The 288358-nt window shown below is 42.4% G+C and overlaps 1 protein-coding gene and 3 long non-coding RNA genes across 27 annotated transcripts; 1 reads left to right on the top strand and 3 right to left on the bottom strand.

Moving 5' to 3' along the window:
- Window positions 1–47768: 47768 nt before the first annotated feature.
- On the bottom strand, window positions 47769–54297 carry LOC310709456. The gene is made up of 3 exons (XR_014527530.1): window positions 52518–54297; window positions 51225–51393; window positions 47769–50818 (listed from the first exon to the last, which is right to left on the bottom strand). It is a non-coding gene; the product is annotated as an uncharacterized lncRNA (long non-coding RNA).
- A 44290-nt stretch (window positions 54298–98587) lies between these two features.
- LOC310709451 lies at window positions 98588–106477 on the bottom strand. Of its 3 annotated transcripts, XR_014527521.1 has the most exons (4): window positions 105367–105560; window positions 105037–105179; window positions 100328–100400; window positions 98588–98846 (listed from the first exon to the last, which is right to left on the bottom strand). It is a non-coding gene; the product is annotated as an uncharacterized lncRNA (long non-coding RNA). The 3 variants fall into 3 exon arrangements; XR_014527520.1 differs by lacking the exons at window positions 98588–98846; window positions 105367–105560 and adding an exon at window positions 106272–106477 and having other exon boundaries at window positions 98941–100400; XR_014527522.1 differs by lacking the exon at window positions 98588–98846 and having other exon boundaries at window positions 98941–100400.
- A 4852-nt stretch (window positions 106478–111329) lies between these two features.
- NFASC (neurofascin) lies at window positions 111330–287723 on the top strand. Of its 22 annotated transcripts, none has more exons than XM_083508767.1 (34): window positions 111888–112084; window positions 121597–121663; window positions 165571–165638; window positions 187171–187358; window positions 192867–192884; window positions 196352–196457; window positions 197066–197265; window positions 200789–200911; window positions 201903–202073; window positions 217970–218081; window positions 219173–219357; window positions 220995–221126; window positions 221855–221998; window positions 222424–222535; window positions 222801–222967; window positions 224532–224679; window positions 226026–226150; window positions 227862–227897; window positions 228774–228875; window positions 229011–229208; window positions 230449–230519; window positions 231082–231310; window positions 237072–237187; window positions 239283–239487; window positions 241963–242085; window positions 242816–242989; window positions 246573–246638; window positions 249929–249943; window positions 261867–262094; window positions 264449–264637; window positions 266418–266558; window positions 274669–274800; window positions 277739–277808; window positions 285939–287723. In XM_083508767.1, exons 4-34 carry the CDS (start codon window positions 187265–187267, stop codon window positions 286168–286170), a joined length of 4164 nt encoding a protein of 1387 aa, XP_083364893.1. In that variant the 5' UTR covers window positions 111888–112084; window positions 121597–121663; window positions 165571–165638; window positions 187171–187264; the 3' UTR covers window positions 286171–287723. The 22 variants fall into 22 exon arrangements, 20 of the variants coding, with proteins under 20 accessions (XP_083364880.1, XP_083364894.1, XP_083364896.1 ...); XM_083508766.1 differs by lacking the exons at window positions 111888–112084; window positions 121597–121663 and adding exons at window positions 127517–127686; window positions 209289–209339 and having other exon boundaries at window positions 264449–264568; XM_083508754.1 differs by lacking the exon at window positions 121597–121663 and having other exon boundaries at window positions 111330–112084.
- LOC310709932 lies at window positions 129498–133034 on the bottom strand. Its single transcript, XR_014527716.1, has 3 exons — window positions 131656–133034; window positions 130856–130961; window positions 129498–130248 (listed from the first exon to the last, which is right to left on the bottom strand). It is a non-coding gene; the product is annotated as an uncharacterized lncRNA (long non-coding RNA).
- Window positions 287724–288358: the final 635 nt, after the last annotated feature.

The raw sequence follows: 288358 nt of genomic DNA, 5'->3' as shown, positions 1-288358 counted from the left end.
GGGAATAAAAGGTAGGAAATCTGGCAGACGACCTTCCTGGCTCAACAGACCACAACAGCCAGAAAAGCAGGAACAGGGCTGTTATCTCATAGAGCCACCTTCTCTGCACTGCATATCTACAGGGACTCCTGGAGGAATTAGCCATGGCACACTGAGTTAAACTGTCCCGGGAAGAAACAAATGCATCTCTGTTTTATCTTGCCAGGGAAAATGCACAATGCACACAAATGTAGCAAGAGCAAATTTAAAGTGGTGACTTCTACCTTCTCCATTCCCCAAATTGCGGAATTCTAACAGAGCCAATTTTGCCTGTTATCTCATTTTCAGTGGTTTGGAGATGTGGAGGCACTTAGCATCATAGTGCAAGATCTGCAACGCAGGATGCAACAGATGCATCTCTGAGGAGTGGTGCCCCACCCCTGCTTAAACTTCTCCCATGAACATGGGCACCAACTCCTAGGGGCCAAGGCAGTTCTGGCTCCCCAAATATATTTTTTTTGTGGGAGCAGGGCCCCCTCAATATTCAGAGACCGTCGCACGTGTGACATCACGCGCATGACATCAAGATGTTATGTGACATCATGTCGGGCCTTCTGATCCCCTGGAGAAGCTGGCGCCTCCGCCCATGAAAGTTAGCATTCTTAACAAACATTCCCAGGGATCTTTGGGGGAAGCCATGATTGTATAAAGTAGTATGATACTGCTTTAAATGTATAGTGCAGATGTGGCCTGAGAAGACAGGCAGGAGAAGAACAGTTGGAGAAGGAGGAAACAAGAGGTGAGAACAACAAAATAAAATCTACTCCTGCTAAAACGTGCTCCCTGGGGTCTGAGCATCTGTTGCTTGCTGAGGCATACAAAGAGGATGGGTGGCTCCTTCACTCTCCCCATAACCAAAGTGGCTTTAACAGCATAGAAATAAGCATTCATCTGACTGGGAGTGAAACGAGCGCACAGCATGAAAACAAATGCAGCTAAAATAATTACAGGTTGCAAGGAATCAATCAGGGCTGCGTAAATAGCCTGCAGGAAGGCATCAGACACACTTGTCTTTAGTTTCACGTGGTTAGAGCACACAGACCTCCCAAAACACACACACAGTCCCACTAGAACTCGGTACAGACAATAGCTTTTCAAAGACTTGAAAGGAGCATTGTAGAGCTGCTATTACACAACACATGATCTTTTTCTTCTTCTTGTCCCATCCCCGTTCTTTGGTCAAACTAGGTTTGCAGAGGTTTCTCTTTTTTGCAGTTCTCCAAACTGCAATGCCCCAGATGCCCTAAAAGAGGCACCAGGTGCAAAGCTGCACAGCCATCCCCACCCCTAGCATCAGGCAAAAACTACAGCTCCCAGGATTCTTTGAGGGAGGTTATGCCTGTTTACAGTGGTATAATACTGCTTTAAATGTAGAGTGCAAATGGGGTCTCATTTAAAATGTGGATGCATATGAGCCATGGGTAGGCAAACTAAAGCCTGGGGGCCAGATCCGGCCCAATTGCCTTCTAAATCCGGCCCGCGGACGGTCCAGGAATCAGCGTGTTGTTACATGAGTAGAATGTGTCCTTTTATTTAAAATGCATCTCTGGGTTATTTGTGAGGCATAGGAATTCATTCTCTTTTCCCTTCAAATTATAGTCCAGCCCCCCCACAAGGTCTGGGGGACAGTGGACTGGCCCCCTGCTGAAAAAGTTTGCTGACCCCTGATATGGGCAGAAATCATACTTCTGTGCCTGGTCTGGGATACAGAAAACCACTTTCGCCAGAGCAAATTCTTTTCTATAAAAGAAACCCCTTTCCTTCTTTCAGTTTTATCCTTAACATGGGTGGAAATGCCTGTCATACCCCCTTCCTTTAAAACGGTGGTCTGTCTCCTTCATCCAGACACTGGGAAAGTCCAGGACTTTCAGGACAGACAACCTATCATGCATTCATGAGGTTCTTTTAGGCTCAGCTGTCGTTAGGTATTCAGGCAGTTAATTCACAGAGACACACTGTGAGAAATGAGAGGGCAGAATCATTGTAGTATTGAAATTTTCATGGCTTGCAAGCCTCATTACAAAACACTTTGAGGGAACAAGACAGAAACAATTTTCCAAGATGTTTCCTTTGCTTTCACAAACCCAGATGAATAACAGCTCTGCACATTGCTCCTCCGGCTGCACTGCAACCCAGCTAGGGCACAACCCCAAACTTGGTTGCCTCTTCGCATCGACCAACAGCGACATTTAGCCCATCAAAAGCAGTTCCGTGGCTTATCGGTGGCTGTTATGTACTGAGTTGAATAGGATCCAAAATGCAGCAGTCTGATTGGTCCTAGAACAATAGGATCCAAAATGCAGCAGTCTGATTGGTCCTAGAACAATGCAGCAGTATGATTGGTCTGCAGGAGCCACCCAATCCAGCTCCAGATGGAAGTGAATCCACAACCTGATTGGCCTACAGGAGAATTCTGGAATTAGCCAATCACATATAGCCCATTGTGTAAATAATGTATATAAAGCAGATACTTTGGGGGAACATTCATTCCTCCTCACCACTATGAGCTGAATAAAGAGCATGAAATCCACTCTCAACTCTGAGTATATTTCAGTGGCCATTGCTCAAACATGGAGAAATCTACAGACAATGGATCTGTGGTACAAGAAAGTGTGGGAACTGGCCACAGCTGGGCGGAAAAACACCAAACAAAATACCCGTGCCCCTCCAAGGAAAGAAGAACTCACAGATGCCTTTTTTGCAACATGGTGGTTATTTATTACATACACAAACACCACTGGACAGCCAAACAAGTTACCAGCAACAACAACACAAATATGCCTCTGAGTGCTTGCCAATTGGAATATGCCATGACTCCTTACCTGCCCACACTTCATGCCAGCTATGACCAGAAAACAAATCATAGCACCCAAATGTAACTAACTGCATAATGAATAGAGATGATCAAGGAACATCTCTGCTCCTCTTACATACTCCCCCTTCCCATTGTCTCCTTATTTGCATTCTCAGTTGTCTCAAGGTAACTGATTCCTAGAGAAACTTGTATTGGGACTGCAGCCCAAATAGCATTGGACATAACATTCCAACACTGAGTACCAAATATCTGATGGATGTTCGACATTAAAATCTGCAGAGGATGGTTATGAGGAGAACTGGGGGATTTGTGGATTCCTTTCACCTCTAACACTAGCCTCTTAAATATCTTGTCTCTATAATCATCAATATGCTAATCAGAAGTGGTAGGGAACTGAAAATGAGGGAAGGAGCCCCGAGATAATTGGAATATGTTCACTGAAATCTGTTTTGATTTGCGGTAGATCATGATTATGCTTCAACAAGAGCCCAGCATTTTGTTTGTGTTTTATGTTATGCTGGCATGACATAGTGAAATTTTGTACTGTTATGTACCTCTGCACTGCATTTTGGGGAAGCATTCATAAAGATTGAAAACTAGGGTCCCTGTACTTGGTATATATATTGTATTTTGCCAGACAAGGGGGTGGGGGGAGTTCTGAGGTTTTCCAAGGGCAGGGAAGTCATTTTCACCAGAATAGGAGCCAGCTAGCCCAGAGGTGTGTGCTGCATTATAACAGATTCAAAACACTCATAAAGTCATGCCAGTGATTTAGCTTGCCCTATGCACACTTACTTGGGCACAAGCCCCATTGCAAACAACAGAACTTACTTTTAGTTGACATGTAGGTGTGCATTAAAAGAACACCAAATGAGAGCTACAATTGGGAGTCTTCCTGTGATAGGAGTAAGACTCTCATCAATTTCAATTTTCTTTTTTCCTGCTTTTTCATTGGTAGGCTGATATATCTGGTTAAATAAAGTACATTTGGATTCTATTTAGTTTTTAGAATGCAATCCTCTATATGTCTACTTGGAAGTAAGTTCAGTTGAGTTCAGTGCGCTTACTCCTTGGTAAGTGAGCATAGAATTGCAGCCTCATTTCCAGGTGAGTGAGTACAGAATCACTGTCTTAGTTTTAGTTCTCTTTGTGTGAACTGGAGGTCACAATGTTCTTTTGCATGCAGAGGGAGGTTATCTGATTTCAATAATGCAAATGGTAATATTTTTTTTAAAAAGCCACCACAATATCTGCCCTCATACTATGTAATACATCAAGGCCTTCAAGATGGCTTACAAAACAAAATCCCATGGATATACCAGCAGATTCAAATTCACAATAATGACAAGGGTATCAAAAAGCAAACCTGATATAATCACTCACAGCCAGGGACAGCACTTAAAATAGCAATGCACAGCCACCACCTCAGTCTATTTCCATTACGTGGAATGCCTTCCAAAAAAGCCAGGTCTTGAATGACCTTCTAAAGCAGTAATCTATGAGGAATCCGTGACCCTCCAAGATGGTGCTAGACTACAACTCCAAACATCCTTGGCTATTGACCATGCTGACTGGGGCTGATGGAAGTCCAGCAACATCTGGGTAGGAGGGCAGAGGTTAGCCACCTCTGTTCCAGCAATAACAATGCTGAATCAACCAGTTCTCACTGACAGTACAAATAAACTCACCTCCTCTTCCAAAGATAACTAAATATAGAGAAGAGGAATGATAACCATCCTATTCCCTTTCCAATCTCAGTCAGTTTCCTTCTTCATGGATGGATCAAGCCACTCACTTACATTTTTTGAAGCATCCCACAGAGAGGGAAGGCAAGTTTATTTAAATTATTTTATAAAAGTATTTAGAAACCACCAGTTCTTAAAACAAATATCGCAGTAGTATACAATCATTAAAACATCACATAATTTTTTTAAAATCATAAAATACAGACCAAATGACACTGCATCAAATTAATTCTCTAAAAAAACAGAAATGTTTTCAACAGGTGATAAATGTCAAAATTGGAGGTGTCTGTCTGATTTCAGTGAGAACGGTGTTCCAAGTTCTGGTGCCACTCACAATGCTAAAAGCCTTCACTCACATATACACTCAAAGGCACATGTGATATGTGTGGAACACTTAGGAAGGCTTTTTCAGGTGATCACAATGATCTGGCCAATGAATAAGGAACAAGGGGCATTCAAGTAATCTGGTTCTAAGCCAATTAGGATTTTTATTCACTTAAAAGTAATACATTGAATTTAGCTTTGAATTTCCATTCAGGAACTTCAATCTATGGTCCTTGGACTGAGCAAAGTTTGAGCACCTTCCTTTTGGCTGACAAAGGATGTTCTGGTGCGCATCAATGCTCCCAAAGGAATTAACTTGTCCCTTCCTCCCTAATGGGATGGGAGCTGGTGTGTAATTATCTAAGCACATACAGTACAATAATTACCATGGCTCTGTGGGAGGAGCACTTAAATAGTCAGCATGTCAGATGAAAGGATACATTGACAGGAAAATCCTTCTGTGTAACCTATTTATATTGGATGCCGAATGCAGGGGGCTAGATTGTCCCAGCAACTCCATTTTCGTTTATGCACTGCAAGTTGGGAGACACACACACACAAATGGTTGCTTGTCTTGTCTCCATTAGGCAAGCCTCCATCACAGTCAGGGCCCAGGCCAACCCACACATGAGATCCCAAAGTAGATCTTCTCTCACTCCTTCCCTAGTGGGGAGGTGGGCACCATTTTGTGATTCAGCTTAGGTGCCAAAGTGTCTTGGGCTAGCCCTGGTCAGGAGGACACAGAGAAGATTCCCTCTGTCAGATCTGAAGCAGGCTGGGGCGGGAAAAGGGTGTTCCTAAGTTATCCTGGGCACCGGCCATTTAGAGCTTTAAAGGTCACCATCAACACACCTGGATTTCAATAAATGGACATATCCTGATGATTTACTTTGCTGTATTTTGCATTTCATTTGTGTAGCGTAGTCCCTATTTTACTACTTGTTTTCCTCTGTATGGTTTAATTTAGGTAAGTTTTCGATGACTTAAAATGTATATCCTGCCTTTCCTCCCTAAAGGCAGACCAGGGCTACTCCCAATAATAAAATTGCATAAAAACTATCCAAAACAACACTATATTACAGATAGCAGTTAAAATCAGCATTGTAAAAAAACAAAAAACAACAACACTTCATAAGACTATTGCCCAAAAGCCTTTACATATTTCCTGAAAGCAGGTAAGGAGGCGGACTGTCCGATTTCCCTTGGGACGGAGTGCTGCAAAAAAAACTAAACTGAAATTTAAATAAGAGCACTGATTCTAACATCTGGATGGAAGGGGTTAAACTTCTCTTTCCATACAGAATATCCATCACTGCCAATGCCTGCTCTCTGTGAAAGGATTTGCCCAGCCCGCAGTAGCAGATGGAGAGAACTGGTCCATTAAGAGAGGCTCTGAGCCATGAAAGTTATTTTCAAATTTGGTTCATCACGAGTAGCTCTCTGAAAAGAGGGGAACGATTTAGATTGGGACGGGTTGGGGAAACCACTTTGGACCAGTATCTAAAAGTGACCAACCCTCCATGAGCCACGTTGACAGGTGGGTTGGGGTACCAACATCTCAAACGCATGGTGCCATAAATCAGTGGTGGAGAACCTCTGGCCTAATTGTGCCTACCTGGCCTCTGAATGTGGCCCATGAGATTTGGAAACCATGCTGACCTATCCCATGATTGACCTCATATGATGTCAAGAGCAAGAAACTTTCAAATATTGACTGTCAATGGCCCGTCTAATCCACCACCCTGTTCTCAGAGTGGCCACCCATGGGAAGCCTATAAGCAGGACCCAAACACAAGTGCACTCTCCCCTCCTGTGGTTTTCCAGCAACTGGTATCCAGAAGCCTTATTTTCCATGAATTTGTCTCATCCTCTTTTAAAGCCATCCATGTTGGTGGCCACCACTGCCTCCTGTAGGGCTGAGTTCCCTAGTTTAAGTATATGCCACATAAAGAAATGCTTTCTGTAATCTGTCCTGGAATCTTCCAACATGCAGTTTCATTGGGTGTCCAGTACTATGGGGGAGGCAGATTGCACTGCTAGTTATGAAATTCAGTGCGTACATCTTCTCTCACCACTGTTGTTCTGTGAAAGGAGAGATTGGGTCCGCCAAAATTCTCCTTTCTCTCAAGGCACAGGAGGCTTGACCCATATTGAATCTGGCAGTACTGTATGCAGGCTGCACAGTAAGCTGCATATCTGAGCACATCATGCCTTTGGAATGTTAGACCTTTCCCCCCTGAGGCAAACTGGGAAGATACTTCCTCAGTAGCATCAAATGAAGGAGACATCATCTTCTTTGGCGATCACTCGTAGCCGAGTAAGATTGTCTTCCATAAACACGGTTTTAACAATGGGTCTGTAAGTGACTGTGGAGGCCAATTCTGGATCCACACGTCCTTCCACAGTGGGGACATTGGTTTCCGGGCAGGAGGAAAGGTGAAGCATGAACAATTACATCTGAACAAGCACAGTAGTGGAGAGGGCAGGTGGAAGGGGGGGGAGGGAGAGAACAAAGCCTTTTGTGATACCATATCTTAAGGGATGATAACAGCACAGCACAATTTGCTGGGAAACTGATCCAAGGAAGCTAGACCAAACAACTCAAGCTGCAGACATGCACTCACTGGTTTGTCAAGGGCATCAGAAATATGAACGTTACACCGAACCTGAGGGGAGGGGGAAATTCCTATTCATTTCCCTTCCACTTTTCATTTTGACATTTTCTAGCTGATATATTGCCTGCACAATGCTCCTTCCCAACTGATTGATCTTCTCTTGCCCCGAGGGATGTTTAACTAGATGCTAATTTAGTGCCATGGTCAGCTCTGAAGCATATCAAAATGAACAAGAGCTCATTTGGCAGCATTAAAGCATCGATTATTTCTAAACATGTTGGTGGGTAAAATGCTACCTCAAGGTTTGGTTGAACTACAGACCTAACACAGCTTGAGTAAAGCATGCCAGGTTTCTTTGAATGCATAAGGGAGTGGTTCCCCTTTTGACATTCAGCACCCCCAGTAGAGAATTCTCCTCCACCTCTCTGAATTCAGAAAAGTGACTGAAGTTCTTCAACTGAGATTTCTGGCTTGTTTGTTTGTATAACCAGCAAATTGCTTCTTACTATAAAATAGATCAGTGGTGGAGAAGAAACAGCACCAAACTCTTCCTAGCTGACTGGGGGCGGGGCGGGGACAAACTCTTCATCCACAGATCAGTGCTACCTGTTTTTATTTCTCTAGTTTTATTTTAAGCAAGCCACATACTGTACATACTGCCAAGAAGCAGGAACACTTCACCCCCCAAAAAGGGGTGGGGGCATAAAATTTATACGCACAACTTGTGAACATCCAATGCAGCTGAATGCTGGAAGAGTCAGGACAGTTAAAAGAAAGCACTTCTTCATGCAGCACTTTGTTGAACTGTGGAACTGGCTGCCACAGGAGGCAGTGCTGGCCACCAACTTAGACAGACTTAAAACAGAATTAGGCAAATTCATAGAGGGGAAGACTATTGATGGCTACTAGCCATGATGGTTATGCTCTACTTCTACATTTGGAGAGAGCAGTGCTTCTGAGTACCAGTTGCTGGAAACTGCAGAAGGGGAGAGCGCTCTTGTGCTCAAATCCGGCTTGAAAGTTTTGTTATGGTTTTTTAAACAAATACAAATACACAGGCATTTGGTTGGCCACTAAAAGAATAGAATGCTGGACTAAATGTGCTATTGGCCTGATCCAGCAGGATTTTCTCATGTTCTTATGGATTCCTGTCAAATGTGACCTCCATAAATCAGGGGTGGGAAACTTGTGTTCTTCCAGGTGTTTTAAGACTCCAAATCCCATTGGTCTCATCCAGCATGCCCAATCTTCAGGGATGATGGGAGCTGTAGTCCAGAAAGATCTGGAGGGCTGCAGGTTCCCCATTCCTACCCTAAATGAAGTTAAAATTCAGCCTTATCTTTCTTCTTCGTAGACTGTCTGTGTCTGTAAACACCGCCCAGATCTGCCATCCTCAGTTGAACACAGAACCAGAAGAGATTAGAATGATTCCTTCCTTTCTGCCCCTTATGCCTGGACCTCTCTCCTGGAATACCTATAACAGCCATAGGCAAACTCGGCCCTCCAGATGTTTTGGGACTACAACTCCCATCATCCCTAGCAAACAGAACCAGTGGTCAGGGATGATGGGAGTTGTAGTCCCAAAACATCTGGAGGGCCGAGTTTGCCTATGCCTGGCCTATAACCTCTATCTTTTCCTTCAAAGATCAGCTTTCTCTGAAACCTTGCACTTAACCGCTTATTTCTCATCTCCAACTAAAAGTAAACCTAAGGCTGACCTGAACTTCTCCCATCGGCCCTTGGAGCCCAGCACACAGAAGCCACAAAATGGTGGCAGCGTCCTGCCATGCAGCTACTGCTGCCCAACTCTCAAGCAAGTGAGCAGATATTTACATTGTTAAGCTTCTTTTTGGGGCACAGGCCTGCCATTTTTGCTTGTTATTCTGTAAAGCACAATGGACACCAAGGGTACTATAGCAATGAAATTGTTGCTGCTATTGTTAAGAGTACATTGTTATTAACCTACCCTCCCTTTTTGGAGGGGTGGAGGGTGGGAACAAACCAGAACTCTCAGCTGAAGTTGTTTCTTGCTACAAAGCTACCTAACCAAGTGAGGGACAAAATAAAAAAATTCCTTCCAGTAGCACCTTAAAGACCAACTAAGTTAGTTCTTGGTATGAGCTTTCGTGTGCATGCACACTTCTTCAGATACACATCTGAAGAATCTGAAGAAGTGTGCATGCACACAAAAGCTCATACCAAGAACTAACTTAGTTGGTCTTTAAGGTGCTACTGGAAGGAATTTTTTTATTTTGACTATGGCAGACCAACACGGCTACCTATCTGTAACAGACCAACACGGCTACCTATCTGTAACAAGTGAGGGACCACACTGTTCACTAGCACCATTAATCTTTGTACATGGTTCTATGTAAAGCAGCAATGATTCAGTCTGTAGGTATCCTCTTTGGACTGCTACTTGCTGCACCAGAACAGCACAATGCTTTTTAAATGAAGGGTATTTACCTTTTTTAAATGAAGGGTCACTGTATTTACCTTTGATATGAGGCAGAAGCTTGGAAATTTTAACTCCACCTGGTCTGGTCCTGTGCCTCTAAGAGAGATGGAGCAATTAGTGGATTACCATCTCAGTGGATGAAAAGTGCCAGTTAATCAATGTCCCTTTGGCAGCACATCTACACAACTGGCTCCTAACCTTTATTTTTCATTGCACAATCATCCAGTTTCCTGAACATGCACATTTTAGGTGTGGGCATACAAATGGTCTAATGCAGGCTGAATGTGAAAATGTTCGCAAGGACATTTATTCAAAGCACAAAGGTAGCTTTGGTGCAATCTGACTTTTTAAGGGTTTTATTTACGCCTGCTCTTCTCCCTTTGTCACACAAACAAATAATGCTTAATAGAATTGAAGGACTTTTGTATGTGAAAATCCCATGTTCTTATCATTCACATAATGTGCAGTCTTCTGAACATATGACATCAAAAATTAAACAGTTCAGTATGTAGAAGATCTTTTAGCATTGAAAATATGAGGCAACTTACCGTAAGTTTCAAAATAATCTTCATATTTTGAGGGTTAACTTTTTGAAACACTAAAGACATCTGCAAACATTTCAATTCAAAGCTTTCTGAATTTGAATCTCTAAGTTCAGCATTTGTAGACTGGCAAATTAATCAATGTCTAATTCAATCTTGACATTTGATTCAATTTGCTCCCAGCCCACAAAGCTGAATTGAGGGCAGCAGTGGCAGTAAGTGCTTCTGAAAGGGGTGAGTCTGTTGTCCCCAGAGGAATCTAATTTGTGTCCCTTTCCTACTCTCATGTGTAGGAAGGAAGTTTGTAGCCCTTCTTTGGCTGTCAGGGTGACTTAGAAGGTCATCAGCAACTGCAAAGAGCTACATTAAGAAGAGGTGAAGGTGGTAGTTAAAAATGCCCTTTCTCCCCTGGAACTCTCTATGTTCACACACAGTCTCCTATCCTAGTCCAAGAAGGAGCTATTGGCCAATGGTGTGATTAGCGCCATGGAGAGGAACAGTTCATAATGGTTCTGTCTCACTTCATGATGAGTCTGACTCAAGTCTTTAATTTGGGCTTCATTCTTTTAAATTGGACCTGCTGTAAACCGAGCATAAGGAGCTCCCCAACACTGCAAGCTCTTTCACGAACTTACTGGGGAACATAGTTTGAGTGGGGTACTTATAGCAGTGGAGGTCTCACATGCAAGGCATTATATTTCACATACTTCCCATCACTTAATTTTGTGCTGCTATAAAGCTTCTCCCATCATCAACCTCTTCCCATACCCTTGGTATGTTCAGGAAATGGAAGGGTGGGGAGATCTGGTGATTAATTAAGCCTGTTGTGAGTTGGGCCCAAACCTCTTTTTGGCATTCCAAACCTCACAATTTAACAAGAGAAGGCACCATCACTCATGAAGATACCTTATGTTCCTGCTATAGATATATCATGAGACTTCAGGGCAACTTCAGGGAACACACAGTGCAAAGAAGGACTCGAGGGTGATAGGTATGCCTTCAGCACCATGGACAGCACACAATGTAGTTCAAACTAAGGATAGCTAACTAGTGAACGAATCAGTAATCTGACCTGATTCTCAGATAAGGCCAAAATAGTTAGCTGTCTACTGAAGTGCCTCCACACCATTAGTATGATTTGTTTAAGCACACATTTAGGTTTGTGGAACTAATGTCGATTAAAGTGCTCTAGCACAACAAATCCATTTTTCCCCCAATGGACTTTTGTGGTTAGAAAAGCGATGGGGAAATGCACTGAAAAGTGAGGGATGAATGGATGATTAATGGGAAGACATATAAAAGCCCTACAAGCAAGTCAATATGAATGCTTGTTGTCATATAGCTTTCCTGCAATCACATCACGATGAATGCTCAATAAAGATTGGGCATAGTCTAACATCAGCATAAGTTTTGTGCAATCAAATCAGGATGAATACTGTTTTTTTAAAAATGCTTGATGTTTTTAGTATGTTTTTAGATCTGCTGTAAGTCACCCAGAGTTTCTGGGGAAACCCAGCCAGATGGGTGGGGTAGAAATGTTGTTGTTGTTGTTGTTGCTGCTGCTGTTGCTGTTGTTGTTGTTAGGTCATCTGGAGGAGCTCTGACAGCAAAAATACTTGCTCCACCTCTCAGGTGGAAAAGATCCCATTTAAAGGATAATGTTCTGGTTTTTCTGAAATAGGCACTCCAGCAACACCTCTGGAACTGACTGGCTTGCTGATGAAAGCAGGATAAGACAAAAAGGAGAACAGGCTTCAGTGCCCAGTGATGCAAAACTCTTTATTGTAGCTCAAGGCATTTCAGAGTGAAAAACTCCTTCTTCAGGAGCTTGAAAGGAGAATTATTAAAATTCAAAAGCACCTCATTCCACTTAAAGAAACAGCTTGAAAAAGTAGTATAGCAGTATTTTCTCTGGATGCTCACATCTATGTTGAACCTTAAAAGGAGACATTTGGATGATGGGTGACTTAGGAAGCAAAGTCTTCTCAGTAGGGCTATCAGCCTGTTCTGTGGATGTCTCTTTCTATTGGTTGGTTCCTGGGATGGTCAAGATATAGGAACCCTGGGGGAGAAATAAATTTTTCCCAAGGCAATATTGAGCCACAAGCTTTGAACAGTTCATTGTAAATGTGACCTGTGTTTATTATAGAGCAAGAAAGAGTCAAATGTCTGTAGCTTTATGGCTGGTGTCCTATAATGCTGTGACAGACAGTATCTGACAAGCACACCAAGGATTGAAACATGGCCCTTCTGAGTCAGCAATAGCTAGAAATCTCTGCCTTGAACTAACAACTCAGTTTCTGAAGGTATAATATGTGGCACTTAGAATGAGTTATGACCAATCCATCACTTAGCCACAAAATACCAGATGTACTTGTGGCTAAGTGATGGATTGCTCATCAGTCAGGCCCACTTTATGTGCTGTACAAAAAAATGGTGTAAGTTCAAATGCTTAATTTTTGCAATGTTTTTCTGAATGTATTTGGGGAATAGGAAATTGGCTGCCCATCTTGCTACTCAATATAGTTTTTGCTGTTTCAAATGTGCCCACTGGCCCCAAAAGGTTGGCAACTCCAACCCTAAGCTATGGGAGAGGCAGATCTATAGAAAAGGAGCATATTATATTATTATTATTATTATTATTATTACTACTACTACTACTGCTGCTGCTGCTGCTGCTGCTACTGCATCTGACTGGCTTGCCCCAGCCACTCTTGGTGGTTTCCAGCAAGATAGAAAAACACAATAAAACATCAGACATTAAAACTTCTTAATATGCCTTCATAGGCATACATGAAATAAAACATATTTTTCAGTCCATATCAGTGGAAGGTCCAGAAACCCAGAGAAATATCAATCAAAAGAAGCTGAATATCAATGCAAGGTATACTGGCTGAGATATAGCTGAAAGTGAAGGAAGCCTTCTGGTCTCATTAAGCTTGATATGACATCTGAGAGGGACCAGAAGTGACCTTATGCCTCTCCTGGCACTTGCCTATATCTCCATATGGAAAGATCTGTCCTTCGCTAATGTCCCTCCTCTGTTTCCATTTTCAGCATGAAGCATTTTCTTGTTTGTCTTCACTGTGTCTTGGCTTTATAAATATTTATAGGATGTAGCGCTGAAGTTTGTCACATGTAATTATGTGAAAGTAACATGATGCTGTCTGCAGGTGGCATGTGTAGGTTGAGATGCTTTGCCAAAGGACATGATTGAATGGCATGCGGCAGAAGGAGAACTGCCTGATAGTTATGCTCTCTGAACAGCTAGAGAAACAGAAGCTCTTTCCTAAAACATAAACAATGGGGACCTGGGCAGCTCAAACCAACCCTTTCACAGTGTTCACCTATCTCGTTGAGTGCAAAACAGGCAGTCACAACGCCATCCTTTGATTTTGCTGTCTGGTGGGAACTTAGGAAATATGGATTCACTTTCCTTGCTTTCTCCATAAAGAAGCTACTTCGATTTTGTGCACTTATAAAATTCAGACTTTCCCAATCTTGCCAATGCAACATTTATGACAGAGATTGCAAAGTATTGTGTTGGTTGGATAGTGTGTATATCTGATGTCATATAGCAATTATTTAAATAGCTTATCTGGAGACAAAAAGCTCCTGTCACATGGAAGTCTATCACTTCTGTCTGGGACTCCAGGCCTTTCACCAGGAATTGCATGGCCTGAAGATGAGACTATGCTTAGTAAGGTACCCAAGAGTATTTATGTTTAGGCTTTAGAAGAATGCAGGAGTGTGCAAAACTAGCCCCTGTAACTGGCAGTCAATATGAAGTCTCTGGGTTGGCCAGGTCTGGTATAAGCATTAGGAGCATAGTTTTATGACCTAGTGTGATCAGCAGGGTATGTCCAGAAGGATCCTGTCATACTTCTGGGTCTCAGGTTGGAGAACACATGCTCCAGGACTAGATTCAAGTACAGGTCATCCTAACACAGTTGTAAGAAGAATGGAGGTTGCTTCCATATTAAGGTCCTTTAGTAGTGCTATTTTGCAATTAAAAAATGGGAGAGGAAATCCATTGCCCTGCTCCACCCCCCTCCAGGAAATCTGTAGCAACACCAGTGACCGGAGATGGGGGCATCTTGGGCAAACCACATCAGCAGCTAAATGAAGAAGAAGAAGAAGAAGAAGAAGAAGAAGAAGAAGAAGAAGAAGAAGAAGAAGAAGAAGAAGAAGAAATTATTATTTATACCCCGCCCATCTGGCTGGGTTTTCCCAGCCACTCTGGGCCGCTCCCAATAGAATATTAAAAACATGATAAAACATCAAACATTAAAAACTTCCCTAAACAGGGCTGACTTCAGATGTCTTCTAAATGTCAGATAGTATTTTATTTCCTTGACATCTGATGGGAGGGCGTTCCACAGGGCAGGCACCACTACTGAGAAGGCCCTCTGCCTGGTTCCCTGTAACTTCACTTCTCACAGTGAGGGGACCGCTAGAAGGCTCTTGGAGCTGGACCTCAGTGTCTGGGCAGAATGATGGGGGTGGAGACGCTTCTTCAGGTATACTGGGCAGAGGCAGTTTAGGGCTTTAAAGGTCAGCACCAACACTTTGAATTGTCCTTGGAAATGTACTGGGAGACAATATACAGCCACATATTCTTCAATTGTAAGACTTTTAAAGGCATCTGAAAAAAACCCAGCCTGAAAAACTGTGGACTAGCCTGAATTTGCCATTACTGAACTGTCCCTTTCTCCAGATATCTAGTGAAACTATCCAGGCAGCAAATTTCTAGCAGGAGAGACTCTCGCTAGTATCAGTCTCCTCTGTTTTCTCACTCAAATGTTCCCAGAGCCATTTTGCATTAGTCACTCTCTCCTCCCACAGACGACAACAAATACTAATGGGATATGACACTGTAACAGCTGAATGAAGTGCCACTAATGGGACGAGGCTGTCACATTGTCTCAGTGCAAGGGAAGCCTTCCATGCAGCTTCAGCTTGTTCTCACCCATGCCTGCAAGCGCCAGCCTGCCCCTTGGGCACCCAGGGAAATCCAACCTCATGAGCATCCTCCAAACTGTTCATATAGTGGCAGGGAAGAAACTGCGCAAGCATATGCCATGGAAGACCGTGACTTGGCTGGGCTTTGTCAGCTAACCACAGAGGCATGACCTTAGCTACAGCACTCCCGAAGTCCCCGCTGTGAGAGTGCACTGGCCTCTGACCAGCTCAACAAATACAGACCAGAGAACCTGTCTGTGTTTCACGGGCATGTCCACCCTTCAGCTTGGTTGGGTTTCAGGAGCTCATTATCACACACAGCACTCATCCAGCTCCCAAGGCTCCAGTCAGGCATCCAATACGGTTTCAGCAGCATGAACTGGGAGATAGCTCAGTTGGTAGATCATGAGACTCTAAATCTCAGAGTCATTCATTTGAGTCCCATGTTGGGCAAAAGATTCCTGCATTTCAAGGGGTTGGACAAGTTGATCCCTGTGGTCACTTTCAACTCTACAATTCTGTAAGTTGTAATCTAAGGCTGGGTATAATCTTATACCCACTTACACAGAAGCAGCAATTAAGAAATCTGTGATTTCCACCCCTCCATTCCATTTCTCATTATTTCCAGTTTTAAGTTCAGTTCACACTATTCCCGCACCAGTTTGTGATTTTAAAAAAGAGTCCCCATAGAAATTCACCTGCATTTTGTTATGTTATGTTCTCTTCATTTATGCATTCTTATCTACATTTCCCCCTAATATATGCATTTTGAACACTTGTTTTGGTTAGAGAATAGCACTGCAGCATTCAGAAAAGTGTGAATTCTGAAAGGTAGCTGTGTTTTGGTTCACGTATTGTTTTCAGAAGTGTGAATGAAGTAGGTTTGCATTAAAATGTAAGTGGAACCAAATTTCTCTCACCCCCCCCCCCCATCCCTACCTGAGAGAAAGCCTCATTGAACGGGACTTATTTGTGAGCAGACATCTATAAGGCTGCACTGAATATTTACTTCCAATGTGCATTCTGAACTCCATAATCTCATATTGGAGAAATACAGGATTTAGGGAGACTGCTGCATAGAGAGAGCTACTCTCACAGCTTTAAATCTTTTTCTTTTGTATAACATCTGTGAGCTCTTTGCATTGTTATTGTTTTGATGGTTTGGTCCAGATACGAAAAGAGTCTCAAGCCCAAGCTGACCTCCCTCACACAAATCTCCAAGAAGTTACAGCTACTTCTTCAGCCTTGGCCAGCGGTTTTCCCATTAAGCAATGGACGGTCACAGTATCATTTTTGTATAGCAGCCTGTTCTTTCACTTGAACTTCAACCATATGAGCATGACTCACAGGGTAGGATGACATCCATCCACAATAAACATTGGTCTCCAACATCCTAGAGCCACCCACACTTGGAGCTGTGATGATTACAAAGCCATTTCCCGTATTGTCATAACCTTCTTTTTATTATAAGGGATCACCTAATGACCACTTGTGCTTGTCAGTGTTGCTGCTGTGTGGCCCCAATTTATGCACTTGTATCTACCTACATGCCTGCATACCCATTTGTAGGTAACAGATCTATATAAGAGCATGATTTTCTTTTGTTCTGAACGTTTCAGCTGCTGGAGGCTTTTGAATTGCACACCCAGACTCTCAAATAGTCTTGCCATTGTTCTCTTCACTTATCACTGTGCACTGAGTCATACTGTTATCTGACAGTGCAGGAAGGACGGGTCTCTGAGATATCAGATGCAATCCAGTCAGCATCAGGCTTTTTTGTTGGTTTGAGTCTGTGCTTTGCCTTCAGAAGGGTAGCAACAAGAGGGGGAGGAGGGGGAAAACTAATGACATTAATCCTCTGAATTCATTATGCAAAATCCTGGCATCCATCCAAGCTCTCTTGCACGAGCGGTCAATGCCTTCCTTTAATAGCATTAAGCAAAATTACAAATCACAATGTTGGCTAATCAATCTCAATAGGTTTCACTGCATCCATTAAAAAGAAAAGAAAACTCCATCCAAGAGAGCCTGTAGTCACTGGAATTCAGGGTGGGGGGTGGAGCTTTCTAAGCATCTTCAGCCATAATTGCTGGAGAGGATGCCAATGACTTTTATCTGTTTTGAAGTTCTTATGCAGGCAGGCATAAAGGTGGGTATGAGGAAAGAAGAGACAGAAAGGTGGTTGGGGAGAGAGTGAAAATAATCCAGTAAGGGGCAGTGCATAGGAAAGCAAAAGCAAGGAGGAATCTGGAGTCGGGGGGGGGGGCAGATGAGCTCAGTTTATCTTTCTCAAGCAGACTTGGCTGCTTTTGTGTTGCTGAAACTGACTAGAGATCAACCTATCACAACGCCATTCATCTGCACCCTCCACCGGTTGTTTGGCCCTATGTTGATGGTTGCCACATGGATGATGAATAAACATGGCATCACAGCAGGCTATGGAGAAGCACCCCATCATTGCCCCAATCAACTCAGTGGGACCTGTTGAAGAAAGAGGTAAAACTTTTTTCAAGAACTTCCCTTGATTGATTACAAATAGAAACAGGGCTTTTCCTGAAAATTAGGCTGCGACAGAGACTGGGTAACCAGCATGGTTCCCTCAAGATTTTGTTGGACTACCAATCCTATCAGCTCCTGTCAGCATGGCAGATGGTCAGGGCTTATGGGAGTTGTAGTCCAGCAATACTTGGAGGGCCACAAATTGACCACCTGAGATTTAGAGGAGACTTCCTTTTTTTGAAAAAAAATCCTTATAATTACAGAACACATATTGAAAAACAAGGGAAAACAATAATTTCAAGCTCCCCAACCCTGTCTAGTGTCAGTTCCCATCCAGATAGTACAGTCTGGAGGATGTTTACTTGCAGCAGCTGAGCACAACCTGTTTCCAAGCTAATGCTGAAAATAAGAGTACAAAATGTTGACCAGAGTGCATGGAAAAATCTAACACCACAAGTCCCTGTTCTGTATTAACCCAGAGTTTAAAGGGGCCACCAGTCCATCAAATCTTCTCCAGCACAAAGCATTTCACAGGCAGCTAATAGTTTCCTAAGCAATTTCTAAGGGCAGGCCCCCTCCAATAATCATGTGGCACAGGATAAAGGATCAGCAAACATCTAATAAATCCTTGATTCAACAAAAATGGGAATGTATTTGTGTTTGCAAGGGGGATATAACTCACTCTTTTGACAGTACAGATTTGTCTCTACAGCACATTTCATAGGTTTAGTGGGGGTCTTTTAGAAACCTCCAACTTTTCCTCTTCAAATCCTGAATTCTTTAAGAAGAGCAGTTGGCGGTGAAAGACACTTACTAGCCTATAAAAGCAGATGTGGAGAGCCTTGCACTCATAGGCTGCATACCGCAATCTCCCAAGCCACATCCCTCACTGCCCCTCCTGTGATCCCTACCTGAGTGCTTTTGCCCCCTGTTTACATTTGTTTAAATATTACATTTATCCCTTCCTCTCCCCTTCATTTATCCTCACAACCACCCTGTGAGGTAGGTTCAGCCGAGAGATAGTAGACCAAGGTTACCCTCTGAGCTTCAAGGCTGAATGGAGATTTGGATCTGGGTCTCTCCAATTCTAGTTCAACACCCTAACCATTACACCACACTGCCATCTTGGTTTGCAGAGACCTCTGCCTCTGGAAATGCTGGGCAAAATGCAAAACTCAAGTGCCAGTAGGAGACATCTGATAGAGATTGGCATGTGCAGAATCAGGTGAGATGGCAAGGTGAACTCCCCAGAACTAGAACCTCAGGATGAAAGTGAACTGGTGGCTCTGTGTAGAAGTGGCATAGCAGGTGAGCACTTCTGACACCACAGATTTTGACATTTGAGAACACTAGAACAGCAAAGGCATTCATGGCTCTGGAGCTGGAGTTAACAAACGAGCTATTTCAGCAGAGCTGCCTCAGGGAGCTTCAATGCACTGGTATGCTTGTCTAAAGTCAATACCTTCAACTCTGGACTTACAGGAATATTGAGCTTCTCTCTCTCTCTCCATTCCCCCACCACCTTGTTCAAGAAATGGCAGAAAAGGGGTCTGAGGGAGATCCCTTACCACAGGCATGAGGAATCCTTGGCCCTCCAAATATTGCTGAATTACAGTGCCCAGCATAGAACAGCAATGTTGTACACCTGAATTGCCAGCAGCAATGTCACTTCCACTTACTGGAAGGGTGAAAGGTGAGGCAGCAAGGATGTCAGTGCTGTGCAAGCACCCTTGTGGTGCCAATCTGATACTCCCACCAGTGCACCCACACAGCACCAACATCCTCCCTCCCACCCACCCACCCTTCTGGAGGTCAAGATGCAGTGGTGACCCTTCCTACCAAACATTGTGGGGATTACTACAACTCCCAGAATCCCCAAGCACTGACTGTGCTGGCTGGGGCTGATAGGAGTTGGAGTCAAACAACATCTGTTGGATTCATCTTTGGAATAAGAGTCATGTTCAGTGGGGCAGTTCACCATTAACAGAGACAGCTCTATATTAAGGAATTAGGGGCAGTATCATGACTTGGGCTTATATAACCTGCCTGTGATGTAATGAGATATAGTTCATCTCAAACAATCCTACCACACAATTTACCTCAGCCCAGGTTTCAAGACATTTGGTGGCCCAATTTCTCTTACTCCCACAGCTTATCCAGGCTAGTACAACCCCCTCACATTACATCATTGCCTCACACTCTTTCTACCTTAAAGTTTCTCTCACAACGCATTCAATTAAATTCCAGTTGTACTTAAAACTATTTTAAGTTATAGAGCAAGAGTAAGACACTGAGATTTAAAGATGTAATGAAGGACTGTAGGTTTTTCCTCAAAGTCTAACTAGAATTGAGAGAGAAGTGGTCCCCTGGTACCAATACCTACAATGGAGTAATTTGATTCAAGACTAGCATTTGTGCAAAACTAATTGGAATCTGGCTGCGTTAAGAATCAGATCACTAAGTGACTCAGTCAGAAGGGGGCACATCAATATTCTGCAACTTACTGGGGCCTCAAGTATGGCAAAAAAAATTAAAAATCCCACCACAACAATCTCTTTATGCTGTCAAATGGTTCCAGGTCTTTTCCCCAGAGGAGAAATAGAGGCAGATATGGTCCATCACAGTCTCCAACACAACTTGAATCTTCCTCAATTTTTTTTTTTTAAAGAGAAATCTCCCCTGTGGTAACAGTAAGGAGTGCACTCCAGCAAAGTTGCAAAATATTAATGAACAATGTTCCAACCATGGTTGGGTGGACATATTGTTAGCTTGGTTGGTTATGTCCCCAAATCAGAAGATTCTGAGCCTGGATACACTAGTTTATTGACTCAGTTGTGAGCTATTGCATCCTATTAGACATGTGGGAAGCCCTCCTAAGTATCCCACAGTTATCTTTTATTCATTTAGTGGTTACACTGTAGAATCTACAGTGTTGCTAGGATGTTTAGATATAGAAGCTGTGTGAACAACAACAACAACAACAGATGCTGAATTGCGACTAGATGAAAAGACCTTCATTTGCTGCCTTTTACAGGTTGGCATGATAAAATGTGGGAACCTTTAGTAATGGATGAAATTTCAGAAAGAGGCATATGACCTGCTCTTTCTAGAAAAATTGTTTCCATGCATTGTTAGCTCAGCAAAAATAATACATAGAAGACAAGTGCATCTAAATCAATATTTATTGTTTAATGTTAAAGAGAGGGAGAGAAAGAAAAAAACAAAGAAAAATCACTCTTCAACTGTAAACTTTAGTGATCTTTGATTTTTTGATACTGTGGAATGTAGAAGAATTATTGGTTGCTATTATTGCCTGTTTTGTCATTGCTTTTCTTTTTTCTTTTTTAATTAAAATCTATTAAAAATACAATTGGTGGTGATTATGGAGTATTGAACAGTTCTGAGAAACAGAACAGTAAAACAGTATTGCTGCACGTTCTGGGACAACGCCTACTTGGAAGGCCCTGGAGAATGAGAACTGTGTGTTTGCACAGCTAGCAGAAAGCCTGCTTTGTTGGTTCCATTATGTTTTCCTTTTAAAAAGTCAACCGGGGGGTGGGGAGCCCAGGGGACCAAATCAGGGACTCAACTTGGAAAGCCCACTTTACTTTCTTTACCATGGAGTCAGATTTGAGAGACAGAGGAATTCCCAGCTGAATCTCTGCTATGCTGCAGTGCCACCCCCATGGCGGGGTGGGGTGGGGTGGGAATGCAGCTTCCCAGACTGGTCAGGATCATGTGATTTGTGGAACCAATGGGGGCCTGGCTCGTTCTATACAATTCTTGCTCCGAGGTGTGTTCTTCAATCCGAGTAATTTGCTGGGTGGATTAATAACACAGATTGCCATAGTTCTCATCTGCCCAAACTGTTACCCAACTTTCAGCCTGTGATTTTGTGCTCATGTATATGGGGCCACTGGATAAGGGTGGGGCAGAACTTCAGTTAGTGAAACTACCTAGTTCATAACTTCGTGTAACAATTTGTGGATCACAAGACAGACATCCTTCAAAAATGGCACTTCTTCATATTTTTCAATGTAGCTATCTAACCAAGGTTTGAACACAAAACAGCATGTGCATAAAATGCATACATTGGTGGAAACCACATATAAACATGGATTATATTTGCAAAAGGTTAATATCAGGCAAAACTGCATACAAAAACATGTGTACAGTGGTACCTCAGGTTAAGTACTTAATTCATTCTGGAGGTCCATTCTTAACCTGAAACTGTTCTTAACCTGAGGTACCACTTTAACTAATGGGGCCTCCTGCTGCCGCCATGCGATTTCTGTTCTCATCCTAAAGCAAAGTTCTTAACCTGAGGTACTATTTCTGGGTTAGCGGAGTCTGTAACCTGAAGGGTCTGTAACCCGAAGTACCAGTGTATTAGGTGAAAATCACATTACAGAATGCTGATGAATTTTCAAGAGGACTTTGGGGGTGGGGAGCAAAACTGATGTGGTGAACAAAACATAAGGCTGGAAAAATGAGAAACTGAAACTGACACTTTCGCCTGTCGCTCTCTCTGGATCTGAGTCTGTTTCACTTCTATAATGCCCAGATATTGGTGGTTGTATAACCCTGCAGGAGTGTGCATTGCAAGAACATGTGCCTGCAATATAGCTGTGATCTGTAATATGGCAGTATGAATGCATGTCTCCAGCTTCAGATCACAGTACCTGTGTACAACCATCTGCAAATAAACCAGCAGACAGAGAATCCACTCCTTGAAGGAGGGAAAGCCATTGCTGTAGCTTCCCCTTAGCTTCCCAGCCTCCTCCTCATCTAATCTAAAATTAACTCCACTGTTCAGCTGCATTTAAGCAAAACCAGTTGCCATGGCCACGCCAGGGGCTCCTGGATGTAGCGAACGAGGCACGAGGCAATCAGTTAAAATGAATAGCCACCGAGCTGATGCTTGCTGTGGGTTACATATGAAGTTCATTCACTTGTTAAACCTAATGGACTGGATTGCCCGTGAATTGGAAATGTAAATTTTGTCTCTTTCAGTGGCTAGAGTTCGAAGCAGGAGAGAAAGCCAGGGAAAAATGTCGTCCGGCAGCTGCTGCTACCGGTGACATGAGCTGACAAACGCTGCAAGGCGTGACAGCTGACGGGTGGCGTCGGAAGGGCTGCACTTTCAGCAAGTAAGTGGCAGAAATCACAAGGTTGAGCACCCCTAGTAATTCCTCAGAAGGCGCCTATAATATTTAGTTAGTGTCTGTCCTGGTGTTTTCTCCATTAATGCTGCTATTCCTTTAATCTTGACCCCTGCTACTTACATAGCCCCTTTATGATTATAGGACCTTTGCAGGCAAAACCATTAGAACTGTGAAAAGCAATGTCCCTGTGGCTTCATAGACATGACCATTTTTGACAGTAGTTATAACATTGAAGTATATCACCACTGTTTCTAATATCCAGCATGAAAAAAAAACCACACACACACACTCCATCCCTTCACTCTCCAATGTAGGATGTCGTCAAAAGTCAGATTTTAGGGGTGTGTGGGGCATGGCAGGGAGTGAACCTCAGCAAATCTGAAATACCCAAACAAGAGTAAATTGCAAAAGTTAAAAGTATAGTCAGATAACATTTGTTGTGATGAGCTGCAGAGCTTCTTCCTCAAACTAATAAGTTCAGATGTAATGCTGAAACAGTTTAGCATTATAAGAATGAATCTAGGCAAAGTGCAGCCATGGGGATTTTTGAACCTTTTCCTTAATTTTTTAAAATTAACTTGCCATGTCATCTGACCGAAGAAACTGTGGCTGATCTTGCCAATGGTTTGCTGAAACAAGCCAACTTCCAACTGTGTTGTAAGAATCTAGATTGTTTGAGCAAATCACAGTTAAGATAAACCACAGTTCAACTTTGATCACAACACTAAACTGTGGTTATTATAAAATTGAAGTAGAAGCTTCCAGTACCTTCTTCACAGCCACCCTGGAGAAGGGTGTTTGAATGGCTGATCCTCATAATGCCAAACCTTGGTTTAGTGTTACATGTGAACCCCACAACCCTTATTTTAAAGCAAAGAAATGCATGCCATTTGCATGCAAACCTCTTGTAATTTTTTTCTACAAAAATAGTGTCTTTCTGTGCAAAGCCAGTAAGTTGACCAGAGTTATAGGAGCTGCTGGAAAACTTGTGGTTTGAAACACAGATGGCAGATACTACCTGCCCAGCCCTATCATCCCTAAATGGGATCCTGGATACAGGAAAACATTTCCATGGTAGTCACATGTTGCCAGTTAGGAGCACTGGTAAGGGTTGGCCCAGGGGACTTTGGGTGTGTGTGTGTTGGACCTCTTAAACTTAATTTTTAAGGCAACAACAACTTTGCTTATAGGGTGGGCTGGGCACAGTGCTTGTGAGAACCAGCTATGTTCCATGGAAATTTGCCCAGAGGCCCCCAAATGTCAGCCACAATTTGCATGTATGTATAGGAACATAAGCAGCTGCCTTGTACTGGATCATCACTGGTCCATCTAGGTCAGTATTGTCCACACTCACTGGCAATGGCTCTTCCGGGTTCCAGGCAGGGTTCTGTTCCAGCCCTACCAGGAGATGCCAGGAATTGAACCTGGAACCTTGTGAATGTAAAGAAGATGCTCTACCACTGAGCTATGACGCTTCCCCTGCTCTGAGTGTCCTTCTCCTCCATTCAAAATAAGAACAAGAAACCAGGTCTTCTCAGGTATCACCTTTGGAATGCCCTTCTCAATGAGGTTTGTCTATTTTTCGGTTGCTGCCAGGTGAAAACCTTTTATTTGGCCAGGTCTTTTAATTTGCTGAGTTTTATATTACCCTGGAAGTTGATTGCTGCTGTGTTCTAATGTGTTTTACTGTTAGTCATTTTATTCTTAATGTTGCTCTGAGAGCTTTGGCTGAAGTGCAAGCAGCTAATAAAAGTTTTAAATGAATAAATAAATTTTACTATATATAATATATGAGGAAGGCAGAGAGCGTAGGTCGTGCTCTGCCGTTGGCCCAGTCAGCGACACATTTCTAGTGCCTGTTGGTTTTGATTTTTACAAAGAATGGTGGAGTGAGGGGATCTTGGCCTCATTCAGCTCAGCTGGACCTGGGCACAAGAGCACTCTGCCCTCCTGCAGTTTCCATCAACCAGCATTCAGGAGCACAACTGCATGGAAGCAGAGCATAGCCATAATAGCTAGTAGCCATCAATAGACTTCTCCTTCATTAAATTGTCTAATCCCTTTCTAAAGCATCTAAATTGGTTGTGAGTTGTCCAGAGAACCGTGTTATTGGGCAGCCTATAATCTAGGCTGTAAATACACAAATAAATAAAGTTGGCAGAAACAAAATGGCAGCTGGGCCAATGAAAGAAGAACTCTGGTGCTGCCTATAGCTGAAGCCAGAAGACACCTACCATGACTGCAGTGCTAATGGTGAATCACCCCCTGATTCCGATTCTGAATTTTGTAGGGATGTGCACTGGATTCAACCAAAGCCTGAACTGAATTGGTTCAGTTGGGGACCAAGGATCCAAGTTCAGGCCAAGTCAGGTTGAGACAGCCCTGGATCACCCTGGGTCAGGTTGGACCACCTGGAGCTATCTAGGACTGGCAGGGGGGAGGCATCAAGCAGGAAGGCTGCTGGTGAGTAGAGCATTCGGTCCTGTGGGCTGTAGGATGTTCCTTCTCAACAGACTTCCCACAGGGATTGATCCTTCCTACTCTAGGTCTGGAGGGTGAGATCAGATGCAGCTTCTCCTTCCACTGTTCCTCTCCCCACCATTGGGCTTAATTATTAAACATTATCCCTGCCAGGCTGGATGTTCCTCAGGTCATGGACAATCCAAGACTCTGAATCAGGGGCAGAGAGGGCACTGTGCACAGCCCTGGGATTTTGCACCTCTACTGAAAAGACAGAGCAATACTGTCCCAAACTTTGCTGCCTGCAAATGGGGTGATGAAATTCAAGGTCCATTTGGGTTCAGTCAGTCAGATAAATCCTGGTTAAAACACCATTAAATATATTATACAGTCCATATAAATATATATTGGCTATACATTAATAGGTTTTAATGAGCTATTGCATATCCTGTGCTATAAACAGTTACCATTGAAACAGGATCCTGGCTGCTTGGGATCAGCTGCAGTTACTGCCCCCCTGCTAGAGTGAATAAGATACTTTATACTATGTATAAATAGTATGCATGCTATGTTTGTCATACCTTACTTACTGCTAGGAAATAAAGTGCAAAAGAGGGGTGATGTTCTGCTCTTTCATCTTATATTTTTCTTAAGGATTCTGCTACAACCAAATCATCCCTTTATTGTTCCTGACCCAGCAGCCCAAAAGTGCCAGCAAAAAAGTTAATACCAAATTAACTTACCAATTTTGTGTTCAAATTTCAAAAATAAAATAAAAATTGAACATAAGAGAAAAATTTAACTCAAAGAAGACTTGAGTTATTTCCAACACTGAAGCAGTCTTAATTTAAATTAGGAGTGAAGAATTGAAACACCGTATTTAAATGATTTTTTAAAGTACCCAGAAAAAGGAAGATAAAGAGGAAATCAAAATAAAAGCAATACAAGCATCAATACATACATTTTACAGAAAAGATTCATACTGTGTGATATTTGAACTTCTTTGAAGTGTTCTTTCTCAACAGCAAGGCTTCTTCAATATTCTAGATGTGTTTACTATTACTCGGATGGGATATCAGCCTCAAATAACCAGCATGCTTAGCTCTAGTTAATGCACAAAGGGGTTAAGACCATAGACTAAGCTAATTTGCCAAAATCAGCTTGGTCATGCCTTCTCACCTTGGGATGAAGGGTTAAGCAAAGCTATCTGTTCACTCTCTTCCACCATGTGAATCTGACCAGAAAGGACATTTGGACTGATCATGCCAAGCCTAGACCATGTGTTTAGAAACATTTCACACTATTTTGAAACTAGGTGTTACTGCGTGTGTTTGTTTGCTGCTGTATGGAAAAGCACATGAACATGACCTTTGAAGAGGTTGTAAGAAAACCATTTTTAACTTGCCAAACTCTGTGGTCTTTTCTAAGCTAAAGGGGAAGAAAGGGGAAGCATTGGAAGTGACTTAAAATGGAATATTTTAAAGGTCTAACAGCCTGTAGTTCCATGCTTTACTTTGCTGCATGTTTTGTGATTTTAAATCTCTACTGGGACTCTATTATCAGGGAGTACTTGCCCCAAATCTGGATCAAGGATCCAGGGAAATCTTTTATTATTACCAAATAATAACCAAAACTAACACGTTCTTTCCATGCCAACTAATGGATCCACAACTTAGTTACTTATCATTTGCTGATTCTGTGCAACAACCACATGTGTAATTAGGATTCTGATCTACCAGGAAATTGCTGCCACTCTGAGAATTGCACGTAGACAATATGTGCTTATGACATTAGCCCAGTGAAATACAGTAATGTACAGCTGGATAGGGACCCCGTTCAACCAGAAGGCTGCATTCCATTTTGGACAGCCTCCCAAGGGCCACAGGCCAGAAGCAAATGTAGGCAGAGCAACACATGTTAAACTACCTTTCCAATGACTTGTTTCTACACATACACGCGGCAACCATTTTTGGCACATCCAACCTATACAGCTGCTGATGTGTGGGTCCATTTTGGACCTGGAAGAGGGAGGAATGGGGGCAGAATGGTGGGGTGGAATAGGGCAGGCTGGGCTTAGGCACATTCTGCTGACATTCACTTTGACCCAGAATGCAACCTTCACAGAACTGGGGAGCTGCCTGTAATCAAATATCCCTCTCTATCTTCCATTCAAACAAGCAAGAGGAGTTTTAAGAGTTCAAGAATAAATTCCAATCAGCAAAAAATACTCAAGGAGGTGTAAGCAAGGCCAGTGGGGGTATGGCCTGGGAAAAGTCCAGAGAGCAAGACAGAGAGACCTGGAGGGCTGAATTTGCACACACACACACGCAGACTTGAGGTTTCCCCATCCCTGGTGTAAAGCAACATGCCAGCCAATGTAAATATAATATTGTTGTCAAACTGTTTATTCAAAGACTTGATTGTGATAAACAATTAGTGCCCTTAATATGTAGTGGGAGATTTTGTACCATATTATGAAATTTTAAGTCAATACAGAGACAGCAAGAGAGATCCTTTTGGTTGTTGTATTGTTTCCGGTTGTGTTTAGGGTGTTTAGGGTGTGGTTGTGTTTAGGGTGGCTGGCTTTGTGCACTTGGTAACATAAAAACCCTCCAGGAGCAAGACTGATAAGGAAATTGTCTGTCAGATCTCTTTACCCCAGTACACATGATAATGATGGGATTCAGTCTTTAAAATAAACATCAGAACACAGGTTATCATCTCTTTAGCTACACTAGACCCCCTGCCTGTAATAACCTTACATTCAGTGGACAACACTGCCTACGAATACAGGATACAGCTGTCTGCGGGCACCTGCTTGACTCCATTTTATGCAAAGCTGTTTGTGGGGAAACTTGAACAAGGCATCCTGAAAGAGCCTATGTGTAAACCACTTATATGGCAGTGGTATGTTGCTGATGACTTTGTGATATCACCAACTGTATATATCCCACTTTCAAGTTTACGTTTGGTAACACCACCGATAAGCCATCCATCCCTTTCCTTGAGCCCTACCACCAGGAACAACAAAAAAGTCACCGATCACAACAACAAATGCACTGATGCCCACAGCTATCTAGAGCGGAAATACAGGCATTCCAGACATATGAAGAGAAGCATTATCCACAGCTCAAATCAAAGTCATCTGCAACAACAAAGAAAACGATCAAAGAACCAGTTAACCTGAAGAACACCATCTGCACAGAGGATATCCTCTACATGTTAATACAACATCTACCAGGAAAGCATTTTACCTGAAAACATGTTCTCCATGAAAGTGATGTATCAGTCAACAAAAACCACCTTATTCTGTGTTTAGTAGATTTCTATCCAACATCTCCTAGGTATCACCCGGCAATCAGAGAAAGCTACCCATTACTAGCAAATTCAGAACATCTTGCTCAAGCAATCAGCAAGCCTCCCGTTATAGCATTCTGCCAGTCTCCAATCTATGGAGACTATTAGTGAAAGTTGTACTGAAGCCACCAATCAGCAATCCTAGATCACATCCTCATGACTCAAAACACTGTATTGCCTGTGCTTATCTCATGCAGACAGTTACCTTCAAAAGCACTATGACTGGCATAATTTATTATATCAAACAAAACATCACTTGTGGGCCGTGCAATGTAGTTTATTTCAATGAGTGCAAATGCCCAGAATGCCACTCAGTTCATGGGTAAAACAACAACTGATCCACGCACACTTTTTAGGAACCATAAGTCCACAACCTTGATTGGAAAAATGGAAAAACTAGTTGCAAAGCACTTCAGTTTGAATCACAGTGTCTCTGATTTATCAGTTGTTGTAACAGAGATGGCCGTCTGACCCAAGAGCATTGCAAACATCTGGGTCTATAAACTTGATGCTAACACTACATGAGCTCAGCTCAGACAATACTATTACCTGACATCATTCACCTACAGAAATGTTATACCTCTGACTATTCCATCCTCAGTGTCCTAGAACTGTCAATCTCTTGGGGTATGGGCAGGGAGTTTCAGGCCCCAATGTGGCCCTCTGGGCCTCTTTGCCTGGCCCTTGGAACTCTTCCCAGGCCATGGTCCCTCTCCACAGGTCACACTTCTCATTGATCCTGCTTTGCACCCCAAGCATTTTTGCCTGGAAAAGAATATGCCCTTGAGCTCTGATAATGCCTCTTTAGTATAATGCTGTGGGTGGTAACTAGCCTACTGTACAAAGATAAATTTTAATTCATTGCAACACCCACTTTTGCCCCTAGCCACACCCACCACTGCCACGTAACCCTTGGAAACTTGCTCAAAAGAGATCACAGTCCTTGGGCTGAAAATTGTTCCCTGCTCTATATTTCTGTTTTTCTTTCATCCCTCTGTCTTTCTTCACTTACCCCCCTCTCTTTCTGTCTCCTCTTCCCCTCCTCCTTGCCACCCACATGAAATTAGACAGAGGGTCACATTAAATTGCATGGAGGGCCATCTCTGGCCCTGAGGCTGCCCACCCCTGTTCTAAACCCTGGAGCTCTGAATAAATTAATCTTTCTGATGAACTAGATATCCAAACACCACAATATTTCAAACCTGCTGCACAAGCACAAATTCAAATATTCTTTCCCAAAAGACCAGCATTTGAATCAATACTTTAAAAAAGAAAGAAAAAAGCAGTTTCATAGTACTCCTCCTGGGGTTTGCTCTGAACACGATTCCCCAGAGCAGCCTTTATTTGTTCATCGTGCTGTTTCTCATAAAAAATTTGGAAGAGAAAAACATAATGTGTCATTGCCTTGTCCCTCTCAAGTATGCTACTTTTACTCTTAAAGCAAGACTTCCATCCTACTCCACCTTATATGTGAATGGGACAAAATATGAATACCAGTGACAATTTATGAATGTAAACTAGAAATCCTTTGATTTGCATCTTGCCTGTCCCCCAAAGAGCTCAGGATGCCCCAAGAAGTGATGGCTGCCCAAGTCTTTAGTATGTCTGTTCCATGATTGAGCAGGATTTTGCACCCAGCTCTCCTAAATCAGAGTTTAACATTCTATCTGTTACACCCCTCTGACTCTCACGTATTTAAGGCCACAGTCCAATGGAGCACTCACTCTTATTCAGTCTCCTGTTTGACAACAGGTGGTGACTTATCCTTTATTTTGAACAAAGGTCATCCTCTTAAATGCCTCACTGGATTCATTGCTTTTATGCATGTGACTGACCAGTGCAATTGCTGTGCTGCCTCCTTGACCTCAATGCGTGACCCAATGACACTATTAATTAGTGGCATTTTTCAGAAGGTTCGACTGATTGCATTCATTTACTAATTGGATTCCAGCACAACTATAAACTAAATTGGACGGGTTTGGTTTCTCCCCAACACCCGCATTACCTATAACACTTGCAAAATGGAGCTGTTTTACTTGCCTGGCTTTTATGTTGGTTAAATAATTGATTGCTAATTGTTGTTGTCCCTTCATTACCCACCATCATTACTGTAAAGGGCAAGCTAGAGTTTGTTTGCTGGGTCTAGTGACTTGGGCAAAAGTCAAGCCTGCATAGAAATGATCAAAGCTGGATCCTCATTATGTGTTAGCATAAGTACATCTCCATAGATTTCAGCACTGTCACTCTGATTTATATTGGCTAAGGATCTAACCCAGAATAAAACTCATGATCTGTCTTGCTCTTAATGGCTTTATTTACTAATCTGGGGAAAATGAACTTTCCCTCTGACAGACAGCACAGCCATCATCTCTGAATAAAAAGGCTCCTGCTCTTAGCAACCCACAAATTATAGCTATGCTGAGTGTTTTATCAGTAACAGTTCTACCCTGACAATTTATGTGTGGCCAGGCAGAACCCATTTGGAATACTCAAGCACGCTGACTCTTTGATAAGTTGCATTTGGGTCTTCAGATGCTTCGCATTATAAACAAAGAGGATGAGTTATATATAGTAAATAGGGACCCTGGCAGGGTGGCTGGGTTGGAAACACATTCTCCATTGTGTGTCAATAATTGCAGGAGTCTCTCTTCTCTGTGTTATAACTTTACTTTTACTGTATAACTCTGGTACCTTTGATCCTCCCCACACATGGCATAAAATAGGTGGAAGCTAGCTATGAAAATATAGGTTCCTGACTGGTCTTTAACTTGGTAGATGTGATGCTGTATCTGTGCCAAACCGCAGGCCAGTGGAGTCTAACATCCAAGGCTGAATGAACCATTATGCTAGGCAAACAGCAAACTAAGGCCAAATGGAAATGGTTTTGTGGTGCAATTAGGATTGCTTCAAGAGCATGATCTTTGTACTAGGGTCTTGCAACATTTAAATTGCTTAGATTAATTTAGAACATTATGTCTACTCCTACAGCACAAAACACGAGAACAGTGGGCCAGTTTCCAGTTAGAATACTGGTAGATTTCCCTGTATCAGGAACAGAATATAGTGTTTACTGCCAAATATATCAACAGCACCATATAATGGACAATCACAAGGTTCTCAGCATGCGGCTAGGTGTACATTGAGCAAAGGTGTGTTCAAACTGGCAATGTATTGTGATGTGTGGGGGAAATTGCAGTCAAACGTAAGTATGCATAAGTGCTAGTTAGCTCATGAAAGGGTTAAGACCAAGGAGGTCTGTTCCTGGACTCAGCTAGGTCACATCTGCTCATCTCTGTGAGGGAGGAAGTGTAATTCTCATCAGCCTTATCCAGCATGGCCATGGGGCTGATGGGAGTTGTAGTCTAAAACATCTGGAGAACACCAGGTTGTTAATGGCTGGTTTAAGCAATACCAAATAGGTACCACTTGCAGAACCGATTCCACAAGACAATGCCATCACAATCTTGGGGAAGAATTGCATTTTCCAAGACAGTAAGTACACTTTGAACAGCCTCAGTGAGAAACATTGGCTTTTTGGTCTGTTTTTGTTGTTTTCCAGAGTGTTGAGCCATTATTTCTCATTATTCTTTCTTTTTTCTTCCCCATTATATTTTTTGCAAGTATTTGTAGTGCTTCAAAAACCTGCTGAATGTACTGGACCAGAGACAAGGAAAACGAGAATAAGTATACATATATACCATGGGCAACAATCATGGCTCTGTTGTATTAGCTTCAGTTGGCTTAAGAATGGTTGGCCCCACTGTCAGAAAATGAGATTTCTCCACAACAGAAGCAATATATTGAGAGAAGACATGTGCACCTCAAACAACAAATAAGCAGAGCATTGTACAACTATGCATTTACTGGACGGGGGTGGAGGAAGAGAGAGAGAGATAGTTGCATCCAGCCCATTGATATGAACACTGACAGAACAGAGAGCCTGTTTAATGGACAAGAAGGGCAGGTAACCTGGATGTGATTCAACACAGAGCTCACATGCCCTTTGATGTGAACTTGCAAGGATCAGCTCATTCAAGAAAAACCCTTTAACCAAGGCGCCAACGTCATGAGATATTTGGCATCTTCAGAACTGACTGACACCTACTCTGTAGTACATGAGGATTTTCTTTGCTAAGCCACTCACAACCCATTGGTCATAGATAATTGGATAGTCCTTATATAATGTATAATCCAGCATGTGCACATGAGCACCCAGACACTGAGAAATGAACCGCTTACCAAGGACAGGCATAAGAGACGTGCACTTGGAGAGTGGAACCTTGTTAACTTTTAGACTCATGAAGCTGCCATTTCATAAACCCTCTCAAGAAACAAATTGTCCCTCCCCATTTCTCAGTTTAAAATTAATAGCAGAAACATCCAGTTACGGCCGATAGGTAGCTGGACACCATCTGATTGCCACTGAACATGAGCCGTATCTTATCTTCCTCCTTTGCAACTGCTCAGAGAAAGAATTATAAACTGGTTGCCTGGGAGACGAGAACGGCACTGCTTTGGGTGATGAGGAGTTCTGCTGCACCCAGGACTCACTTAAGGCTGCTTCACACAGCAATAAACCCAAGTTTGTTACCAACATTAAAGAAGGACCTGCCAAATCTCTGGGCTTTCTGTTGAGCTTGTGTGTTCTATTTTGGTTTTTTTAAAAATGCTATTTGCATTCACACTTTACATTTTTCAGAGTATTCTTAAGGGGTAGATGACACAAAAGCTGATGTCTAAAAAGAGAGATGCAGAGGGATGGAATGCAACCCACCTAGAATCCAGTATCTCTGATCTAGAATTGCCCTGCAATCTCAGACACGTGGACCAGTCGGTGGTTGCTCAAGTGGAGGGAGAAATTCACTCTGCATATGCCCTGATAGACTTTTTCTCTTTGGGTTTCTTTACATGGTCCAGAGCTGAGCTCTTGTGAACAGGTTCTGAGCTGAGACCTGAGTCAAATTTATTTATTTCATAACATTTATACACTCCTTGGTTGTTTGCTTTTTTAAAAAAAAATATTGAAGTTGTTTTTTTACAAAGTTAAACCCAGGTAATGTCTATGGAGATGACAGAAGAGGGGAGGGGAGGGGAGAGGGGGACTCACCATTTTTATACATTATGGCTGTAACTTGCCTTCCTCTCAACCCCCATTTCCTCTGGAAAAACATTATGTACCTGCATCAATCAGCTCCTATACACATGCCCAATGGAAGAAGAAAAAGACATTATCTCAATGAACCAAGGGTCCTTAGACCTTATCTTTGCCACTCTTGGTAATTTCTCTAGGGAGGATTTCTGCTTGCTGCCTCTACTTTTAGTGCTAATCAGCCATTTCCGGCTGCAAGGATGTATTGATCGGATAACGCGGGATGATAGGCAGAGGTGGGAAAGAGAAAACCGAGCAAGTACAGAAGAGCATTACCTCCTTTAGATACTGCAGCTGTCAGCCTGGAGAAGAGGCAGACTGTATCCCATACAGAGCAACTTGCCAGTACACAAACATTAGGATGCTGATATGACCTCCAGTGGGGGTTCAAGAGAACACCTGAAGGGGAAGCAAGCTCTGGGAGAAAAGGCAGTATTGTAAGTATATAACAAGAGCATGCTGGGTTAGGCCAATGGCTCATGCAATCCAGCATCCTGTTTTCACAGTGGTCAACTAGATGCCTGTGAGAAACCTACATACAAAACCCAAACACAAGAGCCTTCTACAACTCCCACCATTCCTAGCTAACAGGACCAGTGGTCAGGGATGTTGGGAATTGTAGTCCCAAAACATCTGAAGGGCTGAGTTTGGGGATGCCTGCATTACTGCCTCCAACTATAGAGTATAGCCATTATGGCTAGTAGCCATCAATAGCCTTATTCTCCTTAAATTTGTCTAATCTATTTTTGAGGCTGTCTGAGGCCATCATTGCTTCCTGAAGGAGTGAGTTCCATAGTTTAACAATGCACCTTCAGGTTTGTCCAAAGGCAAGGTTGCTTTTGGGCACATGGCGAAACAAAGCATGGTTACCTTAGGAAACTGTTTCATACCATATTCATGATGAAACAAATAGTTATCCATAGAAAATTATACCCCTACCTTTTGAGAAAGCTCCTCTATAAAGCTGCTTACAATCTCTGGTAAAAGTCAGCTCCACCTGGCAATCAAATACACAAAATACAATGCAGCTGAACAATATAAACCATCATAAAAAGTGAAGTACAAGAATGGACTATAAAACATAATGTGGGTCATAAAACAGTATAAAAAACACAAACCAACAGGAATGAAAAAGGCAGAAATAAAATAGGCTGATTTGGGGAGGCTTGGGAGAAAAGTTTTCAATGCATGTCAAAACACTGCAACATTGTGGTTTGTTTCACTTCTAAGGGAAGAGATCTGCACAAGTTGAACGGGCTGCACTGCTAACCAGGATTCCCAATGCTGAGCGTCGCTGCTGGTTACCAAGAGGGGAGAGGCAAAGAGCAGGAAGGTCTGCAAGATGTCTGTACAGCCAATCTGATGCTCTTGATGCCACGCCCACTCACACTGAGTTCCCCACACCTTTGGTAACCAGCAGCAATGCTCAAAGTTGGGAAGATGGGAAGTGATTGCCACAGACATAGGCTCCATTAGTGCTAATCTTGTCCCAGTTCAAATACTGAATCCACCATGCCAGGGAACTCGTACAATAGCCAGGAGTGCCAACTTGGCCCCACGACTGTGGAACTTCATGGGGAATTGTGTGGGTGCTCGGGCACCCAGGGTGCTGGCCCCTGTGGCAATAGTTGTGTCCTTGGGGCAATATGCTAATGCTATTTTCCAATAGTCAAAATGGGGGAAATGATTTTCCTGTTGATCCTATCCCACAAATTATTTATCAATGTGGGATAGAGCCAGTGTGGTGTAGTGGTTAAGAGCGGTAGTCTCGTAATCTGGTGAACTGGGTTCGCGTCTCCGCTCCTCCACATGCAGCTGCTGGGTGAACTTGGGCTAGTCACACTTCTCTGAAGTCTCTCAGCCCCACTCACCTCACAGAGTGTTTGTTGTGGGGGAGGAAGGGAAAGGAGATTGTTAGCCGCTTTGAGACTCCTTAAAGGTAGTGAAAGGTGGGATATCAAATCCAAACTCCAATCAATTAATCCTTTCTTATGTGGCCGCAGGCCTGTTAAAAATATTTATTCTTCCAACCATTTCACAAATTGTTCTATATGCTGCTTCTCCGCTCTAAAAGCAACTTCCAAAATGTCTCTCATAAAACCACCACCTAGTTTTATGAGTGGGTATGCTTCTATACCCATCATTCTAAAATCATCTCTAGAAGCTGGTATTAGATACAAGGAGGCACCAATGCAAGTTTGGAATCCACTGCAAAAATCCAGTGAACCTCTCACTGAAGCATCTGTCTCTTTCTTCCCAGCTGCCCTTCCATTGAGTTCCCATACTCTTTCAATCTTTAGGACCTTCTTCAGTCCAGCTCCCTGCACAGCTCCTCTAAAGCAGTGTCAATGTGAAGTTTTAATCCCAGACAAATCGAACCCTATCCAGTTTTACTGAAGCTGGGCTATTGACGGGCATGTTGTCAAGTCACATTAGTTGAAACAGTTGGTGCCAGTGGTTTTCAATATAAATTCAGTGGCTTCCCCTCACAGAACATGTGCATCTTCCACCTCCTTGCTCCCAAAACACTAGAAGAACGCTGCATCTACTGGATGTCTTGCCCACCAGTCTCTGAGCCAGTGGCGCAGCAGACATGGTTGCTGTGGCAAAAGATTGCAGCTAATCTGAGTGTACCAACTCAGAATGCAGCACGATAGGAAAGGATTGAATGCAAGTGTTGTCGCGTTCAGACTCCGGTTCTCAACAGCCCATGTGAAAGAGGACACAGCAGAATCCTATGCAAGATTGCTCAGATCGAAGTCCCACCATGCTCAGTGGAGCTTATTCCCTAATAAGTGTACGTATTTGGGAGAGACATTGCACATTCTTTTGTAATTCAAGAAAATCTTTAATAAAAACTATTTCACAATGTGGTGCCAAGGGATAATGCTAGCTTTGCACCTGTGCAAGGCTCCAAAACACACAGGGGTTTTGGAGTAGGAGGGAAGCAATTGAAGAGGGGGAAGAACTGGACAACAAATGAAAGGAGGTACAAACAAAGCATGACAACTGGGTTCTGTGGACATACTTTCTTATAACTATCCTCCTAGCTGGTTGCATTACTTGCTGGCAATTCTGGTTTCTCTGTTTCTTATTTTTCAAATGTTCAGTTCTTCATATAAGTTTAATTTTATTTTAAGGAAAAAATTCACCAGCATTTTAGTGTGAATTTCCCCTAATATACACGTTTGTATGCAAACTTGCCTGATATGCAGATTTCTGCAAAGCAAATTTCCCTAACTTAATGCATTATGTGTGTTATCTTCATTAATGCATGCATTTCAGTGCAAATTTTATGCTAGTATATACATTTTAAACACATAGGCTAGGGAGCTGCAGTGCAAAATTTGTAGAGGTGTGGGTTTTGAATAATGGCTTTGTTTTGGTTCAGAAAGTGTGAATTAGGTGGCTTCACCTTGAAATATGAACTGAATCAGATTTCTCCTCCATCCCAAGCTTTATTCATCAGCGTTCCTAACATGAAGGCAATATATTGAAAGCCAAACAGTGGCTTCTCTTGTATTTAAATATGAATTCTCTGCTAGGGACACATACATTGTTGAAGTACAAAGCTGTCCTAAACAGCATTTAATTATTATAGTGGTGCTGCAGAGCAGTAAAGCAAGGAACTTTGCAGAGTAGAATTTAATGTGTGCCTACTGTTTAGCAGAAGGCTGGCATGGGGGGTGAAAGGCTGTTTCCTAATTCATGGAGTCATATATAGCAATTATACAAGACAGCAAAGGCTCCTTTAGCAAAATGACCGATTTTGGCCAAAGCCCCAGCCAGTGTCAAGCAATGTCACTCCATCATATGCAATGGAGCCACTTTAGTTACAGAAACAGGAAAACTCAAGCATAAAGAACCCCAGCAGTCAGAGGGACCAGAATTTCAGAGAAAGTTTTCCATAGGGTTGAGATCTCAAATAGTGGTCTTCTTTTAGTATATTTTTGAAATGAGCCCCTAATGCTCATCAGAGCCCCTCTGTATACATCAATTAGAAAGAAGACCTGTGTTCTCCTGGTGTGCCCAGGTGTAGCTGTTTGACAAAATACAGTCTGCCTTACTTGGCAATTAACTCTTGTCACTTGGCTAGTTATAATGAGTTTGAAAAATATGCTGACGTGATTTGTGCATTGTAGGGAAATTCACGTCAAAATTAATATTGTTGCATCTACTGTTGCTATTGTAACATGCAAATTAGAGAGGCGTCTCTATCTCTAGGTTTCGATGCAGTCTGCAGCAGCTGGAGACAATGGCAGCAACTACTGTCCGGTTTGCATGTTACCTTTTCTGCCATAGCTCAGTGGTAGAGCACATGTAGATAGTCCCAGGATCAGTTCCTAACATCTCAAGGCAGGATTGATACTGAGAGAGATGCCTATGAAAAGCATAATTGCCTACAAACGTGTATATTAGGAGAAAGGGACACTAAAATGCTAGTGTCTGTGTGTGTGGGGGGGGTGTTTTTAGGACTTTATATGAAAAAATCTGGAAACTGATGTAGAAATGTGGCCAACTGAAGTGAAAGTTAGAAAAACAGGAAACCAAGAGAAACTGAACTTGAAATATTTATCTATCCCTAGGTGCAGTGTGTGTGTGTGTGTGTGTGTGTGTGTGTGTGTGTTTTCATTCCCTCTAACATATGCTGGAGGGTGTGGAACATTTTCAGAAGGATGCAGCTGTTTGCATAAATAGGAATTCAGGTTTCCATCAGCAGCCTAGGGACTCAATACTTGGGTCAACTCCTGATATGTTTTGAGGAAGGGTAAAAAGGTAAAGGGACCCCTGACCGTTAGGTCCAGTCGCAGATGCGGTGCTCATCTTGTTTTACTGGCCGAGGGAGCCGCCGTACAGCTTCTGGGTCATGTGGCCAGCATGACTAAGCCACTTCTGGTGAACCAGAGCTGTGCACGGAAATGCCGTTTACCTTCCTGCCGGAGCAGTACCTATTTATCTACTTGCACTTTGTTGTGGTTTCGAACTGCTAGGTTGGCAGGAGCAGGGACCGTGCAACGGGAGCTCACCCTGTTGTGGGGATTCGAACCGCTGACCTTCTGATCAGCAAGCCCAAGAGGCTCAGTGGTTTAGACCACAGCACCACCCTTTGAGGAAGGGTAAATGGATTTAAAACAAGACAGGACTCCTGCAGCTTTAATGCTTGTGTAGGAAGAGGGAATTTCAATAGGTGAAATTCTCATTCACCACAGATATTAAACCTGCAGGCACACTGTTCTCTTTTCTACCTGGCCACCCTATTGTTGGGGGGGGGAGCGGAGCTGAGCCTTTCATGTGTACAAACTAGCCAACCAGGATTGGGGTGTCTTTAAACTCTGACACTTCCAGTTCTTTGTCTGCAAAAGAGAGATCAAAGTTTTATGCTATTCACTTGCCTTGTAAGTGCTGAGGACTAATCAGCACAATCAGCATGGTAAAGTGCTTTGGAGGCTAATGGAGCCTTGTAAGCATTTTGTATTAATATTTATTACTCTTGATTAAGATGGGAACCAAATTGAGTTTCTCATCAATGACCCTTACAGCATACTCTGGGCAAATATTTTCCCTCCCTCCTCTCTCTGCAGCGGTCCAGGTTTTTGGGACTTGTCAGTGATACCACCTACATGAGAAATTCTCATTCGTAGGGGAACAATCAATTTCCAGGTCAGTAACCATATATGAAATTGGAGCACTTTGTAATTTTCACTGAGTGAACTGTTTGTTCCAGTAGGAGAAAGCCGGGTTAGTCTGCTCCAGTCAGGGCAGGGAAGTGCATGTCTGCAGGGATGCTTTTAAACACGTCCTCTGAAGAGAACAGCCAAAGGATCTTCACCTAGCCTGACATTTCAAGCTGGGCAAAGGGAGACAGTCAAACATGGGACTCGCTTGCTTCAAATAAGAGTCCTCTGCAGAGCCACACACAACTGCTAAGGAAGTGTTTTGTTGGTCATTAGCACTGCTGCATTTAAGCAGCTGACCAAAAACGTAAAAGGATGCATGGTTGCAAAAAGGAAGACAGAATTATTAGCCAAACCAGAAATTATTTGGCTCTTCAACTATGGGATGCCAGACTGTCCCATGTAGCTCAATGGGGGTGGGGAACCAGGTGTTGCATGAGTAGTGAGAAGCAAACAGGGAGAGAACATTTTCCCCCCACCACCACCTGCAATGCTGTATGACATTAGGTCTGGGATATTGTGGAAGATGCAAAATGGAGGCCGGGCTGCCAAGATAGTTGCTGCTGTTGCCGTTTACAGCAGCAGCAAAATAAAAACCACAACTGTAGGTAAAAAGAAAGAAGCCGAGCTACCGAGCTACTGCTTCATGGTGAGCTCTGCCCTTGAGAATGTGTTGGAGAACTTCTCCTTCCTCCAGAGAAATTTGGTGAAGTGCATCCCGTTTCTAGATAATGTCAAGAAGCCATTTCACAGCTCCAGACTTTTTCACTCCCTTCTATAGCTATGCCTGGTTACTGGGAAGCAAGAGTTGTGGTGCAAGGTGGAAAGAACTTGTTCAAGCTTGCAGTGGTCTGTGCTGGATGGCTGCCCTGGATGCCCCAGGAGTTAAATTTAGACCAGTTGTACTCCAAATGCTGAGCCTGTGCAGCTTTTTCTAAATCCATATTTACATTTAAATACTTAATGACAAGATATGTATTTAAATATGTATTATATATCCATGTATGCATTTTAAATGCATTTTATCCTAAAATAGAGATCGCTTCTTGAGCCAGGAACTGCACTGTATAATTCCAAAAAGTGCGAAATCTGGATGGCAATGTCATAATTAAGGAACTAGCCCAGGAGATTTAGTTTACTATAAAATACAGACCAAATGAAATTCTCTTCTATTCCTAGTTTCACCTTCCCCAAAATGCCCCTGAGAAGTTCCCAGGGCCCTGCAATATCACCAGACACTTCTGAAGGGAGCTGTAGCTTTGTGGGGGAAAACAAATCATTGGCAAACAATAATGAAAAGGCATCAGATGCACGTCTGGCAGAGATCAGCACAGCGGGCAGTAGGATTGCTTCACGCTGGGCTCTTCCACTTCCATCAGAAGCCCTATGGCTAATCAATAGGGTTTGGTGCTAAGGAGAATTTTAATTATTCTAGGAGTGATGCATGGAAGTCTCCTTGCACCGGGGAACTGTTTTTCTGTAGATAATAGATAACATGTTCCCCTCCCCACCCTGCAAAAAACCATGATGATCAGGTCAAGTTGACTGCGACTCACAAAAAGCCTGTATTAAATGGAACAATTGCTTTTGTCCCAGTAACCACTATCCTCTGAACAGCCCAGCTTCTGGATAGAGGTCATGGTACCTAGCCACAGCCTCCACATTTTATGGGAATCTAGTTCAATGCAGTTATGTGCCAAGACTAGTATTTGGTTTGGGGACTTGTTCAAGCATGGGCTTAGCACCCCACATGTTCTCCAAAAATGGGCTCTCTTGACATTCATGGGGAAATTGTGACCTTTCAGATAGGCCATTGCTTTGGCTTTTGACTTTCCTTTCATTTTAGTTTTGATGCTTCCACAGGTATGTAAGCATCAACAATTACTTTGTGGCATTGTTAAATATGTCCTATTGCCCAACTGTGCTGAGCTCTTAATACAGTGGTACCTCGGGTTACATACGCTTCAGATTACAGACTCCACTCACCCAGAAATAGTACCTCAGGTTAAGAACTTTGCTTCAGGATGCGGCGGTGCAGTGGGAGGCCCCATTAGCTAAAGTGGTGCTTCAGGTTAAGAACAGTTTCAGGTTAAGAACAGACCTCCGGAATGAATTAAGTACTTAACCCAAGGTACCACTGTACACAAATATTTGGGTGTTTACATGAGATTTGAGGTTCAAATGTGATGAGTGGCTAAGAGAACCATAACTGGATCTCCCATGGGTGCTGCTGTTATTTGTTATTGTTTAAAGCAGCTTGAGGGGGGGTGCGCAAATAAAGTCAGGGAAGAAGGCAACTCTGATGGCCTGTATTTAAGCTTCTCTCCTGCACTGTTTTTTCCTGATCTAATTCACACATTTTCCAAACCTCCTATCTGCACCCTGTGGAAAACTTACTGGGTTTTGTATGATGCCTTTCTATTTTCTCCTGTGGAACACCAGTTTTTGGGGAGGGGTGCAATTTAGATTGGTAAAATGGTGCTGGTGGAAAGGTCAAATAAACACCCAGTTTTTCACCATCGCTGTCCTTTTCAATGCACATACATGTTAATTGATTTGAACTTCAAAAAAGAAAAGAAAGTGAGTGTCTGGAACCCCAGGCCTACCTGGCAGCAAGTCAGTATGTCAAGTCCAAAGCTCAAAGTCCAGGGGTCCACCTACACAATCAAAGTCCAAAATCTAAAGTCCAAAGATCAGGAAACACAGTCCAGGGCCAATCCAAGTAAGCAGTCCACCAGTCAGGATACAGCCCAAAGCATAGTCCCCTAGAGGTCTAGGAGAATCCAAGGCCCATCATCATGGGCAGTTGAGCAGATAAAACACCTCAGCTCTGCTTCCCTTTTGTACTTTTCCTGCATCTGGGCTTGATGAGGCAAGTGACCCTCACCTGCTCCAAGCCTACTCCAGCTGAGGAATCACACCCCTCATCCCAGAGTTAGCGAGCCCCACATGGCCAACTAGAGAACTGGGCTGTGAACCCTTGCCTGCCTCAGACTCCTAGAGCACTTCTACCGCTGCTCCCTATGCCTTGTGTTGATAGAGACAGGGGTCCCTCTGGCTCTGGTGATGGGTCCTGCTGCTCTGCCATCCCCTTGCCATCCTCCATCACCCAGTGAGTACTTACTTCCCCCTTCCCAGCTTGCCCCATTGTGTCCCAGTCTCAGCTACACCCTTTGCCGGGATCCTCTTCCTCCTCTCTGTCATCCTGCCAGTTCATTACAGAAAGCGGGAAATCCTGCCACATATTTCCCAGTGTCTCTACTTTAGCTCTGAGGGGGTTAAAAACATGAGCTTTAATCTGCCTGCACCCAAGTTACTCATCTCTAAAATGGAGTTGGTTTTCCCTTTCCCATACTCTTTGATTTTTGATGACTGTAACTTCCATAGTATATATTTGACCAATACTCTAGATTGGTCTGCAAAGCAATTCAATCTATATGTGCAAGAAGCTCGTCCAGTGTGTTCCGCAGGCTCAAAGTTCCATAGAATTCTGGCTCTATGTACTCACACTTCTAGGCTAGTATTTGGTTAGGGAGGACTAAGCAAGCAAGGCATGAATTGCACAAACAGTGTAGTCATGAAGGCCAGGAAGCAATTCGTAATACAGCAAGGGCCGAATCTACCCCCAGATCAAATCATCTCCACTGTACTGTATTGACTTGGTCTGGGGAGCTATGCCAGTTTACAGCAAAGAAACCACCCTCTCTCCAAAGATGTATTAGTGCTCCTGCTTATCTTTCATTTACAGCCTGAAGCTGCCATGCTTCTTTCCGTTTGCCAAAGGGGTGTTCTTTAAACAACATATAAAGGATCTAAAAGCAAGAGGAGGAAGCAGACAATTCTCCTGAAATTAAAATGGCCAGAATCTCAGGCTTGGCAGGTTCCCAGCTCTGTATTTTCAATGCTTATTTGCAGAAATGCTGCCACAAGAAACTAGCAAAAGCTTCGTTCTATTCAGAGGCATCTGCTGATGGAGCTTTTTGGGAGAGCAGCAAGCCAAGGAAAGGGAGCAAGAGATAAACACTGTGTCATTTAGGATCAAAACTCTTCTTTAAAAAACACAAGATGGCTGTGCATTGCCTGCCTGAGGGTCCCACTTTGGAGAGAGTCTCAACCCAAAACCAGTGCATTAGCCTTGCTGTTTCCCACCTTAAGAAAACCTGTCAAACTCTGGCTAGAAAACATTGTGGGAATCCTTTAAGTTAGCAATGCCTAGGGAGGGGAATAAGGCAAACTTCCTACAGATGAGGCATAGGCCTGAGGCAAAATATATGTTTGATCTCCTGGAAGGAGGGGGAAATTAAAGACCTTCTTAAATAGTGTACTCTGCACCAAGCTAAAGGCAAATGGCTTTTCCCTAGGGGAGGGAAAGAGTGTTTGTGAGCCAGGAACTGCTCTAACTATTGCGGTCTTTATTAGGGAATGGTTTTAAGATCTCTCACTTTCACACTTTCTCCAGAATTCTCAGTTTGCCTGCTCCAAAATGTTTTAGGCAGGAATGGGGGACCTGTGGCTCTTCATGTGTTGCTGGACTCCAGTTCCCATCAGCCCCAGCCAACTTGGCCCATGCTCAGGAATGATAGAAGTTGTAGCCAGATACATCCAGAGGCCCATAGATTACCATACCCTTGTTTAGGTGATAACTAGAAAATAACAGGCGCAACAACAATGTAGTGTATTTCTTACATACAGCTTTTGGCAGCTCTAATAAAGTTTAAGGACCCCTCAATGTAGCTGATTCCAATCTACTGCTAAGTGTAGTCTAGCTACACTGTATTTATAGCGACTTCAGAAGGTATGTATATTTTGGAAAATGTTGCCAAGCATCATGATTCTTTGGCTTGGAATACAAATCTTGGTAAACTGTAATTAGGAAGAGGTGAGCTGCTGTTTGCTTGGCTCACAAACCAGCTCAATCTTTTCTAAGTATTGCTAGTGAGTACAGTATTTGAAATTCAAGTGCTGGGTGGGGGAGTTGCAAGTCCCCACCAGGAAAGCTTGCAAACATTGAGATGCTGTATGTTTAGACGTATCAACTCCCTTTGCATGCAAAGCTATCCCGTTACATTGTGTTAGTGGGAGAGAGACCAGCTGACTGCCTCGCAGGTCTGCTCCATATGCTGAAATGATGGTAGTGTGGTGTAGTGATTAAGAGCAGTGGACTCGTAATCTGGTGAACTGGGTTCACGTCTCTGCTCCTCCACATGCAACTGCTGGGTGACCTTGGGCTAGTCACACTTCTCTGAAGTCTCTCAGCCCCACTCACCTCACAGAGTGTTTGTTGTGGGGGAGGAAGGGAAAGGAGATTGTTAGCCGCTTTGAGACTCCTTGGGTAGTGATAAAGCGGGATATCAAATCCAAACTACTTCTTCTTCTTCTTCTTCTTCTTCTTCTTCTTCTTCTTCTTCTTCACATGCTCAGGACTGCAATTTTCTGTCAGAATCAAGGAGCATGTAATACAAGACCAATGCCACCAAGTAAGATTGTTTGGGGACTAACAAGCCTATTCCCATCCATAGCAACACTGTGAGAGTTAATCCCTTCATGATCTGTCAAAAAGTATTGTGGATTCATTGATTTTGTGAAGTCAAGCCACTTGCATAGCTGATTCACTACAGTGATGCACTTGAAATCGAAGGCCTGGCCAATAGCCTATGTGGTAATCCTCTCAAACCCTTGCTTCACATTGCAAAGTGACCTAGCTTACCTCCTGGCAGTGCAATGTCTCTTACTACTGTACAAATGTAACTAAAGAATATGGGTTTGTCAACACACCCACACACCTGACCATCAAGCATAGGTGCCTTCTTTGAGTTAGGAGCTGTTAAATAGGATCACCAGCCACCTACTTCTAGGTACCCTCAACAGCTACCTGACAGGCAGTAATTCAACAGATGTGGTTTCCCTTCTTCTCTGCACCTTCATGTTGGCAAAATGTTTTCCTGCTCAGTCATACATCTGCTTGCAGAGCAACCCTTGCAGAAGCAAAACCCACTGTGTCTAATGGTACTTATCCTCTGGTGAGTGTGCTTAGGATTGCCACCTGTGTCCAGTAACAGCAAATACAAATTCTGAAGGTCTCGTGCATCTATCAACAGCAGTCATCATTAGGTGCTGAGTATATTATTATTTTTTGTTGTTGTTCTTTTGATTAATACCTCCATTCATTTGAAACACCTTTCTCTGCCATGTGAATTTCTCATGGTTATATACATAGTATTGGTGGAAAGTGGAAAAGAGAAAAGGGGAGGGTGTTGTTAAGGAAAGAGAATTTGCCAGGGACTTGATCCTTAACTTGGATCAATGCTAGAGCCCCCTGGACCAGCAGTATGTGTGATAATAATAAGTAACATCATGCTTCTTCTGAGCAATGCAAAACAACTTTGCCTCACTGATGAAATATCATAGTAATTTGCACATGAATGTATGTGAACATTCATGTGTACCCACAAAGATATAGATTACGAACAGGAGGCTGGATTTCAAAGGGTATGTCTTCCAGTCTACCTTGAGCCCAACACACATTTTTAGCAATTAGTCCTGGAAAAGAGCATTCTGTTTGGATATAGCCTGGTTAATGTGGAGTAGAATGAAGTATTCTTCTGGGCTCCCAGCAGGAATGCTCACTCCTTTGATGGAGAGAGAAGAGAGTGAAAGGATTTGTCTGTGTAATAGATGTTTCCCCTGAAGGTCTGCGTCAGATCCCCAGGTGGGGAGCCTGTCTCTAGCTGCTGATATTCAATTCCATGTCACACATAAATAAGGGAGAACAAGCCAGCTCCTATTTTTATAGGCCTTTTATCTTTCACTCTCCCTGTCTCTTATTCTCTCTCTCAGATACACGTCCTTTCCTGCATATTCTGGGCTTTGCAGTACAGCACTAATTAACTTTGCTAATTAGCTCAAGCTTGCACTCACTGACAATAAATATGCAGTGCACTGTGAGTGCAGAGTATTATTAATGAAATGGACACAGACACCTTCACTGGGGAGAAGAAAGCTTAAGGGCTGTGTGTGCACCAAGCGGCATCGAGAAATATAACGGATGTGGCAATGAATTTATTCTGCAGCTCATAAACCTAGTACATTTCCATCTCCTGAAGTAACAGACACCAGGGAAAGGAGCAAGGTACTACCAGTGTGTATGTGTGAGAGAGCAGATTCAGTAGTGGCCAGGGCTCCTGCAGCTTTAATAATTGTACAAAAGGGGAATTTTTGACAAGTACATCTTTCCCAACTGCCTATGACCAGAACTGCATCATCTATATCAGGGGTGGCCAAGTCCCAAGAGACTGCGATCTACTCACAGTTAAAAACTGGCAATCTACCCCATTTTGGGGGGTTCAGGTCAAAGTTCTTGAGCTTTTTTAGGAGGGAAAGCCCTGCTTTTTGGGGTTCAGGTCAAAGTTCTTGAGCTTTTTAGGAGAGCCCAAGTTGTTGAGCTTCTTTGGGGGGAGCCACTGATCTACCAGTGATCTACCACAAACGTCCACTGATCTACTGGTAGATCACAATCTACCTGTTGGACATGACTGATCTATATCATGTGGGAGCCATGAAGTCATGGCAAAGGCTTGTAGCGCCACCTGGTGCCTCGCTGACCTCGGTGACCTGCATGTCCGTGCCTTGCAGTGTATTAAGTGCATAACCTTATATGGAGTTATGTTCCCGCTCTAGGCAGTAATTACCTTATATGGTGATGGGTGGGTAAAAGCCATGACCGGATGAGGTAACGTGAGACATTGGCAAACGGCCATGCGAGAGGGGAGAAAAAAGGAGAATAAAATTGGAGGAGAGTGGTCGAAGGAGCTGCTCATACCTTCCTGAAAATATTGCTGGCTCTCTGTGTCTTTTTTCAAATGCTATACAGCGCCATTTGTGACGGCTGGCTTCCGTCAATATAATGCATTAAAAGTGAACGAGGTATGTCTTATACAGCACAAACCAAGTCACCCAGCAAACAGGAACAGAAAATAGTTTATTTTTTAAAACAAACAAACAAACATGGTATATACTGCTTCAGCATTTGCATTTCTAAGTATCATGTGCAAAATAAATAAAAAATCTACAGAAAATGAGACAATAAAACAACAAAATTACCATCAATCTGAACACAGCCTTACAATGCCTGCTGGAACGAGAAAGCCTTAGCCATGCACCTGAAGTTCAGCAAGAAGGGTGACTGCCTAATCTCAGTTGGGTGTTCCACAGGTTTGGAACAAGTGCATGGAATGCAGTTAGGATCCATGTGTCTGAGTTATGGGGAGCCACCAACAAAGGCTCCTCCAGATAACTCAGGCTAAGATATAAGGGATCAGGTGATTCTTAAAATTATCTGGACCCATGCTGTTAAGGGCCTCGTAAATTAATGCAAGAACCTTGAACCTGGCACAGTAATGCATGGACAGCTCCCTGGAGGCAACAAATATGATTAGGCTGCAGCTTATCAATCATGTGGGGGAAAGACCGTATTTCAGTAGCAGCAGTGCTTTTTTCCTTTAAAAAAAGGTTTAGAGGTACTCTCGTTTTCCTACTGATATTGAAATACTGCCCCTCAATGAGGTGAAACTTTGATTCACAAAATGTTTAGGGGTATGTGTACCCCTGTGCCCCCCCCCCCAGAAAAAGCAGTATCAGGATCCCTGGTTTGCATGCAAAAGGTCAAAGGTTTTGTTCCTGGCACCTCCTAGGAGTGCTGGGAAAGACTCCTGAATTCCTGGATAGCTGTTTCCAGTTAGTATAGGCAATACTGACCTAGGTGGAACTACTGGCTGATTTGGTATTAGGCTTTTTTCTACAAATAATTCAGGTACCGGTACTTCTAGGGCTGCAGAATGGGACAAGGCTGGACTGCCTTTAATTGTTGTGCAGAGAAGGGTAATTTCAGCAAGGGAACCTCACCTACCCCATTTTTAAACATAAATATTAAAGATACAGGAGCGAGGGAATGCCGTACTCAGAAGCAGGAATCTGCACAGATGCACATCTGGATCTATGCACTGCATGCTCATCTGGGTCTCTCTGAACTGGTTGGATATGTCTTTTGATGTAGATGGGGATGCACATCTCTGTCCAGGACCTGTTAGCTGCTGTGCCTGATTAGTTGCACATTACTAGAGTTCAGTCAGAACCAATGTGTCTACTTTGTTCATACATTAATATATGGAAGTTGTATATGCATCACCCGCATGTAAGTCCTTCAGTTTCCAAATTACAATATAATGTTGCCAGTGCTTTTTTGTGAATATACTCACTGGTATAGAGTATCAGCACCTTTTTTTTCCTGCCCATAGCAGCCATTTTGTGTGGCATTAACACCACTGATATCAAGAATATGGGCACCTCATTTCCACACCCAAAAAATTGGACTGTCTTCACTATGAACCACAGAAGGGTGCAGTACCCCACCTGATAGTAAAGAGTGTGAATTCCTAGGACAAAAACTAGAATTTAAACTTAGCATTTTTACTCTTGATAAAAGCCTTTCCCCCACCTCCTTTGCTCACTGAAAGACTGCTTCTGAAGTTATTTTACATAACAGATTGAGGGTGGAATAAACTTGGATTGTTAGAAATAATAAGCAGAAGAATACACAGTTGCTATGTACCTGACTCAAATCAGTTTCTCAGCCGTTGACCAGGGAATACAGCAGCCTATCCTTTATGAATACCAATTACTAGTAACTGTGTTATTCCATCAAAGTTCTAAGAAACTCTGTACCTTTCACATATCTCTCAGTGCCTGACTAAGGGAGACATGGAGCTATCAAGACTATGAAGTCCATTTCTCTGAACTACTCTAGAGGGATTTTGGACCAGATGACTGGCTGGTGTAAAATCACTGGCCCCAAGGAAACAGTGCTGGTTGGTGGCAACAGAAGATATGACCCACTGTTCTCAAAAGCTGAAGCTGTTCTGGCAGTGCAAGGCAGGATTCTGTGGCTTTTCAAAACAACTGAAAACCTATGCAAGAGAGTTCCATTAAAAGTAGAAAGGAATAAAATGAAACTTATGGATTATTCAGTGCTTTAACCAACAGAAACGAAAAGGACCAGAGGCATTGCACTTTAAATCTGTCCTGTGGCAGGTTGTTAAATTATCTAGCTCTAGAACAGGTGTGGGGAATCTTTGGCTCATCAGATGTTTCTGAACTACAACACCCATTATCCATGGCCATTGGCCATGTTTGCTGGGGCTGATGGGAGCTGTAGTTCAGCAATGTATGGAGGGCCAAAGATTATTCACACTTGGTATAGAAGAGTGAAACATGCTCCTCAGAAAGCTAGAAACATCCGATTTGTTTGGGTCCCTTTGATTTAGAAAGAATTCACTTCTCCATTTGGATTTTGCTAATGTCCTGTGACATAATGAGTGCCATTGGCCCAATTATGTCCAATGTGAGAGCAGAATTGTATGACTGGCTGTGACTCGGGCTGCCTTCAGATAGGGGGTTTATTGTGTTCATTTTACTGCTTATAATGCTAGGACTTCTGTCCTTATTTCTAATATTCCTTTAACACTGAAGTACCTGTTGTCTTATGGAACTGTGGCTTTTGATCAGTATGCTGCCATGCTGTGCTAAATTTTAAATGGTGAGAAAGAACTGTATGCCAGGATTGTTGTTGTTGTTGTTTAGTTGTTTCCGACTCTTCGTGACCCCATGGACTAGAGCACGCCAGGCACTCCTGTCTTCCACTGCCTCCCACAGTTTGGTCAAACTCATGCTGGTAGCTTCGAGAACAGTATCCAACCATCTCATCCTCTGTCGTCCCCTTCTCCTTGTGCCCTCAATCTTTCTCAACATAAGGGTCTTTTCCAGGGCGTCTTCTCTTCTCATGAGGTGGTCAAAGTACTGGAGCCTCAGCTTCAGGATCTGTCCTTCCAGTGAGCACTCAGGGCTGATTTCCTTAAGAATGAGTATGCCAGGATAGTGACCCAAATTTTATGTTGTGAAATTACAATGCAAAAACTCCAATGTTTTTCTGAGTTACAAAGGTTGCAAATTGTTTCTTTTCTGCAAACAACAAACAGGGAGAATAGCACGAAACTGCAACTAGATTCCACTACATTTCCAGAACTAGCTTTATGTCTAAAAGGTAAAAATTATTAGGTAAAGAAAGAGAAGACGGAACAAAGTGCTGCCTGATTGCAGCCTCAGTTATGGGAACTGGGATCTCAACCAAGCAGCTGCAAAGTAGAAGGGAAAAGGTATGCTATACTGTATTTGAAACAGACAGGTGGTGGGTGTGGGGCTTTGCTAAACATTTAATGTCCCCCCACCCAGAACTTCCCCTCTGCAACCACTCACTCTCACATACCACCCAAACTGCTATTTTTTTAAATATTTTTTTTTACTATTCTTCATGAGGAAAAGCAACTGGGGAAGGGAACTCCAAGGGAGGGAAGGGTTAAGCACACACCACCATTTTGCGGCTGTTCATCAGATTTCCAGGCATGATATGCAAATCCAGCCTGAGAATGGCTTTCCTTATACCATTTGCATTATATAGCTTTATCTTCTCCCTTATCTTCCTGCTCCCCCTGTTACAAAGTCAGATGCAACAGATGTGTGCCTTGTCTTATCCATGTCTGAAAAATGCAACAGCAAAGCCTTTTAATTCCTTAATTAACAGTAACTAATCATTCGGCATTCTCCCCTTCTCCCCCCCTTTTTTTAATTCAAGTGCTTGTTTTTTGTGACAATGCAGAAATAGCCATGTCGCCAGGCAGAAAATGCAGGAACAGCTTTTTTCCTTCAAAGTGGTCCCCCCGCCCCCTGCTTTTAGAGGCTGCTGGGGAAGGGAATAAAAGGACTAGTAATAAAAACAAGCCCATCATGTTAACGCTCCAGGGGAGGCTACTGTTTCATTTGTATTAATCTGAATTGGTTGTATTTATTTGCCCCCAAAGTAATAAATGTTCATCTCCATTCCGAAGGCCTGATATTTAATAAGGCATCATTCACTTCCATAGAGACAGCCTGTTTCTTTCATTGGAATGCATAGCCTGACCACACTTAATTTCTCCAAATCTGGCTCTTTATAAGTAGGGACAGGAATGGAATTGGAGACAGAAGATCAAAGAGCAGGGCCTTTCTGGGGGGTCTGGTTAAGACATGAATATCCAACACTTGATGGCTGGCTGGCTGCTGTATATGTGAATCGACTCCACTGACAAATCATTGCTTTTGAGGTGATGTTACGTAACACAGAAGTTCCTTCTATGGTGTTTTATCTGTGATGGCTCATTTGTGCATTGAAAAAAGCAATTCCTTGAAATTGCAGTTAACCACTGATGAATATAGGGACACGGATGACGCTGTGGGTTAAACCACAGAGCCTAGGACTTGCCGATCAGAAGGTTGGCGGTTCGAATCCCCGCGACGGGGTGAGCTCCCGTTGCTTGGTCCCTGTTCCTGCCAACCTAGCAGTTTAAAAGCACCTCAGAGTGAAAGTAGATAAATAGGTACTGTTCCAGCGGGAAGGTAAACGGCATTTCCGTGCACTGCTCTGGTTCGCCAGAAGCAGCTTAGTCATGCTGGCCACATGACCCGGAAGCTGTATGCCGGCTGCCTCGGCTAATAAAGCGAGATGAGCGCCACAACCTCAGAGTCGGCCACGACTGGACCTAATGGTCAGGGGTCCCCTTACCTTTACCTTACTGATGAATATGCATGCCTAAACTAGTGGTGGCAAGGAATGAACTTTTGGTACCTCCAGTCCTTCCAGTAGACAGGATGCTTCAGCCCAGTCTGACCTGATGGACAACAGGGTGGGGTGACAGCAGATCACATCAACTAGATGGTTGGCCTGCTGCTTTTAGAAGAGGCAGATATATCCCAATGCTATTATTATTTGGTATTCAAGCCAATATTTTCCACCGGATACACACCACATTGCTGGTTGTGTGCTGCAGCATCCAGCTAAGAAGGAAGCTGCTAGAAGGAAGGCTGTAGGTTAGTGGTAGAGCCCTACCTTGCATGTAAAAGGCCCCAGTTTTAATCCCTCGCATCTCCACATACATGTGGAAGACACCCACTGCCTGAGACCCTTGAGAGCCACTGTCAGCCAATATAGATAAAATTGAGCTAGATGGTCTAGGAAGGCAGCTTCCTCTGTTTCTATGCCATCTGAGTATCCCTTTGGAATATAAGTATACTGACAATCTCCCCCCCATTTTTAACCATTCTAGCCATCAGAGATTATTTCTCATAGCCACAACAGTCAAATTGCAAGTGAAGCTAGAAAATGTTGTCTGGCTCTACAGTTATTGTGCATTACAGGCATTTTACAGCAGCTTTTGCATGCTGCCATTGGTAGAAGAGCTTCTTTGAGCCAGCGTTATCTTTACACAACGTTGCATTGCCAACCCCCAGGCACACTTCCTGCACCTACTGTTAAAACAGCTGCATTTCCTTCACAATGGTTTTCTTTGCCTGAAAGTTCACAGCAGCTCCAAAAGCAGCGCTGTGAAATAAGCATTCCACTTACTGAACCAGGGGGGGTTGCCTGTCAAGAAGCTTAATTACGCACACTGGCAATGCAATACTGCATAAAACCAGAGTTGTTCTGTTAATTCTCCAACCACGAGCAGCATCTATAAGGTGTGATGATAGTAGTACACAACACTTAACATATTTGCTAGTTTAGCATGCTGTTTCTTTCTTTGTGGGTTGGAGCTCTGAAGAGTGGGATTCACGTAGCTATCTCACAGCTTTGCAAAACAGAAGGATGTGTCAAATATGCATGCGTAATCTCAGAAGCCTTCGCCAGCCACGCACACAAAGCAGCATACAAGGTCTGCTCCACAATACACACATGGACCGTATTACCCACATGGTTTCGCCGTGATAAATTCAACTCATTCCTAGAAATACCACATCCTTACACAACTGCAAAAAGAACATTCTAAGAAGGCTGTAGGCTGGGGTGTGGGAAGGATTTGTGACAGTCAGATTACTGGTATATTGTTAGACTAGCAGATAAAGAATAGCTAGGGTTGCCATATCCCTGGGAAAACCAGGACATGTCCTCTTTTGGGGAGCCAACATGCCAATCTGGGCAGATTTTTATATTTTAAAAGAAATGTCTGGGTTTTTCACGTTCAGGCTCAGGCTGCTCTGCACACCACAACTGCTGCCAGCCCAAGCTTGGGAAAGAGGCACACACCCCTCTTTCCCCAGCTTGGGCTGGCAGCGGCTCTGGCTGTCCTCTTTTTTGCTCTTCAAGATATGGCAACCCTAGAATAGCAGATAAGAGTAGCAGATAAAGAACCTGAGTGCAACAGACGCTTCCCCGCCTTCTGTTCCTGATGACTGGTATTCAGAGACACATTGTCTCCAACATGACAAGAGAGCATAGCTACTGTGGTTAATAGCCATCATCTTCCATGAACTGGTCTAATCCTGTTTTAAAGCCATCCAAGTTGGTGGCCATTGCTACCTCTCATGGGAGTGAATTCCAAGTTTAGTAGGTGCTGTGTGAAGAAGTACCGTATTTTTCGCTCTATAACACGCACCCGACCATAACACGCACATAGTTTTTAGAGGAGGAAAATCCGTAGGCATGCCACCCGTAGGCATTCCCTCCATAACATGCACAGACATTTCCCCTTACTTTCTAGGAGGAAAAAAGTGAGTGTTATGGTGCAAAAAATACGGTACTTTCTTTTGTCTGTTCTGAATCTTCCAACATTCAGCTTCATGGAATGCTCTGAAGTTCTAGTATTCTGAGAGCGCATGGACTCTCGCTATGACATTTCTTGCGCTCCTGGGTGCTTCTAGATTGCACCCAATGTGCAGTGCTCTGTGCTCTCGTCTTTGTAGAAGAAGAGCACAGATCAAATAATAGTTTGCTGTGTTATTTTAGTTATGCCCAAGACAGTAACCTGACAGCACAAAAAAGTAGGTGCAGAACAGCTTATTGTCAGCCAGACACCTGATTCTGTGAAGGCTGTACTGCAACCAAAGCAGCATCTTCACTTACTATTAATAAACCTCCAATCTAGCAAAGCGGTTGGGTAGTGTTCGGCATGACATATCACATGCTCAAGGGTTTAGTTGATAAAACAGTGCTGTATTAATAACAGCTGTTGGGTGTGTGTGACACATTACTTTTGCCAAAGAGTCCTTGCACTACCATTGTCTTTTCTTCTTATACCTCTGGGAGGTAGCAGTAGGCTCAATCCCAGCCTAGCAGGAACAACTTCCGCTGGTGATTAAACCCACAGCTACTTGCTCCATCACTCTAGGCTTCTCTGACTAGCAGTGACAAGATCTGGCCCTGCTTAGTGTGAGAAATGTGCTGTGTATCAAAGAGGCGTGCGATAGCCTTAGGCCAATTGCCAGTTTGATCTTGGGACTGAGCTCACTTGCTAACTTTCACTGTAGGTGTTGAGACCATCAGACATTGTCCCTTCAGTTTGCATTTTATCTCTCCCCCTTCTTCGGCAAAGAAGCAAGCCCCAAACTTGGAACAATTGATGGAATAGCTAATATAAAAGCTGCTGGGTTTCTTTGGCTGGTGAGGACCCCATTACATCTTGTACAGTTGATTGCTTTATATCCTGCAACACCACATGACCCACTTGCCAGGGAGAGTATCTGTCAACATCTCTGTATTCCTTTGTATCTAGAGTACATGAAGCTCAAAGTCCCATAGCTCCTAATCCCACTTTCATCTCCAGCAGTCAAAGCAAACAAGACAATATGCCTTACTGGGCCAAAATTAACTGCAAGTTTAGAGAGATTGTTTTGATTTAAAAAATAATAATACCAGCAGTGCTTTTTTCAGCTAGGGTGTGCTGTAGCACAGTTCCAGCACCTCTCAGCTGGGCACCATTATGGGCTAGCACTCCCCCTGTCCACTTCTTGCCTCTATGTACTTCTTAGAATTCAAAAATGAACATTTAAAGTCAAAATGGAAGCTGACCAGTGTCTGTGAGTCTACACTTTTTTAAAAAAGATCTATGAATCCATCTAGCTCTTAGCCACTCCTAGGTGTGATTAGTCAAACTATGGGGTGGGGCCAATTCATATTTGTTTTCCTTCAAACCCTGCAGGGTTGGCCAGAGCCCTGGACCCTCGGCACTTTGGCGTGCCCTGCTGACAAGGGTCACAGCACTGGAACGGAAGGCACTCTGCTGCTAATTTAGCAGGGCCGTACCAGAGCACCTTCCGGTCTGGCGCTCCCGTGCTGACTCACACCAGAGTGAGCTTCTTTTGGTATGGAGCACCAGAGCTCTCCGAAAACTGGGACGTTCTAGGATGCAAACCGAAGCTGGGATTGGCTTCTGTGTTTATGGATGTCCCATTTAAAACAGGACAATTGGGGGGTATGCTTTCCTTATTTCTATAATGTGAATGCAGGCAAGCCCTACATTAGCTAAAATGTAGATCTGATTGCAGAATGGTTCACTTCTGCTTTCTGTCCCACATTAGCAACATTCTTCTGTACCCACAAACATCACATGAGACACTCAAAGCAGCTTGGGTTGTCATGCTGCATGTGGAAAGTAAACCACCTAAGGCCTATGTCCAGTACGTCCTGTGAGAATGAAGGAAGAATTGTCTGCCTGTATAGCGAGATGTTCCATGTCAATTTAACCCAATTTCACAACCCAGACGAAATCTCTCTGGGCTCACACAAGTGAAATCAAGTGCCTCTTTCTGTTGCCTTCTTAACTCTGCTCCCCAGAAGACAAATTTTATTATTCAGAGATTAAAGTTTTAACATGCAGGCATTTACTTAAGTTTTAAATTCACATTTGCACTTCATTTGAATTCATTTTGCTGTATAGATGAGTCCCAGGGCCTCTACCTTCTTTGCTGAGAAATCCTCAGGGCTGCTTGAAATTAGCTACTGCTATTCCCCCTGAAGGCTGACAGGACAAATTGTGGCAAACTGCTCTTTCAGAAAACTTAACCCACCAAATGAGACATGAGAGAGCATGCAACATCAGGTAGTTGGGCTTTCAAAATATATACGGCACTTCCAACCCACCCCACCCCCCCCAAAAAATATGACCAGGGCCAGCCCGGGATATTTTGCTATATGAGACAAATAATAAGACCCCCCCCCACCTCCATTCCACATACAAAAGCTGACTAGACTGGCAGCTGAACACTAGCAATGAGATAATGTCCTGCACGGCAGCAGCGGGCAGCAGGCTAGTTTAGTGGGTGCAGGACATGCAAACACATTTCTGTCCTGCAACAGAGTAGAATGCCACCTGAGGTGCTTGCCACACTCTGCCTGATGGTAGGGACAACCCTCAATATGGCTCATGCATGCAAGCCCCGAAATCACACTCAATTATGGAAAGGTGTCAGATATTGAAAATATATGAATAGGCAATAAGATATTATATATATGAAATAGTGGCCTGTGGGTGGGGACCATAGAGCTGCCTTCTCAACATCAGTGTTGCTGCAGCTTACCTGGATGGGCTTGGGATGCTAATGAGGTTAGAATAGCATGAGTGCACAGGTGGGAGTGTTGGGCTGGCTCTGACTGTGCAGCTGTTCAGCCTGATTTCACTGGTACCCTGCCCAGCCCCAGCCTCTTGCTCAGCATGGACACTGAAGAAACATGACAATGGAGCAGCAGTGGGGAACCTCAGAACCAGGGGTGAAAGGCAGCCATCCAAGTCTATTTACCTGTTCCCCTTCCCAAACCACCTACCATCCTCTCTTCCCAGTCCAGCCCCTTCACCAGCCCTGTTTTGCACCATCCTCGGGTGATTTGGCCTAGCTGGAATGTGTCCTTGAACTCTCCTATTGCATTTTGCTTGCCTGGGTAGAGGATAGAGAGGGATGTGTGGATGTGTGTAGGAACCAGCCTCCTGGACAAAGTTAAAATTGTCCATAAGCCAGGATTATCTAAAGTGATGGAGAATCCAGCTGGCACCATAAAAGCAATACAAAGTTATTTGGAGAAGGGAAAGGGCAATGGCAAGTGAGGAAGATGAAGAAGACGAAGGTGACAAAAGGAAGCAAAGGAAACTGACATCAACTCCACTCAGCAAAGGAAGGGAGCTTTGGAGAACAAAGAAGAAAATTGAAAATATCACACCCCTTGAATCACCTTGGATACAGAAGGGAAATCTGAGGCTGGGGCAGGTGATACATTTGCACTTTAGCCCCTATGTGCCAGAAAGAGGTGGAAATGAATGTCAACCTAATGAAGGGAGATGTATCTTACAGACTGTCTCTGCCTACCCTGCACTTACCTGGTGTACCTGCCCTGCATACAACTCTAACAATTCATCCCACTTGTTTCCTTTCAGCAGATTTGTTAGTATCATTGAATATAGAGTATGGATGGGTCTTTTTTAAAAAAAAAAAAAACAGTGTAGGTGACATTTGACAAGCATAGCAAGCAGTCATGTCATTGCACAGCATGGTTCACATGCACAGATTCGATGCATTTAAAATTGCAAGAGGAGGGAGAAAGAGGGACTGATGCTTAGCTGATTTTTACTGACCTAGATTTGTAAACTTCACTGGGGCTGAGCCGATAGACACCAGCTTTGGCTGTGGAAGCTGGACTTCACCAGAGTGGCCCCATTATGTATACAGATTCAGAATTCAAGCCTGAATCTGGATTCAAGAAGCCACTGTTCAAAATGTGCATGATCAGTTCTCCCTGAGGTTAACCAAGTTTTGATGCATAGTTTGAAAAACAATTGGCAATTCACTACATAATGTAGGGTCAAATTCTTGGAAATAAAATATGTCAGTACTTAAAAACAAACAAAAAAACCAACACATTTGCATTCCACCTTTCTTCCAAGGATAGGCAGCACACACAGGGCTATCCCCTTTATGCTCATAACAGCCCTGTGATGTAGCTTAGGCTGAAATATAGCAACATGTGCAAGGGCACTTTCTTAATGTCATGGAGTTGGGAGTTGAACAAGGTCTCTTGAGAAGTCCCCAGTCAATCCAGAAGTCTTTCCGCTACTTCACACTGGAATTATTGCTCTGAACATGCACCATCATGTTCTCAACACACTAAAAACTTGGATTGCTGCAAAATTCTCGCAGATAACAAGGATATGAATGCTCCTGTACATTTCACACACCAGGAAGTGCTGGGCACTTGGCAAAATGGAAACTCAACTGAACAAGATCTCCCCAGGTCTGCATGATAATTATATTCCATAGCATACAAGCAAAAGTGAAAGCAGAAAAATCCCACCCTTGTATGTGATACTGACATTCAAACTCCAAATCCACATGCCAAAAGAAATAAAATCAAAATCTCAGCTCAGACTCACCACCAAAAAAGAAGTAGTAAACAAATTAGAAATTTGTAGAAAGATACTTTTAGATGGGGGGGGACCCAGAATCAAGCAGACAGCAGCAATCCAGCAACCTCAACACATCAGCTGGCTCTGACTTTGTTCCTTCAGCTGATGGCATGGGGCTGTCAGGTACTGTCAGAGTAATTATAGAAGATTGCTACAGGATAAACATCAATGTATTTTGAAGAGTAATTGTGCTGCAGCCTCGGGAATCTTTCTGCATGTCAGGCAGCAGGCACCAATTTTAGCTCTTTGCTTTCTGACAAACTCAGGAATTGCAAACCCATTTCATCCATTTTTCTTGCTTCTCCTTCCTCAGGTCATTCTTTCTTTGGGAAATCAGCTCCTAAGCAACATCACCCAAGAAGACATTGGCATTTCCCAGAGTTGGTATTAGAATGAGACTAGAATTGAAGGAAAAACTCCGCAGGTTGAAGATTTGAAGAATTTAAAAATAGGCTCATTACAATAATATTGTTGTTCCATTTCCCTGCATCTCTGTACTTCATGCTGCTATTAAGAATAGGTTTTGTTTATGTACAAGCTTTTCTTTATCTGAAGTGAACAACTTATTGTCATTGTTTGCCTTCATTACAATAAGTACGTCTCTGAAAGTCATAGGGCAAAGTTCTGCTCGGTGTCATTGCAAAAGGCCACCTCCATCTAGTTCAGTCTGCTAAAAATGGATATCTGAGTCATTTTTCTGTGGAAACACAATGGTGGCTCAATATATCATACAGGAAGTAATTAAATATGATATGCCCCATGTACCATATGACTTGGAAGGCAATTCCAATTAGCTGTGTAGCTCACTGGTAGAGCACTTGCTTTTCATTTGCACCCAGGTTCAGTCCCTGGCTTCTCCAGTCAAAATGATGTTGAGTAGCAGAGCTCGAAAGGGACTGCTGCCTAAGACTTTGGAGATCCACAGCCTCTCAGAGTAGACATTCCTATTCTGGTTATATGGATCAGTGATCTGATTCAGTATAAGCTCTTTATGTTTATATTTGTAAATACTATTCTATGTGTAAGGACACGGGTGGCACTGTGGGTTAAACCACAGAACCTAGGGCTTGCCGATCGGAAGGTCAGCGGGTTGAATCCCCGCAATGGGGTGAGCTCCCGTTGCTCGGTCCCTGTTCCTGCCAACCTAGCAGTTCGAAAGCACGAAGTGCAAGTAGATAAATAGGTACCGCTCCAGCGGGAAGGTAAACGGTGTTTCCGTGTGCTGCTCTGGTTCACCAGAAGTGGCTTAGTCATGCTGGCCACATGACCCGGAAGCTGTACGTCGGCTCCCTCGGCCAATAAAGCGAAATGAGCGCCGCAACCCCAGAGTTGTCCACAGCTGGCCCTAATGGTCAGGGGTCCCTTTACCTTTATACTATGTGTAAGTACATAGCTTAATACCAAATTTATTGGGATCAGCTAACAGTCATAGAATAGTCAGCTGGCCTCATCTTTCCTCTACATTAATATTGTTGCATGCCACTCCAGTCTCCAAGTGGTGAGAGATTCCAGGGGTTCCAGGCACTTACTCCTGAGGAAGCTGTCTTGACTTCAAAACCTACATTTACTAATTTCAGAAATTATGGGGAGAACCTGGAACCCAGGAATTTTAGGGGATCCTTGCCCCCTGCAAACCCATAACACTACCAATTATTTCACTTGCCACGGGAGTAGGGCCCATCAATTACCCTAGTGCTCTGACTGTTGCCATCACTATTCTGGTTCTTAAAGAGCATTCCCTTGCATTCCCTTTTTGCTCTGCTGCTTACTGCTTCCACTGTACCTAAAGCTTCTGCTACCTGGGGTCAACCGATCAGTGGTGGGAGTGAGCCCCTCTGCAGCTGATGGAGTCCTAATGATGCCAGATGATGTCACCTGTCAAAGTTGGTCCACAAAGTTGGCCCTGTTTGAAGGGAAATTTTGAAGTTCCTTGTATCCCTCTACTCAACTTCTCAAATGTAGTATAGGGTGCACTGGGGGATCCCATGATACCCCTGCTCCCTCCTGGAAGTAATGACTAGTTATAAAATGGAGGGAAGGGGTAGTGATCCACAGTGCCTTTCACTCCAATGGATAGAGGGTGGTAATGTATCCAGCTTCATTTTGAAAGCACAATCTGTCATGATGACACAGTAATGTGTGCTGGCACACAAACTGGAAATCCCTGCTCTCTAGTTTCCCACATCTCTGGTCTTTCTGCCTGTTTCTTATGTATGTATACATGAGCTCTCAACATGATTTTTTTTCCCCATTCTTCCTTTCCTTTTGTTCCCAGGATCAATGCCAACTTATTTAACATTGCAAACACCCTACACATAGCAACTAGGATAAACTGTTAACTCATTTCTGCAAATTTGCCTAAATTGTGCAGAATTGGGATTTTTCTCGTTGCAAAAATGGGGGTATATGGTTCGGCTCCACGTGTATGCAAACAAATTGACCCACAGTGCCATCCAGCCTGAAAGGGATTCTTTGTTCGGATATTGACAGATCTTAACATTTTGAGAGCTGTATAGCCAGAAAGAACGGAAAAGACTGCCAGAACCCAGCAGCTTCAATGAAGACTCCCTTTTATGTTAATTATAGCCAATGCTTTCAGACTATTAAGCTAAATCAAAACAGGATGCCCTTAATCTGCAATAAGTATGTTCACACACAAACCACCATCAGACAAATTAAAGATATGAATTACAACTAATTTAGTTATTTGCATTTCAGTTTGTATAAAAACAAGCCCACAGGCATGTATTATGGGTTGATTTTCTTTCTTTAAACCAAAGCTTAGACCAGGTAGGCTTTCAGATAGAGGACTCCTTCACATGGAGGATTGTTTTCTGGCAACACTTCCAAAAGAGAACTTCTTAAAGTAGAACACAAACCCACCCTATTAGTGAACTTTAAAGTCCTTTAAATCTGGACTTTTTACTTTCTTTTTCCTAATAGTACCCAAGGCAGAATGAGTAAAGGGAAATGCTGGCTGGCTCAATCAAATGGCTTCATCAGGCTTATAAACCGGCCTACGCTGACTGACAGAGCAGGGTCGTACTGTCAAGAGTTGCTCTGTGTGAGTCTATCCAGACACTCAGCGAAGTGAAAGACTAATAATCCTAGTTCAAGGCAGTGATTATCGTTAGGTCAAGTACTGTAAAAGAACTGCCCATGCTTCCACCTCTCCTGTGCTTCATCACCCATTCCAATAAGCAGCATGCAGAGGCGGACTCAGATTCTTATGCTAACTCTGGAGTGACTGGATGCAGATTTTTATTGGGGGCCACCTAAATGACAACTTGCCGCAAAAATCTGGCAGATGTCTCCCTCTGGTTAGCCCTGCGTTGTATATGAGGCCAGTTGCATGGATCGTAATGGCTGATGACCTTAATATCACAGGAGCTATTATCACTAAGTACCTGTTAGTGCATCAGGCTGTCTCATGGTCCACCTGGGACAGAGGCTGTATCTGGAAACATATAGGCTCATTACAGACAGACTGCAAAGTGAAGCCCCCACCCCTCCTGTATTCTGCATATGGCTTTCAAATCAACATTTCTAGCCTGAACTTCAAAAATTGGCAAAAAGGTTAGCCAGAGCAGCCTAGGCTCCTAGTCATGCAGCAATAAAACTACAAGTACATTTGCAAAGCTAAGCAGGTCTGGTATGGTTTTGGCAACCTGGTGCCCTGAGATGTTTTGGAATACCATTTCCCATCATCCCTGGCCATTGGACATGCTGGGTGGGGCTGATGGAAACTGTAGGAAAAGGAAACAAAAACTGTCAGCACAAAGCTGATGAAGTCTGATATTTATATGTGTGATTTCCAGTCATCAACATGTTGGATGTCCATATCCAGTGGGAAAACAATCACAACACATTCCACACTTTCTGTGGAGAAGAAGTGGGCATGTTGTATCAGGAACTATTTTAATTTTATATATCACACACACACACCTTTTCAACTTGGGCACACTTGCTGAGTTGACACATTACATCCCGGGAACTGGTTTAGGAGAGGACTTAGGAGAAGGAAACAAGCCTGGAACTACAAGTCCCACAATGCACTGAGATTGGACTGACTGAAAGAATTTTGAAACACATTCCACTGAGCTGGCGTACTTTCTCCCCTTCTCAACAATGCATATTGAAAATGGTCATTAACATATGGGACAGAGAGTTTTTTTTGTTTGCGGAGCTGCTGTCCTTTAAACCAAAGTAAAGACAAATATTTCAAAGAGGAAGGATTGGGAATGGGAATGGGAATGGTGAAAAATGACTCCCTGAAAGGAGGGAGATGAATGAAGGTTACGCTGGCAAAGATGTAAGGTGGCATTTTAATGATGCTAATTTCCATGCCTGTCCATTTTTCTCTTACCGACTAAGCACCTTGGTTTGGCTGTGCCGCCTGCCCTTTCGCCCCATCCATTACACCCCACAGTGGCACCAGTGAGACACCAGCACCAATTTACTTGATAAATTCTGCTGCTTGTTATTTGAGGGATCGGACAGGCATCGCGCTTTCGGGAGATTAATTTTTGATTTATGGTCGGCAAACATGATTTATTTGGATCCTTCCCCAGGGCAAAGGCAGGGCTGTAAATATTTTAAATGCTGTTAGCTGGTGACAAGAAACATCGCTGGATGGGAAGCAGGGCAGATGGGAATTTGAAATCATAGCAGCCTTTCCACTAAATTACTTAAAGGCAACTCTGAATATTTGGTAGTCTGTTTAAAGTGGGAAGTAAGGAAAAAGCAGGGAGGGAAAGATGTTAAATTGTTATCTTATTAACTGAGACAACATCTCCTGCTTTCTCAACGGAATCCATTTGCTCCCAGTCCTGCCATTGACTGCACAGCATTAAATCTTCAAGCCTGCTATGTGACACTTCTGAGGGAATAAAATGTCCCCCAGGGAGAGGAGCGAGGTTACTGTAAAAATGCTCACGAGGGTCTACTTAGAACCACACCATTAACCTAACTAGCCATAATAACCTGGCACTTTGTGTGGATTCTGAGCCATCTCTCAACTGTGCTTTCTCTTCACAATTGAAAGTTTATTATTGTAAGAGCCAAGGGCAGCCAACCTGTGGCCCACCAAAAGTTGCTGGGCTACAGCTCATATCATCCCTGACAGCTGGCCAAGCTGACCGGAGTTGATGGGAGATGGAGTCCATCATTACGGGACCGCCTCTCCTGGTATGCCCAGCAGAGGACCTTAAGGTCCATGAATAATCATAGTTTAGAGGTCCCGGGCCCTAAGGAAGTTAGATTATCCTCCACCAGGGGCAGGGCCTTCTCAGTGATGGCTCCGACCTGGTGGAATGCTCTGTCCCATGAGACCAGGGCCCTGCAGGATTTAACTTCCTTCCGCAGGGCCTGTAAGACAGAACTATTCCACCTGGCTTTCAATTTGAACCTGGCCTGATCTTTTGTTCCCCTTCCTTCCCTCCCCTTCCCCTTTTTGTGAAGATTGCCTGCTCTGGGATCCTACAGCTGGTTTTCCCCTGGTCTCCTCGCTGGCCCAAGTGGGACTAATTTAGCCAGCTAGCCCTGGTGAACATCTAATGTTTATTGGATGGATTTCCCCCCTAAATTGATTTTTGATTTTATTGTTATTTACGTTTTATATCGTATTTTACGCTCTCTTTTTTGTAGCATTAATTGTTTTAAATTTGTTGTTAGCCGCCCTGAGCCCGGTTTCCTGAACCGGGAAGGGTGAGGTATAAATAAAAAATTATTATTATATTATTCTTAACATCGGGAATATCGTAAGGTTTAGCCCCCTCTGACCTATATTGTCCCAACCTTTCTCCAAAGGGCTTGGGGCAGTGTGCATGCCCCCCACTTTATCCCCACAACAATTCTATGTGAGGTAACTTACTTACCTGCCTCTAGCTCCTCTGATCTTTGCTTGCTGCTCCAGATCTTGATTTCTGCCTGACTGGGACTGCGTACTACTTGCCACTGGTCCTTCCCCCTAACAGTTAGGAGGTGCATGGGACCCCAGAAAACCCTGATAACTGGGCAGAAAGACAACTTTTGAGGTAGATGGAGATGTCAGTGGGTGGGTGTTTCTTCCCTGCCTCATGCAGAGGGACCTTTTCCAGCTGGAACTCACTGGAACTCGGTTCTGGCATGTCTCATGTGGGTGCCATTGCCATTATAAGAGAATAGGGGAGGTGTAAATGGTGAGTTCTGGCACCTCTTTTTTAAGGAAAAAAAGCACTGCTCATGCACCTAAAATAACGTGAGACATGAACCCTCGACTGAATTGCCACTGGAATTATAGCTGACAGCTTGTTGTTAAATATGTGCATGTGATTTTATGTGCAAGATATGAAAGACTATATGCATATATGTGTTGAGGGGAGTAGGGATTAAAGGATCGTCTTGATGTTGTAGGTTGAAGAAATTTTAATAAAAAATTAAACAGTAAAATCTGAAAACAACAAGCATTGGGGGAATAAGAAGCTGTGTGCAATGGAAATATGCTCATGTATTGCTTATGCTTCTTGGAGGGTAAGGAAACACATTTTGAAGTGCAGCCTGCCGCCAGCTCCTTTAGAAGTTACATTTGGCTTTTTCATTATCACAGTCAAACCCCGCCTCCTTGTTCCCACAGTGTAAGACTAGCTTATTCTCCTCAGTTGAAAGCTGGAGGGGATGTGAGGACTGAATTATTGGGAAGGTCAGAAGCTTACAACCATGGTCTTTAATGTCTGGTGCAATGCATGCTGTTTGTGGCAGGTGCAGGCTATGGAAAAACAGGTGGTGCAACATATTTTTCCACCAAATTGCAGCTGTGAGCTCTTTGCAGGGGATCTGGGAAGCAAGATTTATTCAAGGGCGGGTGTTCCTCTGTGCCACAAGTCCCTCGGCACTTGTGCCTTGATGCTGTGCTTTATTGACAATCTGAAGACTCTGATCAAAGAGAACCTGGATACTGCTCCTACTGCGAGAGGAAAGTGTACTCTGTGAGCAACTCCAGCAAAATTATTCAAAAACATGCAAATAGGGTAGCTTCTTTTCTTTGTATTTGAAGATTTATTTTAGGCCTATCTCACCAGACGTTTGAGACAGAATTTCTTTTTCAGTGTTTTCAAGTTAACTCCTGAATATATGCCACTCGGTTATTTCAGTAACATCACTGGGGATGGACATCATCAGCTTTCACCCAAAGCTTTTGCCCACAAAGAGGGCTGGCAGGCAAGACTGATCTGAGCTGTCATTCTCTCCCTCTGAAAAACAATGTGCTAAACTTGGGGTCTGCTAGTTATAGCTGCACAATATTTCATCTCCATTGGAATATCCTGCACTGAGCTTGGAGTTGGAAACATATGCATGCAGTAGAAAGCCCATTAAAATACTCTGAATTGGGCTAAGCTGTTTCTTAATTAGTTTTAGGAGATTGTTACAAGTTTATCCAATTCGGTGAGCAGTGAAAACTGTTAACAAATACACTGATAAGCCAAAAGAGGAAAATGCTAGGATGTCTGCTCCCTTTATTGTTTATTATCTATTTGTTCCTAAACAGTGGCCACACATCACTGTGGGATCAGTTGTCAGCTGTGTGCTTTCATGCCTTGAGCACAGACAATGCTGCTGCTGGAAAATGCTGGGTTATTCATTTAAGCATCTCAACTCTTCTCTAACAACAAACAACACCTGTGATCAATTAGGTCAGAGACGGGGAAACTGTGGTCCTCCAGATGTTGCTGGCCCACAACTCCCATCCATCCCTGACCATTGGCCATGCTGGCTGGGGCTGGTGGAGTCCAACAACATCTGGAGAGCCCATCCCTGAATTAGGTATTTACCACTGAGATAAAATACAGGGTCTTGTAAATCATCTGATCCTAAGCATTTTATTCTGCTAAGCAACCACTTCATCAGTCATGTTCAAGAACATAGGCATCTATTAGTGTCACATCCTGAAGCCTAAGGCTTCTCCATGTGACCACATTTCCTGCAAAACCTATCCTGAGAATCATAGAATTGTAGAGCTGGAATGGACCACGAGGATCATTCTAGTCCAACTCCCTGCTATGCAGGAATATTTCAACCACATGGCGCTCAAACCCACAACCCTGAGATACATAAGAAGTTCCTGTTGGGTCAGGTCAATAGCTCATCTAGTCCAGGATCCTGTTCTCACAATTTCTGCCTATGGGAAACCAGCAAGCAGGATTCAAGCACAAGAGCACTCTGCCCTCCTGTGGTTTCCAGCAAGTGGTATTCAAAAGCATTGTCACCTCAAACCATGGGTGCAGAGTACAGCCATCATGGCTAATAGTAGACACAGATGCATTCTGCCTACCTGGGTTGATGTGATTCATTATATTTCTATGCTGCTTTTCATTCAAACGAATCACAAAGCAGCTTACAAACAATGAATAAGTAGAGCAAAGTAGAACATCACAAATACAGCACAAATCATCGGTAAAGCAATGGCAACCCATAAAGCACCCTCACAAAACATATAAAAAAATAAGTTAAACAGCACAATGGCAGCACATGTCATATTATAGGATTCACAAAGTACTGCAGCATTCATAAACTATAAAGCAACACCAACAACATTAAGAAAATAGCAACCAAAAAATAAATCAAGCACTGCCACATTCATACAACACTCTCCCCACCCCCATGGCTCACAATCTTTCACTCTATCCAGTTCATTAAAAGGGGCACACACACATAATGTCCATGGCAGTAACTCCCTTCTGAAGGTTCCTTGGGCTGGAGGTGGGGCAGCACAGGTAAAACCAACGATGCCATGATGACAAAGTCTCTTTTCCCTACGGTTCTTCCTCTGGAAACAGCTCCTTTATGAAGGCTCCTAGGGCTGGAGGGTCGGGCTAGGCAGGTGGAAAAAGCCATTGCGCGATGGCCAGCACAAAGTCTCTCTTCTCTCACTTCATGTTGCGTTTCTTTTCCACTGACAAGCTGTGTTGTAAATACTGTAGTCCCTCTGGCACTACAGGTTTAGGAGAACCTGAGATGTGGCTTGCCAAGAGAGGCTTGGCTTCCTACCCATTTCAAACGTGAATTCTGCAAGACAGCCAAAGACACCACGGGCTGTCAAATCTGAGGCATTCTGCAACATCCCCTTAGTCTTAACTGCAGGTTTTTTAAAAAAATGTATGCCTCTCATTAGGGAGGTTTTTAATCATGGACAATTACATCCATGACAATTACATTCATCAAGGACCAACTCCAGGCCTCCTGATCCATTACGTTTTGATCTCGCTAATTCATTCTTGTCGTGTGCGCTTACAAGTCCTACACCCCTCATTTTCCTCCACACGTCTCCTTAGCCCCATTCATCTTCACAAAACCAGTGACACACACAACTGTGAGGGAAATGCTATGGCCGCCTCATTTCCAGGGTTCCCTTGCCACTGCAGCAGGCAGGTCTCTTGGACTGGCTCCCAAGCTATAAAGGCCATTGTGCTGTGCTAGGACTTTGGCAGGTTGAAGCATACGCCTGACATTTGCATAGGAAGATTCTTTTCATAAAAGAAAGGCTAATATTGACATTCCCTTCTTCCCTGACCCCCTTCTTTCACGCAGAAGAATAGCTTCCTTTCACTGCAAGATCCGAATGGATTTGCAGCCCAGCAACTGTTTGCTGTTCCTGATGGGAGTGAATGCTCAGTTTGAGGATATTCACAAAGCCATTTGCTGTTGATGTTTCATGCAGAGACATCTGTAGTCCAAGGGGCAGCAGTACTCATTCATATATGGTTTTCAATGCCATCCCTAATGGGAAAGCTGAATAGCTTACCCAGATAAACAGTAAGACGTCTTTGTACAGTTCAGCCCCTGCTATTGGAGCTCTGGGTTCTGCCCTTTTGTGAAGGCAGCAGCACACTAGCCATAACAGATAATCTCAAATTTTAAAAAAAAACACTTCTAAAAAATAATTTGTGTTCCCTGTCTTTGTGGCATTGTCCACAAAGGCTGAAAAGAGCCTATAATTCCTCATTAGCATAGCTAGAGGACAGCTACAAGGGTCATTCTCAAACAGATGGGACCAACTATTGTGCTTGGTTTAAATATAACAGAGGGACATGTGAAGCTGCCTTATACTGAGGCAAATCACTGGTCCATCTAGCTCAACACTGTCTACATTAACTGGCAGCATCTCTCCAGGGTTTCAGGCAGGGATCTCTTCTGGTCCCACTTGAAGATGCCAGGGACCTAACCGGAGACCTCCTGCATGGAAAGCAGATGCTCTGTCACTGAGCTACATCCCTTCGCCTGGGCATGTCAAAAAATGTTTTCAATATGAGGTTAGGTGTGGCTTTTTGCTCACAAGGTGGGTTGCTGGTTCCTGTGTATACCAGGATATCATGGCATAGGTGCGTACTGCACCAGCATGCTAATTCTAAACAAGGAGGAAGTAGGGATCTGTTTTAAACATGATGACAGCCACATATAAGTGTGCATAAAGGGCCCAGGGTTGGGATTCAATTGGGCCTTTATAAAAACTAAATGAGAATGTGAGGTATTTATTAACTTAAAATATTCATACCCCACCTTTCTGCTGCAGCACCATGCTTAGGAAATTTACAACAGGTAAAATTATAAAATATAAATAAACATTAGTATAATATACATTAACAATTTCCATTCCATACAATAAGTAATGGGCTGTAGCAGGAGATAAAACATGGGTAAAAACCAAAGTTTAACTTTTAGGATGTTCTGAAGTAGTCAATGTTGTTCCTTCTGTTTATTTAGAGTCAGAACAATCTTGTTCAAGGACTAGTGATCTCACTGAACTTCATAATATATTTTGGCTCTGAATATAAACTTCAGGAAATCCTAATGGCTGCCTTTGACCCAAGGTGAGAAGTACAGACCCATACAATTATGGCATAGTTCCCCTCTGGCTCAGTTTGTAATCTTACCCAGAGAAGAACTCTTATCTCTGTCTCCCATGTCCAGTTCAATTACTCACCTACATCCATCTATTTATTGCCCCCCTTTTCTTTATGGGTGCAGCAGATTTAACAATGGCAGGTGTATCCCTCCTCCCTTTCCCTTCCTTCTTACCACATGTTGGCCTTTGCCTGAGCAGACATCAAGCACCCTAAAGAAATTAAATTCCCCACAGTCCCTGTTATGTAAGCTTCTTCAGGATATGGGTGTGGAAGAGAAAGAGGGGGTCATTATCCCAACTTTAAGCAGTGACATGACCACTAATTCAGAAGAATAGGTGCCCAAAACTATCAGAGAGCCATGAGGCCTGATGATGCATACGGCAAAGGCGTCGGGTACAAACATTGACTTCCATTTAGGACCCAGTCACCCACAGGTGATCAAGTGAGAACCCCCTGGGGTAGCACCTTTCAAGCAGAAGCCCTATAGGAGCTATTGCCCTCATCCAAAGGACTGCTCAATCTCCACCCAGCTAGAAGTAACTGAGTAGTGATGGACTGCAAGGCAGCAAGGATGAGAAAGCCTGGCCCTTTAAACAGCACATATCCCAGTGGCAACAGCACCTAGAATAGATAGTCAGGTTAAGGAGGTTCCTTTTGGCTCCCAGGTGGCCATAATATGTAGCAAAGAGGATGCCAGAAAAACCATGTGATGTCAGACTTATATAGTATATATTATTATCCTGTGCCTCCCTGCTCAAGTTTGTGAGATGTATCTTCTTCTCAGCTTTTAAAACAGATAAAAGCCAAACACAGTTTTTGCCAAATTAATTACCGGTAACTCTTGGTCCAGATGTGCTGCAAAGATCAAGATTTGTCCCTTACCTCATGTCTCCACCTAGTGGCAAAGGGGAGAGGTGCTGAACACAACCTCAAAGTTGAGGCTGCCTGAGGGCCATTAATGCATTGTGTTTATAGCCCTATCATGCTTTCTTTCTGAATCCATTTGGGAATTGTCCGACGCACAAAGACTCTCAGCATTTTCTCTTTGCTGTTTTGCAAATGCATGGCCAACTTGTCTGTCTTCCAGCTATGATCCGGCTGATTCAGGTCTCTGGTAGACATCTAGAGGAGGAGTCAGTACTCCAGCGTACAATTTATACACCTATCACAATCTCAGCTCCACTGTAGTGGCAATGTGTTGTGTAAGCAAGAGAAGCAGCAGGAGGTGAGCATGACAGCAGTCCTTGTTGCTCTGATGCCTCCATTTCTTTTCTTTTTCTGGTCTGTGGCTATTGTACCAACCTTTCATGTTAGAGAGGAGAATGGAAATGGGGGAGTCAGAGCAACAGGGGTTCCTCTCATGCTTACTTCCATGTATAGCATCTTCATCCCCAGCTACCAGAGGCTAAAGGACTCTGCTGTCTAGCTACCCACTTTCTGGGACCAGAACTGTAGAACTCAGAAGCTAGCAACCTGACTGCTAATTCAGCCAGAGATTGCCCGGTTCTGAAGGGCCACAAAACAGTTCATGGAGCTTAGCTCCAGAACATATTCCTCTTTATAGTTGCAGGGCAATGTAACCTGTACATGAGGATAAAATTGGTTTCTCCTCTCTCCCTCTCTTTCTCTCTCCCTGCACAACAAACAGGATGAAATCTTTTCCTCCTGCTGCTAAATTGGAAAAAAAGGAAAATAAAACAAAACAGCAGCAGCCTAACAATAAATATCTTGGAGGGGGAAAATAACTGGAGCATTGAAGATAAAAGAACGGCTGTTAAATGAAAATGTTCGGGCAGAAAGGCATTAGACAGCACTAGTAATTGTTAATTTGTACTCGGTTGGGGTACGAAAGGGCTTTTATTACTTCAAATATGCATTTATTCTGTTTTTCCATTTGGAGGAAGTAACACACAGATGAAGCTCTAAACCCCCAAGGTATTGGGTGAAATAAAGTAAAATAAAATAAAAATCTCCTGTAATGGATTCCATGCTTTTCTGGACCCAGCCACCAAGCCACATTATTTTAAACTGTCTTGTAATGAGTGACACAGAAAATCCAATGGAGCCGGCAGCTTCTGCAGTGTGTGTGCAATTAACTTGCTATCATCAACAGGAAAGCAAATAAGCTGATCTGCCATGCTCATGAATGGCAGGGTCTTGACTGTATGGATAGGAGTGTTGTCGAGTGGTTAGTGATTAGGTTCAGATGGTATGTCAGTACATGAATCTGTGACTTAACTGTGTTTGCGGTTTTTTAAAAATAGTTTTTTCTTTCTTTCTTATTTATTTATTTATTTATTTATTACATTTATAGACCACCTTATCTCTGAGGAGCTCAGGGCGGCATACATTCATCTCCTCACAGCAGCCCTGTGCGGTAGGCTAGGCTGAAAGGCAGTGATTGGCCCAAGGTCACCCACTGAGCCTTCATGGTCAAGTGGGGAGTCAAACCCTGGTCGCTTAGGTCCCAGCCCAGCACTCTATCCCCTACACCACACTGGATCTTGCATTTGTTTTGGGGAACCTCTTATAGGGCAGCAATATCGATTCAGATATATTTAGATAGATATTGGTGCTTTTACTTAGACACTGAAAAAATGAGGGAGGGGGACAAAGACAATATCAGGGCCATCTCCAGTTGGATGGTCCCCTCCTCACCACATGGCCAAGTGACACCATCCATCCTGTGGAAATGAACACCTGAAGCTGAATGCTGCCATTGTGGGACTGCTTGTTATGTGAGCTTGTGGTTATTGGTGTATCCCTTTTGATTTTTAAAATCTTTGTTAGCCACTTTGAAGACTCCTAACTGAAAAGTTAAATGTACCAAATAAATGATAAATAATAATTTGATATGCAACCAGCGGCAAGGAACTTGCATTCCCTGTTTCTGCCAGCACTGTGCTCTAATTGTCAGTTTGCCTCTGACTGCTGGGGGAAGGGGAAGGGCAATCTGGCTCCTGGCATGAGCCCAAGGTCTAAAGGCCATGAGGGACACACTTCCATTTGCGCCGCCGCTTTCCCCCAAGAAAACCCGCAGTTTAGCACTGAATCGGACAGAACAAATGGCAATTGAGTTTTCCACGAGTTGCCATTTGTTCTGATTTAGTGCTGAAGAGTAGGTTTTCTGGGGGAAAGCAGTGGGGCAAAGGCAAAATAGCTCAGACCCATGCCTAGAAAGTGCAGGAGTAGTGGAAAACCACTTGGACCCATGTTTTCTATGCACAGGACAAGCCGAAGTGTGGACGAGCCCTAGGTTGTTGTTCCAGCTCCATATGTCCATCCCAACAAGATCGCCACCAGCAAGAGACCAGCCTGGCCTCAAACAGATATAAATGCCTATAAATAACTCAATCCCTTAAAAATAATAATCTGGTACTCTCCAAACCATTTCACTTCTCTCCCTTTGCCCTCAACTCTCCTTCCATCGAATGCCTGGTGGCAGGGCTCATGTATCTTATTTTGATTTCTTTATGGTGCTTAGCAAATGCAGGTATAAACAGATAAATAAATAAGACATTGTGCCATGTTGCTTCAATTCCATGGTTACCAGCTGCCTCTAGATTAGCTTTTCCTGTCAGCCTTCCATATTTTGTCATTTGCTAATTGCTTGCCTGGTTATTCTTCACTTCTTTGTGGCTGTTAACCACCCAAACAACAGCTTGTTGTCCAGTCACCGGTGTGTGATTTAATAACTAAAGGCAGCCTTTGCGTGATCAAATCTGCCCAGGGACCAGCAGAATCTATCTGGAGCGCAAACTGTGCATTGTGGTTTCAGTTGTCACAAGCACCAGTTTTACAATACTGGTACTCACGTGATCAAGTGTTTGCAGTGCTGGTTTAGATAATCTGCTGCCTCGGATGTTCCTGGGGATCCAGGACTGCAAATCTCTGGCTGATGACTTCACAACTGCAAGGGTTGAAAAAAGATGCTCGAATACACACTCCATGAATTAATTCTTTAGTAGTAACACTTAGCTTCCAGTTATACATGATTGATTACTGTTTTGCAACTGCTCTTTCCACTCATAATAATAACAAAGGAAAGAGGAGGGAGGGAGAGAGAGAGCTGAGGCTTGCCCAAGCAAGTTAGTCCATCCTCAGACTCTGTTTGTTGCTTGTCTCCTTGTGTATGCATCAGCTGCCCTTATGCATTAATGATCTGTGTGCACACCACAGCTTTATGATCTGTTATTCTCTGTAATGTTTCATTAAGAGTTTGTAGCAGAAGTTCCCAGTGGGTGGGTTACACTGGCTGATTTGTAGTGCTGGGACGGCCATGTTGCCAGCACACAGTCCGATCCATTAACAGAGCATCACCTCCTTTCCAAACTGGTTTTCCTTTACATTTCTTTCCTCTTCTTATTTTCTCTTGCTCGTTGGGTGCTTTGAGCTCTCTAGTGGCAAAAGCAGTGACAGGAACCAGGGAGACAAGAGGAAGGTGTCTACGGCTCTTATTTTCCTGCTTAATAAAATGTTGACCTTTGTCTAAACCTGTCAGCAGAGGAAGGGTTGCATCATAACCTGAAATGCATTAAGCTTTGCCTTAGCTGCAGTTTTTAGAATGCCTCTGTTTTGCGGGTTGTTGCCATGGAATGCTGCTGATTTTCTAGTGGGCTTGGTGACATTTTTGCTGGGTGTAAAGACAAGACCTTTGAGCATCCAGATGAAAACTTAGAAGCACTTGTGTCAATCAGAATTGACCATGGACTGGTAAATCTATATCAAGGCGTAGGTCCTTTGGAATATCAATGCATTGACATTTTAGATCTGAGTCACCCTTGTTTCAACTCGCCTGATCCTCTCTTACTATCTGACAACCCAGTACTCTACCCACATACTTTGCTTGGTCATCTAATGTAATCTGGAGGTCTTATGAATGGGCATGGAGACACTTCTTTGTTTGGTCTGTGTATTGTCTAGCACACTGATGACCTAGAAATGTGCATAAGTTTCTCTCACAGAAAACAGTGGGATAAAAGTGTTCGTGGGGTTGTTGTCCCCCCACCCCATCTCTCTGACTCTTTGACATGTGTTCAGAAGTACTTCCATAAATGCCACAAAGCCTTTGGTCATTTGAAAAGGCACTGCTCCAAAACAGGGGACTGAATTGAAAAGCCACCAGAACTTTAAAAGAAAAGTGTGCACACCAGTATGTCTGCTTAACCATGAATTCTAGGATCCTCAGGAATACAGGTCACCTGAGTATAAAAAGGGTGATGCCAGGTGCCCTGAATTTTTCTCCAGTACACTATTAGAATCATAGAATAGAATCATAGAATCATAGAATCATAGAGTTGGAAGAGACCACAAGGGCCATCGAGTCCAACCCCCTGCCAAGCAGGAAACACCATCAGAGCACTCCTGACATATGGTTGTCAAGCCTCTGCTTAAAGACCTCCAAAGTAGGAGACTCCACCACACTCCTTGGCAGCAAATTCCACTGTCGAACAGCTCTTACTGTCAGGAAGTTCTTCCTAATGTTTAGGTAGAATCTTCTTTCTTGTAGTTAACATACCGGGCTTTGTGAGTGTCAACAGTCTTCTCTGTATAGCAAGAATGCAGGTTTAAAAAAACCTCTCTCTTTCTCCCTCCGGCGCATGACAACATGACAAGATTGTTTCTTGGTGGCCCAATGCTAACTTAACCTAATGGGCGATCCTTCCTAAGACAGCTGTTGGCTCTTAGCAATTCACACAAGTATTCACAATCATAAAAGTATTCTGGGGGGGGGGGGGTTCAAGTGCAAGTTAATCCAAGCAAAGTTTTATTGGGTACTGATGCCCAGCAAGAAAGCGTGTAACATAGAATTATTGTGCTGCAGTTCTTCCATCTTTCCTTGGACAAGATGATTGCCTCTTTTTTGATTATATCTAAACTTGGATAAAGATATATTTGGGGAGCCTCTGTGCCAAAAAACAGAAGCCTAAACCCAAGTGGGTTCCCCACACGGGCCAATATTACTAACAGTCCAAGTGTGATGTTCTCCATTACCCCAGTCCAGTGATAAATATGTCAAGTATACTAAGAGTATGAGAATCGATTCTCTTCACAGGATCAACAAAGCAATTTGCTGTCTGGGCCTTGTTCTGCCGTGAATAATAAACAGCAATAATGGAAGCACGGGCAGTTTAACACACCTTGCGCAATCTGGAATTTGGAAAGTGTTAAGGGCCACATTAGTCATTAAAAGTAAGGAATAAAATAAAGAAGAGAGAATATAAGGAATAAAATAAAGCCCGGGACCTGATTGTCAGCATTGTCTCTGGCAGCATCTAATCCATCAAGGCCTCTTCAGGCTCTGGAGCTCTGCCATCAAACAACAGCCACTAATTCAATGAGGTGTGAAAGCGCCTATTTGTGCGAGGAGAAAGGAAATGGTACTCTTTGCCCAGAGACAATCGGCCTGCCGCTTTTAATCAGTTCAGAGGCCATGAGTACCAGGGCTGGGGATGATAAAGGTTGTATCGGGGTATGGAGTGCTGATTCAGTGCAACCATGCGTACCACAGGTTAGTGCCCAAAGGGGGGGGGGGAGGAAGCCAATGGCCAGGCCAGACGCAGGTTTGTACGCCTGAAAAGAAGTGGAATGGCATCCCCATTGCATCTTACCCCACTTAAAGCCCTGTCCTGTGTAGCCTATGCCAAATTGTCTGAACTGGTGTGGGAAAATTATGTCCAATAAACCCCACCATATATCAAGGCGAGGACTGCTTCTAACTGTATGTACATAAAAATATTTCATTTGGCACTTCAGATTGTGGGTTGCTTTGTTTCAGACCACTTTGGGCAATTCCTGCTTGGCTCAAGTCTGATGTAGATAGTTGCTTTGGAGAACTCAACAGATAGCTATATATCTCTATCTTTCTCTGTGTGTATGTGCAGAATTGGATGAAATTTGCAAGGATAACAGCCCCTTTTGAGGCAATGAAGACTGCCACATCTGAGACAAAAATGGTGCAGACGAGCCTTCTAAGGGTTGAGGGTGTGGTGGTTTTTTAAAACAGAAATTGCTATGTGTGATGGTGGTGGGGGGGGGTATTTGGGTGAAATTTGCAGGCATAATACCTTAGGGATGATGTTTGCCAAGCTTCAGGCCACTAAGTTGGGAGAGGGGATTGTGCTAAGTGCCCACAGAGCTACATGAGGCCCAGAATGTGTTTTATGGGACTTCCGGGTTAGCGCCGGGTTAGTTCCTCTGACCGAGAGGAACCCGCTCCATGAAAATCGGGTCTTGCCGCCACGGCGAAGGCGGAGACCCTTTAAAAATCCCAGGCGGAGGAAGCCTGGGAACGTGGGATTCGGCTGACACCGGGCGCGCCTCCCCTACTCGCAGGGAAACCCTTTTCCGGGGATCCAAAGCGACGGGTGAGTGGCGCGGTGTTTTGAATCAACCACTACTTTTACAGAGTGAAGCCGCACAGCCGTTGCCAGAGAGCGCTGACTTTTTCCTGTGGACAATTGGACTCTAAACAAGTATCCGTGAGTAGAACGGAAAATTGGACAGATAGTTAAAAAAGAGAAACAAATTGATTCCAATGTTGCCTTTTGCATTCAAAAGAAACAAAATATTTGAAAAATGAAAGTAATTTTTCTTTTGTTGGTCCTGCTTTCAAAAGATGGATACAAATAGAAATTGTCTCCTCTAGAGGGAGCTTGTTAAATTGTTGCTGGAGTCGATCTGGGGATTTCACAGCTGTGGAGATTAGGATCGTGAGACCAGACTCTGACCTTGAATAAAAATGTGTTTAGAAGAAGTTTTGGTGCTTGCTTTTTGCAAGACAAGCGCTTTGCTGGAGCAGATGCATGAGAAGATGGATTTGATGACTGTGCAGTCAAAAACTTTGGACAAACGGCGAATACCCATATAGAAACCATTCAGGAACCAACCCAGGAACCTGTTTTGACAGGGCAAGTGCAAGTGCAGAAGATAATGGAGGAGGTTGCTGTTGAACCTCAACTAACACAAATGGAGAGACCCGAGGCCTTGCAGGAGCATAAGCCGCTGTTCTTGAAGTTTGAATCTGGAGTGGACCAGGGGGGGTCTGGAGTTGTGAGGGCTCTTAATTTTGGAGGGACTTTGAAACATGCTCTTAAATACTTTCTGGATTACAGTGTTGACTGTGGGGAATGGGACTGTGGGGAATGGGCTGATCTGCTGAGGGGAGATGGTGATATTTTTGGATTGGAGTCCCCCCGAGACCTACTCCCCAATGAGAAAGGAAAGAAATTAAGAAAAAGATCAACAAAAGACAAAGTAAAGTGCAAGTATAAACAAGAAGAAGATCTGCAGAAGGGACATGGAAAAGACTTAAGAGCCTCGGACATAAGATCACCAGGTTGATGGACTAGATGGAATGGACAAGAAGGACTGACAAAACCCGAGACCAGGAAGAAGAGACGTTGGATGAAGATTGGAAGAAAGTTTTTAAAAATTTATTTTGAGAATTAGTGTAAAATTAACGAGTATTAGGAAAAATGTTGGAATGAAACTATTTGGCTTTAGTAGAAATGATATAAGGAGTCATGTACAAATAAGTATTAAGTTTTAAGGTTTTTTATGGTGAGATAAGGTTAAAATAAATTAAGGTAAATTGAATGACAGAATATAGTGAAAGATGGAAAGGATTTGTTGAGTTAATTAATAGGTTAGACCGTTAAGATAAATTATACAACAAAAATTGAGAAAGATGGAAAGAATTTCCTGAAACAATTAATTAAATTAGAATACAAAAAGGGAGGTGTGAGGAGGTTGATGAAACAAGTAAATGAAAGATAAAGATATGGAACATTGGATGTGTGTTTTAATGTTATTGTTTTTTTTAATGCTGTATTGTTGTATTGTTTTTTATGCTTTTCTTTTTATGTATTGTAATGTATGTCTTGTCAATTTTTTGTTGTTTTCTTTTCTTCTTTTTTCTGTAATTCTTAAACTTCTAATAAATATCATTAAAAACAAACAAACCAGAATGTGTTTTATGCAGCCCCCGATGTCACCTAAAGTTGCTCCTGTTCTTCCATCCCACCAGGGTTCCTTCCTTTGTATTAATTTCCTCCTGATTTTCCCCAGCTTTTAAAAGAGTTCCCCTCTCTGCCTCACTTCCTATATAATTTCAGAACAATTGGAAAGGGCAGCATTTTATTTGATAAAATAAATTGGTTTTTTGCTTGCTATTTTTAAAAACTTTTTTCTGGTTTTGTGGTTTGGGGGAAATAAGTTTCCCTCCCAGCTGTCTGAGAACAAATTGGTAGGCTTCTGCCTACCAATGTGTGTATAAAGAGAGAGAGAGAGAGAGAGAGATTACTTTTGCTTGATTTCCAGTTTAGTAACTGTATTGCTCTGCTCTACTTAAAAACAATCATCTGCATACTTATTTACTTCTAATTTATATAAGAATGTATAACTGTTTTGTTCATAAAGAATATTCAAGCAGTGAATAAAATACACACAATACATAACAAATACATCAAAACAATATTAAAACAGCATCTAAAATGTCTTCGTTATATGCAATGTCAGTTACCGGCAAAATTAGTAATAATTCAGTTGACACAAGCCTGAGTAAAAGTATTATGTAAATATCTAAAGCATCAAGTGGAAAACACCTGCCTGGTTATCAGTGAAACAGAGTTCCTCAACCCAGTGCTATCACACTCAAGTGCCTTCAGTCTTCAGTCTAGCATGTGACACTCCTAGTGGGGCTTACTTCTGAGGAAACCTCCATAGGGCTGAGAACGCTAATCTGAGATAGCTATGGGGGAAATTGAAGCAGGGTGGTCTTTATTCTGAATTAATTGATTTCAAGCACCTTTATATGTGGCTCTGCCTCTACACACCACTGGCATGTAACCCCTTGGGCCCTAATCTGCTTGCCCACACCTGATTTAAAAGATGCCCTCCAGAGTCACCAATTTTTGGTTTGGGGCTGAGTGAATCTGAGCATAAGCAAAAGCCTTTCTTACCTGTAAATCCTTCTAAAGGATTCAGAAAGAAAATCGACTTAAGCACCGTGTGCATTTGAACATCCACAGAGTGACCCTGAATGGGCAAACAGCACAGCCATTTTTTTTTTTAAATTCTGGTATTACATCCTTCAGTCCTGGCATGTGGCCATAAGGATTATGTTCTTCGCAACCCTACAATCTCCCCCCATTTCCAATTTGGTATGTTAGTACCAACTCTAACAGTACCCTGAAAATGTTATGAGGCGTTTTGGACATAATCTTCATGTGTGGGCTAATCAACTCATATAGAATTAAACAATTTGGCCTGGATGACACATGATTGGCTTGTGTTATGTATAGCTGCATGGAGTCAGGTGGGGTTGCCAGTTCTAGAACTAACCCTTTTATAGCAGAGAACAGGTATCAGAAAGATTTACACATTCCTTGGAAACATGAATTACGAGATTGCAGGGTCACATTGGCTAGTCTTGTCCCACCAACAATGCACGCACAGGCCATGTGCATACCAGTGGCATGAAGTAGCCCTACTGATGTGAAATTATGTTCTAGCATTCCCATTCAGAACATAAAGAGGGCTCCTTTGTGTGTGCACTCCGACACACTCATGCACACAGCGAAAACTATTTGATTCTGCAATTTCAATCAGAGATTTTCCAGCCTGCTGCCACTTCTCCTTAAGAACGCGGATTTTACAAGATAGAAAAATAAAGTACAGGCTTTGAAACAGCAGCAACATTTTGTTACAAGAAGAGCTTTCTTCAATCCCAACCTCTCCACCTCGTTGCTTTCTGTGTTATCCCCCAGCCAAATCTGCTGCCTTTTCTAGACCTGTTCAATTTGAACATCATGGATTGTTAAAAAGAAATAGAGCCCTGGAACGGGCACCAGCCAGAGAGAGGAGCGTTTTGACTACTACTAAGCTTCTGTCCCAGCATTAAGAGGCTCCATAGATGGAAGGGTATGGCCACTTTGAATAAAGGACTGCGAAAGAATAGTTACTTCCTCCTAACTAGGGGTTCTTTGTCTTTCAGCTTGATCACATTCTCTTTGCTACTCAGGACTCAACCACACTTTCACTTGACCCATGCTTTGATCGTAAAGGTAAAGGTACCCCTGACCGTAAGGTCCAGACACGGATGACTCTGGGGTTGCGCACTCATCTCGCTCTATAGCCCAAGGGAGCCGGTGTTGGTCTGCAGACAGCTTCTGGGTCATGTGGCCAGCATGACTAAGCCACTTCTGGTGAACCAGAGCAGTGCACGGAAACACCCTTTACCTTCCCCCCGGAGCGGTACCTATTTATCTACTTGCACTTGACGTGCTTTTGAACTGCTAGGTTGGCAGGAGCTGGGACCAAACAATGGGCGCTCACCCCAACGTGGGGATTCGAACTGCCAACCTTCCAATCGGCAAGCCCTAGGCTCTGTGGTTTAGACCACAGCGCCACCCAATTAATTCCCCTGGGTCCAAGATTAATTCCCCAGGGTCTCATTGCGAAAATCCCATTTTACCTGCTCAATCTGATCTTACCAGATGTGCGGAAAATCCAAAGCCAGATGTTGCTTAACCAAGCTTCAATTCAGTGGGAAAGGTCAGATTTTCATAAAGCTTAGCCATGGAAAGGAAAAGCTATTGGATTATTTAATAAGTTCACAATGTGATCAAAATACAGGGCAGGCGAAAGTGTGGATGAACCCTAATACTTATTTTTTTCACTTTCCCTTCGTGCCTTCTTGTGAGCTTCCCCCACCTCTTCCAAATTCACTGCCTGTGTGCCAGCTTTTTTGGGTGTCACATGGCATTTTGAGTGGTTATTATGTCTTATTTTAAAACATGGCCTTGGATTTTAAATGTCCAGCTGCTTCCTCTTTCAATTTCCATCTCATGAGTTGACAAATTCTCCATTTGAAGGTCAAACCCCAGCTCCTGCACCAATGTTTTATGAGCCCAGGAAGAAAAGAAGGGCATTTCCTTTGAGAACTCAGTGAGGCTTGCTATGTATATTTATGACAGAATTCTCCACTGGATGCTTGAATACCCGTTTAACCGCTGCACACAGGGATCACAGTGTAGCATTTGCCTCTTGAGGACCAAGATAACAGAATAAACTTTTGGTGTACAAGTTCAGGGTTAAATGATCCAACTGAAGTTGAAAACCACGCTCATAAAACCTACACATTTTATTTCAAAAGCCTGGGGTCTAATGAAATAACAACTTATCTGCCATTGCATACCCTCCCAGTAGGCCTTTCTGAAGATGCAAGAGATCAGCATGACCTGATTGGGACCTTGGGACCCATTATCAAGTTGGCTAAGGTGTTTGTTGCCAAACCATGGGTCTTTTCTGCGGAGTCCAAGATCTCCTGCTCCTTCCCCCATTAAAACTATTCAAATTATTCTTTGCTTTGACTAGGTGCACTATAAAATGCAGGGCCAGTAAGAGTCTGCAGACATGCCGCCATCTTAATTTGACCGGAGGCACTTGTTTTAGTTTCAATATATTCACAAGTTCTCGCCAAAAGATTGTGAAATGAAATGGAGAGCCCAGTCCATGTGCAGTGCACATGGCCCATAGCTCAGATTAAGGCCAGACAGACGGTCTTGGTTTTCTGCCCTATGAGATTCATCTAAATTTGCATCTCTACATATTGTAGGGGACATCTGGAGCCTAACAAGCCTCCTAAAATTAAATTCCTGCATTTAAATGAGTACATGTAAATTTTATGTTAATCTACGCCATAGGCCTGTGCCCCGTGTCTTTTAAGAAACTAGCAAAGCTCCTGGGGTTTGGCTTCTTGCCACCCTCTGTATTTTTACATGCGAGGGTCAAAAGGGTTAAGATCTGGTGAAGTAGCAGCTTGTTTTCATAGCCTCCAAGAAGCCTCTGGTGAAGATGTCAAAAATCATCATGAGCTGACTGAGGCTTGGATTTCTTGCCGCTTTTGATTCCTTGATGCTTTGGGAGTTGTATTGTCAGGCAGTCAGGGAGGGAGGGGGGAGGCAGAATCCTGTTATGTACTCTCCTGCTATTTCCCGGAATATATTTGTGTCAGCTGGCTCCCATGGAAATCTTGGGGTCAGTGTTCCTTTCTATAGAGCTAGTGTTATCAAAATGGTAACCAACAGTGCTTTTCTGTCAAAGAAATCGGAGCACATTTATTGCAGAAAGTTTCTGCCACCTACAGACCACAATCAATAACACTTTCAGGGAAAAGCAATTGCAGAAGCCTGACTTTTCAAAATATGTATGTGGTAGCAACTTAGTTTCTAGATATAGCAAGATGTGATTTTTATTTGTTTGCTTTGAAATCTGCTTCTTCCACAAACTTGGATTTGTGGCCTTCTGGAAGGCATAATTGACCACTTTACCACCTGGACTTTAATGCCAAGAGCATTCTATGTCACAAAATCATTAACAGAAGTGGCTTGCAACCTGCTTCCAACTATCTTATTGTGGTTTGGGGGGGGGGGAGGAAAAACCTGTGTCTGTGATTAATTAATTGATGAAATCAATTGAAAGCCAGACAGTTAATCTGTTCAGGACATGATCTGAAGGCACATGAGGCAGCAACCTTGCTGCAGCTAATAAGGTTTGGATCTGATCAATGCCCAGATAGAAGACTCACCTGGAAACTCTATGTGCACACCTGGAGTTCTATGAAGCAAAAAAGTTGTGAGCAGCAGCAGATGAGACTTTGCACAGTGCCAGCCTTCCTTTCCTTGACCCTTCTACTCTCCCATCCAGTAAACAGCAGTGCCCCCACTGCCAAGAGGTCAGGTAAGCCCCACTGCCTTACCTCATAGCCACTATAGGGGGTGGGGTATACCTGTAATTACTAAAACCAATTTCTTCTGGTTAACAGAGTCAAGAAGAAATTAATTCAGAAGCAGTGGTATAGCTAGGGCTGGACTTCAGGGTCAAAGTCAACAGCCCTGCAAATCAGCCCCCACCCCAAATAAATGACCATCTAGAGTGTGGCAGACACCACAGACCTGTTGTGAGCACCTTGGCCTATGTGGGTATGCTTCTGCCTACCCGAGTTGATGCAATATCATTGCATATTATTATTATTATTAAAAACATTTTATAGTAAGAGCATAGAAAGAGCCCTGCTGGATCAGCCTAAAGGGCCATCTAGTCCAACATTCTGTTCTCACAGTGACCGACCAGGTGCACATGGGTAGCTTGCAAGCAGGATCTGGTTCTGCCCACCTGCAGTTCCTAGCTGCTAGCATTCGGATCCTGAAAGTGCAAGGAAAACATAGCCTTTGTGGCTAGTTGCCATTGATAGCCTTGTCCTCTTTTAAAACTATCCAGATTGGTGACCCTCACTCCATCTTGTGGGAGCAAATTCCATATTTAAACTATGCACTGTGTGAAGAAGTATTTTCTTTTGTCTGTCTTGAAATTTCCAACACTTTATTAGCTGTCCCCTACTACTAGTACCGAGAGGGAGAATTTTTCCCCCTGTTTTACAATTTCGAATATTCATTTAAACAACCTTAAAATATCGATGACTTCCCTTCTGCTCTTTCCATGGTTCATTTTGCATAACATAAATCCCTGCATATTTTACATAAACTAAAGCATTCAGTATTCCATTATTACATCCATCAAAACTTATAAACACTGTTGAATTTACCTTAATGCTGCCAACATTTTCAGCAGTGGTTTTCAACCAGTGTACCATGGCACCCTGGGGTGCCTTGAATGATGGTCAGGGGTGCCGTGGGCAACACTGGCCTCTGTCCCCCTTCCCTTCCCTCCCTCCTCTGATGCCCTCTAGTGTCTCTGCCTCCCAAAGGCTTGCACAGCTGTTTGTTGCAGGAGCCCTGGCTACAAGCCCCCCAGACAAATGGTGCCTCCGGGGCTGGCCAGGGGGTGCTGGTTGCCAGGAGCTAAGGAAGCCTTGGAGTAAGCAAGCCAGCCAGTCCACCAGCCCAGGTCCCTGTGGGGCAGTGTGAGGAGGCACCTCTCTTTGGGGCAGAGGAGGCTTAGGGAACACTCCACAAGGGAGCATGTTCAAAAAAGGGTGAGAGGCTGCCTGCTGTGCAGGCAAGGGGTGACATAACTGGTGCTCCTGAGCCCCACAAGGGTGCCACATAAAGAATGTACGGCATTTGGTCAAGGGAGCCGTGGACTCCAAAACGCTGAAAACCACGACTATAGATAGAAATAATAAAAATATCCATCAGTACAACAATATACAATGAGAGAAGGTAAACACGTAACTTGTGAAAACTACAGAAACCTTACTTCCTACTATCTAATGTAGAGAGTAATTATGCACATATTAAAGGAATAAAAATTCTTTCTGTGATGAAGATATTTTTACAGCATACACACAGAATCATGCTCATTTCCCATAATTTGCGAGTTTCATTTGGCTCGAGAAAATTCCTTTTAAATGTCAATAAGTCAATGCATGATTAAAGTATTCAATAGCAACACAGTTGAACCAAGAATGTACTTTGACAAAAATAGTACACAACTGTAGTGATTTTGGAAGCATCAGTAGAATGGATGTTTAGAGGGGAACACTCATTTCAGAAGAGGACCACAATGCTGAGGGAATTAGATGTCTGCAGACATAGCATGACTAATGTCATAATAAACTTTTACCTTCAATGTTGGTGTGGTCCATGATTAAGCCATTAATTTTTATTTATTTATTTCTTGACATGGTGGCCAAACTTGTCAATGCTCCACTATTTGTCAAGACCACAGCCTTCCACATCCTGGCACAAGCATAGGAAACCATGGCAGAGTGTGCACAAAATATGACAACTGATATTGGCTTTGCCACATCACTACCAGGTCTAGATTGCCAACCTGGCCTTGAATATGAAACTTCGATTTTAAAATACCTTGTTCCACACCTAGAAATATGCCCAATGACACCCAAACAAGATGCCTGTGGTAACCATGGAGTAGGCATCTAGAAATGAATAATTCTATTGATTCTTGCATCCAACACATTTCCCATTCTCCCTTTTCCATCACTTACCCCCAGATTTCAGAGTAAATTAAAGTTATATTATATTCAAAACTGATGTTCTACTGCTACCTAGTGGCTACAACCTATCACATCATTCAATAACATTATTTACAAAATAGAAAATAGGTTCTTCAGCTGTTGTACTTGGGAGACAAGTCAGTGTACTATGGATGGTGGTGGTGGTGTACATCAAGGGTTAGGAACCTGTGGCCCTCCAGATGTTGCTATGCTAGGTGGGGCTGATGGGACTTGGAGTCTAACATCTGGAGGGTGACAAGTTGCTCTTCCCTGATTTACGTATATCCTTTAGGAAGCCCAGAATGGTTTATGTGGGCTCCTAGCAGCTTCCCATCCAGGTACTGATCACATCCACACATCAGAAGCCTCATAACTCTTACAGGATTTCTGCTCCCAGACCAATCACTGCACCCCATTGATTTGTAGTAGTTGAAATAAATAAGGGTGTATGAATGACTCCCAATAACTTTGCAATGTCTCTAAATAAGCAGGTATTAAAGAGATTCCATTAGTGCTTTATATAAGGCAGAAACATCATCATCATCAACAACAACAACAACAACAACAACAACAACAACAACAAAACACCCACAAAAGAGAGGGGGCCATTTGAGAATTTGGTGGTTGTATCCCTGCCAGAGAATGAGAAGGTGGATCTGGCAATGCCTCCCAGGGAGAGGCAGACTCTCCCTGGGCAGAGTGCTTGCCTTCAGGCCATGAATTCCTGCAGTGACGAGTAGCTGGGCATTCTCCACTTCTGCTTCAAAGCTTAGCAGGGAGGTAGGGAAATTCATTTGAGCAACTTCACAGCTCACATGTAGTCTTGAAACCTGTTTACTGATCTTGGGCATCTGAAACTTGACCTTGATTCTGAATCGGTCTTTTTATGACTTCCCCTTTACCTTGTAAAAACATCTGAACTATATGCTTCTCTTCCCACAATGCTGAGTCTGCGATAATAAATAATCACTTCTTTACTTACAAGAAAGCGCACTTGTCTTTTGGGGCAGAAAACAGTGTTGATTACTTTTTCTTCTTGGTAACCTGCAGAATTTCTCATTCTCAGATTGGGTTTGGGGCATAGTTTGATTCTTTGGGATCCCTAACATTATCCAGGAGTCTAGGATACACAGATTCTCTCTGTCACAAAGGAAACTGAGATAAAAGTGCAAATATAATGAGTCTATTAAACTCTCTTCTTCACCAGCTTCAAACTTTTCCCCTGTTGAATTTGCACCGGTATCCTTTACATTGTCTTAACTTGATAAGAAGGAACATGTCTTCAAGCTATACTGCCATCAAGCTATACTTAATTATATCAGGAATTAGACAACCCTCAATAGAGAGCCTATATCAAGAGAGCATTTAACAATGGATGCAATGCCTGGCATAAAATGTGGATGTATTAAATAAAAGTACCAATATAGTAAGGCTGACTTAAGGAAGGGATGAGGAACTTGTGGCCCTGCAGATGTTGTTGGGCTATAACTTCCATCATCCCTGACTTTTGGCTGGGGATGATAATTGTTCAACAACATCTAGAGGACTACAGATTCCCCATTCCTGATATAGAGATGCCTTTCTTTACCATTTTGTTAACAAGAAGTGTACATAAATAGCAATATAACTGGATTTGTGGAGGTTTTTTGGCTTTCCAAATGCAGTTCAAGCAGTAAAATGGCAGTAGCCATAGCAAGCAAGCCAGATTCATTGTACTAGGTTTGCTAGTACTGTACAATGTACTAGATTTGAAGCACATTCATGCTTCCTCTAACCTCTGAACTGCTCCCTCCCTGAGAGGGCTGAAGAGATGTGGGATGTTTTAAGTGAAACATTATCATTTTCCATAACGGTATCAAGATACTGGCAAAGTATTCTCCTATGATGTAGCAGAGAACTAGTGAAGCTTTTCCCAAGGTACTAGCATTCACACATACTGTAACACTGATCTTCAAGTTAAACTTGCAAGTTTATTTTTAAAAGTTTTCCGCTTTTGCTCTTTTAGAGTGACATTAAAATTTTAGATAACATGTCCAGTCAAAAATGAATCATAGGAGAAGCTTTGGGCTGTGCAGCAGTATTTTATAAAATAACAAAATATTATTGGAAGGTTTCAATACATGCTAGATAAAAATAATAGAAAGTTAATAGAATCATTGAGTTGGAAGAGGGAGTATTGCAGGATAGGCCATATAGTTCAAACTATGTTTGATGCAAAGAATTCAGACAAACAGCATCCCTAATTGATGGTTATCCAACTTTTGCTTGAAGACGTCCCATGAGGGAGTGCTGAATCAGAAGATGTTATTTTTGTTTTTAAAAAATCACCTTAAATAATAATAATAATTTATAATAATAATTTATACCCCGCCCATCTGGCTGAGTTTCCCCAGCCACTCTGGGCAGCTTCCAATCAAGTGTTAAAAACAATACAGCATTAAATATTAAAAACTTCCCTAAACAGGGCTGCCCTTCAGATGTCTTTTAAAAAGAAGATAGCTGTTTATTTCCTTCACATCTGAAGGGAGGGCGTTCCACAGAGTGGCCACCACTACCGAGAAGGCCCTCTGTCTGGTTCCCTGTAACCTCACTTCTCGCAATGAGGGAACTGCCAGAAGGCCCTCGGTACTGGACCTCAGTGTCCGGCTGAACGATGGGGGTGGAGACGCTCCTTCAGGTAGTAGCTGAAAGGTTGTAGCTCAGTGGTAGAGCATATGTCTTGCAAGCAGAAAGTCCCTGATTCAATCCCCCATTGGCACTTCCATGCAGGGTTTGGAGACACTCCTTCCTGAAATCTTAGAGATCTGCTGCCAGTCACAGTAGACAATATTGAGCTAGATGGACCAGTGGTCTGACTCAGTAGAACACAGCTTCCTGTGCTTATTTATATAGCAAGTTATTGCAGGAGGGGACCATTTATTTAAAAGTGTGTCTTGGAGGTTGGTGGAACAGTAAAACAGCCCAGTTTATTTACTTCAGTGCCCTTCTCCAGGGATGAAGCAGTTTTATGAACTTCACTGCAGCGAGCGCTTATTTTGGCACTCCAGTGAAACAGGGTGGAGGTGAAAAAGTAAAGGGGGAAATATACACACAGAAGGAAAATATACTATATCAAGAGTCTGACAACAGATGGCAACAGAGTACAACAAATGGAATAAACAATACGAGCGTATTTGCAGCTGCCCCCTCTCTCCATACTCTTTATAACTTTATAAATATCTATGATATCTCTCCTTTATTTGCATTTTTCTGCCCTTAGCAAACATTTTAGATATTCCTTCACTGGGAAAGAGCTGCTACCCTTGACCAGCCCTTTTCTGCACCTTTCCCAACAACTAGAACATTATAAATGTGACCAAAGCATAAATCTGTATTATGGTACAAGAATTTCCTTTATTTTTGGTGCAATGTTTACATCTGATTTTCCACTTAAATTCCAACGTCAATTTCCTGCAAAGTCATAGACAATTTAGATGCCATTACTGTATAGCTGAAGTTAGAGGTTTTGTCCTAAAATGTCCCACTTTCTGTTGAACTGCATTGTTGGCCTTTCCTCATTTTGAGAAATCCTTTTGGGGGATATCAAACATGGTGTAGGTGTGGGGACTTGCAGTTTTAAACATTATCCAAGCCTTGTTTTTGGCACAGCAACATTGCTACCACCTTTGCAATGCAGGTGGGGCTATAGTTCAGTGGGAGGACACAGGTTTTTCATGCAGAGGCCTCTTGCACTTCCAGGTAGGGCTCAGAAAAACTCCTTCTTTGAAAGCCTAGAGAGTTTCTGCCTGTGACACTAGTCCAGACTGAGCAAGACAGCATCCTACATTTCCAAACATTGATGCATGACATAATGTATGGATGGTCCCTAGCTGATTGAAGGAAACTGTTGCTCCATTGGGGCACACAGCAATGCTTATCAATGACATTATTTATATGTACTTAATTGATCTCTCAGAGAAGCAAGTGGCTCCATCTTCCCCATGAAATGTTTTCCTTGCCAATCACTACTTCCAGTAAAGGAGCGATTGTCTCATCCTCCTATCCTCCAGGGCCCGTCTGCCTGGCTAATAAAGTCCACCAATTCCTATGGGGAATTTCCTTCCTTCCTTTGAAAAACAACAAAAATGGGCAAGACGGGAAGTGATGTCATGGTACAGGAGACAGGAATGATCTAGCTGGCCATTGTGAGAACCATATGCTAGATTAGGCATGCCTTTCTTATGAGAAAACCCCCTGAGGTTTCTAGATTTCTAGAGTTCACTTGGGTGTGGAGAGGAAGCCATTGGGGTATAGGGAGACAGATCTTAATGAAAGCCTCTGGTTCTGTTCACTATATTTAGTTAGTTGGTTAGTTAGTTGATGGATTGCATTCATTGCCCCCCTTTATAGCCCCCCTTTTCTCCAAGGAGCTCAATATTTCTTACATGGTTCTCTCCCTCCTCATTTATTCCTCACAACAGCCCTGTGAAGTAGGTTAGGCTGAGAGGCAGTGACTGGTCCAAGGTCCCCCAGTGCGCTTCATGGTTGAGTGGGGATTTGAACCCTGGTCCCCCAGGTCCTGATCCGACACTCTGACCACTATACCAAACTAGCTCATATATATCATGCCGTGCTCCTGCCATACATGCATTGCATCCTATGGCCTCCTATATTAAGGAATTCAGCAAGAGCACCACCTTTCAGTCTCACAAATGATAGATGCACAGTTGAATGAGGTCTTGCAATGCAACAGGAAATAAACCAGCGAGGAAGGGGTATCCACTGAATCATATTAGATAGATCCCACTATGAGCCTTATAGTATAGCCTCTCCTCTTCCCCGAGGGGAGGGGTTGTGAGCAGGAATCACTTCCCACGCTTGTGGGGCGGTGTGGCCAGGCCCCCTGCATCACTGAAGTCCTGGGCCCGTGTCATGTCCCCCAGCCAGCCAATCCAGTTTAAAGGTAAAGGGACCCCTGACCATTAGGTCCAGTCGTGACCGACTCTGGGGTTGCGGTGCTCATCTCGCTTTATTGGCCGAGGGAGCCGGCGTACAGCTTCTGGGTCATGTAGCCAGGATGATTAAGCTCCTTCTGGTGAACCAGAGCAGCGCACGGAAACGCCGTTTACCTTCCCGCAGGAGTGGTACCTATTTATCTACTTGCACTTTGACGTGCTTTCAAACTGCTGGGTTGGCAGGAGCAGGGACCGAGCAACGGAAGCTCACCCCATTGTGGGGATTCGAACCGCCGACCTTCTGATCAGCAAGTCCTAGGCTCAATAGTTTAACCCACCGCGCCACCCGCGTCCCTAGGGGCGTAGTTTAGCCGCATTTAAACGGCCACGGGCCCACAAGCTTTTCCTTGTTTTGTTCCGGCTTCCTCGGATCACCCGCCTGCCCTCCCTCTATGTTTTGCTTCAGTACTTGACCTTGCTACGGACCTCAGTTGGTTGCCTGTTCAAGGGGCCTGGTAGGTATTTTTTCCACTTGGCAGATTGGCACCAGCCAGCTGGTTTTTCACCTTGTTGTTGTTGTTTAGTCGTTTAGTCGTGTCCGACTCTTCGTGACCCCATGGACCAAAGCACGCCAGGCACTCCTGTCTTCCACTGCCTCCCGCAGTTTGGTCAAACTCATGTTTGTAGCTTCGAGAACACTGTCCAACCATCTCGTCCTCTGTCGACCCCTTCTTCTTGTGCCCTCAATCTTTCCCAACATCAGGGTCTTTTCCAGGGAGTCTTGTCTTCTCATGAGGTGGCCAAAGTATTGGAGCCTCAGCTACCTGAGGTAGTTTTTTCACCTACCTTGTAGCAAATCGTCACAACTTTGTAAGGTTTGGCAGTTAGGCATTGGAAAATGTGTTGTGTGTTGGAGGGGAGGTTGTGGCCATCACCTACCCCTCCCATGAAAGGGTATTCTGTTAAAGGAATCCAGCGGTTGTGGTACCTGCCCAGGTGTTAGCTAGGGCCATGGCACGACCCTCGGTGACTCTAGGGAAAAGCTTCCAGTTGATTTTCATCAACTAGCTCCCCCTACAGGTTGTTAACCCTTGTGTGACTCCCTGCAGAGCGGGCAGGAGTCAAGTATAGTCTGTTTGGACCCAATGCCTAAGCCAATACCATTCACATGCTGTAACCAATAAAGTTGTGGCCTTTTTTAGCCCATTAACTTAAAATATTTCTGTCCATGTGTCTTATTTCATCGCAAAGCGGGGAGTGCGGCCTCGACTCACAAACAGCATTTTCTGAGATAAACATTAGACTCTGTATCCATCTGGCTTGTAACAATGGGCAAAGAAATTAATTAGTGAGAGTGCTTCCGTCCTCCCACTATGGATCCCAAGGGACTTCAGAGCCTCAGGGGTTCTCCTGCTTTCAGAAAAATCCTGGCGAGCTTAATTCTATGTCATATACCTGATATCTGTATATTAATGTGAACATTACAGTGGTACCTCGGGTTACATACACTTCAGGTTACATATGCTCCAGGTTACAGACTCCGCTAACCCAGAAATAGTACCTCAGGTTAAGAACTTTGCTTCAGGATGAGAACAGAAATCGTGCAGCGGCAGTGCAGTGGCAGCAGGAGACCCCATTAGCTAAAGTGGTGCTTCAGGTTAAGAACAGTTTCAGGTTGAAAACAGAACTCCAGAACAAATTTAGTTCTTAATCCGAGGTACCACTGTATATGGATAAAGAAGGGACAATAAAAAATGAATGCCTAGAGGAATATTTAATACTGAGTCATGAGATTGCAGGATGCACTAACTTTGTCCTCTGAACCACTGACATTTTGCAAACACGTTTCAGGCACATATATCTAAGAAATTAAGCACATAATAAGAACCCTGCCAGATCAGGCCAAAAGTCCATTTAACCTGGCATTGTGTTCTCACAGGGGCCAACCAGATGCCTATGGGAGGTCAATAATAGTCTTGGTCTACCTTCACAATCATATACCAGTTGCTGGGAATCACAAATGCTTGCTGGATTCCCACATGCAGCTGGCTGGCCAGTGTAAGAAGAAGATACTGGATGGACCTTTGGACTGACACATGTCTAGCTCAGTTGGTTAGAGTATGGTACTGATAACGCCAAAGCTGCAGGTTCGATCCTTGTATGGTATGGCTGCATATTCCTGCACTGCAGGGGGTTGGACTAGATCAGCCTTTCTCAACCTGTGGGTCCCCAGATGTTGTTGAACTACAACTCCCATCACCCCTAGCTAGCAAGGCCAGAGCTCAGGGATGATGGGAGTTGTAATCCAACAACATCTGGGGACCCACAGGTTGAGAACCGCTGGACTAGATGATCCTCAGGGTCACTTCCAATTCTATGATTCCATGTCTGGAATGTGTTTGCAAAAGGTCAAAGGTTCAGGGGACAAGGCTTGTGTATCTAGCACTCTCCTGGCCCAATATTTCAAATATCTGCCATCTTGAGGACCAGAATCCTGTTTTCTTTCTTAAATTAAATTAGAGATTCTTGGAGTTTGCGTGAGCTGAGGAAGGAGTTTTCTGCCAGGAAATCTGGAATGTGATTTGGGGCTGGGTTGATTTAGCAGGGGCTATTTTTTCTATCAGTACCTTTCTGTAGAGCTCATGTTCTCTTCTTTGTTAGGCTTGATCTCCTGGATAGTGGGTAGCGGATCCTGCCTTGGAGCAGGTGGCTGTGCTTTTGGGCCTTTGGGTTACTGTAAATTTCGCTCCATAACACGCAGATTTTTCCTCCTAGAAAGTAAGGGGAAATGTCTGTGCGTGTTATGGAGCGAATGCCTACAGATGGCGGGGGAATCTGCTGCAGTCGTGAGCAGTCCGTGGCTCGCTTTGAAACAGCAAAGCGGGTGTAAGCGGCTCCTGTCAGCTAGCGGAGCCGGGAAGGAGGGAGAGAAGCAGAGCGGGAGTTGGCTGCTTTAAAACAACCCCTGCTCTCTGTCCCTGCCTGCAGTTTTTTGCTGTCCGATTTTGGATTAGCCACTGTAGGGGCTGTGTGTGTGTGTGCTTGAGCTATCGTTCTCCTCCTGCTGCTTCCCCTTCACTCTCCCAGCGCCCCTGCGACTTTAGAATTGACACTCTGTGTGTCTGTGTGTGTGTGAGGGCTCCTTCTCCCCTTGCTTCCCCTTCACTCTCCCTCCGACGTTAGAATCCACACTCTGTGTGTCTCTGTGTGTGTGAGGGCTGCTTCTCCTCTTGCTTCCCCTTCACTCTCCCTCCAACGTTAGAATCCACACTCTGTGTGTCTCTGTGTGTGTGAGGGCTCCTTCTCCTCTTGCTTCCCCTTCACTCTCCCTCCGACGTTAGAATCCACACTCTGTGTGTCTCTGTGTGTGTGAGGGCTCCTTCTCCTCTTGCTTCCCCTTCACTCTCCCTCTGACGTTAGAATCCACACTCTGTGTGTCTCTGTGTGTGTGAGGGCTGCTTCTCCCCTTGCTTCCCCTTCACTCTCCCTCCGACGTTAGAATCCACACTCTGTGTGTCTCTGTGTGTGTGAGGGCTCCTTCTCCTCTTGCTTCCCCTTCACTCTCCCTCCGACGTTAGAATCCACACTCTGTGTGTCTCTGTGTGTGTGAGGGCTCCTTCTCCCCTTGCTTCCCCTTCACTCTCCCTCCGACGTTAGAATCCACACTCTGTGTGTTTGTGTGTGTGTGAGGGCTCCTTCTCCTCTTGCTTCCCATTCACTCTCCCAGCGCCCCTGCGACTTTAGAATTGACACTCTGTGTGTGTGTGTGTCTGTGTGTGTGTGAGGGATCTTCTCCTTCTCTTGCTTCCCATTCACTCCCCCAGCGCCCCTGCGACTTCCAGCGCCCTGCAACTTTAGGGCCAGTTCTCTCTCTCTGTGTGTGTGTGTGTGTTTTGACCTCACTGTGCTTGTTGGGGGAGAGTGTTGGTCACACTTTTTATTGATTTGTCTCAGAGTGGTTACTATCGTGGTTTCCTTGCTGGGGAGGAGGGAGAGACGCAGAGCCTGCTTGTTCTAAAGGAGCAAAGCCGGAGAGGAGCCTCTCCTGCATTATTAGCAGCATCCTTCTCCACCCCCCCACGCGTGCTCCTTGTCCCTTGAGTGCTTTTCCTTCCCTCCCCACTTAAAATGTGGTTACAAAGCACGGATCCACATGGATCCTCAGGATTTTTGCACTGGGTCACCCAAAATTCACCATCAGATCACATAGCATGTCCATGGCTACAGCCTGCACAAAAAACACACACGCACCCACTGTTTCATGGGGCCGCAATGGCGCAAAAACGTGGTTACAAAGCATGGACCCACATGGATCCTCAGGATTTTTGCATTGGGCTACCCCAAACTCACCGTCAGATCACATGTCTGTGGCCACAGCATGAACCACAAAAATCATACATCCACTGTTTTGTTTAGAATATTTTTTTCTTGTTTTCCTCCTCTAAAAACTACGTGCGTGTTATGGTCAGGTGCGTGTTATAGAGCGAAAAATACGGTAATTAGGCTTCCATGGTGGCAATAAAAATTCCCATCTTATTCAGTCCAGATCTGAACCAGATTCATAGCTGAGGCTCTGGATACAGTCCTTCCATTGCTGCCGAGGCTTCAGCACCTTGTCTTGGAAACCATTTGTGAGAGATTCTTAATTTTTACATCTGCAGCACTGTCTGCGGTTCATTAGGCATAAGCATGCTGTTGACCTATTGGTACTCTGTGCTTCTTGGATTTTATTTCCTAAAATGACATTTTCTCCTCTAAGATAACAAGTGAATGCATGAATATTGATGAAGCAAAAGGTCACATGGACGGAAAAAATAATTCAAAGGCTGTGCCATGAGAATGAACTCTTCAAAGCCATAAGCTTGGTTCAGTCAACTAAGCCTTTGTCAGTAATTCAGCAAATAACGTGAACACCTGATTTAATTGCAACTACTTTGGCTAACTGTACCCTTGCTCTGCTAGTCACATGTTTGAAATGCTACTGAATTTTCCTTAAAATACAGGGGCTTTACTTAAAAATGCAGGGGCTTGTATCTAATGGGCTCTATTTTTAATAGAAAAAGTAACTGCAGAACTTGCGTCCTGCCGAAGAAAAATTGCATATTTTACTCCTAATTTGCAAGGAGTTTTTTTATGCATTAAATAGAACACGTTCCTCTGTATTTAAAATATTGAGACTTCTGTGACTTATATATGGGTGTTGTTCAATTTGACGTTGCAGTATGAAGTAGACGGCTGATGTAGAGAGTAGAAGCAATTCTTAATCTTCTCCCCTCATGCCATTTTAAAGAGGAGCCTCCCTCCCCATGCCAATCTTCCCCTTCAGCTTGCAGTACTGGCAGCTGCGAAAATTTGTAAACATTTTTTAAAATATAAACACATAAATACATAAATACATAAATAACCACAGAACTGGATAAGACTTGTAGATCTGCCCCCTTATGTGGAAACTCCTGGGGAAAAACATATCTTGGAGTGGGAGAAAAAATGAGCAGATGAAATCTGTTTTTCTTCTTCCCCTCCCTCCCCAACTTTCTTACACTGAACATTGGTGCTTTGCAGGGCAAAGGTCTCGGGTTTAATTCCTGGCGTCTGCAGTTAGGGCTGGGAAAGCTTCCCTGTCTGGAACTCTGGAGAGCTGCTGACAGTCAGTGTTCAGTCAATACTGAGCTAGGTGGGCCATTGGTCTGACTCGGTGTGAGAAAGTTTCTTACAAGACACCTGTAATGAATATAGGGGTTGCTCGTGCGTAAGTTGGGAGCCTTCCATCCGCCTCTGGCTTGGGAGCCTTCCCTCCGCCTCTGGCTCCGATGTCAGTTCCCTGACAACACCCATTGTTTATCTCGTCATTTTATCCACCGCTTGCTATGTTCTGATAACACTGCCAGACACAAGCATTATGTAGCTTTGTGGCCTACTCCAGCAGCTCAGTCTGGAATAGGAGACAACAGTGATCCAGTTGGAGAACATGTTTTATTTATCAACCACTGATCTTAAGATACTGGCTCTTTCTTCCTATTACTCTTGTCATAGGTCTTGTCTCCAAAATAATTACTTACTTCCTCTTTCTCTCTCTGGCTTTCAGAACTCTCTTGGGCTTATCCACAAATCCCTCTGACTAGGAGCTGCCCCAAGAGAAGTGCGAGGCATAAACTTCAACTTTTTGTTATCCAACTAAGGAAATCTGTGAGAGAAACCTGACTTCTACATGTGTATTATTCCTTCTTTGAAGAGTGTAATTCAAATACACCTTGAAGTCTGGGGGCTGTACATCTCAATCTAATAAATGTTTCTTAACCAACTGATTTTACTGATCTGCTATGCTTGTACTGATGTTTTTATTGTAGCATTATATTCTCATGCTGTACACCACTTTATTATTTTTCCACGAACGTGCAGTTTATATGTTTTTAATTTAAATAAACAAAACCCTCTGTGCATTTTTTCTTCTTTTTGCAGGGGAGGAAATGCCACTCTGGAATGATGGTGGAACAATATGGTGTGGTATAGACTGTAACCACACTTGGAAGTGAATGTGCATCCAATTTCACCCCCCATTACTGATCCTGCAAGTGACCCAGTCACACACAATGGGTTCTGTCAGTTGGATCATGGTCCCTGGCTCCATGAAGCCCACATAAAAACCTACCTTATCAGATTTCCCTTCCTATAGGTTTTTATGATGACCATGCTATTTCAAATCTTATGGTAACTTTGAAAAACCAAAAAAAACCCCATCATTTTAAAATCAAGTCCATCAGATCTTTTGGCTGAAGACACAGGTGTCCAAATAATAATAATAATAATAATAATAATAATAATAATAATAATAATAATGTTATTTATATCCCACCCATCTGGCTGGGTTTCCCTAGCCACTCTGGGTGGTTCCCAACTGAATAATAATAATAATAATAATAATAATAATAATAATAATAAAAATAATAATGCGATAAAAAATCAAACATTAAAAACTTCTCTAAACAGGGCTGCCTTTGGATGTTTTCTAAAAGAGAAGGTAGTTGTTTTTTTCCTTGACATCTGATGGGAGGGCATTCCACAGGGCAGGCGCCACTACTGTGCTTCACTTCTCGCAGGGAGGTTACCGTCAGAAGGCCCTTGGAGCTGGACCTCAGTGTCCGGGCAGAATGATGGGAGTGGAGACGCTCCTTCAGGTGTACTGGGCCGAGGCCGTTTAGGGCTTTAAAGGTCAGCACCAACACTTTGAATTGTGCTCGGAAACGTACTGGGAGATGCAATGGGGTGCTGTTTTCAGTAGCTAGGCTATCAAATTCTCACACCTGTCAAACTCTTCTGCTAACAATACTACACCCACACATTTTAATGCCACCCGGGTGTAAAATAATGAATTGCCCAGTCTCTGATCCTCTTACCCCTAATTTGAACTTTTCCATAGGGATTTGAAACCTGAATCCAAGTGGGGACATCTGCTGCTGATCATAATCAGGAGCACTGGGGAAATTGACAGGGTGGGTTTTTGTTTGCTACACTGGCTGGGTCTGTCAGCTGCTGTAGCACCTCTGCTCCAGCAGGCAGTGCCCTTCTCAGGGGGAACTGCAGTAGGGAAAGCTTTTTGTTTTAAATTGGATTATGTTCAATGAGGAATGCAATGTAATAATTTCATTTAGGTGGTGTAACATAAGAATTGTAGTTTAATGGCTTAATTTAATTAAACAGTAATGATTGTGTTATTTTGGTGAAAGATAACTAGAAAAAATGTAGTTTTCCAGCACTGTTATTATACTTAATCATTAAATGACTGTGAACTATTGTGATGTATATGTAGTTACATATGCGTGTTCTAGTCAAGCTGCAGTCACCATAGTCCAGTTTTTAGATGCCTGGTGGGAACGTGGCTGAAAGCTGAAGAACAGCAACTCCTTGTGCGTATGAAGTTTAATTTTCAAGAGGGATCTATCAAAATAGTGACAATCAGGATGGCTTTAAAATTTTTATTTTGTTTTTGAACATAGTATTGGGAACACAATCTAAATTGAATATGAACAGAACATGCTAATAATCTTTAAAAATGGAGCAATGATCATTTAACAGATGCATGGCCCTGTATCAAGCACATTGTGAAAGATGGCTACATATTTCTTGTACAGTGCATAAATCACCCTGGGGAGTTCTTTGAGGAGGAACATTTAATTTTTCCAAGTCTTTTGGTGATGTAATATTTTAATAGCTGTTAAAACATATCTACTTATTCATCAGCTGCTTTTTAAAAAACAACATTTACAGCATATCCCAGAATCACTTTCACTTTTCTATTGATCCAATAGACTAGAACTGAAATATATTTGCTCCTTAACACTCTTCTCAAAATTATCCTTTGTGAAGTTAAATATTCTTCAGGTAATATCTGGGTAGTTAAATACTAACCAAACTTTCATGGAGTGTATTTTATATCTCTGTTATACACCCAATTATATTTGTTTTCAATATTTTATACCTGGAAAAATATTTGATATTTTGCAGTATATGACAATGGGCTCCTACAGAAGAAGAGCAGGATATGAACACCATAAATAATAATATATAATAAGAGTACACAATGGTATTGAGCATTTGACAGGTAACAGGCAACAATAGTCATATTTGACAGTGAAGAGCTTATGGAGAAATGGTGTCCACACCCACTTTTGGACACACCGACTGCTGGCATGTGGTCATTGGAAAGTTGGACAAGGGTAAATGTGGTCCTTGGGCCAAAGAAAGTCAGCCTGATGTAGACGATTAACATCACGAAAGGCGAAAACCAATTAGCCTTTCCCCTTCCTCATCTTATTTGAAAATATTAATACTTTGGTATCATAAAAACCCTCATATAAAGACATATTTTTATCGGATTATTATTTGCAGAGTGTTCTAATCCAATGATGGGGGATTAAATGGGTAAGACTCACATACTTAAGATACCGCTCCTTCTGCTCTTTATTTAACTTAATGCATCATGACAGTAAATCCAATTCCATGTTTGGCTTTCCCCCTTTATTTCCAGTTTAGACTTTAAATTCATCAGTTTGAGTCAGGTATTGGGAATATTCTTTAAAAAAATGTGGTTATTACACGCAATAGGTTTCTATAGCAGTTACTATATTTAGTGTTGACCCTATTATCTCTTGCGTTTCAGTATCACTAGGCCATGCCCTATTAAAAATGTTTCCTTTGAACAAACAGTTTTACTGAATGCGTCTAAGCAGACTGCAATTTTAAAATCTCTTATTCCAGTCTTGTATGTTCGGTAGGACTGTCCTGGTCCCTGGAATATATGATTAAAACTATGTATGTGAGACAGGGTTGTTTTCAACATCCTGGGAAATCTAGGATGCTTTTAGTTAGAAGCAGCACTGTCAGCTCCTTGTTTTTTTGTTTATATAGGAAACTGGTACCTGTCTGAGGCCTGGGCCTTCAGTGCAGGGGTAGATTCAGTCTAGATTGCAGCAGTTTGGGGTGTGTCTAAACCTGGAGAATCAAGCACAAATGTTGATCAACTAAGGTGTCTTGTGTTATGTAGTGTAGTTCACCCTGGGCCAACAGGGGGATACTGTATATAGTTTTCACTCAGGTCTGTAGATAGTTTTCACTCAGGTCCGCGGCAGTTATTTTAGGCGGGAACTCTGGGCTGTTGTGGTTACAATGTTGACAGCCGGCTGCCTATAAATACAGGCCGGCTGAGCTGTTCGCGGTCAGTTCTACTCCAGCTTACCATAATAAAGAGCTACTTGAAGAAATCGCTGTGCCGGCTGCTATGTCAACCCACGACTTAACACTGGCGACGAAGGTGGGATGGATGGACATCAGAGCACAGCCAGATGCGGCCAGCCTCTGAACTGAGCTGAATCACTGAGCTGAATCACAGAGCGAAATCACTGAGCGAAATCACTGGGCAGAACCAATTCAGAGCTGACTGTTCTGGCTAGAGCACTGTGTTCCATCCATCGCCCTTCACGCCGGCATCGGAATCATGGCTTCACTTGTGCCTCTACCGCCGTTTGCGCCAGCCTCTGAATCATGGGACTCCTACCTCGCTCGGTTCGACTGCTACCTCCAAGCCAACGAGCTGACAGCAGTATCAAAGGATCGGAAGCGGGGCCTATTCCTCAGCCTCTGTGGGCCTGAGGTGTTTGAGACGGCCCGAGCGTTGGTTGCGCCTGAAGCAGTCCAGGCAACACCATGGGACACGATCCAAGAGAAGCTCCGCAACCACTACGCACCAAAGCCGTCCAAGATTGCTGCCCGCCATGCGTTCTACCACCGGAACCAGGCAGAGGGGGAGTCAATCAACAACTACACCACCGCCCTGCGACAGGCTGCAATGCACTGTGAGTTCCGAGACTTAGACGATGCCCTGATGGATCGAATCGTCTGCGGGGTCTGGGACATCCATCTGCAACGGCGCCTCCTAGCCAAGCCAGACCTCACGCTACAGAAAGCCATTGAGGAGGCTGTGGCCTCAGAAGCTGCTGAACGCTCCGCCCAGGAGATCCGCAAGTCCAGCAGCCCGCGTCTTGCTAGGGAGCCAGTTCCGGTGCATCATGAAGAGGCCAGCAGTGAGGAGGCATCCTCCAGTGAAGACGATGACGTGCACCAGACAAAGCGGGAGCGCAGGAAGTTCCAACAGAAGTCCAAGGGCCAACCGGAATGTGCTGGCTGCGGAGGCAACCATTCCCGTGCCAAGTGTCGATTCAGAGACGCCATCTGTAGGAAGTGTTCCAGAAGGGGCCACATCGCTAAGGTCTGCCGATCGGCTCCGTCTGACACCCCCCCTTCATCAACTCGCAAGTCCAAGTCTTCACTCCAGTCTGCCAAGGAAAGTTGTTTTGCTCTCACCAACTGCCGCTGCCCGTCTGGAACCACGATTGGCCAAACCGGCTTGCCTACGCGACGCAAGCTGAACGTCACGGTGCTCATTGAAGGAGCTCCATGTGACATGGAGATCGACACCAGGTCTGCCCTGTCCATCGTGTCATGGAGCACCATCAAAAGACTGGTACCCAGAGTGTCCAAAAGGCAACTCGACTCTCACCGCGTACACCTGAGAGACTACCAGGGAAACGACATTCCCGTGGTAGGCGTTGGCCGGTTCCGGATCGCCTTCAAGGATTTTTCGGGCCTGCTCCGGTTGGTGGTGGTCGAAGGTCAGCGGCCAAGCCTCCTAGGGCTAGACTGGTTTGATGCCCTCGGCCTGGAAGTCACCGGCATCAACTGCATCTCTAACGCAGAGACTGAGGGTCTGGTCAAAGACTTTGCCGAGGTTTTTGACGGCACCTTGGGCCAATATACAGGTACGCCCATCTCCTTTAGCCTTGATCCACAAGTCGCCCCCATCAAGCTAAAGCCACGCCGGGTTCCCTTTGCTCTCAAGGCTAAGGTGGACGAACAACTGGACAAACTGATCGCCCAAGGAGTTTTGGAGCCGGTTGACCACGCAAAGTGGGAAACCCCCATCGTCACGCCTTTCAAGCCAGATGGGTCGGTGAGAATCTGCGCTGACTACAAGTGCACGATCAACAAGGCACTTCAGCAGCACGCTTATCCGGTTCCTGTTGTCCAACACCTGCTGCATTCCCTGGGTGAGGGTAAGGTCTTCGCTAAGCTGGACCTTGCCCAAGCCTATCAACAACTGCCAGTCGATGATGCCACTGCTGAAGCCCAGACGATCGTCACCCACCGGGGGGCATTCCGTTGCCGCCGGTTGCAGTTCGGGGTGAGTGTGGCTCCTGGCATCTTCCAAAGCCTTATGGAGCGTCTCCTGCAAGGGCTTCCGGGCGTGGTACCATATTTTGATGACGTCTTGGTGTCTGCAGACTCACACCAGCAGCTGTTCGAGCGCCTCCGTGCCGTGCTGACCAGGTTCCAGGAGGCCGGGCTCAAGGTAAAGAGGGAGAAGTGCCAGATCGCTGTTCCACAGGTAGAGTTCCTGGGCTATCTTATCGATGCCTCCGGTCTTCATCCAACCACATCCAAGATCCGCGCTATCCAGCAGGCCCCCACCCCAAAGAACAAAACGGAGTTGCAGGCATTCCTGGGGCTGCTGAACTTTTATAACATGTTCCTGCCCCACAAAGCCACAGTGGCTGAGCCTCTTCACCGACTCCTTAGCACTAAGACGCCTTGGGCCTGGGGTCATCGGGAGACGGCGGCCTTCAACGCGGTCAAGGCTCTCCTTTCTTCAGACAGTGTGCTGGTACTTGCATCGGAGTTCCAGCCCTTCGCAACCAGACAACATGAACTCTCAGCTCATCGCGGCTGCCTGCTGTGGGGAGACCGCGTCGTGATTCCCCAGGGACTCCGTCAGTGCGTCCTGGAGGCTCTGCACGTTGGCCACCCGGGAATTGTCAAAAGGAAGGCGTTGGCTCGGTGTTACGTCTGGTGGCCTAATATGGACGATGCCATCACTGCCTGGGTGTCCGCCTGTCAAGCGTGCCAGGAGTCGAGGCCTGCACCACCGGCAGCTAAGGGACACACCTGGGAGACGCCAAAGACACCCTGGTCGAGGGTGCACATCGATCTGGCTGGCCCCTTTCACGGCCGGACCTTTATGGTAGTGGTGGACGCCTATTCCAAATGGCTGGAGGTCGCCCTGATGCCCTCCACCACTACCGAAGCTGTCATCCGGGTGCTGCGAGGCCTGTTTGCAACGCATGGGTGTCCTGATGTCCTTGTCTCTGACAACGGACCGCAGTTCACGTCAGGCACGTTTGAGCGGTATCTTTTGGGACTGGGCATCCGCCATGCCCTAACGGCACCCTTTCATCCATCCAGCAACGGGCAAGCGGAAAGAATGGTGCGCTCGACAAAAGAGGCACTGGCGCGCCTGGACCGGGGAGACTGGCATGAGCGGGTCGCCGAATACTTGTTCGTGCAACACATCACCCCTCATGCGGCCACAGGGAGGAGTCCTGCTGAACTGCTTATGGGCCGCCGCCTCAGGTCACCGCTCGACCGGCTACACCCAGACTTTGCCGTGGCTGAACCCCCAGGCTGTGCCAACGCACCACGGTCATTTGTCCCAGGAAACCAGGTCTTTGCCCGGAACTATGTGGGGGACATCCCTTGGGTGCCAGCCACAGTAGTGGGAGTCACTGGACCTCGCTCGTACCAGGTGGCACTCGAAGACGGACGCTTGTGGCGACGGCACATAGACCAGCTTAGGCGCAGGGTTGGGGACTTGGACACTACCGAGGTGCCCCCAACTGCGCTTGCGGCTCCAGAAGAGACACGTACAGATGGCGAGGCCCCACCTACACCTCCCTCGCAAACTGCCAGCGTGGAGCCGAACCAAGCCGTTTCAGAACAGACTCAGACCACTCCACTTGCGGAGGCTCCACCCACAGCAGCGGATCCAGGGGAGTTGGTTCCAACGCCACCTAGGGTCGCACCACAGCCTCAGCGAGAACTGTGTGGCCCTCCGGACTTGGCTACCAGTCCCCGGCGGTCTGGCAGAGTTTCCAAGCGCCCAACTTATTTAAAGGAATATGTTGTTGGACAGGTATCACTGTTGGTCTAAGTATGGGAAATGTAACCGATATGCTTTTGTGCTTAATTGAACCATTACGTGTAGTGCTGTATATAAGGAAACCATTACGATTGTAACTAACGCCTTATCTCGGTGGGGAGGGGTGTTATGTAGTGTAGTTCACCCTGGGCCAACAGGGGGATACTGTATATAGTTTTCACTCAGGTCTGTAGATAGTTTTCACTCAGGTCCGCGGCAGTTATTTTAGGCGGGAACTCTGGGCTGTTGTGGTTACAATGTTGACAGCCGGCTGCCTATAAATACAGGCCGGCTGAGCTGTTCGCGGTCAGTTCTACTCCAGCTTACCATAATAAAGAGCTACTTGAAGAAATCGCTGTGCCGGCTGCTATGTCAACCCACGACTTAACATCTTGTTTCAAAATAAAAACAAAATGGGGAGGGAGGGGGTAAGCAGTATTGTTCTGCAACTGGACAAAAGCAAAGAATAATACAGATACATCATCCCCCCCCCCGTTAGCTGACATTCACATTCAAGCTTGCATTTGGGTGGTGGTCTGCTGGGTTTACCGGCCTGGTTTTGCTTTCCTTGCTATTGTATCTCTTGGGACTCTTTCGTACCTGTTTTAATCCTGAGTCTTGAATGCCTCCCCGTCTGAACTCCAGAATTATTTCTGCTTCAACTGCCTCAAGTTTTGTTGTTTCTTTTGAGGATGGTGTTTCTGTAACCCTTCAAGAAATGACAGGCCCAAGGAGGCTAGCATCTACAAGGAGAGGAGAGAGATAATATATTAGTTCCAGTTTAGGCTAGGAAAAGTGGGCCTGGATGACTCCAGGGAAAACTCTGAAGGGTAGCAAAAAGCAGTAGAATAATGTTCCCAGATACTTGTCCTACCACTTTACACTGCCCCACATTTTTCACTCACAGTCTATTTGAGACGCATCACTCACTTTGTACTCGATCATGTCCTCCAACCCAGCAAAAAACAGAAGCGACCATTGCAGACCTGGCCACCACAATGCCACCTCTGCCTAAGCAGACCCGCATGGTAAGAAGGTGTAGCAGTAAGATTCCCCCCCCCCCCTTTATCTTTGACAGGAAGAGAAAACTAGTTTAGTAGGCCCAGGTTGGAACATTATGCCTAATCAAGTCCAGCTCTGTCTGCCAATAACATTTTAGGGACACAAAATACCTCAAATAAAAGCTCATCCTCTAAAAATCAAACAAGCATTGCTCCCAGGTTCACCAGAAAGGGCTGGCCTTGCAGGGACAACACTTTCTAGAGGAGGTTTCAGAAAAAGGGCATTTTGAAGGCCGGATTCCTAATGCAACTGTGGAGAATTTGGGAGAGATTTTGGACTACAGGGCTGTCATTTAACCCTGTGTATCATTGTTTTGTTTCCCCTCCAAAACAAACGCCCACATTTAAACCAAAACATTATTTTGAAACAGCCAGCCAGGCTTGTGACTGATTCTTCTGTGAGAACAGCTAGACACCAAAACCTGGCTCTCCTTGTTGCCAGGGTCAAATAGCAGCTAACATGACAGAACTTGTGTTGGGCTCCATTCCTGGAAATCTGCAACTAGTTTATGGGTCATAGTGCCATTACCACATCCTTGGCATGGATTTAGACTCTCTACCCGTGACTGCCTACTACATCAGATTATGATCTCCAAATATATTGTATGTAACAAATCACTTTTATTACTGTGAAGAGAATGGTGTGATAACATGACAGCTTGTTTACCGTGACTCCTAAGGAGTAGAAGCCAGCATGATTCCTAGGTCAGAGAGTATCACTCTTTATGTTAGTAAAGAACTGTGAATGATTCGCTTTGATATTTTATTTATTACATGTTTATCCTGCCTTTCCTCCAATAAGCACAGGGGGTACTTGGTTCTCCCTGCCTCGTGGCCATTTTATCCTCATGGCAAAGTGAGGTAGACGAGGCTGAAAGAGAGTGATTGGTCTAAGGTGACCTGGTGAGTTTCATGGCCAAGTGGGGATTTGAATTTGGCTCTCCCCAAGCTGAGGGCAATGTTTTCCCGAACTTGAGGAGAAAATATAATCCTCAGTATTTTGCTGTTTATATGGTTTTGAAAATTGTGTATACTGTATATTATTAAACTCTTTTAAATTATCTTTTATGGAGAGCTAATTAATGTGTTTATAATATTTTGTTTGTGGCTTTTGTCTTTGTTTGTTGTGAACTGTTTTGAATATACTGTATACAAAAAGCAGTGTACAAATAATGTGCCTGTGACTGACAAGAGTGATTCTTATGGGATAGGGACAGCATTTTCTTCATCAAACAAGTGAAGCCAGATGAGCAATTTCCACCAAAAGAAGACTAATTTGTTCCCCACAAGAGCATTATAAAAACCTTATCTGGTGAAAGAGTCCTCTTCTGTGCCTAATATACATCTAGTTGTAACATTTTAATTTGTGGGATTCATTATCGTATATTTGTCAGAGTACAAGTTCTAACATTTTTGTCAAAATAGTTCAAAATATCCCTGGGGATGTTCAATTGAACATCATCTTTTGCTGTTGCTCTCAAGTCCAGTTTGCAGGCTTCCCATAGACATCTCCTCAGCTGCTGTAAAAACAGGATGCTGGACTAGATGATCCAGCGGGCTTGTCTTATGTTTTAGAAGTGGATCTTTGGCTTGTCAAGAGTCAGTCTTTTGACTGTTACATTGAAGATCTGTATTGACAAAAACTTTTCTATGGATTTAACCAGATGAAACTACGTGAATAATCCCAAAAGCCATTCTCATTGGATACAAAATGTTATTAGCACGGGTCCAAAGTGATCAATTATATCAGGGTAAGCCAGATGGTTGGACCACAGTTCCCATCATCCCTGGCCTTTGGCCATGATGGTTGGGGCTGATTGGACTTGTGGTTGAACAACATCTAGAGAATATCATGTTGATGCCCTTTATTGTTTTTGCAGCATTCTCCAGTCAAGTATTGGGTGGGGGGGGGAGTTATTTGTATAATTTTAGCATTATTCTAGGGGTCCATCTCTGTGAAGTTGATAAGATATTTGAAGATATAAGATATATGAAATGGAATTCTTGTTTAGTAGCTGATTTCTTTGCTTCTTATTTCCCAGCAATCACTGTAGAATTCATTTGACGGTTGTTGAATTTCTGCTGTAACAAAAATCTTGGCCCAAGCACCTTGGCCACAATCCAATGATGGACTTAAGACCAATGAAATTAGAAAGCTTAAGTGTGCCTTTCTTTCAGTTGAGTTTTGGCTTTCGTTGTAAATGAAAGGTCACAGATGGGACATAGTTGAAAGGGACACACAAAAAATCACACTGTACTTGCCTTGTCAAATATAGTACAAGCAGTTGCAGTCTTCAAATAATTTGGTTCTCTACTAAAATCTGCTCACTAACAGGATTTATGAAGTCCAATACACTTGGGCTGTCATGAAGAAAACCATGTAAATTATTATGTTAGTTGACTCAAACTTTCCAAGCCAACCTTAGAATCATATCCCATATTTATGAACATTATTTGATATATAGCAAGCAATAACAATGGGTTGTAGGCTTGTTAATAGGTTGTGAGGGTTTGATAAAACCAAGCCCTTAGTCTGCTTTGCAGACTGGTGCTGTGTAGCTGTAAACAATAAATATTTGGGAAGGTAACTAAACACATCCTTAGCTTGAATGAATCCAAAACATTTGACTGCTGAGACTACAGTCCTTAATGCTTTACTAGAAAGTAAAGTCCATTGAACACAGTGGAACTTGCTTACAAATAAATTTATCTGAGACCAAGCAGCTGATGATTGACAAAAATCCTAAACACAGGAAGTTGCTACACACACACACACTCAGCATGTGTGTACCCCAGCTGAGCTGGGATGAGGTAGTTATGGTGGTGTAGCTCAGCTGAGCTGATAACAGCCAGCTGAGCCAGAGATTCATTGAATCCAAAATTGCCTATCCCTGTGATTCTGAGCTCAGAATTGCTCCCTGAGGCTCCAATATGTAATTTTCAAAATATTTTCTGGCAAACTATGCAAACTTTATCTAAGATACAGTGAAATACTTGAATTTAAGATGATTTAGTCCCACTGAGATCAATGGAACTAAATCCATCTTCTTTTACTTGATTAGATTATAGCCTGATCTGTAATTCTGAATCGTAAGTATGTATGCTGTTTTATGTAGGAGGCTAGGAGCTATTGGAATACAAATGGGTTTATTAACCACCATTTCCATCTCTGACTCCTTTTTGAATTTTCTTTTAAAAGTCAACTTTTCCTTTCATTAATTGATTAATTTCCTTAACTGAATCTCACTCAGTTTGGTACTTAATTTGATGTGACAAATTCATTGTTTTCCCTAAAATTTCTGCATGGTGAATATTCTCTTGAATATATTCCCATATAACAGGAGCTGTGTTTGAATGCCTTTTGGATAATAATTGAGGACAGGCGGAGTCTCAGATTTCACCATACGAGGGCATGTTTTTGTGCACAGAAAAAGTACCTTTGGTGATACTTTTAGACCAGATCTTCCTAAGAACAGGTTTCAAACATTCTGCAATATTGAACTCTTACAAAGCCTTTTTTAGATGTTTATTTATAACTTTCATTTATTTATTTAGAACTACTGTGATCAACATTACACTGGAAGGTCCCAGGGCAGTGATGCGTTCATATTAAAATGAAATAATGGTACATTAAAGAGAACATTACATTGTCAAAATAATTCATCATAAACATCACAAAGCAGGAAAACCATCAAGCAGTAAAGGTTTATCCTCCTTTTCCTGGTACCTTAGTTGGGATTTACCCCACCTACTCATATTCTTTAAATAATACACCATCACACTCAGAATATTGGAAGTGTTTAAAAAATATCTCACATCCAAGAGCATTTCTATTCCTTAGTATCCACAATGCTCAGTCTGAAAGCTTTGTTAAATTGGTTTTACATTCTTCCACATTTCAAAAATCTGCATTTTATTCTGCCATTTTTCTCATTTGATTACAGTAACACGCTAGCAACACAGCCAAATCATGACCAGCATGTTCCATAAGATATTCAGATGTCACAGCTACAGATGGACTATTGTTTGTGGCACCTCCAGACCTTCTCCTTTTGTGTTCCTGAAAGAGGGTGTGTTAGAATCACGTATAACATGAGTACTACTTAAAAAAATACTTTTGCCTCACAACTTCTTGGACACTTAACGGATGGTCCGCAGGCCATTCTTTATCACCACGAGATCTAATTCCCCACATGGTAGCCTTTTGTTGTCTCTCCAGTGGCATTTCTGGGCAAGTTTGACTTAAACTACTATAATTCCAGGGACAGCCTGTTTCCAGGAGTGATTAGAGTGGCAGTATTTCGGGTCACAGACTGCACATTATTTTCCAGGCAGATTACTCTACCAGCCTAGAGCCTTTCTGCTGGCTCCTGCCAGCAGGGGACTAACCACCAGCATTTCCACCCATCTGCTTGGCAGGTGGAAGTGGAAGGTCTATGCCAGCAGAGTGTTGCTGGTGTTACTCTGCAGAGGAAGGGTGGTGGAGACCCATAAAACTGGGCAGAGGGACATCTTAGCTCAATCCATACCCACTCAACCCAACACAATGGAGGGTTTGGATTGCTCTGCCAGTTTGGATTGCAAGTCAAAATGATCAATGAAATGTACCAATTCTATACAAACACCTGGAGGAAAAGTGGGAAGATCCCATTTTGTGGAGCTGCTGCTTGAAATATGGAGCAGCAAGCAACCCCAATTTATTTGTAAGTGATGTTCATTGTTTTACATGTATAACTTTTAAATTTTCAAATTTCTTTCAATTAAAAATAAACATTTTACAAACTTATTGATATCCAAGGACTTCACTTTCCATGGTTCATTTTATATATCTTCCATTCCTGCATATTTTACTATAACTATTCAAGTCAGTTTTCCATTTTTACACCATTCAAACATTAATTACACTGTTGAATCTATCTTAATGCCGCCAGCGTTTTCAGTTGTGTCCAATTATTTTCCATATATTCAATAAATGTTTCCCATGCTTCTTTAAATATGGTATATGTCCTTCTGGTTCTCTTATACTATGTGTTAAACCTGCAAGTTCTGCATATTCTAACAACTTAAGTTGCCAATCCTCTTTGTCTGGGACCTCACTCATTTTCCATTTTTGGGCTAACAAAACACAGGCCACTGTTCCTGCATAAATGAATAAGCTTTTCTGACACCTAGGAATTCTCAATAAAAAGGACTCTGGTCTTTTGGGGAAGGTAATTTAAATGTTTTTTTCCAACTCATTATAAAGAATTTCCCAATATTCTTTTACCTTTTTACATGTCCACCACATATCGAAAAGGTCCCCCACCCTTTCTATACAATAAATGATGTTCACATTGTTGGTTCCTTATGCCCCTTTCCACCACTTTCCACATCTGTTTTTCGATGGTAAAGCTTCTATGAGCTGGAGCGTCCATTCTCTTAAAAGCAGCTATTAATGTCCACTTTCTATCCTGCATCAACAACCTTTCGAATAGTGCAAAAGAGGCTTAGAGGTACTTGTAATGCCACGGGTGTATGTGCATTATCAGACAATGATGGTGGAAAGTGAATTCGACCATTGTCCCACCCATTCAACACGCTACCCGACAAGCTCTCTTTCCGTCCATGAAAAATTACGCTATAATAAATTTAAGCTGCCACTTGCCTTTGTGGCATCCAAGTAATATAACCTTTGGAAAATACTTGCTTTTTGTGCCAGTCCCACGTGTAATTCCCCCCTGCTTTGGATTAGTTACTCCTTCTTTATTACAACACAGAATCTGGGGTACCTCAACGACTAATGCATCTTATTATGGCATCAGCTTTTGTGGACTTGAGTGGCTCTGTCCAGGAAAGCATATGCTAGAATAAAAATGCATTTCAGGTGTCCCAAGGCTGTTTGTCGGCTTCCCCTGCTGCAACTAAGAGGCGACATTATTTATTAGAGGCTTTACCTGGTGCCATTTGCTTTTGATCATCCCTCCTTCCCTATTCCTCTATTAACCCATCGTCCCCACTCAAGACCCCTGGCTAATGACTTCTCTCACTTTCTCCCCTTGCCTCCTCTGTCGGGTAATCCATCACCTCCTCCCTCTTAATTAGCACCCGCCTCCTCCCTGCCTCGCGCCTCTTATCGACCGACACGCCACTCCTTTAATTGCTGGAGGAGGAAGAAAGAAAGAGAGAGAGAGAGGGACCAGTAAGGGGAATCTCCGCGTGGCGCGTCGCCTGCCTGCTTTGACTGTTTGCAGGAGGTGGAAGCAGCGGCGGCAGCGGCAGACAACGAGGAGGAGGCGCGCTCCTGGGCCCTGGCGCGCACTCCCGCCACCGCTCCTCCCGGGGGCGCGCACGTGGTCCCCCGGCCGCGCGCCCGATGGTCTCTGCCCTAATGCGGGAGTCTGAGCGAGAAGGCGCTGCAGAAGGATGGGAGCTGTGCGGGGAGGAGGCGGCGGCGGCGGGGGCACCGGCGGAGAGGTCTTGTAGCCCGGCGGCGGGTGCGGAGCAGCAGCGAAGAGTATCTGGGCGGCGATGAGGCAGCTGTGAGCCTGGCCTTGCCGGCAGGGAAACAGGCAGGGGACTCAGCCCGGGCGGCGGCGGCGGCTGGCCAGGTAAGGCGGCCGCGCTTTCTCCACGGAGGTGGCTGCATCGGGCAGCTGCGGCCCCAGGCGGGGAGATCGATGGAGGCATCTTTCGCATCCGCGGCTTAGGGCATCAGGAGGTGGCGGCTCCGGTCATGCAGCAGCTAAGCAAGCAGGGAGAGAGCCAGGAAAGGGATGCAGCTTCCACCTTCGCCCTACCAAACGTCCTGATCTCCTGTCCTGGCTCCACCAGCTCATCCCCCCCCCCAGCACACACCTCGCCCCACTGCAGACCCCAAAGGCTCTTCTTGGCCTCCGCTGCTGGTCTTACTGCAGACCCGTGTCTTGCCTGTCATGCATTGGCTGTGCACTTTGCCAAGCAGTTTCTGCTCCTCATGAGCCCCCTTGCCCCTCAGCAGGGCATCTGGAGTTGCTTTGGAGGGGGGGGGTATACTCTTGAGGCGGCTACAAGCTCCAGTATCCTGCTACTGCGGGTAAAGGAGAGAATGATGTGACCCAGCCTCTTGAAATTTGGCCTGCTTTCTATTGGGTGGGGGAGATGTTTGACATTTCTGGCTGATTTATTTATTTTTTGCTGGCAAGGAGGCCGGGAAGAGACATCCCAAAACCCTCAGACATGAGGAAGCTCTGTGTAATTCAGCTTCCTGTCATATATGAAGAATTGTTGTCTGATGCTCAGTAGGCCTTGATGCTGTGACTTTTCCAGGTAGGAAGACCCTTGGAATACAGATGCAGATGTCTCCCTTTCAGGACCAAGCTGCAGATGCATTGAATGGCCATTCTTCCTCTTTTTGTTCTGTCTTGGGTCTTTCAGTTCACTTTGATTTAAAGCAACAAAAATGGAGAACTGACTAAAATGTTTTGGATACACGACAGCTAATAGATGCTCAGTCTAGAACTCTCAACTAGCATCCCCCTTTCCTACCTACTCAGAAGCATCAAGGCCAGTGTTTGATGCAATTTCTTTCTTTTCAATTTTGCCTATGTATCTACAGGCTCAGGTGTGGTACAGATAGCAGTGACGTGTTTATGTGTTGGTTGCTTGAGAGATCTTGCATGCACAGTTGGAAAACAAGCAAGAACCTCAAGCCCCATAATTCTGGACCTAAAGGGGCCCCTGGGGATTCATGGAAACCTACGGTATCCCTTTGCCTGTCAGATGGCTTTAAAAATGGGAGGGCAGAACATCTTTCTGGAGCATCTGGTACTCATTTCTGATAGGAATAGGATGCTAGAATACAGGGATTTGCTCTGGTGTGGCAGCTACAACAATATTTTCTGGGGTGGGGTGAGGCAAATATATGCTGTGTATTAAAAGCCATGTTCATCATGAGCTGTTAGGATCAGAGTTGTGGACATATTTTAAAAGAAGTGAGCTTTGCATAGGCAATTTGAGTCAGCCTAGTTGGTATTGATCAAGGAGGTGAAAGTGCTGAATCATTTGTACTTTTTCTTCTCCCAGCATGTTAGGCTCTTCAGTCCCATTATCGTCTTCAGGAAGTGCAAGATCTAGTTGCTGAATTATCAGCATTCAGCATCTTCTTTCACTTTAACCAGTACTGGCATGGTGTGGGAATCCTTTGGACCCCAATAGGCAGCTCTTAACTTCATCTAAGTGTGACTTTAGATTGTTCTTTTTGATTTAGCTGCTCCTCTCAGTGTCTTAATAACATTTATGACACAGGAAGTGTGCTTACAATATTAGCTGAAATGTGTGCTTGGAAAATACTGCCAGTAGTTGAGAGAGGATTATTTTGATATTTATATATTTTTTACTTTTCAAAATGAAAGGGTCTTCCCCACTGATTCAGTCACATTTGAGGTTTAGGGATAGGTGCTTCTTGTGTCTTACTGAACACTGATCAATACCCAGTGCTGCTATTCATTACAGCTATGTGTTAACATCGAACATTTTAAAGTCCCCATTGATTTTTTATGGGAGACAGTTAAACACATGTTTAACTCTCCCACTGAAATGCATTTATTTCAGTGTTTATAGCCCCAAGTATGAAATGGCACGTTCAATTAAAATATTTGTTACCTAGAAACTAAAACTAACCTTTTTAGGGTGCGACTCTGAAAATAGTACATCAATAACCCCCCAACCTTTTGGCCAACTTTATGCATATGAAGATCCAGGATGAATGTATGTTTAGACCAACACACTGACTATTTTTTTCCTGGGTCTCTACCTCTTTACAGAAATTGGATTTGGGGACCTAGACAGAACCCATATGAAAGAACAATATCTCGCAATCATCCTAAGTCTTCTCGTGGGTAGAATTAGCTAAGAGGTTGTGCTCACATTTTAAAAGGATGTTTGCAATGGCAAACATGAGTCTGTGAAAATAAGGCCATTGGTGATGAAACCTGTCTAGCCTGTGTAGCAGATTTATTTTTCCTTTGGAATGTGTTATATTCCTATAAATATATACTGTGTATATGTGTGTGTGTGTGTGTGTGTGTGTGTGTGTGTGTGTGTATGATTCAACTGTGTGAATTTACTCACAAGTAGTCTCATGGACTTCGGGAGATCTGCCTGCTCCATTATGGCTGTATGAGAGTGCACCTTCCAGATGTTTTGCAGACTTGCTTATGCCTACAACTTACACCTGCAATATGCTGCTAGCAGCCAGTGATTCATTATTCTCGCAGTAAATACACCACACTAAAAGACTTATTCTTCATCTTGGAGGTAATCCTTCCAGCTCAGACTTGGACCTTTATGTGACTATTGCAGTTATTCATCAGTCTCCAAGAATCTTTTTCAAACACCTTGTTATTTGAACTTGTAACGCGGGTAATAGTAAAAAAAGGCCCTGACAGTTGATCTTAAAGGTTGTGATGAGGACAAGCCTGTAACTGAAGTATGCAAGGGCTAACTTTCTGCTTAACTTTTGATAGACTGGGCCTTTTGCTTTGGGCTGACATGATTTTTCTCTCTCTTTCTTGGGAGAAGAACTATATCAAGATGATGCATAAGAGGAATAGAAGCTTGCTCACTTATTTGGGTACCTTTGGCTCTTTTAGGGCAAAACCAGCAAGGTTTCTGTTTCCTATGTGCTCCTGGCAAGAAGAAAAAATAAAAATCTCTTGATTGAGAAGCCGACACTTCTCTTTATTTTTTTTCTTAACCATGTTACCCTAAAATACTTATCCATTAAGTGGACAGCTAAATTGATTGCCAGCATGATTGCTCTGTTTCCTCAGAATGTTTTGGTGCTAATCAAACTTACCGTAGCTAATCCTTTCTAAATAAATAAATACCAACTGCCGTCTCTTCATGTTCCCATGAAAATGAAGTGCACTAAAGTAAGTATGTACTGGCAATAGAAAGAAATAGCTTCTGACTCTAATAATCAACGGAGGCAGAGCACCTCCTAAAGTTTAAGAAGCCTGATTTGCCTGTTGTGTTTGGTGTTCCCTGGGACTGATAGAATGTGATAGCAGGGGCACTATGGCAGGAAATCCATTTTATTTATCTTAAGGCTTTTTCATGCTCTAGATTCTAGAATGTGGGACTCTGTCGTCCTATATTTATCTAAAGTAATTGCAGTATATAGTGCTCCATTATAGAACAGTACAGGACAGCCTCTTTTTCTTTCTTTTTAAAATACACATGGCCTGGGGAACAAGAACATTTGGCTAAGCAGAAATTCAGGTTGTTGAGCGTGCCTGAAAATTATATAGGGTGACTTTAGGGAGAAAACACAGTGCATTTTGGTAGCTGCTTCAGATTGCATATTCTGTTGTTTCAGAATGTCTCACAGCCTTTAAATATAAAGTAGGGATATATTATTCTTGCATTTTGAGCATGGCCAGGGATCCCACTTGGAGCTGCTTGACTCCAAGATAGCCTCCCCATGCATATTTGTGTTTGTGCTGAACAGAAAGGCCCATTCTCTTTGAAAGCATCTTCAAACTCTATAGGACAATATGAAGAGAGAAGCCACAGCTCAATGGTAGAGAACATGCTTTGTGTGCAGAAGGTCCTAGGTCATAATTCTTGGCACCTCAAGTTAGAAAGGATCAGAGAGCAAGAGACAGGACATCAGAAACCCTGGAGAGCTGATGCTGGTCAGAGGAGACAGTGTTAGGTCAGCTGGACCAACAGGCAGACCTGGTATAAGATCGCCCTATGTTCTTATGAAGCAAGTCGCTCCACACATAAACAGAGGTGTCCCTACAGTCTTCAAATGTATACCACCTCATTGTTCTCACTCTACTTCCATTTAGGTAAACGATTTAATTGGTATTAATATAAGAGGATTTGCTACAGGGACTGCCTGAGAGAGGGGTTGCTTGGATGTCTGAACTTTTGCCCTTCTCTTTTCCCTTTTAACAATACCAGGAGATCAGTTCTGATCACAATTATTATTATAATCTGAACCTAAACAACCACTGTATTTGTAGAGCAGTGTGCATGTGAATTATATCCTCCCCTGCATCAACTCAGATGGACTAGTAGACATGTGTAGTAAGAGCTTCAGCTTACCAGCTTGAGGCCTGTTATGGATGTAACTGCATACTGTTCATTGTGATCTCCATGAGCTTTGGGTCCGTGTGGCTACTCACCCTCCCATCCCATCCTCCAACATGGGCATGAGAAAGAGATCGAAAACTTTTGTTTCCATTTTCAGTCAATCACAGTTTTAGTGTTGCATCCAAATTCGAAACTGTGGTTGATCTTAACAGCAGTTTATTGAAATAAGCAGTTTATTAAAACAAGCCAGGGTTTATTATCTGGAAGAATCATTATGTGATTCTGCTTTCTTCAGTCTGTGTATGGCAAACTTGTCTATAATGTAAGAGTTAAATGTGTAAGTTCCTCTATAGCAGGGATGTCCAACAGGTCAATCGGGATCGACTGGTTGATCCCCGGGAGGTTCTGGTTGATCGCGGTCGCCTTTTCCTTTGTGGTGGCATAAGAGCATCTGACCCCACCTGCTCGCCCCGTCCTTCTTTTTTGCATAAACGTTGGAACAGAAGATGGAATTTTTGCTGTTAGGTAGATTGTTTTGTTAGCGAACTTTTGGTGAGCGACTTTTCCCCTTTCCCTTTACTCAGTTTTGACATTTTCGTCTCAAAAACGCGACTTTCCTACCTAAAAAAGCTCAACAACTTTGACCTGAACCCCCCAAAAGGGGTAGATCACTGCCAGTTTTTTATTCTGTGAGTAGATCGCAGTCTTTTGGGAGTTGGACGTCCCTGCTCTATAGGAAGCAAGTGTGTGGAGTGTGAGGAAGCAACTTTCTGACACCCCCCAGCTGAATGGTGTTATAAGAATTTTAAGGTCTTAGATGTATAATAAATGTTCATGGATGTACCAAGCAAACACGTACGTAGATATATGGACCACATGTCTGAGGCAGCACAGGAGGGCAGTCCTGAAACCATTTTAACTCCCAAACTGACCAAATGTTTCTCTGCAAGGAGGGAGGAAATGAAAAAAAACCTTCCCATTGTCTCAGGAATTAAGTAATTACCATCTCAAAGGAATGGCCGGACTACCAGAAAAGGCACTCAGATAAGGCATTATCATATAACCTGGCAGACAGGGAAAACAACAACATTCAAATTTCTGTTGTAGACCGCCTTTTCTGTGATGGATGTATGATGTATGGAGGGGTGGTCTTGAGCTCCAGGGCAGGGAATTGCAAAATGGATATATAAGGCCTCGTGCGCCATTGATTGAGGTCTTTCTCCTCTCTCCTGCATGTGGGGGAGCACCCTGTTGCAACAGTCCATAAAGAACAGGCTTACTAGCTGCTTTGCTTCTCAATATTCTCTGGTTGGTCTCTATTATTTTCTCCTACTGATAGAGAACCTACAAAAGGACTCTATATGGGCTATTGGATATCCCATGAGGGAAAAGGATCCCTTTTTTTACTTATATCAGTGGTTACACTGACTGCATAACCTCCAACATTTCTCCAATTAAGTAGTCCATAATGATTATTTTACCATTTATACCCCACACATCTTACTGGGTTGACCCAGCCACTCAGGGCAGCTTCCAACATATATAAAAACATAATAAATCATTAAACATTTTTAAAAAGCTTCCCTGTACAGGATTGCCTTCAGATGGCTTGGGAATCGGATAACTCCATACCCCACAACATTTCTCCAATGAAAATAGGGACATCCTAAGGAAAAGTGGGACATTTCAGGATCAAATCAGAAACCAGGAAGGCTTCTCTAAATCAGGGACATTCTTGGAAAATAGGGACACTTGGAGGGTCTGTGACTGTGTGTGTTACATCACTTTTACACTTATCTCTACAGAAGAAAATTGAGGTAGGTCTAGAAAAGTTCCAGATGCCACCATTCCTACCAGGAAGGGCACCTCTTTTGTAGTAATGCTCTTCTGCTGTTAAATATGGTAGTCAGAAATTTAGAGTGTGTAGACTTTCCTAAGACTGAGATGTAGGAAAGCTGCATTTGTTAGTATTTCTGTCTGCCATGCAATAATTAAAGTCCTGCTAGAAGGTGTAGAAGGAGACTAAAAGCCCCATTGTCCTGTCAGGCAGCTATCTCTAAACTAATATTCAACGTTTGCCCCTTCATGGATCTTTAAAAACATGATAGCAGCAATTTGATATATTCACAGAGGTGCTGCCTGGTTATTCTGTGCTATATTTCATCGCTGCAGGCTGGCATCATGCAACTGACTTGATAAACTGGCTCATTCTCTGTGCCACACATTCTCATTTTCACTGACTCAGCTGTGTCCTTTGCCTGGTGAGCAGCTCATGCTCTCTCTGCAGAAGCTAATGCGTGTTTTAATATCTGTTCACCAAGACGCACTTCTAATTTGTTTCACTGAACTCTGTGGTTTTTAGACCTTGGCTCCTTAAGACTTCTTTTAAAGAGTCAGAACTGATTATATTTTAATTTTTTTTCATTTAGTCGCAGGGGGGCTCATACCGTTCTGTGATTTTAACGACTAATCCATTCTCTTGTTCACAATACCTGCTGCAACCACTGTGGTTTGTATGTGGGGTGTGTGTATATCTGTGTTTGCATATTCACAAACAGGATAACTGGGCAGATCAAATTGCATGGTCTGGGTTTTAATTAGAGAGTTTCACATCCATCCTTGCTTAACAGGTCCCCTACAGCGGATCTGTTCACTTGACAGCAGTTAGGCAGCTGCAGTGCTGAGATCATTGCCTAGTGTTCTGATGGGCATTGTCTCCTGCTCCGCCTGTCTGTCTGTCATATCCACCTGTTATCTTTTGTTTTGCACTTAGTTGGGGTTTTCTTTTAAGCTGGGCTAATCTTGATTTGTTCTGCTTCTGTGCAAAGGGGAGGCCCCCTAATACACAAACAAAGTTCTACAGTGCCAGTCCCATATCAAAAAAGCACCTAGTTGGCTGTTCTTGCTGCCAGAATTACAGGGCAAGCATGTGTGTGTCTGCTTGGAAGCAAGCCCCACTGAATACAAAGGGGTGTACTCTCAGGTATGTGTTTTTAGGATTACAGGCTTCATCAAAACAATCTGTTTATCAGAATGAAAACAAAAAACTAGCAGGTCTTATCTTTGTCTTGTCCTTTGGGCATGGATGCTTAGGCCGTTTGCACACTATTGAAAGCACATTCAAAACACATTTTGCTTGAAGAATTCTGGGCACTGTAGGGGTTGCTGGGAATTGTAACCCTGTGAGGAGTAAACTACAGTGCCCAGAATTCTTTGAGCAACAAAATGTGTTTTAAAGGTATAGTGTGTACACAGCCTTTCCTGTTCCCTAAATTTCCTTGGGTATTTTATTAAGATCTGCCACCCCCCATGTTAATTCCCCCGAAAACAGCCTGTCAGAACCCACAGGCAGACCATTCCTTCCCCACCCAAACCCTTCAACAGAGCAGCTTCCAAAAAGTTTAAATTGCAATAAAATAAATCAAGAACATAAAAGCACTGCAATATGAAAGCAGTCAGCGAGACAGTATCTTATCAAAGCTCATTAGTTCCTTTATTTATCATGTTGGAAATAGTGTGATTAGTAATAGTATTTAAAGCGAACCATCAAGGGCTATAGGTTTGCTCATTTCCATAGTAACTCATGTGTAACTGTCAATTAAGTTCTATATGATTCTTGTTAAATAAAAAAATTAACTGTAAAACTATAAATATTTAATTGCATCCTTTTACCTGTTTCCAGTTCTTTCTCTCAATCATTTGGGATGGTTGCATGAGCCCTCCTGGAAGCACTTTCAGACTGGGTTTATTTGCTGTCATTGGTGTGCTAATTGAATACTTTTATTGAGATTGAAGGAATCAAATGTTATGAAGGAATGGGTTAAATAAAAATGAGGCTTTTACAGTATCAGACCTCTTATAGGGATTACTGTGCATAGTTAAGAAGATAATAAGCAGGAGATTAAAAGCCTTATGAATAGGAATACCATGGGATGAATGATTCAAGTGAATATTTTTAAAGGTGATTCATGAGAAGCAGCTTTGGTCCTGGAATTCACAACTGAATTGTAGGACTATAGCCTTGGGTGTATGATTTCAATCTCAAAAACTGAATCCCAGAGATGTGGAGTAATCAGAAGCTCACGAGGTTCTGTGTAGTTCCCGATATTTATTAAAAGGCTCTCTCCCAAGTAAGTGTAGGAACATTTATGTCCAAATGAAATATTTAAACTTTAAGAAATGTGTGTGATGGAAGCATATACATCAAGCAGTGTTTATAATGCAAAATAGTTTGACTTTAATATTGGCATCAATTTTACAAGAAAGCATAACTAGACTATCATGTTTTGAGTTCTCTGCCTCCTCTTGTTTAGGCTAAAGGCTGAAATGAAAAGGCTAAAAGCATAAAAGCCTCAGAAATCAACCTCTTCCTGAACCGCAGTGGCTTCACTATTCAGTGGCTGCATATATACCAACCCAATTGCTTCCTGAAATCCTGTAAATAGTAATGTTGGAAGTGACTAACTCAAGCAAAAGGTTTTCTTGTTGCTTGCAGGTGTGGAATGAGTGAGGTTGGAGAACAGATGTAGGGATTGCAACAAGCTACTAGGATAGCACACTGCGGGGCAGTTATTCCTTTATTACTTTTTAATATGAGCTTATTAAGCACATTGAATTGTATTAAGTGCTGTACAAGATGTTGTGTTTTATAATTCCCTTCTGAAACAGCTTATTGAAAGATCTCAGGAGGCAAGGGAGGAACAGGAAGCAGGAAAATGCACAGTAATTCTGGTATGCTTACTCTTTGAGTAAGCTTTCTATATGAGCTTTGAGAAGTGTGTGTGTAATTAAACAGCAAGCGGAATGGGGAGGTAGGGGAGTGAACATGGGTGGTGGCAGGGGACTGTACGTCTTTTGCCATCAGTTCTACATGTGTTCATACCTGTCAAAATAGATACCAGGGTTTTTGCTTCCTCTCCCCACATTCCTTTTCACATGTGTGGTAAGAAATGGCCCATGTGAAGCAGCTACCAACTATATATTCAAGATTGAAGAGTTGATACTTCTCTATCCTTCTCCCTTATCTCAACTTCTGCAGGCATTTTCTCTGACTTACTGTCAATCTGCATGTGCTGTGCTTTGAATGCCCTGTACCAGCATTTAAGGTAAGGGTGTCAGTTTGCTTGTATGTTTTAAAGCTATTTCTGCAAGCATATCCCATGCCAATTCAATCAAAGATTTCCACCCCCAGTTTATCCTATGTTTCATTCATTTTAACATTTAGTAAACTATACTATAAACATGCTTGGTGTACCTAGGGTGCGACTGCCATATACAGTTTTAATAGCGCCCCCAACCTACTCTTGAAATCAAGGAGGACTCTCCAACAGAATTATCAGTGCCTCTATAAAACTACAGTTCCCAGTGTTGCTTAAGGAAACACAATTATACATTATACAGTGGTACCTCGGGTTACATACGCTTCAGGTTACATACGCTTCAGGTTACAGACACCACTAACCCTGAAATAGTGCTTCAGGTTAAGAACTTTGCTTCAGGATGAGAACAGAAATCGTGCTGTGGCGGCGTGGCAGCAGCAGGAGGCCCTATTAGCTAAAGTGGTGCTTCAGGTTAAGAACAGTTTCAGGTTAAGTACGGACCTCTGGAACAAATTAAGTACTTAACCCGAGGTACCACTGTGTGAAGTTAAAGCCAGCTGGAGTATGCACTAATGCATTCAGAAGCATGGTGCTTCATTGATTTGCCTGTGGAGGTGCTCCATACAATTCCAGTCACATGTCCAGTCCCACCCATGTAATCTTCTGCAAGCCTCAAAGCAGATCTTAAACTAGGAGGTTTATATGTGGGGAGAGGATCCTATGAATATAGACAAATGCAGACATTTGCTTGCTTGGTGTTGCATCCTTGGTGTTGCATCAAATAAAAGAAAAATGCAAAGGTACCAAATAATGGAGAAGCGGATGAAATAAATGTGTTGAGCTCAATTATTTTCCAATCATTTGCAATAGAGTTGGGGACCACAGACTCAAGTTTGTTTTGCTTAAGAGTGCCCTTGAAGAATGTACTGTAATCAGAATACATTGGACTCAATAAGCACAGCTTTTTGCACCTGGAGGATTCTTCCCTATACTCCCCACCCCCACCCCATTAGTAAAATACTACCATCTTGATTATATTTATGCAGACAGCTAGTCTGAGTTGTAGAATCATACCACTTAATATTCATTGTATCACTTCTCTCTAATCAAGTGTTGGTTCAACTAGGCCAATTCCTGTGTCTGTGACACCTTCAGTATCATGTTGCGATTTGAATAGAGCTCAGATGTAGCCTGCAGGCAATCTTATGTATTTCATCATTTTATATCCCACCCATTTTTCAGAACACTCTGGGCAGCAATGTATGCATAGAGAATTGATACATCGCCAAGTGCTACCAAAGGCAATGTAGTTGCCGCATATTCAGCAACACAAATATTCTGGTTTTGGTTTTAGAGAAAGCTGATCCTCTGCTTGCTGTTCTGAATGAAAAGACCCCATGACTTGACACAGAAAGGATGCTTTGGATTTCATTTGGACAAGAGCCATAATGAAGAGAAGATAAGCTTTGGATGTTAAGGGATTTAACATGATTCTCAATGTATATAGTGAATTGATGTTTCAAAGCTTTCCAGGGGGAAACATCTTTCCCGAGCTTTCTCCAAAGGGAAATGTCTTTTGAAAACATAACAGTAGCTTTCAGATGGTACTGCTTTCAAGAATCTTGCAGTTATACCCTGAAATCCTCCTAGATTTTTATGAAGAAGGTTAAGACAATTTTGCAGTGCAAGCAATAAACGTGACCCTTTCTGCATTTGAGTGGAGTGGGAGATCCCTGTGCTGATGTGGAAAATAGCCTTGCCGTGTAAGAAATGCATATTATCTAAAGCCACCTTTTTACCTTGAAATATTAGGGCTCTTGGGAAAGGGCAACACTAGTCTTATTAACTGTCCAGGGTGCTGAATCCTTTGAGAGTGCTTCTTTCTAGTTTCATTTCCAAGATCCTGTGTCATTCAAGTGTAATTAAAATAATTCTAAGTAACCTGTCCTTCGGAGCACAGGCAGCAGCATATTAGGCACATCTTCTACCTTTCACATATTTGCATAGCTAGAACATAGGCCCACTTTTGAATAAACATCAGTGTTGATGCTAGCATAGCTTTTAAAAATCTGTAGGTACAACCTGCATAAGCTGGCAATGTGCTCTATTAGGTTTTATTGTGTAGCTGACATTAATGTAGTGCGTTAATAGTGTTGACTTCATTCTACTGATAGTAACAGAGATGACTGGCGCTTAGTCAGGCTGTACCTCTCTGTTATATATGGTACCACCAGCACCTAATGTTGTAATTACACTACTCTCTTTGTGGAAAGTCATGAGAGCCGCTAATGTTCTCAGTGGTGCAGCATGGCTCTGCTATGATAAAGATCAGTCTGTATGCTGAACTGTACTCTCATGCCATTGCTTAAATTGTCTTGCTTTCAGATTTGTAACAGGCCCAGTAACAAGTGTGCTTGTTGTGAGCTCATTGGCTTTTGTACTCAAGTTCTTGTGACATACACGCAGATGTCTATAGCAGGCAGAGAAATGGGCCTTTGTAATAGGCACCCATGGGGGGAAGGGTCATAACTCAGTGGTAGAGCACATACTTTCTGGGCAGGAGATCTCCGAAACTCTTAGGTAGCGGGTATTGGCAAAGACCTCTACCTGAGACCTTGGAGAACTGCTGCCAGTGATAGCAATACTGGGCTAGCCAAGCAAATAATCTGATCTGGTATAAGGCAGCTTCCTGTCTACCTATGATTGTGCCTGTGAAGTCCCTGAAGTTCTCTCATTTAAATGGCTCTGGTTTAAGTACATAGCAGGAGCATGCCCCACGGTTGTTCTGCTACTACTGTCCTTTATGAAGTGCTGTTACAAAGATTTCAGCACTGCTAGTCCTGGATGGCGCTTTAGTTTTTCTTCCTGGAATTGTCAAGCAGGGCCATTCATTCACTTTTCACAAAGGTATGAATCACCCTTATGCTTTGAGAACAACCTTGTTTCTTATCTCCTTATGTTTGCTCTAAAAAAAACCCAAACACCAGAGGCAATATTTCAGGAGGCCTATTAAAGAACAAAACATGTATTGTGTATTATAGATGTTATAGGGGGAAAAAATGTTCCAGGACGTATTGTAATTTATGTGCATGGCACTACATAAATAGTACAATACCTGACTCTGAATGTTTTGGGCTCTCTTTAACTTGTTTATGGGAAGGCAGTTTGCCTAATTTCTCTCTCCTCCTTCTAGCAAACTTCTATGCTTGAACCAAAGAAGTATAGGTGATTTTTTTTTCCCAGCAGGGTAGAAATGATACATTGACTAGTCTGTTCTGGTCTCTTAAAATCCTTGATTCAGGTAGGTAGCTGTGTTGGCCTGACGCAATCGAAATAAATTTTTTTTAAAAAATTGTCCAGTAGCACCTTATAGACCAACTAAGCTTGTTCTAGTATAAGCTTTTGTCTGCATGCACACTTATACCAGAACAAATTTAGTTGGTCTATAAGGTGCTACTAGACAATTTATTATTATCATTATTCTTATTCTTATTATTAAAATTCTTGTTATCTTTGCCCAATTGGATTACATATATTATAGAAGTAAAATTTTGTTGTTAGTGTAAAGCCGTGAAGCATATAGTGAATTTCTTCTGAATTTCAAAGCTATTGTGATGAGCGGTGATGCTCAGAACCAGCCAACAAAGCCAAAATGAAAGATAGTCTTTAAGTAAGACTGTAGTATTTCACAAACATATAATTAACAATAAGGTGCATGGTATTCTTGAAGTCAGTTAATTGCATTGCAAATATCACCCTGTCAGATCACATTTGGTAGCTGAGCCTTAATGTAGCTAGCTGCATGGACTTAAATAGCAATTGTGTTTTTCTTGAGGATGTTGAAGCATTGTGTAATCGTTTTGGTAGTTTGAAAGGACGTTTGCCATTTGATTTCACCTCAAATGTAAAGAATTCAGTGTTCTTAGAGGAAGTACAGTGGGTTACATAATAGAGCAAATTGCAAACTCTTTTCTTTGACAGACCAAATGCTTATTGTGCTCCACATCTGAAAATCTTTTGCATCACCCCACTTAAAACATGGTCACAAATAACTTAGCATTGTTGTGCCCTATGAGAATGTAACTTTCTTGAGTGTTGCTTTAAATTTAGGTTGCACTCAGAGGTCTAGGATGGGGGAGTGAAGGAAAATAATAATCTATTCCACTTTCTTTGTTAAATCTCGGAGTATGCCATGGAAGAGAATGTTCAATACTTAATAAGTGGTGACTAGTCTTGAGGTTCTATGATGCTTTGTCTTTCAGACAAACTACCTTTTTCCTGATCCCTTTCTTTTTTCACCCCATTGGGGATGTTTGAAAATTAGCATAAGTATCCTGTCTCACTGCAGTGGAACAATCCAGTCCATCTTGTTCATTGAGAAAGGTGAGTCAGACATTTTAAGGCCTAGGGCTTTGCTGGCTCAGCTAAATACCCTACTTGATAAATTCCCACAGCAAATTACACAGTCTTCTGTGCTTCAGTTGAGGAAAAACATACCAAGCTCCTCAGGTTAATATGGGTTGGATAAATTATTATATTTTATATTTATATTATACCCTGCCTTTTCCCCAGACAGGACTCAATAAATAGCATGGATAGGCTAACATATCTTGAAATTAAGGTCATAATAATAATAATAATAATAATTAATAATTTATATGCCACCTATCTGACTGGGTTGCTCCAGCCACTCTGGGCGGCTTCCAGTGAATTAAAACATCAAACACAGTAAAACATCAAACATTTAAAACTTCTCTATACTATGTAAGAACAGAAGAATAGTCCTGTTGGATCAGAACAGAAGTTTATCTAGCCCAGAACTCTGTTCTTACAGTTGCCAGCCAGATGTACATAAAAAGTCCATAAGCATGACATGAGCACAAAGGCCCACTACCCACTCATATTCTCAAGTAACTGGAATTCAGAGGCATTGCACCTCCAATCCTTGAGTCTTTTATCTCTCTCCTGCATTCTTTGGCAATTAACCCTCAGCAATTACAGCAATTAACCTTCAGCAAAATTCTGTTTGGTCTTTCTTCATATATTCTCTCATATATAACTAAACACACACACAATGGTAATAGCATGTGATAAAAAGGTTAGATAGTTCAATGTATGTACATTATCTGTGTAGGAATGCGAATGGCGTTGTGATCTAAACCACTGAGTCTCTTGGGCTTGCCGATTAGAAGGTTGGCAGTTCGAATCCGCGCAGTGGAGTGAGGTCCCATTGCTCTGTCCCAGCTTCTGCCAACCTAGCAGTTGGAAAGCATTCCAGTACAAGTAGATAAATAGGTACCGCTGCGGCAGGAAAGTAAACACTGTTTCCGTGTGCTCTGGCTTCCATCACGATGTCCCATTGCACCAGAAGTGGTTTAGTCATGCTGGCCACATGACCCAGAAAGCTGTCTGTGCACAAATGCCGGCTCCCTCAGCCTGAAGTGAGATGAGCGCTGCACCCCATAGTTGCCTTTGACTGGACTTAACCATCCAGGAATCCTTTACCTTTACCTTACATTATTCATAACAACAATCCTGTAAGGTAGATTAGTACTGCAGAGAGAAGAATTTAGTAGACTTAAGCAAGCCACTGTTCTATCAAATGAGTGCACAACTTACCGGTAGATAAGATTTAAGCCACCTTGCCTTCTTAGCAATGACCCCACCCCACCTCCACCAGCTCTATTAAGTAAACATGACATGGGAAGCCTAGGCTATTTCCATAACTAAAGGTGACTTTCCCCCTTTGGGTAAATGATAGTTTAACTGGAATCTTTCTGAATTCTGGGCCTCTGAGAGCACTAACAACAGCATCAATTGTGACAACACATTTTATGATGTAGTGATGTTGACCATCACTAGGCTGAGATCACCAAGTTATTGGCCACAAACTATCAAAGAGTAACATTCCCCAAGTGCCTTCTGAGCTCTGCTGACTGGAATTGGGTCAGAAGCCATGGAAGATGGGCTCTGTGGCTTCCTGCCAGTTCTTCTGGTCACCCAACACGTGAGCAACCCGTTTTGATAAGGTAAGAGGCGCATTATGGCTCTGTCTTCTCTAACTCTACCATCCTCAAGTTTGAAAAATCCTTGGTTTGGCATTAGAGCTGTGAAACTACCTATAGACAAACAACTTATTGTCCTAAGACCTTTGAACTGTTCAGATGTTCTACCTGCATACATCTATTGAGTACATGGCGAAGTGGGGCCACATCCTCAGATGCTGGCTATGTCTCAGTGGTCATATATTTACTGAGGAGCCCCTCTGTGTATACAGTGTATTCACAGTGTATGCAGGTATGGGGCCCTCATTAACACAGAGAAGTGTGGTTAGTATATATGGACAGTAGATGAACAAAATGTAAGGAGTTCTGATCCTCCCCATACCTTTGGTGAATTATGAGGAGTCCCCCGCCCTGAACCACCATTTTGAGTGTTAGTATTACCAAAACAAAACAGAAGTTCTTATATCTGATTTAGTAGATCAAGGATTGGTCTACACATAGCAAGATGCTTACATGTGCTGCTTCCCTTTGCCCAGTCATAGTGCCGCTCACCATATGGGTTCTATTGGTCAGAGAGAGTTAATTTATCACCGGCAAAGTTTTCTGTCATTGATATGGAACCTCTCCACACAAGGCAGAGGATCTTCATGGCAAATTATGACAGCCGAGTAAGGAGAGTCACCATGTGTGGGGGGGAAACCTTGCCACATGGAGCAGCTAAGAACGTAAGAACGGCCTGTTGGATCAGGCCAGCATTCTGTTCTCACAGTGGCCAACCAGATGCCTGTGGGAAACTAGGGAGCAGAACACGAGCACAGGAGCACTCTCCCTTCCTGTGGTTTCCAGCAAGTTAACATGCCCTTGCCAGCAAGCCCTCCCATCTATATTCCTCAGGTCAGGAAGGCTGACACATTAGCAAAGAAACTCGGCTCGGAAGCTTATAGAAGAGCTGGAGGTTCTACCCATTCCTGGCCCTGATCTAGGCTAATGCTTCCAAGCACTCCCCTCTTGTCCTGAGAAGCCTCATGTGCAGCCAGTCAGCGGTGTATCTGAAGCTTCTGCCTGGCTCACCATCTCATTTCCTTCTGTGATTCTGGGGTAGATGGAAGAGGGTCTGGGAGCCAGTCAGAATCCCAGGGGCCTGAGGCAGGGACCTCCAGCCCTTAGGCAGGGATATGCAGATCCAACAGATCTTCAGGGTTATTGGCAGTAGAGATCTGCTGAGGGGGTGGGGTCCTGTTGCCTTGGTCTGGGGAGGGCTGAACCTTGACAATACCATGTCAAATCACCATCTTCCATTGCCCTTGTTTGGTCCTTTTGCTTTGCTTTGTATTTTAGGATCTGATGGTCCAGCAAAGGAGCACAGAAAGTGATTCTTAAGGTTCACCTTCCTTCTACCCCTGCAGTGAAAGATTGTCATCTTTGGGGTTGCTAGGTGGAGGTGTTCTGAAAGGGAGGCTGACTGAACTAAGTGGCCTGTTGGCTGGCTACTGATTGGACAGTGGCTACCCTTTTGAAGTCTCATGCCTCACTTGCTATCAGATCCTATGCCTTTCAGCTGGAAGCTGGGCAACTGAGATCAGACTATTGTTGCATGTGGTTGGGTTGCACTGAAGGAGAGCTCTAGGTACTCATGAATGAGATGAGGGGAAACAGGGAAGGCACAGGGGAAAGGAATATTTTATGGAAATTAAAGAGGAATTGATTTAGAGGGGATTATTATTATTAATTAATTAAATTGTGTACAATCCTTCATCCAGGAATCACAGACCAGCTTACAATATATATATATAAAAATCAGAATATAGTAATAAACAAAGACAATAACCCCACAGTTCAAAAGGCCACAGATTGTTTAATGATCCAAAGGCCAAAGAGGAATGTTTTTCCCTGGCGCCTAAAGATATGTAGATGGAGAGCCTCCCTGCAGAGGGCATTCCACAAGTAGGGAGCCATTGCAGAAAAGGTCCATTTTTATGTTGCTACCCTCCAGACCTCGTGGAGGAGGCACATGAAGAAGGACCTCAGATGGTGATCTCAGGGTGCAGATCAGTTCATACGGGGAAGGCGATCCTTGAGGTATTGCAGCCCTGAGTCATTTAATGCTTTATAGGTCAAAACCAGCACTTTGAATTGGGCCCAGAAACTAATTGGCAGCCAGTGCAGTTAGGCCGGAATTGGTATTATATGCTCAAACCATCTTGCCCCAGTGAGCAACCTAGCCACTGAATTCTACACCAGCTGACGTTTCTGAACCATCTTCAGAGGCAGCCCACATATAACATGTTGCAGTAATTTAACCTAGAGGAATCTGATGGACAATGAATTTTTGAGGAGAGAAGAATTTTGGGTAGTGGTGATTGTTTGTGGGCTTTATTGGGCATAATATTCCACCTCTGCCTTGTATTCAGCTTGTGGTCTTCAACAAGTCACTTGTCCCAGTCTAGAGCAACTTCCTGTTTCATGGTCATGCCCATTGAGGTGCCTCTGGGAAGCTTACAAGGGCAACTACATTCTCTGTTTGTCCCCAGCACCTGGTATTTAGAGTCATACTGCTTCTGAAGAGGGAAGTTCCTGTTGCTTATCCTGTAAGAGATGGTTGGTTTCCTTGAGTGGAGGCTAGGATGGCTTTAGGCAGATGCAGCCAGTGGCAGACTTTGGTAATCTTTCATATTACGGCATCCTGTGTGAGGCCAAAATTTAGCACCCCGAAATGGATCTTCTAAATGATGGATCTTCTCAATTTTACACTCCCTCAGCTCAGCACCCTGTGTAACAGAACCGCTTTCACCTGTTGCAGCCAAGGGACACTGTGGGTGGGAGGGACTTGCAATGTGTGCGGGGGGGATGTAGCAGCTTTGGTTTGGGGAGATACTCTTGCTAACATATAGAATGGTTTTAAGATCTATAAATTGCAGAGGGTCAGTTTAGTTTCTCCCCGTACTAATTGTGAAATGAAGGGTGCACCATTTCTCCCTAAGGCCACCTGCAAATGTATTGCGACAGTGCCAGAAGTGCTGTGTCATGGATGGCAACGCTCAGACCGGCTGAGGCAGACAGTGCCATTCTTTTACTTTGCACTAAAGAAAGGAAGGGATGGTAGTACCATTTAGAAGGTCTTTCTTAACTGGTAATGGAAAGACTTGGATGTTTTGTTCAGTAAACAAGAAAATGTACTTTCTCTGCCAAATACCTGGATTTCCACCCATAGTTCAACAAAGGCTCTCCTGTTTGGATACAATGTCTCTTTTCTATGTCACTTTGGGTGTAAAAGATGCCCTGAGAGAGGTGTGCAAGATCTGCAAAACATTATTTTGAAAATAAGATGAATGCCTTAAAGGTGAACCCTATTTTTGTGGCCCAAGCATTCATGGTCTGCAGTCTAGGTGTTTGAAGTGTGAATCTGAGCTACAGGTGTATAGTATATATGTGTGATGCATGCACTTGTGTGCGTTTGTGTGTGGTTTGGAAGGGGGAAATTGCATGCAGAAAAGTACAGATGTAGATAATTAATGTTATTAACAGTGGCCATTCACACATAGAAAGACAGTTGGTGATAGCACAGACTTCCCTGCAGTGATAAGCCAATTGACTCATGTAGCACGATAAAAATCCTTTGTCTCCATTCAGTCCACAGGTGATAGCTTTGAACCTCTTGAAGAACTGTAATTCAGTGGTTTCACTTGCAAGTCTCTATTCATACTTTTTCTAATCATGAGGATTAAGGCTAGGCGAACACTCTTCTGCAGGCTAAATGACCCTTCTTGCTTGTGATCATCCTGCCTGTGTTTTGACCTTAGCTGAAATCATTTTTGTGATGTCACAATATTTTAGATTGCTTTGTCATTGTGTTGACATATGCTTAGAAGCTGAATGGATGAGGCAGAAAACCTCTGTACATTCTAGTGTATCAAGTACCAATAGGAATGTGGACTTAGAAGTGATTCAGTAAGTTATAAAACAGAATGGAGAAAAATCTGTGGCCACACTCACCTTTTAGTTACTTCATAGATGAAAGCCATGGTGGTGGTGACTGTTGAGGTCTCTTAGATGGTCATCCTGTGATGCTTTGTAAGACCTGACTTTATGCGCTAATGAATGTCTGGATAAAGGTCAACATTTCAATGTTACTGGAATCCACTTCACTTGTGTTTTTAATATTTCCTTTGCAATACCTCTATGAAGTGTTGAAGACCTATGGGACCCATTCTTCTGACTGGAAGTCATCAAAGAGCAGAAAGTCATTCCTTTCTACAGGAAGCAGAGGGTAGCCAATTATAATCGAACATCCTTTGGAGACTTGCTAAAACCTGGGCATTTTGGAGGGGCTCTTTGGCTGGCTTTTGAGAATCATTAGAATCTGTGCAGATCAGATGAGGAGGGAGCTTATTCCACATCTCCACTCATCAAATGACTGATATCCCAGGAAGTGCCTCTATCCATCCCAGCACTGTGTCTATTGCTAAAAAAGAAAAGAAAAAGAATTGTCGCTACTGCCAAAACCAGTAATGTCTTGGAGGGGTGAAAGAACAAGTCTCTGGAGGAGCAGATTAAGCTCTCAAACTTCAGTATCACACTAGTTTAACCACTGGCTTCTATAAAACAGAGCATCTACTGTTGCTTTGAAAGAACCTTTCCCACTGATCCCACCCTGATGGAACTGGAAACCTTAGCTATAGGGTCAGGATGCTGTACTAAGCCTTACATTGGGCTAGTAAGAAACCATAGGATTTAATTGATGCATTCAGCATACTAACAATGAAAGAGATTACACACTATCAAAGCCAACAAGCAGATGTCTTGAAATGAAAAGATTCCAGTAATTACTTTTAAGTCCAGAGAATTGGTCTTTATCTCCCTTCATTCTGTTGGATGCTACATCCTAATCCATATGAGTGATACTTTGGGACTTGATCTTTCAGGATTTGGAATAAGTACATCTCAAGTGGGTGTTAATTGGAAAGTCAAGTGCAGCCCTGTGGATCCTTACCTGGAAGTAGGCCCCAATGAACACAATGGCACTTACTTCTAAGTAAACATTCATAGGCTTGTGCTCTTTGACTCTTCTGCAGAGCACTGCTTGTTCCCCTGCATGAAAACAGCCACCAAACATTTGTCCTCAGCCCGGTACATGCTTATGGTATTGTAAAGAAACCTAAGAGTGAATTTGAGACTTTCAATGATACAGCCAGCAACAATTTCCATGGTTGCAGCAGCACATTTTCCATCCGCCACACCCATGGCTTTATCACAGTCTTGCTACCTCTGAGTCTTTCTCTATTATATAATACATTCTGAAAGAATGACTGATCACTCTGCATTCCGTGGGAAATTGCTGTGTCCAGAAATCTGCAGAAGAGCTGGCTATTGATGCCACTTGTTGTTGTTGTTTAGTCGACTCTTCGTAACCCCATGGACCAGAGGAAGCCAGGCACTCCTGTCTTTCACTGCCTCCCGCAGTTTGGTCAGACTCATGTTTGTAGCTTCGAGAACACTGTCCAACCATCTCGTCCTCTGTCATCCCCTTCTCCTTGTGCCCTCCATCTTTCCCAAAATCAGGGTCTTTTCCAGGGAGTCTTCTCTTCTCATGAGGTGGCCAAAGTATTGGAGCCTCAGCTTCACGATCTGTCCTTCCAGTGAGCACTCAGGGCTGATTTCCTTAAGAATGGATTCATTTGATCTTCTTGCAGTCCATGGGACTCTCAAGAGTCTCCTCCAGCACCATAATTCAAAAGCATCAATTCTTCGGCGATCAGCCTTCTTTATGGTCCAGCTCTCACTTCCATACATCACTCCTGGAGTTCCATACATCATTCCTGGAGCAAGCCACTCCAGTATCCCTGCCAAGAAAACTCCATGGACAAAGGCAACAGGCATTGATGCCACTATTGATGCTACTTGTTGTTCAGGCAGAAAAAAGCATAGCATAATAGAACCAGATTTCCAAAACTGTTGACCTACTTTTCTAGTTCTGCTGAAATTCTGGCCTTCAAAAGTAACAATGGGTACAACTGCATACCTGGCTCCTCTGGCACTCTATTCCTAATCCTGGAATAGGAACTAATTGCCCCTATTCATCTGGAGAAACCCTGCTTGGGACAAGTATGAAGGAGCATGCTAAAAATTCTTTCTATTCCTGTGATCCATCTTGGAGGAGATGCTTGGAAACAGAAAATATGTACTTCTTCCTCCATTTTAAAAAATGAACATGGATATTATTGCACTTTGCAATATCATTGGTTCTTTCTTTTGATGCCTTATAATTGTGAATATCTACCTTGGAGTACTTTTTAAAATTAAAATTAATCCCCTGCCTTTCTACAAGGCAGCTTTGAGCACCTAAACACACACAGAATTATACAAATGATAAATTCTTACGTCTCATTTAAGGTGGTACATTGGTTTCCTGTTAACTGTGTGCCAGTTTCTTGAATAACCTGGATGCTCTTTACCTTCTGAGATTAGGGTGGCGTGTTTGACTTTCATCTTGGTCTCTGCTGTTTTCCAAATTGGTTATGCCATACCTGAACTTGGGACAATTTTGTAGCCTAAATGAGAGTCCTTTCTAAGCGTTGTACAATGTTGAGGTTTTCTGCCTAATAACTTTAGCCCACTCTTTTCGGCAACTTTTTATAGGTTGCTAGGGAGGTAACTTTGCACCTGTGGGAACCGTCTACTGAACTGATGGGTCTGATTTGGTGTAAGCTGGTATGTGCATGAGGCATGTGCTTCGTACTGATTCTGAACAGATGCTTCAAAATGTCAGGCAAATGTGTTGCCTTGCATGACACTTCATTCTTCCAGTCCCCCCACCACATCCCAGTACATAAAGGGAAGTACTATCCCCCCCCCCCGTCTGAGAAAGTTCCAGGACATCGAGTAATCCTGACTTCAAATAATTAAGACTATAATAAACTTGCAGACTTGTGCAGCGTGGGTTCAGCGAAGATGACAAGCTAATGCAAACCTGAAAAATCTCTGTATTTTCACTCTTCACAAGAGATTTGAAGATGATCTAGTCCATTTGGATACATTAACAAAGCAGTTGAGACTGAACCGTATATTTATATTTAAATTTATACCCAATTTTTATTTCTTTTTTATTCTCTCTTATTTTCGCTCTTCTTTATCCTTTTCCTTTTTTTTTAGGTTAGATTGGTTTTTAATTGTTTCTTATGTTGAAAACTTTCAATTAAAATATTTTGAACATACACACATAGACATTCTCTTCTTTTTAACCTCCTTTGTATTTTGTGTTTCTTAAAACCTACCTATATATTTCAGCCGACCCTTTTCTTCTTTCCATGTTATATTAGTTATTCTAGTGTAACCTTTTTTGTTCTGCATTGGGCTGTTAAATCTATTTTGTAAGTGTATTTTGTATCTACAGTATATTATTATAAGCAGTAAATCTATTCTGTAAGTGCTAACAATTCAAAACTATGCAAGTCTACTAGGTCAGAATGGCTTTTTTTTTGGACGTATTGAAACCTTCATCCATTAAAATCAGGCACAGCTGCAGTACTTGGCATATTTGGACAACACTCATACCCCAGACACGCTGGCAGGGCCTACTGAGTTTGATATTACTTCCTGCTGCCATGGGGCCCTTACCTGACACTGCTGCTCACCTGACACTGCTGCTAACACTCACCATTGCATTGGGGCACAACGCTGCACCCGCTCCCCTGAACTTCCTTACCCCAATGGGTGGCACTTCTGGACCGGTCTAAATTTTCTCAAAATGCAGTGTTTAACATTGATGTCAAGCATTTTATTTGGGGTAATTTCAAATTGTGGCTAGCTGCAATGGATCAGAGCTAAGCCAGTGCTAGGATATGTGAGGTGTGGGGCTGGGTGCAGCAGTGCTAGGCAGGGGTCCAGACAACTTCACAGTGGCAATTCTGGATGCAGCCCAGGTTGGCACCCGCAGGCCCATTACTACTACCAAATTGAGGGCCCACTCAGGCCCTGTCAGCTGTCTTAATTAAATTTCAGGAGCCTTTAAAATGTCACAGTCATTGCAATCAGCCCAGGCTGTACTTTCGAAATAGCCTTCTCTGCAGTGATGAGCAGCACAGGGATGTTAGAAGTCTGCCCCTTAACTTTGAAATTTGTATCCTGGAGAGGTCCATCACCATGTCTGTGTGAATTGCTCAGTTGAGATCAAAGCCATCTGCACATAGAAATGTGATGCTGGTGCTTCTGAAAACTGTTTAGCCCTATGCATCTGATAATTAGATGCTGATTACCAACATGTTTAAGGTGACACTTGGGAGTTCAACATATTTTTCCACCCCCACAGCTTTGATTGACCCTGAATTCTTTATTGCTTACTTGCTTTGATTTTGCTTTTGTCCCTCTCACATAATTGTTACTTACAGTACAGAGGAACTGTGGTAACTGCATTCTGGTTAAAATACGCATATTTTCCTTTTGACAATATTCAAGGCAGGCAAGATTACCTTCCTCCCCAGAACTTTGCCTGATCTTAAAAATATCCTTGCAATAAGTACGTGCTAATCATTGACTGCCTATATATAAATACAGACTGGAAGCATTTAAAAGAGGCTTTTTTGCTTCACTTGTATTGGGCACCTAAGCACCAAGGTTTAAATGTCACATGTGGCTGAATGTAATTTTGCACAATCAATAATTTTGTCAGCTCTGTTTCTAGCCTCTTGCTGGTTTCCATAGATACAGATGGGAAGTGACAGGTTCTCATTGTCTGTGTTGACCCCATTGTAACCTTTTGCTCCTGGACTTCCTTATTAGGGAATATGCTTACTTTGCTGTCTGAGTTCCCTCCACCACCGCCACCCCCATCTGTATCATGCTTATTTTGATTTTCCTTCAGATTTATCCAGGACAAAAGCACTAGCTAAATCTGCCCTTGCTTGTTTGCTACAAAAACTTTTGGATTGACATCTGGTGTCACTATGTGGTTTGGATACAGTGGTAGGGCACAGTTGTAACTCCTATAGTGCTGTCACCTTGATAATAACTCCTGTTACAAAATTGTGTTGAAATTGTAATGGCACAGTCGGTTACCTCTGTTACATTCCAGCTATACCATTAATGTATGGAACCCACAATTCTGTTGCCATGCTCACCATGCTGAGTGTTCTATCAACCTCTAATAAGCCTATGGAGAAGAACCCCAGAGTATCTCTCTAGTTCCAAGCTTTAATCTTTGCATGCAAGTAATATATATTGATTTGTTGAAGAATATAGAGCATACCCCTAATGGCTGCTGCACACAAGTCTATTTTTTCATTCTTTGTTGGGAAAAACTTTACCCAAGCTACGTGGCAAATTCATCTGTTGTCTACTACATGTGCATGCAGAAGGTACACTTGTTGGGACATGGCTTCCTGCCACATGTAAGCACAGCTCTTTTGCTTGATGCGTGGTGTGTTGTGGTATGTACACAAAAATCATGCAGCATGCTTACACCAAATGGATTCCAGTGTAAAAAAGGGGGGGATGAGACTTTTGGTGTGTAATTTTCAGTGTAAGCTGTAGAACTAATGAGATAAAGTTTCAAGAAGGAAGGAGGGATGGAGAAGTCCACTCCTTTCCTTATCCTGCTCACAACTATCCCTCTCATCCATTCCCCAAACAGACAAGCTGGGCTCTCTGCATAGAAGTGATGGTGAGGAGGAGTGGGTTTATCATTCTTCTTCCACTCATCCTCAACTCTCTCATCCATCACTGAGACCATTGCCTCAGGTATATAAAGAGTCATGGCAAAGTCTGTTATTCCAAACCATGCCCTTCACCCTGTTATCCCAAACTGAAAAAGACAGAGACCTCTTGATCCCGAGAAGGAGGTAAATAATGTCCCCACACATACATTACCAAGACAACTTTTGTTATTAGCAGGATATAAATACATACGCATAAATACATATGAGCTATATTTTGAAATGACTGAGGAATAGCCTCCCCTCCTGCCAAACCTGGGGTTTGAAAGTGAAGGAAAAGATGTCCCATGTTTTATATATGAAGTGGTTTACAGTGGTACCCCGCAAGACGAACGCCTCGCGAGACGAAAAACTCGCAAAACGAAAGGTTTTTTCGTTTTCGAGTTGCCTCGCAAGACGAATTTCCCTATGGGCTTGCTTCGCAAAACAAAGCTTGCCCCGGGGACAGCGGGTCTTCTCTTTTGAAGCAAGGGGCTGCGGGGAGATCGCTTCTCCCGGTGCTCCGAAGCCGGGCGTGGGGCAGGGGACACCTCCCGCCGCCGCAGGGACACCTTTTGAAGGCAGGCGGGGGGGAGCAAAGACTTTCGCCCCCCCGCCCGCCTTCAGAAGAGGTCCAGGACCTCTTCTGAAGGCGGGCGGGGGGCAAAAGTCTTTGTCCCCCCTGCCTGCCTTCCCAGGGGCTTTTAAATCGCCCCGGACAGTGGAGAAGTCCTCCGCTGTCCGGGGCGATTTTAAAATGCTGGGGGTGGGAAGAAAAGCCCTTGTCCCCCCCCAGCCTTCAGAAGAGGTCCGGGGACAGACTGTCCCCGGACCTGGTCTGAAGGCGGTTTCCCTAGGAACGCATTAATTGATTTTCAATGCATTCCTATGGGAAACCGTGCATCGCAAGACGAAAAAACCGCAAGACGAAGAGACTTGCGGAACGAATTAATTTCGTCTTGCGAGGCACCACTGTACTTTGGGACATCACTGAAGTGTGTGTGGAGGTGTTTAAACTCGTTTCCTACTCATGATAGCACCAGTTAATAATCCAGCTTCTTGTTTAGGGATGGGTTTCAGTTTTGTGATAGTACAAGTGTTATGTGATCTTAGCAACTGGCTTACATGCAGACACAGACACACATGCAGCCCATCAACTTTGGTAGAGTGAAGTGCCTGCAGAGTTCTGGTCCTTTCCCCAACCTCACTTCAAAATGATTTTAATTCTATGGATGCTCATCTCTGATGGGCTCTATAGTTGCATCCTTCACTGCAGATTCTGCATTGGAGTCTGTGTGTGCTGCTGGTGGTGGGGGTCAAAGATCCTTTCAACTTTGTGATGCTCATTGCATCTTCATGTCCCTCACATGCACCTGTTTCCACCCCCCCCCCACTTATTTCTGGAATTTGTCTCCATACATAAGCAGCATACCATTTTTTAAGGGGGTGAAAATCTTCTTGACATACTGACCAGAATGTTGTTGTTGTTTTTGCTTAGTCATTTAGTCGTGTCCGACTCTTTGTGACCCCATGGACCAGAGCACGCCAGGCACTCCTGTCTTCCACTGTCTCCTGCAGTTTGGTCAAACTCATGTTTGTAGCTTCGAAAACACTGTCCAACCATCTCGTCCTCTGTCGTCCCCTTCTCCTTGTGCCCTCCATCTTTCCCAACATCAGGGTCTTTTCCAGGGAGTCTTCTCTTCTCATGAGGTGGCCAGAGTATTGGAGCCTCAACTTCATGATCTGTCCTTCCAGTGAGCATTCAGGGCTGACCAGAATAGATAATGGTAATTTAAAATTAACACTCAGAGATCATGTTCACAATAGAGGAACATGCATAGAAGCCTTTATTGCAGCACTGGATACTTAAAGAGTACCCTTTGCTTGTAAAAACCCTCTTAGCTGCCAGTCCTGTCCCCGCCCCACCCCTGGTCCACCAAGTCAGTGTAGAAAAGGTAGCAGAGGAGGGAAACTGATGAACAAGAGGGGTGGCAATTTTGGATGAAGTCTGCCAGGCTGGGTTTTCCTGAGTTTGGGGAAATCCTTGGGAAAAGCCTGTGCTTCCCCCAAGAGAGACTTGGAGAGACCTAACCCATTCCAAATTGAGGTGAGTGGATATTGCTATTACTGCACTTGCTCAATATGCTGACCTCAGTGCCAGGGGAAAGGTTTCTTTCTTTTTTTTTGGCAGTTGGTCCTAGGTCAGTGCACAAACATTTAAGTGTTTGAAAAGCTGCCAACTATAACCGAGGGGCAGTCCTGTTTGGGCTATATTTGCTCCTGCTGTGAAGCAATTATCCTTTCATTGTCTCTTAAAGCCTCCACTGTTTTGCAATGCTGTATGACTTAAAACACTTAGCCAGCTTGGCTGTGCAGAGTGTCCTAGGGCTGGAGCACTGCAATGCTCTCAGAATATTCCCCTATCAGCTTTGCCAGCAATGCAGTAAGTGATTCAGCAGAACAGCTCCAGTGCAGAGAAGTACTGCAAGGAATTGGATGAGTCTTTTCTTATGTGTCCATGCCCAGGATCTCTTGGACCCCAGCTTGTTTGCATTTGCTTGCAGTTTTAGTCAGCAGCCTTCCACGTTTTAATTGTGCCTAAGCCCTATTGAACTCAGTGGGCTGACTTTGAAATAAGCATGCATAGCATCAGTCGGTTAGTGCTTACATTTACACTTTTTTGTTTCAAACCCTATTGGGAAACTTATGCACAGGCCTTTCCCCGATTAACTGAGCAAGACAGTGGACTCTTTAAAGGAGTTAAAGGGCCACTATAATGTTGCAGTCAATGCTAGAACAGTAACTCTTTAAGAGTTCTAATTGTCTGAGAGTCAGTGGTAAGTAGTGATGCATGTTGTGATGGGAAGCTGTACACTTTTGTCTGGAATATGAGTCACACCTACCTGCATGGAGCTAGAAAATCCATCAGCTGGGTGCAAGCAGCTTAGATTTTGGTTGCCAAAAGCTGCATTAAGATTTTAGGGAGCTCATTATACTTTAGAACCAACATTTGCTGCTTTTATAGCCTCTGTACCTCAGACAACCTGAAGCTATATCATAGAATCATAGAATTGAAGAGTTGAAAGGGAATGTGAGGATCACCTAGTCCCATGCCCTGCAATGCAAGAATATACAGCTGTCCTATAGTTGCAACCTTGATCAAACCTGCAACCTTGCAACCATGGCGTTATCAGCACCACACTCTAACCAACTGAGCGATAATTGTGAATATATTATAGCAAAAGTCAGTGTGTGTTCTCTGCCAATGTAAACTAATCCTGTAAAGGCTCTCCAGAACAGCTTTCCGAAAGGAAGAACATGAAACAATCTGTATGTAGATTTTGATTTGCATGTCCATAGATGATGTACTTAGTACCGTAACTTGCCAGCATCTGGTAGTGGAGACTAGGAGAAAACTCAACCTCCTCTATTGCCTGCTGCTACAAAAATTGTGGTGGTTCCATAACAAAAACACAGCAGCAACAAAATGGTGGCCAGTTTGGCATTTGTGTGTAGCTGCCTCTCCATGGTAAAAACTTCCAGTGTGGTCACAGGTTCAAATCACTGAGAGAAGAATCACTCAAGATGAGCATCTCTAGTTGAATAAAGACCAATAGAAGAGTTTATGGATTTTTTTTGAAACAGGGACAGCAGTACAGCTCCCTCTTCTGGAAGAGCAGAGAAGACATAAATGTCTCAAGAGAACTAGTCTAGTGAACCTCTAATATATTCTCCTGGGGGGGGGTGGGTGGGCTCAGAGCCCTCATCACAGTATTATCCAGTGATGATCAAAGGGCCTTGTTTTATGGCACAGCTCTGCTTACTTTTGCGAGGCCTTCCCGAGGTCTATGAAAATGAGACCTGCCACCCTCTCCTCATAGTTTAACTTCTGCATCATGTTTTCTGTCCTCTATGATTCCTTAGCTTCATAAACAGAGCTGGTACAAAAAGGAGACGGCATCTTTTGGAACAAGAGAAAATAGGCTGCCGTACAAGGATCTCTGGCTTGCACTGTGCAGAACATGGGGACTGGCCCTAGCTGGCACTTGAGCCTGTTTTCAGCTGACTCTGAGAGAAGCATAGAGTGGGCAGTGTCTTGGACTACAACTCCTGCATTATTCACGAGGGAAATCCACAGAGAAGGGAGGGGAGGAGTAAACAAGGAGAGTGTGCAATAGCTGTTAATACGTGGCCTGGTGTGCTCTCTCATTTGCTGTGGCACTTGAAGGTTTGGTGGGCTTGAGATAATGAGCCTCTATGTAAGCCACAGAGGAGGAGGGATGGTGAGCAGAGAGTGATTTTTTTCCTTCCCAGCAGCAGTTGCATTAAATCTATATTTGACCCTGGAAAAAGTCTGCTCGGTTTTCACAGCATCTGAAGGCCAGAGGTCTGCTTCCTTGGAAACAGTAAGGAGCAGCATTTTTCACCCACCTGAGCAGCTTGGAGGTTTCCTTGGTCGTCTTGGCAATCATGACTGAATTATTCCTTGCCTCACCTGGAGGACCATCACTTTTGGGATAAAGGTGACTGAAAGACAATTGAATAGCCCTGGCAGGGGAGAGAGAAAGAGGAGGAGAAATGGCTTAATTGTGAAAGGTGACAAAGGTAGGCTGGTCTGCTGATTTGATACCAAATTCTTGGAGATGTAGATTAGATTTGAACAGGTGCTATAAGATGAAATGATGTAGAAGAGTTGGTTGGTCCAGCACCTCTATGCCAGCATCCTCTAGAAGGAAGCACTGAAATATTGTGTGGTGGCCTCTCGTCCAGTCTAAACAAAAGATTAGAGCTGGAGTTTTCTAATGAAGCTGTGTCTTTAGCACTGCTTGAGGAAACCCAATGACAACATGATTTCTGATTTTGTTTTGCAGCAATAGTTTCATTTTAGCTTCTTTGCTTTTTCTGTGGTTGCTAGCATTGCACTGTGCTCTAGCACTGTCAATAAAATTAATCCATATGTGTCCCTCCCCCTCCCTCGTGTTCTTGTCCTTGAATCTCTCGTTGATTTATTGCGTGTCTTCACATGCACCTATTTGAATTCAAAGTTCTGCTGGCAGATAGGGGAGAAATGCATTTGGGTCTTTGTTATCTGATGGGGAAAGCAGAAATAATTTGATTGCTGTGTGACTTTGATTTTCCAGTCATGGTAGAAATGGCAATATATCTTGAGAGGTACAGTGGTTAAAATACTGATTTAAGGGAACACAGATGCAAACCTCAGAGCTAGAACACTTATAGATTCTCTTCCCCCCCCCCCCAGCTACATTTTTAGAATACAATGCAAGATGAGGTTTGGTGGCAGGGGAATGTCCACTTTCTTCCTCTATGCCTGAATATTTTGCTTTAAAACTGAAGATTTTACTGAACTCTGAATATGTTACCCTTCCTATAAAAAATATATGCAGCCTGGGCTCTCTCCCCCCCCCCCCCATAATTAAAAAACACTCAGGGCTGATGGGAGTCCCTAGAATCTTGTAGTCTGCTTGCCTTTTTGTATTCTGCTGCTCTTCTATTCTTGTAACTTTGGCCTTTTTTTACTGTATTATAAGCTTCCCTGAGCTTTTAAAAGGAAAGGCAGGCTATAAATGTTTCGAGTGGATAAATATTTCTGAATCATGGCAGGTTTTTTCAAAGAATTGAACATGTTGGCATCCTTCTGCTTTGTAACAACAATAGAGGTGATCAGTAATGAGAGGCAGGAAATTTCCCATTTCTAAAAATGTGTGGTTTCATAAAATGAATAAGTAATGTAATGAATGGGTACAATAGCAGTCAAAGTAGACAGCTTCAAAGTTGTAATTAACTTCTTCAGGTGACTGATCTTAGGAGAGCATGCTTGCCTGTGTAAATAAGGGTAGGTCTTTGGGTGGGCTCAAATAAGTGCCTTAATATTTTCGTTGCCTTCATATTTTTTAAAAATGTAAAGAGATGTAAGCTTGTCATATCATATTTAAGTATTCTAATAAAATACTTTCTAAGAGAAGTTATGCACTTATTGACTATATTTAAATCACACAAGTAAGTGCATTTTATGGATTCCCCCATGCAATACTTCAATTATATGTTATTGCCAAAACATAAAATAAAACTTGAGACATATACATCATACTTTCCCCCCTTTTTTCTTTTTAAGGTAAGCATGTTAAAGCAGACCCCAATCAATTTTAGTCCAGCAGAAGCCCAATAAATTTAGGGCAGCAGAAACATCTTCAGAATTTTCTCGGATTCAAAACTTCTCAGAAAACCCACATCACTGGATAGTATAAAAGCAGTTTTGAGGCAAAGGGTCATGGAAATGAGTAGGAAGCTTTGTGCCAAGTCTTTCTTCCAAACTATATGGATCAGATTCTGTTTGATTGAAAACTATACAGGAAGTCTAACTTGGGTTCACCTCAGACCGCTGTCTGTTGGTTACTTGATATGATGATCCATATGTAAGAAAACGGGAGTATAATGGAAGGTAAGCTGGTTAGCACATGGTTTTTTTTTTTACTCTTCCCAGGGCAGGTGTATTATTAACTTCTCCCTACTCAATAAATATTTGCTACTGATGAACATGCAGTTGTGCAGTACTATTTTAAAATAGTTGTATCTATCCCAGCAGGTAGAATCTAGCTACTATCTTTTATTCTACCTTAAGAAGTGCCTTTCCCATAGCAATCTGCCCATGACCTTAGGTCATTTGCTGAAGTCTTTCCCAATGTCATCCTTACCAGAGGAGAAGTAAGTAGCAACAAGAGAAAGGGCCTTTCTGTGTTTTTGTTTGACACTCTTGGAGCCCATCCTGCTTTCTTTTAGACCCCAGGCAAAAACGTTTTTGTTTACCTATTGTTGGCCTGTTGGTTGGGTATAAATGGGGTGTGTGTGAAAAAAAAGTCAGCTCTGTACTGTGTTTTAATTTGTTGGAAGCCAACCAGAGTGGCTGGGGCAATCCAGTCAGATGGGTGGCAAAGAAAGAGAGAGAGAGAGAGAGAGAGAGAGAGAGAGAGAGAGGGGGGGAGAGAGAGAGAGAAAGAAAGAAAGAAAGAAAGAAAGAAAGAAAGAAAGAAAGAAAGAAAGAAAGAGAAAGAAAGAAAGAAAAGTGATGATGATGCATCACAATAAAACATACACACATGAAAAACATGGGACTTTTCTCTTTGGGGAGCGAGTGACTGAGAGGCATAACAAATCTATCTTGAAAACACATAGGGAATAGGGCAATTCATTTCGCGCTAGATAGAGATCAGCCAAAGGGGGGACATGAAATCTCTTAATCAGCAATTGCCTCTGGGTTCTGCCATCTGTTCTGACAGGTGCCACCCTTTAGCTCCCAGGCTTTGCTCCCTATGTCTCAGGATATGATCCCCAGGACATCTGGTAAGCCTAGCTAGAACTGTTCTAGCAACAGCTGTGCATTGAATACAACGGGTCCCATTTCCTCCAGAAAAACTAGTCAAATGTTGGATATCTTAATTTGATGCCTCCTGAAAATGGGTTCTTGCATGCTGTTCTTTCTTTCATAATGTATGTCATGACTGTGCCAAGCAAGAGCTACTAGTGCCAGTGCATTGTAATGGGTGTTGACTGCTCCTACAGCTAGGAGAACGAATTTTAGGTTTCTCAATTCTTAGGGTTGGTAAGGGTTAGTTCAGAAAGTCAGTATACCCAGCCCTCCTAGGTTTGTTACCACTTCAGCAGAGCCGGCCCTCCCATGACACAGGGTGCAGTGCCTGCCCACCCCACTTGCTTCTGCCACCAAGAGGGAGGCGTTCTGGTGTGCAACATTGCTGCTCATCTCCCCCCCCCTCCCCGCTCCCCAGGCAGAGAAGCCAGGCGAGTGCCAACACCTGGAGGAGTGCTCCAACTTCTGCCAAGTTGGGCGAGTGCTGGAGCTCAGCAGCGGGAGTGGGGGGGGGGGAGGCCAGGAAGCGGCAATTTCCATTTTGCCTCAGATGGTGAAATGGGATGGGCTACCCCAACACTTCAGAATACATCTCACTTTAATATTTATTCTTTTTTGTAAGCACAGCCTGGGCTATGACTTTCCACCAGCTGCCACTCCCTTCCTGTTTGAATTTTCCCTTTTTCTCTGTTCCATGTCCTTCCAGCCATCTTTTTCGATTCTTCCCCTTGCAAACAGTTGTTTAAATCTGAACCTTGAAAGCAGAATAAACATGTTTGTATGCCAAAAAGAAAAAGAAAAAAAGAATGTAGATGGGAGACAGCATATCTAAATGCTCTGTTATACAGTGGTACCTCGGTTTACAGATGCTTCAGGCTACAGACGCTTCAGGTTATACTGTGCTAACCCAGAAATAGTACCTTGGGTTAAGAACCTTACTTCAGGATGAGAACAGAAATCACGCAGCGGCAGCGGGAGGCCCCATGAGCTAAAGTGGTACCGCATGTTAAGAACAGTTTCAGGTTAAGAACGGACCTCCGGAATGAATTAAGTTCTTAACCTGAGGTACCACTGTATCATAAAGGGCTTGCAAAAGAGAAACTGAGGACATTGGCAGAAAATTCTGGGTTTGACATGGATGAAACATTCATGGAGTAACTTGTCCTGTCAGCTGATTACTGAAGTGGGAAAGCTCTAAATCAGCCCCTACACTTATAGGTTCTTGTTAAACAGTTAGGGTTAATTTTTTCTACCTGCTATCTCTATTCTCTACTTTAATTATATTTTATTGTTTTATATTTTGTGTTTGATGCAGGCTGTAAGTCTCTTGACTGTCTCTCTACACCAATAAACCAACAAGTAAAAGCAGTTCATAGAACTGAGTTGCTCAGTGTATAGAAAGTTTTAGAAATAAATCTTAAATCTTCCTAAAAGGATTGAGGCATGCTGCCCCAAACTGAGACACTAACTGGGCAAAGCAATTTGAAAGTTGCTGCGTTTTGGTCTGATTTTTTTTTTAACCTGTGCAAGTGACAAACTTTACTTTTCATTGAGATTCACTGCCATCCAACGCATTCCCCAAATAATAATTGCATGTCACAATGCCATTGTTTTGAAAGCGGTCTCCAATTATACTTTAGTTTCATGTCTCCGATTGGAGCAAAGGCAATATGAACTATTAATCATACCTTAAGCGAAAGGAGTTAGATATGGTGTGGGGGAGTAGGTGAAGTACATGGCAGTTTTCCTTGCCCATTTCATTAATGAACCATTCATGTGTAACTTCTGCAAGTGCAGAAGGAAAGGAAATGGGATTTTCAGAAGGTGTTAATAAGAAGTGCTGATTGGACCACTGGGATCAGAGGTGCTGTGAGCACATTCTATAAAATAGTACAAAAGAGCTTGGGTGGTAATTATTCTTCAAACCATTCAGTGCTTGTGTCTTACTGCCTGACCCTGTTAGCTATCCAAGCACAGCAACTTAAGGATCGTGTTCTAGGTCCTAGTGCCAGGACATAACTGAAGCTTCTAAGCTAAGGCTTTGGTCCATCCATCAATGCTCCATTAGAGCACTTGTATTTTTTGACATTGGGAGGAAGGTTTCTTTCAGTGCCTTTTCTTGGCCTCTTTGCATTGTCTGCATGAGCCTTTCTGGTATTCAAGAGCCAAGGAGCCAGGTGTAAACATGTGGGCCCAGTCATAGGGGTAACGAAGCACATGGAGGTTTCCTGGCAGGCATGTTACTTAACCATGGAAAAAGACTGGGCACTCTGGCTATCAGGGCTTACTCTGAGCTATGGGGTGCCAACAGGATATTCTGGGCTCTGTACACTGTATGTGGATTGGGCCCTCCACCTCACCTGCAGTCTGTTGGCAAGATCTGCTTCTTGTGTATATATTAGCACAGGTGCCTCTAGGCACATTGTGACTGGGATCTCAACGGCACTGTGTTTTGTAATGTTCTCAGTCACCCTGTAAACAAAGTGTGGGATTCAGTGTCACACTGTTCCCATCATTCCATCTGCACAAACATTCCAGATTGCCAGATGAAAGGATATTCCTTTCCTCCCCTGCACACTGTTCTGGGGGTTCTCCCAATGCCCCTATAGCTAAATCCAGGGGACATGGGTGAAGAGAGAGGGGAAAGCCCCATTGCATATGTGGAATTCCTTGCACAGGGCTTCTTCTGACATGGCTGGTTAGGTGAATCCTACCCAAAGTTTTTAAAAATGATCTATTTTTTAAACAGGAGAAGGGACTGGAGATTGAGGGTCCAGAACAAAGGACTCAGGACTCGGTTCCCCTCACTGCTCCCCCAACAATGGACCTGTTTCCTAGGACTGAAGAGCAGTGAATGTTAGTACATTAAAAGTAGTACACCTCTTTGCCTTCAGGCTTAGAAGATAGAAGATAATTAGGTATGGCCTGGCATGCTTTACATGTCTTGCTATACATTGGACATGTCTTATGTCTGATCTTTGTAAGCTGTTCTGGGAACCCTTCTGGCTAAAGAGCAGGGTACACATGACTTTAAAGAATGAGACCAAGGTCCATCTAGTCTAGCTGCCAACTTTCAGTTTCTGATGTTGGACAGCCAGGTACCTTTTAATACTCAAGAGTGAGACATGGTGTTGATGTCCGTTCTTTGTTGTACTTTTGAGTCTGAGCAAGAATCTCTCATTCCTAATTGTTTTGGCTAAAGATCATTGTTAGACATAATCCATGATGGATTTTAGTGGCAATGGTGCACATTGTAGTTTGCACCAAGATAAATGAAGCTTATCAAGGCACCTGGCATGGAATCATGTTTGTTCTGTTTTTTTCAAGCCATGTGAACCTGAAGCCCCCTCCCCCCAGTAAGGAACTGTGTTTGTTAATTGGAGCAGGGATGGAAAGGCCTTCAGTCTTTTGAACATTGTGTGGTAAACCCTCATTCATTCTCTAATGGCTGTTATCTATGCATTACCACAGGGATTACCTAACTGGACATTCCTGCATATGGAAAACTAGTATTTCTGGGAGAAAGTGCAGCTAGAGCCTTCCTGACAGCTCAGTTTTCTACGTGCAGGAAATTTTTGTGCATGGAGAGAAGCATTAAGTCACATATGCCTCATCTAATTAAGGTTCAATTACGAATTAGGCAGCATTGCCTGATTCTTTCCTCTGCGTGTTTTCTTTCCCACCCAAACCAGTGTGGGCAAGTTGCAGACAGAAAGAAGAACACTTGGAAATATTGTTGCCTTAATTTTTTCCCCTCCAGTCTTTTCTCAGCATCACAGACCTGTTTATTGAGACAGTGTCATCATAAATCTGTGTTTAGAAAAGGAAGTTATTGGCTGTGTACACATTACTGTTTACTCTGGCTACAGTGCATTTCCACTGCTTGTTTTTGAATTCATGTACACATATTACCTAAGATCCAGAGTTATACTGTAGTTTCTTGTACAATACTATGTTTTTATGTGGTTTCCTTCAATCCAACATGAACATGGTTTCCTTATTCAAGTTGCATGGAATCCCAGCTGTGTCCATTTGTGAAGACTTCCTTTCCATCTGTATTTCTGGGGGCAGAGGCAGGGCAGGGAAACCAACCAGGCAGTACCATCAGGTGAAGACACCATCACCTAGTCTCTACCCATTGGTATGGGTGACTTCAGTGCACATGAACCCATGCTGCTGACTTGAAATGCAGTTAGAAAAAACAACCTTGCTTCATTTTAATCCGGTAAAGTGTACACAGCCAATGTCTGTCTGAATTTATATCTTCAGTGAAGGGGTTCTTTTTTTGCCTGAATAGCAGAGTTGTCCAAAATTCAAAGTAACTGTAGATCAAGAAAAATAAGGATAAAAGTGTATTCAAGAATTTGAAAAGAATATTGTGTGTTAAACGTGTTACCATTTGAAGAGAGAGGATATTGTGCTTATTTAATACAGATCTGTCCTCCTAAAGAGCAGCTGTTCTTTCATATGTTGTGCATATTCTGATAAATTAGAACTAGATTTTGACCTTTACAAGCTTTAGATATCACTTGTGGTTGCGAGCTTGGAATATTTATTTGAAGCATTTATAACCCACTCTTCAGTCAAACATGCTTCCAGGATGGCATATGAAAAACAGTAAGACTGACCCTGTTCTCAGGCTTAGAATCCAAAGACATGACACAAAATGAAAATGGGGTAGGTGGAGAGGAGAGGGGGAAAAACACATGGATGTCTTTAGCTGAAATTCTTGCATCGCAGTGGGTTGGACTCAATGGCCCTCAGGTCCCTTCCAACTCTAAGATTCTATAAGCTTGGGCACTAGTTCTTCTAGTTATAGCTGTTATAACACAGGCATGTTATATAGTTACAGTTATATAGCTCTGCCTGTGTGGGAGTGTAACTGCTCTCAATCAGATCTGGAAGAAGAACTGGTGACAATGTCTGGGGCATGCCAGATAGCAATGTCAGGACCATGAGGTTAGAGTTGCTTCTGTGATGCAGTTCTTTCCTTAGACAAGTCACCTGATGGAAGGTGGGCTCTTCACAGGAGAGGTACTTGATGGAGTCACCAAAGTCAGTGGCAATTAGTTTAGTTAATGCACTTTATTAAAACTGCATATTGCTTCCCAATATAAAAAGTCCTATAGCAATTAACATCCATTTAAAAAACAAAAAACAAAGACATATTAAAAACAAATGTAACAATATAGTACAATATATCATCACTGCTTCCCAAATACCCAGGAAAACAAATAGGTCTTTACCTGGCACTGAAACATTGGTGCTTTCCTGGGACTTCCCTGGGAAGAGCATTCTGGTTTGGGCTGCCTTGGCCTCAACAAAGGGTAACCCCTTCCTGGAAACATTTGACCCACACCCAGATCCGATTGAGGAGCAAGTAATATTGACTAGGTCAGGAGGACAAGATAGTTAAATGCCACCAAGCACTGCTGCCATGTACTTTGGCTACCTTTTTGTGAGCCTCCTATTGAAATCGGTGAAACTTAACAGAAGCTGCATGATAGCAGAGTTTACTGTTTAGCTCCCCATAGCAAGGTAAGTTCGACTAGTTGATGTTTGAAAACTCCGTCAGAACCTTAATTTGATCTCTAAAAAGAGGACGCCTGTGCAAAGAGAATGCCACATTCATGTTGCATTTCTTTCAAATGTTTGTCTATCCAGTGCTTTCTACTAAAAGTAGAACTGGAAGGTCAACTTTGATTTACCATGCAGATTCCACATAATTCAATTTTAAGAATACAAAACACTAGCTTGGCTGGCATAAGTAACAATTCCTGACCTAGAAAAGATTAAATTAAGTTTTAAACAATTCCACTATCTCTGCTAGAGATGAGAAATAGCTGGTTACACCCAGGGCATCTGGGGACTTAAAATGTGAATTTAAATATGAACTTTTAGCAAGGACACCTGTCAGTCTTCTATTCTTGAACTGAGCTGAATATCTCATGTAAAATGTATCAAGCAGTTAGTAGTTATATGGCTGACATTGATTTGAAGGAAACTTGGCCGTATGCCTGGGAAAGGATCCCCATATTGAGGTCTGCTTAATTGTATGCTCAGTTGTGTTCAGCGCACTGTGCATCACAGTTCATATCCTTACTTAGACCAAGAGCAACACTTAGGGCAGTGATTTGCCAAAGACCCCACAGAGAGCATCACGTATATGTTCAACATGTGCCACCCTCTTCCTGCTTTAATGGTATTTCTAATGTCCTAAAACATTGGCTATGAGAACCTTAACGTTGGTGGACATGAAAGTCATGAAAAGTACCCTAATGCTGAAGGGGCTGAAGTGATGAGTTGGGTCCTCTCACTTTTCTGCCAGTCTGTGCTTCTATACCTCAGGGAGTCCATTGTTTACTTTCTCTTAGTAAATGAAACTCCATAGCCCTAATCTCCATGAAAATGAAAGCATTAAGCTTGATTAAAGCTTGCGAAAGAGCATAATGAGATCTACTTGAAAATGTGCACGGAACTCAGAGTCCCTATTAATATCTCAGTCATAGTAGCCCAGTTATACTATTTGGTTTGCTGAAATGTCTCTCCATACCTGAGGCTGAGTATCTAAAGATAATATATTTCTGTGCTCAGTAGAGCAAGGTGCAAGCTAGTAGTTCAGAGTGTTTTAAGATCAGCAGTCCAATCTGAACCAGGAAGATAAAGTGTGACCTCTGGTAAGCAGTGATTGCAGTAGTTATTAAGTGAGGTTAAGCTGGTTATTACTCCCTAGGATTGCATTTTGGCTTGTTGCTCTCTTCCAAGTGAGAGGCTGGATTTTGAAGCAGTGGCTGTCAAACAACGCAAGACATGAGCCATGCCTACAGTTTCAGCTCTGACTTTCCTGTTACTTGAATGCAAGAAATAAATATCTCCATTTAGCTAGGAGGAGGGGGCTGCTACGATTGAAGAAGGCAACACTCTGTGTGATGTGGGTGGAAGAGGGGGAGGTGGAAGCCCTGCTTGGCAATTTCTATGCATTACCGGAGGCAAGAATCACACATACTTTTCATGAATAATTTTTGATCATTCAATTCACTAGGGAATCCCTGTGCATAAATGCAGGTTGTTATGGATACAAGAAACTGCCTTGCTCCCCATGGATTGTAACAAATGGATTGTGTTGCTATTACGGAGGACTGTGTAATTTTTATTTTTTTTATTTTTGCAAAGCATGATCTGATTCATTGGCGATGGGAGTCTTTTGCCAATCCCAGAAGAATAAAAATCACGGTAGCCTCATAAAAGGTTCATTAAAAAAACTATTTAAATGTTCAAAGTCATGGGTTTTCAGGGGTTTTAGGGCATTCTTTAGTTGCAATAAAAAGTATCTCTACTGAAATGTTGATCATGTAATAAGTCCTCTGATCTAGCGGTTTGCCTTGTAACTATGACTGTAGCAGTATTGCTTTAAAATACTATTCCCTAACTAATATCTTCAGTTAGCAGCTTCTAGTTTATTTGTCAGAAGTTCAGACTGTGACTTGGCACTTGAGATAATATTTGTCTCCATCATGGGCTGAGCAAGTTTCAGCTGCTTGGCCCCACTCCCTTGCCTCAGAAGAGCTCAATGGGTTTGCCAGGATCCTGGCACCATGTGGACACCAACAATATTTCTGTTTCTGATACTACATTGATTTTATTATATTGTGGAGATCTTTTGTAAGTCACTTTGAGAGCCTCTAGAGCAGGCATGGCCAAACTTGGCCCTCCAGATGTTTTGGGAGTACAGTTCCTATCATCCCTGACCACTGGTCCTTTTAGCTAGGGATGATGGGAGTTGTAGTCCCAAAACATCTGGAGGGCCAGGTTTGGTCATGGCTGCTCTAGGGGCTATAAAGTGGAGCATAGGTATTTTGAATGAATGAATGAATGAAAGCTTTCCAAAGCAGGGATGGACCATATACAATTGTAGGGAGTTGATTAGTATTTTGGATTTCCATTTGACTTTTGAGTATTGACTGAAAACAAAACTATGTCCAAGAAGCCACATTGCTGACTCAAACACATGAATTGTCTCTTCCTCTGGTGCACTCAACATTTTGCTGTAGGTGAGTTCTTGGGATTACTATCTAGCCAACTGAACTAAAACTGAAATGTCCAAGTTTAACAATAATATAGCATATTGAAGGTTTTGTTTAGTCATTTGCACTACTATCTGACCAGATATGAGGATTGATTTATCAGAATGACTGTGGAGCTCAGTATGCAAAAAGATGCACTTTTAGAGAGCCTAACATTTCCCCGTTTGGAACAAGAATATAGGAAGTGCCTTGTCAAATTATTGGTTCACCTAGCTCATTATTGTCTACACAGTGAACGGCAGTAGCTATCCAGCGTCTCAGACATGTGTCTTTCCTAGCTTAACTTGGAAAAGCCAGGAATTGAACCTGGGACATTAAGCATCATCATGTTTGATAGCCAGCATATGACTGTAATTGGTAGTGTAAGTAAGGAGGACTCCTCCATTGGGAGAAGGAGCTGTACCAGTGTGCGCAACTACAAACAAGATTAGCATCAGCCCTTTCTTTGTCATCCCCCATATGCCCAGAAGGAGCATTTATTTGCTGGCCTTGAAAGACGAGCTGAACTCACTGTTTTTTCGGTGGCAGGCTCTGCTTCAGTACATTTATTAGGTCTTTAGGCCATCCCCTCAAGGGATGCAAATGGTTTTAAATAGGCATGATGACCTATATCACAATTCAAGGTGAAAGCAGGTCAAGAGGAATATGCTGGTGGATTTAACCGCACTAATCTGGTAAACTGAAATTAACTCCCAGCCTTTCCCTTTCTTGGCCACGGTCCCTTGTTTGCTCGTAGGTTACCCAGACAAGGATTCAGAGTATGTGCCAGCCACATTGCAGTCTTTATTGAAAGGACAGACAAGTCTATATTAAAAGAAATCTGGGCGATATTCAGTCCAAATGTAATAATTGGTTAATAGTAGGCCAGCGGTGGGGCAGAAATTTACCTGTAAGGCAATAGTCATAGTGAGCAAGTGTGGTCTAATGTGTTGTACTTAGACACAGAAGATCTAAGTTCAGATCCTTGCTGAACCGTGATGCTCACCCAGTCATTATGCTATATGCACACACACTTTGAGCATGATTTACAGGTTTGTCATGAGAATAAAATGGAGAAAATCCATGTATACTGTCAGGGAACTGCCATCGGAGGAACAGGTGGTGGAAGGGCTCACGGAGGCTGGGAGAGACCCAGCAGCTGAAGCAGGAACCAGCAGGGGGAGAGGTGGGTCTCTGAGGGAAAGCGAGCAAGAGGGAGGGCTCAGGGATACGTCCAGCGAGAACAGTGGGGAGGTTTCTGAACCTCCCATAGGGAGACCCACTCCTCGCCGGAAACTGTCACGCCGCGAGTCCAGAAGATGTGTTTCCGTTAAGGAGCTTTTATGCTGGAAGCGATTCCGAAAGCAACCACTATCGGAATCTGCAAGTGACTAGAGCAGCCATGTCTGAGGGGCTCTGTCACACACAGAGGTTTGTGGGCTTGAACAAACTCTGAGGGACTACGATTTTACGCACAAGCAGCTCATCATCCCATCACATATACTGAGCATCTTGGGAGATGGGTGGGATAAAAATAAAATGAATGCTAACAAATACTTCTGTTTGCTTCTTTAAAACAAAAATTGAGAGTTGACATGCACTCCAGTATTAGAGGGAAGATGCTTTAAAAAGTACCACATGATGGTGGGTCATCATTGAGAGTTGACCAATGACCCATATAGTTCATCATGCTGTTCTCCAACTAGCTAGTTAGGGGAAGTCCGCAAACGTGACATGAGTACAGTAATGTTCTTCCTACTTAGAACTCTTTTTCCTGGAGACTTCCATGGCAAATCATTCAAATCAGCCATATTTCCCTTTCTAAGGGAAAGTCTGTTTCATCTTATCAGGACAGGTAACTTTCAAAGGACTTGAACTCTTAAGGTTCATCCTTACTTTACACTGTAGATAGTGATCTCTTTAAAAATTATATATTTCTATCGGGTTCCTTCACTAAAGCTCTGCTGCGATGAAAGAAATGATTTGTAAGCTGCAGCGTCTAAGATTGCATTTGGCTTTGCCGATCCACTGTATATTTTCAGAGAGCCATTTGAGCAGTGTTGGACACACATTTGACTTCTGGGACCTTAAGGGTGTGGGGTTATATCATTATTTGTGATACACTGACTAAGGTTGCAGTTCTTTGTATATATGTTAGAAAATAAATTATTCAATTGATTTCAGTGGGGCTCCTTTCCCATCAAACACTGAGACAATAAGGCAGGAAGAGATTTGAGAACCATGTTTCTAAGGAATATAACACATTTCTCCCAGCAGAAAAAGATTAAAGCAACAAAGAGCTGGGGTATGAATACATGAATTGTTCTTTGACTTTTCATTCTGCCTAGCTCCTCTTGTCTGCAGATATTATTAGAATTTTATGCATGTTTGAGAATGAGGGAGTCTGTGCAACTGTTTGGCATCCAGCTGTCACGTGACACCCCACTTAAAACGCTCAATAGAAAATTCTTGAGTTCCCACCCACCTGCCCTCCAATAATTGGTTTTAGCCAAAAGGAAACTTTATATATCTTCTGCAAAGTATGGAAATGTTTATGTAGATAAGAAGAAAAAAATGTTGGCCTCCAGTAACAAGCATAGAATTTGTTTATAATCCACTAAATAATGCCAGACAATAATGCCAGACACATTTTCTAAAGCAAAATGATCTAGTATTCTATAGTAACAACTGAATTTCATCACTTTTCCCATAATTAGCAACGCTTGTTAAGGGCCAGATTGCACGGTGTGATAAATATGCTTTTTAAAAAGCAGACAAACTCACCATTTTTGTTTTGGATAAAAAACAGCCAGGGCTGCCCAGTCCAGAGTGTGCTGTTGATCTGGATTGGAGCTTTATGCTGTTTTCCTGACAAAAATACTCCCCACCAGCTGCTAATGGCCCCTGAAAATTCAATTTGCATTGAAAAGCACATCTGGGGGCAAATAACAGCCAAGGAACTTTTCAGCAAGAAACTGGCACCAAGTCCGGAGCTCAGTGAGACGAGAAGTTCTTATATTGATTTCAACTCCCCTCAGTTTCAGCCAGCATGGTCAATGGTCAAGGACATGGGTAGGCAAACTAAGGCCCGGGGGCCGGATCCAGCCCAATTGCCTTTTCAATCCAGCCTGTGGATGGTCCAGGATTCAGCATGTTTTTACATGAGTAGAATGCCTCCTTTTATTTAAAATGTATCTCTGGGTTATTTGTGGGGCCTACCTGGTGTTTTTACATGAGTAGAATGTGTGCTTTTATTTAAAATGTATCTCTGGGATATTTGTGGGGCATAGGAATCAGTTCATTTCCCCCTCAAAATATAGTCCAGCCCCTTACAAGGTCTGAGGGACAGTAGACCAGCCCCCTGCTGAAAAAGTTTGCTGACCCCTGGTCAAGGATGATGGGAGTTCTAGTCCAACAAAAGCTGGAGGCTATCATTTTTATAGTTATAATTTTAAATAACTGCTGTGCATCTCATTCTACTCTAAGTAGCTTGGTTTGGGCCCAGGTGTGGTTAGAAGTAATTAAGCAATAACTAGTCTGTGTGAAGTGCTCCTAGGAAAAAGCCCATATTGTTTGAACATCATTTGCATTAATCCATCTATTGGTTAAAGACCCCTTGATACATTAGGTAAAAGAATTTGTGGTTTTATGGCACACCGTATTACCTTGCATAAACTGAGCAGAATGGCCATTAAAAATCCTGACATTAGGTATTTGGTATCAGGGTGTATGTTTGACTTGCAGCATATATGGAAGAACATGTATTAAATGGGGAGTCACAGCCAGCAGCAATTCAACCCTAGCTCTTAAGCAAGCAGAGTTGATGTGTCATTTATTTGCTAATAAAAAAGCTTTGTTAGTAGGACTGATGCAAAAGTTCAGTCTCTTTTTGGTTATGAAACTGCAACAAATTAAATGGGAATCCATCAGTGACTGGTCTGAGAATTACTAAACATACCATAAACAGGAGATGGCAACAAGGTATAACTTTGCACGTTTGGAAAAAATGGTTTCTCATATTTAAGGAATGTGGTGCTTACAATGACTTTTAAAGTTTAATGCTTAAGAAAGTTTTTCATTCGAAAGAACTCTGTTTCCATGTTGGCACTAACATAAAGGTCAGGTTTCTCGTTCTCCTTTCCCCAAGTGTGTCACTTGGATGCTCCAATTTCTGGGCAGATTAACAGGAAAAACTTGGCATGCAGGAGAACATGCTGTTAGTAAAGGGCAGGGCAAACCTATTCTCTAATTATGCTGGAGAGGGAAGCGATAACGCTGGCACTGTGCTGGTGGAAAGTCCACCTTGTCCTGTGCATGTTGCCAGAACAGGAGCGGAAGGGGAAAACACACAATCAGGAAATAAATAATCATAGGATTGTAGAGTTGCTCACTGAATCCATGGAAACAAGGCTTGCTAGTGGCAACCAATCTGGGATAGTGCTGGCGATGTTGACTAGCCACAGTGATGGGGACACACCCACCCAGTAATACTTCTGCATCATCATAAAACCATGCTAGAGAGCTGCTACTCAGTCAGACCCAGAGGCCCAGCCGACAGGAACACTGTTCAGTCAGGCCCTGGGTATTCCTGTTGACAGGGGTTCAAATTTCCTTAAGGGGGATGAAGAAAGAAAAGCAGGAGTGAGGAGAGCCTACGCAACTCATGTAGCTTCCGTGGCAAGATGTCTACAGAAAATACAGGTGTCCCTCTTGGGATAAGTGTTTGTGACCTACCTGGGGAGTTGGTAGGAAGGCCACCAGAATAATAGAGACGAATGTTCCTGCTCATCTTTTGCATACCTTACCAAAAACAGAAACAAAAACCCCACAATCCACATATTATGCTTCGGACAGCAGACACAGCTTCCGGAACTCAAACCCACACTGTAAGTGTCACAGAACAGTTCCTAACCTCTCAACTGCAGCAACAGATAGGCTTCAGACACATCATGGGGTATACGTGTCTCCACACCTTCAGTTTCGGGATCCAGTAAAAGATGCCAGAAGCACTGGGGCTGCAGGAGGGTCTGGTCTCGTGGAACAGTGTGTGTGTTTTATGTGCTGGAAGTCCCTGGGCGAACCCCATTAGCAAAAAGAGGGTGGGCCGCCACAGCCAGGACATCTAAGCCATTCAGGTGGAGTGCTGCCTGAGTCAGTAGTCCGGCTTCTGCAAGGGCCAACCAGCCAGCCCTTATGGTTGATGTAAGTGATCCTGCCCCGCCCCATGTTTTTGTCTGATAAGCCAGCCTTGTTAGGTAGCACCCCACCAGGGTATCAGCATCCTTTCCCTGGCAGCAGCAAACTCACCCCACAGTGCAACCTGAGATGCCTTTTTAGGCCAGAGGACACATTTAGAATTTTGAGAAAGTGCTGTAGAAGCCAGTCACAAAAATGGTTGCTATTGGGAGCTGAGTGGCAAGTCATAAAAAGGCTGCCATACCTGAAAGCGCAAGGAAAGAGTCAGGGTCTCACAATGGCATGGGCATCTCATCACCCACCATCATCAATGGGGGGGGGGGGGAAACACAGCAACATCAGCCATCATCATGCTCCCTCACAAATAGAAGCTCTTTGCATCTCTTCAGAATGGACGGGAGGGTGGATGTCTAGTCCTGGTATTCAATTACATGTGGGCATGTTTAAGGAAGTGTTTTTGATTAATACAGGAGAGGCTGAGCCAGTGCAAACTGGAACTGAACAGGAAGAGCAGTCACTCATGTCTTAGATTCTTAAGGAGATATGTACTGAGACATTGTGTGAGTGCCATAGGAGGAACTGGTGGGCATGCTAGTGCCTGCAGGAACCATGTTGGTGAGACTTGATTATTGTTTCCAGCCAGCACCCCCACCGTCTCCCCTTTTGCTGCACAAGCCAGTTGTTTTTGCTACTATTTTCACACATACGTGCCACAGAATTTCTCTGAAGCATTTGTCATACTTGATGATAATGATGGCAGATGTGCTGAGTGGACCCGGGAGCTGCCTTGCCACCAAATGTTCTCTTCAGATTGCAAGGCAACATTTAAATGAGAGAATCTATGCATAGCAATGAATATATATTTTTTTACTCTTTTGTATGTTGAAATACTTGGTTCTTCCAAGAAAACCATTTCAGTTTTTGGCCTCTCCCTTTCTTCAGGTACCTTGAAAAGCATATGAAACACTCATGGTTGCTGGGCAAAACATGAGAGTGCCATCTTTGGTTGATCTGCTGGGCCTTTTCTGAAGCATTTTCCACCATCAGAGAGAAGATACAGAGATCAATGGGCCTGAAATCCATCCAGTAAACTTATCCCTGTATTTATATGTTGTGGTAGTTCAACACTACAGTCGTTTGATCCCACAGGAGAGAAAAGCCACTTGTGCCTACTTCGTTAAGCTAATGCCAATCGCTTGAGCCAATTAACAGTAATTAAACTGGTTGGATGGGATTCAAAAACCAGATGGGGTGGGATGGCATGTGTTGGAAACCCTTTCTGTGTTACCAGGATGCAAATAAATAGTGAGAAAATATTCAGTTCCCAAAAGTCAGAGACTTTGAAGAAAACAACCTGCTATTTGGCAGTGAGGAAGATTAACTGTTTTATGGTGCTAAGTAAGGAATGATATTAGGAGAAAGTGGAATAGATAAGGGATGCTGGTATGCATTTCTCTTCCCAGAAGTCTGTGTATTGTGTAAATAACGTTGAAATTGAGCCTTGGTAAAGGAAACTCTGGGAGAGGAGTGGTATGCATAAACAAAGACCAGAGTTTATTCTCTACTTTGTTTGTGTTCAGAAGCATATGAGTATCTCTTTCTTACCATAACGTTGGATCAAGAGTCCACCTTTAAATCACAAATGTTAACACACACACATGATTATGAGAGAGATCTGCTAAGTCACCAACCTGAATCTTTGCAAAACTGTTTCAGAATTTTTAAAGAATGAAGCAACACAAACATCCATGAATTAAACATTCAAGTAAACAAACAGTCCAGTGTGTGTATGTCCCCGCCCCGTGAGCTCAATGATTCATTCTGTTCAAGCTACTATTTAAATATATTTGAGGAGGGAGTGTAAACAGTGGCACTATCAAGCAAGATGGGAGGGATGGAGATTGTGGAACAGCACATGTCTATATCAAAAGACAATTGTTTTAATGTCCCAAACAGTATATGCTTGAAGTTGGTTTCACCATCAGATGAGCATACTAGGGATGGAAGAGAAATTGGTTTTGACTGTATTTCAAACTGAACCAACCCAATTCACCAATCCTGGACGCGGATCAGAATGCAGATAGATCACATATCTTTTAAAATTTTGCAAAGCAGCTTTGGTTCAAGAAATGCTCACAAGAATGTGCATTTTATTTGTGGGGGGACGTATATTTTAGGGAAGCAACTCTAAATGAAAAGGTCTTGTATATCCAATCCCAAATAAACTATTTGATGATAGTGTTACCTCAGGTTAAGAACGTAATTCGTTCTGGAGGTCCGTTCTTAACCTGAAACTGTTCTTAACCTGTGATACCACTTTAGCTAATGGGGCTTCCCGCTGCCGCCATACAATTTCTGTTCTCATCCTTAACCCGGGGTACTATTTCTGGGTTAGCCGAGTCTGTAACCTGAAGCGCCTGTAACCCGAGGTACCACTGTATACTGAAGCTGGTGAGCCTGAGTATATGAGATTTCAGAAGATAGCAGTTAAAAGTGAAAAAGTGTTAACAAAAAATACTATTTTTTATTTTTCTTATTTTAGGATTTATAAACCACTCAGCATTCAGAGAATCCCCAAGCGGTTTACGGAGATAGATATTAAACACAATAGAGAACAAAACATTGTATTAAATCATAAAAAACCAGGAATTTAAAATTAGAGAAATAAAATAGACTACCTTGGCTGGAAAGAAGAGTTTTCAACAAATTTTGGAACATAACAATGTTGGGACTTTCTGCACTTCTAAGGGAAGAGGATTCCAGAGAACTGGTTTGTTCAAATCACAGCATCCTTTACCACAGGGATATGTGGTACCATCAACAGATTTTCATTCACAGATCTAAGAGTCCAGGGTGGGATGCAGGGGCACATGTGACTTCTAAGATACCCTAGTCCAGAATCATATAGAGTTTTCTGTGAACTAGCAGTAAGTTTATTAGAAGACTGAAGCTAATCAGAAGAAGTGGCATTTACAGAAACAAAGGTCCAAACAGTGATGCCACTGAGTCTATGTTGGTTTTTGAATATTGAAGGAAGGGGAAAGTATGGCTGGCTATGGGTTAAACCAAAGTGGCCCTCACAATATGCTGAATCATGAAGGGACTAGGCAGCATATACCTTAACACAGGCTGCTTCTCCGTTTTCTTGTTTTGATGTACAGTGGTACCTCTAGTTACGAACTTAATTCGTTCTGGAGGTCCGTTCTTAACCTGAAACTGTTCTTAACTAGAGGCATGCTTTCGCTAATGGGACCTCTTGCTGCCACTGAGCCGCCGGCACACGATTTATGTTCTCATCCTGGAGCAGAGTTCTCAGCTTGAGGTAACTCTTCCAGGTTAGTGGAGTTTGTAACCTGAGACGTTTGTAACTCAAGGTACCACTGTATTTGCTTATTGCCTTTGGGAGTGAGGGTGCATGCCATCACAGTGGTACCTCACAGTTTAGAAGGTGTTTGAACCAATAGGATGGACAAATGGACCTGTTTACTAGAAGATCAGAGATTATTTTAGTGTTCCTCCACCATGTGACATCTGAAGGCAGTCCTGAGAAGAAAAGCAGAGGGAACTGGAATGGGTATTAGGCTGCTAGGCAGTCTTGTGCTCTTAAAATAACCAGGTAGATGATCCAGTTCTTGTAGCTTTCTCACCACTTCTGCCTGTCTCCCTGAGTTTTCGCTTAATTGTTTCATTTCCCCCACACCCACGTTTGCGCTTTGCAATGTTATCTAAAGGTTGCACGTCAGATAGCTGAAGGATAGAATGTCAGATTCAGTGCTCCTTTAGTCTGTCACAGCTGTTTGAAGGGCCTGGGGTTTTTAAAGAAATGTCAAAGGCATTTTTGCAGCACATGGAAACCAGATGTGCTTTGGGAAAATGGACATCGGGAAGAGGAGGGCAACTTAAATGTGTATTTAATCTTCCTGTTCAAAAGGGTGCACAGTGCTGGGTGGCATTGAGACATGTCTAGAGAACTTTAATAACCATATTGAACTTGGCTAGGATTCTATAGTACCTCTGGACTAGACTCAAATACTTTGCTTTTTCCTGAAATAAGTACTGCTTCCTGGAGTGAATGACCAGACATTTGTCATATTGCCATGTAATCATTGCAGTGACTTTACTCTTCTGTGAAAAGGCTTCCTTGTTTTTAAGTATAGATTATTATTCACACAAACGAATTTGAATTTCTCAACAATTGATGGAAGAACAGTATTGCTTGAAGTAGGAAAGCTGTATTTTTATACTGTTAATGCTGTAAATTTACTAGATCTGCTGCTTGGGAAACTTCTGACACTGAAATCTGAGGAGAGACAGATTTCACAAAATATAGTTATACCTAAGGGGTCTTCACAAAGCTGGTCATGCAAGGGCTGAAAGTCTTTAATTTCAAACTCCCATCTATTGGCAAGGCCTCATCTCTGCTATGGAACAGAGATATAGCCAAGCTTTGCAAGTCTAAATTGACATAAGAAACAGATGCTGTTATTGCCTAAGGCTCAAAAAAATGAGTATGTTGTTTGCTTGTTTTTCTCTTTCCCAGAATTTGTTTATTTTCTTGGATAGGACATAATTTCTGACTCAGAATAATTTAGGCATGTTTAGGACAACCCACTATCTTCATAGTAAAACTTGCTTCCAGTGCAGTCTGTGGGACTTGCATCCTGAAAACATATTGAGATTATAGTTGTTGGCCTTGTATTTTCTTACTTCCATCTTTAGCTGAGGGGTGTAAGCATATTCTACCCTAGCTTGAGATAATGGAGCATCCTTGGATGCCCAGACCCTTCCCTCGACCTCACTAATGTGGTCCAAAGGAAAGCAGAGCAATACATTTGGCACCAGCTTGACTCCAGGAGTTGCCAGGAGCTGTAAAAAGTGCCATCCAACTGTCTTAGAAACTCCAGTTTGGGTTTTTGTAGGGTTTACTCATTAGCCTTTTCTTCTCCTGAAGATGTGCAGCAAGGCAGCGGGTACATACTTTTCCTTGGGATTTACTCCTGAAGCCTTTCTCATGAATGAGGATAGCTGCAAAGCAGTGGAGGTTTAGGATCAAAGTTTTCCTTCTAGATGGGCTACCTTCCCACGTTGATGAGCCCCATTTGCCCCTCACTTCCCTCTACAGCAGTTGTTCTTAACCTGTGGGTCCCCAGATGTTGTTGGACTACAACTCCCATCATCCCTGAGCTCTGGCCTTGCTAGCTCGGGGTGATGGGAGTTGTAGTTCAACAACATCTGGGGACTCACAGGTTTAGAATGCCTGCTCTACAGTATGTGCAGTCACCACGTTCTTGACCATTGGACCAACTATTGGTCTCATCTGCTCAATCTGTCAGAGCCTACCTTCCCATGCAGGGACACCCCTAACTCACTGAGGATCTGAGACCCATCAGCTACCTTTACCTAGCCAACCAATTGAACCTGTTTCTAGGATGTGGCTGCTGTTGCCTGCTGGCAACTTCTAGGAGCTACAGGTGAGAGCTGAGTGCAGGATGGGGACCAAAGGAGCACAATATATCCCACACCAGAGGTGCTACCCTTCCCCTAGCACTCCACATGGGTATTTTATGTGCATTTGAGTTTTGTGCATTGGTAGAACATAGAAATCAGTTTTGTAAAGAATGGCTTAAGTGTTTAACAATGTTTAACTGTATGTGTCTAGACTGTTACTTCTTCCATTTTTTTAATGTTATTTTAAGAAAACTCTGCTGATATACTGAGCTAAAATATGTGAATTTAGTCAGCTTTTATTGGATAGCAAAAGAAAAAGTGATATGAGATCCTGCCTGTAGTTAATTATTCAGACATAGAATGAGAAATTATGAGGACTCCAAAGAATTCAATCCTTTAACGATTTTAGAAACAAAATGTTGCTGTGTATATATGTGAAACCAAATCCGCCTAAAGGAGACATTTGCATTGTGTAGTCACAGGTTAAAGGCTTTGCTGTTGTATGGAATTGCTTCCCTCACAGATGTCAAATGAAGTGGCTAGCATGTATAAATTAATAATTATTAAAGTTGACAGCTAATAGTTCACACAGGCAGTGACAATGAATCCCCTCATAGAAGTAGAAATGAGAATTTGCATTACTTGGGACTATTTTATTATTATTATTAATCTCCCTAGAGCTGCTGAGTGAGGAAAAAGTTCACACTCAGACCGGAAGGGTCTTAGACAGGAGGCTTCTTGCTATAAGTATTGTAGATACAAGGTGGCCTCTATAAGTTGGTTCCTTCTTACCTTTGTTTTATTAAATAGCCATATAACTGATCCTCACAAGAAAGCTACGCGGGTTCATTACTACAGTGGTACCTCGGGTTACATACGCTTCAGGTTACATACGCTTCAGGTTACAGACCACGCTAATCCAGAAATAGTGCTTCAGGTTAAGAACTTTGCTTCAGGATGAGAACAGAAATCGTGCTCCGGCAGCGCAGCGGCAGCAGGAGGCCCCATTAGCTAAAGTGGTGCTTCAGGTTAAGAACAGTTTCAGGTTAAGTATGGACCTCTGGAAAGAATTAAGTACTTAACCCGAGGTACCACTATACTGGGCATTTTGCATGATTTAGATAACAGGTTGCCAACACATTTAGGCCCCTAGGCACATCCACATTTTTGAGTGAGTGCTGTCGTTGCTACTCCTTTCATCACTTATCTCTTCCCTGCACCTCAACCCTGATCAGCTCTTCCTCCTTAGAGACAGACAGAAAGAAAGAAAGCACATGCATGCACACACACTTACCTTTTCCAAGGGATCTGTATAAAAGTCAAATCTAGTAGAATTAATTTGACCATTGAAGCACATAGAGCTGAAAGACAAAGTAGGAAAGGGTGTCATTCTTCCAACTTCCTCTTTCTGTTCTATGCACTCTTTCAAGGGAGAACAAAGTAACCATCCTCACCACCTCATGACCAAAAGGGAAGTGAGAAGTGAGGGAGCTCAGAGGCTTTGTGACCACCAAGAGAAGACCTTAAGGGCCAATCAACTCTTCTTGGGCAAGGTTCTTGAGCAGGTGGTTGAAGACCAGATCCAATGCTCTTGGAGGAAACTGATTTTCTGGATACATTTCAATTTGTGTTTAGGCCTAGTTTTTGCAGAGAAACTGCTTTGGTTGCCCTGTATTCTGTCAGGAGACAGGAGAAATATGTCTTTGTTAATTCTTCTTGACTTCTCAATGGCTTTCGATACCATTAACCATGGTATCATTCTGGAGTGGTGGTCCAAGTCAGGTGGCACTGCTATGCGGTGGTTCCAGTCCTACTTGGAAGGTCATTTCTAGTGAGTGATGCTTGGGGACTGCTCTTCGGCACTTTGGAGCCTTCAATGTGGGATTCCTCAGAGTTTGATTTTATCTTGCATGCTGTTTAACATATACATGAAATCACTGAGTGGGATTAGCCAGAGGTTTGGAATACATTGTCAGCAATACTTTACATCTTTACATCCTTTACATCTGCAGGTATGGCAGTGGATGTGGTGGATTGTTGTCTTATTTCATTAATGGACAGAATGAGAGTTTGTTTGTTATCAGTTTACAAGCTGGGTATTCAGTTTTCTTATTTCTTTCTTGTTCTATAGACTGTTCAGTATTAACCCGGGACTAAGACAAGAGTATTTAAACAAACACCCGGAACCACAGTATTAAGGTAAGACATTCTACTTTATTAAGATAATTCTGAGAATTCCCCCTCCCTACAAGGCCTGTGGTGTGTTAGAACCATTAGACAAGCCATCTCCAGAGGCATAGGTAATAGTAAGGGATGATGGGAGTTGTAATCCAACAATATCTAAAAGCCACCAGGTTGGAGAAGGTGGCATTGGACCTAGAGGAGACCTCCTGCTTATTTAAGTTGAACCTCTGCATCATAACTTTTGTTTGTTCATCCCTGATGCCAGCTTATGTTAGCTCATATGTTTGGAAGAGCCAGAGCTGTCTGTGTAACATTTTAAGGTGTCAAATTAATCTAATGCCTGTTTCACAGGTCATAACTTTGATGAATTTATTCTCAGAACACTGCTGTAAGATAGGGAAGTGCAAACAGCTTTATTTCTCTGTGAGGGGAATGGATCAGAGCAGAAAATTAAACCTTGATCTCTCTAATCTGACTAGCTTTGTAAATCTTATATGCATCAGAAGACTTGGAAAATAGTGGATACTATCCTCATGATGATTGCATGATAATCAGCAATGAGAAAAGTTCGTAATATTCAATAACTGAATGGGAATATGTGGGACATCACAGAGGTATATAAAATTGTGGGTGATGTGGAGCAGGTGGGCAAAGAAAAGTCCGTCCCCCCATCAGAATATTAGAAGCATCAGTGAGTCCTTCATTGATGCTGAATGGTGGGAGATTCAAGAGCAGCCAAATGGAAGTACTTCTTCACACAGTGCATGAACTATGAAATTTGATACTGTAAGATGCAGTGATGGCTGCCAACTTAACAGCTATAATGGATACTAGTCACGATAACTATGCACTACCTGCAGTGTCAAATGCACCATGCCACTGACTGCCAGTTGCTGGAAATACATCTGAGTAGGGGAGGAGGTGTTGTACTAATGTCCTACTAGTGGTCATCTGTTTGGACACTATGAGAACAGAATACTGGACTAGATCAGCCTTTGGACTGATGAAGCATGGCTTTTCTTGTGTTCTTATTCAACACTGTTCCCAATTCTGAAAGTTCCTTCCAACGCTGGAGTAGACTTGGCAGAAGGAGATGTTTCATGCTTTGAATTTCAAGGGAAGTAAGGTGGTTCAGCAGAAGGTGGTTCAGCAGAATATTTCCCCCTCCTTCTCCCACATTGATTACAAATTGTGGGTTTTGCTTCTGGGTTTAATAAATGAGGACAGTTCATGTCCTTAAATATCCTTATCCTTCATCAGTCTCTTCTTGACATGCTGCACGATCCGTGCAGCCAGCTTTCTAATCTTTCTGATTTCTAATTGGATGCAGAGAAAGGTTAGGGGGCTTTGTGCGATTCTGTCCTCTGCCGCCTCTGAGCATCTTTGGCTGTAGGGATTTGTTGCAGACAGCCACATGAGCCACAGCCTCTGAGAGGCTGAATTAGTTCACAGCTATTCAACCTTGGTTTTGCTTTCCCCCTCCTCCTCCTCCTGCTGCTGCTGCTGCTGCTGCCACCACCAAGACACAAATTGAAATGTAACCCATGCTCTGGTCACCATTATTTAGCATCACAAACAATGAGCAGAAAGGAGAAGACTGGCCCAGTTACTTTGGTGGATTCAGCCAAATGGATACTTCAGTGCGTTCCATCTGCATCCTTTCAGGACAGTGCTTTGTTTGCATATGTTAACCTTAGCCACGGTTCCATGTGCTCAGCATCTTTAAGCAGATGAGCCAGGAAGGATAGCCAAGCAGTACAGAAAGCAGGATTCGAGAGGAAGCACTATATTAGCAATTCGGAAATCATTATTCAAGCTGTTTGTGAGTTAGAATTTAAATAGAAGATGGCCGTGTCAGATTGCTTACAGCACAAGGCTCTGGTTTAATGGGGGTGGGGGTGTCAAAGGGAGAATTTCTGCACTTGCAGCTTCTTCCAGCACTGGGTGCCTTATGATGTGAGAAGCTCCATCTGCTGAAACTTTCATTTCTAAAGAACTGTAAAAGGCATAGAAATTGTCCCATATGCAATGTGTCAGACATGTGCAGACCCTTGGGTGAAATCCCTTAGGATACCATATCCTTTATACCACACATTTCCTCATACAGTGGTACCTCGGGTTAAGTACTTAATTCGTTCCGGAGGTCCGTTCTTAACCTGAAACTGTTCTTAACTTGAAGCACCACTTTAGCTAATGGGGCCTCCTGCTGCCGCCGCACCACCGGAGCACAATTTCTGTTCTCATCGTGAAGCAAAGTTCTTAACCCGAGGTACTATATCTGGGTTAGCGGAGTCTGTAACCTGAAGCGTATGTAACCCAAGGTACCACTGTATGTTCATTGCCTCATGAGTGAAAGAGATCAGCTTTATAATTTTGTTTGTAATGCATGGGAACTTAAATGGGTTCTTTAAGGTGACACAGTCTATTCACAGACCAAGCAGTAGAGCAAGTGAGCAAGACTCTGAAAGTTGGCCCATCTTTCTCCTTGGACATGCAATGGTTGCTTGAGCTCTTTGACCCATAGTCCTGAATTCAACCTAAGACTGGAGAAAACATTTGCAAGCAGTGATAATCAGGTTTGCCAGGAGCAGTACTTTGGTCCCAAGCCATTTAGGTCTTTATATGCTACTACCAACTCCTTGAATTTGGCTCTGTATCTCACTGGCAGCCAGTGCAGTATTTTCAGAACCGGTGACACCATTAGGCTTCCCCATTAGCAAGTTAGCCACTTCACTCTACACTAGCTTCAGTTTCTAGACTGTCTTCAAGGACAACCCCACATACAGTGCATTACAGTAGCCCAGATAGGCCACCAAAGTATGGACAACATTTGCTACCTTTTTGTAGTATTTGGGAAAGTCTTCTAAGATTCTGAGATACTGTTGGGAAACATGCAGGCAAAACTTGTGGCTGTTTTGCATGTGCAAGTGTCACAAAATGTGTTTCTATGTGTGCAAGTACCATGCCCTGGTTCCTTGGACGCTGGTTTGTAAATTGCATGGTGGAGAAGTGAAAAATCAGCAACCAAAATCCCAATGCCCCCTGTGTGCCTTCCTTGAAAGAGAAACTGTAGAACAGATGGAAGCCAAATAACATGTGATTGGGAGAGAGAAACCCAGGCCTTGCTGCAGCGATTCCAAATGTGAATTTATAGATTAGTAATCGGCTAATTTTAAAATGACAGATGCTGCTGCCTTTAGGGAGAGGCGATGAAGGGTGTTTCCACACATGTTAGCAACCTCATATGTATAGTCTATCTTCCTGTGCAGTTCACTTCCTTGATTTGCATTGACTATTTGCAGGGCTAAGGGGAGCTTGGGCAGCATAGTGGGGATTTCCTTTTCATGCAGTGAGGTGAATCTCTTTATTCTACGGAACGGCATCATTTGAAAGCACTGTTGGAGAAGCCCATGGGATAGGAGAGAGAGAGAGAGAGAGAGAGAGAGAGAGAGATGAATGTTGCAGTTAATAAATAAATAAATATTTCCCAAGGACCAAAATTTGAAATCCCTTCCCATAGCCCAATCTGCTTTTTACCTGACTGCTGACTATGTTGGCTGGGCTGATGGAAGTTGGAGTTCAATAACATGTGGAAGGTCACAGGTTATCTGATTTTGTTTTAGAACCACTACCAGCTGCTGCATGTACTCAATCTAGTCCAGAGGACAAAAGGACTTACTGCACAGATGTCTTACATCACATTGCAGATCTCCTTGTCACCCCCAGTAGCTGCCAAGAACATAATTTGTTGGGTTGGAGGCTCTCATTATAATTGTGAAGCTTCATAGCACACTACAATAGCCTTCATCAACCTGTTGCCCTCCAGGTGTTGTGGACTATAACTCCCATCAGCCCCAGCCATTGTGGCCATGCTAACTATTACAACATCAAATGTGTGCTAGGCATGAGAGATAATGACCCAGGGGCTTAGTGGAGACTGAGTCTTCCCGGTCTTAGTCCAAAACTCTAACCACTCCATCACACTGGCTCTTTCTGTACATACCATCTCTATAGTGTTTATTACAAGCATAGGCAAACTTGGCCCTCCAGATGTTTTGGGACTACAACTCCCACCATCCCTGACTACTGGTCCTGTTAGCTAGGGATGATGGGAGTTGTAGTCCCAAAACATCTGGAGGGCCGAGTTTGCCTATGCCTGGTTTATTAGCACTGTTGGATTCTAGAGTGATGAGCTCCAACGCCAGCTGTTGCTCTTCTGGCCTTTTGCTATAGCAACACAAAGTGGTTTATATTTTATATGCTGTGGCATGTGCTTATTCTGAAAGGGTGGAGTGAAATGGCTTGGGAAGAATCATTTTGTCCACACAGTCTCTGGGTGGTATTTTTTTTAAAAAAAATACAACAACAACCCACACAATAATTTTGTCAATTTGCAATGCTCAATGGTGATGTTTGGGAACTGGCCAGCTCATGCCACCTTTCCAAATTTCCTAATATATAGCTTGTTCCTTTTACATCTCATTGTTTGGTCTGTGTGCTGTTTTAGATCCAGCCATCTAATAATAATGCTTTTTTGTAACATCCATTTTAGTACCAGCATTCTATTCATACAGCCTGAGGGCTGTGAACTACTCAAAAGATCCTCCCAGTGGATATTCATCCGTGACATATCAGGCAAGATGGAGAGAAAGAGTAGGAGGGGTGGGTGCAGTGTACTGTGAAAATTGCTGTGGTGATTGGAATCAATGACTGTGAGAAATATATGTTTCCCCCTTGAAAATGGTCCTTAATGGGTGTTGAGTAGTTAAAAGAAAAGGTCTGACAAAAACAAAAAAAGACCCCAACTTTTAGTTATGCATTTAAATGAAAGTATTATTGTCTTCCTTTCTGGCTCTTGAACTCTTCTGGAATGTGCAATTAACTTTTGATGAAGTGTGTTTGAGTTGTACCAGAGAAGCTGTCATGATATGTTGCAACTAATGGTTTATATAATAAACAGAACAGTGTTTAATTCAGTGTTTTGTGAGACTAAATCAACACAATCACACAATGACAAATGCAGGAGGTCCATATATTGTTGTACAGTCTGTCCATAAACATCTGGGTATCTCAACATATAATATTTGCATATAGTACTGCTCAAACAGTAGCTCAGATTTTATGCGTAGCTTTTTAGCTCTCCAGCGTTGATACCTACGCATTAGCCTACCACACTATGCCAATCCTAAATAAATTCTTTCTCTTCCATAAATTTATTTTCAAATTCTATAATATGAGTGTTTTCATCCATTTGCTTCTTTTTCTAGTGTTGATTTAGATTGCTGATTGAATTAATAGTGACCTTAGGTCTCTGATGCTTTTCATCTTATGTTTCGACAAACCTACCCAGATATGAAAAATGTTGGTATATGTTTTAATCTGCTTCTAGTGTATTGCTGATTTTTAAAAATATTTTAAATAATTGTTTTTATTGATAATTTTATTGTTTTATTCTCTTTGAAAACCGCTTGGAGTAGGGGTTTTGTTGTTGTTTGTTTAGCAAACAAGTGGTGTATAAATTTTATAAAATAAATAAAATCTAGTAAAGCCCTTACAGAAAACCATTAGCTGTTTTTACTAAGGATAAGGATCTTGGTAAACAGAAGAGCTTTCAAACTGTAGGCATTTTGTTCATGGCTCCCATCTTGTTTGCAAGTAACAAAAGAGGGATATTATATCCTGAAGCTAAACAAATAAATAATCAAATAAATTTCAGATTTCAGCTATCAGTCATTTATTCTGCAACTATGGCAAACAACTACTACAACCTGATATAAAATGTCTTTTATGTTCAATATTGTCCATTTATTTACAGATAGGTAGCCGTGTTGGTCTGCCATAGTCAAAATAAAAAAAAATTCTTCCAGTAGCACCTTAAAGACCAACTAAGTTAGTTCTTGGTATGAGCTTTCGTGTGCATGCACACTTCTTCAGATACCGTATCTGAAGAAGTGTGCATGCACACGAAAGCTCATACCAAGAACTAACTTAGTTGGTCTTTAAGGTGCTACTGGAAGAAATTTTTTTATATTGTCCATTTATGACAAAGATATCATACCTACCATGAAGCATTCTTGTTAATATAAATGAGAGAATCAAAGAAGGTAGTTTATACTCAAGATACCACATTATGGCTGGGATGGAGAACCTGTGGCCTTCCTGATGTTTCTGGTCTTCAACTCTCGTCTCTCTGATCATTGGCCATGCTGGTTTAGGGCTGATGAGAGTTGAGTTTAACAGCATTTGAGGGCCACAGGCCACAGGCTCTCCATCCCTGATTTATTCTTTGTGTAATCCCAGTAAGGTAAAAAAGGTAAAGGACCCCTGGGCGGCTAAGTCCAGTCAAAGGCGACTGTTGGGTGTGGCACTCATCTTGTTTTTCAGGCTGAGGTAGCTAGCATTTGTCCACAGACAGCTTTCTGGGTCATGTGGCCAATATGACTAAACTGCTTCTGGCACAGTGGGACACCTTGATGAGTGCCAGAGTGCATGGAAATGCTGTTTATCTTCCTGCCACAGTGGTACTTATCTACTTGCACTGGTTTGCAGAAGCTGGGACAGAACAACAGGCGCTCACCACCATCAGGCAGATTTGAACCTCTGACCTTCCGATCAGCAAACCCAAGAGGCTCAGTGGTTTAGACCACAGCGCCACCAGCATTTTCATGTGTTTCCGTGTGCTCTGGCTTCTGTCATGTTCCATTGCTCCAGAAGTGGTTTAGTCATGCTGGCCACATGACCTGGAAAGCTGTCTGTGGACAAACACCAGCTCCCTCATCCTGAAAAGCAAGATGAGAGCAGCACTCCATATTCACCTTTGACTGGACTTAACCGTCCATAGGTCCTTTACCTTTTTGCAGTGATCCCAGGAGGAATCTAAACAGAAGCAGCATCTCTCTGTCATCCAAGTCAATCCCAGTAATAGACAAACATGCAGAGATTGTCTCATATTCTCCGCTTTCAAAAAGCAAGTGAATGGAAATGAGACTTCCTTTGTTTGTTTGACCTGTGACTTCCTGAACTGGGTTTTCCTCTGACCTCTTCATTTGGTCAGGTTCTTTGATGGACAGCTACAACATATGGATTACTGTAGGAGGCGCTTCCACAAAGAGGCAGATGGAGAGCCTTGCAGGAGGGGAAACAAAAGCTGTCAGTGGGAGATGCAGGGGCTGTGTGTGCAAAGGTTCTGTGAAATGGTCATTGATTGGGAATCTTTCTATTTTGCAGATGGGCCTTGAGATGGGCTTTAGATCCTTTAGCTTGGTCAGTGTGTTGGTAGAAGGGAAATAGCGAGGGGGGAGGAGGAGAGGGTTGAGGCATGAAATTTTAATGAGCAGTTAATTGATAATGTATCCCAAGAGACTGGTGTGCTAGAAGGACATCTGATGGGAAGGAATAAATTGTGTTAGGCTCCCTGTGGCACAGAACTTCCTTCATTTGGAGCCAAAGGGTTGGAGAGGATACTGTAAATGACTTTTGGAATAAAGGTTGTTTTGCCGGCATTTATGTTCAAGAATGGTGTAGGGCATAAAGAGGTAAGAGAGTAAAACCAGCTTTTGTTTTTCATACATACTTAAAAATAAAGGAAAAGAAACCACCCTGGTTATCCTGCTTGTTCCACTCAGTCATAAAACTGAGGTGATTCAGGACAGATTAGGAGAACTGTCAGAACAGGATGTAGAATCAGAGCCACTACAGTTGTCTTCTGGATTTGTGATAGTTTTTATAATGTATGACAACAGCCAAAAGTGAAAAACAGATTCCTTATAAAGATGGAAACCAGGAAATCCAGGCCATGTATTATGGGAAAATGTATGAGGAAAGGAAGCTGTATGACAAGTAATCCTAAGTAGGCCCTAAAATGTTCTTCCTACAAATGACATTTTTAACATCCTTTTAAATTGATCCCTCACCTTGTATAAACCAGTAACAAGTTGCTGTATTCTTTGAAATGTGATGCAGAAACCTCTACAGGAACAGTTTACTACTGAATCACTTGTAATTATGTGATTAAAAGCTATAAAGCAGGAATCACAAAGTGTCTTCCTGGGGATATTAGCAACTGGCATTTTTATGTTCATTCTGTAAATTGTAAATACAGTTTAAATGCTTAATTGCTACCAAAAGTACTCTGATACTCCTGAAAGGCTGATTAAAAACAGTTCTCTGTTCTGGGATATTTCATCTCTTTAATTTTGCCAAGGAAATATTATTTTTTCTCTCACTTCTTATCTTCGCCTCTGTGCTTTTCATTGGTGCTTTTTTCACTTTTATAAATGTTCTCTAGACTTCTTAGCTACGCCTTTTCTATAATTTTCAAGGTTGAACTTGAGCCAGTATTTACTATGTCTGCCCCACCGTGGTGATAATAAAGAACAGTAATGCTCTCCCGCAACTTTGGTAATTAAAAATCCCAATGACCATGTTCCCAATAACCATAGATAGAAGAATCAGCCTATGTGTGAGCAATCCCTTCCCTTCTTCCAGAGCAGAGACAAAAACCATAAGGCAAAGAATTACAGGCAAAACAGCACTTATGGTTTGTTTCTCTCCAAACAAACCACAAGAGGGAAGCCAAGAACAGCCCTTGGTTTCTGGTCATGATTTGTTTGGAAAGAAACAAACCATGTGCTGGTTTGCATATAATGCTAAGTCAGCTGCTCTGTAGTTTCTTTCTCCCATCTAGGAGGGAAGTACATATAGAGTGATTGAGCTGCATAAACCAGCATGCAGCTCTAATTTTTCTAACCATAGTTTATGGCCTATTAATGGTGATCAAAATCACGCCTTTATTTAGTTGGCTACTATGTGACAAGTGAAAGCTCTGCATACAGAGATAATTAGGAAATCAACTGGGCTTCCCAATTTTACCATCTGCATTTTAAAAGCCACATATTCTTCCTGTTTGTTAAATGCATGATAATTGTGGCTATTTTTGTACATTGGTGCAGTTTAGTACTGTGTGATTTTTCATTGTGACTATAATTAGTTCTTGGATGAAGTTTACTTTTAGATTCTCATTTACATAGCAGAGTAGTTATTCACACAGATACCGGAAATGAATTAATTTAAAGCTAAATATAAACTGTGATCCTTAAAGTGTGTGGAGATGCAATATGTTATATACACAAAAGGAAAAAGCATGGAGTACTCAGTCTGGGGGTGTCTGGACTCTCTAAACAGAAAATATTGGTGATAAACAACACATTCCAATTTTGAGCTGTTCTTTGGTGACTTAGTGCCTCAGGGCATACAGATAGTGGGAAGGGTTATAAAATTGTAATACAAAAAATAGCTAAGTCTTAAAATCAAAGTCAGGCAATTGTAACTACATAGTGTTTGATCCCTTTGGGAAGAGACATAGTTCAGTGGTAGAAAACATGCTCTGTATGCAAATAATCACAGGAACATTGGGAGCTGCCTCATACTGAGTCGGACCATTGGTCTATCTAGCTCAGTATTGTCTGCACTCTCCAGAGTTTCATACATGGGATCTTTCCTAGCCCTACCTGGAACTGCCAGGGATTGAACCTGAGAAGCTCTGCAGAACAGATCCTGTACCTGAGTCAGGTTCAACCACTAGCATCTCCAGGTAAGACTGTGAAAGGTTCCTGCTGAAAACCTGGAGAGCTGCTGCCAGCCAGCATGGGCAAATGCTGAACTCAATGGGCCAATGGTGTGACCTGAGAACAGATTTAGGGGGTGCATGAGGAGACGAGAGTGAGGGGAAGTGCCTTCTCACAGCCGAAAGTCCTTCTGCTAGTGGATCTACGTAGCTGGATACCACTCTTTCGTTTGTTCTTATCCCCCCACTTAAATTCACCTTCTGTTGACATGAATCATTTTTGTCTACAGCAAGACGGGTATCAACTTTCTACTGATAGGAAACCTCACCCACAAAATGTGACATAACAAGGATGCCTCATGATGTATATATGACTAGGAACTACAGCTGGCATGGCATTGCTCTTTTGGGTCTCTTCCCACAAAACATTTGAGTAGACAGCTTAAAAGTTAGTTGCCCTGGGCATTTAGAGCAGGTTCAAACACTGACAACCGTAGCTAATTAATCACTATTAGCAGAGATGAGAAAGGCCTTTGCCTGAGATCAGGGAGATTTTCTGCCAGTATATCTGATGGTATTGCAATATAGATCAGTGGTTGCGCTTTATAACATTGGCACCGCCAAACAGATCTTTGGGTTTCTTATTTGCCTTTTCGTTTAGTATTTATAACTTTCACTGTACAAAACAAGTGATTCCAGAAGAAAAAATTGGGATGTGTACTTTGAGATGTGTTCATGAACACAACCCCCCTCTTCCCACCCTAGCACACACACATGGTAAGTGTGTGTGTAAATAGCCCTGTCTAGATAAAGATATTTTTACCGCTCAGTCTTGATTCTAGAGATTTTTATTTTGGCAATGCTTTTGACTGGCAATACTTAATCCTTCTTTATCTGCCCTTTTCAATCAGACATAGATGTAAGATTGAATTCTCATCCTGGAGTATTACATACTATTAAGCACTGCAATATGCAATCTAAATGCAAAGAAGCATGTAATATGCATCTTCACAAGGCATAAAACAACACAGTGAAATTTCTATTCAGGGTTTGTTTGATTCTGCATCTGGCCTGTCCCCATCATGCTTGCTTTTAGCAGCTTGCTGGCCTGCTGTGTGAAATCACCCTGTCTTTCTTTCTCCCTGACACTCTCTTGGGGTAGCCTGAAGGCAGCCACTTAACACAGTGATAATAAAAGGGGTCAATGTACCTTGACTCTGAAAACTTGACTAAAATGGCATATATTAACATGAATAATTACAGTATTTAAAAAAAATATTTGACATTTTGAAATGGCAAAAGGGCAGTGTCATGGCTTGAGACATAGAAGAGAACCTGAGAAAACAGCACACTCACTACATAATATTGTAGACTCAAAATAAGGAGGCAGACCTATACTAGAGATAGGGAAAGCTAGATCTGAAGCATATTAACAGATCTCCTTTGACCTCCCCAGTTGTCCCATTGGCACAGACTATCCATTTTGGCCTTACTCTTATTTTTTGTGTGAATTTTTTTTTGTATTTTTTGGCCTGTGCTGAATCATGAGATGTGGAACTTTTGAAAGAGATACCATAACCAGGTAGCCTTTAAATTGTGGTTTGTTAAAAAAACCATGAGTGCAAACAAGCAAGCAAAACATGGCTTGATTCTCCACACTTGGTTTTTATTCCACTTGCTCTTACCTCATGCACCTGTAACTTGACAAACGTCTGAGGTAGGGTGGACAAACAAACCATGCTTTGTAAGTAAGACTTATGCGGTTTGGATGTAAAACTACACCATAGTTAAGACCAGCCATGGGTTATTAGCCAGCAGCAGCTCATGGCTTCACACTGGTGGTTTGCTGCCAGAAAACAGACTATGGCCAGTCTCCTGGAGCGATTGTGGATGTTCAAACATGGTGTTATGTGTGGAAAATGCCATTATGTTTATGCACTTCTTAAAACGGCTATATATTTTCACCCTCATTTGAAGCCAGCATCTAGTGGAACTCCACCATAACACCTGTTACCTGGAGCCCACATGCAATTCTTTTTATCTACAAAGCTAGCTTGGTGACAACAAATAAAGTTCTTGTTACTGATAAACCTGGGGGGGAATTAGTCATGCATTTAAGAAATCACAGTTATATCACTGTCAGCATCTCTGTGCGTTTCTCTGTTAAACCCTTTTGTTTTTGCATTAGTAAGAGTGTGGGTGGAATCTCAGTCTCAGGGACAGAAAAGGTTGGGACAGCGTGGGCTGTGTTCTGATCTGATGTACAGCTGTGGGCAAACAGCACTGTGTGTGTCTCCTGACTGCAAACCACCCACTCGCACAAGTATGGCAGCAAATTGCTTCTAGGAAAACGGTGAGTTGCCCGCTCATAAAAAGATGTCAGTGGAGCTGTCAGGCACTGAGATTTCTTACATTTGGAGAGATTGCATTTGGATCTTGTTTACTCTGTTAACATGTCTGCAAAAATATGAATGGCATTGCCTGTAGGTTGACAGCTTCTGTCTTTCATTTTTATCATACAGTAAATACCATTCATTTTGAAACTGACTTACCTTCTTAATGTAGTTCCTAATTCCCATGCAGTATATCAATTTCCATGGTCTATCTCCTTTGTTACTTAGCTTTTCACAAGACACCATCAGGTTGACTCTTGGGAACTGTTTGAGGCTGCAATCCACACACACCTTTACACTCTCTCTCTCTCTCTCTCTCTCTCTCTCTCTCTGTGTGTGTGTGTGTGTGTGTGTGTGTTCTGCCAGCCAGCATCATCAGAATGATACAAGTGTCACTCCATTGGTGCAGATTTCTCCCTTCTGCCCACTGAACATGAGTGCAGGTAGATGATCTGCCAGCACTATCCCTTTCAGCAGAGCCCAGCAGGAAGCCCTGAAACATGGTGTTCCAAAAGTGGGGCAGGGTTGAGCTGGCTTGAGAACCATTGCGTCCTAAGCCACTGTCACACCCTACCAACGTTGAACCCCATCTGGGCCTAGTTGCTATGCCAGCCTGGAGCTTGTGCAGCGATCAGGCCTAATCTATCTATCTGCCCTGAACCTTCCACTCCTGCCACCATGAATGGCCAAGCTGCAGATATAGCGGTGGCTTTACTGCTCCTCAGAACTGTGACAACAGGGGCTTTGGATGGGTCTTTGAGTATATTACTAGCACCTGGCACCATTTTCAAAGTAGCTTTGGAAATTGAGAAAGTCATTTAGAGTGGAAGACCAGGAGGAGGGCCATGTAACCTTTCACTACCAGCTGTGTTTTTACTCCCAATTGAAAAAGCCATGTGGGGTTTTTCTTTGGGAAAACAGCTGGTGGGGATAGGTTATGATTCCCTTTTTGCCACTTCTCTGCTCTAATTTTCTCCCTCCGAAAGCTGATTTGCTGGTCCCCATTGAATGCATTAGCGTTAATGTGCAATTAGTCCTTTGGTCCTATGTTGCTCTGTCAGTGAGCGCCAAACTTTATATTTTGCCAGGAATTGATCTCTCAACTTTTTTTTTTTTTAATGCAGTCAGAGCTAGGATTGTGGAGGGGTCACAAGGGGATTGCCGATTAGTTCAGAAAATTTACTGTTCTGCCAAATTTGTTTTGCAAATAATGACTCATTTCATACCTGTCCAACAGAATGAAGTACTGGATAACATGTATATCAGGTGTTAGAAGCTGAGAGTAATAGTCATGAAGTTTTTATTTTTGTTATATTTATATTTGGCGACAGCTGGGAAAACATCTTTAGAACATCCGTTGGGGAATCACAAGCTAAAAAAAATCACACCCCTCTTAATCTCTAATCTGACTGGTGAAATTGGGACAAACAGAGAGGATTTGCTGGTGGGTGAGTGCACGCGTGCAGTGTTGGATTCCCAGAATAAGATGCTGAATTTAGCATATCACTGATTGAAGGAACAGAGAGAGAGAGAGAGAGAGAGAGAGAGAGAGAGAGAGAGAGATGCCAGCTTCCATATGTAAATTACCCATGCATTTTAGTGATAGGCATTCTATGCAGGACATGGCTTAATCTGTAACAGAGCCTAACAGTACATTTTGCAAACGGAACCAAGAGTAGATCATGGCTGAAAAAAAGCTGTATGGAAATATATTCATAAGCCACACGCCATAGATAAGTGCTATGAGCCTTTGTCTTGCCATGTCTTCCTTGTATGAGTTCTATGAGTCTGAAAACTAGTAAGGTTGGCAAGTTTTGACTAGTGCTGTGGCAAATTTTCATCAATTTTGATTTTGGATTAGAAGTGTTGGAATTCATTTCATGCCCTGTCCCAACCACTTACCTGCACCTAGCTGGATTGGGAGACAGAGCATTAGCTCAGTTGCCTCTGTGCATTTAACCTTCTCCCCAATCCATAACTTTTCAAATAGTTTTTAGACATACTTTCCGCAAAGAAAAATTGTTTAATAGCAGAACACTCTTTGTAAGGGGGGGGGGAGAATTCACCCCCTTTTGTGGTGGTGGAGGTATTCTGTGCTGGTTTGGCATCAAATGAGATTTGCACTCATACACACAAAGTTTTGCTGGATTGTGGTCAAAATGTAAATTATTAAAGGAAAAGATGCAGTTGTCTGTTGTGATCTGCAGTCCTGCTTATATAGAGTACTGCCTCGGATTACCTAGCTCAGTAACCTAAGCTGTAATGGATGAGCTTGCTATGGGAGCTCATTGGCTTCCTTGAGCCTCTGGGTTCCGTTGTACAAATCCCCTGACACATGACAAGTTTTGTGGCAGATAAGGCCATCAGTGACTACAAGTCATAATGCTTATATAGTACCTCCAAGTGTCTTGAAAATGCTGGGACTGTCATGAAAAGCCATTATGGCTTCTCACTATGTCATGGGGAGCCCTGAATTCTGCAATTGGGAAAGGGAGTAGGGAGGGGCTGGAGCAGGGGCAGGAGGAGGAGGCAGCCTGGCCACTCACAGGGGTGCAGCAGGACCTGGAGGGAGGGGAAGGGTGCTGCTGTGCTTCTCAGCTCTCCCTGTCTGTACCACTCAACACATCTGACTATGGTGATGGTGGCGGCAGGAGCACACAGGGGCCCTTCGGCAGTCACAGCTGCTGACCATAGAGACTACATTACTGGCATGGAAGTGCTGCCTTGTAAACATCTGGTGTGGGTGCCTCTTCTGATACCCAAGGCAGGCTGATGGAAGCCTCCCAGTTTTACCATACATCATCTAAGACTCCTTCATATAACCAAGACATTTGCTGGTACACTATTGTTACATACCACCCTGTTCCCGTATTCCTTCGGCAATGTGTGTTTTCATGCAGAAAAGTGGTGGGAGGCACTAGCTGGGGAATCCCTCAAGGGAAAAATGCTCAGAGCCAGGGGATTGGTGGTGGGATGGCAATGCCTGGTCAGAGGGAGCAGACTGAGAGGAGGAGCTGTTAGACACCGAAGAGGCAACAGTGTTTAGTGAGCAGGAAGAGACTGGGGCAGAGAGCAGTCCAGACCCAGAGGCAGGAGAGGAGCGGGGCCAGGAGACAGGATGAGGCAGGCTGCTGAAGAATCCAGGGAGTCTCCCCCTCCTGCTGCAACCAGGTCTCTCCCCCCCCCCGTCTCCCAGAATACACAGAGAAATGAAGAGAGACAATACAACAGAGCCTTAGGCTGCTAAGGAAGGAAGTGGGGGAGGGCCTAAAATCTCTCACTGATGTGTTATGAGGGTGGATTCTTCCAGTTGTGAGATGGTCTTTAAACCAGGTGATCTAATGAGGCCTTAGAAACTTGAATTCTTTCCATAATGAACTTGCAGGCTTTAGTGGTTTACAAGCAGAATAAGAGGGATGCTTGGGAATGATTTAATGTGCTTATATATTTGGCTATATTTTATTGCTTGTTGATGTTGAAGTCCATATTCCTCTCTGGTTATGTTTGTAAGCAGCAAACAGTTGTTCATTTATTCTCCAGGAACTAGGCTTTTTCTTCACCTAGTCCAGCTATTGTCTTCAATTAAAATACAACAGGGTCATGAATCAGCAATCATGGATATCATCTTGCTTGTAAACTGCTGGTGCTACTTTTACTATCCCAGGAAAACTGTGTTATTCCCTTGCTAAATTCCTCTTCTTTGGTACATGGGAAGGACTGAGAATGTAGACGTCATTACCCAAATTCAATAAGGGCATTTCTTGGTCCCTTCCCTGCATATTATGGAGAGGTGGTGGGGAATAATTGTGAATTAACCAATGGGTCATACTGCAGAAGCAAATTCTCTGCAGTATGACCCATTCTCTGCCGCTGTAGAATATATTTTCCCCTGTTGTACAAGATAAGCTCTGATATATATAAAAGAGCATATCAAGTGGCAGTCTGTTAATTACTCATCACCATCTCCTTGGGCCAGTATGTATACATCGTCATCAAGGGTTTCCTCCAATTTAGTCCAAACTATTCAATATGTTCTTAAAACATCCTTGACAAAATTGCTGTTTAAATGAACTATTACCAGTGCAATAATGCCTTCATGTTCTTATATTTGCTATTTGCATTGATGAGCTGCAGCCAAAACTGCTGCTGCTTATTTATATTTCATGAAACTGGGGTTTCCTTGCCTTACCAATAGTTTCCTCTTGCACCATTGTCCATGTGCAACAACTGTAAACTCTGACAAGGACACAGAGTAGAAAAACAAGTCTGGGGATGCTTTCTCATACAGCTTTGTTTTTATTTTAGATATGAGCAAATGTGTCTGCATGTCTAAATGGAAGCCAGATATTTATAGCTCTATTCCAGATAAACTGTAAATCAGGGATGAGGCAAGCTCTGATGAGTTATTGTAGTAGTTTTGTGAAGCAGGTTTTTGGTGTTTTGAAACTGAGTGATTTATCCCCATTTGTATTGCCTTTAAATTCACATTACCAGAGCGACGGGTGTGCGTGTTAAGTCAAGACTTGTCAGAATGTTTCTCAGCCTGAAATTGTCATGGGATGTCTGTTTTGTAACCATCTTGGTTATTTCACTCAGTCATTGTGCTAGAGATTAGCAATCTAGCACTGGAAGGTAAGTTTAAAGCGTATGAAGTCTAGAATCCCCCGCATGTAAGCACTTGATACTTAATTTGATAACAACACAATGAATTATATTAGCTGGTGAAATGATTTATAATTTATAATGTTCACTAAGTATGATTGTATTTACTTCAAAAGTAGATCCATGATTGTGTATGTGTTACCTTGAATTTCCGAAATTCAATGAATGTGTGAATGTTGGCAATGCCCAATAGAAGACAGGACTGGTTGGCTAGAATCCTGAACAGGAGCACTGCACACTGAAATAGATTGTTGCATGTTGTTGTAAGTGCGGTAAATGTAAAGGGACCCCTGACCATTAGGTCCAGGTTCGGATGACTCTGGGGTTGCGGCGCTCATCTCGCTTTATTGGTTGAGGGAGCCGGCGTACAGCTTCCGGGTCATGTGGCCAGCATGACTAAGCCGCTTCTGGCAAACCAGAGCAGCGCACGGAAACGCCATTTACATTCCCGCTGGAGCGGTACCTATTTATCTACTTGTACTTTGATGTGCTTTCAAACTGCTAGGTTGGCAGGAGCAGGGACCAAGCAATGGGAGCTCACCCTGTCGCGGGGATTCGAACCACCGACCTTCTGATCGGCAAGCCCTAGACTCTGTGGTTTAACCCACAGCACCACCTGCACCCATTTCCTCCCTTTGCTGCCTGCCACTGAACCCACCAATTTACTATTGTTGCATCAGAGAGCCATTGTCAGTCAGTGAACAATGATGAGCTAAATAGACCAAAGCTCTAACTCAGTATAAGGCAGCTTCCTATATTCCTCATTTAGGGGATTAGATGAATGTGGTGTTCCAGAATATCTAATTGGTGCAGTGCACACACGTAGTGTGCTTCAGCTTGTTTTTTCTAGTTCTGTGATCATGCTTTGCAGGGGATCAGCAAACAGCTTTTCTGCTTTGAGTATAGGGATATAAAGAATACTTGAGTATAGGATAAAGGATGCCTGAGATTTCCCAGGGCACCTACTCAATTCCTGAGCAGATCTTATAGCAATAAGGAAGAACATGGCAAGCTGTCAGGCAGACATATCTTTAATGACCAAGGGAATATTTTCCAGTTCTTTATTATTGTTTTTTTTCTTCAGTCTCTTAAAGCACTATTGTTTGAGCAGAAGATACTGCATGCCTAAACCATGTGTTGGATCCTTCTTGAAATTTGGCTCTCAGGAGACAAGAAGAAAGCAGGTTTTAACATTTTTAAAAACCACCACCTGCAGCATTCTGAATCATGTAGCAGCTGCACCCCTGCAAGAATTTCTGAGCTTTATTTAATATCACTAGTTTCTTGCACATTTTTGTTCTGTCTAGAGTTCTGTCTGGTCCTGTTACATGGGATCAATTCCAATCTGTTACCTCCGAGGATGTGGACAGGCTGCTTGGACGAGTGAAACCAACCACTTGTCTCCTTGATCCTTGCCCATCCTGGCTTATAAAAGCTAGCCGGGAAGGACTGGGTGATGGGCTTTGTGGGGTGGTGAATGCTTCCCTCCGTGAGGGAGCCTTCCCAGACCCGCTGAAAGAGGCGGTCATTAAACCGCTTCTTAAAAAAACATCTTTAGACCCGGCCAATTTGGCCAACTATCGCCCAGTCTCAAATCTGCCATTCTTGGGCAAGGTGATTGAGCGGGTGGTTGCTGAACAACTCCAAGCATGCCTGGAGGAAACGGACCATTTGGATCCCTTCCAATCGGGATTCAGGCCTCACCATGGGACTGAAACTGCCTTGGTCGTGCTGGTTGATGCTCTCCGGCGGCCTAGGGACAAAGGTGAGAGCTGTTTCCTAGTTCTGCTGGATCTCTCAGCGGCCTTTGACACCATCAACCATAACATCCTTCTGGACCGTCTAGAGCAGTGTTTCCCAACCTTTTTTGGGCAAAGGCACACTTGTTTGATGAAAAAAATCTCGAGGCACACCACCATTACAGCCCCGTGACGTCAGCGCGCAGCGTCATGCCGGGAGGGACGCACGAAAGTGTAAGTTTCAATTTTTTTCCCTCCCCCTTGCCGGGGAACCTCCAAGCTTTGGGGGTGGGGGGGAGGAGGCAGCAAAGCGAGGGACTGAGGGACTCCTCCAACGACAAGGGTTGGGGAAGAAGAGAAAGGGCTATTCCGCTCCAGTCACGGGAGGGGAATATGTACTGGCCCAACTGGTGTGCGGTCTTCGGAAAGTGGGGTGCGGGAAGGAAGCCTAGGCTCGGGGTCCACCGACCTCGGCGGAGAAAGGCAACAACCGGAGCCAATGACGAGCCGGCGCGTGCGTGCAGCGGCTGGCCTCGAGCTCGGGAAGCTGCGCGCGGCGATGTTGACGCGGGGCGCGCGAGAGCTTGGGGCGGGGGGGGCGGGAGAGAGAGAGAAAGAGTTGGCAGCACCAGGCACTGTTACTTATTGCGCTGCGGACGCTGCCAGCAACTGCGGTGGTTGTGTGGCGGCCGCCGCCGCAGAACGTCCTCGTCAGTCAGCTGAGCTGCCTGGCGGCGTAGGGAGCCGAGGGGCGGGGCTTCCTTTCTGAAGGAGCTGAGGGTGGGGGTCCTCCGGCGCCTTCGGCGAAACGGCGCCGGCCCAGAGCGCTTCTAGGAGGCTGCCTTTGTGCGCGACGTAAAGCCCTCTTTCCCTCCCTCCAGCCCCGTGTCACATGTGGAAAAGGGGGCTGGATCCAGTGACGCAACTCGGAAAACTGTTAGGGAAGCCAGAGCAGGAAAGTGAGTGGGAGGCAGCGTCGCCGCTTTAACCCACGTTTCCTTTTTGAAAGAGAAACTTATGTTGCACTAGTGTCAACCTTTTTTGGACTCGCCCGCCTCCCTCCAGGCAACATCTCGCGGCACACCAGGCAACATCTCGCGGCACACTAGTGTGCCGCGGAACACCGGTTGGGAAACACTGGTCTAGAGGGGCTGGGAGCTGGGGGCACTGTTATACAGTGGTTCCGCTCCTTCCTCCTGGGCCGTGTCCAGAAAGTGGTGGTGGGGGATGAGTGTTCAGACCCCTGGGCTCTCACTTGTGGGGTGCCTCAGGGTTCTGTCCTCTCCCCCATGCTTTTTAATATCTATATGAAGCCGCTGGAAGAGATCATCAGGGGGTTGGGACTGGGTGTTCATCAATATGCAGATGACACCCAGCTCTACCTCTCCTTTAAATCAGAAACAGTGAAGGCGGTGAAGGTCCTGTGTGAGTGCCTGGAGGCGGTTGGAGGATGGATGGCGGCTAACAGATTGAGGTTGAATCCTGACAGGACAGAAGTACTGTTTTTGGGGGACAGGGAGCGGGTTGGTGTGGGGGATTCCCTGGTCTTGAATGGGGTAACTGTGCCCCTGAAGGACCAGGTGCGTAGCCTGGGAGTCATTTTGGACTCACAGCTGTCCATGGAGGCGCAGGTTAACTCTGTGTCCAGGGCAGCTGTCTACCAGCTCCACCTGGTACGCAGGCTAAGAACCTACCTGCCCGCGAACTGTCTCGCCAGAGTGGTGCATGCTCTAGTTATCTCACGCTTGGACTACTGCAATGCGCTCTACGTGGGGCTACCTTTGAAGGTGACCCGGAAACTGCAATTAATCCAGAATGCGGCAGCTAGACTGGTGACTGGGAGTGGCCGCCGGGACCACATAACACTGGTTCTGAGAGATCTGCATTGGCTCCCAGTACGTTTCCGAGCACGATTCAAAGTGTTGGTGCTGACCTTTAAAGCCCTAAATGGCCTCGGTCCTGTATACCTGAAGGAGCGTCTCCACCCCCATCGTTCAGCCTGGACACTGAGATCCAGCGCCGAGGGCCTTCTGGCGGTTCCCTCATTGCGAGAAGTGAGGCTACAGGGAACCAGACAGAGGGCCTTCTCGGTAGTGGCGCCCGCCCTGTGGAACGCCCTCCCATCAGATGTCAAAGAGATAAATAATTACCTGACATTCAGAAGACATCTTAAGGCAGCCCTGTTCAGGGAAGCTTTTAATATGTAACGCTGTACTGTTTTTAACACTGATTGGGAGCCGCCCAGAGTGGCTGGGGAAACTCAGCCAGATGGGCGGGGTATAAATAAATTATTATTATTATTATTATTATTATTATTATTATTATTATGCTTTTCACTGTGTGTGTAAGACTGTGGGGTGGGAGTGGGTGTATGTGTGGGTGTGTATATGTATATGTGTATGTATGGGTGGGGGTGGGGGTGTGTCTACAAAGTCAGCCCTCTTTATCACTCCCTCTAATAGCAATGCAATCACCACTGGGGTTTGTTGACAGGACTAGAACTGAAACAGGAACAAAAGAAAGATAGCAACATGTTTGGGGGGAAAGATTTGTAGAAGTACAAAAAGTATATTTATGTTGGTTTTTTAAAGGGCTGAGCATTCTCAGAAGCCACAGAATGTTGAGTGTTAGTTGCAAAGAAGAAAGAGAAAAATATGTGTGCCTGAACGCAAGTCAAGTAACTTAACAAACCTCACTAGAGCTATTCTTGAGTAACAAATCTTAAGAATCTGGGGCATAAACTACATTTACAATTCTGAATTTTAACATTTGATTTATTTATTTTTTCCTCTACAGCCTTTCTCAACCTGTGGGTCCCAATGTGTTGTTGAACTACAACTCCCATCACCCCTAGCTAGCAAGGCCAGAGTTCAGGAGTGATGGGAGTTGTAGTCTAACAACATCTGGGGACCCACAAGTTGAGAACCGCTGCCTAAAATAAGGTGTCATGTAGAGCTAGTGTGTGTATTTACCCAGTCTATTAGAACTGAGTAGAAAAGGTCAGGGGGAACGTGGCTTAATCCTTTGTGTGACCCTCTTCTTAGTTACCAGGGTACAAAAGGCTAAATGAAATGTGGAATTTGCTTGCCTTTTGCAGTCTTCCTCCAAATATTTTTTTAAGAAAGATGAATACAGTATGCATGAATCTTAGTTGCATGTCATTAAATCATTTTCTTTTCTTTTTACAGTAAATCATATTATCCTGCTGCACTACGGTAGTAAGACACCACTTTGCCTTGTTGGAGGAAACTGGGGACGTAGGATCTTAGCCAAATATTCAAAATGGTAATGCAAAGATATCTCCTAACCTATACGGGAGTGGTGCTCGCTTTATACTTTCATCACCTCATCAGAGCCATTGAAGTCCCTCGGGATCGTAAGTCCACTGATTGTTTATTCATTTATTTATTTACTTTCTCAGTTCCATCTCTGGGACAGCTGTCCCCAACCTGAGGTCTTCAAATGTTGCTGGGCTACAAGTCCCATCATCCCTGACTATTGGGCACGCCATAATGTAGTCCCAATAAAAGGCTGAGGAAAGCTGCCCTGGGGAGTTATTCACTTCAATGGTTAGAGAAAAGACTGGATGTTTGCCCTGACTTTTTTTGTTCGATTTCTGAAGATAGTTAAGCTTTCATGACAAATGTCATTGGAAGCACATAATTGGGTAAAAAAACAGAATCTGTAACTTGAACTAGACTATATTTATATTCAACAGCTTGGGGGTAAGGAGGTGACACAAAAGATATAAAGGCAAATTCACAGAATGTAAAGTGAACCCAGAACACATGACATATTCAAAGAACATTTTAGATGTCCATATTGCCTGATGGTTTCATTCCATGGCCCAATCTGTTTTCTGTGTGTTGGGAGGATGGTTTAATTTTCATTTCAGCTCATTATGTGTTTATGATTGTCCAGCCAGAAAGGCAACTAATGGTGCCTGGCCATAATGTTCGGTTGTAGTCTTCTTGGTCATGTAAATAGATCATCTCTCCTTTTGTACTAGCATGGCTGTTACTGCTGGTTTTTAAATGGTTATTAGTGGAATGGCTACCAAACTATTCCAGTGAAGAGAAAAAAACACCCAAGCTCGTTTCACAATACGAATGGAAAAGCCATTTTCAGACCAATGTACTGAATATACTTTTTATTATTTGACCTAGAAAAGTAGATCTCAGGAGCTTTGAAGCTCTTGTCTGGGATTGCTTTATGTTCTCATCTTGACTCCTACTAGGAACATAGACAGCTGCCTTATATGGAATCAAATCATTGGTCCATCTATCCCAGTATTGGGTGCAGTAACTCACAGCGGTTTATCTAATGTTTCAGCCCTCCCTGGAGATGTCTAGGACTCAACCTGGGACTATCTGCATGTTTTACTACTGACCTATGGTTCAAGGGGATGATTCAAAAAGAACACCTGGCCCTTACCATGTGATAACTAGCATCCTGTTGTAGCTGAACCTGTTAACTGTGGTTTACTTTCTGAGTTCAAATCACACTGAATTAATCCTACTTTCATATGGTGGTTTGTAGAGACTCGTGAATTCCTGGCATACAAATAGGCTCCTAACTCACCTTCATCTCATCTCAGAAACAGGAAAGCTGGTGTGGTCAGTACCCTTTACCTGAGATTTGGACTAAGGGATCTGAATTTCCCCTAATTTATATACAGTATATGCTTGCTTGCCTATATGTATGCTTTACCAGTTTACATGATGGTATAAGGACCTCATTCATATGACCTTGTATACATTTCCTGTATACATTGTATACAGACATTTACACCTGCCCAGCATCCTTATTGTGAAATTTCAACAATCATTAAAACTCTGGTGATTCATCTCTCTTCAAATCTTTTATTATTATTGTTGTTGTTGTTGTTTGTACCTGAAACATTGAAATGTTTAAGTTTTTTAACTGAAACATTTTTAATGTTTAAAGTACAAATAAAAAGAAAAAAGATTTGAAGAGGTATGAAGCACCAGAGTTTTTGTGAATATTGAGTGAAAATGTATAGTTAAACATTTTGAAAGAACATATATTTGCCTTTAGGTTTCTGAGTCTAAGCAATACTATTTGCATTCTTGAGGATTGGGTGCATTTAATGATTGTTCATTTCAGTATCTTATTTCTTCTGTTTACTATGCATGGATAACACAAAGCTCAGCAAAATTTCAACAAGCCTGCTGCATCGTATAACTTTAGGCCACCCCCCTAGCAGTCTGATAGAAGTTTTGTTTTGCTATTGTTTTAAACTGGTTGGAAGCATCTGTTGTACATCCCTATTCTTCACAGGAAATGTAAAAGAAGAGTTCTAAGCATGGGCACCACCCCTGGCATTAGTTAGCAGTGGGTGTCATGGCCATGCTTAAGATAATTGAATTAGCAAAAACTGCTTTAGCAGGAAGCTGGTTTAAAGAAACGGAGTTCTCTCCATACCTCTCTTCTCCCCAACCTTATACTGTATACAACTTTCAAGTCTCACATCGGATGTGTCTGATCTATAGAAAGGACTTTATGAAAATTGAGACAACGTATTATTTTGGTAACCAATGAAAATATTTAATAAAATTTTAATAATAATAATAATAATAATAATAATAATAATAATAATAATAGGCAAAGCTCTGTTGCATTAGCAGAGAAAGTATCTCAGCTCAAACAGAGCTAAGCAAACACCCCAAAGGAGAATTTTTAATGGAACTTTCATACCAATATCGTTTCAGAGTCAATCACACAATTGTAGTCACTGGGACCTGGTACTGAATGAAGACACTACAATCTTAGTTATGCACGCTTCCCTATGAGAGAACACAGTGGAACTTTCTTCCCAGCAAACTTGCATCAGATTGCACCGCTAGTCCCTTGTTGGTTTAATATAATGCAGATTTTGTTAAAAGGTCTCTTTGTCATTGTCTAACTCAGAGGTGGGGAACCCATGACCCTCCAAATGTAATTGAACTCTTAACTCCCATTAGCCTCTGACAGCATGGCTAATTGTCAGGGATGGTGGGCATTGTAGTCCAACGACATAGGGAAGGGCAAAGGTTAAGGCTCCCCAGGCCTAACTGACACTGAGTTTCATGATGAGGGCGCTAATAATTTTATTTGGGGCACAAGCTTTGATTGCTTCTGGTTACACTTAATCAAAAAGCTCACTACTTGTTCTGATAGGCGAGTCTCGGAAAAGGAACACAGGGGCAGTCGAATCAAATACAAGTACTTTCTAAAAAGAGAGAGAGATTGAGAACTTCTTACTGGTAACAGGTTCCCCCCTCCTTTGAATGGAAGAAGTGTAATACGACCTTAGAAAAGAAAAAAAAGGCACACTCAGTACTTGTTCTAAAGCTTGCTTGCTTTTAAACAAACTTTTGCATTTCTAAAGCACCTTCCGTCTATTATCACTTAATTCCAATAATAGTCCACTTGGGGCAAAAGATGTATAAGATTAGCTCTTTGTTATGTAACTGCAGCACAGTTTAATGTGCTGTTTATGTCAGTTTTACGGCTTTCCATTTGCTGTGTTGCGGCTGTTGCATGATAAATATGTGTCACACATACAAGGAGCAATGTTCAGATGCCATCCTCCTGTGCCTCTTATGTAACACGCACATGCCGTCGCTTGGCCTGTGTTGAAAATGTATACGAAGTGGTGTCCCTAGTCTACCCCTTTCCCTAAAGAAAGCTAAGTGATCAACTGGAACATTTTCAGTTCAAAGGCTGCAGTCTTAAGTATGTTTACTAGAGAGCTCATTGGGACATCCTTCTGCGTAATCATGCTTAGACTTTCACTTCATTTCAACTTGTGCTTTTTGGACAGCTGAGCAATCCTACTAGGCAGCAGATATTGGGGTGGATGCAGTGCATGTCCTTTTGGTAAGATGGTTTGACAAATGTTTTGAAGTATTGCCTACTTCAAAGCAGTGTTGCTCAACGCGGGACCTTGTAACAGGATGATACAGAAAAGTGGGGTGTCCCAAATCAAAGGAAAACATTAAGGGATCTGGAATACATCTGCCTCACCCAGCTGGGCCCATTTCAAAGGTTTTCTTTCCCTTTTGCATGCATCAGGCTCTAGAGTCCCCTTTTCCTTCTTTAAGCTGCTGGGGAATTGAATTTTTAATCTTCCTTTTATTGAACACAGCAAAGTGCTCTGTCTCCCTTAGCCCTCTGGTGCCTGCCCATTGTTTGTGGCAGAGGCTCAGCTAATTAATTCATCACTCCTATTTGTGAACTTGAAAGGTTTCAGGTTTTACTAAATCAAGCAGGTGGTGCATAAATAGCTACAGCTGCTCTGGGTTTATGATAAGTTTGCAAATTGATGACTCTCCACACAAATGAGCTCTCTTTTCCCTTTGAACCCAGACCCTCAAGCCCTCCCTCTTTCGTAGAGATTAGTGGTTTCTACAGGTGCAGGGGTGAGTTAGAGCAAATGTCCACCAGTGAAGCCAGGGTATCAGATTTGAATTCTGAGTTGTTTAGCCAGCAAACTTCCCCTTGATGATGTTGGAGAGGCAGCTGAAAATATATTGAATCAAACTTGAGCATTATCTGCATTCAGACAAAGGGATTCTTAAGAGGAAGCTGATGATAAATATAGATGTCTGCCCGAGAAAGCCTTGCTTCACCATCTTTAGAATTTTGGAGCTGTTGGCAAATATGTGTGGAGGGAGAACCCAACAGATATACTTACAGAAACTGGAGACTCCTAGGGAAACTTAGTAGCGATAGAATTAGAGAATTACCAATCTCATGGATGGGTAATTGATTAAAAAAAGAAGAGGACAAGAAGAGAAATAACTACGAAATTTCCGCTAATGTTCGGACATCTTAGGGTGGGGCCAGTAACATCGTTGTAGGTACAGAAGGTGCGATCCACTTCACATCTTTACCATACTCATGTAGGTAAGAAGTAGAAACCATTCAAAAGATAAACCAAGGGGTTCTTTGGCCATTGGTTTCAGTGGGAGAGAGGGAGCAGACACTCTTTATTTTTAGTGGGACTATAGCAGGGAAAGAATGGGTTGGTTCCATGCCCCCAGTCCTAATCCCCCCCACTTCATGGTTGCTGTTTAGAGTTTTTAAATGATTTGTGGAAGTCTAAATGGCATGGTTAACCTCACAAGTAGGCTAGCTCCAAATTTCTAATGCTGTCTGGTCTGGTTCGCACGGACCAAAGTGATTCCTCATGAAGTCTCCCTATCTGTATGAAATATGTGTCATTAGTTTCTCCATATACAACTTCCCACTTTAATTGTTGTGTCAAAAAAATGTTACAGTGAATGTGGAAATAGCTACTGACAAGCAGGTCATACTTTAAATTCTCCAAGGGACCAGAGACATACATGTAACTGAGGATGGTGTTGGCCACATCGTATGGAAAGAATTTTTGAACCTGTGGGCTAACCCTCAGCCTGGTCTTTCACATGCTTAAGCCACTCTCAATAAACTGGAAGTAGATCTTGTTTGATACTTTTGTGCGTCCTTTAAAACAAGAAGAGAAACCTGTGGCCCTCTAGCTCATCTCCCATCAGCTACAGCTAGTACAATGAATGGTCTGAGATGATGAGACTAGTGGTCCAAAACCATCTGGAGTGGCACGAAACTACCTCTTAAAAGTCTTGAATTGCCTTTGTGGTCTTGAGGCATTAACTGTAACCTATGAATTTCTCTTTACACTTTTGTTGATGTTTTATGTAACTTTTTACAGGAGCTCGGAGTACTAGACATAAGCTAATCATTGCCATCCTTAAAACGCTAAGTTTTCAATTTAACTTTTTAAGATAGCTATATATACATACTAGATCTAAAATGTGTTAGACTAACCCTTCCTCTCTCTCTCTTTTTTAAAAATACGCTTACACCTTGGAACTAACAGCAAGTATTCAAGATACATGTAAGTCTTACTTACTGACTTGTTTTTTCTCCAAAGCAGCTGTCTCCCGTTCTTGGGGGGGGGGGGGGAGAACACAGAGCCACTGTACATAGTAACCATGTACATAGTAGACAGCCGAGAAGCCCAAAGTGAAACGGGGCCATAGGATGGGCATTACTTGCATGGTTAATAGCACTAAACACTGGAGTCTGACTTTTTGAAGCTTGATATTCAGCACTTGGATGGTAACATAGAAAAGCTGTATCATATTCTAACCCAGGCTTCCTCAAACTCAGCCCTCCAAATGTTTTGAGACTACAATTCCCATCATCCCTGACCACTGCTCCTGCTAGCTAGGGATCATGGGAGTTGTAGGCCAAAAAAACATCTGGAGGGCTGAGTTTGAGGAAGCCTGTTCTAAGCAAACTAAGGAAACTTTGTTATTTTAGTATATGGTACCTGCTACGTTAACATCAAATACAGGTAAGATACAAAACCGTTTGAATGAAGCTTTTATATTGACTTAACTATATAGACAGTCCTCTTCCCCAACACCCCCAATTCTTATGAGTGGTTTGGGTTTCCTTTTGAACTCAGTGTGAGGTAGAGGAGTGTGTGTGAGGGAGGAAAGCTTATTAAAGCCATTGGCAGTCTGAAAATATATTATATAATGGTCACTGGAGAGAGAAAACCTCAGGAGAAATGGAATACTGTGGCTTGTTCCAACGCAGCAGGCTAGACTTAACACCAAGCCAAGCCAATAACATAATTACTCCTACTTGTGGGGGGGGGGAATCACTGAGCTGCATTCCCATGTTCCCCCTCCAATACACCACAACTGGTAAGAGCAGCAGTGCTCCATTGCAGCTTACCTATCCCAGTTCTCTGCTGTCATATGCATACATATGGAGATGGTGCATCATAGTAGCTTTGGTGACAGCTTTTCCAGGTGTGATTTCAGGAGCCAAACCTTCTTATTGAGCTCTACCCTACTAAGTGGATGAACTTACTTTGTGGCGTCTTACATATATTTGCAGATGGCATGTGGATTCAGATGTGGGTGTATGGTACTCTCTTGGGATGACCTCCTTGACTCCATCTGCATGTTCTTGTTTTTCTGTGGTTGTTTCTTTCCTGTCCTGATTCTTCTCTTCCCATACTTGAATTATCAGATGATAATTATGTGAAGATCAAGCAATTTGGGAGCACCACATTGTGGGGCATTGGCATATAGAGTTTGTAGGTCCTGGTATGGCTTTGTCTGGTAACATATCCTAGTCATAATGGCAAGTCTGTTATGCAGTACTTTGTTATCAGTGTGCCTGTTCACTGATATTAGATACTGGAAAAAATTATTTGCTGATTTCTGCAGCCTCTGTTGTTGCACTTGATCTTGCAAAGACTTGTCTGCGTTCAGAAAGGAAATTGTTGCTGCGATTCAGCAGGTTGCAGGAGAAGGGGCAGATCAACAGTAAATGCAGACCAACATTGGTACATCTGACTGTAACCACTAGTCATCTCATACTTTTCTAGAACTCATTTTCTGCAGCTGATTGCTAGTCTTCTGTCCCAGTTTACACCTGAAAGTTATCCAGCCAAGTAGCCTTGGATGGATTTTGCAGGAAGAAGTGTGTACCTTTAAATGTGGGCAGAAAAGAGGAATAGTCTCTTTAAGTTGTTTGCCAGAAATGGCACTCATTGGCCCAGTTCATATGTCTCATTAAACTATGGTTTAAATTGGAGTTACACATCTGTCAAAAGTGCAAGGGGACTCACTGTCAGTGCTGATCAGCTGATTGGTGGTAACAGCAAACCCTTTGGAAGTCTGTTGGATGTCTGAATTCAGTGATGTCAGCCATCACTAAGGATGGGGAGAATTGAGTTCAGTTCGCATATAAAGCCAAATCTATCAAATTCACACTTTCAAAACAATATGCAAACTGAAACACAGCTATCCTTCAGAATCCATATTTTTCTGAATTTTGCAATGTAGTTGTCCAGCTAAACAAAAATGCATATACTGGGGGAAAGAGTAAACTGTCCATGCTGTTAGTCCATGCTGTCAGGCTGCCAGACTCTGGGCTGTATCCAACTAATGTGTCCCACCAGTAGAAGGATTTACACTTGCACAATTGAACATTTCCCCCTCCCACTGTGCGCAGCTCATGGCCTCCCTAAATCAGCTCCAGAGGGTTAGGAAAACCCCTAGAACCTCTAGCTCCATTCAGTCATGCAGAGGAAATGGTGTTCGAATTTAAACTGTGAGGAGTTCATGTGTGGCTTTGCATCAGGAAAAATACTTTCACCTACAAAGGAAGGTAGAGGCTCGAAAATATAGTCTGTACAAGCCACTGTCTTAGGGAAGTATTTGAGTCGAGGAAGGAGGTTCTTGATTGTTCCATGCCACAAGAGACCCAAATAGTCTCATTGGCATGGAGTGCCTTTATCCAGCTGTGGCCAGTTCACCTACTATAGCTGTTTCTGATGTGTTCTATGTAGGGATGCCCTTGGAGACTGTTCAGAGATTGCTGCTGATGCAAATCACAGCCACTCATGGGTTTTGACTGCTCAAGACTATATTGCATCGGATCACAACAATCTGTACTGGCTGTCTATTTACTACCAAGCCCAATTTGAGGTTATGATGTTGACATAAAAAGTTCTGAATGCCTTAGGACCTGGTTTCCTGTAGGACCATCTCTCCCTCTATGACCTGCCCACGCTCTGAGATTTTCTGGGGCCTCTCTTGTAATACCATCATCTACTGAAATTCATGGGTTTATGTCTTATCCGGCAGCTAATTTTGGCAATGACATCGTGGCTATAGAACGTCCTCCACCTGAGATGTGGCTAGCACCACCATTGTGCATCTTCTGTGCCTGTTGGAAATATTTCTCTTTCTCTGGGCTTTCTGAATATTTAAAGCATCTTCTCTGTATTGTAGTGTGAAAAGATGGAATGTGCTTTTTATTGAATTGTGATTTCTGCTTTTAATGTGCTTTGTCTGTTTTTGTAGTTCAGTTAATCAGTACCTGCCCATGGATCTTGTGATGAATGGTGTGATATGAATAATTATAATAACAATAGCAGCTTCCATTTTAATCTGACCTTGGGTGCAAGCCATTGAGAAGATCGCCTTTGCTCAGCTCATATTCATTTTGATAGGGCTTGCAGGCTAGAAACATCGGTGGATTGTGCTCCTTGCCTTTCACAAGCAGGAAGGCAAAAACAGTGCAGAGAGAACTGATGATGTGCTGCAAATACGACAAGCTTGCATTTCTTTAGAATATATGGACTGTGGAGTTCATACTTCAATTTGTAAAGGGTCTTTGTTTGTAAAACAAAACAAAAAACCACGAGGCATGGATAATGTTGGAAAGAGCACTTGCTCTTATTAATTTGCGTTTCAAATGGCAATAAGTGAGAATGTCTTCCTTTGCCTCCTATTTATTCTCTCTTTCTCTGTCGCTCTTGCGTATACTTTACAGTGCCTCAACCCCCTACTATTACAAAGCAGTCTGTGAAGGATTATATTGTAGATCCGAGGGACAACATCTTCATTGAGTGTGAAGCAAAAGGGAACCCCACTCCCACGTGAGTGCAGTTCTAATTTATTTGTTAGGTTTGAATTCTACCCATTCATTGTGGAGCTCAGAGTGGTATAACAAAACAGGTGCTTATAATCAAAGCAGTGGCTAAGCCCACACCTGACTGTGGGTCAGAATAGCACTGCTATTCTGGCAGCCTTTCATGGTGAGTGTAAGCATGCACCGTCTCTTGAATGCAAGGGTTTTTTGTTGAATGGCTCAGATGTCATTCATTAAATTGCATGTATTGGACCACTGTAGGAATACCCATAGCAAATTATCTCTGGAGTAGCTTAGAGGAGTTTGTATCACAAAAGTTCTGCTATAGCCCTGGTAACTGGATGCCTTTCAAAAAATGACTTGCAAATGCCACCTGATGGCTATTCTGTGTAAATTATTTGACCACTTTATTTCCTCTCCCATACCGATAACAACAAGGGAAATATGCTAATATATTTGCATTAGGCTTCTCCTAGAAAGTAGAATAGAGAAATACAACTCATGAATGCATTAAGGGTTAATGGATCCAAAATAACATGTAAACCATGCAGTATTGGATAAAGCTCTTCCTGTGCAAAGAAGGTAATTGTCTCTTTGATGTAACTATTTTTATAGATTTTTATGGACGCGAAATGGAAAGTTCTTCAATGTTGCAAAGGACCCAAGAGTAAGCATGAGACATTGGTCATCAGGTACACTGGATGTTGACTTCCGTAGTGGTGGCAGGCCAGAAGATTATGAAGGGGAATTTCAGTGTTTTGCTCGGAATGACTTGGGGACAGCCATCTCCAACAAAATCTTTCTGCAGGTTTCAAGTGAGTATAATTATGACACTATTAGAAACCTTATTATTTTAGAACCTTATACACTGTGTCATTTGTGTTTGCAAGGGCTTTTTGTATTTGAGAATTGTTAATGTGCAGTCTGTTAGAGTCCAGTTCCAGTGTCTAGCTAAAAAGCATTCAAAATTAATACAGTGGAACCTAGGAACTCGAATAACTCTGTTTTTGAATGTTTCAGCTCTCAAATGCCGAAAACCCGGTGGTAAGTGCTCCGGTTTTCAAACATTCCTCAGAACACGAATGTCCAAGCTGGCTTCTGCTGTGCAAAAACCAGCTGTCAGCCAGTAGGAAGCCACACCTTAGAACTCAGATCATTTCAGAAGTCAAACGGTCTTCCGGAACAGATTATGTTCATGCTCCAAGGTTCCACTTTACAAAATTGCAGAAGTCACCATCCATCACAGCAACTCAGAGAATCAGTGCTTTATCTTCGTTGCCGTTCTGTAATTTGTTATTTATAACACCTAAGTCACTACTTCCCTGCTTGTTCCCAAGTTACTCACAAATTTCCTTATTGGTCAAGAGTAATGTTTCTGCTTGCTTTCTTCAAAGGTTGATTTTTAAAAAAAACATACACATCCTTTATACTAGGATTTTTCAGGGGTGATCCATGGGTGAGATTCTGAAGGAGACTCTCTGCTAGGTACCAAGGAAGTATATATCTTATTCTTGACAATCATAATTTTTCTGGACACCAAAATTATTCCACAGTTGTTTCTCTGAGAAAGCCAAAATCTGCGTTTAAGTGATATAATAATAATAATAATAATAATAATAATAATAATAATAATAATAATTTTATTTATACCCTGCCCTCCCCAGCCAAGGCCGGGCTCAGGGTGGCTAACAAGCAATAATAAAAATGGACTTCTGGGTTGGCGCCTCCGGCAATGGCGGAGCTCCTCCGTTCGGGAGGAACTTGCTCCATGAAAAACAGGGTCTGACCGCCACGGTGAAGGTGGAGACCCATTGAAATCACAAGCGGGAGAAGCTTGTGAACCTGGGATTCGGCTGGCACCTTTTGCGCCTCCCCTACTCACGGGGAAACCCTGTTTGGGGGATCCGGAGCGACATGGTGTGAGTGACACGGTGCTTTGAATCGAATGCTTCTTTCACGGAGTGAAGCCGCATTGCTGTTGCCGGAGAGTGCTGACTTTTTCCTGTGGACAATTGGATTTAAACAAATACCCGTGAGTAGAACGGAAAATTGGATTTTTAAATATCTTAATTTGGCACTGAAGCGGGAAGGTCATAAACAGGAAGTCCGCCTTCCACTTTTGTAAATAGACTGAAGCAAAGACGTTACAAGCTAAAGTCTTTGAAAGCTCTTGGCAAAGGATTAAATTTCCATCAGTTTAAAATACAAAAAACCCCTTGGAAGCAGGAGAAGAGGGGGAAATTTTGGACCTAGTGAGCCTGCAGGAGAGAGTAAAAAACCAAATTACCACTGCTCTGAACCTGGGAACGGGCTGCCAGATGACGTTTGGAGAGAGTGCATTGGCAGAACGGATTTGACAGCTAGCTAAATAAGAGTAAGATACTGTTTCCATTGTCCTCTTCTGCGTTTAAAAAGGAGGAAAAGTAACTGAAAATTGAAAATATCTTTAATGCTTGAGTTGTGCCTGAAAGAACTGATACAAGTGGAGACTGTTTCCCTCTAGAGGGAGCTTTTGAAACTGTCACAGGAGTGTAACTGGGGGATTTCCAGCTGCAGACAAGGATTCTGAGAACCAGAGATTGACCTTGGACCATTTAAAAATGTTGTCAGGAGAGGCCATTGTGACTGTTTTATGTAAGATAAGCAGTTTGCTGGGACAGCTTCACAATAAGATGGATGACATGACTTTTAAAGTTGATAATTTGGAACAGAAAGTGACTAATTTGAGTCAAAAAGCGAACACCAACACAGAAATAATTCAGGACTTGGTACAGGAATCCATTTTGGCAGGACAAATGGTAGAGGAGAAGGAGGAGAAGGAGAAAGCTGCTGTTGTTGAACAAGTAATACAAGCGGGATCCATGGCTTTACAGAAGCAAATTGAGGACTATAAGTTGAGGCATTTATGATTGAATCTAGGAAAAGTCAGACTTTGAGGAATGGATCCCGGCTTGGACTAAAGAAGGAAAGTTGAAAAGATCCCTCTATGCAGGGATTAACTGACTTTTGGGACATGGACTTGGGCTTGGAGGAGGTTGAAGTTTTGGGGGCCTTTGGATTTGGAGGAATCTTGAAATATGCCCTGAAATACTTTATGGACTGTAGCTTCAATTTTGGAAATTTGGCTGATCTGTTCAGAAGGAAGAAAAGTATTGATAGGTTGGAGTTTCCCCGAGATTTGCTCTTTAGCATTAAAGAAAATGAAGAAGACCTGCAGAAGGGACTTAGAAAAGAGTTAAGAGCCTCGGACATAACATCACCAGGTTGATGGACTTTATGGGTTGACGGAAAGGACTGGCAGAATCCGAAACCAGGGAGAGGAGATGGTGGAAGAATATTGGAAAATTTAAAGTTTATATATAGACATATGGTAAAACTAATGAGTGATAGAAAAATGGTGGAATGATTTTTTGGGGGGCTTAGCAGAAATGTTATAAGGAGCTAAGCATATATAAGTATTTTAGTTTTAATGGAAAATAAGGTTAAAAAATACGTTATTTACAATATGATAGAAAATGGAGAAAGATGGAAAGGATTTGCTGAAACAATTAATAGAAATGGAATACAAAAAGGGAGGTGAGAGGAGGTCGAGGAAACAAGGGAATGAAAGATAGAGTATGGAAAAGGGATGATGTATGTTTTTAAATTGTTTTTGTTTTGTTTTATTTAGGGTTAAGGTTAGGGAGTGGGGTTTGTTTAGTTTAGTTTAATGTGTTTAGTCTTGAGTTTAGGTTGTGTTTTGCATTGTCTATATATTGTATTGTATTGGGGTTTTTTCCCCTTTTTGTTTTTCCTCCTTTGTCTTCTTTTCTGTTTTTCTTTTCTCTTTTTTTAATCTATAAAAGTAATAAATATTATTAAAAAACCCAAGCAATAATAAAAACAAGTCGAATGAATACAACTTAAAAACAAGATTAAAATACAACATTAAAATATTGAAACATTAAAATATTAAAATAGAAAATTAATATTGCATAAGCCAGAGCAGTGTAAAGTATAGGCTAGTATAAAGTTGGAATAAATTTTGGTATTGACAAAAGGGGAAGAGGATTAAATAATGTGGATGGATCTTGTGTTGGGAAGAAGATATGTATCCCTGTGTGTGAAAGGGGTGTGACTATGGTTTTATTCCCACCCACCATTGGCATGCAGCTCCCAGAAGGTTATGCAGCACTTGGAATGGAAAAGGTTCCCCACCTCTGCTTTAGACGGCAGAGCCAGATAAAGTGCGGGAAGCACAGTGAGATGGTGACTCCTCTATGGAGCAGTTTCAAAAATTACCACCATGTACCTTTTGATGTATGCATGTAATTTCTTTTGTGACATTTTTATTTGCAGAGTCTCCCTTGTGGCCAAAGGAAAACTTAGACATTCAAGAGGTTCATGAAGGTGCTCATCTTATCTTGGCATGCAATCCCCCTCCTGGACTGCCGCCTCCGGCTATCTTCTGGATGAGCAGCTGTAAGTCTTCACACTGGCTAGCAGGCTAGAACTGTACTTGGAAAAGAAGAGGGTTCCCTAACAGGACATGAGTGTAATGGTTTAGGCTGGTCTCGGTGATGCTACTGTTTCCCTTGTCTATACTGACCATTCATGGGGCTCGGTAGTATTATGGCACAACTGCAAAGGAGTGACCTTTTCCGCCTTTCCACACTCTCATGTTGTCAACACTGAAATGAAAAGAATCTGGTTGTGGTACATTCAATATCTGTTGCTTGTTAATATACAAAAGAAGATGGAGCTTCAGCCAGAGATAGCCCACGACCTCAGCTGGGTTATACTCCTCCAGAGCTCACCCCAGGATCTCATTAAGTATCGAAGAGGATTCTGAGATGCACTTCTCATATTGCACACTGCTTCCTTAATGCCCTTAAAAAATGCTGTTCTAAGCTATCACTCTCATTGCTCTGCTGTTGGGATGTCCCTGGCTGCAGCTCTTGGAGAGAGCTGGTTTGCATAATAAATTTGAGACCTACCTTCTCAATCTAAATATTTCCTCTTCCATGTGGACTGTACGTGTATGGGGTAAACTGACTGTGTCAGCTGGTCATATTTACAAAGTAACTAATCTTTATAGCAGCATGCTATGTGGATTTTCTCATGTGTGTCACTGAACACACATATTGTCATACGATTTTATTGTTTCTATTATCCTTTGGGGAACTGCGTGGAAAACTGTCCTATTGGCAGGTGGCATAACAGTTCTGTTAACTAAGCAAGAAAGCAAAATTGGTTCTTTGTGTTGCTTTTCACCCATAGTAAGAATTTGAAGTACCTAGCTTGGATTATCGGAAATGTCTTGAATTGAGTTCTGCTGTCCAATGCTAGCTGGAAGTAATCAATTTATGTATTTTCCAGGTTGCTGGGGCTAGTAGATAATTGCCACTAGTTCTATCCATTACAAAGGTGCAGAGCAGTGAGTTCCAATAAGATTTATTGTTCTTTCTTACAGCCATGGAGTCAATCCACCAAGACAAGCGTGTCTCCCAAGGACAGAATGGTGACTTGTATTTCTCCAATGTCATGCAGGAGGATGCCCTGACTGACTACAGCTGTAATGCTCGCTTTGCCTTCACCCACACCATCCAGCAGAAAAACCCTTATACCCTCAAAGTCATGACCAGTAAGTATTTACTATGATCAGCTTGGCTGGAACTTCATGAGCACAATCCCTGCTGTGCTGGCAACAGTCAGTCAGAGAAACCGTCTCCTTACAAACATGGCAGTTTTTGTAACATTCCTTGAGTTATGAGAGGGTCTTTTGCTACATGTTCTTAGAGGCGTGAAAATGCTTTATTTAACACATTGGTGCTCTGTCCTTCCCCCAAGAAGATCAAGACAGCTTACATGAATTTTGGAGGTTTAAAATGCATTTTGAAGACAGTTCTACTTATTGGGCATATAGTGTCTTATTTATCTGTGAGGAATGTAAACATCAGAGACATCAGCTGACATATCAGCATAACAGGTTCTAGCATGTGTCCACATATTTTTCACATACACGCAGGTCCTGCTTTCTGAATACAATGTGTTCCCAAGAAATCGTTTGTTGGGTGCGTGTTCGCATAACAAGCTGATGATTTCCATTATTTTCCTATGGGAGCATTTATATTCCATGCTTTCTCCCTCCGTGCCTCCTGCCTAAAACTGCTGCAGCCAATCAGCAAAAGCCAAACAAGGGGAAAACTCTCTCCTGCCCAAAATAATTGCTGCCAAACAGCAAAACACAAACAAGGAAGGATATCTGTTTGGATATCTGAATCAGCCATTTTGTAACGTGGTTTGGATATAATTCTTTGTGTTTGAATACCTAAGATTTTAGATAGCAAGCATTCTGGCAGCAGGACTTGTTTGTATGTGCTTTTTTAAAATGATATACTGCTGTTTTCTCTGGTTTGGTTACTGGGTTGGATTCAGTTGAAGAGCACATCTATTGCAATTAATGGATCTAATTTAGTCATGAAGATTAATTTCAATGGGTCTACTCTGAGTAAAACATAGTTGAATATCACCCAGTGTTTTAAAGGGGTCATTGACTAAATGCTTGGATATCTATGATCAAACAGCAAGTAAATTCAAGAGATCATTTTTTTAAAGGTTGCTCATATGACTTGTTTGATTTTTTTAGTTCATCCTTCCCTGTTTGCATCAACAGTGTTCCACAATGTTCACAAAAGGATGTGCAGGCCAATTGTGCTAATGGAGTGTTCTATGGCATGTTGGATCATTTTAGATATCCTACTGTGGCCTCTTATTGGAGTTTGTGTAGTGGTGGTGATGTATTTTTTAAAAAAACTTTCTTGTTTTAAAAGATCTGTGTACATTCCCCCTCCTTACTGAGCCAATATAACCTTGTCCAGTATTTCCAAAGCTTTAACCATCTCAGAATGTTTAGTAATTTATAAGGGAAATGTGCATTAGCAGTGTGCATTGTATTTAGCTTCAGCCAAGCCATGTTGTCAATCACTCCTCCTATTGCTTCTAGTGCAATGAGTGGCACTCAGGGCATTTCTGGTCCACCCAGGATGTCACTTATGCATGCTTTGAGGTAAGCAGCGCTGGGCACACCAGAAAACATCACTGCCAGCCCACTTTGCATGGCATCAACTATGGATCTATTCCCCATAGAAGTCAACAGGTCACACTTGGAACTGTGTAAGGAGAGAGCGAAGTGAACTTGCTGCTTGCTTTCTCATTTATTATATTTGAATCCTCACTGATTTGAATGTTCTTCTATTCCAGTGACAGGTGTGTCCCCCAGCTTAAAATCGAAATCATTCCCTGCTTCTTCTTTTCTTCTTCTTGCACAGCTTCTTATTACTGCTCGCTTAGGTCTGGGGATGTCTTTTGAGGGCATGCTTCATTCTGATTGCAATGACATCTGAATTATTTAGACCATTGTATGCCAAATGGGGTGGGGAGAACATGAAAACATGGAGGCCAGAAGCATGCGCCATACCCACAGTCAACCCAAAAGACACACAGAAGAGGCCTGAATTATTGATAATAATAAGCATTCTCTAACAGTCTCCATGGGTAGGATGTCCTGCAGAGCGGAAGCAACTGCATTGGCATCTTCTGCCTACTTTCAGGATGACCTCAGTTTCAACCCATCAAAGAGCATTTTCTCTAAGGATGGAGGGAAGAGCATGATTAGATTTCATTCTTGCTACTTTAATAAGCGAGGGGGAAATAGAGATCAGCAGGCTACAAACTAACATTCTTCTTAACCCTCTACTGACTGCTACATCGTTTTGCTGCCGCAGCAACACTTGCAAGTTGAGCAGACCATATCAAACTTGGAACATTTGAATTGCCTCTCATGAAATTGATATATATTAAAGGAGCAAGGAGGAAAGATGGCAGCATACTAATTCTAGGACAGGGAATATCTTAAATGATTGAAAGTCAGTGGCTTGCTGGTGGGGTACATCCCACTTCTCATTCATTTTATTTAGAGTTTATTTATTTATTTATTTATTCATTCACTCACTCACTCACTCACTCACTCACTCACTATTTTAGTGAAGGAAAGTTTGGAGCCATTCCTGACCCTATTAAGTGTTACAGTATTGAGAGCGTAGAGGAAAAGATTACTATAAACTCCAGCCTACAAAAGTAGCCTCTCAGTGTGGTTACACAGCTAGATGCCAAATAACATAGATATAATAATAAAGGACTAAATCTATTCATCTGTAAGAAAGAAGAGGTGTGTGCTTCTTTGACAAATGTTTTCTTTGTTTCTAAGAAAAGGAAACCAAGGATTAATGAACTTGGGAAATACACAAATATAACAAGAGAAATATATAATTGAAGTGAAATATTCATTGGGATGTTTGAATTCAGTGACATCAGCTATCACTAGGAATGGTGTGGAATTCAATTCAGTTAGCATTTAAAGCCGAATCTCTCTAATTTGCACTTTCTGAAACAATATGAGGACTGAAACACAACCATCCCTCAAAATTTGCACTTATCTGAATTTAGTGATGTAGTTCATCAACAGTGTTTACAAAAATGTATATATTAGGGGGAAGTGTGCATAAAAATCAATATATTCATCCAAATAATATAGAGAAATGCATTATATTGGGGAAATTGCTTGCAAAAATGTGTTAGGATGCTGGGGAATTTTTGTGAGGATTTCCTCTAGAAATCTGTCAATAGGTGCAAAAAATTGGAGAACTGAATTTAGGAATAGGAAAATGAGAAAACCAAAGTTTGCAGATCCTTCCGTCATTAGTCATCACTACAGCCAATTGGTACTAATCAGCCCAGTTTTTAAGTGGCATTTAGGAAGGCATGCATACTCCTTAGTCTGTCGTATCAGCGCTGTATGAGGATATGGCCTTTTGCACTTAATTCCTAGAGACATGTCAGTTGAAGTTAAGAACCACATTGCTCTTTTGGCCAGCAGATGATTCTTCATTGCCTAGGCCTCTCTTCCTCTCTCTCAGGGCATTAAGTCTTAACCTCTGTTACTTTTGAAACTGCTGCCATGAAACCCTAGCAGAAGAAATGTGTTTTTGTGCTAGCAGTTGATTGTGAGGTTGCAAACACTTGGAACTTTCCGGATCTCTCCCTTCAGGGCTGGATAGACTATGAGGCAATTGATGCATTTGTCTTGGATTCTGTCCTTGCAAGGGTTGTCAAGAGGCAGCTGGATATCTCCAGTGCTGGGCACTCTAGTCATGGAGGGAAATGAGTACAGAACCTGGTAAGCTGGGAGGTGTCACTGAAGTAGATTCCTCTGCAGACAGAAAGATGACAGGAACCTACTTTATATCCAATCTATTTGTCCATCTAGATCAGTATTGTTTACTAACTGCCAGCAGCTCTTCAAGGTCTCAGGGAGAAGGAGGTTTTTCTGTCATCTGCTAAATGGAGCTGCCAGGGTTTGAACGTAGGCCGTCTGCATGCAAAGCAGATGCTCTACACTGAGATACACTCATTCCCCTTTTCCTTCCCTAGCATGAATGGAAACAATAAACTATATGAGCCATGGCTTAGCATTATGTCCAGAGCAGGGATCATGGTTCGTTTTGCCCCAAACATACCACAATCTGAAGTCAAGGTTTGTTCTTAGCTTCCAGATTTGTCTGAGCAAAACAAAGTGCAATCTCAGTTTCAGCTATAACATTAAAATGAGGATTTTAACTTGTTGCGTCCACTCACACTAGGGGAGAAAAGCTCATGGCATGCCATTAATTATGGCTTTCCACGACTGGCAAACAAGACCTTGGTGTTAATTCTATATAGCAGGCATGGGGAATATTCAGCCTGCAAGCCTATTTAGGCCCAGCATGGGCCCCAATTTGGCCATTTCCCAAGACTGGCTGTACTACAAATGAAAAATGGGTCACAACATCGTAGTGATGTCAAGTGACTGAAAAGTGGCATGGACCCCACCTACCCAGAAGTGACCCATGCAGCAGTGTAGATGGAGCCCTGCTGCTCTTCCAGCTTCTGAACACAGCTCACCGCCTTCTGTGTTAGAAGCCATGCTTAACTGATGGCCCTGCAGGCAGGTTTTCTCCTGTCACCTATTGATCTAACGGAAGAATGTTGAAACAAAGGAACTAGAGGAATGTCAAGTTCTTGTTACTAACACATAAAACCTTGAACAACTTGGGACTAGGTTATCTGAAGGACTGCCTGTCCCTAAAAAGACCTGTACAATCATGTGGATCATCTGGTAAAGGTTTACTTGTAACACCACACCGTACAGAATTATCACTTGGATATTTTCTGCCCTCTGGCGTACCCTTCCTTTTGCCCAACAGTTGCTTCAGATGGTCTTGTACAATGCATCTTCCACCCTTGCTTTCCCTGATCCCTGAGACTGGACTTGGTTGTTGCTAAGTTTCTGTTTTTATGATACCACTTAAGAAATTTAAATATTAAACAGTTTAGACAAATAGAGTTTGCAGTAAGTTGTATGTAATGGGTAACCCTTAATTTGTATGCTATGGTTGTCTTGGCCCTTTACCTAGTGACCCCTAGGTTACAAGTGGCTCCTTGGAAGGCTCATTAAGAGTACTGTATGTCTCCAGGCATCTTGTTCTTACATATTCACTTGGAAACTGTGTGCACATTTCCTCCCTAGATACCCTTTCGATAGAGGACCACTTTCTTCCTCTATGTAAAATAGATTTCATCTTATATTCAAAGGAACTGAACTGCCTTTCTGTGTGGCACGTTGTTCGGTGATCTGTTTTTGTTTCAAATCTGGATACTTGTTCAGTATTTTGTTTTGTATAAGTGCTCAATCCACAGAAGTTATTGCTTTGCTATGATGATTAATTTTCTCATCAGAAAGGGAAGTAAAGAGGCTGTAATGCTAGACACACTAACTTGAAATCAGTAGTATTTACTTCCAAATGTGTTGAGGATCAGAACATTGATCTTCTTTTGGAAATACAGAATAGTAGTCATTCCACTTCTTACCAAGCCTAGTTTAGACAAAATAGACTTGGGTTGTCCTAATCCTTAAAAAGCTAGTGGCCTTTTTCACACATCACAGCGATCCATAAACTATGGCTTACTGTGAACAGACAGTATCCTCATGGACACTGCCAGATCATTTTTGTTTTGCACCACCACCTAGCAGGAGCAGGAACAGCCACAGTCCTTGGTTTACCATGTTGTCCAAATCAGGTTTGTGGCTTGTTTCTCTCTAAATGCACAATGATCAGCAAGCCAAGAATAAATCTTGGTTTCTAGATGTGGTTTGCTTATGGGGAAACAAGCCACAATTATAGGTTTTGGCAACACACTAACTCCAAGGGGACATGTTTGTTGCTCCTGACAGAGGTGGAACGAAGTGGGAAGGATCTGGCAGAGTGTGTTATTGTGCTGTTCGTCCATGGTAAAACATGGTTTATGGAAGGGGTTGCTAATCTGTGGCTCTCCAGATGTTGTAGACTCCAACTCTCATCCCCAGCCAGCTTGTCGAGACATCAGGGATGATGAACGTTGTAGTCTAACAATATCTAGAGGACAACAATTTGGCCACCCCTAGTTTAAGGGTTAGCATGATGAGCAAACAAAGCCCATGAGTGTAGCCTTAATGTTTAAGGTTAAAGCGGATTAGCCCTTTTAAAAAATTCATTTTTTCCTAACGTAAGTGATCACTTTTGTGTTCAAACGTACTTTGCTTCTCAAAGTGTCCTAGGTCCTTATTTATCTACATGGCTTTTAGTATGCTGTGGTATGCTGTCAGACTTAAACCTGACAATTTTAGCAAATCTTAGACTAATAAAGGTGGTTTAAAATATATGGCCATTTTTTTCTTATGTAATTTCTTATGTAAATCCTAAATGGAGTCATGGAATTTCATGAAATGGGTGGTATTGGGTTTGGAGAGTGACATCGGTGAGGTACATTAAAGTTTCTCTGCATTTATGCCATTTTCAGTGTTATAGTAATGAAGACTTACAAGTAGTCTCCCCCCCACACACACCTTGTAAGAGGTGAATGAGGACATAATATTTGGGGTGCTTCAGCAGGTCTAAGTGTCCATTTTGAGGATAATATATACCAAGCCATGCTTGGCGGAATGCTGGTGCTCAGCAGCATCTTCGTAGTCCAGTTTGTTTGTTGTTTTTTTAAAAAATGCTGTCCCGTAACCTTTGTGGGTTTATCTGCAAGCCTGCTGTTGCTATTGGGTTATTTCTAATGTGCTTATCGCTTTCTTTTCTTTAAAAGATGAAAGGCAGTTCATTCTAATAATGCTTCCATGATCTATTAAAACCCCAGTTGTTTTTCTTATACTTTTATAACTTGTTTTTTCATTGTTAAAGCTGAAAGTAATCCATCTTGTACCCTTGGAACAAATATCAGGAATGCATTCTTTATCTTTTTTCTTTTTACAAATCTGATGACAAACTAATTGTTCTTTCCAAAAGTAGAGCTGGATGTTAACAAAGTTATTGATAATAATAATTAAAATGTTTTGATTATTTCCTGGCATTTTAAAAGTCAAACTTAAAAATCCATATGTTTTTGGAACGCATCTGAACATATTTGATTTTGTGTTAATGCGTGTTGGGTTTTTTTAGTTCATAATTTTGCATTTCATAGAAAAAAGCAGTCTTCTTCAATTGCTGTCTTCCGTTGCTGTGTTCTTTGTTTCTTTCCAAATTGTGCTGAAGTTTTTTTTTTGGATGTTATGTGTATGTCATTGCCTCTTTTTTATTTTGCTTTTTGCTTTTTTATAATTTCTGTTGTGTGTGTGTGTGTTCTTTTCCTTTTGTACACCTCCTCTCCATTTCGTCTTTTGTTACTCAGTGCATGCTTTGTTGCCTTTGGTACGCTCACGTTCTTTTGTTTATTACAGAGCACCCCCATAATGAAACGTCCTTTCGAAATCACACTGACATATACAGTGGTGAGTCAATACTGACTTCTGGAGAACTTCACGTTCTAACTCCTCTGTACCTAACCTGACTTACTATTGTGTTAATAACACTTTTTGGTCAGTCAGTGAAAACAAGGCAATTTCATGGACATATTAAACTCTTCCTATATATTTTACATGTCTCCCATCTTGAGTACTTGAACTCCACAAATTGCACTTGTTTAGTCTGTAGCACCTGAAATGTGTCTCCATTTAATGGTAGCTGTTGGCAATGATGCTGGTAATGTCTTCAAATCAGTTCATACATGTGATGTTGCACTTTATTCATGTGGTGTTAAATGGATTACTTTTGTACTGTATATATGTTTTAAAAAATTACCCTGTCCAGTCTGAGCTTTTAAAAATCACACGTGGTAGTCAAATTCTGTTAATCTAAACCTCGTTGTTTAGATAGCACGGATCAATACATAGCTGCGAAGAAAACAGCTCTCCAACAAAGTTTTACTGAATACACACAGACGATGAGATCTACACATAAAAAATATTGTGCCTTTTTCCTCAGTCCATTTAAAAGAAATGTCTATAATAGGTATGATTGTCAGTAGTCGGTGATAAAAAAACCATTTGATTTTTCCTTCATGATTGATAATCTATGTAATTTTGTATGTAATGTTGCATTTTTTTAATGCTTCCAAAGATTATTTGTTCTTTCTTCTTTGTCTAAGTGAAGAATACTTCCTCAGAAGAATGTAACACTAGGAGAAGCCTGAATTATAAATTGGCTCCCAGGGGGCCCTGAATCATTCTTCTGCCGTATATTGAAAGTTGTGTGCAAATGGTGTGATAATGTAAACAATTGTAGGGGGATTAACTTCAGTGGAAGGGGAAGAGAGTTTGCAGAAAATAGAAACAGAGTACTTTTTGTTTGCGATAGATTAGAAATGGATGTGTATTAGTTTATAGTGAAATAAATTGTACACACAGGCATAATCTCAGTTAGTTACAAATAACAGTTTGTGAATTTATTTTTGTTTTTTTTTTAAAAAAATTGAGAGTTGTGCATCTCTCTGCTTTGGAAGTGCCTATCTAGCTACCTTTCTTAAAGTAAGAGATTCCAATAAGCCAATCTTAAGACCATAAGAACCTTCAGGATCAGGCCAAGGGCCCATGTAGTCCAACATCCTGTTCTCACAGCTTCCCATAGCAGAACTTGAGCACATTTCTGCCAGGAGCTCGGCCTACACTCCAGTAGGATCCTGGCAGAGACACATGCCCAACTGGCATGTTCTCTCCCTTCTGGTCGTTCATTCAGGAGCTTCAAAATCTTTCTTCTGCCCAAACATCACAGTAACCAATGCCAACCGACGCCGGCACACTTAGGGATCCGCTGAGTTTGCGCATCATGCATAACAGACCTCAGCAACTCAGCATTTTGGCTAATCTACTTTATTTACATATAAACACACACGGAGCACTGCTACATGGCTCCCTCTCTCTCTAGCATCAGACAGCAAAGAGAAAAAGAACAAAGGACAATAGTCCCACTTCATGGAATACAGTAACACAAACATCCTGTCTCCGTCACTTCCCACTTTGTGGAGTTAAAAATATACCATCATGTAATAGACAAAAATCCCATGACTGCACTCATGGAGCAGGAATTCTAACAATTTCTGCCCCATCCAACTTGTGTTTTGTGTACATTTCATTTGATTTCTTTTCTCATTGTTTGGAGACTGTGTGCTCCGCAGTTGCTGCATGTGTGCCCTCAGAGGCTTACTCTGTTGTCTATTGGGTACCCTACCATCGTCTCTCCCCTCTCTGAAATTAGGCTTGAAAGAAGTTGTTCTGTTGTAGGCAGTGAGACATATTGCCTCTCTGATCGAGCAATCTGAGTTGCAAAACATGGATCTTCCTGTCCCCATCCTCCTCCTAAACTTGGTTTTAGCAGCCATGTGCTTTTGTGTGGAACAGGTTTTCCATTCCAAGTCAAGGCTACCTTTTTAAGTCTCTTGAGATTAATCCATTTCTGTAGGTTGCTAGAACCACCAACCATCTCTTGGGGACATGGGTGTATATTTCTTACTTAGTACTCTAAAATGGAGCAGCATGCATTTTCCTACTTCCTGGTTGGTTGGTTGGTTGGTTTGTATTCCATTTATATCCCACCTTTCTTTCTTCTTCTTTCTTTGGATTTTGGTGTTGCAATTTTATATTAACAGGCCAATTTGGGTGTACAGGCCCTCTAACATGGAGGCTGTCAATTCCTCAGGGGGGGTGAAAACTCCAGATATCCTGATTGATTGAAGGGCCCCTGATCCAAGAGTTTCTGGCTTGGGCTTGGTCATGATGCTGATCAGTTTACAGCATCTCTACCTCCAGTGCCACTGGTCCAAGTTGAGTCAGAGCCCATATTTATGCTTAGAGTAGAGATTCTGCTACATTTGCTAGGTGTCTGCTATAGTCTTCTTCTTCGTTATTTTGTTAAGTGTAGCTTTCTCAACAGGGTTTTTCCTGTTTCCTTAATCCACCTCACCTGTCTGAATTAAAGTTTAATCTAATAATAAATAGTTCAGATTGGTTTTTAATAGACTTCTAAATTATATTTTGAGAATAGTATCTGCCTATAGATCAACTATTGTTTTGGACTGCTTTGAGAGCCATTTTTGTTGAAAATCAATATACCAATATAGTAGATAAATAGTGAAGAACAGCCCACACTTGAACACTGTTTCCATTAAGGTTGTTAGCACTCCTTCATTAGCTTCTGATTGGGCTGTCTGGATGTAGACTGGCCAGAGCAAGATCTAAAAGATCAAACAGTGTAATGCTATGGTGTCTGAATAAAGGATGTAAATTTTGTATCGTAAAACATGGCTGATGATTTGAAGTGAAGAATATGCTACAATGTGAAAAGTCTTAAGAACATAGCAACCATATAAAGTATGGATAGGCTGGTTTTTGTCGTAGCAAAAACTGCCATGGGAATACTCTAGCAAGCTTGCTTCTCATGTTTGGAAGCAAGTTTAACTGAAAGCAATCATTTGTGTTTAGAACTTCTTCTTTTAACCCTCACCCCTCCCTGCAAAGTGCCTGCAGCACAGTATGTTCTAAGTAAATGGAAGAGTCACAAGAAATGTTCCTTTAATTAGAATCAGGGATGCCCTTGAGATGCCCATAGAGGACAGCTGTTGAAAAGGAAGCCACAATTTACTGAAGAATAGTGATGGTTACATGACGCAGACTCGAGCATTCCCATAGCAAAACTAAAAGAAGGTAGTTGTTGTGCACCTAGCATAGAAAATCTTTATTATGCCAGACCTACTTTAATCTCTCTGGCTGAAAAATTGACAAAGCATGCTTAATTTCCAAGAACATTTTTGATGTGAACATAAGATCTGTGCTAGATCAGACCAAAGTCCAGCACCCAGTTTCCTAAGCGGCCAACCAAATGCCTCCAGAAACCTACAAGTAGGGCATGAAGGCTATAGCTCCCTCCTAATGTTCCACCTGTACTGTCAGAGACAGTATGCCTCTGATTACCAGTTGCTGAGAATCACAGGTGGACTGAGGGCTGTTGCATACAGGTCCTGCTTGTGTGCTTTCCACAGGCATTTGGTTGGCCACTTTGAGAACAGGATTCTTCCCTCTGGCCTGATCCTTCAAGGTTCATGTTTGTATGTTCTTAGTCCCCAACAACTGGTATTCAGTTACGTGCTGCCTCTGAATCTGGAGGTTGCATCTGAGCATCATGACCGGTAGGCAGAACCTCAATGAATTTGTCGAGATTGCCTTCCAAAGCTATCAAAGCTGGTGACCATTGCTTCATCTTGCAGCGTGGATTCCATAAAGGGCCAGATTTTTTGCATGAATGTTGGAGAAAGTCAAACCAGCACCAGTCTAGCAAATAGATCAGGAAGTAGCGCTAGAAATTGGACTGGTACTTATCAGGCTCTGTGTCACGCTGAAAGCTCATCTATAGCATCTGAACATTGTTCATGGCTGTGTCAACATTCTTTTTCATATTAAATAAGGCTCACCTAAGCTCATAAGTGTGTGTGCATTTTTTGAGCTCTACTGTGGGGCACTGATAATGTCCAGGTCAAGCTTCAAGTTTGAAAATTAGGCATGAGATGCTTTTTCCTACAGAGAGAATTTTACACCCAGCTGCATCAGTGATTCACTGAACTCCTCAAGGCCTGGTTCATATGAGGAAAAGAAATTCACATTAGCTCAGTGTGTATGAATCGAACTGTAGTCTAAGTGGGTGAGAGACATGATAGAGGATGTTTTTGCAGACACCTAGATGTCTGGAACAGTGATTCCCAGAGGAGGTAGCATAACATGCTAGTGAGAGAGACCAAAGCTATAGTGGGGCAGTGTGAGTGGGGCTGCATTACTGGCCTGGCTTCCCAATGCCACGTGTTTCTGTCAATTGATAGGGGAGATTGGCTCCGATGCTGTGATTGCACCGCACCAATCTGACATTCCTGTGCCAAGCTCCCCACTGCCTTGTCCCCTCCCTCTCTGTAACCAGCAGTGACAAGCAGCATTGGGATGCCAGATCATGCAGCCATGCTCACACCACCAGCCGCTACTGAACCAAGGTGCAGCTTGAAGTTAGGACACTTGGTTAGATGCTTCTATTGTTCAGTGCTCATTGGAATGTACCGGCCCAATACAGTAGTACTCATTTTCCCTTCCCTGTGCCAGTATTTAGACAGTACCATCATTTGAAGGGGGACCAAGGATGCACCAGGATTCCCTCATGTACCCTCTGAAGTGGCACACAGGAGATCTTAACGACTGCTGTTTCCCAGAAAGTGTGGTTCCATACCTGAGCTCTGAGTGACTGGACTTAGGGAAGGGTGCGCTATCCTACAGTTCCAAGAAGGATCCCTGCTGACTGACCTGGGGACTAATTGAGAAATGTGCACGTGCGCTGTCTCTCTCTCGGTCTGTCTCTCCCTGTGTGTGTGTGTCTTTGGGTGTAAGAGTGAAGTGTTTCCATTTTAATCCAGAAAAACACTGACCTAGTATCAAATGTTTGAGCTACACTTCATCAAAAGTATTTTTTTAATTAAAATAAATTGTAATATATAAAATTAAATTAGGAGCTCTGTTCCTTGATATTGTTCATACTCTATTCCTTACTTTTCTAGCTTTCTTAGAAGAATTTTACTCCTAGGAGCATATTAATAATACGGAAGCTTGAAATTTAGTAATGTATAATCTTTTCCTATTACACATTTGTAAATCCGATTAAGGGGATTATGTCAAATGCACAACTCTGCGCCTCCTGCATGGTGTGATAGATGCAAAGCTGGTGCCCAGCTGAACTCCATTATTTCAGTGTTACAGGGTCTGTTTCAGCAACCAGGACAGATTCACAGGGAGCTTACAGAAACAAAAGTGTTGTGTACACAGGGCAGAAGAGATTGGAGCAGAGATATTATGATTATGTGGCAGTATGAGTACCCTACAGCAAACTTGGTGTTGTATCATTATGGTAACCACTGGCCTTGAAAAAGCCAGAGGCAGGATTTTCTAGCAGAGCAGTTCTTCCTAGAGCTGGATATACTATGTTACTTTGTGCCTTGGTCTTAAGATGGCCATGGAGCTGAGTTGACCTGTAATTTGTTGACCAACACTGTGGTTTGATGTTGCTCAACTGCACTGGGATAAAAATAAAAAAAATAAGAGGTGGGGGACACAGTTGGTAAACAGGACTAGCTTCAGTTAGTGGTTCAGCAGCATCAGTGGTGCAATTTTATTATTTGAATTACATCTGGAAGAAGGTGTTAGCTCCAATGGTGCCCTTTCTCATGTGGAAGGTGTTTGCTGCTCATAGAAGGACAGTCTTATTCTACTGTAGTGCTGCTCAAGAAAAGTGAAATATTGTTCCACTTGTGCATCCTCTAGCAAAAGGAGAAAAGCATGAGGACTGCTCTAGAACCTACCTCCCTATTATACCACAGGTGCAAGCTCATCCACAAGCATTTGAGGAAAAGCACTTCAACCTGATGGTGGTGGTGTTTGAATGGTGTGTTAATATTCAAAGGATTAAAAGAGTAAATTATCCCAGTTGTCCAAGACACATCCTGCATGTACATGACAATTATATTCTATGTGTTTGCGTCAATGATCACACTACAACTGTTCTATCTGAAGATGGTCAGCATAATGAACTGTGGAAGCATCTCTTCCACAGGCTCCTTGGAAATAAGTAAGGGTTGCACAACAGCAACATTCGTTCTTGGTGAAATTCCCATTTGTTTCAAAGAAGCTTATGCCAGAGATGTTCCTGGTGAACTGTGCCTCTTTTGTTTGTGAGAGGACATTTTGTTACTGGAGATTTACATTAGAGATTCCAAGCATAGCAACCATTCCATAGGAATTTAGGAAACTGCCTTATACTGAGTTGGACCATTGGTCCATCCACCTTAAAACTCCCTGGGCTGACCCAGTGCTTTAGAGAGGGGTCTTTCCCAGAGATCCCTGGAGATGCCAGGGATTGAACCAAGTCTCGTCTCTATGCAAAGCAAGTGTTCAGTGAAGCAATCTGAAATATGTCTTGTAAATGCTGTCAGTTATTTACTTTGTAGTGATATGCTACTAACCAAATAATTAATTAACTACATGCTTGCATATATATATATATATATATATATATATATATATATATATATATAGTCATCTTATATGTTGCTGCTTGAATTGCGGGTTTTCCTAATGAAGTCCTTAGGCTCAGCCTGCAGGTGAACTTAACTTTGCGGATGTTTATCCTTGACCCTACATTCCTTTCCTGCCTATACATATGAGAGATCTTCAGCACCCATGCCCATAAACAGAACATAGCCTCTTGCTGAACTGCTGGTTCAGGATGGAGTTTTCATCAGTGTAGTAGAAATATTTGTCTAAACCAGTTCATTCAGTACATGTCTTACATTGCAGCATCCATTTATCTTAGTCCAGTAGCTCCAGTCCATAATTTGCTTCCTCTTTTAGCCTTGAATATCTCTTGGCTAATGCCAGACATTTACCTCATTTAACACCACTGTTAATGTGGCTTCATCAAGCTGGAAAATAACCTGCTTTTTTGTTGTTGTTGCCTCTGTTGCTTTCAGCCTATCATGTCTCCTTTGCCCACTTCTATGTTTTATGCATGTGGTTAGTCTGTTTCCTTTGCAGACTTCTTTCATGTATTTATGGAAAACTGTTGTGGTGGGGTTTTTTCAGTCTTCCATGTACTTTTTTGGTTTATGTGTTTTAACACTTCCATGGTTCTTATACTTGTCTTGTCAGTCATCTTGCCTTAAATGTTTGCTCCCCTCCTTTGCAGGCTGTGTGTGTCATCATCTATGGAAATCTCCAGTTCCTGAAAGTGATGTCCCCACACTGAGTAGCACAGAATAACTATGTTGTTGTTGTTATTATTGTGATAATGTCTTGTGACACCATTCATTAACACAGATTGTAATGTCATCATGCTACTGGGTTAATTTTCATTTAAATGCACAAATGTCTTGTGTTGCACTATCGTTTGCCTAGTGCAGAAAAGAGCTCTGTCTATGTACTGTGTTTTTACATCCTATGTGAGCAGCATTCTTGTATTTATATCTATTTTGGGGAGGATGCTGGTTTGTTCTTTTCTTGTTTTTATTATGTATTTGTTGTTTTTATCTTGTATTTTTATGCTGCAATCTGCCATGAAATCTACAGATGAAGTGTAGTATAAAAAACAAATAATAATTTTAATGTTAATATTCTATCTCATATTGCCACCCTCCAGACCTCTGATGGAAGAGGCACATGAAGAAGGGTATTGGATTATGGGGCCCTGTAGATATTGAAATATTTCACTACTATGTTATTTTCATTCCTATCCAACTGAAATTTATGTGCTCTTTCTTAGTAGGCAACACTATTACGTTCAGAAGAGAAAATTTGTGTATTTTGTACGGGAGTCATTTGTAACCCAAACTAGTCCATTACAAAATAAATCTATTTTTGAGAGATACAGGAGTGGTAAATCACAGAAAGTAATTATAGAGGATAGAAGTAATTTAGTGCATAAGATCTAAACTCTGTGTTTGTCACATTTATTTTTTCTTCTCCCAGAACAGCCCTAATTAGGACTAGCAAATTCACCAAGCTGAAATTGATAATGTAGAAATGACAATCATTCTGTATTTGCTCTCAAGTAGAAACAACAGTCCAGCTACATTTATCCTTGTCAAGGCCCATTGACTGCAGTGAAATAATTTATTTTGAAGAAAAATGGAAATCTATAATTTTACTAGAGCTGCTTTTCAGAGTCAAAGCATGTACATTGTTAAATGCAAAATCTTACTTAAATTGACGTGTTCTTGCTATGAATAAAGTGATCCGTCTGGAACATCACCATTCTTTCTTGCCATTCCCTGCTCCTTCCTGCCGTTGTCTGTTATTTCCATTTCAGTTTATCATTTCAGCATCTGCCTCAACCGCTACAAAGACTTCCCCATCAAGTCTGTGGGGTTGGAAAGACTCTGATTTTCTGTGCCTCTTGATATGTTTACATCCTGTCTCCTGCTGTTGGTTGTCTTTCATTTCCAGTAGCTCTGTAGAGAAGAAGGATTTACAAGTGTGTATTTTCCCCCCTTATGTCCTGATTTCAGCCCGAGGTATCACAGAAAGGCACCCCAGCTTCATGTACCCCATTGGGACTTCAAGCAATCAGATGGTGCTGAGAGGGGAGGACCTCTTGCTGGAATGCATTGCCTCGGGAGTGTACGTACCACTTGGGATCAGGGGAACCATGGTGTGTCACATACGTCTCTATCCTCCTGGTCTAGATCTTATGTTTCCTGCAGATTTTCATGGGGGTTAAATCACAGCTGGCTGTTGATTCCTCCTTATTGGAGTGTTAGCAAATAGAAGGCATCTCCTTTAAGGATGTGAAATAACATGGCTCCAATGGGAAACTAAAATCCATTCATTTTAATGGGATGTGGCTTGACTGTTGTTAACACCAACAGTAATATCTATGGTTATGAGAGCTTTTCAAGAGCAGTACAGGGATAATATATGGCAGGGGTGGACAACTCTCAAGAGACTGTGATCTACTCACAGAGTTATAAACTGGCAGGAAGGAAAGCCCTGTTTTGAGGGATTCAGGTCAAAGTTGTTGAGTTTTTTTTAGGGGAGCCAAAGTTGTTCAGCTTCTTTGGGAGGGGGGAGCCAGTGATCTGCCAGTGATCTACCACAGACTTCCAGTGATCTACCAGTAGAGATAAAACTGCCAACATTAACTCCTGTAACATAACATTAACTCCTGACCCATAAGCCAGATTCAATGATTATACAACTAACAGGTGCCATCAATGCAAGACTGGGCAATGGCACTTCCCCCTTCTCCTCCCCCATGCCACCCCACATCTGTCCCAGGGATTCCCTCTCCAGAACAGAGGGGGGGGAGTATGCAGTGGGGAAGGAGAGAAGGGGAAAGTTTTGTTGTACAAGCATAAATCCTTGCATTGACACAACACATTAGTTGGATAGCACCCACAATTGCCTATTCTCAAGTGTCAATGGCTTACAAGGCTCCCTGAACTGCTCCCTGAAATATTATTACCACAGAAACCAGGGGTTTAACACAGAATCTTGTACGTGCATGTACTTAAGCATTAAATCATTGTTTTTCTTCAGTGAAGGTACATCCTCACAACCTCCTTGACAGGGCTTGTCTGGGATTTTGAGAGAATGCTAAGTGAGAACCCCAGCTTTAAATTCAGAAACTGGGCTGCAGGGAATTCCTTTATAGTGTACATTTCATGTTGGGAGAGGCTTCATGTCAAACCCTGTTCTTCTCTTTCCTGTAGCCCAACACCAGACATCGTATGGCACAAGAAAGGAGGTGATCTCCCAGCAGGCAGGACCAAGCTGGAGAACTTCAACAAGGCTCTTCATATTGCCAATGTTTCTGAGGAAGATTCTGGGGAATACTTCTGCTTAGCTTCCAACAAAGTGGGAACTAGCCGCCACACAATCTCGGTGAGAGTGAAGGGTACGTCATATTTACTATACCATTCTTATTCCTTTGCCAATTAGCAAATCAAAAGGCACATGGGAGGGATTTGCGGAGAACAGAGTGTTCTGCCCAAGGAGGATGGGATCAGGCTAACCTGGGAAATCTTCCTCTGTAGCAACCAAAGATAAGAAATATTTCGTTCATACACACCCTTCTAGCCATTGAAATCCTCTGCCATCTAAGCTTGTGGCTCATATATCTTCCTTGTACTTTGCAGAAGAGAACATAAGCCTGTCATTGCTAGTTTGGTTTTATGGGAAATGTTCAGGAAGTATTTTTCTTAAACTGCATGAAGCCTGTTGCTGAAATAAGAGCTATTTATCTATCTGCCACATTTAAATGCCACCCAATAACAGCGTTCTCTGATTAACATGAGCGGCAGGTTATGGGTTGAAACTGTACTACTTTGGACTGCAGGTGGGAGATTTCAGGATGGAATGTTCTTGCATTTATTTTTTTTAAAACCTGCATGCTGAAAACTAGATGTCAAGGAAAAGGACTCAAGATAATTCTTATTTCTCACATGCTTGATATATGTACCTAGGATTTTTTATTCCATAGATGAGCATTCAGACTTAATACACTTAGTCATTAATATCATTAGGGAGAATACATCCCCTATACAACATTCTGTCATTATGAGAGATGCATGTTCCCTCAACCCAGGTTGATCTAATTTGTGCCTCCAAAACATTACTGTTCCTGTCAATATGAAAAAAGACTGTCTTCAGCAAAGCGACAATAGAATTTTTATTTACATGAATGAGAACAGTACAGTGGTACCTCTGGTTACGTACTTAATTCGTTCCAGAGGTCCGTTCTTAACCTGAAACTGTTCTTAATCTGAGGTACCATTTTAGCTAATGAGGTCTCCTGCCGCCGCCACACCACTGCCGTGCGATTTCTGTTCTCATCCTGGAGCAAAGTTCTTAATCCGAGGTACTACTTTCGGGTTAGTGGAGTCTGTAACCCGAAGTGTTTGTAACCTGAGGTACCACTGTACTCTTTTGCTACCAGTAATGTGAATCCTCCCTGTATTATATAAGAAGAACCCTAGCTGTATCTTATCCTGGAGGTGTAATATCCACAAAAACACTTAGTAATAATAACCAAACATTTCCAGCAGTGACATCAATTTTAATTGTTTTATAACCTGTACCAAAATGCTGGTTTCCTCCCATAAAGCTACAAACTACCCAGGCAAGCTCCAAGTTTGAGGGGATCATGGCAAAATGCCCTTTAGTCAGCCCCTCCTAGGACAGAGTCCCCCCGCCGTGCCTGGTGGTGGCAGTGCTTTGTGGCCACTTAAGTTTCCCACAATGCCTAAAAACATTGCTTTGATACTTTGTGGGACATTAATATGGCTGCTTACTGCTGCTGGGTTTTTATTAAGTGTTATTGACACAGGCTTATCATGTCTGCTGTATATGTCTATGCTGATCATGTTTAGCTGTTCTTGTGATGGTGCATTAAAAAAAATGGTAGAGAAGGATGATTATCAGTCACTTTTATATACTAATCAGTAAAGCCTATGCTGAAAGAACACAAAAGGAGCTTTGCTGAGATAGCTATAATACACTTTGGTGTGTGTCTCTCACTCTCTTATTCTAAAGCTGCTCCCTACTGGTTGGATGAACCAGAGAATCTTATTTTGGCTCCTGGTGAGGATGGGAGACTGGTTTGCCGAGCCAATGGTAACCCCAAGCCTTCCATCCAGTGGCTGGTGAATGGAGAACCTATAGAAAGTAAGCAAACCTGTTATGAGATAATGGCTTATAGTGTATCTTGATTTCATGGATGTGGAGAAGGAAATGCTGTAATTTCAAGTAACTGTGATCTTAACTGATGACCATACATAGCATCAGTGACAGAGCTTCATGCTCCGGCACCGGGGGGTGGAGAGCAGACGGGGTGGGGTTGGCGTGCGTCCCGGGGGCATGGTGCACGTCCCAGGGACATGGCACGCTGCCTGTGGGGCGTGGCACCCAGCACGGGTGGGGGAGCAGCCGCATTGGCACCCCATCAGGATCGTGCTGCTGGGGGCGGTGTGCTCCCCCCATGCTCCTCTTCCTCCACCAGTGCATAGCATCAGTCATGATAATCTTTTAAAGGGAAGACAGAATTCTGAACAAATTCGTTTATTCCCATAGTCAACTATATTGTGATATTGGGGATCTGCCTTTAAGCACCACAAAAAAGGAAATCATTTCCACGTCGAGATGATCGGCTTTGCAAAAATGTGTATATTGGGCAAAATTGCATACAAACATGCAGTACTGTATATTAAAATAAATTCACACTTAAATTCTGATGAATTTTCACGAGGACTTTAAAAAAAGACACAAACTGATGTGGAAAATGGAATACTTGGGAAAACAAGAAATCGAGAGAAACCAAAACTGGCAGATTAGCCGAGCCCTATTAATGCAAGGCTAAAAACTGTGTATCACTTATGTTTATGTCTTTCTCAAAGGTTCCACTCCCAACCCGAGCCGTGAAGTAACGGGAGACACTGTTATGTTTCGGGACATCCAAAGTGGCAGCAGTGCTGTATACCAGTGCAATGCTTCTAATGAACATGGGTACCTGCTGGCTAATGCCTTTGTCAGTGTGCTGGGTAAGTATTGAATGGACAAATGGGCTCTTGACATCTTTAGATTATAGAGGATCACTGAAGGCACTATTTTGAAGTGAACATGAAATCATTATTTCTCTTTCCCTAGCAAACCATAACATCCTTGAGCGCCAACTGATCTAACTCACAAAAGGCAAAGGTGTTTACTTATATGTGTAGGCAGTTACTGATAGGCAAAAGGAATATATTTATTCCATTCTAAAGCTAATTGTGTCACACATCCCATCTAGAATGGATTCAGGACAAAAATCCATTAATGAGAACAATAAACAAAAGCCAAATAAACAAAAATGTAAAGCTAGAAATGAAATATATTCTGTAAAACAAATGAAAATTTCTGACTACCTTTATAGGCTATCTGTCTGTCTATCTATCTATCTATATCTACCTATCTATATCTTTTAAAGATGTTATTCCTCGGATCCTTGCCCCTCGTAATCAGCTGATCAAAGTAATTCTAAACAACCGGACCCGTCTTGACTGCCCATTCTTTGGATCCCCAATCCCCACATTACGATGGTAAGGATTTTTATTATTAAGCCATAGCATCTGTTTGGGACAGATAATCTTTTTTGAAATCAATTGAATTTCTATTAGAATCAAATGTGTTTCAATTCATTGATAAATGGCCATAAAGGAATGTATCTTGGATGTATCTCAACCGCCTGCCTACTGAGCAGAGAATTGCTCCCTTTCTCTGCAATCCTGTACCCACACTTGGAAGTCAATCTGCACCTTTATTCTGCTTCCCTCTCTTACAAGAATTCTCTTGTGTTGTTGTGAGGTTTAAGAATGGCCAGGGAAGCACGCTGCATGGCGGCAACTATATAGTGCACGAGAATGGGACTTTGGAAATAATCAGGGCTCGGAAAGAAGACCAAGGAACTTACACCTGTGTGGCCACCAATCTTCTGGGCAAAGCACAGAACCAGGTTCGTTTGGAAATAAAAGGTAAGATGGCTTCTGTTTAAGCAGAGAGCAAGTATCCTCCAGATAATGTAGATCTTGGGTACCCTCTGATGACAAGAATGCTATATTTGGTTCATGCTCATAAGGTTAAATAGCTGTGCTCTTCAGTGGGTCTTAAGGTAGCTTCAAGTATAATCAGGAGGGAAAGCAGCAGTACATGCTATGATGTGACTGATTGAGTGTTCCTGAAATAAATGGACTGTGGGCCTCTGTCACTTGTTGAGTTGTAGCTGATAGAGTCCCCCGAACTAACGCTAAGCAACAATTTCCAAAAGTCCTGTGAGTTGGTTCATTTCCCATCCTGCTTACCTGTTTCATTATGAGAAGATACAAAGGCTATCTAGCTTTGGCCACAGAGATGGGAATGCTATGGACTCCCAACACCATGCACCACACTCCAGTGACAGGAGGGATCTGTCATTTGACCCTGTTTCACCACCTAATCAGTAGATCCTTGCAACATACATTAAGTGGAGGGGGATAGGGTAAAGGAAAGATAGAAATGAAGGAGAAGGAGGTGGAAATATAAAGATTATAGAGAGTAAGGAGAAAGGGTGGGATAAAAGAAGAGGTACGAATGGAGATGGCGAGCTGAAAGGGGACACACTCTGTCACACACTCTGTCAGCATTGGGCTTCCTTGCCTTTGGGGGCTCCCTAAGCAGATGCTGAGAACACTGAAGGGACTGCAGAGTGGGAGTAAGTGAATATATTGGAAAAGTACATATTTGTAACCTGAAATATTTAAAACAGCTTATCCAAACCAGGTCAGTTCCTGCCACTGGAATTTGTAATATACCGTAATTAGATGCCCCCATATATAAGACTCCCCCCTATTTGGGGGGACTCAATTATAAGAAAATGAGGGGAGATGGCCCAAAGTTGTTGAGCCTCTCTGCCCATGCAGCTGCGGGCAGGAAACACTCCCTAGATCGTTTCCCATGCACAACAGCATCAAGGGAAGTTGCGCTCCAGCCAGCCAGCCAGTTGGCTGGAGGGCACCTTCTCCCATGCTGCTGTGCGTGGGAAACGATCCAGGGAGTGCTTCCCATGTGCAGCAGCATCAGGAGAAACTGTGTACCACCAGCCAGTGCCCCCAGATCACTCCCCGCACGCAGCGGTATCTCCCCCCCCCCATGCCACTATCTGTGTTTTGCACAACCCCAGTTTTTTGATATGATTTTTGTGTCAAAAAACCTCGTCCAATACATGGAAAAATACGGTAACTTGCTTCTCTAATAAAACAGCCATTTATCAAATCGATCCATAGCACAAAAGTACACATCTCAGATACCACCACCATGTGTATTAAAAGTTGGCATTGCTACGGAATAAAAGAATATTTGCAGGATTTATCACTCTTAAATGTGTAGTTATGGGTATGGAAAAGAATTGCAACTAGAAATCTGTAGGAACTCTGCAATCTGACCAAATTATTTCTCATTGCCCAAAGTGTCTGTGGTTTCTTTCCACTAGACTTCGACTGACTACTCGCACAGTCCCCAAAATTACATTCTTACACTTTATAACTGTATAACTCTTCACAGATCTAACGAGGATCATAGATGGGCCAAAGGATGCAGTGCCAAAGAAGGGTTCCACAGTTCATCTAATGTGTCGGGTTAGGCATGACCCCACGCTGAGACTTACGGTCACCTGGCTCAAGGATGATTCCCCTCTGTACTTTGGAAGCAGGTGTGTGCTGTCTTTGTTTTCATAGGCTGTATGTTTCTCAAGATGTTAACATTTTATGTATCCAGAGGACACAAAGAAGGAATAAATCCTTTTGCTATGTTGGTAAGCTGTACTGCTGTCTTTTCTCCAGGGAGGGGGACTGTAGTTTTAAGGTCCCAGGTTCTGCCCCTGGCATCTCCAGTTAAATTATCAAGTGATAAGTGATAGGACCCTGGAGAGCTATTGCCAACCAGAGTAGACAATATTGACCTAGATCAGGGATGAGGAAGCTGTGGGCTTCTGGATGTTGTTGGACTATAACTCCCATCATCCCTGATCATTGGCCAAGCTGGTTAGGGCTGATGGGAGTTGGAATCCAACAACATCTGCAGGGCCAAAGGTTCCCCCATCTGACTTTATATAAGGTAGCTGTGCTGCCAAAGCCAGCCAGAATCACTCTCTTCTACCATAATGAATAATAATATTTCCATGTAATTGTTATTTAGTGTCTTACAGTATAAACAAACTTGGAATGGCCAATTGTTGCCATATTGTTCCTGGGAGTGGTGTCTCTATGCAGCAGTTAATATTGCTTACTCTGACATACAACAGAAGTAGCAGACTGTGTGAAAATAACAGTGGGTGTGTTTCTTACCTCTTACTGGAAACTAAAAGCTTGGCAGGAGAATCTAAAGTTTAGACGGCAGCAGCAGGCTGTGATAGAGAGGTGGAGCTATTGCCATATCTCTAGCCTGGTTGCTCATACTGGCCAGGTTGGAAGGTGGAGGTGCATGGAAATTGTTGTGTCAGCCTGGAACTGGCCTGGATATGGCCCAGTGCTGGTAAATTATAGCAGGAGGGCCAGCTTGAGCTCTAGCAGATCCAGGGCTAGCTCAGCCTACCCTCAAAACACCATATTTTGGAGCTTTCTGAAGGCTACCACTGTTGAGGATCCCACTGCCTGTACATCTCCTGCACATTCAGTGGGTGCAATGAGAGTTCTGTGCCAGTGGATGGACACCTTTGCCCAGTTACATGGAGGGGCATTGGAAAGGGGGTTTCAATTGCAGCCAAAGATTTTGTCACCAGAGGTCAGAGACTGTTTTCTTACCCTGCCATGTTACAGAACGTAAAATTGTTGTACTAGATCATTTTATATTTTATCTCTTATGTTTACATTTTGTTTGTACCCTGCCCTTAGATTATAAGATGCAGGGCAGCATAAAACTATACTAAATAAATAAAAATGAATAAACATACACAAGATAGCTGTTACAGCTGGTCCTGCCATTGCTTGAAGCAAGCTGCGGGGTCAGATTATTCTTACTGTGTTTGTATTTATTTCTGATGTTTTCCTTTTGTGAAAGGATGAAGAAAGAAGAAGATGGCCTGACGATATATGGAGTGGCTGAAAAAGATCAAGGATATTACACCTGCGTTGCCAGCACTGAACTAGATCGAGACACTGCCAGAGCCCATCTCACTGTTCTGGGTAACTTGATATTCCTTTTAAGTTTACAGAGCTTGAGACGAGGTCCACGGGGGGACTGACAGCTTATTTTGACAGATTTTAATACCTGTTCTCCTGTGTTGTAGTGTAACACCTACAGGGTACCATGTGCAATGGTCATGAAACAAATAACAAATTCCTTTGAATTTGGAATGTTATTCTTAACAATTTCTAACACCCTGTATTTTCTTTAAAGTAAAAGGTTACCCAAAAAGGTTTCAGTGGCCTTTCTGAACCAATATCTGAAGATTAACCAGGGAACCTTGCTAATTATAGCTAATTTTCATGAGGATTAAAAAAAAGAGTCACAAAATGCTGTAGAAATGTGGGAAACTGAATTTAAAATTGGAAAGATGAGAAACTGAGGGAAATGAAATGGACAGATCCTTCCATTCCTTGTTGCAAGTGACCAGGCAGGGCTCACAGGACTTTGGTTAATCTGAAGTCAATGAAGTACACTTGAGTTTTGTCCAGATGTTGAAGTACCTGACACCTAAGCAAACATTTTGAACAACTCTGCATCTTTTGTGTTTCGGTCTTGTCTGTGAGCTAGTTTGGGAAAGACTGAAGGTAACTGGAATACATTTAGGAGCATAGCAATGGTGCTGGTAGGGCCTGTCTTCCAAGAAAAGTCAGTGAAGGCTGGTACTCTGGTCCTTGCGGTCAGTGGTGCTGATAGGGCTGGACCATGGGACACAACTGCAAGAGGAAGGACCGTAACTCAATTGTAGAGCATCTGCTTTGCATGCAGAAGCTTCCAGGTTCAGTCCCTGGCATCTCCAGGGAGTGACTCTTGCCAGAAACCCTGGAGAGTTACTGTGAGTCAGTGCAGACATAGCTGAGCTTGATGGACCAATGGTCTGATTTAGGGTAAGGTAAGTGCCCTGTGCTCCCAAAGGGCACCACCATGATAGTCCCTGACTCTTCTTTTTTGAAACCCTTACAGCAGGGTTTGGTGTACAGTTGCTTTTGGAGCAATGCTCTAGACAGCTGTACCCACCCAGGTGCCTCTGGTCTCCATGTGGGCTCCATAAACACTCTGAGAAATTAAAAAGAAAGATAAAACCACCCAGAGCTTTGCTCTGAATGCAGCAGCTTGTTTGCTCTGCTGTTTTGTTTTGTTTTGTTTTGTGTTTTTTTAAGTGTTGACTGCTTCCACCACCAAGAGGGAGGAAGTGCCACTACTAAGCAAACTTTTTTCCAAAATGTTATTTTAGAGATTGTCAGGTATGTTGGAACCAAAGCATCCATCAGCCTCTATAAAAAAGTTTTGAAAAAAGACTAGGAAAAAGAAACTTAATTTGCTTTCCTGCTGCTTGTTAAGGAATGGGGAGGATGAGTCCTTTTTACTTTTTATTTTTGTATTTGTGGGAGGATATCCGTTCTTTCACCACCTTTTAAACTTTCATGGTTGTAGGAAGGTAACAGACAGGTTCCTTCATTTCCCCATTCCTCCAAGCAAAAAAGAGAACTAGGGTTCTGTCCATTCCCTTCTCACCATTTAGAAGATGGGAAGCAACTAGGGCCTCCTGGTAGAGGAAGACAAAGTGTTTCAGTGGTGGAGGAGGGTCTGGAAGTCATCTTGCCCAGGGCTTCTTGAAACCTGGCACAGCCACTGCACATTGTATTCCTGCAACAAGTTGTGCTTAAGAATTGAACTAACCATCTAAATAGCTAATATCTATTTTTGCAGCTCCTTCTTCTGTTAACCGTATGACCCTACCCAAAGGTAATCACTACTGATCCATTTACCACTTTGATTATTATTAATTTTTACATTCTCTTTCACTGTTGCTTGACCATTGCAATGACTTTGGTATGAAATTTAAGTGCCTCTGAAAGTTGGATAACTTTGGCTGGCCCAAACCTCATGACAAATATCCCTGATAATTGGACCTCTTTGGGGTAGGGGATTGTGATTTCTATTGCACAAATTGTTGTTGATGTTGCCCCCTACCGCAAAGGAAGAATATTTTAATCAGTCTGCATGGATGAATTTTGGGGGCTGATGCTAAAAATGATGGGAGGTGTTTCTCACCCTCCTTTTTATTTTTGCAAGGTGACCTTTGCCCTTCATTGTATTTATGTTCCTTCTTTGTAAAGCTCTGTCTTTGCAAAGAATGTGGACTGTTAGGGCCCTCTTATGAAGAGGGCAGAGAAAAACAGAACCTTGGATAGTTCTAAGTGAGCCCTGTTGGCTGAAGTGCTCTCCTACCAAGGTAGCTTTATGAAGATGTCCCAGCAGAGGCCAGAAGCCAACTGAAGGCTGGTAAGACCTGTTGCATGGTTGGTTCCACCTGTGTAGAGGAGCTGGCTGAGTTGTTAAAGGGCCTTCACTGATCTTGTAGCCTTTGACTTCTGCAAGGCTGATTCCTAATCTGAGTCCATCAATGGAGGCAGGGCTGTGGTCTGTGTCCAAAAGGTCCCCAAATGCAATACTGGCTATTCTTCCTCTGAGGAAATGGCCTTAGTGGAGTTCTCTCTGCTTCATGCTGCAAGGTCCCAGAGTCAGTGGTCATGATACCCAAAGGTATTAAGCACCAGCTCTTGAGTGGACTAGCCCATGAGGGACACCTGCACCTTACATGCATTCTTTTGCCTGTAGCACGTCCTGAACGTCCTCGTGATCTCGAACTAACTGACCTCGCTGAAAGGAGTGTGCGGTTGACGTGGATTCCTGGCGACGACAACAACAGCCCTATCACAGGTCAGCACTTGTTCCTCTACTTTGAAACCCTACAGGGGAACAGTGTTGCTGCTTTGGTTTGGTTTCCTTTCTAAAAGTCAGCTGGCCGATAATTATGTCGCAACTTTAGCAAGCCTTCACACTCTGCTCTTCTAGATTACATTGTGGAATTTGAAGAGGATAGATTCCAGCCTGGAAGTTGGCACAACCATTCCCGTTACCCAGGAAGCGTGAACTCTGCCATCCTGCGCCTTGCACCCTACGTCAACTATCAGTTCCGAGTAATAGCTGTGAACGAAGTAGGAAGCAGTTACCCCAGCTTGCCTTCTGAGCGATACCATACAAATGGGGCACGTAAGTGCTATTTGACTTGAGTGGATGGGTATATTTGAAAGGAAAAGAACACTTACATAAAACTATGCAATTGTAATGTACGCAAGAACAAGGACAGATAAAAGAGAGAGACACTAAGAATGTGGATTGTGTCACGCGTTACCTTTATAGCTAGCCCATATTTGTCACCATGTATGCTCATCAGGCAGTAGTGGCCAGTCTCAGTTCCCTGGAAAGTGTACCTGAGAAATATATGCATGCACCTGTTTGTCATGTTGTCCCATTACATTAGATTTAATGTGTACACATAAAAACATTTTTGGTGCATCTTATCCATATCATGTAGGGATAGGGAATCTGCAGCCATTCAGATGCTGCTAAGCTGCAACCTCCATCAGCCCTAGCCGGCATGACCAATAGTTAGGGAGGATGTGAGTCAAGTCCAACAATATCTGGAGGGCCACAGAATTCCCATCCCTGGTGTAATGTACGAAGCAGCCCTGAGCTTTTTCTGAGTCAACCAAGTATCTTTAGGCTAATGGGCTTTTGTCACAAATTCCTAACAGATATGTACTGGCTTGGTATTTTAAGTTTAAGATTTTGGACTGTAGATGTGCATGGAGTGCAAGAGGAACCTCACAAATAAATACTTTTCTCAAATTAGGGAAGTGATGGGCTGGATTTTGATTTTTTTTGTACAAAACATCAAAGAAGGCATGTTTCTGTTGTAAGGACAAGGCTCTTGTGCATCTTAATTTACTCATAACCCTTTGTTTAAATATATGCAGCCTCTACAGCTGATTAGTTCAGGCCAGTGTTAAGAGAAACACAGAAGGAGAGGGAGAGAAAGGGTAGCACACATAGAGTGAATTCTCTGTAGTGCTATACACCATAACCACATTCTCTCTAGCCTTACCAGCATCAGCCGCTGCTCCAGGTTGACTTTTTTGAGGGGGTTGATGTCCCTTCATAGTTTCCCCATCTTTGTTTTAAGTGCTTTTTAAACAACTGACACCACCAGTGTCATAGTAACTTTAAAAGTTTGCTTTGCAAATAGCTTTTGTGGTACCATAGCAATTGCATAGGTCTTTCCTTTTGGCAGAGGCTTTATGTGGGTCTCCCCTTTGTGTTCTAGCCTTCCTATGTGGAAGAAAAAAAAGATTATTCCTTTAGCAATATCGCATGGTATAGAAAAGCTTGCAGTAGCTGTGTTGTAGCATTCAATGCTTTAAAACAAATTTCACGTTTTAATTTATTTCAGGTCCAGAAATTAACCCCACAGGAGTTAAAGGAGCAGGAACAGCCAAAAATAACATGGTGATATCCTGGACAGTGAGTTAACTCTCCATGTGTATATACTTGTTGCTGGTGCAATTCATGTAATTGGAAACTGTGCAGTTACCTGGATGCATTTTGCATTTGTTATCTCCAAAGTGATATTATTATTATTATTATTATTATTATTATTAGTATTATTATTATTGGAATTTATATACCGCCCTATACCTAGGGGTCTCAGGGCAGTTCACAGAATAGTCTGCTGCAGTGAAAACAGAGTGTCCTGTGACACAGTAAATACTTAAGCTGCATATTTGGGTATAAGCTTTTGTGGGCTAGAGTCCATAAAGGGTAAGAGGAAAGCTCAAAAACACCCATACAGAGGGAGGGAGGGAGAATCCGCCAACGGAGGGCAACATTTCATGCATCTGATAAAATAGATTCTAGCATATGAAAGCTTATGACACCATGGGCTTGTTAGTCCTGTTTTTAGATCCATCTATGATTCTGTATCCTCTGGCGTCACAGAAACACTGTTCGGTGGCAGGGACAGCAGCTGGTGTTCAAAGTTAACAAGAGTAATAATGGATTTCTTAATTTTTGTGTATCCTTTAAGCCGCTAAATGCAACCCAAGTTTACGGCCCCAACCTCAAGTACATTGTGAAATGGAGGAGAAGAGACACTCGGGAGAGTTGGAACAACAGGACGGTAAAGGGTGACACTAACCAGTTCACTGTCACACAGACGCCCATCTATACACCCTACGAGATCAAAGTGCAGGCCAAAAACGACTATGGGGTTGCTATGGAACCTGAGACTGTCATTGGCTACTCGGGGGAAGATTGTGAGTATTCTCATAGATGTAAAGAGTTTGGGGTACCAAAAAAGACTCCACCACTGGCAGTCTTGCAATCCAAGATCTTATGTGATTGGCTCCATTAACAGGAGGCATTGAATTCCAGTGCCAGGCACTCTGGAGAATGAAACACTCATGTAGAAACTTCATAGGTCTCTGGAGTGCCCCAACAGACCATTTAGCTTGCATGCCCATGAACTTCAAATTAACTCATTTTTCTTGAAGATTTATATTTCCATCTCTTATTTATTTAAAACACACATATCTTCTTTATTTAAAGCATTCATAGAATATTCAAGGCAAGCTAACAGCACACATGAAAAGCAACAAAACATGCCAACCATGAATGACACACTATATCAGAGGCAGAACAGCAGCAGACAATATAGTTACTAGGCTGCCTCAGCATTTTGAGGTTAGAAAAAGATATTATTCCATCTTACGGGTCTAGAACAGACTCGGAGAGGTTATATGAACCAGCTGTAGTCACCAGCTTCATTGTCTGTCTAATGAAGGTAAGTAAGTAAGTAGATAAATAACATTCATATGAATGGGGATATAAATAAAAAGTTACATGGATAAATACAAGAGAGTGTTGGATGTAAATTGTGGATACTTGGGCTCAAATCCGTATTCACTTTTACACTGATTTTATCAGGAGAGTTAAGTATAGGCTTAAACCTTTTCCATTACAATCACTGGAATATAGAAGTGCTTCATTCCACCTTTAAAAGGCATCCATCTTCCATAACTTTTACTCCTATTCACTTCATATTTTTATTGCTTCACAGGAGGTTCATTCTTTTGCTGTGTTTTAAAAGGGATGAGGAAGCATTGATCATGTAGACTTAAATGATTCGGAGACTTCTGAACATTCGTACCTTGCAGTCATGCTGTTGGTGGAGGGAATAGGGACTGTTAACACACCATATGGTAGCAGTTTTATTCACAAACAAACCTACACGGGAGTCTTGGTCAATGGCCAGCATCATTTCTAAAGTCAGCTTGGAAACAGGTGTCCGCTTATCTGTACGGCAGTCCCAGACATGCTGAGAACCAATAGACTCTAGGATACAACCATGCAGTGAGCTCAGAGTTACAGTGCTCGGATCATCAGCCTGGTGATCTCTGCCTGATTTTAGCTCCCACAGTTTATGATTCTTAAAGAATGTTTCATGCTGGAATTATTCCCAATGTTCTCAGGAACATAAGAAATTCACCTGAGTCCTCAAACTATAATCCCCTTTTATTATTCCATAACAAAATTCAGAAGTGACACATGAATCATATCCTCTGCTGCTATGTTCTGTAGCAGAGGTGGAGAATCTATGGTCTTCAGAATGTTGCTGGACTACAATTTGAATCCTTCAACATTGGTCATACGCTGGCTGGCTGGCTGGCTGGCTGGGGCTGATGGGAATTGGAGTCCAACAACATCTGCAAGGCCATAGATTCTCTCCCCCTGTTCTGAAATCATATCCCAAGACAAACTCAATAGTCACCAAGTGAATTATGCCCTTCAGCAGCTGCCAGACAGGTCTACAGGGCACAAAAGTGATTGCCAGGCACTGAAGTTAAATCTATATGTGATGTTTGTTTTGGTCATTGTGGTTCTCCAGCAATAATCTAAAAGAATTGCTGAATAAGCCAACTCTCAAAAATATATTATTCTCTTTGAATTAGTAGTGTAACACATGCCAAGGGCTCTGTCAGGTTACAAGGTTTAGAAGTAGATATCTAGTGATCAAAATCAGAAGGAAGTGGTTGTTTTTTAAATGGCAACCCAAGTTAAAGGGTGTTCAAATGCCTCCTGAAAATTGGGTGAGTATCTAGGGAGGTCAGGTATATTCTACTGTGTTCTACCAGGGCGTAAAGAGAGAGGGGTCAATCTAGAATGCCCTGCTTGTCAAGTCAATATGTACAAACCTGGTTTATAAAGAAATCTCAGTTGATTTTAGGGATTGCCCCTTTACTGTCTCATGCCACAATCTTGTTAGCATCTTTACTCTAGGTCAGGCTTCCTCAACCTCAGCCCTCCAGATGTTTTTGGCCTACAACTCCCATGATCCCTAGCTAGCAGGACCAGTGGTCAGGGATTATGGGAATTATAGTCTCAAAACATCTGGAGGGCCAAGGTTGAGGAAGCCTGCTCTAGGTTCTTACAGGCCTTCTTGGTTGAAATCACCTTGTGGATTGTGTTCAGAAGGCTCTATCAAAGCAAGGCAAATAATGGTGTCATACACTTCCACGTGCTCTTCTTAAAATAATTTTTTTCTGTGTAATTTTATATAGATACAGATTGACAACGTAAAAAATAACTTGCAACAACAAAGAAATAGAAAGGCGAAGTAAGTGGGGGAGGGGAGAAGATGAGGTAGGAAAGGAGGGATGTAAGAAAGAAAAAGTGCTGCCATACAATGGGAAGAAAAGGACTGGCAGGAAAGGACTGTGGCCACTCCTTTCTTCCTTTGCAAAATAAAGCTAAGAAACAGTTGCATGCAACTATGAATGACTTGTTTTTTTCAGGACCAAGGACAGCGTAGCCAGCCTCTCAAAAAGTGCTTGCTTATCAAAGCCCATATACTTATCAAACCTTTATTAGGCATTGTGCAAATAAGACCATAAAAGAGGAAATAACATATAAAAGCCTTGAAATATATATAAAAGGGAGCAGTTGGCTACATACATATATATATATATATATATATATATATATATATATATATACATATAAAATCAGTGGTTTTCGTTGTTAACCTGCTCCTTGGAGGACTGCTACCAAAAATTCGGCTACCCCCGCCGTTACCCTTTGGTCAACGTCGGATAGGCAGAATCCCACACATTCACCTTGCTGGGGTTCCAGACCACCCAAAAGAGGGGACAGCACGCGTTGACGTGGGATACTGTACAATGGGCAATGAAAGAGAATATGCTCTACAGTGTCCGGGACATTCATAGAACATCTGCAGAATCTCTTGTTTCTAGGAATGTTTTGATATCTTCCCCTGACAAATGCTGAGGGGAAAACATTCAAACGGGCCAGCATAAAAGCCCTACGTTGGGCTGGGATTATTAATTTAGTGACGTAATTGGCTCTGCTATCTAAGATATTTAAATCATAGAATATGGGGGAGCAAATTTTGTTTACAGCTGCCGTAATATTTTGTCTCTCGACATCCTTTAGTCTAGTTAGGATATTATGGGAAATGTATTGCTCATTAGAATTGTACAGGGGCTCCAGCTCGATGCCTAAAGATTCAATCTTTTTTTCGAGGTACTGATACCATCTTGATTTATAGGAGTCTTTGAGCAAATCAGCGAGCATACTTGATGGAGGGCAGCGAAAATGGCAGCGTAACCAGTACTTTATTGAGGTGGACCATGCCCAATATTCCATTGTGTGTATGCCTATTTCTGCACACATTGTCAAAGCTTTATCAGCTTGAAAGATCACAGAATTCACTTCAATTCCTATTAATAAGTAGAGCAACCCTTCCTTCCAGGTTTTATGTAAGGTCACAGTGTGTAAATGGGAGTGGGGAATCCATTTTATAGTAAAATTTTGCTGCACCAGAAATCACAACTAGTTCACACATCAATGCTGTGTTAATTAATTAACCATTTGCAGTGGGGAAGGTGAGAAAATGGGTAAATTGATGCTGTTGATGATGTTTTCAGTTGTGCATATCCTTCATGGCTGCAGTTCACAAGGGGGCAGGGAGGGGGGAAGATGAAGAAATGCCTTTCATCCTCAACTTAGTAGGCTGTATAAAGAAATACAGCATGGTGTCTGGGTTTTCTTACAATTAAAATGTAACTGTTCACTTAGAGTTGTCATATTTCAAGAAGTGAAAATCCAGACACAAAAGTTGTTGAGCTTGGGTGGGGGGCAAAATTGTTGAGTTTGGGGTTTTTTTCAAATTCTCCCCCAAAAAGTTGAAGTTTTTGAGCTATTTTTAAGGAAATCGACCACCAAAAAGAATGCTTTCCCTGTATATTTTTTCCGATTTTTGTAAATTCCGCCTGGATGCTATTTCCCGGCTATGGCAGCCCTATGTTCACTGCAAACTGAAGTGCTGTTCTCAAACTATCCAGATACATTGTATGTAAACTTGCATCTAGACAGTTGCCTGGTAGACGTTTTTCATTTTGTTTTGTCTTTTGTTATCTACACTTTTTGCTATTATCTGTGCTCTACCCAGCCCTGGAGGAATGAGCAGTAAGAGCAAATCAGCTGTCCCCCACCACATGGTGTTCAGCCACAGGAAGCACTTTCCAGCAACAGCTGTTTCCCTCCTCATTGGCCTGCGCATCATATCCTGTCCCCAGGGAATGGGAAAATATATAAGCAGGTTTTTCCTCCCATCTGCTCTGTAGCCCAGCCAGCCTGCTTACCAGGAAGCCTCTCATCCTGCTGGGGTAGCTTCCTTGCTGTTTAAAGAGGAAAGTGCTTTTTTAAAAAAGGAAATGAATAACAAGCAAGGCAATAAACTGCATTGGTATTTTGAACAATAACAAGCTACAGTGGATGCAGTAACTGAACAAGTAGAATCTATTTTACCAATGAGATAAAGTAAAGAACTTTATAACTCCTGTAAGTAGTACAATGCAGGCATTTTCAAATTCTGATTGTAGATGACTAAGCAGTCAATAGGCCAAACGCTTCCCTGGAAACCTCTTTAATCACATACCGCCTTTTACTTAGGGCAGAGTGGTTGTGTGGAGTTTGTTTGTTTTTATGGCGCTGAGTGATATGAAACAAGCTTGGTTGTTCATGGCATGTATACTTTCCCACTGTTCTATCTTATAAACAGGTTTTGCAGGGGGGAGGGAGGGTTTGGGATTGTTTCAAAAATCAGTAAAATCTGTTTGAACAGAAGTGCCGAGAGAAGTAGCAAGTGTCTAAACCACTGGTACCCAACATGGTACCTTCCAGGTGTGTTGTTGGACTGCATCAGCCCATCTCAGTGCTTTTAACGGTCAAGGGTAAAGGGAGTTGCAGCTCAACAACATCTGGAGTCAAATATGTCTCTATCAGGCCACCAACTCTCCTTAAAGCTATGGACAAAATGTTTCTGCACTTATTCCCTGCAACAGGAGTAACTTTTCTCTGGGTTAACAACTGCTGGATAAAGAAATTTACCTCATAGGTTCCATGGGAAATATTTGCCATATCAATATTTTGCAAATCTCTCTCAAAGAGACAGTTCTGAAGCTGAAATTTAAGACCTGCTGCTCGCCTGTGCCGTGAGGTGTTCTCCTCTTAAATGGGCATTTCTCCATCTGAAATTGCTTACTACTGCTTGTGGGGACTTTCAGTTTTAAATGATTTTATGGGTGCAGCATGAACTTGATTTGTTGTGAATCAAACACCTCTGAATTTAAAAGGCATTTGTATAAATCTCTAGAGTTGGCAGTTTTCTGTTCGTCAGGTAAACTGTGAAAACCTATGCGGGCACTGCCACATTGTGAGTGCACTGGTGAGGTAGGCAGAAAAGAGAAATGTGAGAAATATAGGAAACTGGCACCAGAGTAGAATGGATCCCTCCATCATGCAAACGCTTGTCAAAAATGTACACTTGAAATTGCTTTCTATCTCCACATGATGGCAGCAATGCTTAAGAGCAGCCTCCTGTTTACATGCTTTTCTTTGGGTAAACCACTGCAGCATCTAGGGAGGGAAATGGGGATTTTCTTCAAATTTCTGTGCATGCTTAATATCTGCTTTGCTTTATTCTTGGCAACTTAGATCCTAAGGCCGCTCCCACTGATATTAGACTCAAAGTTGTAAACAGCACAGCAATCAGCCTGCAATGGAGTAGAGTGTACCCGGAAACCGTCCAGGGACAACTTAAGGAATACAGAGTGAGCAAAACCAAAACCCAATCACATTAATGTGGCTAACACCCAACACTAATGATGACTGATGGTTACATTGTCTTTTACACAATGGAGATGACATGAAACACCCAGAAATTGCTAAATGGCATTGAAAACTATTATTATGCAGACAATAAGCATTTGCAGTTGTGTTGGTGGGCGGGTGATAAAGTACAGATATGTAAGGGCATTGCTGAGATACAGAAACCAAAATATTATTACCAGTTGTATATATCCCCTCCACCCACTTCAAAGAGCTTAGGCAAGGAGACCAGCCTTTTCCTTGAAATTTAAGCAGTTTTAAACTAGTGTGCCAATTGTGGTTTCCTCCAAGAATCCACCAAGAAAATAATTCTGTGATTTGTTTTGAAGGGTTGGGGGTTTTTGGGGGGGGGGTAGGGCTGGGGGAATGAAGAAGGGAGACCAGACAGACAAAGCATTTTTTTAATTGCTCTTTTTCAATATGGAATCCAATCAAGTTCGATTTTAGCAATTCTTCGTCCCCTATTTTGAAGAAAGCCTGTTTTGATCTTTTGAATGTTAATTGGCTTCTTCCTGATTCAAAATCATGAGTTTGTACTTAGCCTTGAATTGAAAGCAAAAAAAGTCTTCATTTCAAAGACTCATATACATATGTGCAAAAATAAATTTGATTTCTGCGTTTATTACAATTTAGATTCTCCGTTCTTATGGACTGGCACATTTTTTTAACCTGTTGTATTTCATGTTCTAAAGTTGTGCTATTGAGAGATATTTTTCTACCATTTGGAAAGCAAAAATGTGCTTCCCGTAAGCATTAGAAGCCGTGTAACATTCTGATCATGCATAGGGCAACAGATCAGGTACCTTCCTAGCCAACCATATCCAAAGTACACACTATACATTCTAGACATCTCTAGGGAACTTCTAGACCAGGTGTTCATTGAGCATTCATGCTGATATGTTTGTATGGAGGTTCTACAAGGTTGCCGGATAGCGGCTGTTACTCCATACTTTCTAGAACACTTGTCAATTACTTTTCTTTTTCAGTGAGAAAAGTAACAGAGTAATTGCACTAGAAAGTGTGAGATAACATATATATTTTTCTGAATGAACAGCCTGTCTGGAAGCACCCCTAGTTGTGAACATCCAGTTATTGCTCAGTCAGTTAGAAACAGAGAGTTCCAAGTAGCTGCTATCTTAATGAGGTCTTTCTGCTTACAAAACAAAACCAACAAACTGTTTTTAATGTGGTTAAGAAAATCAGCTCCTAGAGCAGTTTCCCCTGACTTCTATGTCATCCCCAGTGTGTATTTAGCATGTCATTAATCAATACACTAAAGTTCTGTTTCGGCCTAGTCAGAATTCAAGGATTGTGCTCAGGGATAATAAAAAATGTCTCCAGAAAGCCCAAACATGTTCTGTCCTCAAGTTCATGTTTTTTCTCTCTCTCTCTGTTTTCTGTTTTCTTACCAAACAGAAAACAAGCAAAAACTCAAACAAATCAGCAGCGAAATACTTTCTTTCAAAATTGATTTATATCACTTCCCTGGGATCTTTGGATAAGGGGCGGGATATAAATCTAATAAATAAAATAAATAATAAAATATATTTGAAGCATTTGCACATTTCTCAGATCTGAGAATTTTCATTCATAGGATATATTTTGTTTTGTTTCTGCCTCTGTACTGGAGTCTGGTTATATATATATAACCATATATATATATATGGCCATGAGTGATTCTTGACAAGTTAAAATTTCATTCTACTACTACTACTACTAATAATAATAATAATCAGTGAGAGATGAGGGAAGACTGCTGTTTGAAGCCTAGAAGCCTGGTCTTTGCTGAGGGGGCAGTTCTTTGATAGCCACTGCATAATCTGCCGAAATGGTCTTGACCAAGAGTCAGCTTCCATGTCTCAGTCTCCCCATCTGTAAAATGAGCAATAAACAGTATTGACTTCCTCCTCCCCTGTGGAATGGCTGGTGAGATCGAACTAATCCTTGCGTGGAAGAAGATCCATAGTGACTTTGTCCTTGAAATCCAGTTAACACTCAAAGGGGAAAAACATCACTCACCTTGCATGTTTCTTGAAGGCCTACTTCTGGAGAGAAAGTAGTTTGCTGAAGAATCTATGGGTCTCTAAGAAAAAGCAGTCTATGGGTTTTACTGGAGACCGGACACGGGGCATAGTGTCCCGACTGTTTCCTTACAGCAACTACAAACTGGAGATGGTTGTAGTCAACGGGAGAGGAGATGGGCCTCGAAGTGAAACTCTGGAGTTCACAATGCCTGAAGGAGGTAGGTCTCTGCATAATATTGGCCCAGTTTGGCAGAATCCCATCCTTTTATGTGTGAAATAAGAAGGTAGAACAGAACACGGTCTTATTGAGAGCCTTAGAGCTCCTTAGGTTCTGTGTCATCGGTCCCGATAAAGACTTCAAAAAGGATTTTCCACTTGAAATGAATAGTTAGGCTGGCTTCAGCTGCCAGATTACTGTGTGCTCCTGCAGTGTGGAGCAAGGCAAAAGTCAACACAGTGAAGCCCTAAGGACTGAGGCTGTTCTGATTCATGGGGTTGTTTTTCACCAGCTTCAGACTCATAATACATAATAGATTATGATAGACAAATGAATGCACAAAGAAACTAACTGAAAATCGGTGAGTTAGGCAGAGCATAATGCACTGACTTTTGACACCAGGTTTTATTGCTAGCTCTACTGTTTGTCCTCTTAAGTATTCTCAGACAAGTCTCTCTTAGCTTTATTCTGTAAAATTGGAACAGTCATGAAATCCATTGCCGCACGTGGCAGTATGATCTATGGAAGGGTTTTATGTTGCAATTACTACCTAACTCTACAAATTCCATCTGATTCTTAACATACTCAAGGATAGATTTTATGGTAGAATTGAGAGTACTGCCTGTATTTGCTTTCACAGCTAGATCAATAGCTTTTCATCAGTTCTCATAACTAGCAGTGAAAGATTCTTTAATGTTTACAGTTGCCATCTCATATCACTCTAATGGACCATGCTTTGACTGATAAGCACCAGCGCCTTTATGATTCTAGAGATACTTAAAACCACAGAATTGCACACCAGACAGATATCTTTGTTCTTGAAGATTCTTCCAAGAATTCATTCCAGTTGTAATTTTTAGAAAATGAAATCCTGGGGTCGTCCCCCCCCCAGCTGTTGCTGGTTTTGGTAACTGGGTTGAATGAAATCTGATTTGTGCCTTGCTAGTGAGGCAAATTGTGCATTTATATGTATCACACAGAAGCTTGAACTGGGTCCACTGCTTGAGTGCACTTAAATGGTAAAGGGACCCCTGGCCATTAGGTCCAGTTGTGACCGACTCTGGGGTTGCGGCGCTCATCTCGCTTTATTGGCCAAGAGAGCCGGCGTACAGCTTCCGGGTCATGTGGCCAGCATGACTAAGCCGCTTCTGGCGAACCAGAGCAGCACACGGAAATGCCATTTACCTTCCTATTTATCTACTTGCACTTTGGCATGCTTTCAAACTGCTAGGTTGGCAGGAGCAGGGACCGAGCAACGGGAGCTCACCCCGTCGCGGGGATTCAAACTGCCGACCTTTCGATTGGCAAGTCCTAGGCTCTGTGGTTTAACCCACAGCGCCACCCGTGTCCCATACTTACCTACTTGCTAAATGCTCTTTTGCTATGCATAGAATTATACTGGTAAGCCCTGGAAGTTTCAGCATAAAACTCTGACCAGCTGTATATTGGAAAGGCATTTAAAAAATCCATTCCATTTCATTGTGATGCAGGGAGGTGAGAGCCCTGCATCCATTGGGTCAGTCAGCAGTTCCACACATATGTGGATCTCATCCAGGCAGCAGGCAAAGGAGGATTAAAAGCATCTGTAGGAAAAGACCAAACACTCACACAAAGAAACAGCTTCACAAATGATTGAGTTCCTAATGCATTTTGAGCAAATCTCCTTTATCAAGTAAATTTCCTTCCAAGCAGTCTTTTTAAGAAGCATGGACGGAAACTACCTTTATAAAAGCAATTTTCTTGACATCATTTGTGAAGCTGTCTTTTTTTACTCTCTGACCCATATACCTGCCCGTAAAGGGCATGGCAGGAGAGGGTCTTTCTCCAGCAGCCTCTTCCTACATACTGCAATACCCTGCCTGCGAGCCCCCACTGCTCGACTCTCACATCAACATCAATAGAACTTAGATGGCCTTGTCTTTGGTTGCATGAAGCATCATGGATAAAATGTGGTTCCTGTTGCTCAAAGTTGAGTGTTGTGATTTGTGCTCAGATAAGCTTTGTGTGCTTTGAGCATAGGAAACAGAGCTGGTTATGGTGAGGGACTTTAGCTGTGATGAAAGCAAATGGGCCAAGAAGGCACCATCCCAAAGAGATAGAATGATGAAATACATATTAGGTTATCTGTACAGTTCCAGGCAAGGGTAAGAGCTGTAAGTTTTTAATTATATGAAAACTGCATCTGGCAGTAGACAAGCTCAAAGGAGTGGCTTAGCCCACAGAAGGAAGCACAACACGTGCACCAACGACTAAATTTGTACAACTATGAAACAGTAGGATAGGTTCCTGTTAATGGATATGCAGGCATGATTGTGTTGCACTGAAACCATCTTGTACAGTCCTACCAAGTTCTCCATGCCACCAGACTCAAACTTTTCTATATGCATACTCTTGACCAGTCTGCCTTCTAAGTTACCTTACCTTATACGTCTTTTTCCTCTTCCCTTTTCTCTCTTGGACCCATCTTTCCCTGAAGCACCCAGTCCCCCAAGGTATTTCCGAATCCGCCAACCAAACCTGGAAACCATCACTATGGAATGGGAACACCCTGAACACCCCAATGGCATTCTTATTGGATACACCCTTAGATACCAAGCCTGTATGTCCTGTGCTTGTTTTTGTTTGTTGTCTCTTTATTAACCAGGATTTAGAATCTAATTTATCTGGAATTAGAAAAAAAAACAATACTAATAAATCAGTGGAGGGGAAATCAGGAATTCAGGATTTAGAATTTCTTTGGGAGCTGAATTGCATATCTTAGTGCAGGAAGATTTCATAGGAATCACTAACAGGCTAATTTCCAGACACATGTGACAAATTTCCTTACTGATCATTTTGATTCTTTAGTTAAATGTTATGTACATAAGAAGATATTTCCAAGAATATGGCCAATGGCACCTGAAAATGTACCTCCTTCCCACCCCTTGATAGAATTTGAACAAGCATGCATCTAACTTCCTAAAATCTCCTGCCTCTAACTGTTGGAAAATGCATGAACAACGTAATTTTTGCTCAAATAATTAGTGCAAAAGCTCTCCACCATAACAAATCCCTGACTTGAAAGCCCCTGCAAAACTAACATGGTGTATGATCTTTGGCCTACAAGGGAGCTAAAAGTTTAATTAGCTTAATTAAAGTTCTTCCTTCTTGAATGCATAACATTCCCCAGCCGTTTTTGCTTAAAAGTCCTCTAAAATGAACATGCCCCATTTTAAACAAAGCCAGTGCTTTTGTCAGGTGTAATCCTAGACTGAGAAGTGGTGAGATGCATAGCGTAGCATGTTTCTCAAAACAAGACTGAAGCCTACACAGCCTGCCTCTCTCTCCAGTTAATGGATCCAAAAGTGGCAGAACAGTGGTGGAAAACTTCTCTCCTAATCAGACAAAGTTTATACTCCAGAGGACGGACCCCATATCACGCTATAGATTCAACCTGCGTGGCAGGACACAGATTGGGGAAGGTGAGCCTGCCACGGGGGAGTCACCACTTCCACTGAATGAAGGTAAGTGAGAACATGATGCCAGTGTAACTGGGGTGAGAGAGGTGTGCCCTGCCAAGCTGGGCATAGGAGCCGCATTCAAGAGTATTTCAGACTCCACACATGCCTATATAAAAACCAGCCTTTGACGTGTGAGGTCTTGGCCTGCTGTAAATTGAGCAAGAATCATTTGCAGCCTCTTAAATATGCCCCCTCCCCGTCCCACAAAAGTAGCTCTCTTAATCATTATGTCCCATTGCCATATAAAATCCTTATCAAAACTACTTGTGAAGTTCCATGTAGCTCTATGTGGGAGTTCTAAATTGTGCGATTAACATTGTTTGGAGTAGGAGAGCACCCATTGGCTCCACTCCAGCTGTTGCTTCCCCTGACCACACATCAGGGGAAGATCTGAGAAATGTAGGCTTTCCACTGGATTCAGAAGACATTACATGACATTAGTCACATGATTTAAAATGTCCACACAACAGCTTTTGGAGTGACATTGGTGCTGGGGGTGACAGGAAGTACAACCACCTGGAGTTTTTAACAATCAAGTCGAGTATAAATTTTATGAAATAAATAAGTACAAGTGCCTCATGCTGCCTGTCCTTTGCATCTCTGCCTCATGTGAAAATTTTCAAGTCTTCATTTCTTTCCCCAGTCCCTAGCCTGTCCCTGTACTGTAGGCATACTCTCTTTTTTCAAAAGGTGCAAGATAACATTGATAAAAGATTCCACGTCATTTCCCGCTGCTTCTCCTTTGTGAAATGATTTACCATAAATTATTTCTCCTGCTATGTGAGAATACAGATTTCCCTACTATAAAAGACGTTTTAAAAGGATTGTGTGTTTCAAAGGAACAGCTGATAACAGAAATTGCAAAGCAGCTTTTATGCAAAACCTCTCAATTTTATTCTATAGTCAGCTTTCCTTTAAGCTTCTATTAAGTATTTTTTTCAGTGCAAATACTGGAAGAATGAGCTTTTAATAACCTTTGTTGTTCATCAAATGTATTCAAATGATTTGAATGTGTTTCCTTTTTACCCCAGCCACATTTTTAAATAGCAGTGCTGTCCTATGTATTAACGTTTCCATTGTGTTTTATTGGGGTTAAATTCAGTATTTATATTCAAGAATGATGGATTTAGCTGTATTATTTTTAAATAATGAGTGCGTTGCAGAAAAGCAGTTCAGGGGTATCATATATATCCTGCATTGTTTTTCAAAATAGTTAGTTGCATCATTTGGGTCTAAAAGATATCTTTATCCAGCAGGTTGTTTGAAGGTACCAATGGCTAAGCATCACTCTTGGCATACAGTTGCTAATTTTAGACAGGGTGGACTGATTTAAACCAAGGCGATTCAAATTATTTAAATAAGCAAGGAAAAGGCTGTCATTGAATCAAGTTTCCCATTTATATTTCGTCTCATATTTCCTAAAGTGTGATGCAGATCTGACCAGTAGACCATGTTCATTTACAACTAGTTAAAGCAGGAATAGGGGAAATGTAGCCCTCTGGATGTTAGACTCCAGCTCCCATCATCCCTGACCATTGGCCATACTAGCTGGGGCTGATGGGAACTGGAGTCCAACAATGTTTGGAGAACAACAACTTCCCTATGTCTGAAACAGAGCATTAATTATACTATTGTTTCAGTTTTGCAACCAGGCCTTGCCTCCCATAATCAAACAATATGCATTTTGCATGTTTTTCTTTTCTTTTACCAATAGAAAGAATATCTTTAAAATATTTCCGTATAGATTCTTTCTGAAACTATGCAGATGACAGTTTGCAAGGTTAACAGCACAATTCTGCATGTTTACTTAGAAGCAAGTAGCCTTGACTTCAAAGGGGATTTCTTCAAGTAAATGTGTTTATGGCTGTATCCTAAGGATAGAAATGTAGGAACCTTCACACCTGTACAATGTGGACTTCAGTTCTTCTTTCCAGTATTGCTCCTTTCTGCTTCACTTGCCCAGCCGCACCCTCACGGGGAGGGGGGAGTAGCAAAAAAAAAATGAAGTGCATATGGCTGATAGATCAAAGCAGGACTCATTGTTATTGGGCAGACTAAAGCAGTTTATTTTCATCTGGTGAAGATAAAGTGCCTATGTTTGGTAGGTGGAGTGTAAATCTTCATTAGTGAGAAACGATCAGCTTGGTTTTTCATTTACATATAAAAGCCATCTTTATCGGGTAGAAGACATGCGGTTAGAGATTGACTGTAGAGTTAACACACCACTGTAACTATAAGTTTGCAAAAAAGAGAGAGAGAGAACCTCAATAGGCTCCTTGGGTTTGGCAAAGGAGATGTACAGTAGTTCTTCCACCATTGGCCATCCCACTCGCATGGAATTCCTTGTTACCTAGAGCAACCAGGCTAGTTGATAAATTCAAGGGTGGACAAGCATGCCTGTAGCCTCATTACTTAATGTCAAACTAGATGATTATGAGAAACTTAGTATTTATAATTTAGTTATTTTTCATCTAAATACCTGTGTGTATGGAGTGGTATACCAATTTAATAAATAATAAATTAAGTTTTTAGATTTTAAAATTAATCATCATTTTTTTAACCCATTCAAGTTTTTACGGCAATAATAGTAATTCATTCGCTCTGTCTACATCTCTCTCTCTCACTTTCTGATTCTCAAATATATGTTTGCGACATGATTTTATCCAATATTAACAGGTTTCAAAGTTGACTAACATGCCAGTAACTGTTTGTGTTTGGCACTGCTGGGTCTTTTGCAAAGTAGATTGCTTTACTTGAGGTTTATTTTTACCTTTCAATGTACTTATTTGTAATAGATTGCCATTCTTTCAATGCAATAAGAGCTAGACTGTAAATCAGGAAAACAATTGCTTGATAGGCAATCATTTTCACCACCACCACCTTGCTTGCCATAATAATTTCAGATTTTAAGCAGCTCTCAAGTTTTTATTTTACTGACATTAGCTTCCAGCTTCTTGTATGTTGTGTTGATTGGCTCGCTATGTATCTGCCCACTCACAGGTCCATTAAGTATAATTTTCTCCCTTTTTTGAAACTTGACATGTTTTTCAGGTTAGGGTATACCAAATTTGCACTAAACAAGTAGAGAAGAACTGGCTTTTGGGCAAGCAGGCTGTACTGATGCAAGCTTAAAACAACAACTCAAGAGGGCAAAGGGTTTGAACAGAACCCCATGACTCCAACACCACCAACACTCCACATTCGGTGTCTCCTAGCTTCCAGCCAGGTTCCAGACTAACCCCACTCCCAAACTAGGTTCCTTGCCCCTAAAAGCCCCTTGCAGGTTTTATCTCCTTCCTGGCCTTTTCTAGCCTTTTAGGAAACACCCAGGCCACTTGGGGTTAGTAGGCACACCCCTGGCACCATGGCATCTCCCTTTGCTTACTCCCTTTTCTTTGGCAGTTTCACAGCAGTAGAATAGAATTATTTCCAGTGGTCTCTGGTTGGAAGATCACCTTTTCTTTTACTAGAACCCATATGAAAACAACCTTACGTGATAATGCAGTACTTTGGTATAGCAGTCGCCATTTTCATCCCAGAAGTCTCGTGGGAATGACACTTTGTCATCACCTACTGTCGTTCCCAGATAGATTCTGGCAGAAGAAAATGGCTGCCAGCAGCCTGCTGGGAAGAGCTTTGTTTGCTACCTCGGGTAAGTCCGTTATTTTTCTGCCCTTCATGACCCTCTGTCCAGAAGACACCACCTCTCCTGTTGCACTGCTTACAAAATAAATGCGGTGAGGGGGCCATTTTGTTTAACCAATGATGCTGCTTGATCAAAATACCCATCCATTCTGAGAGAAGCAAAAAGAGAGAAAGAGTTTTTTTTATTAAGGCTAGCAAAAGTTCTTAGGGGTATTAGACAAGGCTGCCAGTTGTTGACTTCAATAAGGGCTTGGCAATAAAATTCATTGAGTGACTTTGGGCAGATTCTGACAGGGCTGTGGATACAACAGTTGCTCTGCCATGCAGTCTGTTCCCCGCCTCCCCAGGACAGAACTGCACTGCCCAGAAGACAAGTATTTTTGCAATGAGATATTAGAGTACAATTAAGACTGTGATGTAGAAGTTTTTAGAGGATAATCTACAATATGTTCTACAATTATTTCTAAGGAAATGGTACTTTCTAGGGAAAAGGTTTCCTACATGGTAATAGCCTTTACTGTTGTGTATGCCAGGGAATGAAGACCAACAAAATCTCCCAACTGTTGGAGAGTTATGGGAATGTGCTTTGTTACAAAATTAAGCAGTTATGTGCATTTGAAAGAAAGAAGACAGAATGTGAATACTTTTAATAGAAATTGTATATCCTTTGTTAGCTTTCGTAATAATAATTCATTTTTCTGTAAGGCGATCAGCTTGCACAACGTAAGAACTTCTCTGCAACTTGATATACTATTAATCAGGCTTAAATACTTCTTACTGATAGAGAAACGTATAAAACAGAGGCATCCAATAGCCTCCTGAAAACTGCAAGAAATGAGCTAGAGATGCACAGCCTTTCCCATCACTGCTGTAATCAACAAACGACCCTCCGTAGGAAAATGCCACAACTAGCAGACTTGTAATAGGATAAAATACTCTTTGTGAAATATCCGTCAAGCTGAGTGAAAGTTCAGTAGCCCTCTGGGAAGTGAGTGCAAAACAAAGCTGACTCTTAACATTCTGTAACGTTTCCAGAAAGACCCCCAAATTCAGCTCAGTCTCTCACATTATTTAATGAGCCCTTGCTTTTTATCTCCTGAATGGCAATATGTGGGAAAAGTATTTCCCTGAATGCACATTTTAAAAATGAATCGCTTCCCATATTTCTATATGTGGGCAGGTTCCGGGTATGTTATATATAGCACTTGCTGATAATGTTATCAGATATTTCTTCCCATACTGTATTAAGGGGGGGGGGATAATGTTCTGGTTGACAATAGCTAGTGAATGCACTGCAACTTTTGAACTCTGAAGGTGCTTCCTGCACTAAATTTGGATTTTTCTTAGAATTTGCAAAGCTGCTTTGAGGAAGAGTGGAGAATTTAAATAACGGTTCAGAATCTTATTTCTAGACACATTTTTCCTGGATTTGTTGTATAGCAGCTATGCATTTGTTATGTTGCTGGTAATTTGAATTAGCCCAAGAGCAATCACAGCAGTCTAAAAAGGCTTTCTTGTAACAATTTCTGTAGAAGAAATCTGGGGAGCTGTGAATTAGAATTTTTTCCTTCTGATTTGCAGCAAACCATGGTTTGTCATTTCAACAGAATGTGGCAAACTGTTGCATGCAAACCATTGTTTACAATCAAATTGGGATACCAAACCACAGCTAGATTCTCATTTGAGATCCTAGTTTTATTGTAAATTATGGGTTCCATAAACCATAGCTTGCCACATTTAGATGAAATGAAAACGTATGGTTTAGCACAAATTTGAAGTAAAAGCTTCAAATCTGCTCCCCTTGTGTTCAGTGGAGAAAGGAAGGGGAAGGAGGAACAAGCAAGCCTACTTGGCTAATTCTCATAATGACAAACCATGAATTACTGTTATGTCTGAATTGAGGCAATTACTCTATTGCTGATGCTGTTTGCATCACAGTAATTGAGTCCAGTGTCTCCCAGGCTTTTGCTTTAAAACAACAACTACACACACACACACACACACACACACACACACACACTCATATAAAATAATGATATTCTGAAAAGATCTGATATACTCAAAACTACTCTTTCTTTCTCCCAAACCTTTGCTTATCTTTCCAAGATACCCAAGTATACTTGCTTTGCCAAAGAGAGTCAGAGCTCTGTAGGCCCTGCAACATTTAATGGAACTTACTGAACAGTTTGAACAACAGAGGTGGTGAACTGTGGCTTTATGCTTAAAAAAGAAAAAGAAAAACACCCTCCTGGTAGCATTCTAGTAGCCAAGGTCCTCTTTCATTTGCATGCTGAACTCTACCCATAGCTGTCATAGCTGTCATGTGTTAAAGTGACAGTGTGCAGACTGCCACCAGATGCAGAAGATTCTTCATACTGTGATTATTGTTGTTTTGTGAGTATTCAAAGCAGTGTGCGAAACCCAAAACTACATTGACTTCTGCATGTGGTGTTGGTAATGCAAGACTGCCTCAGTGTATGTGGCAACACAACTGGAATTCAGCAAAGATTTCATAAATACTGTAGTGATCTTGTGGGTCAAGGGAATTGTCCCGCAGTGGAATCTCATGAGTGAGGTTTTACAGGATCTTCAAATAATAGCGGAGATGTGTACCACTCAGATTATTAATGAATGTTGAGCAGTCTCCGTAGGCAGAACGTTTAGGCCCATCAGACACTCTGCAATACGCAGCTAAGCATTTGGAATTGCACAAAAGCATGTTGCCTAGAGGGAGCCTTGCCAATTTTCTTTTCTCCTACCGATGCAGGGGAGGCATTTATAAATGGAAATAAAGATCCAAGCCACAGCTTCCATTTCTCGCAGACGTTATTTGAGCCAGGGGGTGCAAATGAAATACAGTATTCCTGTGGTTATTTGCATTGCCTATTGTCTCATCCATCATAAGTGTCTAAGAATCGATAATGAGCTTGCAGCCAAGTTGCAGTAGAATAGAATTTGTCCTGACATTTAGGGGACTCAAATGGAAGTTGACAGGATGCGAAAGACCCATTTGGTTGAATTTAAAACCACAAACTGTGGAACAAGAAATGAAGATACAGTGAAGGAAACCAAATCAGCTGTGTCTCCCTGCGTTGGTTTGGATTGTCATTTATGGTAAAGATTGGCTGGGGGTAGCCGTGGGATATGGAGGACTAACACACCTTCTCTTTATTACAGCCTCCGCCTGCCATGTTTATGTACCATGTTTGTGCTGTGGTTTTATATATTCCTGTGTTCTCTCTTTCCCTTCTTTCCTCATGTTCCCCTTCCCTGTGTTTGGCGCTGCACACTCTGAAGTTCTTCCAACCTCAGGTACTGTACCAAGCTGGCAGACTACACAGGCATGATGGGGCAGTGTGAGCTGAAGGCTTGTCTCTTGGGAGCGCTGGCATTATATAAGCATGCACCAAGTTAACCCTTTCAATGGGGGAGAGAATGTAAAGACAGATGCATTGGCAGATAGCCTACTCTTTCTGATGTAGGGAATGGGTCCATTGAAAGGGTTGACCATAATGTTTGAGCTGCTATTGCTGCTGCTGCTGCTGCTGCGCATGTATGCATGATAGGCTTCTGCATTTTTTGTTGCTGTTGCTACCACTTAACAACACTGAGATACAGAGAAGTTGCATGTGTTTATGCGCAAAGGGAAGAACTGAAGGCTGTCTGTGAATGAAAGATTCAATCTTCTGCATACATGCAGGCCAGAGGCCCCATCCTCTGCTTGCCCCATTCCTTCAAGCTACATGTGTTAAGAGCATAAGAAAAGCTTGCTGGATCAGGCCAAGGACCCATCTAGTCCAGCATCCTGTTCTTACAGTGACCAACCAGAAGGTGAAGCATCCGTAGGAGAATGGCTCCATGAGTGGACCAGGGTGCTTTTCCACGGAAAAGACATCAGGTTGCCTCTCCCTACTCTAGATCCTAGTGTTAACAACAGTCTATAACATGGAAGAGGCATTTTTAAAAAGAAGAAAAGATCCTCACCAGGTTGCATTTCAAAGTTATGTTCATTATAGCACCCTAACCTATAACCTGAGAGCAGCTATTGTTTTCCACTATAAAAATTTGTCTAAAAGTGCCCTAGTTTTGGAAATGTGTCTCTCTAGAACAGCATCCATTTTTCAGTTGCATCATAGAAAGGTCCACATTTGCCTTTGGTCACAACTGGAGGTGGGAGTTGTTTTGTTCTCCTGAGAATGTTAGTCAGACACAAAGCAATCCCCCCCCCATTATTTTCCAGGGGTTGTCTGGCTGACAGGCAAAAGGGCAGCACCAAATTTCTTTTGACAGCAGATGCCAGAGAGTGTCTGCTGATCAGATTGCAGGTGTAAGGAGCTTTCTGTAGCCCAGCTTGTGGAGAACCAAAGAGTGTCCCTGAACCCTTGTGTCCCCAGCACTCAAAGTTTGTTCACCGCAATAATAAAAACAGTCCCCTTTTGGCTTGGGAAATCTCAGTTGGCAGGAGTCACAAATACAGAACCCTGGGAAATGAGAATGCATTTTGGTGCCCTTGGTATTCTGGGGTTAGTTGAATCCTAGGCAAGAAAAGGCTTCACCCTCCCGTTGAGCTTACAGAAGCTGCTACATTCACAGGATGAGAGAGAAATAATTCACTCTCTAGCCTTCTTGCCCCATCTAAAGTCTTTGTTTGCATTGGATTTGAATATTTTAGTAGGGTTTGGGCTGTATTTCCTGCTGATGCTTTCCCCTGCCATATTTTGTTGTAACTATTTAATTGATATTACTTTGCAAACTTACTTTCCTTATGTATAGATCCTCCCTCCTACCTTTTTAACTGTATTTTTATTCCCAGCAATACAACGGGTAGCAGATTGATCTATTCTTGATCATTAAAGAACCAAAATTATATTTCTGCTCTAGGATAACCAAGTGCCCACACATTTTGGGTTGGGCTTGGCAGGGCTTCCTTGTGAGTAAATGTGCATCAGATCATGCTTTTAAATTGGATCAATATACATTTTTGGATCAGAATACATTTTTTGCATTCATTACTCCTCCCTATTATAATTATAATCGAGCCATGTAAAGTTGATAGAGCTCAGAAGAACCTTGAAATACAGGGGATGTAATCTAGCTGCAAGCTGCAACTGTGAACCTCATTTTAAAACATGGGCAGCACCCCTCTCTGTCTGTCTCTCTCTTTCTCTCTGTCTCTCTCTCAGACATGGCTGAGGCTGGCACCCTTGAGATCTTGAAACTCCATGGAGTTGACTCATTTGCCTCTATTGCTGAGTTGGTCCTGGAGCTTGACAACCAATAATAACATAGGAAGTTGCCTTATACTGAGTCAGACCATTGGTCCATCTAGCTCAGTACTGCCTGCACTGATTGGCAATGGCTCTCCAGGGTTTGAGGCAAGGATTTTCCAAAGCCCTACCTGGAAAGATCTTGTATTGAACCAGGGACATTCTGAATGCAAGGTAGATGTTCAATGATTGAGCTACAACCCTCCTCAAATTTGCCGCTAGTAAATTGTGATTACTGTATTTGTGGACCTCTGATGTTAACCAAACTCATCCCTGAACAGCACCAATAATACCTGAATCTAATCTAGGCTCTATTTGAGCATGTATGAATGTAGCATTATATAGGCCAGCTTTGGCTTCACCCTGACCCATGTTTTGTTGTGCAAATAGCAGACAGATTTTTACTGCTTGAAGTCAGACACATCCCACCTTGGAAAGGGAATCGTAAGGTTTTTGTTATGCTTTCCAGAAGAACTACTGTGTAGCGGAATTCAGACTAGAATCATGAGATCTAATAATATTAACAATCAAAACTGGAAAGTGTCAAGAAACCCCAGTCTGACAATTTAGGAGACATAAAATTGATAGAACCAGAGCAATATTCTGTGCAATGTCAAAACAAAAAAGCCTTTTACTCAGACTCTAAAGCTGACAGTTGCCCTTTAGTCTAGCATATTTTGTACTGATGTACAAACTGAATAGAACAAAGCTGTACATTTAGATGGACTGAAACTTCAGGGGTTGCTGGACCACAGTGTGAAAACAGTTGCATGGCCTACATAAAAAGGGCCTGTCCAATTTGGTTTAAAAGGATGCCAATCTAGCACGGCATACATTAAAATTATCAGCTCTTATGAGTGGTGTTTTGCAGCTCCTACAGAGTAAATGCATGTGTGGTTGCCAAGATCCTATGAATGTTGACATGTGCACTATGAGCAAAAGGCTCTTAGTTCCATGTTTTCTTTATGATGTGATATTAGCCACTGTATGAGCTAGGCATAAGGTTTACATTAGGGACAGGGAAGGATTTGACATTCCTCACACACACTTAGGAATCCAGCAGTGTGCTCTGATGAAAGAAAGTGGTTTATTAGAGTTGTCTTCCTTGCTCTCCTGCAACCCTGATTTAAAGGATTGTAATTTCATTTGCTAAGGATAAATCTGGATCAATTTGTTTTTTGTTATGCAGTACAACTAGTCCATAAGTGATTGATTCTGGCTCTTCTGCTAGAGAGAGGCAGTTTTGCTAATGTGTAAGAAGTTACAACTAAAATCACAGAAAGATCTGACTCTTGAAAGAATAAGTTTTAGAATTTTTGGTTCTGTGCCTAAGAAGCATCAGCCACTGGTTTCTGTGGAATAGGACTGGGTAGCACATTATTTGGGCTGTTGCTTTATAAACTCCACCAAGTTTATAAAGCAAGCTCTTGACAAATTTCTTTGTCAAGAAGAAAAAGACTGGATGTCCACTGGTAGAAAATAAAGAATTTGCTAGTCTTTCCCCATATGCAGAAATGGGAGATATATGCTTCAAAATCAAGGGTAGAGATTGACATGAGGATATTGGCTTGTATTCAATGTCACGCTAAGTAACCAGCCAGCCAGCACAAGGATTTACACGGACAACAGGACTTTCTCTCACCTCTCCATGCATGGCCCCTAAATCTTTCCTGCAGGTTCCCCCACTCTCTGGAGCATATTTGGAGAGGGTACAGAGGGGCAGAAAGTCCTGTTGTGCAAGCATAAATCCTTACGCCGGAGGGATGGTTACTTAGTGCTATATTGATACAAGCCTAAGATGATTAGCTTTTCAGCAGAACCATATTTCAGTCCTCACATTTGTGGTTCATTCAATTTGGCACTTATATCACTTACTGAATGACTACATGTCTGCATATTTATTTATTTATTTGTTTGTTTGTTTTGCAGTCGTTAGACTTGGAGCAAATTAATGGGTTATTTCTCTTTCAATTTCCTCACATTGCCAAAGCAAGGGAAAACTCTCCTGGAAATAGGTTTGGCTCCCCATCAGTGTTTATAAAATATTCATCCAGCCTTCCCAAGCCTGCAAGTGCTGTACACACACTCTGGGAAGGCAGTTCTTGTTAACAGCCCATTAGAATCTTCTTTGAATAATTAAATAATAGTACGTGTGTGTCTAGTTGTTTCCTTTGTGCATGGCAGTACCAGGGCTCTAGAAGTGTACTTTTAAAGATGCAGCACTAGACACATTTGCCAGGGAGCATGTGTCATTGAACTCCCTTCTGAGTAAACATACATAGAGATTACACTATTAGTGATGGAGAAATTTCAACTGAGTTCCATGCCTTTCTAGCAGTTATTTCACTTTAGTAGGATAAAAGTAAATGAATGAATGCCTGTTCAACATTGAAAACTGGAAATGTTCAGCATCTAGTAGGGAAACATTTCTACCTTGAGCCTTTAAGGTGCTACATTTAATTTTTAAGGGGACTGGACAAAAAAACAAAGCAAAACCTGCTGAATTAGAAGTTATTAACACATTGAGTACCATGTGTATTGGTTTAAATAAGGAATATATGTGGTTATCTCACTACCAAAGGAAATTGTGCTGTGTGTACCTATTGCTTGCTGTTCTGGCAAATAGAGGTCATCCTCCAATTATCTAGAACAACCTTGCTCTCAGACTTTGCTCCTTGCATTTCTGCAGCTTTTAAGCCTCAGCGTGTTGTCTTGATTTTCCCTTCCTCTTATCCATCACAGATAGATTGACTGTATATAAAGGTCAGAACTCCTGTATGAAATAACTTGTATTGAAGAGGCTCATCAGGTACAGCTTTTCTTACCCCTCCCTAACGACCTGCACCTGTTAAAATTCCTTCTTCAGTCCAGCTATTCTAGGTACATGAACATTGTCCTCCTTTGCATCAAATTGAAGTTTGGGTAATCAGTATGAATGCAATAGATCTCTGTGAAATATAGATATGTATCTCTTTCTGCATACAGATTCCCCACCTTCCCCGTTCAGCCTGTATATTTGTCGAAGCAGGGTCAGTAATAATACGCTGAATTTAATTAGGCAGAGCCTCAAATTCTGTGTTCTCGTCTCTGCTAATGAAAGCAGGCAGCATTTGTATCTGGGTATAGAGGTTGAGACTATGAAGATAAGTGGAGCCCTTTACTCTGGGGAAAATCATTACTTAGTGAGGGTCTCTTGGTTTCATTTACTTTTAGCTAATCAGTTAGAAAGCTGCACATCTGTGTCTTTCAGCCTGCTTTCACTGACTCTTACACCATAGCAATTTAACAGTCTCACGGAACATACCAAGGCAATAAACCCAGACATGCTGTTCTATAAATTGTGTAAGAAAAGCCTGCCTCTAGTGCACTTGGTTTAGCTGCATCACTGGCATCAAGGGAAGTGCACGGTTCCAGCAAATGCTTGTCACTCCTTGCCAAAGTTAATCCTTGCTGAAGGGTAAATTGTGCACAATAGTGGTTAGAGCACTGGATAGCAAACTTGCTCCATGACACCCTTCCTAAACCTGATGCTCTACTGACAGGACCTGATGGGAATTGTAGTAAACATATATATAAATCACCAGGTTCAGCAAGGCTAATTTATGGACCCTTAATAGGATAGATGGACAGAAATTCAACGTTATTCCAGCATTCCAGGGACACAGTTTTATCATACAGCTACAAATGCAGGTTTAAGCAAATGACAGATGGATGTATTAAGCATCAGGTTTTGATAGTCAAAGGCAAGCGAGCCAGTGGTTTCAGCTGACAGCACCTTCAAAACCAAACCCACATTTGATGTCCTTAAAAAACAGCTGAAATACCTGGCCATGACTATCTGTTGGGACCTTAAAGTGGCTGAATGGACATTGTCTTTTATGCAGCGTTCTGCTGCCAAAATAGTCACCTTAGTGGGATCTATCTTAAAATCAGATTTTTCCTTTTAGTATGTTTTCAAAGTTCCCCTCTCCCCTGTGGGTTGATAACGGTTACGTTACCCAGGTGCGTTAGAAGAGGGACAGGACTTCAAAGTCCTGAAGTCCTCATTGTGACACAAGGAGGGTTATGGCTCAGATGTTGCTTCCAGTACCACACACTGTGTGCTTGCACAACTCCCTTAGATGGCTGCCCAAGTGTCCATTGCCCTTCACAGTATGTCTTTGTCACTCCCCATATGCAGCAAGGCTCTGCTTCTGATCAAAGGCTCCCTTTATCTTTAAGCCCGCAGTGCACTCTCATTAAAGGGTTGGATTTCAAATGAGAAGCCAGTCCCCTCCTTCGCCCTTCAGTACCCAGCAGCTGAGCTTCTTTCTGTCATGTGTTTAATATTCAGAAGCAAATGAAGGAATACCTTTATTAGGATTAGGACCAAACCCACGCAACCACTCTCCAGTGCTACCCTTTGCTTCCATCTTCCTCCATCTGGCCAGTTTAGGTCTTTCTCTTCCTACTGCCACAGCAGGGAACCTGCCAGCATCTGTTAATCTAATTTCATATCCATCCAAACATGAAGCCCAAAGATTGGACATTTTTTTGCAGCTTTATCTTTATGACAACAGGGCTTGATTCCCCACCCTCTTTTAAAGTAAACATTCAGCAATGGTTGCCGTAGTTGTGCTATACAATGCAGTTGTGCTACCCCAAGATAATAATTTTGGTGGACCTGCTTTTTCTACTAAGTACTTTGTGTTACTGCTGTTGGACCCAGTTAAAGAAGAGTAGCTCTGGTGAACATCAGCTACATAATGGCACCTTAGGCCACAGAAAGTTCTAGGAATTGCAGGAAATAACTTTTTTGCATCTAAGGAGACATGCCAGGTGAAAAGCAGAGTACAGTTTTAAATGGTGAGTGAAATCAGAAGCTTCAGGAAGAGAGCTGAGTAACAAATCTGATTCCTAATAAAGATTAAGGGCTGGTTTTTTCTCCACAAAAAAGTACCTGAAGTGAGAATTGTTCCATGGCTGTAGTCACACCTTCATGTTCCTTCAGCCAGAAAATATTGGCATTCTGGACATGGGCAGCCCTTTCCGGGATTTCTTTTTCAGGGCAGGGTATTTAATGCCTAGTATTCCAGAATTGTGATTTTGTGGTTGTCTAGGAGACTAGAAGAGGAATTACGTGTCTGCCTGAGCTACTGCAAACCTAGTTGCTGCAATGAAATTTTGCATGCAGCTAATGATTGCTGTCAGAACAGTACTTTGACTTGGACTCTGCATTGGCCAAAGCTCTCCTCTGAACTGCTTGCACCCATCAGATGGAAGTGTTGGGAAACAGATTCCTCCCAAACAACAACCACCAACCCTCCACACAGAAAATAGGACGATGCTTGTTCACATGTCACACAAAGATCCATTTTGGATCTTTCCCGAGTCAGAATATTTGTTTGTTTGTTTGTTTGGCCTCACGAGAAAAGGCAGCTTCTTTAGTACATTATTCCAGAATACTAGCTGAATAATGCCAATCTTGTGTAGCCAAAAAGTGCCCCAAACCTAACAACTCTACCACTATAACGGTAAGTGCAGAAAGGCCCTAAGAGAACTCAGACTCTTCCACTTTCCCTCTGTCATATTCTATAAAGTATACATGCTAGTTTTCCTAAGCTTGAGTTCCTTGGTTATATAATGCACTTTCTCTGGGTTTTTCTTCAGTGTTGTTTGACAAATCTTACACACTTTAAAGTGACTTTATTGCATTTGCTGTGCTTTTGCATGAAGGTATGAAATGCTATCACTGTGGCATCTGCTGTGATGTTGAATTGAACACTTGGTTTATCATGAATATCCTGCAATATAGATAGTGTTGTTGGCTGCTTGGTGTCTTCATTTCTTTTACACCTATTATGTTGTTGGACAAAAGCAGCAGGAAGATTACCTGTATAGTGTGATGATTTTCATTGGTCTCTGATTTTATGTACTGGTTCTCTTTTGGTGTCATGCATCTTTTGTTCAAGCTCCTTCAAAGACAAAAAACCATATGTGTGTCCACCTTGGTGAACCTGCAAGTGCTTCTTCTGCAGCAGGGGAGCCATTTGTAGTCCAGACGGCTTTTGTGATTATCTCAAGGGTATTTAATTAATCTTTCACTCCAAACCTCATTTGTTATAGAAATTCATGAGAACGTGTGTTTTCGTTTTAATGCTGGAGTAATTCTCCAACCCTCACTCTGTTGGAGAATATCAAGCGTCTGACCCTCATGGACCCAGAGGAGGTCGAAAGCCAGATGATAAAAGGGGCACTTAAGCCAACTCATTATATATAGTGAACTCTGAGAGATGGCAAGACTGTTAACAACAATGAAATCTTCAAGATTTAAAGCCTTGTTTGGCTTCTTGTGACTGGGAAGTCAGGCTTGGGGTGAAGGAAAAGGACACTTTCAGTCATGTGTGGAGAGTTTGGAAGTGTAACAAATGAAAGCTACGTTACACTGTTTAGAATTAAAAGCCCACCAATTTGGCGTTCATTTTTTAAAAACAGGAAATTGAGAATATGGAATTTTCCCGATTGCAGCAAGTCATCAGAAACAAAATGGCTTAGGGGAAAACCTTAAGTTCACAGCCTATCAGTTTTATGCAAGATCTAGGTTTAAAAGACATACTGAGTGGAATTTGATGTGCAGTCGGGCTCCCTCTCCCCCCTGCCTGGTCTTCTCCCCCGAGGCACTATTCTGGGGTTTCTTCTGAGGTAAAAACCCCAACCAATTTTTTTTGGGGGGGGGTACTTTGGAAGGGAGGAGGAAGCCCCATTGTGCAAGTGGAAGTCGTTACACAGGGCTTCTGCTGATGGGGTTGGTTAGGTGAATCCTGCCCACTGATTTCAATCGAGCACTGTTAGCGGTTTGTTCCTTGGAAGCTATAGTTTGCCTCCCAGATACAAACTGGAATGAGGATGGGGGGAAGCAAATTCTGTTTAGTCCAAATTAGCGAAGGGAGGAGAGAAATGGTATGTTGCACATTATTGAAGCATTCAGGACTCCCCATGTGAGATTTCTGTTACTTGTTGGCCTAGCTGATTAATTGTGCAGATTTTTAGTTGGTCATTAAAGCTTTAGCTGATTTCACATCCCTGGGTTAGTTGATTGAAGCTTGCAGCTGTGATCTTTCCACATTATGAGAGTGACAAAACCCTAGTATTCTGTAGGATTAGATCACTAAGTGGGCTATATTTAAAGCTCCAGCGTTAAATATTCTGATATTAATTTTTACAAAAACAGACAAACAAAAGCCATCAAAGTGTGCAGCAAGTTTTATAGGTAGAGCGGTACCCAGTAGCTGAGCTACTTTCTACCATGTGTTTAAATTTCAGAAGCAATCTGTATTACAGCAAACCAGCCAAGGGTTTTCAGAGACATTTTGCAGAGAGAGCAATATAACAAAGCCAAAACGGCTAGTCAGACTTTCTGCAGTTAGGAAGGTCCATTTTCATAATGTAGCCTGACCTCTGGTCTTAACCCAGACCATCTTATTTCATCTAGGATTCACTAACAAAGAGTCCATTTACAATGTTCTTAACCAAAAGCACTATTTCTCTTCCCATTCATATCCTTTTTGGGATTCAGGTCCTGACCCCCCGGGAGAATTCAGGCAAGACTAAAAATGCCTTAAATTCCATTTTCAGCTGGCTCTGCCAAAAATCTTAAACAGACAGAGCAAGTATACAGCACTGATGCTGTAGTAAGCAGACCAGCTTAAAACTGTTCCTTATCTACAGACTAACATTACACTTATTTCTAGTGGTATATGTATTTTACAGCATGTGTGTGTGGTTCTACAAAAACTAGGGTTGTTGGTTTTTTTTAACTAACACAATGTGGGGATTGGAGTGTGGGAATGGGCTTCAATTTGCAGTCCAACCTCATCTAAAATAAATAATTTGCAAGGTGTGAGAATCTGTGTGATAAGTATTTCATGTTGCTTCAGAGCTTAAAAGTAGGGAAAATGTATGATCTGCACAAAATTCTATTGTCAGAAAGCTGTCAACTGAGAAATGCCTTCGCTACAGTTCAGGGTGTGCAGTGTTAATTTAATTTTTGCTCTGCCTGGTCCACAACAAATTGGATCATTCTATTTTGCTAAGAGTTTTAAAATCTAATTGTCTGTTTAAAGGTGACTTGCCTGCTTAAGGCCAAATTCTGTCATTTTTAAGAGAATAGGATTTACCTTGCCGATGGCCCATTTAGCACAATATGCTTCCTGCCAAAAAATTATCAAAACCTAGTGCTTTTGAAGAATATGGAAAACCTTTTGATTTGGCAGAAATGGGACAATCTTCTTCCCTTCCCTACTTTAGTATTTTAGGTAAAGGGACCCCTGACCATTAGGTCCAGTCGCGGACGACTCTGGGGTTGCGGCGCTCATCTCACTTTATTGGCTGAGGGAGCCGACGTATAGCTTCCGAGTCATGTGACCAGCATGACTAAGCCGCTTCTGGTGAACCAGAGCAGTGCACGGAAATGCCATTTACCTTCCCGCCAGAGTGGTACCTATTTATCTACTTGCACTTTGTGCTTTCAAACCGCTAGGTTGGCAGGAGCAGGGACCGAGCAACGGGAGCTCACCCCGTCGCGGGGATTCAAACTGCTGACCTTCTGATCGGCAAGCCCTAGGCACTGTGGTTTAACCCACAGTGCCACCTGCGTCCCTTTAGTATTTTAACCCTGAGCTAAGTCCCACCTGTATTAGAGTTCTTACTCTTATTACTATTATTTATAAAATTTCTATACCGCCCTTCATCCAAAGATCACAGGGTGGGTTACAATATAAAAACACAAAAATACATACCATAATAACAAACAAAAAGAATAACTACCCCATACACACTTTAAAAGGCCATAGATTGTTTAATTAGCCAAAGACTTGGGAGAATAGGAGCGTTTTTGCCTGGCCACTAAAGATAGGTAACGAAGGTTGCAGGTGAACTCCCTGGGGAGAGCATTCCAGAAGCAGGAAGCCACCATAGGAAATATCAGAAGTATTCAAGAGGATACATAAAGGCTATTTGTATTTATTTCTTCTATATGTTGGAAAAGCAAACACATGTTCATGAGCTAAAGCTGTGATCTGTTTACATGGGACTAAGGCCCAGATATATACAGGATCACATTATAAATGCATTCACATGTGAAACTGTATTGTGTATTTTCTTTAGATGCATTATTTGGCAACCTACTGAGTCTTAAAATAGCTATGTTTTAAACATAGTAGCTTTAGAATGGTGAAAACCACTTAGAAGTTAAGTTCATTGTTTGTGGTTTCCACATGTCTTACTCTTAACGTTAAAAGGCTGAATTACAGTTTCTTGTTCTGCATTGTTTCTTGAAGTTTCCTATTTCAGTGTCGAGGGAGGAAAACTTTACTTGCTGTATCATGCAAGTTGCTTCATTTTGAGGAGTCGGGCCCATTCTCACGTTATCTCACGGAGATATGTATGCATTTTCTTGCTTTTTAATCCAGTTAAGCCTCTATCTGCTGTCCGCAGGGGCTGGAGTGCCCTAATGCTCTCACAACCAAGAGAAGCATTCTGTTCAGTCAGTGAATGGAACCTAAAAACAAATAGCATGTTTCTGGGCAAGTATTTGTTTTAAGCCAATGCCTCCCACTTTCTGCTGCTTTGCCCATATGTTTACAGTGCACTTGCCTACAGAAGGTTTTGCATGCACCTTTATTTGATGGATTCCAGGACTCTCCCACACCTGCCCACTCTGCAGCTGAATTGTATTAACTGTTGTTAGTCAAAAGTGTGCCAAGGAAAGAAAGCGAAACTCAGGCTTTGTTGTCCTCTTTGCAGATGGCTTCGTTCTTTTTGCCCCTGAATTGTATGTTTTGTGTTTGTTTGTTTGTTTGTGTGTGTGTGTGTCTTGATCCACTTTGCCATATCTTGCATGCGCGCCTAGCTTCAGGGAATGACAAAACCAAAGAACTGGAAAATATAAATACTTTTCAAAATGTAGTTTTTACACTTCCTTCTCCCAGTTGTAATCTCTCCAACAACCATCAGCCCTACTACCATTGTGGCCACCACCACCACCACCACAGAAGCTACTACTATCACAACCACCACAGAAGCTACCACCACAACCACGACCACAGAAGCTCCAACCACTACCGAAGCTCCAACCACCACAGAAGCTCCAACCACCACAGAAGCAGCCATCACCACAATTATTGCTAGCACAATAGGTATCCCAGTAGAGGATTCTGGTACTGTGTTTTCATCTTTCCTTTTCTATTAGTCGTCCAATCCATACCTGGATCTTGTCAGGGGGTTTTTTAAGCCTGTAATTCAGGCTTAACATCAAGGTTTGTTGCTTTGAAAACCATCCAACACGTAGAGTTTCTCAGTGCTGTGATAAAAGATTAGCAGCAAATGAAAAGTAATCCTTGGGTTGTGCATTCAAGGTCTCAGTATGTTGCCGTGATAAAGTTACTTTAGATTAATTTGTTCTTCAGAGAGACAGGTCAGCTTTGTTTATGCACATGTATAACACAAGAGTTTTCCTTGCTATCTGTAGGCTAGGATAAGCAGGTACAGCAAATACACTATAACAAAATATAGTGGGCTAAATCGGCTGTCATCCCTACAATGTAGTAAAAGCAGTGGTTGCATTAATTAATGCATCTGTTTCATTATGGGACTTGGCAAATACCATATGATTCTTTTCAGTGTTAAAAAGAAAATCTTTACATAAGAGAACTGCTTCTTAGGGCTGCTGCAGAGAGATCTTGCTAGGTCCCTACCAACAAATGATGTGCACATCCAAACGTTCACTATGCAAATATTTGGTTGCCCTGTATGAAAAATGCAACATGTGTCAAACTTACTGGAACAGATATTTAACCAAGTCCACATCTACTGCATATAAATACCTCAATCTGAAATAGGAACACATCCAGAAAAAGGTATTTGACTGACCACTGGGGCACAATGCCTCATTTTGCTTAGCCACTTTAAAAACAGACATGTAGTATCTCATGGTTTGCAGTAAATTTATACTCCTGAAGAGAAGTTAAAGCAAACTCAAGTAGTTCTGATTAAGCCCAGCTTCAAATTTCTTGCATGCATGGAGTCTCATTGGAGTCAATGGGAATGCTCATGTACATTCCAAGCATAGGCATATGAACTTGGTGCCTGGCTTGCAATTTATTGATGCAAGGATTTCTCAGCTGTGGCTCAAAACTAAATGTTGCATGAATGAGCATGCAGTGGTAATTGATGGATCAAGATATGAAATTATAGACATTTTAAAAACTGAACTGTTATTGTTAGAAATAGCTTTTTGTAAAGACGTAAAAGTATAGCTGAGGAGGAAACTGTCATTTTCTAAGTCATAAAGTGGCTGTATTTATTGTTGATGAATGTGTTCTCATGTCAAAGATATATTGAATTGTTTTCACTTTATCATGTTATAATAACTAACAGAACAATTATCTGCGTGTCTATTCAGAAGTAAGTCCCACTGAGTTCAATGGGACTTACTCCAACTGAATTCAGTGGGACTTACTCCCAGGTAAGTATGTATAGACTTGAAGCTTAATGCAATAGTCAGAGTTTCTAAACTAATGGATTGAAGCCAGTTAAACTGATGTTGTCACAAACTAACTTGACCTAAAACCAGCTAATTCTGTTACCCACTATCCAGAATAGTGACAAGAACATTTTGCTTTCCAGTATTTTCTCAATTTTAAAACAGTGAGAATTGGCAATGAATTTCACCTTGGTTTGGTGCAATGTTGAAGCAGATCATCATTAATAAATATCTGCCTGTCTAGTTATGTAGACCATCAGGAGCTGCTATGTGGGATTTCTATAATCCTGCAAAGTAGGTATTGGCATAAGGGCTGGGAACGTAACCTTCTGCACTGCCCTGTAAGAATTAGGCAGCTGAGTTGACCCTGCCCTGTTGTGGCACTAAAATTCCTAAGGTGATTTGTACTCTTATAGATGTATGGACACATGACGTCTATCTTGGGCCATTATCCTGCTTCCAAGATAATTTGGCAGAAAGATTGATGTCTCTATCCTTGGCCATTTTGAAAATGTTGTACCTCTCAATTTGCTGGTGCAACGACAACCTTCACCAACCTGGTGCCCTCTAGATGTTTTGGACTACAACTCCCATCACCTTTGGTAATAGTTCAAAGCATCTAGGGGGTACCAGGTTGTTCAAGGCTGCACTAGAGAATGGCTATGGCCGAAGAGAGTATTAGCATGGGCATATATCTCCAGGTGTACATTTTAATATGTAATTTATATGCAAACCTTGCTGTTTCAAAGGATATATTTAGATATACCCCCCAAAAAGTTCTTCTCATTACTAAAGTGACGTATGAATTGAAATGGCTTTGCAATGTTTTTTTGTTTGTGTTATGTTATGTGAGGTAATGTTGAAGCATCCACAGTCCGTTGTGTGCTATACCTGGTGGGGGTGGGGAGGAGGAGGATGCCTTCATTTCCTTCTAAGGAAAACAATTCATTTAAATCTGGGCATGCAGTTAGAATGCATCTCTCTGTTCATAATCCAGTTTACTAACCTCTGTTCTAACCTGTTCACCAGCTGGTGGTGCAAAGCAGCCTATCTGGGATGTAAAAGCTTCACCTAACAGTAACTGGGCAAACATCACCTGGAACCACACATTTGATCCTGAAACTGAGTTTGTGGTTGAGTATATCAACAGTAAGCATTGGGAGCTCGAGAATTCTGCAGGGTCCTTAATGTCACCAGAGATTCTGTCATCTCTCAGAGGTTTAATGGACCTTTCATGCAATGTTCATTATAGTGTAACTAATTGTACTGCTTAATTTGTGCATGGAGGATTTTTTTTTTGGGGGGGGGGGGAACCAACGGCATGGCATTTAACTTGTCCTTCAGATTATATTGACACTGTGTTTTATGTTGCTGTTCTCTTAAACACAATAACTGCCGTCTCCTTTCAGTGGAGGATTCAGAATAACACATCCTAAAAAGGACCTGCTTTTTAAAAAATACTGCCCTAAGTGAATCTGTGATGGCTGTAAGTGCCATAGAAAGAAGCAGAAATAGATACAAAAATCTATAGATCCCCTCTATAGCAAATAATGTGGGGGTTAATAGTAATGATCACATTTTGTTTTAGTTGGAGATTTATAATTAGTTATCTACATAATTTTTGCTTTCAAGCCATTCATACTTCACTCTACTTCCTGCTTACATGCTACCTGCAGTTTTTAAGTAGTTATGTGCTGGTCAAAGAATTAAACATTGAATGTCAGCCATATAGCTTTGGGGGCAAGTTATATATGTGCCCTAGACCTGCTTTCCTTGGTTTTAGTTTGCTGGGCCAAGTCCTGTTCTAGGTGTTGGTTCCATAAAATTATCAATACAGTATTGTGTTTAGATTTTTAAATTAAGTAATCAAGAACTGACCCTTTAAGAATTTGCATCTAGCATGATTAAATAGTAAGCAGTCAATGTAACACCCATTGTGTGGATATGATTTGGAGGATTCCTGTGTATTCCACTCAGCTGGCTGCTGCATTGTCACAGAGTGGGAAAGTGAATCTTCTTTTCTTTGGGAAGCTTCTCATGCTTCCAGTTTTGTAGTACTTTGATAAATTAGGTTTGTCAAAACCAGCTGCTTAGATTTTCTTTAAAGGACTCCAGTGATTTCAATTCTCAGGCTTGGTGCTCTCATTAACCTAGCCATTGCTAGCAAAAGTATATTTGTAGATTCATACACGTCTGTAACATTGCCGATTAGGGACTTCCATGCCTAATGATTTGCTAAGGTTAAGTTAACACAGCATCCAAGCACTTCCAAAACTCCTGAAGTATTGGAATACTTGCAGTTTCATAGGGTATCTACATTGGAGTTTGCAAACAGGGTTCTTTTTTATTCACTTTATGTTTGAATGCTTTTAGCAGTGTACCTTTAATATAATTTGATGTTGTGATCTGTGTGCATGCTCTTAATAAGAGTTTAGAAGTGACTTTTTCTACATCTTTTGCAAAATGTGTTGAGGTTAATTCAGAAAAGGCAGTTCTAATGCATCAGAAGCATGCTGCCAGAGAAAGAGTTGCTGTTGTTACTGATTCGGCACATCTGGCACTTGCGAGTTGCAAAAAGCCTATGCCAGTCGCTTTCTGTTCCAAGTGAGAATTTCCCAGAGATGGCTGTACAAAGTCTTCCCTCTTTTTCTGCCCCCCCCCTCTAGTTTTATGCAAAATCGCTGAACCAGTAATGTGATAAGCTTCCATCTGGTTGCTGGCTGTCTTACGATGCCAAAGCAGGTGCTCCGTTAGATTAAACGGAGTCTGGAAAATATAATTCTCCTACATACAAGTGGAGTGAGCTTCTGTAAACGAGCCCTTCAACTTTGAACTGATGGTGCCAGAAACTCTGGGTGTTCACTCTGTGTTAGTCAGTGGTGTCATCGGCAGGGACATGTGTCGAGTCAGTAGCTGGACCTGGCATTAGGGATGTTTGCCTACAGAGTAATCTGCATTTCCTGCTAGCTGCCTTTGATATGAAGTTTCTGTTTCTCAGGTAACAAAACAGTGAAATCTTCCCCTGCTAAAGGCTTTCTGGAGCTGGTTGACCTGACTCCTGGGGAGAAGTACATAGTGCGGGTTTTTCTCAAAGGGAATGATACTATCAGCTCGAACGTAACCTTTCAGACAAGTCCAGGTGAGATGGGGTTCAGCCCCACAATGTGCTGCATTTTGGAGGCACATTCCATTCCAAGCCTTACTGCCTTTGCGTGCTGCTGCTTCAGATGGAGGAATTATGCCATGCATGGAGAAAATGTCATCCATCTCTTCACTGATGATGTGCACTCTGCCCTTATTATACGACTACCAAAGTGAAATGTATCCTCTCTTAATGAGGTTCTTTAGACTGTGTTCTGCTAAAACAAACAAAGGAAAAAAATATTGGCATAACTTTTCTTTTAATGAAACAAGCTTGGTTTTGGAAGATATCTATAAAAAGGGCAGAGACCCATGGTTTTCCATCTAGACTTAATAATAAACACTATTGTTAAGGAATATGCTACAGGCTACGTGTTGCTATCTGCGCATTCATGTTTCCCTTTGTGTGCGTGTGCACTGCTCATTACCATGCTGCCAGCTGTTGCATGAGCACATGCGAATTTCTGATTGGCTTTATGTCTGGGTATTCATGAAAAAGATTTTAGATATTATAATGTGGTCGATTTGTCTGCAAGACATCCACAGAGCTATGTGGCATACTCATAATTTCAAATGAAGTCACAATCTGAGAATTGTAGCAATTTACCTTTACAGAATATTGCCTTATATCCTATTTGTGTGTCTCAAAAGTGCCTTGTATAGGTTGCTTCTATGTTGCCCCTCTGTTTTATGAAGAATTCAAATGAATATCATTAGGTCAATGTATTCCAGTAACTTTTTTCTGTTTCCCAAGGGTTTTTTCAGTTGGGGGAGTGGCAATAAAAACACAATTGGATTGCCAGCCTGTCTAATGTAGACAATTGCTTTTGACATCTTTCAGGGCTACTTCATCTTTACCCGAAGCTTCCTGTTTTCTATTTCACTATTTTTAAAAATGAAAGGAAGCTTACAGATGAGGAAATTAAGGGGCAATTCACTAATCCTTCAGCCACCACTGAATATGAAGCAATAAAATGGCTACAACCCCAAGCAGGAAGCTTTTAATTATCATTGAAAAGAACCTTTGCTGAACAGGACTTGCCTGTGAATAAACATAATGGATATTGACCATGGTAAAAGACATTCCTGGATGGTATAACACAATGTTAAATACTGTGTGGAATCTCCTTTTAGATCTATTTCCAGTACTGCCTGGTAGTGCTATAGGGCTGCAGCATGGAACCAGTCAGACTTTAGTAGATATTAGTTTATGCATTCACATTTCTGACCTCTGCTTTCAGAATTTTAGGTAGCTGTCAAACAATCAGCTTCAGTCATAGTGAAGCTTAATCAAACATAATCATATCCCAGGTTTCCTCCTGTGTCCATAATAAAAGCTCCTTTTGTCAATGCAGGTAATTAGAAAAGTAGTTTCCATGTGAGAAATAGCTGAAATGTATGCTGAGTGGAAAGAATCGGAAGGTCATTCTGTAGAAAGCTTTAAGCAATGTGTCAAAAGCTGTAAGCAAAATGTCCACACAATTTAAGCAAGGTTTCTCTTTTCACTCTAAAATGACAAAGTTTATGGTGGCATATAGACAAATGGTGGAAAGAAATTGCTAACCTAGTCTGAACATGTGTGAAAACAAATGAAAAATGCCATATTTTAAAATCTACCACGGGTAACTAACCAGTGGCCCACAGTTCCTATACATCCCCCAAGCAATTTCTGCCTGCCCGCCCCAGCCCCTCAACAACTTGGTTGTTCTGTTAGAAACAAGTAACTTTTGTAACACTGCTGACCTTCACAGTTGCACTGGTGTGAGTGGAGAGGTTCTCATCCTGCTTCCCAGGTGTTCAGCCAGGTGCTACTGGAAAGCTCACAAGCAGGACATGAAGGCAATAGCCTTCTCCAACTGTTGATCTCCAGAAACTGGTACACTGAGGCATGGGGCCCCTGAAAATGCAGATTCTGTAGAGCCATCATGACGATTAGTAGCTTTTACATAAATGCTTGAGCAACAGTTCCTTTGCTGCATTTGTAAATATTTGCTCAGATGGCATACAGTTTTAGCAGTCCAGCAACTGGAGGAGTACATCCTTCCTGCTAATGGACTGAACCAGAAAGAACCATCTGTTTGATCTTGGGGAACTTTATTTTTTCTGCAATCCAGTATCAGTTTGTACATAGTTACGTATGTGTGTAGAGAGTGAGATCATCTTCTGTGTTGCAGATGAAATGCCTCCCAGCTGAGGATGGATATGTTGAAAATGTAACCGTAACATAGTTCATTAGTGGTGCTATCTCACTGAAATTTGGTGGTGTTTTCCCCAGGAAACTGGATATTGAGAGCGGTGCTTCAGATGAACCTTGATTTACATAGAATGTGTTGTGGTTTACAAATAAGAATCCAAAATGCAACATATATTAGGCTAAATATTTTAGTTTATTTTGGCTTGGCAAACCTCCTAGCTACATCAACCAAAAAAATTACAAGGGAATAACACAGTTCTTGCTCCTTGCCGTAATTGGGTAAATTGGATCAGTGCTGATAGATTTGCTTTTTGTTGTATGTTTGTGTGTGTTCCATATGCATTTTGTGCATTAAAAGAGTACTTTTTCTGTATCTCAAGATACAGTAATGGAAGATTTCCAAGATCTATGCTTTTTTCCTCTGATGCATCCCAGGTGACTGCCAAAGCGACACTATTTTAGTGACCTCCCTTGCTTTCTTTTAGTGCCTCTTGTATTTTCATTCCTTTTCTCTTCCAGGCTGGCTGCTTCTGATGTGATAGATCAGAGCTTACTATCATGTTCCATCATTAATACCTGTGAGACGAAAGCGCTGTCCTTTTTCTTTAGGTTATTTTGAAAGTCACTCTTCAGGAGACAGCAGCTTATTTTTCTAAGTAGAAATTGCACTAGCCAAGTAGCCCCACAGCTGCAGTTTTACTACATTATTTCTTTTGCTCAGTTTTGGTTAATTAGAACAATACTTTGCCGTGCAGTGAGTGATATTTAATGTTACACAAATATACCTGGATGGAAAAATAATATTAACCTCCACTGCCCTGTTAAAAATACAGTAAGTATGCATGTAAAATGTCCTCAGGGTGTGGCGCTGTCTTGACAACCTATTATATGCAAAATGCAATTCATCACTGATGTCGCTCTACAGGTGGGGCCCAGAAGGAGGCCAGCAAGGCCAATCCATAAAAACCGCAGCCAACTGCAAAGTAGGTGTGGATTCCTGTTATCTGCCAAGTACTTTGGGGCCTAAGCCACATTCACCTGGCACCACCTTGAGTACAATGAAGTTACATTCAATATTGGGAATGTACATTTAGGCCTGTCTTCTATTTTTTTGACACTCAAGGAGGAACACAGGGGTTGCTTTAAAGCCTTTGCAAAGCTCCCCATGCTCACCCTAACATCCGGAATTAGGGGTTTAAATGGGGAGTAGAAGGAGAGTTGCAAAGCTGCCTAAGGGATTTTTAAAGGCCCACCTGTCGATCATGTGACATCATATTTATGTCATTTAATTGGCAGATGGTGTCACCCACCTGTCAAATTTGGCCCATGAGACCAGTCCTGATAAGGATCTGGCCCACTGAGCTAAAGAAAGGTTCTCTGCTCTGTCCTATGGCATCCTCTTTTGGTCTCTGTCACACTTCCCCCTAAAAGCCAAAGCAAGGCTGCATCAAGTTTAGAAACTGTTGCCTCATGCCAATGGCTATAAGAGATCAGGTGAAAGCGTTTTGGCTTTGCAAAACGGGATCAGGCTGTTTGCAAATGAAATGTAAGTTTAAGGAGGACAGAACAACTACATTTGCTGTGTGCCGTTGTATCATTTTGACATTGCCTATTTTTTTTGGACAGGGTTCTGTGAATATGTTGGAGGATTTTTTATCATTATTGTATCAAAAGTATACTTGTATATTATACTTTTCCCCCTTTCATTCTGTATATCATGCGATCTGATATTTGCCTTTCCTATCTTCCTTCTATTCTATTGAAAGCTTTTATATGTTAGCATCGTTAATTGAATCACCATTTGTTCCAAAAGCCTCCAGTATAATTCTATTCCCTCTTTGTCAACCCTGTAGTTTCATTTAGCCTAATGCAATTCTGAAGTCCATGCAATTAGTGTCTTGCTCCTTCCATTAGAATAGCTTCAAAGTGGACTTTTTCCCCACAGTAGTGCTTTTAACAGGAAAAGGGAATGCATGGTAAATCAGCTGCCAGTAGTGAACAGGGAGAATGTCAAAGCACAAAGGCCAATGGGGCACCTGGCACTTTTGAGTCAATTAAAATTGCTCATACCTTTTGAAAAAACATCATAATGATGTAGTGGTAGATTCCTCAAATGATATGAACGTAACAGGAAATCAGTATTTGCCCCTGAGAATAGGCCTTTCAAACATTTTGAGTTTGGGTTTCCTGTTAAAACTTGTCCAACAATAGCTTTTGCTTTAGAGGCTCAAAAGCTCACATGAAGGTTAAAAGTACTAGGGAATGTTCTGGAAGTTTTGCACAGGACGGTCAAAGGTTCAGCCTTGGAACATGACAGTTAAGTGAAAAAACCAGAAACTTTAAGCAGGAGTCTACACTTCTAATGATGGGCTAAGAGGTTGGGAGGGAAGTAAAAACATTGTGTGTAAGTCAAGCTGGAAAGTAGTGTAATTAAAAAGCTGCGGTGAGAGACACTTGAAGAAATGGAGGTGAAAAGCAAAAAAGGCCTTAAGATTTTCTAAGGGAGCTGGAACACTGGCGATTGTTAAGATAGCACATCATGACAGACGAAAGATGCTGGAAGATGACTGCAGAGAACCTAGAGGCTGCACTGAGGGAGGCAAATTGAGAAGTACTGACTTTGTTAGGGAGAGTAGTTGGACGTGTTTGTTTTTCTTTCAGAGGATGAAAGGGCCAAGGTGGGGCAGCTTAGAGCTTCCACTTTCCATGGATTCCAAGGACAGCCAGCTGCCACTTCTGGGCGTTTTCCTTGTTCCTTTCCACTTCATGCCGTTGCTCTGGGTCTCAAGGCTAGCTGGCACTTCTGGGCACCTTCCTCACCCCTGTGTTGCTCTTGATACTAAACGGTGGTGGAAACAGCAGTGGGTTTTGAGGCTGGCCAAGGAGGAGGAAGGTTGCTAGCACAGGACTAGCTGGCTTGGGGATCTGGATCCTAGGGGCGAGGTCCCTGAGGCTGGCAAGCAAAGGAGTCAGTGGAGGGGGGGCAGTGCAAGGCTGCAGTCTGTTCTGCCTGTCCTCCTATGGCTTGCCTGGACTTCCCATCCACTGCCTCTCATCATAATTTTTTTTGCAGTGCTCCCTATCTGTGGCCAAACTACAGCATGAAACACTTTACCTAATTATATCTAAGAAAGATGGCTCTGGGGTCTAAATGTTCGTGGGCCATGGTATTGTGTGAGTTTGGGACTCTGACTCAGAACCCCCAAAGATCCTGACACCAAATGCACATTTTTTATAATTCATTCCCATCTTTGAAGACAACCTGATTCTGATTTTAGGGGGGCTGGGGAACCACTTATTTGGGTGGAATTAAAAGAGAGGGTGTCCTCTAATACATTTGCATGCCCTCCTGTGATCAAACTTTTGTTGTAAGTAAGTATTGCGGAAGTGAGCACTTATTGTGAGAAGACCCAGAGAGAGTCTGAGAAAGGTCTGTTGGCTACGAATATAGAGTGTATCTTCATTATGCTGTTGGCAGAACTTCAACTCTGCGTGGCTGTGATAATCTTCCATTAGTGCTATTCAGGATATTTTTAATTTATTGTCAATAACTTGAAAGCTGCTTATACATGTTACTTCCTACTGGTGTTCTGATAAAGCCATTAGGTTATGGTTTAATAGCGCAATTCCAGTTTGATTCACAAGGAGGAAAAATTACCATTGATTTTAAAGTCATGAAGCCAACCATTAAACCCTTTCACAGTTTCTCTGAGTGAATCATTCCTATAATGAAGTGTGCATACAGTCTTGATGAGCTCTGCTTTTTTGCGAAGTTTGAAATGCACAAGTTAGGTACTTTCAAATGTCTATGTTTTAGTGATTCAGGATGAACTTGGCCCAAGAAAATAAAGTGCTATATAAGCTAGGAATTGACTTCAATGAATTGCTGCTCATTTAAGACTTGACTCTGTTTCACTTGTCATATGTCACTAATAGCACTTGCTTAAAATCCAACGGAGTACTGGGTTGTGTGCAATATTATAATAATTAGGTCAGTTAGATGTGTATGTTTTCCTTTTTCGCAAAATAATTTACCGGTAGAAGAAATATACTACCATCATAGTTGGTAAGTCACATAAGCTTCAAGCTTTGGGTGGTATTCAACTAAGTCTTACTCAGAGTAAACTCATTGAAATTAATGAGCATGACTTAGGGCTCATCCCATGATTTCTTCCATTTGTCCCATGCTTTCTAATCAGGGCTCTGAGAGGGTTTTATTTTGTTTTTTTAGTCCTGCCACTTTCCGTGGGAAAACTTTGTGATGTTTTGCAAAAACACATCATGCTATAAACCATTACTTAATGCATTGTACACAAGCTGGGACAAGCCCGGGCAAGCCTCAGTCTCTCATGTTCTCTGTGGTTTTCAGGACATTGAATAATGTGTTAGGAAGCCTTTTGTACTTGTTTGTTCTAGCTATGTACCAGATAAATATGAATCCTTGGTTGTTCCTTGGAGAACGTTGCATCCTCTTTTGAGGTACCACCTACAATATTTCCCATTACCATGAATCAAATCTGTTACCCAGCTTCTTCTGCTCCCCCCACCCATTTTATATAACCCTCCTTTGTTAGGCAATACCATATATTTATTTCTTTGCCCAAGTCTCCTGTACCCACCTGTGTTATCCTTTGCCTTCACTGCTACCCTTGGATCTGAATTGTCACTGTTAGAACTTGGGCTGTGATGTGTTTGGAAAAATAGAAAGGCCCGATATGATGTCTCAAATCTGAAAAATCCCCACACAGAGAGAAAGATAATGACCTGGTTTGTACATGTTAAACCATAGTTAAAATTAAGTGCTTTATGTGAATGAGCAGTGTGCTGGAGCATACTGCTCCAAAGTCCCTATTGCACTCTTCCTTTGGTGTGTCAAGGAGGAAACAAACCAGAGGCTGCCTTTGTCTTCTATGTGAACCAGTGCTTATGGTTTGTTTCCCCCAAAGAAACCATAGCTGCAGTCACATGACAGTTTATTCCATTTTCTCAGTATCTCCCTAACTGATCATTTCCACATTATATTTGAGCTTTCATGTTACATAAAGCCACTTCCACAAATATATCAGAATATAGCACAACTTTAGCACTCATTTCTATGTTGTTTGTTTACAAAAAAAATTCATTTGCAAATAACATGAAAATAAGCACTAAACTTGCACTATATTCTAGTGTATTTCTGGAAGTAGCTTTTATGTGGTGTAAAAGCTCAAATGTGATGTGGAAATAAACAGTTAGGAAAACAGGGGGACAGAATAAACTGCAATGTGAATGCAGCACATGAGCAGAACCAGGCAGGGGGCCTTCTTGGTAGTGGCGCCCTCCCTGTGGAACGCCCTCCCATCAGAGGTCAAGGAAATAAACAACTACCTGACTTTTAGAAAACATCTGAAGGCAGCCCTGTTTAGGGAAGTTTTTAGTTTTATTCTGTTTTTAGTCCTCTGTTGGGAGCCGCCCAGAGTGGCTGGGGAAACCCAACCAGATGGGCGGGATATAAATATTATTATTATTATTATTATTATTATTATTATTATTATTAAGCAAAGAACAAACCTTAGCTTCCATACTTGGTTTGGAGAGAAACAAATCACAACTGCTGGTTCGCATATAATATACAAAACCACCCTTTGATTTGCTTCCTCCCCAGTCACAACAGGCACTTTAGAGCAGCATGTACTAGCATACTGCTCTTTTACATTAACCATAATTCTATTTTAACTGTGGTTTCATGTGGCAACCAAACCAGGCCAATTTGGGAAGACCGGCATTGAGAGACACCAGTCCTCAAATGTGAAGCTTGGGAATGGGTGGGACAGGAAGCATCTAATAGCTTTTGCTTGCTATTTTCATTTTTCAGCACTATGTGGATCAATTGTATTTCTTCTTAACGTTTTTTTCTTTCAACTTCTCCTACTAGCCTATAACAAGAACCAAGGGGACATTGCAACTCAGGGCTGGTTTATTGGACTGATGTGTGCCATCGCTCTCCTGGTCCTGATTTTGCTGATAGTTTGCTTCATTAAGAGAAGCAGAGGAGGGAAATATCCAGGTAAGAGAAATAGCTATCAACTAGTGTAGCATTGTTGTTGGGTTTGAAGTATTCATTCCCAAATCTAGATAGATGGTCTGATCTTAATCATCCAGTGCTTTTTTCTGCCGGAACTCATTGGAACTCAGTTCTGCATCTCTCACGTGGTGCCATTGCCATTATAACAGAACAAGGGAGATGTTCATGGTGAGTTCTAGCACCTCTTTTTCTAGAAAAACAGTACTGATCATAGACTTCCCACTCGAAGGATTTAGTCCTACCATTTTTTAGCAGCTGTGGCACTGAAAAGAATTAAAGGCAACCCAAAAGGACTTCCAGCTATGTAGGAGGTGAAGCATCATCCCATGACTTTTGTTGGGATTTGACCTCACTACAATAAGTGTCTTCTGTATTTGCAAAAGGACTTTCTCCAGAACCTGCTTGGACTGCATACTATGGTTGTGCGATGACCACTGTGTTCTCTCCCAAGATCTGGTAAGGTCTTGTGTGCAAGAAGGGTTTGTGCTAGACCCTTAAGTACACATAAGGATTGTGGCAGGCGGCTTCTAACATCCAGCTGCAGTGCGTGACAAGAATGACAACAGAAACAACAGAAACAATTATCTGTTTCCTTAGTCCAAAAGGAAATAATGCCCTACCTAAAATACATGGCATAGTGTTTGTTTATTATGGCAAGGTCCAAAAGAGACATAACATGGGGCATCCGTGACCAGTTTCCTTAAAAGAAAGAGAAAAACCATATTATTTATGGGCAGATATGCAAGAGGGTTTTTTATTAGGGAGCTGCATTGGACAGGGAGTTCTTAATCTTTTCTTCCTGCACGGTTTTCTATATCACAATTGCACTGACCCCTGACCCCCATCCCACCTGAACTATTAACCATAGGCGGGGGGGGGGGGGGGAGAAGTACCATACAGATTTTGACTATGCTGTCTCTGGAGGTGAGAGGCAATCACATAATAGGATATAAATCCCTTCCCCCCTTTTTTTATTTGCTGGAAGAGGTATTTGAAATGTACTCACATTTTTCAGGTAATAGATATACTTGTGTTTCTTTCACTTGTCCCACTGTCCCTTGCAAAAATTATTTACTTTTTCACGGGTCTCTTTAAGCATAAAGGAAGTGTGGTAATTTAAGAATACATTCACCAGTAGAAAGGGTCTATGTGATATTGGGATGAAGTAAACTGGTTGCTTTTAATTTATTTCAAAGATGTCTTAACCACTGTTCCTCAAAAAGATTCCAAGGTGCTGTACGAAAGTGTGAATAGAATTCATTCACACAACGTATAAATACAATTTAAAACCAACAAATAAGTTTGATAAGACGCAGATGAGAGAACAAAAACTCAAGAAGCTAAAAGCAAGAATAGAATACAGTTCCAAAAGCCATCCACACAATCCAAAATGCCTTGGCATAAATAAGAAGGTTCTCATATGGCACTGAAAAGCTTGCCATGTTGGCTTGTAATCCAAGTTGTCTGGTGTATCTGGCCACTGTATTTAGGGAGCAATCCCACATTCTAGTCAATTAAGGGCAAACCAGAATTTGTGTGTGTGTGCGCGCGTGTGCACATACACACATGCACACTTGTTGCAAAATGACTTGGTCTGTCTAGAGATCCTTGTTTCAAAGTAAGATAGCAGAGTGCTAAATATCTCTATAAAACACAGTTAAGAGTATTCAGTTAGCCCCAAGGGTATGCAGTTAAGATGAGTATGGTCATATTAAGAGTCCAAGAAATATTCTTTGTACGTTACAATAGCTGTGGTTTAGGAAACACTTCCAAGCCATAATCTTTTACTACTATTTTCTTCTGTTTTATTATTTACCGGATATCACACTGCATATAGTAGTCGGCAAATGTCGGCTTTTTCAGGACTGCATCCAAATAATACTAGAGCAGCAGTTCTAAAAATAAGGCACATCAGCTTGTATTTTGTCTTGCTTTAAGCTCATGGGACAATTTCCCAACAATTCTAAACACCATATGCACAGGAAATGCTCCCCTTACTATTCACAATATAGCAACATCAATTTATTTGTTGCGCTCTGTTCAGCATGCAACTAGCGTGACAGTTTTGAGCCAGGCATTTGTGATGCAGGAAATAATAATGATTACTTCAATGGCAGGAGACAAGATTTGAAAGAGAACTTGAATCAGAATCTTGCTCAGCCTGGGATTTATGTGTATTATATTTTGGAGATTAAAAGCATGGAAGTGATCAAAAATGACTTTGCACATAACATTTGCCAACAGCAAAACCACCTCAATGTCAGTTATTTCTTCAGATCCTTCTCATCCATTTTCAGTCTAAATTCCTGACCACCTACAAGACGTCAGAGGCTGGGAGGCTAGCAGCACAATCCTAAACAGGTTTTCTCAGACCTAGGCATGGATGCACACATGAACATCTGAACCAGTTCTGCATCTGAACCTATCCCATTTCAGTGTATATTTTTAAAAAGAAAAACATGAAATATCCATGCACAAACAGCAAGGTATTAAAAAAAATGTTTGAGAGAGGTGAAGGGTCCATGTGAATTCTGGGGGCAGCAGTGTTTTTTCCCATACATTTCTTCATGAGAATGATGGAGCTTCATCAAATCCCATCACTCCCAGAGGGACTTGCATTCTATTGCATTCAAAGCACTAGCTGCTCGGGCCAAGGGTGGCTGGATTAACCATTTTTACAAGTTTAAAGATCAGGAAACACTTTCAAAAGAGCAGAAGCAGGCCCACAGCCCTCATTCTGAAATCATGATTTGCCCAGATCAAAATGTGAGAGTCTGCTTTGGAATCGGAGTTTGGTGGATTCCTCACCCGTCCCCACTCAAGTCAGAAGCATGTCCCGTAAGTGTGTTTAGGACTGCAGCCTTGAATACATGAAAGTAAGATGTCTGCTTCTTCTTTTTATTTGCATATGTATTCACAGTGCGAGAAAATAAAGATGTACCCCTGGACCCTGATGACCAGAAGGTAGATAATGGGTCATTTGATTACAGGTATGTTTCCTGCTTGGCATGTGTGACACGCATTTGTTTTCTTCCCTCTACCCCACCTATTACAAAGAGCAACTTTGTCGGTTCAATAGTCATCAAGATATCACATTCCCATAAATGTGCATTTTCTACCACCCTTTGTTCTCCCATTATGTCTCAAAGATTTCTGCAAAAGAAAAAGGTGTTGATCTCCACATGCAGATAACTTGCATGGTATACTATTCCTATATCTGTACCATTTCAGGCTGCAGATAAAAGATGTTTTTTTACTCACATCAAAATTTCTCGGGAAACTTAGCACATGAGGAATAGAGATCCTAGCTTATGTTTGTGCTAGTATTGTATGTGCAGATAGTGGGGACATGGGCATTCAGATGTGCAGTGCTTCATGTGTAGTCTGAAATGGTACAGTCCCAGGAAATTTGCACTACATGATGGATCAAGAAAGATAATAGAATGCTCATTAGCATCACCACAGCAGATAGAAAGCTAGATGCTATGGGAGAGATGGAAGCAATGTGTTTGGTCTCTCTCACACACCAGATTATTCAGAGAGGCATCTTCAGGGTTTTTCATCAACTTACCCTCCTCACGCTTGTGCATTCACTGCCCAGAAACAGGTTAACCCAACCTTGCTCAGATTGTATCTAGAGAAAAATAAACACATTTTCTCCAAAAGCCTGTTATGGGCTCCATATTCCATCCTTTTCTATAGGATCTCAGACAATCTCATGTTGTTGATCGTCTCTATATAACCTAGCAAACCCACCTCTCTTGACTGTTGTAGTGGGGGCCATGTGCCACTACAATCACCCCTCTATGAAACTCAAAGGCAACCTTTTAAGGACATCAGCCACTTTTTATCTCAGCTTCCCAAAGCAAGGTGTTTTCTTTGGCTGTTCACAGATGGGTCCTGCGTTCAAGTTTTACATTTGTTTCCCCCTTGCTTCCAAGGCACTGAAACAGGTAACACTGCTAGCATTTTGTTAATCTATGTGACTTAGAGCAAACGTGCTCTTTGTACATCTCTGCTTGCTTAGTGCTTTTAAGCAAACAGGATGATTCACTCAGATTCAGCCAGCCCAACACCTTTTGCTGCCTGAGGCGGAACAGCAAATGGTGTACCACCATCAAGTCAAGGTGTATAGTTCGTGAGGCCAGCCAAGTTATTTTGGCACCTAAAAACCCCACAAGCAATTCTCCCTGCTTCCTGGCAGTAAAGATACAATAATAACAAACTAAATAATGAACACTTTGTTGCCCTTTCATGACACCCCAAATTTACTGCCTGAGGTGGCTGGTTCACCCTCCCTAATGGTAAGACCCTCTGCTCAGATATAGTTAATTTTGAACTGAGCTCCCACGAAATCCTCCAGAGTTTCCAGAATTATTTGAAAGAAATACAAAAGTGCTTGATTTGAAATGATGAAGAGCAAGAACTGGTGTCATGAATAACAAGCTGCTTGAACGGTTCCTTGCAGAACTTTGAAAGAAGTACCATGCATACATCTTGCAGCATAAAACCATATAAGCAAATCTAAAATGAAGGGATTATTTGAAGGCTGATCATTTGCAAACATAACTAGACATTTAGAGGATACACTCCAATTTGTCACCCCATGAAACTTTAAGCACTGTCTTGTTCATGTAAATAGTGGGTTGGTTTCCAACCCATGCCCTCTATTCTAAAGTTCTCTTAGTGAGTTTATTATTCCAAACCATATTGATGATTATGAACTCTCCAAGCTAATGAACCTAGAAGAAAAACTATGATTAACACTAGTTAATTGACTGTCCTATCAGGCATTACTTACTTTATTGAATAAATGAATGTGTGTTGATGAAGCATATCAGGAGAATTTGAGCATCACCAATTCTTGTCCAAGAAAACCATTGTGAGAATAAAAGTTTAGTCTGGAATTCTGCATAAATCTGAAAGAAAATTTCTTAACGCACAAATTGAAAATAAAGAGACAATTACTATTATAATATGGCGACAGGAGAAAACAGCACAGTACGAATGAATGAAGTAACCCATCAAAAACTTAGATTTTATAACTGAATGCTCATTTTGCAGAAGCAGTCACTGTGTTACATGCCATAGCTTTGATATTAAGCTCCTCATGCACACACATTGGCAGAATTTGCACATCACAGTAATCCATTAAACCATCAAATGCACAGAAGGCTTCCGTTTCACTCGTCCCTTGTAGCCAGCAGGCGTAACAAACCTTAATACCCAGGTATTAAGGTTATGTCTGAAGTAGGGATTGTGGTTTGTTTCCAAACAGGGTGTTGAGCCAAGATTTGTCTTACCAACCATGTTTTGTTTCAGCATAGCAAACTACAGTTCCCAGTCAGGCATAATGCTGAGACAGAGATCGTCGCTTGTTGCTCCCGCTGTCAAGAGCAGCGGTGGGAAACCTCATTTTACCTGCAAGGTTGTTTTGACCAAGCCATACCTCGCTGCCCTTCACCAGAAGTCATAAATGGCACCAGGTGTGGAGCAGGTAAAGACATTGCTGGGCCAAAAACAGCTTTGTCGACACTTCCAGTCAGCAAGACCTGAAAAACCCTGTGCATAGTGCCTAGTGAGGCTCATAATAAGCCCCAACATTTGTGACGCTGTGTGTGACACTTTGAAGCCCTTACAATCAGCTGGTCGTTAGTGCTTACAGAGAGTCATGTATGGTACTTTGAAGTTCCATCAGCTGACGGTAGAGGCTTCTATGCAGCACGCACTGCATGACCTCATCTACCTGTTAAACCTTGCCCATGGGGAGTGGGGAAGATAAAGAGCCGGCCTGCAGTCTGGATCCAATATCCCATCCCTCGTCTAGAGGAGAGGAGTGATATTTGCATTCACAGTGAACCATTAACTGTGATTACTCATGATGTGCAAGCTGGGCACTTTTGAAGGCACAATGCTTTAACAACTGTCGTCCCCATCCCCCCTAGATAAAAATCACAGGTTTCTTCTTCTTCTTTTTACAATTAACCAGAGTGTTAATGCAGGGTGTTAGAAAAGTGACACATCCCATAAGGAGTCAGAAGCAAAGTGGTTAGCTGCTTAAAATTCACAAGGAATCGAGCAGTCCGGGGGAAAAGTTACTATTAGCGCTTGAAAGGTGGACAGGATATGTGCTGACATGCTTTCTTTATTGGTTCTCTTCCTACCTTCATAGAAGCATGTCTAATATGCTTTCATCATGCCCTTCACATCCTTAGTGCCCTGTGCACACTGCATTCCAATCACTGCAGACTGTAATTAAAGAGGTACTGTCACTTCTTTCTACTTTGCTGCCAGAATAATGGTCTCCTTGTAAGCTAAGAAGTTTGGAAGCCCATGTCCTTAAATAGCATTCTGTTCCAGTAACCATGCCTTACTAGGCCAACTGATTTGGTTGAGAGAGAGAGAGAAGCAAATCAGAACTAGAATTTTAAAACTTCAGACCTGCTGGTCCCATCCAAGCTGCTCCTTCCTGCTCCCCATATATTTTCAGGTAACGTTACTGGGCTTTCTACTAACGTTACATTTGCAGTTGCAGTGGTGATTTCAACGCATCCCCAGCTAAAGGTCCCTGTGTAAAATATAGCAATAGCGAGTACAAGGAATTGGCAAATGCCTGTTAAAAACTAGGAGCACTTGCATACAGCCCAGACTGCTGGCAAGTGGGTTCATGTGAACCCAGATAGCAATTTCATGATACTTGGAAGTGGGTCTATATTAGGCCAGTTTTCTGACATCGGCAGTGTCTACTACATGACAGTCAGAATTCCTATCTTGATAGAGCCTTAATCAATTCCGTATTCTTCCAGGGCCCCAGAGGTCATTGAACACAGCCACCAAGAAAGGAGCAGATGCATTTCATAATGCGTTTCTTTCCTGTTTCACTCACTCCCCACCCCCACCACTACGCATAGGCAAATCTCTTGTGTGTCCTTTGTAATATATGGAATAAGAGTGCCTTCCCCTCCAGTCCACTCATTTGGAAACCACAATATATACCTGCCTCCCAAAAGACACTTGCCATCTGCTCATCCGGTACAATCGCCGCACAGTGGAAATGTAACTTAGAAGCACCCCCTCCCTTCATATGCAGAGCTGCCTGATTCCCACCAAGGTCAAGCGAATACCATGCTCCTTTCTTTCCTGAAGGCAGCCTTTTCTGAGAGGGGCTTGTAACACATTACGTCATTGGAACAGCATGACAGACCACAGGCTAGTGGCTGCTCAGCTGCCTTTCAGGACCACATTTAATGAAGCCATGTGGGGTTGTATCTTCTGCCCTACTAGTGCTCCCTCCCTCCCTGCCTCAGATTTGAGGGCACATCTCATTTATTTGCAAATTACTTGCTTTTGGAATCCATTAGATACATATTTTGGTGTGGATGCACAACAGGTTTATTTATTTATTTTTAATTTATTTCGTATGCAAAACAATAAAGTGGCTAGCTCCTTTGGGGGGTGGGGGGGATAGGTGGATTTTTCTTCCCAGCACTTCCCCCTGAAATGCATACTTCATCATGTTGCTCTCTGATCAGGCTCTTTCTGCTTCTCTCTCTGTTTTATTCCCATTCTTTCTTCTCCTTTTCACCTTGTCTTTCTACATGGACCATGAAGGTCTCTTGAAAGGTAGGACTGTGGACTGCCCCAAAGTCTGGCACACAGCTTTTTCTTTCAGCAGTTCCATCACTGAAACACACCTTATTCTCTACCACCTTTCCCTGCCTCTCCACCACCAACCTTCATCTAACACCATTAAAGTTTCACTTACTATTCCTTCCCTTGAAATTTCGGGCACCGTGTGTCCAATGAGTTGCATTCTGCCTGCGTATTTGGAGCTGACGCACAACCAATTGAGTTAGGGTGGCCTCAGCTTCATTCCTTTTTCTGTGACTAATTCAGCTGTGGCAATGACAGCCATTGGTTAGTTCAGCACTCAAAGGGAGATTAGTCACAAGAAAAGGGGTCTTCTGGGCTGCAGATTTGAGTAGCCCCCATATACTCAGGTAAGCTACTTGTATTATGTGCCTCTGAGGTTTGAAAAGCAAGATAATGCCTGATTTCACATGCTAGGCAGTAAAACAACGGAAACATGGTGAAGAAAAAGTCAGCAGCTACCAGAGGCCTTGCATTAGTTCAGAGTGAAGATTCCCTAGAAATCTTATACACAGAAAATATTCATTCTGACATATGCAACTCTTGACCACGATGCTCCTGAACCAGGCTGAGTCAGGCTTCCCTTAATACTTTAAATAAGCTGCAATATTTCCATTTAACAAAATAAGTAAACTGTTGTTTGTGTGTTAAAAGTTGTATATACCTAACACACTAACAAGACAACCAAGTTAACAGTCTTCTTTGGCCTACAATCCAGAGAGCTAGGTTAAATAAGGTGCAAGAGAATTTTTTGACATTTTGCCTTTCAGCAGCAGCCCTCTGCGAAGCCACTTGGCTTGTTGTGTGAGGGAGTGCTCTTTAAAGAGAGGGGAGCGAGGAAGGAACTCAAAAGCCCCACTGGGCCCACAGAATTATCTGTATAGTTCTCTGGACTGTAGCCTTTAGAAGGTCAAAACCAGCCGGGGATATCTTAGAAACTTCATTGGCCTGGTATATTGGGAATGGGGTGGGCGTGGGGGAGGGCAACTCAAAGGGGACATTATGGTGCAGGATATATTTTATCTGCATACTCTTTTGGTTTGAAAAATGAAGATTTTAGATGAAGAGCCCTGGGTCTCTCATTCTTGTTTTTTGCCTCCTTATATTGCCTTATACTGATGGGAGTTGTAGTCCCAAAACATCTGGAGGGCCAAGTTTGCCTATGCCTGCCCTAGAGAGCTATCACAGGCTACCTTCTGTTAGACAGTTTTGCAAGATCAGGAGGAATGATGACACCACTTGTTCTGTTATTTATGCTTGTTGTAGCCACTGTCTGGCAGAATGGTGGGCTACATGTTTTGTCTAACCAGATAATTCTTATGGCAAAACCAGATGATTCTTATGGCAAAACAAAACTGCAACACAAAACCTTAAATGATCTTTCTTTGTGTTAGGATAAAAAGTTGAGCCTCATAGATATGACAATGAATTGGGTATTTATTTTTTTATTATACACCCTTCTTTTGAGTCAGGATTGGCTCCCAAAACAATTTACAGTTGAAATGCACATGATGGTACAGTTACAATAGGTATATATGGGGATATACATAGCTGTCTCTTCTATGGCATTTGATGACATGATCCAGAGTCCAGACTCTTCCCTTCAAGGGGAAGGGGCAGAGGGAGGTACAGATGGACTCAGGTTGGCAGATGATGAAGATGTCAGATCCCTAAAACAGTCCCCCATTGATCTGCAGAGTCTCCTGTTCCTGGCAGTTAAATCTTTTGTTCTTGGCAGAGCCCAATACATGAATTCCTGCACATGTGGGTATACAAACATCTCTTTTAGAATGTCCCAACGGCTCCAGCACAATATTTTGTTTAACACTGACTAGCCACACACCTCCCTGGCAAGCATGCAAGTAGGCCATAATGGAGATAAATGTCCCCTGATTCTTTTTCTGCATTGGGTAGAGAGGTTCTGCCTCTAAACATAGAAGGTTCATTATGGCTAGCAACCAGTGATAGGACCGTTTTCTCTATGATGTTATCTGGGCCTTTTTTTTTAAAGCTCCAGTATTGTTAAGCCAGCCTCATGAATTCTGCAGAAGTTTGTTCTTGAGTCCCCAACATCTTGGGGCTAACAACAAGACTGCAAAAGCAGAAACTAGTACTATTTGTGGGACTTTCTGTAACGTAATAAAATATGCATATTTGCAGGCCAGAAATTCCCCTTACGAAAAGGGCATGGAACTCCCCTGCTAAGTGTAGAAGTGCCATTTTTAAAAGTGTCTCTGCATCATTTTCAAAAGCTGCATAGTTAAGAGTAAATTAAAAATAGCCAAAATGGCACTTAAATATATTACGCCCAATTTGTATTGAATTAGAGCCACTCAGCTGCCTTCTAAATGGCTGGTCCTCAACACAACTCTTGCCAACCTAGAGTCTCTTTGAAGAGATTTGTGGTACCTTAAACATTAACATATTTATTACAGCATAAGTTTCATGGAATACAGCCCACTTCATCAGATGCACAAAGTCTTAATCTAAGATACGCATGGAGTGGGGCGGGGATATAAACAGTGAGATCAGAAGGAAATGAAATGCAGAAAAAAACCCAGACGTAAATATTATTTACTTAACAGCAGCCTCACAGAAACCAGTTGAGTTGCCATGCTGTCATTGGTAAGCCAATTAATATGTAGTGTAATTCTTAAAAGTCCATTGTGCTTGGGACCCTAGAACATTCTATAACTAACCATAAAAACCACTGAATCACAATAAATCAGGAGTTCAGTGCTATAATTTGTGGATTAAATGGGTACAATGGATTTTTCATCACACATGTGTTATTTAGCTTATCGGTGACAGGATGGGTGTGTTACCAACTCAATCATACTTTGTGAATGGTGGATAATTTTGTGATAATTACTGTTAAATACATAATTATCACCACCTGTACTTTTCTGCATTTCATTTCCTTCTCTTACTGTTCACAGTCTCCTCCCCCCACCATGTGTGTGTTATATACAACGCATGCCTGCAATCAGGATAACACTTCATGTAACTTATTTAAGTGGACTACAGTCCTTGAAAGGTTATGCCATAACAAATTTGTTAAGCTTTTAGTGTACCAGAAAACTTTGTTTACTACAAGAAACTAGATTTTGATGGGACTGTGGCTTAATACAACTGGAAAGCTCAGAGTTCCTACATGGTTTATTCACTTTGTAGTTGTGGTCAGGCTTCCACCATCACAGTCCTTTGAAGAAGAGACTCCCTCCTGATTTATTTAGGTTATTGGGAAAATACTGTCCTTTGCACCTGAATAGCTTTGCACTGGCAAATATTTCATCGGTAATTTGCAAAAAGCTGCTTGGAGCCGTGTTTCCCAGCTCTTCCTGCACTGTGCTTGCCTTCTGAAGTACAACCGCCTGGACGAAACCAGTTTCATATGTTTACTGTGATCCTGTCCCTTTAAAGCCATTCCTTCCCACTACTGATGGCACTTCTTTTCCTTTTGATGCTAGTGATGAAGACAACAAGCCGCTGCAGGGCAGTCAGACCTCTTTAGATGGCACGATAAAGCAACAAGAAAGTGACGACAGCTTGGTGGACTATGGCGAAGGAGGCGAAGGGCAGTTCAATGAGGACGGCTCCTTTATTGGCCAGTACACAGTCAAGAAGGACAAAGACGAGACAGAAGGCAATGAGAGTTCAGAAGCCACATCACCAGTTAATGCTATCTATTCCTTGGCATAACGCAATACACTGAAACAACAGCAGCAGCAGCAGCAAGAAGACTTATAGCCCGTGTGGGTCGGCAAAGTCACCATCAACAGAAAGCAACTAGGGTAGGACCACAGAGAGCAAACAAAAACCCGGCCAGGTGGTCACCAGGGCCATCATCTCTTTCGCAAACAAAGCAAATGGCATAGATGCACCGGCTGCCGAAGCAATCTTACTGCAGCTGAAATCTGAGCTGACCCACAAGAGACCAGTAGAAGAGCAGGATGCACAGATTCTACACCCCAGGCTTCAGAACTCGAGCTGAAATAAACACCCCTCTATACCCCCTATGTCTAATTTGTGAGATAATGCAACTCCTTTCATTAATAATGTACACAGCTGATTTTTCTTTTATTTTTCTTTTGGTTGTTGTGTTTTTTAAAAGGCTTCAAAGTTATTCTCAGAAAAAGAAATGCCCAAACATGGGGGAAATCTGGAGTGAGAGGGGTGGAGATGAGAGTATAATCCCCCGGTAAAAGCAGCATGAAACCACATTGCGGAATCGGCTACTGGTAAAAACGAGGCTGTTTTATAAACAGGAACCTTGATGGCAATTTATTTCTGTCGGAGATCATTGCAGCCAGGCTCTGGCTTAATAATCCTCACCAAGCAAGGTGTAGGATATTCCTTCCTATAAGAAGAAACGGTACTATATTGGGCTTCAGTGTGGAAGCTATACGCATGGGGAAGGGGGGGGGTACTTGTTGCATTGACCCAAACTGTCTGTGATCTCAGTTAGTGCTATACAAGTATTGGTTCTGATGCAGGTACCGCCGAGGCAAGGTTTTCATCCCTCTGCCCATGCTATTTAGCATCTTTCTCCAAAGAAAGAGTTTAATGGAAACAGTTGCATCTTTCTGCTAATCCAGGGTAGGAAAACATAATTGGGTTATTGTTTTCCTGGATAAATTATTGGGGGTGGGGGTTGTTGTCCATTCTTGCTGAAAGTAGTCATTCCTCCCTATGTTCACACGTGGTGTTAATAGCCACTCCGTGAACATGCACGTAGCAGGAAAGGGAGGAAGGGTGACCAGGGAAGAGCAACCGGTCTATGCTTTCCTACCACTAACCAAAAAAGAATGGTGCCTACTAAGAATAAACTAGCCTGGCATTAAACCCGCCAGCCTCTTCTGTGAAAAGTTCAGGGATTTCCATTCCCTATATGTTTGATGCAAAAGTACAAAGGCACTCAGAATCCACCCTGATTCATCTTTCCATTGTTCCTATCATTTGCATATCAGTCAGGGTTACAATTTTTTTGGGCTTTCAAGGTAAAAGCCACTCTGACACATGCAGGGGCCTCAATTAGCCTAAAAGAGGCTTTTTCCAGTACTTAAATAAGCAGCAGCATGGAGCTCACCCTATCTTGTTAGTTACACATCAAAGGCACTCAAGCTAACTTGCTAACACGCAGCAAACCTGTTTTCCTCAGATACAGATTCTGTTGTGACACTGTTCTTCCATATATGCCTTAAACAGCTTCATGCTTTCCCTGAAGCTTAATAAACTATGAATATTTACCCGTAGATTAAGCCCCTGGTGTGATGGTCTGTAATCTGTCGATGCAGTACAAATAAGGAAGCTTCAGCTTGGTCAGTTGAGAAGGCATGGGTCATCGTAGAAGGTAGAAGTCCCCCCCCCCCCGGTAATATACAGTATTTATGGAATGCAGTATGTATTCTCTTCACTCCCTGCACTTTCAAAGTCAAAAGTATTTAAAGAGAGAGATCTGTCTCCGACAGTTTCGCAGCTGTAAAATAACATTTAGGGAAAACTTCAATAGATGTTTCAGCATCATTGTGAAATGGAAATAGTTGTGACATGGCTGAACTTTCAAACTGGCTTGCCTGAAAAGTAGCTTTGCTAACAAGGGTGTTTCTAATGAATGGGCATAGACATGGGCATAGCTGCAGAGGGGCAGCTAGCCGACCCCTCTCCAAAAAGTAAATAAATAAAAATACTTAACTGACCAATTGTGCCACAGATAACTCGGTTCTTCCCCCCACCAAACAAAAATCATGGCTACGCCTATGGGCATAAAATGCAGAAATGGGGTTTCATGTATTCAGTAAGAGGCTGGGAGACATCGAGACTTAAGAAGAAAACAGCTAAATGAAATCTCAAATGCAAGAAAACTGTCACCAACCCAGGGAAGCTTGTG

The sequence above is a fragment of the Podarcis liolepis genome (assembly GCF_965112155.1).
Source record: "Podarcis liolepis genome assembly, chromosome: 6".
Classification (NCBI taxonomy): domain Eukaryota; kingdom Metazoa; phylum Chordata; class Lepidosauria; order Squamata; family Lacertidae; genus Podarcis; species Podarcis liolepis.
This window is presented reverse-complemented; position numbering and strand designations above follow the sequence as displayed.

Bases quoted from the DNA above. Each gene is read 5' to 3' on its own strand.
- NFASC (XM_083508754.1), top strand. From the start codon at position 187,265: ATGGTAATGCAAAGATATCTCCTAACCTATACGGGAGTGGTGCTCGCT. The intron at 200,912-201,902 runs GTAAGTCTTCAC...TCTTTCTTACAG, and splicing joins TATCTTCTGGATGAGCAGCT to CCATGGAGTCAATCCACCAA. The intron at 222,536-222,800 runs GTAAGGATTTTT...TGTTGTTGTGAG, and splicing joins CCAATCCCCACATTACGATG to GTTTAAGAATGGCCAGGGAA.